Source organism: Colletes gigas, unplaced genomic scaffold (genome assembly GCF_013123115.1).
Source record: "Colletes gigas isolate AHSC1104 unplaced genomic scaffold, ASM1312311v1 Colletes_gigas_Sc00010, whole genome shotgun sequence".
NCBI classification, from domain to species: Eukaryota; Metazoa; Arthropoda; class Insecta; order Hymenoptera; family Colletidae; genus Colletes; species Colletes gigas.
In genome coordinates this window covers 8,637,597-8,922,870 of record NW_025106639.1, presented here as the reverse complement: position 1 = coordinate 8,922,870, position 285,274 = coordinate 8,637,597, and the positions used below count along the sequence as shown (strand labels likewise).

The 285,274-nt window shown below is 44.4% G+C and overlaps 19 protein-coding genes across 48 annotated transcripts in view; 5 read left to right on the top strand and 14 right to left on the bottom strand.

Annotated features, from left to right (window-relative positions):
* Positions 1-34,088, top strand: part of LOC122397694 (CREB-regulated transcription coactivator 1-like) — a 38,615-nt gene extending 4,527 nt beyond the window's left edge. Inside the window, exons 2-13 of one of the 5 annotated variants that reach the window (XM_043397033.1) lie at positions 1,754-2,002; positions 21,931-22,186; positions 23,700-23,805; positions 24,176-24,326; positions 26,768-26,815; positions 27,832-27,987; positions 28,443-28,559; positions 29,253-29,414; positions 30,619-30,681; positions 31,605-31,676; positions 31,846-32,008; positions 32,335-34,088. In XM_043397033.1, the coding sequence (XP_043252968.1) occupies positions 1,754-2,002; positions 21,931-22,186; positions 23,700-23,805; positions 24,176-24,326; positions 26,768-26,815; positions 27,832-27,987; positions 28,443-28,559; positions 29,253-29,414; positions 30,619-30,681; positions 31,605-31,676; positions 31,846-32,008; positions 32,335-32,552 (1,761 nt within the window). In that variant the 3' untranslated portion in view covers positions 32,553-34,088. Of the gene's footprint in view, positions 1-1,753; positions 2,003-21,930; positions 22,187-23,699; positions 23,806-24,175; positions 24,327-25,087; positions 25,187-26,767; positions 26,816-27,831; positions 27,988-28,442; positions 28,560-29,252; positions 29,442-30,618; positions 30,682-31,604; positions 31,677-31,845; positions 32,009-32,334 lie in introns of all 5 variants that reach the window. The other 4 variants (XM_043397032.1, XM_043397031.1, XM_043397035.1 and 1 more) reach the window with 4 other exon arrangements.
* Positions 3,553-6,422, bottom strand: LOC122397695 (general odorant-binding protein 69a-like). Its single transcript, XM_043397036.1, has 6 exons — positions 6,273-6,422; positions 5,170-5,251; positions 4,656-4,744; positions 4,475-4,577; positions 4,323-4,387; positions 3,553-3,933 (listed from the first exon to the last, which is right to left on the bottom strand). Exons 1-6 carry the CDS (start codon positions 6,339-6,341, stop codon positions 3,916-3,918), a joined length of 426 nt encoding a protein of 141 aa, XP_043252971.1. The 5' UTR covers positions 6,342-6,422; the 3' UTR covers positions 3,553-3,915.
* Positions 34,089-38,401: 4,313 nt separating the features above from the next.
* LOC122397929 (transcriptional regulator ATRX homolog) lies at positions 38,402-40,515 on the bottom strand. Its single transcript, XM_043397428.1, has 2 exons — positions 38,780-40,515; positions 38,402-38,629 (listed from the first exon to the last, which is right to left on the bottom strand). The coding sequence occupies exons 1-2, from the start codon at positions 40,193-40,195 to the stop codon at positions 38,402-38,404; spliced, it is 1,644 nt and encodes a 547-aa protein (XP_043253363.1). The 5' UTR covers positions 40,196-40,515.
* A 1,051-nt stretch (positions 40,516-41,566) lies between these two features.
* Positions 41,567-66,589, bottom strand: LOC122397928 (titin; the record flags this gene model as incomplete). The annotated part of the gene is made up of 8 exons (XM_043397427.1): positions 41,567-46,228; positions 46,294-47,733; positions 47,798-50,682; positions 50,785-50,987; positions 51,079-51,428; positions 55,141-55,530; positions 56,228-56,502; positions 63,080-66,589. Coding segments are annotated over 8 exons (12,660 nt in total), but the record flags the coding sequence as incomplete, so codon positions are not given.
* An 8,044-nt stretch (positions 66,590-74,633) lies between these two features.
* LOC122398013 (microsomal glutathione S-transferase 1-like) lies at positions 74,634-75,451 on the bottom strand. Its single transcript, XM_043397587.1, has 2 exons — positions 75,232-75,451; positions 74,634-75,150 (listed from the first exon to the last, which is right to left on the bottom strand). The coding sequence occupies exons 1-2, from the start codon at positions 75,343-75,345 to the stop codon at positions 74,827-74,829; spliced, it is 438 nt and encodes a 145-aa protein (XP_043253522.1). The 5' UTR covers positions 75,346-75,451; the 3' UTR covers positions 74,634-74,826.
* Positions 75,452-76,186: 735 nt separating this feature from the next.
* Positions 76,187-93,601, top strand: LOC122397645 (ubiquitin-conjugating enzyme E2 R2). Its single transcript, XM_043396929.1, has 5 exons — positions 76,187-76,706; positions 82,766-82,852; positions 90,969-91,066; positions 91,246-91,380; positions 91,915-93,601. The coding sequence occupies exons 1-5, from the start codon at positions 76,533-76,535 to the stop codon at positions 92,135-92,137; spliced, it is 717 nt and encodes a 238-aa protein (XP_043252864.1). The 5' UTR covers positions 76,187-76,532; the 3' UTR covers positions 92,138-93,601.
* A 136-nt stretch (positions 93,602-93,737) lies between these two features.
* On the bottom strand, positions 93,738-95,777 carry LOC122397644 (glutathione S-transferase C-terminal domain-containing protein homolog). Its single transcript, XM_043396928.1, has one exon. The coding sequence runs from the start codon at positions 95,775-95,777 to the stop codon at positions 94,083-94,085; it is 1,695 nt and encodes a 564-aa protein (XP_043252863.1). The 3' UTR covers positions 93,738-94,082.
* Positions 95,778-95,833: 56 nt separating this feature from the next.
* LOC122397646 lies at positions 95,834-97,294 on the bottom strand. Of its 2 annotated transcripts, none has more exons than XM_043396931.1 (4): positions 96,612-97,294; positions 96,420-96,510; positions 96,071-96,304; positions 95,834-95,996 (listed from the first exon to the last, which is right to left on the bottom strand). In XM_043396931.1, the coding sequence occupies exons 2-4, from the start codon at positions 96,473-96,475 to the stop codon at positions 95,834-95,836; spliced, it is 453 nt and encodes a 150-aa protein (XP_043252866.1). In that variant the 5' UTR covers positions 96,476-96,510; positions 96,612-97,294. The 2 variants fall into 2 exon arrangements, with proteins under 2 accessions (XP_043252866.1, XP_043252865.1); XM_043396930.1 differs by having other exon boundaries at positions 96,420-96,579; positions 96,750-97,293.
* A 2,861-nt stretch (positions 97,295-100,155) lies between these two features.
* LOC122397669 (OTU domain-containing protein 7B-like) lies at positions 100,156-103,620 on the bottom strand. 6 transcript variants are annotated; one of them, XM_043396972.1, is made up of 8 exons: positions 103,150-103,620; positions 102,441-102,681; positions 101,952-102,367; positions 101,511-101,882; positions 101,126-101,439; positions 100,887-101,045; positions 100,734-100,812; positions 100,156-100,671 (listed from the first exon to the last, which is right to left on the bottom strand). In XM_043396972.1, the coding sequence occupies exons 2-8, from the start codon at positions 102,661-102,663 to the stop codon at positions 100,570-100,572; spliced, it is 1,665 nt and encodes a 554-aa protein (XP_043252907.1). In that variant the 5' UTR covers positions 102,664-102,681; positions 103,150-103,620; the 3' UTR covers positions 100,156-100,569. The 6 variants fall into 6 exon arrangements, with proteins under 6 accessions (XP_043252907.1, XP_043252908.1, XP_043252910.1 ...); XM_043396973.1 differs by having other exon boundaries at positions 103,278-103,620; XM_043396975.1 differs by having other exon boundaries at positions 103,366-103,620.
* A 674-nt stretch (positions 103,621-104,294) lies between these two features.
* On the top strand, positions 104,295-107,168 carry LOC122397897 (glucosidase 2 subunit beta). Its single transcript, XM_043397369.1, has 2 exons — positions 104,295-105,371; positions 105,446-107,168. The coding sequence occupies exons 1-2, from the start codon at positions 104,471-104,473 to the stop codon at positions 106,102-106,104; spliced, it is 1,560 nt and encodes a 519-aa protein (XP_043253304.1). The 5' UTR covers positions 104,295-104,470; the 3' UTR covers positions 106,105-107,168.
* LOC122397894 lies at positions 106,365-165,119 on the bottom strand. Of its 2 annotated transcripts, XM_043397366.1 has the most exons (12): positions 164,822-165,119; positions 136,822-136,875; positions 132,210-132,432; positions 127,036-127,264; positions 125,857-126,007; positions 124,305-124,388; positions 123,881-123,964; positions 122,358-122,414; positions 111,793-111,939; positions 111,187-111,247; positions 109,525-110,852; positions 106,365-109,366 (listed from the first exon to the last, which is right to left on the bottom strand). In XM_043397366.1, the coding sequence occupies exons 3-12, from the start codon at positions 132,421-132,423 to the stop codon at positions 108,941-108,943; spliced, it is 2,781 nt and encodes a 926-aa protein (XP_043253301.1). In that variant the 5' UTR covers positions 132,424-132,432; positions 136,822-136,875; positions 164,822-165,119; the 3' UTR covers positions 106,365-108,940. The 2 variants fall into 2 exon arrangements, with proteins under 2 accessions (XP_043253301.1, XP_043253302.1); XM_043397367.1 differs by lacking the exons at positions 122,358-122,414; positions 123,881-123,964; positions 124,305-124,388; ... (3 more) ...; positions 136,822-136,875; positions 164,822-165,119 and adding exons at positions 112,079-112,195; positions 112,721-113,267.
* A 653-nt stretch (positions 165,120-165,772) lies between these two features.
* On the bottom strand, positions 165,773-170,883 carry LOC122397896 (GRB2-associated-binding protein 2-like). Its single transcript, XM_043397368.1, has 7 exons — positions 170,486-170,883; positions 170,138-170,266; positions 169,830-170,063; positions 169,521-169,794; positions 168,729-169,454; positions 168,513-168,652; positions 165,773-168,447 (listed from the first exon to the last, which is right to left on the bottom strand). Exons 1-7 carry the CDS (start codon positions 170,564-170,566, stop codon positions 168,202-168,204), a joined length of 1,830 nt encoding a protein of 609 aa, XP_043253303.1. The 5' UTR covers positions 170,567-170,883; the 3' UTR covers positions 165,773-168,201.
* Positions 170,884-174,990: 4,107 nt separating this feature from the next.
* LOC122397893 (CREB-binding protein) lies at positions 174,991-193,992 on the bottom strand. 7 transcript variants are annotated; one of them, XM_043397365.1, is made up of 21 exons: positions 192,999-193,992; positions 191,314-191,469; positions 189,346-189,557; positions 188,878-189,267; positions 188,522-188,807; positions 188,145-188,447; positions 185,153-188,067; positions 184,909-185,066; positions 183,635-183,745; positions 183,417-183,551; positions 182,864-183,340; positions 182,612-182,777; positions 182,221-182,391; positions 181,892-182,125; positions 181,499-181,729; positions 181,298-181,417; positions 180,881-181,182; positions 180,373-180,789; positions 179,971-180,286; positions 179,413-179,863; positions 174,991-179,319 (listed from the first exon to the last, which is right to left on the bottom strand). In XM_043397365.1, the coding sequence occupies exons 1-21, from the start codon at positions 193,078-193,080 to the stop codon at positions 178,844-178,846; spliced, it is 8,109 nt and encodes a 2,702-aa protein (XP_043253300.1). In that variant the 5' UTR covers positions 193,081-193,992; the 3' UTR covers positions 174,991-178,843. The 7 variants fall into 7 exon arrangements, with proteins under 7 accessions (XP_043253300.1, XP_043253294.1, XP_043253297.1 ...); XM_043397359.1 differs by having other exon boundaries at positions 174,991-179,863; XM_043397362.1 differs by having other exon boundaries at positions 174,991-179,848.
* Positions 193,993-199,886: 5,894 nt separating this feature from the next.
* LOC122397815 (membrane-associated progesterone receptor component 1-like) lies at positions 199,887-201,856 on the bottom strand. Its single transcript, XM_043397241.1, has 4 exons — positions 201,734-201,856; positions 201,219-201,653; positions 200,501-200,650; positions 199,887-200,331 (listed from the first exon to the last, which is right to left on the bottom strand). The coding sequence occupies exons 2-4, from the start codon at positions 201,550-201,552 to the stop codon at positions 200,162-200,164; spliced, it is 654 nt and encodes a 217-aa protein (XP_043253176.1). The 5' UTR covers positions 201,553-201,653; positions 201,734-201,856; the 3' UTR covers positions 199,887-200,161.
* Positions 201,857-203,798: 1,942 nt separating this feature from the next.
* Positions 203,799-209,797, bottom strand: LOC122397811 (WD repeat-containing protein 19). Of its 2 annotated transcripts, XM_043397237.1 has the most exons (19): positions 209,606-209,796; positions 209,102-209,481; positions 208,800-209,010; positions 208,603-208,715; positions 208,105-208,522; positions 207,744-207,977; positions 207,540-207,665; positions 207,170-207,467; positions 206,909-207,107; positions 206,750-206,847; positions 206,384-206,666; positions 206,082-206,310; positions 205,767-206,019; positions 205,219-205,679; positions 205,052-205,148; positions 204,770-204,976; positions 204,397-204,683; positions 204,245-204,321; positions 203,799-204,147 (listed from the first exon to the last, which is right to left on the bottom strand). In XM_043397237.1, the coding sequence occupies exons 1-19, from the start codon at positions 209,618-209,620 to the stop codon at positions 204,021-204,023; spliced, it is 4,113 nt and encodes a 1,370-aa protein (XP_043253172.1). In that variant the 5' UTR covers positions 209,621-209,796; the 3' UTR covers positions 203,799-204,020. The 2 variants fall into 2 exon arrangements, with proteins under 2 accessions (XP_043253172.1, XP_043253171.1); XM_043397236.1 differs by having other exon boundaries at positions 204,770-205,148; positions 209,606-209,797.
* A 258-nt stretch (positions 209,798-210,055) lies between these two features.
* On the bottom strand, positions 210,056-213,359 carry LOC122397812 (zinc transporter 9). Of its 2 annotated transcripts, XM_043397239.1 has the most exons (12): positions 213,218-213,359; positions 212,549-213,043; positions 212,262-212,451; positions 212,103-212,185; positions 211,816-211,945; positions 211,606-211,744; positions 211,437-211,521; positions 211,198-211,349; positions 210,755-210,967; positions 210,549-210,683; positions 210,370-210,483; positions 210,056-210,260 (listed from the first exon to the last, which is right to left on the bottom strand). In XM_043397239.1, exons 2-12 carry the CDS (start codon positions 212,985-212,987, stop codon positions 210,216-210,218), a joined length of 1,725 nt encoding a protein of 574 aa, XP_043253174.1. In that variant the 5' UTR covers positions 212,988-213,043; positions 213,218-213,359; the 3' UTR covers positions 210,056-210,215. The 2 variants fall into 2 exon arrangements, with proteins under 2 accessions (XP_043253174.1, XP_043253173.1); XM_043397238.1 differs by having other exon boundaries at positions 210,057-210,260; positions 211,198-211,521.
* Positions 213,360-213,581: 222 nt separating this feature from the next.
* LOC122397814 (protein YIPF1) lies at positions 213,582-215,266 on the top strand. Its single transcript, XM_043397240.1, has 4 exons — positions 213,582-214,098; positions 214,182-214,567; positions 214,638-214,818; positions 214,907-215,266. Exons 1-4 carry the CDS (start codon positions 213,897-213,899, stop codon positions 215,080-215,082), a joined length of 945 nt encoding a protein of 314 aa, XP_043253175.1. The 5' UTR covers positions 213,582-213,896; the 3' UTR covers positions 215,083-215,266.
* A 4,574-nt stretch (positions 215,267-219,840) lies between these two features.
* On the bottom strand, positions 219,841-249,262 carry LOC122397809 (homeodomain-interacting protein kinase 2). 11 transcript variants are annotated; one of them, XM_043397224.1, is made up of 19 exons: positions 249,159-249,262; positions 247,404-248,389; positions 238,729-239,082; positions 236,771-237,169; positions 236,598-236,690; positions 236,299-236,517; positions 235,840-236,212; positions 235,539-235,756; positions 235,112-235,435; positions 234,841-235,020; positions 234,619-234,765; positions 234,374-234,538; positions 233,873-234,297; positions 233,412-233,501; positions 232,799-233,071; positions 232,551-232,716; positions 232,102-232,325; positions 231,523-231,843; positions 219,841-231,105 (listed from the first exon to the last, which is right to left on the bottom strand). In XM_043397224.1, exons 3-19 carry the CDS (start codon positions 239,077-239,079, stop codon positions 230,907-230,909), a joined length of 4,167 nt encoding a protein of 1,388 aa, XP_043253159.1. In that variant the 5' UTR covers positions 239,080-239,082; positions 247,404-248,389; positions 249,159-249,262; the 3' UTR covers positions 219,841-230,906. The 11 variants fall into 11 exon arrangements, with proteins under 11 accessions (XP_043253159.1, XP_043253161.1, XP_043253167.1 ...); XM_043397226.1 differs by having other exon boundaries at positions 232,551-232,713; positions 247,404-249,230; XM_043397232.1 differs by having other exon boundaries at positions 238,783-239,082; positions 247,404-249,219.
* A 27,180-nt stretch (positions 249,263-276,442) lies between these two features.
* Positions 276,443-280,202, top strand: LOC122397853. Its single transcript, XM_043397303.1, has 2 exons — positions 276,443-276,887; positions 280,042-280,202. The coding sequence occupies exons 1-2, from the start codon at positions 276,602-276,604 to the stop codon at positions 280,197-280,199; spliced, it is 444 nt and encodes a 147-aa protein (XP_043253238.1). The 5' UTR covers positions 276,443-276,601; the 3' UTR covers positions 280,200-280,202.
* The last annotated feature ends 5,072 nt before the right edge of the window (positions 280,203-285,274 follow it).

Sequence of the window (285,274 nt, the reverse complement as noted above, 5' to 3'; positions counted from 1 at the left end):
AGGGAACTTAATATATTCGCTCGTTTTACTTTCGATCGAAATATCTCTGTTTTTACGATCGAAGGTTACTGGTATGTTTATTAATTCCGTTATCGATAGATGTAATGCTTGCCTCCAGTCGTTTCGAATTAAACGAAATAATGACATTCTTCTTCTGGTAATAAATCGAATATAACTTGGACCATGGGAACAGAGATATTTTTATGCGATTCGTTCCCAAGTCTTGTAACTTCGGAGGAATAATTTATTTCTTTTACGGTTCCACGCTCGTACCTCGAGTTTGGCAATTTAAATCTAAAACACCTTGTATAACGATCATTTTGATAGCATTCGACGGTTATCGAGATAAAAGCAATAAACCAAGTTTGTTTACGCTGTCGGCTCTACCGTAAAAAGATAGAATTCAGAACTTTTTATACGCTCGTAAGTCGAATATGTATATCGAGTTTCAAAACTGTGGGAACGAATATCGCTGAATTTTCGCTGGAAAATCTGTTCCGCCGTGGATCGCGTTTTCTATCGATCCCCATGGCCGATAGATCGGTCCCGTTATATTCTCCTAGATATTTCCCTGCGAGTTTTCGAAACTTTTACGGTCGATCGCTCTGAAATCAATCGGGAGAATAGAGTCCAAGCGTAGAACGAATTCGGTGATGAAACCACGTGACGAGGGAGAGAGAGAGAGAGAGAGAGAAAGAGAGATTGTGAGATAAGAACCTGTTTATCGAATCATGGTTGAACAGGAATGTCGACGTTGTAGCATAAAACTCGTGTGGGATTTTAACGATAAAGTTTTCAAAGTTACCAAAAAATAATACATCTCGACCCACCCTTAACCGATGTTTATATTCCAAGATTCACACGAAACGCGTTGTTCGTAAGCGTAACCCATTATTGGAGCTTCTGAATATTGATTTCCGACTCCGGGAACTTCGTCGAGCGTTCCCGGTAGGAATTGGAACGTTCATTCGAGGAGATAGAAACTTTCTTATAAATTATCTTCACCGATCGTGATTAACATATATGGATTTCTAAAATTGCACAGGGTGGTTGATCAGAAACGAGGTCGCTTAATTGTTCCCTGTACCGGCGAAGATACCGAAAACCGTTCAGACGATCGTTTCATCCGACGAATAAAACTGGCACGATTATCCTTTCTTTTTTCGAATATTTTTTCACATCTTCCACGGTAAAAAAAACTTGATAAATTTTCCGTTTCCCGTGGTCTATTCGTCACGTATCAAACCCGTTGGGCGATCTGTTTCGCTTCGAATAAAATGGCCGCGTGACCCGAAGTAGAAAGACGTCCCAAAAAATCCGTTCGTTTTCATTTCTCGATCCTATCGCGCTACCTTACGAGACGAGGCTTAGGGTCATTCCACGTTGAATCGATTTTTTTCTGTCTCAGGGATTTGGCTCGGAACGAAACGTCGTCGAACCGTCGTCGTTTTACTATTTTTTTCGCAAATCACGAGCGAAACGTACGCGTTTCATTTTGAATAAAATCCCTGACACGGCGGAAAAAATTGATCGATTTGGCCTGCGATGACCTTTCGCCAGTCTCGGCGCGACCGTCTTTGCCGAGTAGTTGTTCAGCCGTGCTGCAACGTTGCACGTCCAAGTTTCTACGTATTATACGAAACGAAAGAAGCGTGGTCGACGTGTAAATCGGGTGGTAAGGTTACGAGAGGTGGTGTAGATCGTCGGTGGATTGAGAAAGCTGGTCAGCGATATGAACGATGGACCTGCTTAGGTCGCCTCGGCGAGCAGCTCGGTGGGCGCTAGTCCCACGGGATCCGGGGTACTGGAAACCCCGCTGTCCGTCAAGAGTGCCGGCGCCAGTCCACCGCAGTCCAGCGGGAAACACCTGCACATTAACCTGGGCAATCAGTTCAGGGCGGGCGGTTCTCTGCCAAACGTAAACAACAACGCGAATTGCGGGAACGACGCGAAAGAGCACGCATCGCCGCACACCGCCGCTATCCACTCGATTGACCTGAAGGTACTGCCCATCTAATCGAGTCTAGTATTTGTATAGTTGTTCTACCTGGTCTTTTCTTGCACAATTTATCTCTTTTGTTTACCCCCTTTTCATCCACCCACCCGTCGCCGATGGAATCGAGCCTATCGCGTTTACGTCTACGTCTACGTTTCAAACGCAAGTGTTTCTATTTTACGATCACCAACCGGGCGATATATTGAATATCGAACTTGATTCCATCGTTAACCACGTGACGAGACCGGTTACGTTTCGGCACCCTTGGCCGACCGTGCTCACGCGTCGAAAAACTATCCGTGACCGGTATTATCCGTGCAGTCGATCGGTGTGCAACAGTTTCGCCCCGAAACACCTCTCTGCACGCGCGACTTTCGCTGCAACGATCTCCCACCGAGGCTCGACGCGCGCCGCAACTCGAACGGTATTGAAATTACGTCGGTGTTGGCTCTATCAATTACAGGGACATTATGGGGGATCTCTACTTGTTGCGAGTTCGCGTTCGAAACGTGACTCACCACGGCTGGAGCAACGTACGGGGCCTCCGATCGCGTGCTTCCTTTCATTAATACCGACTATTTCCAGTCGCCGCGTAAAAATAGATCTTTCAAGATTTTTCTCCATACCGTCGATCGACATCACGGTACAGTAACGATTCTTAAATCGAACATCTCCGTCCCTTCCAACCTGGAGATGGTGTTGAATTCCAAGAATCGTTACTATACCTGCGCAACGTGCCGATCTTTTCCATGGCATGATTAAAAATCAGAAAGCAGCGCGCCGTATCGTTTGAGATGAAAAGTCGCGTCGTGCCCGAGGGAATTCGTATCGACGCCACGCCGGTCAAACTCCAACGTCCCTTGTTCCGTTTTCTTTTTTTTTTTTCGATGTTTCTGCACGATCACGCATGACACGTTTGCGTAGGAGTAGTTTCTAGCGCGTTCCTCGCCGTTTTCGAGTGGGAACGTCCAAGCACGAGGACGGTGCAGCCTCCGAATCATCGAGAACCTCGTCGATAGTTCCAATTCGCGTTCTTTTTCTCCTTCTCGGTCTTCGTCGATTCCCAAAAAACGATCGAGTCATCGTTCTCGCGCGTAGTTGAATTCGGAAAGCAAAGTCGAGTCGCGCAACAGCTTCTGCACGGCGTTGCGTAACACGCGTAATTAGAAAATTATCTCGACCGCTAAAGGATAGCATTTAATGGCCGCGTGCAGGATTTTGCGTGTGTCATTTCGCGAGGTAAGAAATGGCCGTGTTCGGTGATTCTTGTAAACATGCAATCACGTCGCGCGCCCGGAACACTCGCGAATTAGATTGTCACGGAAATTACGATATCAATGTCCGCGTATCGTGCATCGTCGAACGAACGAATTACGTAACGCGTGCATGTACACGACGGTTTCACGGCGTTATTACCGTTTTTTTTTTCCCCCCGAAACGAATCGCTCTTGAATAATCTCGGGAAGATCGTTCGGGTGTGGATTCCTCCTCGATTACTCAACGTTTCCGGTCGCAACCCCGGCAATTTCATCCGTCGCGAAATAGACTCCGTCGAGTCAATAGTTTGTTTTTTTATTTTCATTTCCTCTCGCTCGTTGATACTATATTTTTCTCGGAGAAAAGATGTTTACATTTGTTTACATTCGGTAGTTGGTAGCTTCGATCGCCTGAACCGAACGAAGGAATAGTTTAGTCCTTATCCTAGGTTAACTATGTTCTGTATCTATACGCGTGATTGTATAATTTTGCGTTTAATTCGACGATGCGATTGCGAGCGCGTGTGTGTGTGTGGGTGTTGTTTTTTTTTTTCTTGCCATTACGAATCATCTTAGGAACCATTTTGAAATTCTCCCTCGTCGGTCGCCGAAAGTACATCGTCTCGTTGTTCCGTGAAAGAATTTTCGTCTTCTCTTCTCGGTCTAGACGATGAACCACAACTGTAAACAAAGATTACAGTTTAGACGTTTGCACGCTTCTATCTCGCACATTTTCCTTTGCGATCGCTGCTTTTCTGTGCAACAGTATTAGATGTTAGTTGTATTCGAGTGCATGTTAATTATTACGTATTGTTCCGATGGATCTTCGAAGGAAATTCAAGCGTCGCGTGTTTCGATTATCGAACCATTCTATGCTAGTTGTACGAACAACACGCGCATACGCTTTCGGTTTTAATTACAAATCCCCTATCGAGCACTACGACGCTTCTTAAAGGAACCGTTCTAGTCTATCACCTTTATAAGATCGATTTTTTATAGAGATAAGAATTAATTCTCAAAGTGAACACGTTCGATCGAGAGTCGGAGGAGAATAATTTCGATGTACTTACATCTGGTACAGCATCGTAGATGCATTTGCCGAGATTGTAGATCTTGTTGCAATTGTCAGTGCCGGCTGTAAGCATCGATACATATTAGAAACGAAAAGAATCGCGTACGAAACGTGATAGTTCCTCGTGTGGGAAAACTAATAACGGCGTACCTGTCGGTGTGCACTTGCCCAGAACTTCGGTCGCTTTATCCTGAAGATTATCAGGCAGCAGACCCATCAACATGTCCGTCTCCAAATTGGCCTCGTCGTCCACCTAAACCAAACGATTATACTTTGATTAAGTTTAGGCGTCGAACGGAATGACCGTTACTCGCGATCAAATAACGCTTACCAAACTAAATGCTTCGAGGAGACAGTACATGTAACATGTTATCGACGGATCGTTGGTCATGATCCCTTTATCCACTTCATCGATCTGCGCTGGATCCCGAATCGACAGATTGTTGGACAGAAAGAAATAAATATCTGATAAAATCTACCGAGCTTTCCCGCCAAAAACTAACGGCGAGGTTGACCAAACTTTTTGCAAATCAAATTCACATTCAAATAGGTGCAATTAACGACGTTTCTGCAACTGTTACCCCCCGCAAATTATCACAATTATTGTACGAAATTATCAGTTTTGCATCAGCTGTAATTATGAATTCCATATGAAACGAAGTGGTAATCGGTGTTAAATAAGCAATCGGTACGAATCCTTTGAAACTGTATTTGCCGAGTTATATAAATATTCTGGATAATTCGAGTTTAATTTTCGTATTGGATAAATAGAGAATTTTTAACGCGTACCCCAGGATTTAGTGAAAGCACCTGGTTCGATGGACGTAACTTCTCGCGATACTAACCTTGCGTTGTGCCGTGTTCGCCCATGCATCGTTGTTTGTCATCTTGGACCATTTCGAATACCTCGGGGGGTACCCAGTCCGGCTAAGAGAAAATCAAAACGATCGACAATGAGCCTAAATCCGGTACTTCTTTGCAGTTTTAGTGATCGCGTTTTACTGGATTATCGAGACTTTTTGAGACGCATGCAGCGGATCTCCTTATCTTATCCTCTGGCATCGACGATTAGAAAAATCGATTTCGCGATGTCCCTTACCCGCACCTAAACGTTATTCTATTCATCGTCGCGTTTGTTTGCAACGTTGTCCGAGAAATCGAAGTAGTTCTCATAACGCGATTTATAATTTACGATACGGTACGACGAAAATTGGATAATTTAATTAGAACTGTTACGATAACGGGTGACTGCTGAAACATCGACGCGCTGTATCGATTAGAAATTGAAATCGCCGGTAAATTGAGGTTCATTGAATGCAAATGTTCAAAAATAAATATAACCCGGCTCGAATAGGCTGTTGGCTGCATTTCCGCGTGCTGTTTATGTAACGATACGTTCCTCGAGTATCCGTTTGAATTTCGATCGATACACGTTGCCTCGCGTTCTATCACGCTTCGTAACGACTGAAAGCATTTGAGAAAAAAAAAAAGAAGAAAAGAAATTCAATAACGTTCACAGTGCAGCGGTGCAATTATGCCGCGAAACTTTGCACGCTCCAATTAGGACCTCCCTCTAATCTCGAAACCACTTGCAACGATATCGATTGCCCGATCGCACGAACACATTCGTATCGAATCGATACCGACGACCGTAAGGACCCCGGTAATCGATCGGTGCCCACTAGTTGATTCGGGTTTAAAAATAATATAATTCGTAGTGTTGACTACTCCCAGTCGTATAATAGTGATTCAGTCTTATTAAAAATTAATTTTTATATACAGGTTTTAAAGTCTTTTCTGATAAAGTTGAAAGATTCAACGTCTCTCACCAAAGGATCGACTACCTAATACGAGTGGATAAAGACAGGTGAACGTCCCGTTTCGTGTGATCGTGATTGGTCCGGTCTCGATCAATCGCGAGAAAAAGTAAGCCCTTTGTAAAGCTTACCGCAGCACGCACGAACATCGCCTGCAAGCACACGAGTGCTAGGAACAGCAGAGCGTTGGTATTATCCATTGTCGTCGATCTGCGTGCCTCTTCACCGGTTGTCTCACTTAGGCGAATACGGTATGCCGCGTTTGCTTGAGCCGCGTACTTTTTATAACGCTTCGGTTCACGAGGATGTGTTGGCGCACGGGATGTGGGCGTGAATAAGAGGGGGTTACCGGTGTTCCTTCGTTCGCTGATTGAAGTCCTCCGCCATTCAGACGTTGGATCAGTCGCGGCTAATTTTCAGCTGCATAACGGAAGTGCACTTTGGATTACGTGCATGATTACCGATCGGTCGCGACCTTGAGCGCGTCCTGTGCGTCCTATTTACTCTCCGAAATACAGACGAACCGGACATCCGACGTAAACAAGACGCTTTCCACCATTGTTTTTCTCAACCATCGATCCTCTCGATGTCGATACAAAATTACGATCTTTGGTAACAAAAATGCGTATACTTTTGAGAGCATAAAACTTTCAGTCGGAGAAGTATCCACCCAGTTTTCAATAAACGTTTCGTCGATCCCGCCAAAGTTTGTCGTCGCTTTAACGTCACCCTGAAGGACTGCAACGTATCCTCAAGGGGACGTTGCCATCCGCGTTGGGAAATGCCGCTCTAGAGTTTAAAGTTTCTTTTCGCGACGCTTTTCACCACTGACATTCCATTTTTCCAGGAACTTGCCGCTCCAGGCAACGATAGCTTCGCGATCGAACAGATTGTTCTAGAAAATTTCTTTGTAGGGGGATGCACGGTGAATTCATTCAAAGTGTCGTCATGTTGCGCTCTGAAAATGTCACAAACTAATCCCCACGTGGAGCTGCTGGCTCGGAGCCTCTACGTTCTCTGACACGCGACAGAACTTAGGCTACTAATAACTCACTACCAAGTAGAAAACTAATATATTTAGTCTATTTTATTGTATCAGAGAGTGTAGTGTATTTCGTTCGTGTTTCAAGAGGGATTAAGAACCAACCAATGCTGTTTTTGATCATATTTTATTAAAATCTCTGCATGTAGTTTGTCTTCGTTCCGTCCGCGGCCAGGTTGCCGAATTTGCATAAAACTCGCGACAAATTTCTTCTTGCATAACAGCGAGGTGTGCTAGTTTCTTCTTTCTTTTTTCGCGTTCCAAAGTCCGTCCCCGGCGTGCCCGCGAGAGAAATATTTCCCTGGAATTCTTCCACGTTTTCTTTCGTATTTACATCGGAAATTTGACTTCGAGACCGAGGAGATTTCTCCGCGAATAGCTAATATTCGCCGTCGTCACTCCGTTCCCTGCTTCGCTGATCGAGTCAATGCAGTCGTTAATGTCATTATCGTCGTAAAACTGCTGAACTTGTTGATCCTGTTGTAATATCCGACCAAGTAATTTATGCCTGAACAATTTCTTGCGTCCAGCAATCACTTACGTCCTGATCTATCGGTCGAATTGTCGTTCTGCGCAAAACTTTTCATCAAAAATCGAATTCAATACGGGCGGAAACCGTAGTCGTTTTATGTATCGTCTTAAAAATTACGATCCCGAGCTGCCAGCGTTGTTCTCGACAATAAACAACGAGGTATGGCGGATAAATGAGATGGCACATCTGTTGTTACTATCCAGATCGCGTTTTCTTTAATTAATCGTTGTCAGACGCGGGCCAATCTTTTCTGATTAAAATTTAAAACTGTTCATTAAATGTTAAGGATGCACGCGTCAAATTATGACAACGGATTATTGTCGGCAAACTCGATTAAGAGGGTATTTTACTGTAAACATTACAGAAAGGCAATTATTTTCTCGAAGAATTCGGTTTGAAAAATGTTGGTGGAAATTCTATGTTCTATATAAAAATATTAAATATTATTATTTTAACTGGTTAATATAATTCTCGGATGCCCTCTTCGCGATACTGTAAACAATTTGTGTGGTTCGTCGACGTTACCGAGCGAAATTTGTTATAAAATCACGATCGATCTCGGCTGTGTACCTTGCTAAGAAAGTTTACGATATATCACTTATTCAGTAAACTTGGAAAGTCCGTGGCGGCAAGAATGTGTAAGTTGTAAAGTTTTCGAACGTATCGATGCAGCCAGTCGCGGAAAATCAGGAAAAATGCATTCGATACAAATCCTTGTTTAATACGTCCTGCGTACAAAATATTTAAATTAAATTAAACGAACCCTCGGGAAACGAAGGCATTATATTATAAGGCTAGCTATATCTACGAAGAAATAATCGATTTTACAGCGTCGTTTATACTATTTTGTCGGCACTATGCATCGCACACAGTATTTCTTTTGATTTTCTGTCTTTACAACTGGCAGCGATTCGCGTCGAGCAAAGAAACGGAAACGATAGCGGATATGATATCATTTCAGTTATTTGGGGGGGTAGAATCATTACATTTGTCGTGGTAATGCTACATTCGACGACTCGATGAAATGAAAATGTAGTAAATTATCCAGACGATTAAATTACGTTTTGTTTTCGTTCTTCCATTTGAGAATGACAGTCCAGCGAGGCTATCTATTATGCACGGATGTAGGATGTTACAGCGTTGTTGCTCGTGCCGTGTTCCTTCGGTTACGAAAAGCCGGTTGCTTTCAACATTAACGAAATTAGACGTAACGAAGCCCGAGTACCCTCCGTCATATCCGTGTTGGTCTATTTAGTGGAAACTAGCAGGCGTGCGTGTTCCTCGCATCGATGGATCCTCCCCGCTGCACGATAATTGCATTTTTCATTTATCGTCGCAAATGGCACGACGAACCGGGGAACGAAAATCCGACAGAGCCACAGGGCCCCCGCGTGTTATCGAAAGCTGGAGATCAATTCGTTTGCCCGGAATGCACAAAAGGGTTGCCAGGGTATCCTCGTTTTTTATCGATGATACGCTGTCCAATTAAATTTCGAGCCCGTTCGGGCACGGAAATTTTCGGCCCCGACAGCCGGATAGAATTGACACGCGCGCCGCCGTGCAAAGAGTCCTGCCTCTTCGTCGTTAACGAAACGAACGGGAAAATTAAATAGGAGGACGGAGAAGGGCCTGGGGAATCATCGGTCATACGATTTCATTCAACGTAAATTTATCGATTCGACGAATTTGCGTGCATCTTCCTCAGGATCGAACTTGTTAAATATTCGAAAGACGGTTCCGAACTAGACACGTTCATCGTAGGACTATAGAGCACACCCCACCGAATCCTGGCCACTGTACCGCTTGAAAACCACTTAAATTTTAACGAAGGCAATCCAATTACTTTGAAAGTTTAACGTATAAAACCGTTTCCAATACAAACAGGCAGCTATTTGCGCCAAATATTTCAGGATTTGTTGGAACACAAAAATTCATTTTTGGTCCCATTGGTTGCAAACGAAAAACGTATAAAGCTCGGGAGAGCATAATAATAAGCATCGCGAAATGAGTGAGACGAGGTAGTGATATTGGAAGGAATCTGTTAATTTGTTTGAGGAGGAGAAATGAGGAACGAGGAGTTTGGTGGCGACTCGGGAGGATAGGAAGGAAACTGGCGAGCCCGGGCGCATCGGACTCGAGAAGCCAAGGTCGGGTTTCGATCGCGCAAAGAAACGCACCCCAGCGATATATCGGGGTCAAGAGACCACTTGGTTTCTTAGCATGCTGGTTCGATTCTAGGACGGTGCAAACGCCTGCACGGGGCAGGACGGGCGGGGTAGACGGACGGGCCGGCTCGATTACACCCGAATGTACGTCGAACCTTCCTCTTTTCGCCGGAATCGATCGAATTTCGCCGGATTTCTGCTGGCCGCGCACGTGCAGTGGCCCACCTGCCGCGCGCCCGAGTTTACGTTGCCGTGCAAACTCGGCTTAACCTCTTGGACCCGCACGAGTACTGCCGAGAACATTGATACCGTTGCTCCAGATACAACTCCTCTCTCTCTCTCTCTCTCTCACGGTCTACCCTTTTACCTCGTTTATCCCTGTCCCGGTGAAACAACTGTTCTATTTAGACCTGGACTAGTTTTTCGATCAATTTTACAAGACGACCACGTTCACTGCCGTATCAAAACCGTCTAATACTCAGTAAGACTAAAACTTTGGTACTCGCATCATCGTAAACTATGCTCTCGTTTAATTTTTCTAGTTATTCGCTGTCGATGACGGTAATTTCGTGAAATTAAAAGTATCGCGATCAGTCCCACGCGTCGTTGCACGTGCACGCTATTTCGGTTAGTTTGACCATAGTATATTATGATTAGGATAACGCGCGAACAATGCTTCGTGTCCATTAGCCGGTCGACTAACTGGACGGACAGTTTCATGTTAAACAGGTAATTTACCGCGTTAATTTATGCCCTCCGATTAAACGGTTCGAACACGTCGGTATTCGGGGCTCGTTTGCATCGCGGTGCATCTCGATGCAGTTTTATTTTCACCGCGTCGACTGGCATTGTTACGTTGATATTTTCTTTTCCAAGTTGTCGTATTTCTACCTTTTACTCGTAACGAACGGCTGAGTGAAATTTTGAGGCTGATGGGGTGGGGATAGCGAGGATTGTGGGGGTTACAGGGGATAGCGAGGATTGTGGCAGCTATCGCGGAACAGGTCTGAAAGGACGTGGCGGTCTCTGAACAACGTTGTCGGTCGAACGCAAGCTCGCGGTGCTAGCTGCAGGGGTAAAGAACAAAACAAACGGGAACACGTGTTCCGACCAGTGTGCACTCGGTGTACGGAGTATTGATCGCGTTCTGCAGGTACTCGTTTGCCTGTTTCGTTAGCGGTACGCTGATGGCTACTGCCCGGCGTGACTGCAGCTGCAGCTGCAACTGCGCCCATTTTCCCAAACTCTGGCAAACAAACCATCTCACCCAGCCTCCTCGCGTCTTTGCAATTCGATTCCAAGCGTGTCCTTATCACAATTTTGCTCGCTTCTCCATTACAACCTTAACGAACTCCGAACCGATTCCTCCCGTTCGATCGCCTGCCTGCAACTTTGCCAATTATTCGACGTATCCGAATCACTCGGCACACCTGACCTATCACGCATATCGCCAATTCGTACCACGTGATTCCGTGGATCCAAAATTCCATGTGCGTTCTAACGATACGATGCAACACCTGTTTTTTCGCTCGAAAATGTTCAGCGTTTGAAAGTTGTATCGGTTGCCCGTGTTTCTTTATATAATCCAGCCGATGATCCGGCACGTGTCGCGTTTCCGTCTCCCCGTGGACCATCGTGTGCCGGTTCCACGGACGAAATCGACTGCTCGTTATTAATTCTACAGGTGGCTGTCGACGAGGGTTTCGGCCGCGCCGTTACATAAGTGCGTGGAAATATTTGGGGACTGGAATTCGGCTGGTCGACGGCACGCGATTTATTATCGATTCTCGTCGACGGAAAGGGACGATTTCCCGGTCAGAATTTCGTTTCGCGGCGGCGCGGAATCGAACGAACCCCGACGTGTCGGTGAATCCCCTTCCGTTTCCGCCATGTTCGCATACCGTCGCGGTCGGAGATTGAACCGTGGTTTTCGTACGAAATCGAGATTCTCCCCATTTCACCGGCGCATAAATCGGGTTACAACGTCGAGACGCGAAAAAAATGTAAGGTCAGATTAAACAGCGTCGGTGCATCGAAAATATTTATTCTTCCAGCAATATATTTACCTTCGTCGACCCGATTTGATTCAATATGCGAAACACTGCGTAACCGTTCAAGAGTAGCGACGTCATAGAGCAATATAAATATTTATATTATGGGAGACTCGAACCTACCTCACTCGATATGGTCTACCGGACAGCGTCTTTGACTGTTACTCGACGATCTCCGCGAAACAGTTAAAATCGAACACGCTGCGCGATCGTTCGCTTAATTTATCCCGGGAAAAAATTTATGCATAATTCGCCTGGTAACGAGCCGAGTCTATTTTTCGACGAATGACGTTTCTGTGACTGCGCTTCTCATTATCGGTGCGTGTTACTTTGAATTACTTTTTCGCACAAAGCACGCGGCGGCATAAGTTTTTTTTTTCCAGGTCGCTGGATCATCGTGGAATAAACAACTGCTTAAACTCGATAGACCCGGGATACCGTCTGAGGGCTCTTGTCTGGAGAAATTGCCGCGGAACTCGTATATAAAAATACCTGGAGCTCGTAATCGAAAATTTTGCGACTAAAAATAGAACGTGTGTACGTTCTTATCTGAGACGGGCGTTGTTCGAATTAATAAGGACGTAATTCATACGGATCATCTAATTGTTCCAATTCTCTTTTCGACAAGAACTGGTTATACTTTGCGCGGTAACACATTTTATAATGGTGCTCGGCTCGGTAATCCATCAGATACCGCCGACTCCTTCGCAAAGTTACTTTAAATTTGTTTCCTCGGCGAGATACGGCTAAAAAGTGCCATTTTAATTAACCGACGGATATTAATATCTCCGCCTTATCAATCATAAACTTCCGATTAGAGAGTTAAATGCCTCGGGCTTTGGAAGTAACCTGGCTGTCCAGTTATCTTCGTAACAGTTCGTTATTCGTCGAGTATAGCAGCCGTTTGTCCAAACTAAATCGCGAATATTCGTTAGAAAAACAAACCGGCATTACCGGAATACGTACGATTGCAAATGACTCGGCTATAGCTACAAAGTTTTTTTTTCATAGTTCGACTTGCTCGTTCAAAGACTCCGTTGCAACAATTATGCAGGAGTGCACTTGAAACGAATTTGAATTGTAAAGGTATGCCCGCCTCTATTCGTATGCTTAATGTATTTCTTATCGAGAGTTTACGCCCGCGAATAAAGTTTTATGAAACTGTTCTTGTAATTTGTCGAGAAAGAAAAACACCTCGGTATTTTTTAATATTTTTGATGACACTCGTCGAAAGATAAACTTATCGTCGTTACCATTTGCATCGATGGCCAGGTATTGAGATATTATTTATCCCAGTGAATTATCGGTAGATTTACCTTGCGTTTGATTTATCCTCCGTTCCCAGAGACGGTGTTATTCCATATTCTGTGATCCCCACGGACGACACCCACTGATTCTATCGAAGATTGCAATATTCCAACGCGAATATTATTCTTCTCTGGATAAAAATTTGTCTTCCAGAGACGCGGATCCCGACTTCAGGGGTTAAGAAGTATCGTTCTGTTTAAACGTATCCGAGAGTTGGGCGCAGTTTCAAGCGCGAAATGCATCGTTGTAAAATACGAATATAACGCGTAGGTACTAATACTGTCGCAATCTCTCGTATCGTAAATTTCCTCGTAAGCTTTTATCCGTGTCTTCCGTGGGCATGTTTATGGCAAGAGGAGTCGCGTATAAAGCAGCTTCGCACAAAAATTCATGTCAATAGCGGCGTAAACGGTAATATCCGATAACGAAAGGAGAACAGGTCGGGTAGGCGTCGGTCAGCTAGTTCTTCCGTTTCCCAAGGAGGGGCCAATGGGGTTAAAGGTTACTTGGATCGACCAAGAAGTATTCGTTTTTCAATTAAATCCTATCTGGTCTTTGCTCTCGATGGTGTTTCTCGATAATGGTTCGTTAAATAGAAGGTTTAACGAAACGATGGACGCTCCAAGTTAATCCTTTGGCTCTCGGTTAGGATCTGTATGGATTTAAAGTCAGATATCGCGATATCGGTTCCACCGAACTAAATTGAAACAAATACCTTCTATCTTGGTACCGTAATTCCACTCTCCGCCCCCGTCCTAGTCTATTTCGGCTAACAGGATCAATGCTCGAATCGTCCTATCGGTTCTGGTTCCATCCGAATAAAACAGATTTCGTTCGCGAAATCGAGTTTGATCGGGAGGTGGTTGGAGCGAAATCGGACGACGCGTCCATGTTCTAGCGTCGTGCAACCATGAATGGCAAGGGATATCTTGTTGGAAGTAGGTCATCAACGTCTGGAGACGGTAGACGGCGGCGGGTGTCCCGACGCCGCTGCGTGGGTGAAGCAAAGTCGTTCTGAAAGGACTAGGAGACGCCAAAGGAGAAAGAACGAGAGAGCGAGAGAGAGAGATAAGGAGGGCAAAGCTGATCGGTTCCCGACCTCTCCAACGTTTTCCGCATTTCTCGCCATTCATACTCAGCGCCGCGTGTCTTCGTTTCACCTACGTTCCTCGACGATAGAATCGACGCTCTTTCTTTCGGACTTCGGGATAAATGTCGTTCGTTTAGGAGTGACTATTACTCGTTAATAGAAATTCCAACGGGAACAGTTTGTACTGTGCATTCGCAAGAAGTTGGCAACTGAAAGGAGTATGGTTCTGATCGGTGTTTAGGTGTAAGAACCGGAAATAGGGGGGTAGCTGAGACGATTCTGAACAATAGTTTCCTTTGTAAAAATGTCGGATGGGGCTTCGTTTTTGAATCATTAACGAAAAACACTGACCAATCGCGGCGCGTGCCAACTTCTCGTGGACGAACAGTACTTTGTTTAATTTTATCTAGAACGGAATGGTGATCGAATGGAGAATCGCAATAGGGTCTCGATAAAGCTCGTTGTTGGATTCAAGTTCACGATCGCCCGTTTCTCGACTCGTCGCGAGCAAGGACGTATTTCCATCCATCGAACGTTGGATGCAGGCTTTTTCTGTCGATGTTGAGTAACGCTCGGCCAATATAATGCCGAAGGTCGTTGTTTTTCCTAAGAGAAGGTTGCCCGGCGTTGGCCTACGCGCAAGGGCCTGTGCTTCATCCTATAATTTCTCATTCCACCGCACCGTTGCCGACTCATCGAGCGGTCGATGTGCATAAGGGGTCAGAAGAGGATAAAAATTACAAAGTGGAAAGTGTCATCGTCGTTCGATCGGTCTCGGTGTCCTTGAACATCATTTGTATAAAATCCGAAGGACACCCAGGCCTGCTGAATATCTAATATCATCCGAACGTCCGAAAAAGATGGCCGCGTTCGACCCTCCCGTGGATCAGGTCTCGGTAATTTATATATTCGTTTCAATAGTTTTACATCGAGAAAGTTTCTCGATATCATGTGCTCGTGGATGAGTAACCAGACAACTTGCCACCGATCGGCTCCCCGTTAATTAAGAACGCGTACGTTTTTGCAGGTTCGTTGCATTTGTCTTTACAAAACGGTTCGTTACGCCCGGCGGCGGATCGTAACCCTCAAATTACGACATCAAGACGATATTGCGATGTTTTTCTCGATTATCTACGCTTTAACGCTGCCCGACAAAACAAGGAATCGAAAAAAAATTGCACGTATCGAGTGAACGGATCGGTAGCTTGCAATTAACGTATCGCAGTCGGTGAGTAATTAAGAACAGGTGGCAGGGTTTGGTTCGGCAGGAAACGAGCGTTTTCAGAATCTTCACACGTAGCGGTAATTTGTGAGTCCGACTGGGTTTTTTCGTGCGACTATTTGCGCACGTGCGTACCGTTGCACGAGTCTACGCGTCTAGAATATTTCCCGTCGTCTCTTTTAACGAACCACAAGAGCATTTTGTTACCGAACAAGATACAGACGAGTGACAGAAAAATTGTTAACAAGTTACGAATCGTCGATCCAGCGGCGGGGTTTCCGGTCTACGTCCACGAAATCGTGGCGGATCGTCCGTCGAAACGGAAACGGAAAATCCTTTACCGATCGAAACGGAAGCTCCGCCTGCAGCGACGCGTCATTGTATTTAAATGTCGCCGAATGCCACGTGCTAATAATTCGAATAGAATTTTGTTTCTCGCGTTCATTTTTTTTCCGATTCGCGAAGCTTGTCCTTCGAGTCCAGCATTCGTCTCTAAGGATCGACCATACGAAACTGCGTAACCATTGCGAAAGAAACCTAATCGTTACCAATCGTCTAGGAAGCAACGTTGCAAACAGCGTTTAAAAGAATTTACACGCGTCTATAAAGATGCGTACAAACCCACAATTCGAGGTTGCATGTTTCAACGTTATTTATTCGTCGAATTTCAAGTCGTGGAAAGAATTTCGATGCTCCGAGCTATGTCTGCAGAACGAGACATCAGTCTTCCGCTTAATTCTCCAATTTTCGTCTACGCTGTTATGGTAATGCGCAGTCTGTGCTCATGATGGCAACGAGGCAGAACCTGTTTCCCATTCATGAAGCCTGATCGTTCTTTTATTAATTTTTTTTGTTAAATATCGTTGTTCGTGACAGGATCCGTACATTATTCTTTACTTATTCGTCCAGACGGTTTCTTAACGAAAGGTTCGAACATTGGTCCAATTATGCAATCTGGACATTTTCATCCATTTTTTGCCTGTGCTTCTTGTTAGGGGCACTTTTCCAATTCGATTTCAGTGGGCGCTACGCAGTTCAGTGATCCACGACATCGACCGTAGTTTACCAGTGATTCCCACGACGCGAAACAAATTGCGTAGTTTTCTCTACTGGACTCGACTGGATCTATTAATTGACCGACGAGTAAAAATTTTTCAGAATCGACCAATCTCTGCCATTGTCCTTTGCAATATTATCGCTTCGTTACGGAATTAGCGTCGCGTGTTTACTCTTTTGCTCGTCATCGGTAGGTGCTTCTTTAAATTTAGCAGCGTCTGCTGCACGTATATTTGTGTTTTCACCTATCCCTATTTACGTAACTTTAAAATGACCCTGCTCGACGCTGTTTCGCGTAGCGTTATGAGTCTTAAAACGTTAAGAGTACTCTTATCGTGCAATACTTGCAGGGATTGTCTCCTCCGCGTCTTGCACTTTGTTTCTCCGTCATTTTATTTATCCTCGAAACGGATTATTTTTGTATTGACCGCGATAGTTGTTTCCTCCGGATGGAAAATAATTCCCCATCCTTGGCGTCCCGAAATTTCCGTACGCCCATCGATATTTGAAAGCGGTGACGCGTTCGATGGTCGCCGAACGAATATATTATGCCGCTATACTCCGAAGGATGTCGGTCTCGAAATACGTGCGCATGTGTCGAGCACATTGAAGAGCGTGGCTTTGAAAAAGGCGCCAGAAAAGTTATTCTTGCATCGTCACCGCTCGACTGATACACACTTTGCATACTCCCATATGTAAATAGCAGTTATTGTACCGATCCAGGCGGCGTCGAACAGCCAAACAGTCTTCAAACTCATCGCGAGTAAGAGGAGAAACATTAAATTAAGAACAACCGGTCCAGAGTATTTATTTATACAAGGAATGGATACTGGGTATTTGGTGCACAAATGAAAAGAAACTTGTTCCTTATGAAATTCATCCATTTATTTTTACCGATATACATATTCCGGAAAGGGTGACCAAGACTTTCCATCCTGTTGGTAATTTACTCGGCAATCTTGTCTGCGGTCGTACATAGTGCGCGTGTCTAGTAACATAATAGGACGTAGGACTGCCGGCTCGTACGCAAACGCTTCGCCGCTCGTCTCTCTTTTCCTAATTGAAACCTAAATGCATCGCTGTATTATCGATAATTAACTTACGCCCGTAATTACGATGGAATTTGCACGTTCGACGGGAAGAGGCGACCCCGTCCGCCTACCTGTCGACGAATACATTAAGCGCGCCGTTGCGAGCTCCCCAAACAACCGATTTCCGAATCGTCTTCCATCCGCGGCGACGGAATTGTTTACCGATCTCCCCCGGAAGATTCACGCGACCGTTAAGACTTTTCTCGCGGCACTGCACGCCTCGTAAATAATCCCGTTGGACGTTGTCCAATGGGTCGGCGTTGAATAATTGGGCAAACTATCCGCGGGATAGCGTGGCGTTCCGGAGCCACGAGGAGACACGGGATCACCCAGTGGGAAAAGGCGATTTTCCTACGGCCAACGCGCAATAATCCGCGCCGAGGTGTTGGCCGTGAACCGAACCGTGGGAGAAACGCGGCCCGTGTTTACCGCATAATTCAACAGATATGTATTAGGTAATAGCCGTGCGAACCGCGCTCAAACGACACGCATCGAGGCGAGAACGGTCACGAATTTCTTTGGGCTGGTCCCGGCACAGGAAATCCCAGCGCTTTGGTACACGTAGAAAAAGATTCCTATCGACCCCGAAGAATTAGGGAGTAACATGTGTGCGCGTGTTATTCTTGCGCGGCTGGTATCCTCGTCGGCAGATTCGATTACCGTACCCGGCGTCGAGCGTGCGCGTTCTCGTTTATCGCGTAATTGCGTCCGGGCGAGTCCTCGATACACGAAATCACGGGGAACAATTAAAGGATCGGGGCAGAAAAACCGATCAATTTTGCTCGGCGAATCGCGTACCGACCCATCCGCAAAGTAAGACGAATTACCCTAACTCGAGCGTATCGATGAACCGGGCGAGCTCGACGAACGCTCCGGACCGGATTTCGCCAATTCCGAACGCGGAGTCGAGCGCGTAACAACCGGAGAATCCTACTAATTGCCGCGATCGAATGAGACGACTTAACCCGCGGTTCATACCGGTTCATACTGGTCGACAGCTTATTAATTTCCCTTCGCGAACGACCGCTAACTCGATTCTTTCATTACGATCGGCGTACACACAGCCTTCGCGCGAAAATCCCTGCGATCGTTTCAACGAAACCTTTTTTCCATTTATATGTATAATGCACGGGGTATCCAGTTCTGTTATCGAGATATTGCTCCAGGAATCGTCAGATTTCTCGAGCGGGGATAACGTAACGAATTCGCCGCGTATATTTCGCTCCTTCCGAGAAACTCTTGAAATTCCGTGGACCGAAGACAAAGCCGCGTGGGTGTAAAGCGCGTGACAACCTGCTCCGGAGCACGTGTCCCGAGGAATCGTTGTCTTCCCGTGGTCCAGTACGTGTCCGCACAGCCGCAGGAACGTGGAAGAGAAGACACTTAAAGAGCGCGTACGCACCACTGCCAATGCTCTGTGTACCGACTAAAAATATATCGTTATGCCATACAATTCTTGCGATGCTAAAATTGGAAAGGTACAGACAGCCGAGCCTCACCATCCAGACGTCGGCGGATCGAGCCACGTGAACGTTCGACAACGGTTTTCGAATTCCGTGATATATTCCTCTTCGCTGTGGACGGCTGGGAAAAAACGCGCGAATATTTTCACGCCGCCGCGTAAACGGCAACGCGCATTTTTACGATTTGTTTTCGCAACCAGCCGAGCCTAAACTCGACGCCGGTAACTATTGGCACGAGCCATCCTTTCGATGCAACGCCTCGCGTGTTCCACGATTATTTAAATATTCGCTCGCTTTTTCCTACGTTCACTCATCGCAAGAAGTTGTTTTGTAATTGCAATATTGGTATTGCGCAACGACGATAAATATTCGGACGCCGCAAAGTTGCGAAACAATTTGCTCTTGTCAAATATCGTTCCCGTTTCGCGAAGAACGAAACGTGTACGCGTCGCGCGGCGCAGCGATTGCGATCCAAGGCGACGCCGACCGACATAAAACCGATTGAAAAAAATATGTCGCATTTCGTAAGAGTCGGACGGTGTGCGTTGCAGTTTCCTGGAAAAATAATTTCGTGCTTGTTCGCGCGGGTCGTCGTTAGTAATCGCGATCAATGTCGCGCCTCGAGAGAGTAATCGTTCTCGTTATCGTATTGAATAATACTCGCGTGCTCGATAGTTTGGCGGAAACGTGAGACTCGCGTAAACAGACGGTGGTAAATTTTCGGTCGCGAAAAGTTCGAGGGTCGTCGCGTACCGTACGTTTCGAATGGCAGAATCGATGCGGACACTATAATTAAAGCATCCTTCGATGTTTCGCCCGGGAAACGCTAGGATGGCGCTTCGTCGTCGAGATTCGATCGTGGCGGTTCATAATGCAGCGAGATAAAAACGGAGCAACCGTTGGACGCGTACGTTACGTGCGATCGACGCGTGTTCCTTGGTCCGCGGATTCAACTTTGGCCCCGGACCGAGGGTTTCGCCTGACCTTAATTTAGAATTTAGATCGCGTCGCCGTGCAGGCATTCCGGAAACACGCTGTTACGTAGAAACATCGCGCCGTTAAATAACCGCGAGTCATCGGCCGCCGCCGTCGCCGTCGCGGACAGCTCGTTTTCGTGCCGAAAGATCCACCAACCGGATCGCGATCCATCATCAATGGAAACGCCGCGGGGCGATGCGACGGAAACGATCGAGACGTCGCGACGTCCGTGTTCTCGTTACGCTCGAACGTAACACGCGCGGCAACATTATTAATTATAACACGCCGAGTGGACGGGCAACCATCGCGGCGCAAGGTTCAAGGAAAACCGCATTCTCCGTACGACCGAGCGACGATTCTATTTGTAAACAGCACGCAGCGCCGCGTCGTTGGATGTCCCGTAAATCGCCTTTACGATATCAAACGCCTGAAATTCCGACGCGTTCTTTCAGCCCGCACCGCGGAAACGTTTATGAATCAATTCGCTGGGCCGAACCAGGTGTCAAGGCCGCGGAGGTTGCTCCGTTATTGCAAAATGGCCTCGTTTCTCCTCGCCACGTGGCGCTTCCTCGCTGCTTGCAAAGGCTACGATAATTTATCAACGACGGTCGTTCCAAGAATCTCTGAAAAATGGCGAGTTTCTTTAAAACACAGCGTGTCCTCGAAAATCTTGGTGCAACGTTTGATCCGTCTTGCGTTTCCTTATATCGCCGAGCCGTGTTGTTCTACTTTTTCTTGTTCGCGTCTTTTATATTCTCCTCGTCGTGTTTTATCAGCCCGCTCCAAACTCGTACTTTCTCGATCCTCGTAGCGTCCTCGTTTGATTATTGCGATCTAGTTTGTAGATCTCTGTCTTTCCTCCCGACCGTTCTCTCTTGCACGTCCAAAGTTCGTGGCTTCGTTATTCTTACCGTTCTCGTAAATTCGACCACGTTGCTCCTCCAACGTACTGGCTCCGCTGCCTTGTTTACAATGTCCTTGCCACGGAGTCTTCTATTTGCTCGTTCAATTCACTCCTCCCCAATCTGTTCTCGCATACTAATAACGCTCCTACAGTCAAGTTCCGTTTCGATCTTTCCTTTTCCCTCTACTTACCGTTTCAACTTACCCCCAATAATTAACGTTCTCAAAACCGTGTCCAGTTTGGTCCTTGGACTTTGATCCCGAAAACAAGATGCGCTCGTTTCTCGCGGGCCCGGTATACTCGTATAGTTTTATCCTTGGCACGGTTGAAGGATTCTCCTCGACGTCCTGGCTGACTCTTAACTTCCTTTATGTAGCTTTGGTTCGCAGCGGCGGCAGGTCGATGCCGGCCCGCTCGTAAAACGGATGATACGTTTTATGGGGCAAGATTTATGAAACGAGAAAACTCCGAGGCGATAGAATAAGCGGGGGAGGGCAGCGCGAAGATAGAAGTGTATTATTTCCATCGAACGCGGAGAAGATAGAATTTGCCTCGTCGAGGAATCTCTCGAGGGCGTTGCATCCGGAAGGGCTTGTAATCTGTTTCAATTTTATTTCCACGCCGCTGCATAAAAACCCTCGTTGTTTCGTACACCGATAAGTGTAACCGTTTCGCGACTCCTGCAACTGTAAATCATAGAAATATCGTCACTCTTCGTGAAAAAGGAGCGGGCAAATGTTAGAAACAGTTCGACCAGCAGATAGCCTTAGAAACTGTTGCTTTAACGAGTAGAAAGAAGTATGAGAAATGCACGGCATGAGGGTACTGCTAAAATCTGAGAGAAATGAGCGCCCGGAATTAATTGGTACCGCGGTTTGGAATTGCAGACGGCGCTTAATAACCTGGAGGAAATGCACAACAATTCCATGGTGTATCGCAACAACGACAGGAGCAGAAACATGGGGGTGGGACCGATGCGGATACGTCCGATGGACAAGAGGCACGACACCTCGCCGTACAGTGGCGTCCCGTATCTATCGCCACCCCCGCCCGACATCTGGAGGAGAACCAATTCGGATTCGGCTCTGCACCAAAGCGCCAACGAAGCCTGCCAGTCGACCAACGCCATCCCTCATCGACGAGGTAACGTCTCATTTTCGTCCTTTCTTCTCCCCTTTACATCCCCTATAATGTGTACTCAAATGGCTGTGTCCCGAATACTATACACAAATGAGCAAAACAGGAGAGGTTTAAAAATGTAAGGAAGCAAACACTGGAATGTTTAAACCTTCGAATTCGAGACTCAATTTTTCCCCGAGATTGCCTGCCCGTCTTTATACCCTTCGTCCGGAAATAATATTGGACGCGACGAGGCTAATCTAGGACATAATCTTACGACCATTAAGTCCATCCATCGTCGTTTCTGGTATCCGTTCAGTCGGCCGGGAAAAATCCATTCTGCTCGCGCGATGAACGTTCGCGGAAATTATTCGGCCGCCATCGCGAGGGGGGCGTGCATTATTTCGGTTAATTGGTCGGCTCTGCGTAGCTTGCTTTTGCACGGGCAACCAGGAATTCTCAGATCATCATGTTACCTCGTTACGCGATGTCGAGCCGGCTGTTCGTTGGATTTTGGCGAAGATCGTTGAAACTGTTTCGTTCGAAATAAAAATTACACGCTGTATCGAGTAGGTTTGACAGCTGGATGACGCTTCGCTATCGCGTGTGACTTAATGAGCTCGGTTAGCGCGCATTTCGTTTGGAAATATACGCAATTCTTGGGTCGAACCTCGTCTTAAAAAGGACGATATTTTAATTTCTCGAACGTTTCAATTTTCTATTTACCAGAACGTTGGTTGCAGTGAGATCTTCCGGTTCGAATGGAATAAAATAAATTGTGCCAGCGATGTAATAATGTCGCAGGGGGGAAATAGGAGAAAGTCGAGTGGGATTTCCGAAGCTGTCGAAAGTTTCCTGCGGAAGTGTCCTAATCGGGCGAATCGCGAGTTAGGTCAACGGCCGCGCGGCAGGTTTTCCGATTCCGGTCGGCCGGTTATACCCGCCTTCGATGATTCCCTCTTAATCTGGCACCGAGCGTCGACACGAGGGGATCAGAAATGAAACGTTATACCCGTAGTAACGTTAGCAAGTAGCATTACACGGTGTTGTGTTGCTCCCGTGAAATCGGACGCGTTGCCTTGGAAATATGTACGACGTCGTCGTAGCTATCGGGGGGGTAAATTGCGTTTCGTAGTGTGGGTGTCGTAGGAGAGGATGAAATTGAAACCCGTGAAATCGCGATTCCCTCGAATCGTCGCCTTCGAAGCGCGGTTCGACGCCGATACCGCGACGCTCGAGATTATCATTATGCAAAACCGGCTTGGCCGGCCGAAAACACATTTGGTCCGCACGTTTAGGCTCGTTTTCTCGAGCAACTTAGAACCACTAGGCTGCAGCCAGCGCTCGTATGTCTGTCGTTTCTTTTTCGCCCAGAGAAAAAGGACGTACGAACGTTTGTCGTTGTTTCGACGCTCCAACTTCACTCCAGAAGTTACAAGTATAAAGTTTTGCTCTTGAACCCTACAGCGAGACAGTATTTTATCAATATTAATATTTCCAAGGCGGTAATAGTTCTAACGGCGTATCGATTGCACAGATCAACACACGATGAGCGGATCCGGGAGCGACAACAGGGACCTGCATCACGGATTCATCGAACGGCCAAGATCGTCCTGCGAGGTGCCCAGAGTGCCCGGGATCAAGTAAGTTTCCTGAATTTTCCGCTCGATATCCTTCTCCCTCTCGCCAGAGAGAAAAATTGCCGAAAATTTCGCGAATTTCGTAGAGTGTTTCGTCTTAATAGTGCCGTGGTCCATTGTTACGCGTCGGTGCATGCGTTATTTATGCATTACGGCCATTGTGCCGGGCTTCATTGTATTCGCCCCGTATTATATCGTGCGTGTTAATGCGCTCGTGTGTATGGGAGTTTATAGAATTTTCAATGGGCTCTGTTCGAACCTGTTTTTCGGCCTTGCTGGCGTCTTCTTCCTGGAGTCAACGTTGTTTCAGGGGTCGATGACGATTTTTGCAATTATCAAACGACTGTAAAGCAAACGCCTGTTTATCTTGCAGCATATATCCGAGCTCGCAGCCCCCGGGACAGCAAATCCCAATAGGCAACAACACAGGATCGTTACCCGATCTGAGCAACGTCCATTTCCCGTCGCCTCTTCATACCCCGTTGGACCAGGAAGAGCATTCGAGCAGTACTCCGTTCAGCAACGTAAGTCTGGCCAATTACACCACACACTCGAGTTTCTCTCCTCTCTTCTTAACCTTCTATATGCATTCTTACAAGGCTGCACGTTTCCGAACGACATTCTTAGCCCTTTCTAACGGTCGCGTTTCTTTCCATTTCGTACCCGTCGCGTTGCCAGAGAAAATTCCTGTCCTTGGCACTCGTCGGATTATTCCTCCCGCGACTTTGCTCTTCTTAACGTGTCTGACCAGACGTTAATCCACCTGCAATCGCGACTTATCTCGCGAGCTTCTCCAAACCATTAAATTCGAAATAGAACGTCAACGTCACGCCACATTGTTCCTAACATTCTTTCCCCTCTAAATTAAAGATCATTCTTCTTCTTATCGACGAGTTATATCGCCCCGGAGGACAGGATTTTTCTCCCAGCAATAAAATACAGTTAAGAAAGAACAACGATAGAGATTAACTGTTAGTTTCGGTAGTATTTTTCTGAAGGGGATCGAGAAACGAGTGGATCGTTTAAATTCGAGACATCTTATGCAGGAGATCGGTCAACGATACTAAAAAGTGTCGATATCGAGAGTAATTGCAGCTCTCTTTTCGCGTTTCTGGTTGTCCATTTCTTTCTCGATCCCGCGGTCTCTTTCTCTCCCGCCGCTGTTCGTACGTACAGGTATCAGGTAGCGTTATGTTACGTATACGTAGTTGAAGAGCTTAGGTAGGTACTCTACTTCGAAAGCGGGAATCTCTTTTGAAATGGTCGTACTGCTGGTATATTCCAGAGCCCTCAAACGAGCAGTCCCACAAACCTGTCGCCGACCAGCTTGGCTCAAGCTGGTAGGCTATCCTTTTCACAGGATCACAATCCGACCAGCGCCCAAGTAAATATCCTTGCGATCCCGGTACTAGTATTTCGTTGAGCCGGGAGCGCGCTATCGATCTATCGATCGATCGACCGCCCGATCGGGGGTGCTCGACCGCTGGAGAAATTCTGGACTCGAATCGATCGGGGGCGGTTCAGTCGACCGAAAGTCGATAGTGTGCACCCAGCCTTAATGCATTGTTAGAGAATGTTGCTGCACCGCCGAAGTAGCCGATGCAACGTGTCTTCGCGTGGAATTACTGTCGCGAAACTAACGACCGAGTTCGTGGCGATGTCGAGAACTTTGCGCAGCGGATACGAAACCGAAGAAATACGGGCTCGGGCGAGATACGACGATAATCGTATAATTTTCAAACGCGTAAAGTTTATACGAAGTCGAAAATTCGTGGATCGAGTGTAGGAGGGGTTGAAGTTGTCTAATTTCGTTGGAAATTACTTTTGCAGCTCCGAATAAACGATGCGCGTTCGGCTACTTCGCGTTAAGTTAGAGACGTTTATTATGGAATCGAGGAATCTTTGGCTCTGGAGTAAAAGATGCCTGATTTCCATAAGACTAATTCGTTCGTAAGAAACGGAGAATAAAGGTTGTACGTTAGGGTGGACCTTGCTTATTGTTAGAATAATTTGATCGAACAAGGGATGTGTCTGGCGCAGAATTGAAAATGTACTGCTTGTTAGAATATAATTTAGAATAGTTTAGATAAGATCCACCCTACTGTACGTACGTAGCATTGCATGAGGAGAGATATTCTGTGCTTTTCTGTGCTTCGTAACAACTAGTATGTTCCGAGTACGTATAATTTCACAGCGCTTCCGATAGATAATGCGAGTCGCTGTTGAATTAATAACGGACGAGAAAAGTAAACTCGAGTCGTGGACTATTCGAAAGAAAAGGGAATCGGTTTATTCGTTCGCGGCTACCGATCTCAACGCCAAGAACGGTTACGAAAGACACTTTGATCGCCTATTAAAATGTTTCACTTTGAACGTAATTATCGCGGCACGCCCGTCTACTCGTAACAATTTCGATACAGCGGCATTATTATTCTTCGATGAAGCAATCTCGGGCATGGTTTGTTAATCGATATCTAGATTAGTGGTAGCGTAGCTAAACATCGATTTTATCCTACATCGTGACCGTAAAACGCGCCGCGGCAAAGAAGCATAATGTTGTAAATAAGTTTTTCTCTTTTTTTTTGCCTGGAAATTCCGCGAACTCAGTCGGCCTAAAAATATACACCTACCTTTCCCATTATGAAAAATGTTCGTCGTTTGTTTAATGACCACCGGTCGTTTATGCGCGTACTTGCACACGAGTATTACGCTAACGATTTCCATATACGTATCCTCGTTTCGTTCGGGAAAAATTAGCATCGGTTGAATGGAGATAAATTAATTCCGATTCGATGCCACGAAGGAAACGTCTCGATTGTTTCTTTATTTTTTTTATCGAAGTAAAGTTTGTATCGCCCCTTGAACATGTCACCCTTCGGTACGCTTTAGCGGTCACTCTTTTCATTTCGTCTTATTTTTATTTTGCCTTTGTTGTAGTGTTTGTTTTGTGTTTGTTATTTTGCAGAACCATTTATCAGTGCCTGTTACTTCTAGGTTTCTTCACACGTGTAAGGTTAGTAATACGAAATTTTTGTTTCTTTTCTCCCCCCCTACCGTTCCGATTGCGCGACCATCCCCCGAGACACGACTCTTTAATTACAATTTATCCCCCCCTCCCCCCCCCCCCTTCATATCGTTTCGCTTATTATATAGTATCGAGCTTGTCGAACTGATAGTTTAGTGTATACGTCGGTGAGGAAGGACACGGTTTATCACGTCTTGAATGCTGAAAATATCGAGTCTTGGAACGATCCGTTCGTACGTTCGAGATCGTCGGAGGAGGAGTAAATGGAAAATGTTTGTTGTCCGGTTTGGAACTTGTTTTCTTGGTCCGGCTGTTTCTCGGCTAACCGGTGGGAGCATGGCTATATCGCCGCCGGGTTCCAAGCGGGAGAACTTTGTCTGTTAAATGAATCCGATATCTTTGAATCTTGTTTGCGTTCGTGAGAGCTCCGAGAGAAAAGAAGTTTTATCCGCCGTGCCGCCCCCCCCTCGGTCGGAAGTTAATTTTTCGCTTAAGAAAAGAACTCTTAGACTTCGATCTGTGCTCGGCCATCCCGTACGCAATGCGACGTTTCCGAGGATTTTGCAATTAACAGGTCAGCCACCTTATAAAAATCAAACTTTCGTTCCTCCTCTTCTGGATCAAATAAAACCCACAAAGGGTTTGTCCCATAAATAAATAATATTCCTAGCGTCTGCCTCGCTTTGGCTACAGGTTAGGGAGCTTTTGTCGGATCGAAGGGTTAGTTTGTTTGGTAAAAAAGATAGAAGAACGGGATGGCCCTTGATCGCCAGCAAGAGCCAAGTTCGCCTCCGACGGTCTTGCTTCCGGTCTCCGTAGATCCAGCGTTGCGACGATCGAAACACGCATCGCGATCGTGGTAAACCGCTTCCGTGAGTTTGAATGTGCGGAATCGACGTAGAGATCGATTCGCGACCTCGCTGCGGCTAATAACCATTCGGGGCTGGCTACGCGAAGAAATAAAAGCCGCCGACCGATCGTTAATAGCGATGGCTGTGAAACAGGGTGTGGCGCTGGAAAACAGCACAAGTACTTCGCAACAGGATCTTCAGAGCTATTCGCAACAACCGGGGCCACCGCCACCGACGGCGACGTCCCACAGTCCAGTTGGCCACTACATATATCAGCAACCGCACAGTCCTGTGCCACCACAAAGTCCAGTTAGTATATATGTATCGCGATTCTTTCATTTATTTTCCGGTTTTAAAGCCTCTACGCCGGTGGCATCACACACACTAGTACCTAGACACCCTCGACCAGAAGCTCGAAAATGATTCTATTAATATATTTATGTTGAATGGTACGTATACTTTTCAATTACAACAGATTCCCCCAAAAAACGAGTTTGACGCCACTTGTCGAGAGGCGAGATCAGTTTTTTTCCGCGAAATTTCACGATCGTTGATGGCTGGTCGGATCCGTTGGTAGGAACCCGAGTTATCCGTGTCAGTATAAGTGATTTAGATCGTCGCAGAGGTTAATCGCTCGTCAGTCGCGTGCGCGGACGAAAGTAGCATCGCGTGATCGCGAAAGAATCGTTTTATCGGAGAGTTTACTCGCGTCTCGGAAGATTTTCGCCGTGCCTCGTTCAACCTGGTCTCGTGTTTTCTCGCAGAAATCGTCGCAGACGCATCAAACGCAGCAGCAGCAGCTCAACTCCTTAAGCTCGTACAGGTCCTCGCAGCAGGTGAACAGGCCGTCGCCGCAGTCGTCGCCCAGTCTAACGGTTCAAGTAAGTTCATCGTGCAAGGGTCATTTAAAATCAATTCGATCACTCTTGTATCTCGAGGCGAGGAATTTGAATTTGAGTTATCAGATATCGAGAAACGAGTAACTTTTATTAATATATATGGAATTCCGAAAGTAATACTTTTTTAGATATCGAAGTTTTTTTAATTTCCGCTTGGCAGTCGGAGTACACGGAACGTTGACTCTTTGTCCAAGTTGGTTCGGTGGCCGAGCGGGCAATGGCGCTTCTCTGTGCAATCTATACAGTCCCCAGAGGCGAAGAATCGACCTTAAAGTGCAATAATTAGAAGCAGAAATTTTATTGCACGAACGGGTGTATCCAAAGGGAAATATAAAAGACAAATTGAAGAAACAACGAATTCACATATCCCCTAATCTTAAAATACTACAACATCGTGAAAATTTCAAACCCCGAGGTAGAAAAGTGATCGATTTTTAGTGGATCGTACCTTAATAAATATATCTCGTGAGGAAAATTTATTTATCGCGTTAGAGTCTTGGCGACACGATCCCCGTCTCTTTCCTCAATTTTCTTGAGAACCAGTCGTTGTTCACTGTCCAGCAGACCTTTCCGTCGAAGGTTTTGTGCGCGCTAGTAGATGTAATCGCCCCGATAAGAAGAAAGTTGATTGTCCGGTTTGGAAAATGTTGAATGATGGGTTTTTCTCGGCTGCAGGGGAGTCCTTTGAGCTACAGCAACAACCCGTCGGCGCCTCCTAGTCCCACAGGACATCCGGGTCCGCCGAATCTGACGTCCGATGGCATCGATCAGAACAGTTACTTCCTGAGCCAGGCGCAGGCGGCGGCTCTTCAGCAGGATTTCGAGCAGTTCACGATGGTCAGTGAAACGTCCGTTTCCGGTGTCGTTAAACACGCTCGAGACGCGCTCGCGGCCGATACTTTTGGCGAAGATCCAACGATGCGTTCGATTTTCTCGGCTCGATCGACGCCGGCGCTCCGCTTCGCACTTCGAAACCAATCCACGAACACGACTGGGCAAAATCGTTCGTTTTCACTGTGTTACAAACTGTTGTACCTGATCTCGAGACGCAACGTTACGACAATGATATCAATCGTGGTATTAATGATAAAAGCACGAGGTTTGCCCGGCTGCGACGAACGATTTTCCCATAGCGTTTCATCACTTTCTTACACGCTGTTCGCGCTTCGTGTTTCATTTCTTTCTTTTCTGCTGCCGAACGACCACGATGCGATTTCCCCCGCGGCTCGTAGACTCCGTAAAATTTCTTTTTCACTTTCGTCCACCCGGTGACCGGGACTACGCAGCATGAATTATTCCGAGCGTGTGCGTGTTAGTATGAATTATTCTGTCTCAATCACCCGGTGTTGGCGCGCTTCTCCATTCGAACGGCGAGCATTCCGTCGTTCGAAAACGTCGAAAATTATGCGAGTCGACGGTCCCCGTGAGCCGTCGGTGTATCGTGGTCGCGTGCATCGTCGAGCATCGTTATAGTCATTGACGACGCCACGTTATCGACGGGCGATTGATACCGTGCGCTGCATAACTTTCAACCTCGTGGACCTTTGAGTAGGAACGCAAGAAAATACGAGCTTGAAGGATTTCTGTGCGTTCTTGCTCAAAGTTTAATAATCGAGGCGGTGCTGTGGCTATGCATCGTACCGTATAATCCCCGTTCGAAAATGGCGGACCGGCGGAGGGTTCTTCGGCGCTGCGAAGTCACGCGGAAGAACGTATTCGAGCCTGCGATAGACATTATTTCACCGCACATTGCATGCGTTCGCAAATTTCTTTTGTAGCGGATACCATCTTTTGTTACGCCCGTTGTTGTTGGAATATGATTTTCCATCGATCTATCGGAGCAGCAGCAGCAGTTTCGATGTATTTTTCGGTGCGTGCTTCTTTTAAAAACAGCCGGAGAAAAGAGAACAGCGCAAAGAACAGCGCTCGATTAGAACGTTCTCGTAAGTTTCCGCGCGGTCACTCGAGACCCCCGACGTCTCGTTCTGCGATACACTGAAATGTTAAGCCTTGATGTTTATCTGTTGCCCGCATCCGTCAGGATTGGCCGAAATTCGCGCAGCAGCTCATGGAACTTGGTTGCACCTGGACCACGCAGATAGAGGTGAAACAACGCCCTTAGCAAACTATATCAAACTCATTACTCTTTTTTCTTCGCCCCTCCCCCTCGACACTACGAGCTTCCGTCGCCTCTTAATCCGTTATATATTTTCTTCGACGGGACACCGAGATCGACCTTCCGATTTTACCGAGAAGCGTTCGTCGTTCTGCTGTTTGCGCTTCTTCGCGTCTGGGATCGATCCCTCGTTTCACGAAGGCCGGCTTAGAAGCAGTCATTTACCGAAAATGGCGTGCGTTACGCGCGTTTTATGTGTTTCGCCGTTGAATCGACGCGTTGCAGGAAAATCTCGCGATACATTGCGGAATTGATCGCGAAAACGGCTTGGGGGTAGCGCACCAAATTTCCATAAAGCCACCTTGAAACCTTACTCGAGGATTATCGGGCGAAAACGAAGCGCATTCGTTGCAACTGGCGAGTTGGCTTTATGGAATTTTTGAGCGACGAGTTCAAAGTTCTAAACAACTTGTCGCTCGCAAGGACAGCTAGTCCATTTCCTTCCACGATCCTTCGAATTCACGCCGATAGAGTCGTAGCGACAGAAGTGGCCCGAGGAAGAGGAAAACGCTAACACGCAATAAACAAGTTCCGAACGTATCCTCGAGGGGAAGCCGAATAAAAGCGCTCACGGTTCGATCAGATCCGCCCTTTGTTTCTCCGTCTTTACCGCCTTTCCACCCACCCCCCCGCGCGTTTCCTTGTCCGTCTGTACTGGCACCCTTCGTCTTCGATTACGAGGATTAATCGACGCGAGCCAATTAACGCGAGATCGAGAACCGGATCGCTGTGTTCCTGCTCTTCTTACGTTCCTTCCGACTCCTCTCGTTTACCAGAAGAGCGCATCGACGTCGCTCCTTGGACGGAAACAACCGCCGCTCATGTTTCTCTCCTTTCTGTTTTCGCTTCAGATGGACACGCCTGTGCAGACCAACACCATGGGATCGTACATCGGTGAGAACCACACCACGAATTACACGCAGGTGAGCAACGTAGCAAGAACATTTGGAGAGTTTGGAGCTTAGAATACCTCTGTGTAGAGTTCTCTTGGCGGATCTTGCGATTGAAAAAAATTCTTTTACTCGGTTTAGAGACACGTTGAGTAGAACGATCTACGAACGTCGCGGTTCATTTGCGCGAATTTCCTTGCAGAATGACGTGATAAATGTCGGAGGTGAATTAGGTGGCGGAGATGCAGGTTATTTCAGCACGAGCCCACAAATGGCGTACCAACCTACGACAACGTCCACCGCCACCACCACCACCCAACAACTCACGCCACAGACACCTAACACACCAACGATCATCCTCACTGGTGAGTTTTTTCAGATAGATTCGCTTGTTATTTCACGTAGAAGCAACGATAAATGCTGTCTGATGAGTCCGTAACACAGAAACCTTTGGAGCAAGGCGGTAGATTCTTAGCCACTTTGAAGAAATTCTAGCTAGTTTCATTTCTCAGATAGTTCGCTTTAACAAAGAAGAATGAGATATTGATTTAGGATCGAGGATGTCCCCGAGTCTTGAGCCGTGTTGTAAGGGGGATACCTGGATTAAGAAAGTCGCTGTAACTTTGAACGTTCGATAAAAGGGAAGGGATTTGGAAGGAGGTCAAAAGGTTTGAATGATATTCGTTCGCAGACTTTTCTGGGGCGGATGACCTGACGAACCCGGAGTTCGTGAAAGATCTCGGGACGGCGATGATGGGGGAGTTCGATCCAGATCTCTTTCCGTCGGACGACGCTCTCAGGCAGGGCCTCGACCCGATCGACGTGGACGGTCTACAAATGCTCACCGACCCGACGATGGTTATATCCGATCCCAGCGCCGAAGCCCATTTTAGGCTAGATCGACTTTAAGGCGAGACACTTTACTCATTTGCGATTATGCGCTGACTATATTACGTAGGAATAAAAATTCTTATCTGTCCGTGTGTCGCGATATGTTCTGTCGGGACACTTGGACAAATAGGACAGAATCTTGTTCGTTCGGTCGCCCGATGCACCTCCAACGAGTGGTCGTTTTCCGCGACGCGATACCATCGAGTACGTGTTTCGATCGTTCGCGATTACGACCAAACGGTTCGTTCGTCGACCCATCCACCTCCCCCACAACCCCCCCACATCATCCACGATAAATATCTCGAGGAATCGACTCGCCCAATCGGGGTCGAAACGAAAAAAGCATATTTTCGTTGGATATCCGTGGGGCGGCCGACGAAATCGATAAGTCCCGTTCGTGATAAACCCTTAATTGAGGATTAAGTAATACAAATCTTTATTAACCCTTTTTTTATTTTATACTACTTTGTACATTGTATCATGTATGATCTCTAAGAAGCACAAAACAAAATGTCTACTGATTTATACATGCTTTTGTCATATACGATCCTAGTAAGGTAAATCTACTGTTTAGGTGAAATTAACGTTAGATGAAAATTACCGTGGGTTGGTCGTTGTGCTCCTCGTCGAGCGTGTCGACAGGGTGTATACTTAATAGGGGAAGAAATAGGAGCACGGGAAACGCGTAAAGACGTAATACACGAGAGAGGAGGGAGACACCTTTCGATGGTACTCTGCCGAACATTAATCAACCATTCGAGCCACTCACTTTGCTCTTTTATTCGTCGCGCGCTTTCGCTCTACCCGCGGACGCGTTTCATCTTTCGAGGAGAGTTTTTCGATGCCGGGCGTAGAAACGTGTACAATACGAATCATTTGACGAGACACGCCATCTTGGATTAACCCTTTCGCTGCGACACGCGCGTCTCAACTTACGGAAGTTCTTTTGTTCAACAACGATCGTTAGAATTTGCCCGATTTATTTGTACGAACGAGCGTCGATCTATCGAGTAGTAAAAGGGTTAACATCAACCGTGTACGTATATTCAGATTCGTCGTCGAAGATCGCGAACAGCGCAGCAGAGTTCGATTTCATTACTTGTCGTGTGTGTGTTCGACGGAGGAAACGAAGAATTTCGAAATAGCGCGCAGACCAGCGTACCTTCGTGCGTGTACCCTCGGCGGTCGTCAATTGTTTTTTGAAAGTAATGCGCTGTACTTTGTATACACGTCGAATAAATAATCGCGTGCGCGCGCTTACGCGCCAAAATTAGATTAACTCGATTAAAGTATAATCTATAAGGGAGAAACAAGAAGAAAATGACGCTTATATCTGTAATACAGTGTACATAGGGTAGTGGTAATCGACCTTTTTCGAACGCCATTCTGCACTCGTAATTCGTAAACGTAGACGTGACAAAAAAAGAAAAAAAGAATTATACGTTTCTACGCGACAAAAGGACTCCGAGGTACGGCAAGGGAAAAAATCGACGATTTAATCAAAGCAGTTTTATTTTATTCGGTTTTAGAGTTACATTAGCTGTTTGGTTATTAGTAGACTGCGGATTTTTATTCAAATTCACATTTTTATTAATAAAATTAATGAAACGGAAGCTTCGCAGGGGGCTGTCTCAACCCCTAAATATAATAATTCGTATCTTACTTTAAGTATTTCTTATATTTTTGCATATTAAATGCATTCTGTAGTTTTTTGATAAACATCCGCAGTCTGGTTCTTAAAGACCAGACCATTTTACACTATTTTCGACAAAAGTTTTAACTTGACGGATTCGTTTTACAAATATCTGACGAATGTCTCGGTTTGGACGGCCATTGTCACGCGTGCACGACTTTGCCCAGTCGTAATCGATTGGTTTGCTTGCCGGACCCGCAGAAGCCACAATTCAGCGCATTTCGGAGGTGCTAACGAGTATATCGAAGTTATCCGATTTATCGTGAATCTTTTATACCGATAGAGTTTTATTCCGACCAGTTCCCGAACATTCGTTACATTGAACAAGGAAAAGAATAAGATTTTAACGCATAGTTTATCGTTGCTGTGATTACGAAAAGAGAAATATGCAGAATGTTTCACGACTATAGGTAGAGAAAGAAATTCAATGTCTCTAGAATTACTGCTCTTACGCCCATACCGGATTTGCTTCGACAAGAAGCAAAGCGTGCGTGCTTACAGTTGTATAGAAAGAATATAATAATATGAGATGCAAGTTTCTCGGTGGCCTTGAGAAGTTAATTTATTCTACTCCGCCTTCAATCGTTTAACCATTCGAAGCTGGTCGTAGGTTGGTCGAGTATAGAATTGGCAAATCGAGCGTACGCGTGTCTTCGTTAACGTGTTCGATCAGGGGACGTTTCCCCAATCGTTCCGACAAAATAAATGAAATGCCGACGGGTTAAGTTTGTACCTGTAGTCTTGAAACACCCCGTATACGATCGTGGAGGTCCCGTACATTGGTGCGTGTTAGATCGATTCTAGAATGTTTACCGGCTCCACGATTACGCGCGATCGCGGTTCTCGACCGTGCCTCGAGATATGATTGTCTAAAGTTTTAAATAGTTACGATGAATTGAATTTTATAGGGTTACATTTGGCGTTTGTTGTTGAAAGTTTCATAAAGTTTATGCCTTACCCTTGTTTCCGCGTAGCTCGCGCCGTGTCGTTGCCCCAAACGGTTCCCGCGAGTCTGGAATATCGAGCGTAACTGCCTATCGTGCCTCAGCGCAAGATTCGATTTTGGCCCTGCGATCTCAGCATCGATCGATCCTGTCACCGCTATTCTCTTAATCTCGTCGCCGATCGGAATGTCCGCTGTTCGTAGCTCGACACTTGCCCTTCGATCGAACACTTTTTAACACTAAACCTACTCGCTCCTCTTTAAAATGGTTTTTGGTTTTTGTAAAAGGTAATTTTTCTTGATCCGACTATCTCTGTCTTCGTCTTCGTACCCTACGAACGTGACAGTCGCGACCTAGTTTCGGCGTCAGAGATCAATGAACTCTCGCCGACGTCAACAAACTAACCAGCCACCGTATCGACTTGAAACTAAAATCTTCATATCTCCGGAACTAATCACTCTATCGACTCGTTCGAACGCTCGTTTTAAAGGGCATTCGATCCTCTATCCAACGAATGTGTAAAAATACACGAAGCGTCTGTAGGTTTAGTGTTAAAACGTATCGTTCGTAAGCATGATTCGCGTGTACGGGATTTTTTGAATCGCATCGTTGGCAGAGTTCTTTCCCCGTTTCTTTTCACCTTGAATCGGTGGGACGGGCTGACTCGGAGTATTCCAAAGTTTTTTTGAACAGTTTAGACTCGCGCAAGAGCTCGAAGAGTCACCGCGTCGGATCCGTTCGACGCGGACTCGGCGCAAAAGTCTGTGCCAAAGCGCGTGGACGTCGCTCTAGATTGTAAGACCGTTCTGTCGGGTTCGTATAAACGTGCAATATAAAACAATAGTGATCGTCTAACCGTGTAAGCTACTCTAGACCCGTGAGCCGGGGACGTCAATTTTTTCTCATAGAGGATCACCGTTCTCCCCATTCGCGACACTTCTCTCTTTTGTAAATCATTGTACTTAACGAGCGAACGTCGCGTTCTCGTACGACGATAAACAGCGAGCTAGCGAACAGAACCGATGGTCGGTGGAGCGAGAAAGGCGAGAAGGTATCGGGTGGAGCAAGATCTCCTCGAGGTCAGAAAATCGAGAACGATGTACCGATCATCCGGTTTCGATCACGGCATTGACGTTTAGAGTTAAGTGTACGGAATTTCCGGTTTCGAGGAGATGGATAAACGACCAAAAGCATCACCGACAAATTAACCGTTTCGAGCGTGTAAGCGTAAAGTAGCAATTAGCGATGTCGAGAATCATTTCCGTTCGCGTCCACGGCGTTGCGCAAGATTCGAGACATTCTCTCTCATCCACGTTTTTCTCTTATCTTATTAATATACGTGCACGAATACACATACATACCGTAAAAGTAAGGCATAAACGCACTCTTCCTTGCTCTCCCTCTCTCTCTCTCTCTCATACACGCACGTACACACGCTCTTTCTGCGCCGAGAGAAAGAGAGTGGCGTAAAGAGTCGACGCGTCAATTTATCATCGTGAGAAAGATGGCGGCCCGGTGTGCGTCGCGATCATTATACACGGCTATTCTCGCCGCGACGCGCACTAGGAAGGCTAAAGAAAGGTAAAGGAAAGGGCGAAGGTTTGCTCGCGATCGCTTGGATCGATTCTAGCATCGAGAGTTTAGGGAAGAACGAAGGAAAGAAGGAGCCATTGTAATATTTGTATATAGCCATGTTATTGTGGTAAAGAAATTACCTATATTATAATATTACCGTATATATACACACGCATATATACGTGTACGTGTATGCGTATGTATATACACAGATTCTAAATATTAAGTCTGTAATGCCGTTACGTTGTTGTACCATATTATTGTGAACACCATTTCTCAGACATCGATTTTTTTAAATAAAAAGAAAGTCTCTATCGACATAACGCTAAGTACGAAGCAGAGTATCCGTCGTAAATCCACCGCACCGTGAAACGATTCGATTTTTATCACTTTGTCGCGACTTTGCTCGTCCCGTCTCGTCTCGTCTCGTCTCGTCTCGTCTCGATTCGCGTCGTCGTCGCCCGTGCAAGCAAAACGGAAGCGCGAGGGTACGTTCGGCGATTTTCCCGTAACGATCGGTGCCTGAACGTTTTTACCGACGAGCCTTCTTGTCAGACCGATGTTCGTTCTAATCTACCCGATCAACGACCAATGAGGCGCGCGACGAGATCAGTCTGCCATCGGAGACGCGCAACGTAATCCGTTTCTCTTTGTTTGCAACGATTCCACGTCCACGTTGCGAGTATTAAGAACAGACGAATGGACGAGAAACGCTTGTATCCGTTTTGTAGATCGAACCGGGGATCGAGCAAACTGGGATCGAAATCTCGCTGTGTATCGTTTTATAGCGAGACTTTGATCTCTCGATCGGCTGTACGTCGGTAGCTGGAAACTCTGCGCATCCTAGACACATATACACACACCCACACACGTAAACGATACGCGCACATACACATACACACACACAGAGAGAGACACATATACAGCGGACGTCGACGCGACGAATGTACCAAATAAAAGTAAGAAAGGATAAAAACGTCACCTTCGGCATTTTTCGCACGACACCGTGGCCCTTCTGCCCGTCGATGTGTAAATAATTGTTTCATATTGTTGTAAAGTAGAACGGTGCATAAGAAGAAATGGATGGTATACAATAGGGGACGGCGGGGCTCGCCTGTGTCGAGGACAAAACGTCAAAGTCTCTTCCCCCCCACCCCCTCCCGATAATGTAAGCGCACAAAAAGAGGGTTAACGATCTATGTGTCTTCTTCGTGTTTAATCGTATCTTTGTTATTAAATCTTGAACGTCTACGAATGCGTATCTGTGTATTTGCCTGGGTACCCGTCTTTTCACTTTTCTTCCAGCGGCTATGAAGCGAAGAAGAACGATCGTCGCTCGACAGAGTCGGGCCAACTTTGTTCTCGAATAAATAATACAGACTTTAGAAGCCACGAGCAAATTTATTTTACTTAACGGGACTGAAATTGTTATTCGCGAATAAGGTCTGCCCGATTCTTCGAGCAACAGGAAGTGGAGGGTGAAGAAAATCGCAACGCATTGTGTGTACGGATCTTTATAGCTACCTATGTCTATCTCTTATTAATATCACGACGTTAAATAACTACCCCTTTCCGTATTTATCAAACACTGTTCACTTTATGTCCTCGAACGATGTCGTTTATAAATTGAAGCTATCGCTTGTTCTCTGTTCACGCTAGGTCTTCGAGGCTGGAAATGGGAGGACCCGTTTGATCCTCTTGAATCGGGCCAGTGCTACGCCAGATTCACCGTGCAAACTACCGAATGCATCCCCGTATTCGGTCGCCAGCGGGCCATTCTCCTCGCTGTTTAACGAAGCCACTGACCCGGACTTTCTATCCGACAAAGACTCTTGCTCCGCCATTGTCCTCTCGTCCTCGATCGCTTTCGACGCCAGCTCGGACTGCTAACGAACGAACGACGATATTTCCCTAGTCGTTTACAACATTAAATTGCCCCCTGAGTCCTTTTCGTTGGTTTCCACGCTCGGTTGTCTCCAATATTTACCGAAGAAGAGGACTCACGGGACAACCTGATTCTCTTACAGTTTTACCTTGGCGTCGCCGAGGTCTCCGCGAGCCTTCAAGTCCAAAGCTACATCGGCGGGTAGATTCAACTTGAAAGACCTCTGATCTTCTCGATTCGCCAGAGAGTTTCTCGATCTTCTTTCCCTGTTCCTCGCATCGCGATCGTTCCTCACCAGGAACACCTGACGCGCGAACTCGCGTTTGTTCGGAGACGTCGGCGAACCGATCGATCGCTTTCTCACCGTTCCACGGATCGATTTCTTATCGTTCGAGTTCGATTCCCCGGCGTTTCGAACCTTGCCGCGATTGCTGTTCTCGTTCTGCCTCTTCTTCCGTTTTATCGACCGCTTTTCGCCGCTGTTCCGTATCTCGGACTTGCTCGACTTCCTAAGAGACCTTTTGGACAAACTTTTCTCCGAGGGCTGCTCCTCGTCCTCCTCTCGATCGCGCATCTCGTCGAACTTGGCGTTGTTCTCCTCGATCGCTTTGATTCGCTCGTTCTCAGCGATCTCCCGTTTGATCTCCTCCTTGATCGAGTCGATCTTACGCTGGATCTGATCCTCCACGCGTTTCTCGTACTCCGCGTTCGCTTGCTCGTTGCTCGCCGGGTTCTCGGAAGCTTGGACTTCCGCTCTGTCAGGAGGAGCCTCGACTTTCGCCGCCTCCTGGCTCGAAACGTCAACGATCTTCGGCTCGTCGATCTTGGAGGCTCCTTCGAGACTCGATGACTCGCCACTCGAACTTCCTACCTCCTCTTGCATTTTCCTCCCCCCCGTCGCCTCTCCATTCAACAACTTCGCGTTCTCGTTACTCTCTACTACCGATTGATCGTTATTCACCGTCAGAGACTGCTTCTGATCTGTCTCTTGATCGTTCGCTTTGGACAGCTCGTTCTCCGGTTTCTCCACGTTCCTTTTCGACTGGTCAATTTGCTCGTTGGACTCCGTGTCCGTTTTACTCGGTTGCTCCTCTTTCAAAGACGTCTCAGCGTTCTCTGCTTTCTCAGCTTCCTTTAGTTTCTCGTGTTCCCTCTTGACTCGCACGTCGCCACGTGCTTTCCTCCTTTCAGCCTCCTCGTCCATGGACTCTCGTTCGTCGAGCGCCGCGACGTCCTCGTCATCTACCTCCTCCTCGTAGTCGTCCGCCCCCGAGATCCCTCTCTTCGCGATATCCTTCGCCTCGAAGTCGTCGTACAGGCTGGACCTCTCCTCCTGGTCGATGAACCTGTTCGAATCCTCGCCAACTCTGAACTCACTGCCTTTGTAAACTGCTCCTTTGTTCCCTGGACCAGCTCCCGACTCCTCCTCCGCCTCGTCCACGTATTCGGATTTCTCCCGATCGACAGCTGCCTCGTAATCCGCGGAATCCTTGTCGCTGAACCTGGGAAGCTCTCGAGAGGAACGACCGGTCCTCGACGAAACTTTATCAGCGTCCGTGGACATCGAACGCTTCAGCTCGTGTTTCGTAGCCTCGTTCGAGAGTTTAGGGTTGCTCCTTTTGGCGGCGTTCTCTCGTTTCGTTCTGACGCGGTTCTCCGGCTCGGATCGAACAGGGGTGCTCTTTTCGCTCGGACTGCGGAAGATTCGCTCGATCGCCGGGTCGAGATTGTTTCGTTGCGCCTCGAAGTCGTTGCTGGATCGGAAGAACGGTATAAATTCGCTAGTCTCGAGTTCGAAGGATGATACAGCCACGTGAAACGAACGATCGGTACCTGGAGGTATCCTTGACGAGTTCCGAACCGCAATGGTGAACGAACGAGTAAAGCAGCATCGACAGGACGATCGTGCACGCGCAGTTGAACCGAAATCGTTTGATCATGGCGTCACAGAAGTGGCATCGTAATGCAAACTGTGCTCCTATGGATGGTCGTGCAGAGTTACTTTCATATTTTGGTGTTTTTTTTCAGGGAAAATCGTGTCGAGCGACGTTGGTGCCGCGTGAATGAAGCAGCAACGGATCGAGTACGATCGAGATATTGCTTTTGTTCCGATCGACGATTATTTCTGTTCGAATCGTGAAATAGGAATCTCCATATTTGAAACGGTGATTGCGTGTCGAATGGAATGTCAGATTCGCTCGAAGAGTAAGTTAGGTTACACAAAATAATCTCTCCTTTATTATCGTATCTTGAGCTACAAACAATTGCACACCATATATACATTTCGATTATTCTAACCGGGCAATGTTTGACAATTTATCGATTTAGCGTTGTTCACGCGTAAAAATGTTTCGGTTACGCTATCGTTACAAAATACCGTGTTACAATGAGTGAACTTATGGCTACAAGTTCGAACAAATTTAGCAAAGTACACAGACGCTTTATAAAACGTTGTAGTAGTATGTTACATCGTTGTGTAGAAGTATTTTTCTCGCTACTCGTGTATGTATGTACAGTGTACGTGCAACGCGATAAAAAAGCGATGTTTATCCTTTCTCTGTATATCCTTCTAATTTTGTTACACTCGATGTATGTAACTGCAGCTTACATACGCGAGTTATCATCGACAACGAAACGGTAAATGGGTAAAATAGAAACCAACTGCAACTCAATCGGTTCGAAATTATATCAAAGATATGAATCTGTTTGGAAACAGCAACGAAAAATGAACGATAATTGACAGGAGACCCAAAGAGCTGCAATTATTCACATACTTTGCGAATAGCTTTTGGCCTCGAAAGAATTCCAGCGGAAAAGAGCTTCACTCGCAAACGTAATTCGCAATTGCTAGGTAACGATTAAACTAAGGCAGGTGAAACGTTGCTACGGTCAACCTACGGTCAACGGTAGGGGGGAAAATGCAAAACCAATAAAATTAATTGCAAAAACATCTTTATTCGATCGAGAACACATTGATAAATCTCGTAAATGAACAAACTCAAAATAAGGAGAGGGAAAAAACAAAATAATAATCCGTTCCACGGAGGAACTCGGTTTTTTCGACGCCGGACGAAATTAACGTCGAGACGAGTTACATGCGTGTTTATTAGAACGTGGGTTAATGTAAATCGCAGGGTGTTACGAGGGGAGAGGGAAGTAGTGACGTTATATAGTTACCAACAAGATAGAAGAACGGTAAATATGAAAGAAAGCGGATTAGAAATGCTACGCACGGCGTCTGGACGCCGCGCCTATTCTAAATATCGGACGGCGCCGATCGTCGAATCGGGACCGTCCGTATCACGGATTTAAGCTCTAGTTATTGCTTTGTAATACACGTGGCTTAATGTGACAAACAAAATATTTTAACGAGTTCGAATCGCGCGCTCTCGCGGTTCAAGAGTGTCTGATCGATATTCAACTATCGATGTCCGGCCTATAGTACCGAATCCTTCATCGAGGATAAAAATATATCGACGCACAGGGTATCGATTCAATCACGAATCAATGTCTCCGGAAGCCACGAACGCCGGATATGTCTAGAATTTTTCAAATATTTCTCAGCTTCCGGAGACATTAACAACGTTCTTGCCTCGAGCCCCACAAGTTGATTTGTATATATAGTTAACGTATATATGCGTATTTATTACATATCTAGTGCAGTTCCTCGTCGATCTAGCCGATGTAAGAAATAAATATCGTTCGAAGTATACGCGAATTCATCACAGCAATTTATACGAACCTTTACGCTTACGATTAGACCTAATTTCGTGGGAGGCGGACAAAGAGTCCGGGAACGAAACGAGATTGACAATTACAGCGTAATAAACTAACGAAACAAAAATATTAATTTAATCAAAAGAAAACCAGCATTTTGCTATGATCGTTCGAGTAAATCTAGCATTGAGAAACGAAAGAAAGCGTTCTTCTAGCTCCGGTTCTCCTCGTCCGCCCCCAGTATCCTCGTGGCAGAAATTTTCGAGAACGACTTTAATTGGAAACGACCGGCATGTAGAACTTATGCTTCTGGGTGTCCCTGGTGTGCTTGAAGGGAGCTTGTTTGGCCTCTATGAGAGCGGCTGGACAAGGTCCCTTGTGCCTGGGCGCGTATTCCCTTCTGTACATGCTCGAGGAGACGGTGGAGCCGTCGCCAAGGTTGATGTGTGACACGTTCGGTTGTCTGTGAACCCTCTCGACCTTCTGGGTGCTGAAATTTCCGTAATTTTTAGTCTCGCTGTGCGAGTAGAACTTCCCGCCCACCGTCAGGTTGTCCTGTCGGACGATTCTTTGGGGACGCTCGTAGGTGGAGGAGGCCCAAGGGTTCCCGTCCTTGGTGTTGCGGTGCAGGGATGTCAAGCTTCGTCGATCGCTGCTCTGGCTAGAGTTGCTGATGTACTGGCCGCTCTCCGCCAGATTCGAGATGCTCTTCTTCTGGTCGGCGGCCGTCGACGAGATCGTGTGAAGCGCCTCCGTGGAGCTGGCGACGCCCCCGCGTCTGTGGAGGACGGAGTTGGTCACGTCGGCAGACGAGGAGATCACGTTCTTTCTGTGATGACTGGTCTTCGCGATCGACGCGTCCATCTGCGATCTGTCCATCGATTGGCCGCTGATCGCCTGCCTGAACTCCGCGCTGCTCGACTGGTTCGAGTTGTAACGAGCTTGGCTGGAGACCGTGTGCTGTTCGTGGTGCTGTCTCTGTCTGCTGGAGGTTTGTCGCGACTCCATGTGCTGGGTGTTCACGTAATCCCGTTTGCTGGACTCTTGATGCTGTCGATCGAGCTGCTTCTGATGATCGATCGTTCGATCCCGATGATTCTGAACGTCCGTCTCATCTATCACGCGTCGGGATTGAGTGATATTTTGCGATCTCAGATGTTGCTCGCTCGAGTGCATCCTCTGATGGTGCTCGTTCGTGTATTGCTGATTGCTCGATATCAATTTTCTAGAGTCCGGATGAGGACACGGCTCGTCGTACGGTTGGGCAGAGGAGACTCTTTCCCCAGATTGCGCGGAGGTCGTCTTCTTGGTGGTCGTGATCACCGTGCCGTTCTCCATGGTCTTGGACTCCGTGGAGACGCTTCTCCTGGTGTCCGACTCCATGCTGCTCACCTTGGCCGCCACCTCCTTGGCGGTGCGTTTCGTGAAGGTATTGTAGTTCCTCTGAGTGGTGGTGGACATGGTCGTGTTGTCGTCGCCCAGATTGATCGAGGACTCCATGTGGTGTCTGCGGCTCACGGTCTTCCCTGTCGGCGAGTCCTCCTTCCTCGTGGGCGTGTACATGTCCCTGCTGGTGGTCTTCGTCTCCATCGCCCCGGTGCTCACCTTCAGGTTGTCCTCGTGGCGTTTGATCTCGGCGCGTTCCCCGCGCACCACCGTGTACGTGGACCTCTGCGACGTCGAGTCTTGGAAGTCCCCTGTCATCCTCAGATTGTCCTCTCTGCGCACCACCTCCACCCTCTCAGCCCTCTTCGGTGTGAAATCGTCCCGAGGCCTTCCCACAAAGTCACCCTCCGGTTTCAGGTTGTCCGTGTGACGAATGGGCGATCGACGCTCGATCGGACCCACCTTCTCCGGGGTTCTGCGCTCGAAATCGCCCTCCGGTTTCAGGTTATCAGGATGCTTGATGGGCGATCTTCTCTCCCCGGGTCCCAGGGGAGATTTCTGCGGTCGGTCGAACTCTCCCTCGGGACGCAGGTTGTCGGGATGCTTCTTGATCGTGGCCCGTTCGGCGACCACGCGCGTGTAATCGCTCTTGCGACGCACGTCCACGAACTCGCCCTCGATCTTCAGGTTGTCCTCGCGCCTCTTGGTGTCCACCCTCTCTACCTTGGTGACCCTCTTGTAGTCGTCCCTCCTGCGAACGTCCATCTCCCCTTCCATCCTCAGATTATCCTCGTGACGACGGACCTCCACTCGTTCCCCGTTCACGTATCTGTAATCGTCCCTGGACGTCGGGCTGACTTCCATCTCGCCTTCCGGGCGCAGATTGTCCTGAGGCTTCCTGACCGGCGCGCGATCACCTCTCTTAGGACCAAAGTCGTCCTTGGGGCTGGCGTAGAAATCTCCCTCAGGGTGGAGGTTGTCCTCGTGACGAATGGGAGTCCGTCTCTCGGCAGGTCCCACCTTCTGAGGGGTCCGTTTGGCGAACTCGCCCTCGGGATGCAAGTTGTCCTTGGGCTTCTTTACGTCCGCGCGTTCTCCCTTGGTCGGCGTCTCCTGTCGCGGTCTACCGACGAACTCTCCCTCGGGATGCAGATTGTCCGGATGTTTGATCGGCGAACGTCTCTCCGCCGGTCCGACCGGAGACTTCTCCGGCCTCTCGAACTCTCCCTCGGGTTTCAGGTTGTCCTTGGGCTTCTTCACCGGGACCCTGTCTCCTTTCGTGGGCGTCGGTGGCTTGGGACGCTGGGCAAACTGTCCCTCGGGCTTCAAGTTGTCCGGATGCTTGATGGGCGATCGTCGTTCCGCCGGACCAACCGGGGATTTCTCCGGCCTCTCGAATTCACCCTCCGTTCGAAGGTTGTCCTCGTGTCTGACGATCTCGCTGCGTTCGCCACGGGTCACCCTGTAATCGTCTCGCCTTCGAACATCCACGAACTCTCCCTCTATCTTCAAATTGTCCTCCCGACGAATCACGTCCACGCGCTCGATCTTCGACACGCTCTTGTAGTCGTCTCTAGATCGTCGAACGTCGATGTCACCCTCCATCCTCAGGTTGTCCCGGTGCACGACGATCTCCGTCCTCTCGCCCTTGGTCGGTTTATAGTCGTCTTTTGGCCTTCCAACGAACTCGCCCTCCGGCTTCAGGTTGTCCTTGGGCTTCTTCTGAACCGGTCTATCAACACGTTTGGGGGTGAAATCGTCCTTGGGCCTGCCCACGAATTCTCCCTCGGGGCGAAGATTATCCTCGTGACGAATCGGTGTCCTCTTCTCAGCCGGGCCTATCGGAGACTTCTGCGGTCTGTCGAACTCTCCCTCGGGTCGAAGGTTGTCCTTGGGTCGAGTAACATCCGCTCGTTCACCTCTGACGGGTGCCTCTTCCTTGGGACGACCGACGAAGTCTCCTTCCGGTCGTAGATGGTCCGGATGTTTGATGGGACTCCTTCTTTCCGCAGGACCCACCGGTTTCTTCTCCGGTCTCTCGAAACTACCCTCCGGACGCAGGTTGTCCCTCGGTTTCTTCACCTCCGCTCGCTCGCCCTTCTTCGGCGCCTGTTCCTTCGGTCGACCCATGAACTCTCCCTCGGGACGAAGATTATCGTCGTGTTTGATGGGCGATCTTCTCTCAGCAGGGCCGACAGGAGTCTTCTCAGGCCTCTCGAACTCCCCTTCCGGCTTCAGGTTGTCCTCAGGCTTCTTGATTTCCGGTCTCTCGGCCCTCTTGGGGCTGTAATCGTCCTTCGGACGACCCTCGAACGGTCCCTCGGGACGGAGGTTGTCAGGATGCTTGACAATGTCCACTCGTTCGCCTCTCACTACCTTGAAGTCATCCCTGGTTCGAGAGTCGGTGAATTCACCCTCCATGCGTAGATTGTCCTCGTACTTGGTCACCTCCGTTCGCTCGCGGACCAGGAAATCCGCGTACTCGTCCCTGGACCTGTAGATAAGATGCCAGAGTATTAAAATTCGATCAAACAACCGATCAACGTACGATATCCCTACCTGTAAGTCTCGATGTTGCCTTCCATACGAAGATTATCGGTCCGTTTAACAACGTCCACCCGTTCGCCACGTACAGGGACGAAGTCGTCCTTTGGCCTTCCCTCGAACGGTCCTTCCGGTTTCAGATTATCCTCAGGCCTCTTGACGTCCGCGCGTTCTCCTCTGGTCGGCACGTAATCGTCCTTTGGTCTCCCGACGAATTCTCCTTCCGGTTTCAGATTGTCGGGGTGCTTGATGGGCGTGCGTTTCTCCGCTGGCCTGACCGGGGTCTTTTCCGGTCGCTCGAACTCGCCTTCCGGCTTCAGATTGTCGCGAGGTCTCTTGATGTCCGCGCGTTCTCCACGTTTCGGCGCCTCCTCCTTCGTCTTCCCGACAAAATCACCCTCTGGCTTGAGATTGTCCGGATGTTTGATCGGCGTCCTCTTCTCCGCCGGACCGAAGGGTCTCTTCTCAGGCCTCTCGAACTCTCCTTCCGGCTTCAGGTTGTCCTTGGGCCGTTTAGCTTCCGGTCTCTCGGCGGGTCTGTACTGCTCGTGGTCGGGACGCTCGAATTCGCCCTCGGATTTCAGATTATCGGGATGCTTGATGGGGGATCGCCTTTCCGCAGGACCAAAAGGCTTCTTCTCCGGCCTCTCGAAGCTGCCCTCCGGCTTCAGGTTGTCCTCCGGTCTCTTGACATCAGCCCTGTCGACTCTTGTCGGCGCCTGTTCCTTCGGACGACCTATAAACTCGCCCTCCGGCTTCAGATTGTCCTGCGGTTTCTTCACAACCGGCCTCTCTGCCGGCTTGAACTCTTCCGGTTTGGGCCTCTCGAACTCGCCTTCCTGTCGCAGATTATCCGCGTGTCTGATGGGCGTCCTCCTCTCCGCGGGTCCCACGGGTTTCCTCTCTGGAACATCGATCTCGCCTTCCGGATAGAGATTGTCCTTTGGCCTCTTCACGTCCGCCCTCTCGCCCTTTCGAGGAGCCTCCTCCTTGGGACGCCCGACAAACTCTCCCTCCGGTTTCAAATTGTCGCGTGGTTTCTTGACCACCGGTCTCTCCGCCGGCCTGAACTCCTCGTGCTTGGGTCTCTCGAATTCTCCCTCCGGCTTCAAGTTGTCCTCGTGTTTGATCGGCGTCCTCTTCTCCGCTGGACCGTAGGGTCTCTTCTCAGGCCTCTCGAACTCTCCCTCCGGCCTCAGGTTGTCCTCAGGCTTCTTGATTTCCGGCCTCTCGGCCCTCTTGGGGCTGTAATCGTCCTTCGGGCGGCCCTCGAACGGTCCCTCGGGACGCAGGTTGTCGGGATGCTTGACGATGTCCACTCGTTCACCTCTCACTACCTTGAAGTCGTCCCTGGTTCGTGAGTCGGTGAATTCACCCTCCATGCGTAGATTGTCCTCGTACTTGGTCACCTCCGTACGCTCGCGGATCAGGAAATCCGTGTACTCGTCCCTGGACCTGTAAATAAGATGCAGAGTATTAAAATTTGATCGAACAATCGATCAACGTACGATATCCCTACCTGTAAGTCTCGATCTCTCCTTCCATTCGCAAATTGTCAGTGCGTTTCACGATGTCGACTCGTTCGCCACGAACGGGTTGATAGTCGTCTTTGGGTCTACCCTCGAACGGTCCTTCCGGTCTCAGATTATCTTCCGGTCTCTTCACCACTGCTCTGTCGCCTTTGGTGGGCGTGAATTCGTCTTTAGGCTTGCCCACGAATTCTCCCTCGGGCTTGAGATTGTCCGGGTGCTTGATGGGCGTTCGTCTCTCGGCTGGACCGAACTTCTCCTGACGGGGGCGCTCGAAATCACCCTCCGGTTTCAAATTGTCTTTGGGCTTCTTGACCTCCGGCCTCTCCGCCGGTCGAAACTCTTCGTGGCGCGGTCTCTCGAAGTCTCCCTCGGAACGAAGATTGTCCGGATGTTTGATCGGAGTACGTCTCTCAGCGGGACCGACCACAGGTTTTTCTGGCCTCTCGAACACACCCTCGGGGTGCAAATTGTCCTCTGGTCTCCTAGCCTCCGGACGTTCTGCCCTCTTCGGCGAGTAATCATCTTTCGGTTTGCCCTCGAACGGACCTTCAGGCTTTAGATTGTCCTCTGGACGCTTGACGTCCGCGCGTTCGCCTCTGGTCGGCTTGTAATCGTCCTTTGGACGACCCTCGAAGGGCCCTTCCGGTCTCAGATTGTCCTGAGGCTTCTTCGCCTCCGGACGCTCTGCTTTCTTCGGCGAATAATCGTCCTTGGGTCTTCCCTCGAACGGACCTTCCGGTTTCAAGTTGTCCTCAGGACGCTTCACATCCGCGCGTTCTCCCTTCGTCGGTTTGTAATCGTCCTTTGGACGACCCTCGAACGGCCCTTCCGGTCTTAGATTATCATCGTGCTTGATAGGAGTTCTACGCTCCGCGGGACTAAACGGTTTCCGTTCCCTGTCTGGGAAGTCTCCCTCGGGGAACAAGTTATCAGGATGTCGGACTATCGGTGCCCTTTCACCTGGACCGTAAGGTATCTGCCTCGGTTTCTCGAATTCACCCTCTGGATAGAGATTATCCGGATGTCTGATGGGCGTACGTCTCTCTCCCGGAGTATACGTGTCCCTAGGACGATCCTGAAATTCGCCTTCCGGTCGGAGATTGTCCTGAGGTCTCTTCACTTCCGGCCTCTCTGCGGTTTTCGGTGTATAATCGTCCTTTGGACGTCCCTCGAACGGCCCTTCCGGTCTTAGATTATCATCGTGCTTGATTGGAGTTCTACGTTCCGCGGGACTAAACGGTTTCCGTTCCCTGTCTGGGAAGTCTCCCTCGGGGAATAAGTTATCAGGATGTCGGACTATCGGTGCCCTTTCACCTGGACCGTAAGGTATCTGCCTCGGTTTCTCGAATTCGCCCTCTGGATACAAATTATCCGGATGTCTGATGGGCGTACGTCTCTCTCCGGGAGTATACGTGTCCCTAGGACGATCCTGGAATTCGCCTTCCGGTCGGAGATTGTCCTGAGGTCTCTTCACTTCCGGCCTCTCTGCGGTTTTCGGTGTATAATCGTCCTTTGGACGTCCTTCGAAGGGTCCTTCCGGTCTCAAATTATCTTCGGGTCGTTTGACTTCCGGACGTTCGCCACGCTTTGGGGAAAAGTCGTCCTTGGGGCGGCCCTCGAAGGGTCCTTCGGGTTTCAAATTATCCTTAGGCTTCTTCGCTTCCGGACGTTCTGCCCATTTTGGCGAGTAATCGTCCCTTGGCCTTCCCTCGAACGGACCTTCCGGTCTCAAGTTGTCCTCTGGACGCTTCACATCAGCACGTTCTCCCTTCGTTGGCATGTAATCGTCCTTTGGACGTCCTTCGAAGGGTCCTTCCGGTCTCAAATTGTCCTGTGGTCTCTTGACTTCAGGGCGTTCCGACCACTTGGGGGTGAAATCGTCTTTGGGTCTCCCTTCGAACGGTCCCTCGGGCCTCAAGTTGTCCTCGGGCTTCTTGACTTCCGGTCGTTCGGCTCGTTTCGGTGAAAAGTCATCCTTGGGTCGTCCTTCGAACGGTCCTTCCGGTTTCAAATTATCTTGAGGTCGTCTTACTTCTGGACGTTCGGCCCATTTCGGTGTGAAATCGTCCTTGGGTCTTCCCTCGAAAGGACCTTCCGGTCTCAAGTTATCCTCCGGCCTCTTAACATCCGCCCTCTCTCCTCTGGTTGGCATATAATCGTCCTTGGGTCGTCCCTCGAACGGTCCTTCCGGTTTCAAATTATCTTGAGGTCGTTTTACTTCTGGACGTTCGGCCCATTTCGGTGTGAAATCGTCCTTGGGTCTTCCCTCGAAAGGACCTTCCGGTCTCAAGTTATCCTCCGGCCTCTTAACATCCGCCCTCTCTCCTCTGGTTGGCATATAATCGTCCTTTGGACGTCCTTCGAAGGGTCCTTCCGGTCTCAGATTATCTACTGGCCTCTTCACTTCGGGACGCTCGGACCATTTCGGTGAATAATCGTCCCTTGGCCTTCCCTCGAACGGACCTTCCGGTCTCAAGTTATCCTCCGGCCTCTTAACATCCGCCCTCTCTCCTCTGGTCGGCATATAATCGTCCTTTGGACGTCCTTCGAAGGGTCCTTCTGGTCGTAAATTGTCCTTAGGCCTCTGGGGTTCCGGTCTCTTGGTTATCGCCGGCACGATGTAATCGTCCTTACTGCGCGGCGTACCTTCGAACGGCCCTTCCGGTTTCAAATTGTCGTCCCGTCTGATCACGGACGTGCTTCTGTAATCGGTCTGATCGAACGTTCGATGTTGTTCCTGCGTGGTCGTGGTGCTCTCCACGATATCGGTCTTGTAAAATCGATCGTCCTCCTCCGTGAACGCGAGACGTCTTCGTGGTTCACGTTCGATCGCGTCGTAACTGTGGAAATCCTCCTTGAGACGAGAGGTACCCTGCATCAGATTTTTTCGCACGATAAAGAGGTGTCGTCGATCCGCGATAAAGGGAATTGGAACATCTCGAGGACGCACGAAGGCGTTGAACATAGAGCTTACCGTGAATTCACCCTCTCCCACTGTCAGATTGTCCGTACGTTTGATGATGTCGGCACGCTGGATGGTTCGATGGTCGATGTACTCGGATCTCGAGGTGGTCGAGTCGATGAATTCACCCTCGACCTTCGTGTAGGTGTTCCGACGTACCGCGCTCGGTCGTTCGCCGGGCGTCCCGGTGAACACCAGCTCCGTCGTGGTCGTACCTTAACGTTATTTAAAGTTAGACCAAGCCTTTACACTTTACACTATCGATAGCCTTTTAAAACCCACTAATATTTAAAAAAAGAAACTCACTGTCGAATTCTCCCTCGGGTCTGAGATTGTCCTGGGGTCTCTTGACCAGCGCACGGTCGCCATATTTGGGAGCTTCCTCTCGCGGTCTCCCGACGAATTCCCCCTCCGGTTTCAAGTTATCCTGCGGCCTCCTCACCGGGGCTCTCTCGCCCTTCGTCGCCACATAGTCAGCCCGCCTCTCGCCGATGAAGTCGCCTTCCATACGCAGATGATCCTCATGGTGGTGGATCGTCTGCCTGTCCACGTGTTTCTCGTCGAACTCCTCGCGGTACGAGGTGATCACGTGGAGAGGTTCGTCCTGAGAAAGCTCCAAACGATCCTGGGGCACGCTGTGGTGACAACGATGTCGCCTAAAAAAAGCCAAACCCTTTGATTCGAGGATACTTTGCACTCGGCTATTGCAAGTCCAGGCAACTGATAGCTTAAATTATGAAATTGTACGACGAAAGAAAGGGTTGACTATCGTTCGCGAATATTCATGCGACTCTTTGACGGTGGAGAACCGCCGTCAGTCCATTGATAAACTGGCAAGAGCATTGCAGTCGCGGATGTCACTGCGGTCACGCACGTGACCATTGTCGTCCACAGCACGACGGTTGCATGTTCGTTAGATTTCGTGCACGATGCACGTTAGGCGAGCCTAATTGAAACACATTCGACGGCGGCGACTTCTGTATCGGCTTAACGGGTTTTCGAGTCGCGTCATTTTATTTATCCGCGCTGACAAATCTAGAATTGCTGAAATGCAACCTGGAACGTTTACGGCCGACGCGTTGACAAACGGTATCGCTATTTTAAGTCGTTAATTATCGCTGAACGCGTAATGAGGCTTGATTCCAACGAGAACGATTGAATCATTCGGTTCGATGCTCTTTTTTTAAGAAATTATTCTCGAAAAAAACTCTGCAATTGTTGTAGCGAGTATTCGTATTAATTCTCAAGGTTCCGATAAGCGGAGTCGACTTTAGTACGCAAAAATGAATCTATTTCAGCAAGGCTGCGATTGCACACGACCGAGTTTAACTCGATAACGACGTTTTTAGACAACTTTTGAACTTTATTGGCTTTATCGTGCACGTATTTCTGTACGCTGTGATTGGCAATTAACGAAGCGAAGAAACATCGTTACATCTCTGTGGTATGGCATTGTAATCTCCATATCAATTAGGGAGAGTGCGGGCTGCCAAAATTCCGACTCATTTTTCCCTCCGCGGTTCGCATTGACAAAAGACCGACCGTTTCCAATAACGATCGTGCATCGACAATTTGTAGCTTGAAAGAGGAATACGGAATATAATAATTTCAAGTACTACGAACCGGTGGCTTCGTGTAGCCAGACTGACAAGAAGCTACTTCGTTCGAAAGTAGAAATAGATCGCCATTCGCAGACACTTAGAACGCCACTTCCAATGAATGACGACAGGGAGTTTATTTCTTGATCAGCCTGAATACCTCGTACACTTAGCTTGCGGTAAAAGCGAATCGAGCACCGAGTGGACAAATTTTATGCTCTGTTTGCATCGTGTCCGTAAATTATTTGCAACCAAAAGCATTTTATCAGAGAAAATAATTATCCTACAATTCCCCTTTATTTTTCGTTACGACGATCGGGTTGCGTTCGAGCGAATAGTTTGAAAATAACTCGCGGTTAACGAGACTTAGGAGAGTCTACGGGTCGTTGAAAATCGGTAGAAGCTCGCTCGTTCCCCGGAGATCGCAACCAGTTCCATTCACATCGAAATCCGCGCAGACCATTTGGAAATTGGAAATCGGTCAGAGAGATTTTGCAACAGATGTCGTCGAAACTCGTTGCACGTACGCATCGATGCATTCGAATGCGTCGTCGGTGGTCGGCTATAAAAGGCAAAACAGAAAACTACGCGCGAGTCGCGCGCTCGCGCGCCAAATTTTAATGCAGAAACACGGTTTGTTTGCCGCGATCCGTTATCGTTGATCGCGTTCTGGTTAGAAACACCTTTCGTCGACGCATCGATTCTAATTAATTTTGCAAACAACGCTGTTTTCTATCCGGATCAGTTTAAACGCGCCCCGTTGATCGCTAATCGCGATGTGCTCGCACAGAGTTGAATAATGATCGACACGACTGTTTTCTAGCTTAAAAAGATTTATTCGTCGAGATGGTTCCATCGTCCAAGATCGATTATTTTATCCATAACGTTATAGCAATACGCGTCCAACGCTAAATACGGAGAAGTTGCGCGGAAACTCATTACGGGCTGCCGATCAGGGAGAAGCGAACGAACCAGGACAACCCTTGCAAACCACAAGCGTGCAACCAATTTCCAGCGATCTCTCGATCGCGTTCGTTCGGAAGACAGGGTTCGATTTGGGTCAAGCGTTTCAATCTATCAAGAACCGGGATTACATTTACTGGCGCGATTTTCCGCGAGGAATACGAATGTTAAAACACACCGCCTTTGAGAGAAGTTTATTAACGACGTGGTCTAAGCGAAATAGAACAAATTTAGTACCCCTGGAATCGTAAAATTTAGGAAAATACGGTCAAGATACGGTAAGATGATCCCTTTGCAGATCGGGAATTTTCGGTATTCTTCGCGAATTTTCGGCAAATCTCAATGCCCTCCCTTTCGAACAATCAGTGTCTACTTGGCCGTCTTACTGAACGCATCACCGTGACATCTTCCAGCAGAGCAGCTTGACTTTGCGTGAAACGTGTAAGAGTGCACATTTTAATGTATTTGTAATTAAGTGCTAAGGTGTGCAAGCAATTAACGTGTAACATTGTTGTTTCGTCAAAAGCTATTAATAAATAATCCTGCAACATTTTCGTCGATATCAAATGCTATCTATCTGTCTATCCGGATCCAGCGTCGAAACAATTTCGATGTAATCTTCCAAAAAGATTAGACACGCTCGCTAGTCATCGACGTTGCATAATACGGCTACAAAGTTTCCCAAAGCTAGGAAAAGGAAGCGAGCTGGCTCTCCCTGTCTCTGAAAATGGCAATTTCGTAATCGAGAAGCACTCGATCGCGCCAACGTCCTGACCTAAATTGCAAATCCTTGTCCTTGCGCCGATCGAGAGAGTTCTATTTCAAGAAATCGCTCGCGAATCACCTTCGACAAACTCCAAACAAGGAAACGCGATATTCGTTTCTCGGCGTCCTTCGTTTTAGGGCCGACACAATGGCGGCGTCTCGCGAGCTGATCACCTTAAATTTGAATCGCGATCACCTTGTCGACGGGAGGTCGCGACACGTCGTTCGAATAAGGAAGAAGCCCGTGAAGTCGATCGCGATTGGTTAGAAACGACTTCCCGTAAAAGGGTTCGGTCTCGTGTCCCACTTTTAAGCGCCGCGTCGCTCCCTTCGTAAGCGTGCAGTTTCATAACGCGATCCAAGAATGGACCTACTCGATACGTACGGTAAAACACGAGAATAATCTATCCCTCATCTGTCATGGCCGATCATGCCAAACAAAATCGAATCTCTTATAAGAGTTCTTCTTTTAGTCCCAAACACTGATTTCCTTTTAAGACTGCGTCTAGAGGCACGGTACTATTGTTGTGTTATCTATTCTAGATACCAACTATTTCATTATACTACTACATTACGCAACGAACGAGAGTTTTAATCGCCTCCAAACAATAGGTTTCGACACGAGCGCCCACACCAGTATTCCCTATAGGTCGATTACGATATCAAATCAGATCGTAACGTTCGGAGATTTTGATTTCAAGCTGATACACGCATGATCGGCCACGATGAGATCCCGTAACGCAATTTAATTGCAAAAAATAACGGACGATCCTCTCTTTTGCATCGTCGACTCACTTAATAATTAATAATAGTATCGCGAAACGAAGGTGTCTCGACGATAAGGTAAATTAACCAGCGCCTTCGAAGGCTCTTCGAAGTCTCGACGCGTAGCCTGTTGCGAGCTGCGCGAAGTTAAAAACGAACAACAGCCTCGCCCCCCCTCGCTAAGATAACGCGGACATTAGCATGAAAAAGGATTCGTTTGAATATCAAAGAGCCCGGCCCGAACTAGCTTAACGGGATAACGCAATTTGTTGCTTACCCGCAGGTGCAGAGTTCGCAGATGCACTGCTCCTTCAGAGGAATCTTGGACAGGATGACTGGTATCTTTCCAGGTTGAAGGTCGTCCCCGTCGAGGGAGTCCGGAGTCTGATCGCCTCTCTTGGGTGGTTCGTCCAGCTTTTTCGGCTTTTCCTCCGGTCGACTCGGTTTACCCGCTGCTGGACGGTGCTCGGGCTTCTCGGGAACCTTTGGCTTCTCGTCGAGACGGCTCGGTTTACCCGGGACCGACGTCGTTTCCTCGGGACGCGGTGCCCTTTCAGGAGGAATCTGCCTCTCATCGGGGCAGCTCGGTTTCCCCGCGGCGGGCATCGACTTCGTCGAAACATAATCGCGCGGCTTTTCCGGCTGCTGTGCCCTGACTCCGGTTGGTCTTCGAAAATTAATAGAATGATCAGAGTTAGATGGTGCGGGGCAACGCGTTTGTCAGCTATTAACTCGACGATATTTCGTTCTCGAACGATTTATGATAGGGACCCAAGAGGGATGGTTGCAAGGACACGATCCAGATGACTCGAAGTCACACAGCTATCGGGCGTCATAGGATTGCTTGTCGAAAGGAAACGTAGGCATGTTAGAAAAAGGCAAGCGACTCGACGTTGTCTTGCTTTAAAGAATAGGAACTCTGTTCCTTGAGGATCTGGCCACGGAGTGGGGAAGGCAAGGGTGCCTTCTGGTAAGAGGACTAAGCTTGACCTCTTGCCACTTACCCCAGAACCGTGACCGAGTAGAGTTGTTCTTGCAAAATATCTAACACGTTTAAAATCAAATCAACACGTTTCTTATCAAAGGATCATTACTCTTAAATAAATAAAAGCTCCGCGAGTACAGGGACCGCGAACTTAGAGAGCTTCCCGACTTCGTGGGCGCTCTTGTTTTAATTAAAAGCTTGAAATTTCAATATTTACGTAGCTCGGCATATCGCATTCTGCACTCGCCTCTCTATTCGTTAATTAATTGTACGTTGGAAGCGCGACGTAATTGTTAAGATGCATCCGTGAGCGTTTCTGTCTCGTGGACATGTTCCAACGATTACATTTCACAAGTTTAATAAAGATATTTATCGTTACCTTTTGGGTTCCTCTGGGCTGTGGTCGCGTCGAGGAGGTCGACTCGGTTTCCCAGCTGCCGGAATCGGTTTTGGCCGCTCGTCCTCTCTGAGTCCGGGTATTCCGCGCGGATAGCCCGGTCGTTCCGGTGAGCTTCTCCGCGGCGAATCCGCGGGTGATCGCGGAACCGAGCTGCTGTATTTGTCGAACCGAGTCTCGTCGACGACATCCCGCGCTACCATACTAGTCACCTGCTCTTTATCGATGAATTCCGTCGTTGATTCGGTGACATCTCTCTGCAAACACACAAGGAAACCTTTGATCAGATCGTATCGACCGGCAGACCCGTAGCTTTCGTAATCTGAATTGAAATTTTAGAGATAGAGGAATCGATGATCGAGAATATAAGAGCAATATCTTGTTGGCTGGTTGCTTTTAATCGTAACGCGCGATAAGTAAATATGCTCGTCGATGATATTGCGCTTTGTGAATGAACTCGGTCCTTCGTCGCGCGCCGCCGCCGCGAAGGCAATTACAGAGAATTCTGTTAATCGAACTGGTTATCACCTTGCTAATTACAAGTGCTTTCACGACAGGTTCAAAGCACTGCCGTTATTGGTCGGATGGATCGCAGCGGCTAAAAGCGACGCGCGTATCGCGTTCGATGCGAGCTCGCGTACGAATATCGGTGATTAATTACCGATTTACTGATCGATCGCATTTTGTCGGAGTTCAAAACTAGACCATCCACCGCAATCTCGCCTTAATACTATTTCTAATCTCGTTAAAGTTAAAATCCATCCAGTCGTTTAGACGATATTATCCGCCAAGAGGCTGACAATACTTTCCTTCCTTCCAGAGTAAAAATAGCAACTAATTAGTAGTTTCGTTGGGAAAAGAGAACAGTTCCGGATTAAGGGGTATATGGCACCGCGAATAAGTAGAATGTGAAGAGCGTCGAGCAATTTTGCCTTACGAAGGCTAACCATAACGTGTGACCCAATACGACACGCGCGCCAGATACTCTTCTCTGTTCACAATTTTCCATTCTAAAAAATCCGACTTTACAAGGCAAACGCACGAACGTTGAATTCTTCGGCGAACAAATGAATCGCGAACTCTGGAGGAAACTCTGCTATCGACACGCTCGAATCAGCATTCGAAACGCTATTACGTCGCGTTTGCATCACCGCCCCTTTTAGCGACGAAACGGAGAACTCGATGCGTCGTTCTCCGTAGAAGTCAATTAGTTCACGCGTGTCTAGAAAATGGCTACGTCGTTCGCGTTGATAACGGGCACCTTTATCGAACGATTCGACTCGTGGTTTAAACGCAGATACGATCGGTGCCCGTTTGAAAAGAGGCTCGCTTTTGTTCGATATCCGCTTCGACACTGACCAGTCTGAAATCAGCGTTGGCGGAACGGACTGCACGATTTCAGTCTTTATGGGGCTCGACGAAACAATTATTTCGCCTCGTGAACTTGGTAAAGCGTGTCCCGTCGAGTCACGAAGCGATCTATCCTAGAATTTATTCGTTCGTTTAGCGTTTTTTTTCGTATTTCGTTCCGCCAGTTTCTTGCTAGACGGACCATCGAAAAATTATTGATATTTAAAAAGCTATAAACGGCTTTTTGTTTGCTGAGAATGACTCGCGCGCTTCAGGAAATATTGCGTTGCATGTAAACAAGGGATTATCTGTGTAACGCAGGATTATCTTATTATGACACGTCGTCCCGGAAATAGTTACATACGCATCTTAACGATCAGTGGATAGTTACTAAGGTATTAAAAAATTTGTCATCGCGCGGTAACAATGACATCCGTGTTATTTCAAAAGTGAATATTAATTTCACGACTCGTGTTTATCCCTATTGTACACGATTGCAGGGAAAGGTGTTCCATTTATGCAAAGATTTAAGAAGGTTGCATTATCGTCGACTATTTTTAGATAGCACGTATACCGTTCTAGTCTCCTTTCCGATAAACATGTTTAATGCTATTCATGGATTCAGAAAGGCGCTTAAGCTGACGTGGTCGTCATATGTTATTAGCTAGGTGTGTACGAAACGTTGGATTTCGCGTATTTCCATACATCCGAAGATACTCGTAAAACCTTCGAAGAACCCGTGGACAGATCAAACGTTTACCATATTAGAGCATTGCAGAATCTCGCAGTTAACACGTCGACTGCCGCGCCTGTTTTTCATATTTAGAAATGTCCTCGACGCTGAGATTTTAGTACAGAGAAACGGAGAAATATTCCACAGTTTCATAGCGTGATCTTAAGATCAAGTAAAAAACTTTGATCCAATCATCATTAGAGGAAATTGAATCCAACGTGCAATCATAAGTGTAGAATAAACTCGTTAGCTTCGAGTTAAATGGGCTCGTGGTCACGGATCCAGAGAAAAATTTAAATGATCGACAATTAACCGATGACTCCTGGTTTTTGCAGCGCGTAAAACGATCGTCCCATTCGCTGTAGGATAAATTATCGGTTTGAAACGTGTTATAACGAATACCGTAACTATACCAGGTTAAAAACCGACGACGGTGCTTAGCTATACGGAATGCAGGTAACGCGAGATCATCGCAGTTGGCGTGTATGCACGCGTCTGCATCGTATCGCATAACACGAGTCACTTTTGCCCCTTTGTACACGCTCTCAACGAGGATTTTGTTTCGTCGAATATATCCTTGCGAGCTCGGACCGTCTGCTCCGTCCAATGTTCGGATTCCTTCGAGCATCACGACGTCTAAGATCGACTGATCGAGATCCACGTTCCCCCACACACACCCTGTATACGTATAATCGTGAATGCATTGTGGAAGTTTTAATTTTCGAATCGTATTTGAGACGAATTCTAAAACTCGAGCGTCCTTCGCTCGGTCAGCGGGGCGAAGATCGCTCGTCGCTTTGAAACAGTCGCGCGTATAGCTGTTTTCGGCTCGTTAGCATCGATCATTGTACTTTACGAGCACGTTCGTTCTCTGGCTAAACGCTGTAATTCGATAACGAGGCGAGTGACGTTTGCTAACGCTGTTAAAGCGGTCCTCCGGTGCTGTCTTTCAATAACGGAGCACCGTGTAAACGGAGGAACGTTCATCATTTGAAGGGAATTTCGCGTAGTTTCCGCTTTGACGCCCGGGAACTCTAAATAATGAACACGATACTCGCGCCAGAGAATAATTGCTATTCAACGCGTTCGACTAATTAATTAAAACGCAACTCCTGGAAGCATTTTTCGTATTGTTTCCATCTGGGGAATTAATTTTAAAGCGGTTATCGTTTCGTCTAGTTTTATTTAAAACGGTATAATTATTTAGGCCCTGCGTGAAACTGAAACGCCGTGCGATCATTATAGACGTCGTCGAGACCGTCGAACGGAAATTAAGGGAGTCGTTCTCGTTAAAAGCAATCGTGGAATCCAATTTCAGCCGTCTCCGTTTAACTGGATCGAAGAGAAAATAAAAGGCGTGACGAATCGTTGAATTTCGCCCCCCCTCCCCACCCCCTGAGTACCTGTTGAATTCACCCTCGTCAGCGGTGGATGGAATTGATACTTCGCCCGGTACTAACAAGTCGGAAGGAGAGAACACGCTTCGAAGTATTCCATCGACCACCGTGAGACCTCGAAACCGATGTCACGGCTACCAGAACAAACCGACATTAACGATGGAATATATTACATCGTAACAGGACACCTTGGTCGATCTGTCCGCGAACGATCGAGCAAATTATGATCTTAAAATTCGCTCGTAAATTAGAATCTAAAACACGCAAGATGCACGTATCGCGCGGAAGGCCAACGCTGACGTTTCGAAATAAAATTACAGATAGACAAAAGCATTTCGAACGATTAGGTTCCTTACGTAACTCTGACGTGCCTCGCGTGTACCGATTACGTTCGCTTCTAGAGACGAGAAAGAAGCTATAAACGGTTCGAAAAAAATGTTGTGTCCAACTTCTTCGAACGCTGATGGAAGATGCACACATGTACACACGATATAGACCGTGTTTACGCTCGACTATCATAAATTCCACAGCTGGTTTCGTCGGACGACAGCATTATCAACCTGGGCAAGGTTACGCGAATCAGCACTCTTGGAATTCCGTGCACTACGGTGACATTATTTGGGCATCGATCGAAGAGGAACGGATCGATCGACGCGCTCGAAATCGTAAACGACGATCGGACGTTCAGGGGTTAAGCAAAAGCAATCGGAGATCATGGCGTGAAATTGAATTGCTCGCGGATCGAGCGGCTGACTAACGACCGATGACATCACTTCCAAACTAGGCTACGATGCTAAACGGCAATTGTTCGCATTGTTCGATTCGAAGTCGGTTACAGGTGATTCGCGGCAAGGTGCACGCACCGCGCGGCCAAAGGAAAAGCGACGATCGATGACGAATTGGCACTCGTTCAAAAAACGGACACGCCTCGAAGCCACTCGTATTATTACTGTCTTTTTATTTACAAATAAATTACTCTTTGATACGAGTACTTGGAAGCGTAATTCGTACGACGTTTCGCAAAAAACGCAGCGTAACGCGTTGGTTCAAAGGTTGCCGGCGTGTTGAATTGCAATTCGCGGAGGATCGATCGCAGGACGAGAAAATCGCAAACCATTCGACGGAGTTGTAAACGAAGCAAGGCAAATCGAGATGAGATCACAGCCGAACTTGGCCACGATGGGCTCGAATTATTATCGCTTTAGGTACGAACAATTGAAGTCGATTGTAGGTGATTGCAGTTGCGTGCACACGACACGTGCCCGCAGGCGATTCCGGTAACTCTTATTAGCTGCCTGACAGAACAGAATTCTCTTATTATTCCCACGTATGGTTTAATAACTATTTGCGTCGAGCTCGAAATCGTCCGTGTCTCGATCGATCTTCGATCGGAACGTTAACGATCATCGTCGCGGTCGTAAACAGAAATATTTACAGCGACCTGTCGAATCGTCGTGTATTGGCCTTCGTTAACCGCGTTATCCTAAACGTTGCTCCGTTTCCGCGTCTGGAAGAAGCTGTGCTCCCGATTTCGTCCGCGCTGTCAATCTTGTCGATTGTACGACAGGTGAAATTATAACGTTGCGAGTCGCTCGAACCCGTTTCTCGCGACGATCGAAACGAGAACAGGATTTATCGATGCAATCGATGCGTTTTGCAATGGGAAGGGACAGCGATCGTTGCAACGTCGTAATTGGTTCAAATGGAACGCGAACGCGACAGTTTTTTGTGGTTTGTTTGAATAATTTCGATAGCCAGAGTAAAGCAGAGAGTAAATAAAAGAGAAAACGAAGGCCTTTTGTTCCGATAAACAACGTGATAAACACGCAACCAAGCTACTTCATTCGAATATGTTTATATATAACTTTGTGTCTATATACGAACAGATTATTGATCATCTTTTATGAATCATCGATTAGACTCACCACATTCGTTCGTTCGTATACGTGACCCGAATCGATCGGTGACGAGATGTTTTTAAATATATCACCAGTATCCGGATTATTTACCTCGTTTGCATCGTACACTTTGAACCACTTGATTTAAGAAAAAAGCTTGTAACACTTTATTCGGACTGCATAGTCTATTATCAAGTACATAATTATCTGATGATTACGAGGCAGTCTGATTGCGTGACGCTTGGAATTATTGAGATTAAGTCTAATATATACGTGACAAGATAGAAGCTCCAAACAAGCCTGTTAAGATTTAATGTTACTCGCAACGATAGAAAATACCGAATAAGTGGTTAACGAAGATAATAAATAACGACGAGGTGCTAATTTTGGCGAACGCCAGATGGTACCATGACCTTGCGATCTTTTGCTTTAAAAAGTTGACATCGATTTTCGAGCTGATCTCTAACCTCGCGAGGATTTATCTCCGCGAGCAGAATTACGTTCTGCGACAACATATTGCGATCAAGCTTATCGCAAAAGCTGTTGCAAAGCTTGTGTTGTTCGGATCGATGCGTCTGGTCGGAAAGAATAATTCTTAAAATCTTTGCGCTGCCCGTTGACCCAGCGTTCTCCATGTTTCTTTCCTTCGTCGTGACCGTAGTACGTCAGTTTTATTTTTAACCGAATAACGCGCGAGAACTTATGACCTTCGCCTGGTTTGGAAGTGAAAGTGCACACCGAGGCTCTTCCGCGAGGTGTACGGAGCCCGACTTCTTTACTTCATTTCCCCCGGTTCGCCGACACCATTCTCGTTCCATTGTACCATTCATCACGGTGCACATTTCATTCGAAAGAAACCGAGAACTTATCAGCAGACATTTATTAATAATTTATACCGTTCACGAATTTAAACGATACATCTTTTACCATTGTTGGTAATCTTCGCGTAGCTCATAAGTAGACTGCGGATGTTTATGCATTTATGGGAAATTTTAATTCTCAAAAAACTACGGGATGTACTTAATATGAAAAAATATAAGAATTACTTAAAGTAGGATGCGAATTATTATATTTAGGGGTTGAGACAACCCTCTACAAGGCTCCCATTTCATTAATTATATTAATAAAAATATGAATTTGCATAAAGATCCGCATTTTTTCCAAAAAGAACATCTGGCAAAATGTCTTCGATATTTTACAATATTTTCACGCACGTCGACCACTGCAATTTAAATCTATCCCATTGAAAAATTGCTCGCTCGCAAGATGGTCGTCGTTCCTGTCCCTCCGTCGTTGCGATTACAAGGACGACTCTTGAGCAGAATGTTTATTCAATAAGAGAACAGGGGGTCGGTTGTCGAGTCGGTGAGCGATAATCTTTCGAGGTACGAGGTCGACCACAGTGGTTCCTTTAACGCGCCGCGGTCAAGGGGATTAGGTAATGGCTGTTACTCACCGCGTCTTTCTTGAATTCGCTGACGACACGTTCCTCGACCACGTCGCGTACGTCCTGCACCAACGTGAAGCTGGACGATTGATCCACCGAGTAGGAAGATCGCTGGACTTCCGTGGTATCCTTGACGTCTCTCACATCCGCGATTTCGCGTTCGACGATCGAGATTTTGGTAGCGTCGTCTTTGGGGACCAGGGAGCCTGGTTTATCATCTTTCGGTGTCTCTTTAACCGGAGAATCTTTTGGTCCTCTTTCTCGATCTGTTGGTTTCTTCCTCTGATCTTGTGGTTTCTCGTAAACGAAGGATCCATCCCACGTGGAAGCGCCTGGCTTGGTCGGTCTCGCCGTCTTGTCCACGGGACTTTTGGGTCGTTTTTCCGGAGATTCAGGGCCTCTTCTGTCGTCGACTTCGTGAACGAGCGTCGTGGTAACGTTGGAGGAATCGAGAACCTCGGAGTCGCTGACAAACGTACGGTTCAGGAGGGTGGAGGTAACGAATTCGGACGACTGGACATCCTTCGAGGTGTCTGATAGTTTGAACGATTTCTCGGTGATGTAAGTAGGCTTCGTTCCCTCTGGAATTCTCGTAGCGTCCGTTGGCACGATCTGAGCCGGGACTTGCTTCTCCGTTGGTAGCTTTTTATCGTCCGATTTGTCCGTGGTTTTTTCGTAAACGAAAGATCCGTCCCACGTCGAGGCACCGGGCTTCGAAGGTCGAACGGTTCTGTCGGACTTTTCGGGACTCTTGGAACGTTTCTCTGGCGTTTGTTCTTTAGCGTGTGTTGTTTCTTTAGTCTTCGTGGAGCTCGTGGAATAATCCAGATTCGTGGCAGCGTGCTTTTCAGGACTCTTGGGTCGCTTCTCTGGCATTTTTTCAGGCTCTAAGGGTTTCTTTTTGGAATCGGGTCCTTCCTTGATCGTGACCTTCTTCGGCGTGGACGACGGTAGGGCGCCCTCGCGGAATATTACAGTCTCCATGGAGCTAGTGGAGTAATCCAGATTCAAGGAATCTGAGTAACTTTCGTGGGTGGTCGACTGCTCCATGACAACGGTGTTGCTGAAGATCTCCGAGCTGCTGGACACTCCTAGATCGGTGTCGCGGATATTCAACGTGGAGTCGCTCACGTGTTTCCTCGATTTCGCCGCGGTGCTCTCGGATTCGACTTTGTCCGTCGATTTCTCGTTGGTCCTCCTCCTGTCGGGCGGTTTTTCCGTGACGAACGTCCCGTCCCAGGTCGACGATCCGGGCTTCACGATCCTGATGTCTCCGCCTTTGGTCGTTTTCTCTGGACTTCCAGGTTTGCTCGAACCATCCTGACGCACAGGATGTATGTCGAACACGACCGTCTCGTGTATGGACGAGAGGCTAGAGTCCTTGACATCCGTGAAACTCTGCTGGCTGGACGAATGCTCGACAACGTAGGATGTGGTGGATATTTCCGTCTCGTTTATCGAGTTGTCCTCCGTGACGTCGCGTATGGTGACGGAGTCGGTGGTACCTCTAGCATCCGGCTTCCGGCGACGTTCTGGGACCTGCGGTTTCTCGTAAACAAAGCTCCCGTCCCAAGCAGATTGTCCCGGTCTGTAGCTTCGCGACGTCGTGTCCGGTTTGATCACCTTTTCCGGGCTCCCGGCTCGACGCTGAGGTCCGCCGCTTCCGGTCTCCTCCTCGAAGATCGTCTCGGAGACGGAAGTCACCTTCTCGACGTTCTTTATCTTCTCGTCGCTGGACGTAGCGTACTGCATGACGTACGAAGTCGACACGGACTCGGACACGTTCGTAGAATTTTGCTCTTCCGTGACGTCCTGGACGTCCACGGAGTCGTGTCGTTTCTCGTTCGTTTTTACCATCGACTTCTTAATATCCTGCGGCTTTTCGTACACGAACTGACCGTTCCACGCGGAATCCCCGGGTCTCGCGAGCCTTCGACTCGACGTGTCCCTCGGGACATCCGCTTTGCCAACCAATTTCCCATCGATGTAAACCTCTTCCGTGACGTCCTTGCGCTCCTCGGATAGAAATCTCGACGTGTCAGTCGCGCCCTGCACCACGTGCACGACGTTCGACGACTTCTTCTCGTACGATCCATCGGAACTCTTCTCGCGGAAGTCCGACCGCTGCGTCGACTCCACGACGTTGTCGTCGCCAAAATGCTGGAAGAGAGAGGCGTCCGATACGTTCCTTCGTCGAGGCTCCTGAGGCCTTTCCGTTACAAAGGTGCCGTCCCACGTGGAATCCCCGGGTTTCGTGTAACGCGGCGAGCCCTTCGAGTGCGCCTCCGTCGTAACCCGTTTCTGTCCGTCAGCGAAATCGATCGTGTCTACGTTTCGATCGAAGCCCTCCAGGCTGCTCGAGTACACCCTGCCGTCGTCTCTGACGATTTTGCTGTCGCGGATCACGGACGACGTGGACGACACCCGCTGATCGACGATCGAGCTGATCTCCTCGGAGACTTCAACGCGCGACTCGTTTTCGCGCTTCGAAACCAGCCGATCTACTTTCGCCTTGTCGCGACAGTCTCGATTTACTCGAGACGTCTCGAGGTTTCTCGCGGCGTTCCTGTCCTTAACCGACGTTGGACTTTCGCTAACAAAGGTGCCGTCCCACGCAGACTGGCCTGGCTTGACCGACCGGGTGACAATTTCACCAACGTTCCCAGTGCTCTCCGTGTCGAGTGAAATCTTTTTGCCGGCCCTCCTGACGTCATCCGTAAGTTCAACGCGATCTAGGTCCGCGGGCACGACCGTGGTCTCGTTGTCGACGCTACGACTCTGCGAGGACGACACGCGTCCATTGTCGTCGACCTTCTCGTCCGTTTCGCGGACCTTGCTCGTGCTCGAAACCGTCTGACCGTCCTTCGTGTTCTCCTCCCGCGTCTCCTTGCTCGCCATTTTGCTCTCGAACGACGTCGACGACGTCTGCACTCGCGGTTTGTGGTCCCCGTTCAATATCCTCTTCGTCGATAGATTGTCGCGATAATCCTCCGTGGAGGAGCACGTTTCCACGATGGTCGTCGAGGAGACGGTCTTCTGGCTGCTTTCGGCGCGAGATTCGCTGCGACTTTGCATCTCCGTCGATCTACTCTCCCCTAAAACGTCCCCTCGAAGCAAGTCCGATCGAATCTCGATTTCTTTCGCGTTTTTCGAGCCGTCCCGTACCGTTTTGGCCTGCTTGACCGATTCCATTTGTTCCCCCGCTATGAAGTCCTGGGAACTCTTTCCGGTTCTGTGAGCAGATACGATCTGCGGGGCTGTTTCGAGGACCTTGATGTTATCCTTGGAGTGCATAATAACCTCGACCACGCTGCTCGTGGACTCGCTCTCCACCACCTGCCTCGCCTCCTCGACGACGCTCGTCGACGACACCACCTCCATCGTCTCTACGGACGTCATGCCCGCGGAACTGAAACTCGTGGCTGGGTCGCGTTCACGTCGTTCATACGAATCCAACACACGCGACCGATACGACAACAACGATTTTACGACAAAATGGAAACTATCGAAACGTTCGCGCGTTCACGTCGAGGTTCCGGTCGAGGCTTCACACCGTAACCGATCGTTGTTTGCAAACTCGTTCCTCCTGGTCCCCGAATACCCGGCTGGCTGCTATTCCTGGCGCGGTGTTCGTCGCGTGCGACGCGTTAATGCGAGAAGCTTGGGTAAAACCGATGCTCTCGGTCCGGTACTGCAAGTCGATGTGGCATCGACGATCGCTCGCTGGCCCTAGTGACCACACGGTGCTGCGTTCCTCTCCGTCACTACCATTGCCACGACGTACGCGAGCCACGGCTCTTTTGCCTGGAGAACGCCGATCCGGTCTCCCTACTTTTCTCTCGCGTGTCGCACGGTGTGGGATGTTACCGCGTACACGCGTCCGTGTGCTCGCACACGATCCCCCTCGGCTCGTTTCTTATTGTGTACACCGCTTCGTGTGGGTTAGCCGCGCCACACGAGACACCACACTTCCACGCTTCCCTTTTCCCGCAAGAATCTCGCGTCGTCCTCGTTCACGATCCTCAACGATCGTTTCCATCCATTGATTCTTACTCGATTAATATAAGCTTCGCCTCGAAACTACGGCGAGATACGGCGATACGCTCGCGTCGAGACGCCGACACTTCCCGGGATCTAGCGTCGTTCGATACACGGGCGCCACGAACCAGGCCGATTTACAGGTCACGAGATTACTCGCTCGGTCGATAATGAGGCAGAGATGAATGAAACGAAGTCTTTTTATTCGGGCATATACAATTTACAGTTCCATACATTTGGCTTTAATATGCATAGATAGTTTTCTTTAAAGCGTTATTTAATGTAATGCAGCTGGTTAATCTTGAAGGCACCGTTCCGTCTCGACGAAAGTTGGCGCGCGGCTAAACTTTTGCTCTGTGCTGTATGCAATACGCGCAACGTCGAAACGGAAACCTTGCCTTTATTTTCCTTCTTCTCCGGCTCCGTAGTTCCCTTTGAGTCTCGATGCTTTCGTTCCTTTTGACGAACGACTTCAAGGGGAAGCTTTCGCCGAACGGGGGCGAGCAGCATCGAGATTTCAATTCCTCCTTCCATCCTCGTCCTTTTTCGTTGCCCGTTTAACCATGACACGATGTTTTTCGTCTTCTGTACGAGAAAGATCGGGTTGGCGAGGACGAACGCATCGTCGGGGGGGGAACATTGAAGGGGGACACCTTCGCGGAACCGGTCCCTGGTGATGTCTCGATGTAAACCGGGCGATGACGTAGACCGCGGAGGCTGCTACGACCGGCGCCGTCCCTCTCGGGGTGTCGGACCGAGCAGCGTGCACCAATGGTCATTATTTTCACGTGCACGGTTGTGGATATAGTGGCTGATTGCATCGCCAGCCAGTTGCCGCTAACGAGCCACCAAGACACGAACGAATTATCGTTGTGTTGTCTCGTGTCGTAATACTACTCAAACATTATACACACGGTTTTTCAATAACAACGATATATAATACGAGAAGGCTCGTCAATCTTTCCATATTCGTACCGAGAATCCTACGACTGTTTCGCTGAGATAAATTCTACACAATATTTGCATACGTCTTTGTCCTAGCGCCTAAACGAATTCCGGTTATTTCCTCTTGCGTATTTCTGCCCGTAAAACGATTCGACCGTGATTCAACGACCACGTCATCATAACAACCGGTGAATTTATCGAGTGGAGTCGTTCTCTCTGAACAAGCTTCCGGCAATCCCGAAATCTTGCAAATAGGATCTAGACGCAGCAGCCCACCCGTTAACTCCCCCACTAATTTCAATCCCGACCTCTGTAGAAACGATCTTGAACGTCGTTGCATAACGTCGTTGCGCAACAATGATTTCTGGTTGTCGCTATCATCGTCGACGAGCTTTCGCCCAGCGCGATATCATTCCCAGATTCGTTCGTTACTCGAAATCACGCGAGTAAGAATTCGCACGTCCCTGACGAGCGAGAAAAATGAGTCGATGATGCAACAGGAAATGCGACGTGTGACACGCGGAATGTTCGCGGAATCGGTACCCGTTCGAGCGTAATATCGCGTCGCTCGAAGACGCTGGATCTATCGATCTCGCAAGATCACTGAATTATCGACGCATGAATCGCCGCGTGGGCGGCGGCACGATACGTATAAACTACGTTCTTCCTTGAAGGCGATGCAAAATTTAAAAAAACAGTACATTTTGGCTTGTTCTCCAGAGAATCGATTTTGAGAAGTCGGTAGAATACAAGTCGGTCTTTAGCATAGGTAGAAACGGTGATTAATGGACAGAGAAAATCGTCGTTAATCGCACGCGTGACCGACAAATTTTCGAATCAAATTATCTTGAGAACCGAGTATGGAAGGATTGCTTCATCGTCGATTCTCGATCGACTGGGGGCAGCCAAAAAATCGGGGACACTTAAAGCGAGTACGATCGATCCCGATTGCCAGCGATCGATCGATTTCGGTTATGGAGCGAAAGTACCACGCCCGTCTACGCGCGTTTCCCGTAAAAAGTATCGCCGGGTCATGGCGTGGGCAGGAAGCCTGCAGGCGCTGGTACGCGAAACCGACTTCGATGCTCCGTATTTGGTGAATGCGTCGAAGTCTGTAGGCGAACCGGCAAACCGGTCGACCGCGTCATCCAGGGACCAACAGCCACTACAACCAGACAACCAGACACTATCCTCGTGCGGAAACTGACGAAATAAACGTATGTAATGCCTGATGCACGCTGAGAAATATCAGGTCTCGATCGTTCCGTGACGTTGATATTTACATTTAGTTCTAACTAAATGACAGGTGCGTAGTACAAGTTATCGCGATGAAATGGAACGTCTGGCAAGAACGAAAGGCCTCTCTTTCCGATTTCTCAGCGCACACGATCCGTTCGCGTTCGCGTTCCCGGCGAGGAAGGCCTCGATCGAATTCCAGCGCGCCGCGACGCCTTAATCAGGCTCGATCTCGGAACGCTGGTAACGTTACGTGCGACGGATCGAAATCGATCGTTTTCTCACGGGCGTCCGTTCGATCTTTATGGTTAACAGGGTTAAGTATATTTGAAGAAAAAGTTCTGCTCGCCTCGCGTAAATCAGGCTATCCTTTTCCGCGCTCCGCTCTCCCCCGAGGGAGAATCGAAAGCTTGGCCACTTGTAAGTCGGCCCCGACTCCCTTTATAATGGATCGAGCCATAATGAAGCACGGTACGGCGCGTTCTGTTATTAATTAACGTTAAAAGGGAAACTTTTGTAATTCCGCTTTAAAGACGAACCCCGGGTGTGCTCTGACCTCCGCGCAGACGCGACTTGTCTTTATCGGTGCTCGACAGTCTCGACGTATCAGGATTTCGAAAAATTGCATCCCTAATTTGATACTTTCGAACGAAGGATAGCTATTTATTAAAAATTCTTAACGTCGATGGAGATACATTTCACGTTTCTAACCCGAACTCGCGGAATAAATAACGCAAACGCCCGAACGTTCTGCTTCTAATGCGCTCGGAACGTTTCCTCATCAGCGTCGCACAAAGCGAGGCGAACGCAGGGCCACGCATGGCTGCCATCGAATAGCAGAGAATACGTCGTTCCCGTGGAATCGTCAAAGGCTAGATCCGCGTATTGTTAGTCGCGTGCAAACAGTAATCGCTCCACGTGTGTAGATGAACGATACATCCACCTTTTTGCGCTCGATTGCCCATAACAGGCACGTAATAATTTTTTCCACGCCGCATAGTTTTGCTGTTGATTAAATCGCGGCTCGTCGAAGATCAATTTTATGGAACGGTTTATCGGGGGACCGTATGAAAAGCCTGTTTGAGCGGTTTAAATGGCGTTTTCCATGGATATTGAAAGATTTGATGGCGGTCGGAAGCCTCGCGACGAAGATGGCGTCAAAACATTGACCGCGTTTAATGCACGCGGTTGTGAATAAGGATGCGCGAAACGGGGACGTCCGTGAGCCGCATTGATTTACGTTAAAGGAAGCCGATGGACCGACACCCGGCGTCCGCGACGCGAAAACGCGAAGAAAAAGCGTCGCGTCTCGTTCCGTTTCGAGGCAAACGGTCCATAAGCGGACATACGAATTTAACGCCGGTCCCAGCGGGACGGGAAGGGGTTGAATCGCGATTGCATTTGCAGTCTGTGATGTCATGGACCGTTTTGGAGACCGGGCAATCCTTAATACAGTGATAAATATTCGTGCGCGTTTTGCAAAGCCCATCGAGATACAAGACGCTGGGCAGGAGGAGGGGATCGCGTTTCTCCGTAACGGCCATGACACTAAATTACACACCGACTTGTACAGCGGTTGTCAATCCGCGTTTACGACACGGTCGCTCCATATACGCGCGTCGCGACGCGATTAATCATCTCTACCGTGGACCGTGCGTTTCAGAAACCGGAATACCCAGACCCCGATTCGACCCAATTCTGCTCGTACTCGTCAAACAAAATTAAAATTCTTTCAAATGCAAAATGGATTTGCAGCTCTGCTCCTCTTTTTCGATGCCTCGAGAATCGATCGAGAAAGGTTGGCGAAGTTTTCGCGGAAACGTCGACCATTCGACAACTAATGCGTTCCGTGACGAAAACAGTAGACACGACGAATAATTGATCGAACGTATGCACGATATCGATCAGTACGGTGCCTCGAGCATCGCTGAAACGCCCGATCGTCCTGTCACAAAAGGTGGCGGTCACCTGCGACGCCGCGGTATCAACGGAAATGTAATTACGATCTTGATATTAACTCCGACGTGAATTGAATCGCGGGGCCGTTGAAATCGCGGTGACAGCCGATACAGAGAAATGCGATTTCGGACGGTGACTCGCGCGTAAGGTGGAACAACGCGACAGGAGACGGGAAATTCTCACAACTTGTCAGAACGATTGATGACTATTGGAAAACGGAGATATCGGCGCGAATTATTATTATTATTTTTTTATTAACGGGGAGAGAACCCTTTGGGAGAAAGTAGGGTAAAATCGGAAAGCGGGTTAAAACCAGATACCATTGTTCTTCTAATTGCAAGACGAGAGCTGCAATTAGCGGCCCACGCGTCGTGTTCGACTTGGACCGATGACGCGACTGTACGAGCTTAGTCACGAAACGGATTTATTTATTATCGTGGTAGAATTCTTTAGAAATGATTTAAAAGACGCTAAAAATATATTCATATAATCTATGCATTTCGTTGACCAGTTACCATTATTTAAGATTCGATTAAGTCTTCTATCCATTACGTTTCGGTGCCAATAATCCGTCTATTAGGATATCGGACGTTTAGAGATAATTTTCGTCTGGTGACAGTTGGCCCAAGTGGCCATGTATTTCAGGTATCGATATCCCTAATCGAGAAGCGTGTGCGATAGATTGGAGCTGGCCGCAGCGGCACGCACGAAAGGATCCCTCACCTCAGAAACGCAAGCTATGAGGTCAATACGCCTGCCGCCTCTGTACGGCTACCTACCTCGGGCATACTGACGGATAATGATATTGACTGGTCGCTAATATTAGCATTTTTCGGAAAGACATTCCATCGGCCTGCTGGCCTACATATCGTCCGCGTGCCGACACACGCGAGGCCTATCTTGTTTGCGCTAAATTTCATCGGCGCCGGTGAAACAACTCGGGCATACCTATACATACCGATGCATGTCTTTGCCACTGCAGATGCGGTTACCACAGAGAGTATCGACGAAACAACGGGAGTTGCATCTACGTGTTGCTGGGAAAAAACGAGGCGATCCGCGATCTATTCAGGCTAGTACGTTTCCTTGCGCGATAACATAAGCAAAACCATATAAAAAGAGAATTCTCTGCGTCGCGTGTACGCTAGATTTCAAAGAAGATTCTTAGTCCTCTGTTCGATCTATTTTGTATAATGAATTGTAGATCTGGATCTTTTGACTTTCGTCAGGCTACAATAATGGGGAAAAATCTCTTGATTAAACGTAACAAGTTTTGGGAAAACTTGGCTTGGTTTTATATTTAAAGCCAAAGTGATGATAAGCAGGACTAAATACGATAAAAATCGATAAGGGGGTTATTATGTGAATGTACAACCCTCGACGTTCAAGGTATCGTGCGATTCGATTCGGCAGAGTACATACAGTCCGCTCGTTATTGTTCTATTGCGTGGAATTACGGACTCTGTGACGCGATGCTAGTATTCAGGCATCGACGGTTTCTTTTATCAGAATTATTAATTGCTGTAATTACGGGTGGATCGATTCATCGCTGAACGTCGGGGCATTCAAAAGGCGGTTACGCTTCTGAGAAAATTGCATCGCACGGATAGCCCCTGAAAGGCGGCAAACGTTATTGCATCCCTGTCAGGCACACTGCACTGTCAGCGGCGTTACGAAAATCGCGTTTCCTCCGGGGGAAATTTTTGATACAGTTTCTCGTTTAAAAATATAATTACCGTTAATAAGACGGTCAACCACAATTTTCTTTTACCGCTGTCAAAATTTTTTTTATTGTTATTCGACAGTCTCCGGTGTTTGAAGATCAAGTGTCGATCGCAATCTTGAAGCGAGATTAGTTTAAATCTAATAACGAAAGTAGGGAGGAGAGATCATTGATTCTTTATTACCGATTTAAATGGCCAAACTCGTGAACACGATTACGAACATTGAACAAATTTAAACGACACTTACCTCTACTTATGCCGTTCTACCGACGTTTGTACATAACATATCGATCACCGTCTTCGTTGAAGATGACAGCGGGTCTTCGATCATTGCCAGATTACGATATCGCAACACTGATCGTCGCGAATGACCCGGTGATACGATCTGTTTATTCGCGATTAAATTCGGTCTAATCGTTCGATGCATATTCGGTAACGGCGAGACGCCGTTGCACCGACGGCGGTTCGCACCTCACAGATACATCGCGACGTCTGACGTTCCCGCGCCCATTGGCGTCGAAACGGCGTCACCATGACGACCGCACACAACACTCAATGCGCATGCGCGGTCCGCTTGCATTGCACACCTTTTACGCGCCAATATATATAGCAGCCCACAAAAGTGATCGTACGCGAGAATAAAATTCGTTCAACTTAATTTTATCGGCTAAAGTTTTCTTCTTTTGGTAACTGAGACATATCTGGTAGATGATACAGCCACCGAGCCACAAGAGTCTTCGTGCAGTTAACGATAATACAAATTTCAGGTCTGTTAACATTTGGCGGGATAACCCTTTCCCTGAGTTACAGCTTCGTAATCGTCGCTGCATCGATTGCACCGAGTTTGAAATACTTTCGTTGCTCTCGCATTTAGATTTCAAACTAGCTTTTAATTATTCTCGGTTTGAAACCAGCTTTTTTCCAATTTTTTGGTTCGGGTTCGTCCCACGGATGCTCGATTGGATTTAGTTGCTATTGTATGGGGAATATTTTATTAGGTTGTGTAATAAGTTAGTTCGTGTAACAACAAAATTGTTGTAAAAATGTTATACAATACATTTTAGACACAAGATTTACCTATGCTCTTGGATCCTTCACACCAGAAAATAAATCACATTTACTCAAATTCATTCTGGGTCAAAAACTTTGAGATTTGGATAATATTGTTAAATTGTACATTGAAGAAGAAAGTAGACATTGGGGTTCTTAATTATTTTGGTTAACAGCAGAACATAATTGATAAAACATACTTCTTTTTATCTTGCTAGGCCTGTTTCATACACAGATTCATTCTTTGTACCTTAATATCTCCTAGCTTCCTTAAAAACATTGCAAGAGTAGCTCAAAAACCATACAGAATGTATGAAATCAAATCTAAGTTCTTCTCTGGCAAAAAGAGAAGTATTTTGAATTTCCAACTTTATACTATCAGTTGAAACAGTTTTGTCAAAGGTCAAAATTACTTTTATGATAAATTATCTTAGGAAGCATTAGTATTAGTTATCTGCAGCTTACAAGTGTATCTAAATCACAAAACAGGGTTAAGTAAGCATGTAACATGATTTAAATTGTATAAGAGGTTTGGGAACATAATTAATATTTAAATTGTTACAAATATATTCATTTATTCTTCTGTAGAAATACAAAATACAGAAATGTATAAAATTATTTCTCAAAATACATGATCTCTGGTATAAATAAAGGAATGGCTGTAGAATGATTTTGTGACATTAAGTTCTGACTGTTTTGTTCATACATGTTCTAAGATACAGATATTCAAATATACTCTGTGTTACATGATAACAGAAAACAAAATTACATATTAAAAAACAAATGTATCAAATAATATTCGAATCAAAAGTAATATGTTAAGGTACTGATTGCTTGATAAATTGTAATGCCAAGTCCTACAAAGAAGGCCAGTGCTCTGTAAGGTTGTTTCGGTACAACAGCATATACCAATGTGTGAACAAATCGAGCAATGACAAAAGTCTTGATCAAAATCCCAGCCAACCATGTAGAAGGTTGTGTAGTTAACCACAGAAGAGTAACTATGTACCAAATGGGAATGTTTTCTAAGTCATTTAGATGTGCTCTGCGTACACGTTCAACATCAGGATCACTGTAAGAAACCTTTGACCCTTTTAAATTTGCAGCATCTTCGGGATTTGAAAATATCTGTAACAATATAAGAATTATAATATTTTTTAATCGCACCTAAAACATAAATGAAAATTATTTCTTACAAGTAAAAAATACCTTTTTTGAAAATCTCTGACGTACAGTCAATGCTACTATTCCTACTAATTTTAGAGCAAGTATGCTGCCCCAAAAAGCAAAAACTTTAAACGATTCCGGATTTATGGTTACCATATTGAAATATTCGTCTCCTTAAGCAAATCGAATCTTACGCACTATGCGAACGTTCAAAGCGAGGTGGGATCATGCCACTCGTACTTTATATACGTGCGATAGTAGATAAGGGGGAAGAGGGGAAATAATTACAGAGACGTAAAAAAACTTGTGGAAACTGAATGTCATCCTACGTTGATACTTTTGATACCACGGATTCAAAAATCTTCTAGATTAATATCAACGTGAAATGTTTAAAGACAATTTTTTCGTATATTTCTTTTATTTTAATGTCTATAATTCATTTTATTGTACGATTTATACAATATATTTTGTATTTCTTGATTAAATTTGCTACATGGATACAACTCATGTTACGTGTATGTTTAAATGAAATATATATGTGTAGATTGTAAAGATTTTCGTACAAATTTATTAATTATTAACATTTAATAAGTCTATGTTTACATATTTTTGTCCAATAAGATCCAATAAGATCGTGTTACGCCACGGCTTATGCTGATAGGCTGTTGCCGTTGGAACGGATGCAACGATCAACCAATCAACGAAAAGCATAAACGTCGCTGCGTTGTGTATCACGTGATTGGGAGCCTTATTTTCCAATCAGGAAACAGGAAGTCTAGAAATGTGTCGGGCTAAATAGCGAATCGCCCCAATTTTTAACCGTTATTCTGGATGGTTGAAAGGAAATCCACCGTAACGATTGGAGGACGGCGATTGGTCTGTTCTGGGCTTATTTTCGCTCGAAAATTGTCAGCGTTGTGGAGAAAATAGGGGAAAGTCGTGTTGCGCATGCGTCGAGGGTAACGCTGACGCAGCAGGTACGTCAGCTGTTTTGTTAGAGTTGCGTGCATCGGGAATGGTGTATTGTTGACTGCAGAGGCACTTCGCGGTTCGCAGGTCCGATCGAATTTCTTTGTTTATTTGGTGTAGAGAATCGTACTATATAATCATAGATAACTTCCTGTCGCGTGTGAAAGATCACGACACGTAGAGACACGGCCAAGGAAATCGCGGTGGAGGCCTCGAATTACCTGGTGGAAAGCCGTTGGAAATTGATTCTCTCAGGAAGGAGCAGTGTTCGCAAAGGCGTCCGTCCGACTGTGGTGCTCTGTGCTACCACTTCAGGAGGTTTAGGACGTTCTGCTTTCTGGAACGGGCTGCGATACTAATTCCAGAAGGGAAATATGGCACAACCGACAAGCAGCGCTCTCAGGGCACTTGCCCTCGAATATAAAAGTCTTCAAGAGGAACCCGTCGAAGGATTCCGCGTGAAACTCGTTAACGAGGACAACATGTTTGAGTGGGAAGTTGCTATCTTTGGGCCTCCAGATACGCTTTACCAAGGAGGATACTTCAAGGTAAGTTAATACAATTGAACGTAATTTTTGTTCGTTCCGGCTAGCCTGACGTATAAAGAATTCATACATAACGAGTATTTATTATTTTTTTCGTCGCGTGCGGGCATTGCGATAGAATGTGCTTTTCATTTTGTTGGTTATGTTTCCGATTTCTCTTTCGACGGTGTTAATTTTAACGCTCACGCGTTTGTTTGTTGTATAAACAACGGTCGTTGCTTCTATCGACAGAATATCGTAAAATATAATTGTAACAAGTTCAATTAAATTCGATAAAACAATTATTTTACGTGCATATATTTGAAATACACAAATCACTATAGTATTTGTTTTTCGTTGCCATCGAGTTGAAATTTTTCTTAATTTTTTCTTTTGCTCACGATAATTCAGATTTCTAAAAACTCAATGGGTTAAATGTCCCACACCTTCGCGTTCTCGTACTTAAAAGCAATATGTTCGCGATTTTGTGTGTTTTTCCTAACCGTGGCGAAAGTACACTTTTCAGAAAAGTTGAGCGTTTAACGTTTCCGCATAAAGGTCGCGCGATACGCGAAGCATTTACGTTCACCTTGACCAGAAAAATAGCAGCTCTCAAATTGGCTTTTCCTTTTTTCGTTGTCAACAATAATAGATAATACACCGTTTATTGCCGTCAATTTGCTCGTCGCTCAATTGCGTTCCAACGAACTTTTAGACGATACTAACCAACCGACTTCTAAGCAGCATTGAGCAATCCTGGAAACTAAAGATTACACAATGCAGGCGGATCGGTTGACCTGCATTCTACGGTGATTTTAAACCTTCGATGCAATACTGAATTTCCTTTCGATTCGTTTCGTGCCGTTTACCAACGAAAATGTTTCAAGAACGAATTCGTCCACGTTGATTCGTATAATCGGTAATTGTCACGAAAGGAAACTCTTATTCGCGATGGTATATTTTCTGTCTTTCGCGTTATTTGTTCGTTGGAACGGATATTTGCGACATCGTTATGTGTTCGGCCTAGTCCGCGAGTAGAAAATGAATTCTGCCGTTGCTGCGTGGTAATACGCTTTTTGTGCACCTCGGTCCGCTTTCTAAACCACTCTCCGCTTCGTTATGAATTTACGAACGCTTATTCACGTAACGCGACGTACCCTGTCTTCCCACGGTGAACCTCCATGCAACGAACACGACCGACAACACCGTTATTTGCGAATCGTATCGTTATCGTTCCCCTTGTACGTGATCCACGTCTACGTGGGTGTTTCGAATCCTGCTCGACCGGACTCTGAATCGCCTCGTAATCCCGACTATAAACTGATCGTGAACAGTATCGTCGCGGTAACTTGCAATGTTATTTGTTACCAAGACTTACCACGATTACGCGGTGCAAGTCAATCAGCATCGTTTGTCACGCGGTTGAAGATCTTTTTCTTAAGAATTCTTGTTAGGCCATTATTCAGCCTACGCAATTCTTTAGATATTTGCAGTTCTATCCGGATATAAGTTCACAAATCTTTTTATAATTAACACAATAAAATGCAATACAATTCCGTACATTTATAGATCGAATCGGGCAAACTGCACGAGATTAATTTGTCGGCCATATTGGTTTACACATAACTCCAGTATACATCCTCTTCCTAATAAAAATACTATATCCTTCCTTGAATAAATTCTTGAGAAAGTCTTTTCTAATCCCGATGAATCGTATTTAATTAACGTGCTTCCTCGCCGACGATAGGTTTAAATACCGAGCTGAATTTTAATTCCTGCCGTTTCTAATTACGCTCGTACGCCAATTATCAATGGTCTCGATCGTAAAGGATACCGCGGGCCCGCCATGACGGAAACGATAACTCACTTTGTCGCGGTAAAGAAACTCCGGTCTTATCATCGTCCCGTTGCTTCGCGTTTCGTGGCCAAGTTATCATAAACAGTCGTTACTTTCTCAGGATTTACGAGTGACCCGGCATAGGCGAAGCGTAATACGTCGGTCTTGTTACATAAAACGCCATCGAGTATTGTCTCGGGATCTATCTTTGGCCGGCATCCCTCGAATCACCCGAACGACTTTCACCCAATCCCGTTGCACTTCGGGATAACCGACAAGGATTTCTTTCCACGGGGGGGGGGGGTTCTCGTTGCTGGTAAAGGGATCGCCGACAAACAGGTCTTCGCCGCGGCGCTGGTCGCGTAATTCTCTGCATCTACATCGAGACACGACCGCCCCCTCCCCCCCTCCTCGGGATTTTGGCCCATTTAATCCTTTCACCTCGCGGCGAGATGGGCATCGTCGCGAGAGCAACTCGATCGTGCGCCTTTTCCACGAAACTGTTGCTGCTCGAATCGATACGCCATAGATCGCAGAGAAATCTCGCGGATCAGGTAAGAAACCACGTTGCAGAAGTTTCGTTGGCTAGGACCGCGGAATTCGGTGCCGGTTCCGAGAAACGTGCACCGCTCTCGCGAAAAAGAATTAAGTTATTTCGAGCGCCACGGAGTACGGACAGATACGGACCTACTTCCCTTTTGCGCAACCTTTGCATGATTCACGGATGAATAATGCAGAATTTTCTTACGAAACTGTAGTCTGGTGGCCCTCGGGATGTCGCGAGGATTGGTTTCGTTTCGCGGTCCTTATTGTTATCGCGTGTTTTCCTCTTTTCATTTCGGACGAATCTTCCCACGCCTTCGATCTCTGTTTCTTTTTCTCACGAAACGAGGTCCCCGACCATCCAGGGATTTTGATACGCGAGACTCGATGTTTCCATTTCTCTTCGTCCGTTGTGACCGTGGCATGAAACGTAATGGTTGGTTAGCATAGTCGATTCGCGCCGTATCATTATCGCGTCGTAACGCGTTCGTAGAATGTGTCTTGGCCGCACCGAAAGGAAAGCACGAGCCTCGTAATCGAAGAAATTAATGGGCTGCTAGAAGTTGATGAATTCTGAATGCGGAAGCTACGTTAAATGTTCCTGTCTTTACGTAGCGTACGCTGTTTCGCGTAGGTACCAAATTATAAGTATAGATAAGTGTTTTGAACCCTGCTATGCCCAGTTGAATTATTAAAACACGTGGTCTTTACACGCTTTTACCGCTGGTTTTGTCAATACGAAATTTTGGAATGTGTCGTAATATCTGGATCACGACCTTTGTTTGAAATATTGTAACATCGAAACGTAATTGACAATCCGGGGGGTATATCTGTTCGCGAACATTTACGTAAACGAATTGGCACTTATAGCTGGAAATATCGAAGCGCGGTTCTTCCTGATCCCCGAACGCGTCCGTGAACTAACAAAAATCATATTTTTTTTACCTGCCGTTACGGTATTGTCAAGGTAACAGTTCCCTATCGCGCGTCGAGAACGTTGCATTATTGAACAGAATCGAATGCACGCGGTCGTTCGTTCAGCCTTACGTGTCAGAGATACGTTGCGATATTATTTTTAACGTCGACGACGAGTACATTCTCCAATATTCATCGTTTACTCGAATTCGTGCGAATCCTGACCGTCTCGTTCCGATCGGGATCGGTTTCCCGGGCATTTCCACGACGGAACGTACAGTTTATTTGCATATTGTCTGTGTCGTTACGAGAAACGTAGAAAATTCCTGGCAACTGCATAAATGATCGATCTTGCTAGCTGTTCCGAGAATACCTGTCGCCGATGTCATGCGAGATTACTGACTGATAAAGTCTGATCGATTTCGCCGTGTCATATTAAAAAGCTCGGCAATACTGTTCTTCGAAACGATGAAACACGAACGGTGGGTTAAGTTGCAAGGCACCTGACATTTTCTAGCGCAATTTTTGTCCGTGAAGGTATTACCCGCGTAACTGAAACGAAGCCGAGGCGGATCGTTTCAGTTATCCGGGTTTATTTGCACCGCACCTGGTTCGCGTATCTAGCCACTTATTTGGTCTAAGCACTCGTTTCCTTCTGACAAATCGACTCTCGCGCGGAGCGATAAAGTTTCGCCAAGAAATGCAAACGAGCTGCCAAGGCTCTCCGTACAGGACGATTCTCGAAACTAGGCCAAGCTACAGCTCTTTTTTTAGCGAAGATACAAAAAGTGCAACGGTGCAAGTGCTGTACGCAAGGAGCAACCCCCCCACGTGACCTTTCACGCTCTTTTATATCAGTCTGATTAAAATAGGGACGCTAGATAAATGCGAACATTAGAAAAATATTTCCTGCACGCCAACCAGTATCTTATATTTTGAGGTTGACGACTGAATTGTCGTTTGAACATAAACATACGATTCGTTTCGGAAGAATGTCGCGTCAAAGGGAAATCTAACGTCCCTGTAATTAATTGCAAACGCGACTAACCGAGAATAATTTCCACGTGGAAACGTAAACATAATCTCGATGGAAAGTAAGTTAATTTCTGGGACGCATTATCCCAGAGGACGTGGCGGATATTTGGGCCATGACCAGGTCGCGATCAATATAGCGTCCCGTCGGCGGAGCATCGACGAAAGTCTGCCAGCAACGTCGGGACGACCCTTACGTACACCCCGTGGAATGAATTCATTCCGTACCAACACAAACGCGCCAGATGAGGAGGAGGCTTCCCTTTCTGAGCACACTCCAACGCTCAGGCAGCCTGATGCGCCGATGCATTCGTTATACCGGTGCATGCTTTAATTTAACAAACTTCCAAATCCGACGGTTAAATTATCGCGTGCTGGACAGCGTTTTTCTTTCCATGGTTCACCCCAATACAACCTAACAAATCGAGGGAACGGATATAACGATAGAAAACGACGCAGACTACGTCGAATAGCAATGATCGCGTACACAGATTCGTACAGTGGGATTTACGTCGTGTTTGGACTCGTTTCAATCGGAACAATCTCAACAATCCACTGGTACTATTTTCATAAATGTAAGATCAAAATTACGGAAGATATTTTCATTGTCGCGTGAGATTTCTTCGTCTCGCAGCATCCCTCTCAAGTACCAGAGTCGAGATCAGGTTTTTAAATTTAACCGTATAAAATTTGTTAATTTGTATTCCGTCGATCATCGATATTAAACGCCAATTCCCTTCCCTTTACGGGATGTAATTAAAAAGTCTATTGATTCATTGTCCCGAATTACTAGATGTGTTATTTACCCGTCCTACCAAATATTAAAAGGCCCCCCCTCAGTGAATGTGTTAATACCCCTAGGTACGAATGGTCAAATGAGTTTTTCGATACAGAGGGTTGCAACATCCCCTTCGCGAGGCCTCCACGTACTACGTAGTGCTCAAAGAGTATAAAATCGCGTAGATAACGGGTCAAAATGTGAGCAGGTTTACGCGAAAAACACAACGAACGGTTGTACGAAGCTATTTTTTATAAATACTATGCAACGTGTCTAGTACACGTGAAGTTGATCCTATCGACTCATAGTTCCACAACGCAATATCATAATTTCTGGTCTTGTTTATTCGAGATAAAGAATTTTAAACAGGTCACCCGTATAGCTCGTTTATTTTTAAATATCGAAAAGACTGTTTAAGGCGACAGCTGTTGTTTTTTTAGTTCTGGTTGGAAGCACCAGGGTTATTGGAACGCTATTATCGTAAAACGAATATTATATACTTCGACTCATTTCCTCTATTCGTTTAATTGTACCGAAACAAGCTAAACAACATAACAGACTCTCTCATCAGATCTTTCAATCCAGTGTCAAATTATCTACTCTTCCTACATGTGTACTTCCAATATATGAAATCGATGTTTCGATGTCCAAAGAAATTTACATCCTCGCTATAGCACGAAGGCTACTATACTGCTATTAGCGGTCCACTCTGTACGCAATGCAGGATTGTGTAGACCACTCGTTCGGGTTGTTCGCCGCGTTTTCCAGGTAAATTCGCCCTTCGACCGCGTTTCCTGATATCCGTCAATTTTTCTGGACACGGGCGGCTAGTAATAGGCAAACGACTTGCAAATAATTTCCCGGTACGAGCGTTATCGTCTGCCTTCGATAATTCGCAACAAACCGGCGCTCGATTATCGATCCCATCCGTCGAGCAGCGTCGTTTTTTTTTCTAACGCAGCGATGTTTCTTTTCCAGGCACACATGAAGTTCCCGCCCGATTATCCGTACAGTCCACCGAGCATTCGGTTTAAGACGAAAGTTTGGCATCCGAACGTGTACGAGGTGAGTAAACGCGGGAATTATCGATTCTCCCCTTCATCCCCTTTTTACGCGTCTGTGTTTCGCGTACTCTTTCCCCGCCCCCCTTCGTCCCTTTTCAATCTCTCTCCTGGAACTCTCATCGCATCCCCTCCGCCCTCTTCACTCTCTCTTTCCTTCGTATCCTCCCTTTCGCTTTCTCCGATTCTCCGCGATTTGTCCCTCGCCCTTCGCTCGTAGCATTTCGTCTCGTCGCTCTTTGGGACTCGCGAAACCCGCAGCCTTGCAGTCGTTGTTTCGAGTACACGTGAATCGGGGAACATTCAGCAAATCGTAATTTTGATAATTGACGGTTTCAACGCTGCGGAGAACTCTACTCGGGACGCGATATTAACGTTCGCTTTCCACGATCCTTTAATCGCGTGTTCAAACGATTCTTATTTATTTCGATGCTTACGACGTGACTAAAGTTCTCGCCACTCGACAAAGTCTCCCGTTGCAATTTTCTGAGTTTTATTGGAATAAAGTAACTGGTTTCCGAAGCTTATCGACCATCGACGAGCGCATCTCTCGCGCGCGCTCTTCGTGTGACCCTTCAGCGGCTACCAAAGAGTCAATGACCGTCCAAAGCTCGTCGGACATCCGTGTCCAGTCACTTGTTGTTGGAAGGGATGAGACTAGACGAACGCGGTACGGTTAACGGTAATAACGCGCGTAAATTTTATGCGTCGAGCAGCGTCGCATTAATTACACGCGCCCAACCAGACCATCGAACAGGATCATTGAAAAGAATCGTCGCGTTATCGGATATCTGGACATGTAAATATTTAGTTATTTATTTGGTAAATAAACGGGTTGCCCCTTCTCCAAACATCGTACACTATAGCGAGTATAGTGGACACGGTTTCGCGATATCGAGTTTAATTTCAATTCGATCAATATCGAAACCAAGACGCTCTTTGCCGTCGTGCCAATTTTTTCCCCATCGATGAAAGTTCTGCCCCGTTATATCGTGCAAATATGATAGGCTGTTGTACGCGTGTATGATATTTACCGTGGCGATACATACTTTTCACGCGTCGCGTCTTCTCGCGTTTGCACAGAGACCAATGTGTGTACTCGTTGGAAGTAATATAACGAGGTCGTAAAAAACGCCAAGGAGTCAAGACGGTAATGCCCTTTACCGTGGAATGTCGACGATTCAGGGACGAGGTAGAATCGACGCTCGATTTTCGCCATACTTTTTCTATCAATTCGTGAGTGTTAACTTTCGCGCAGAAACTTGCAGCGGTGGTCGATTTTTGAGCGAGGCAAGGTGGTAGTTGACATAAATTATTAGTAGACTTCGTAAATAGAGTCGTGCCTGTGTAATTGTACCGGAACAGCTGCAACTGTGTCAAGACAAACAAATTGTTATATCTATAGCGTATACGCGGCGAACCAAGGATACTGTATCATTAAAAATACATAATAAGACTATCACTTTATTAACGAATTAGCATTTGAGTTATGGTAACTGGGTTTTCCCTTGGTCGTACCTGCCTCGTTCGCTACCTGACCGCCCGTTATGGCTACAAAGAGTTTGTCGAGGGTCCAGGTTTCCCCGTCCATGGTTGATAATTATACCTGGCTTAAATTACTTTCCTACGACGATGCTCTACGCTTCATTCTTTTCTTATTCGGTCCCATAGAATACACGGAGAAAGTTTGACCATTGAAACCTAGGTCACGATACTTTACAGTATGCAACGTGGTCCTAAACTAGTTTCTAAGAACGCGTTTCAAACACCTCGCTAGATTCGTTCGAGCAAGTATACCTTCGCGCCTCCTCTCTTTTTTCCTTTTCTCGGTAAGATTAATGCACCACGAGCGCATGGCATTGAACAAGAATACATGTAATTCGTTTAACGAGTATGTACCGGGGCAGTTCGCTGAACACGCAGAGTTCCCTGTCGCCCGGATGAACCCTGGATAAACCTGCGCCGCGTACAATTATCGGTCAATCGAGGCGTCCATCTCGTTGAGCGATTCCTTTTTCAGTCGCGTTCGTCTGGGTCAGCTGGCGATTTATTTTCCCCAAAGGTTGTATCTCGTCCGCAGAAATTCGCTGGGAAGAATTACGTGCCCGTCGCCGCACGTAGGATGCGTCACGTAATTTGAGCGTAAACCGCTGGAATCCGTGTAACGTGGCCACGTTCAATGACGACCGAACGACTTTCCAACGAGGTCCCTTTGTCCGCGATCGTCTCGCCACGTGAGTCACGTGCACCAGAGATTTCTTGCTCCACGGGGGATCTTACCGACTCGCTATAAACACGAGACACTGCCAGACAATAATAATTCTACGCTGAAAATTTTCTCTCTTCGGTACGCGGTGGTATTGTTCCCTCGGAACTGTTTGCCCAACAAGTTACAGGTACCCGTCGTTAGAATCTAGATAACCCCTTCGCTACGGGATCCATACGTCGCATAGATTTTGCCCATCGGCTAGAGACAGACATGGAAACGTGGTTCTGTTCAATTCATTCCTATATTACGAATAAAACACGACCTTCTGATATTTCTAAATGTTCACTGTTTTTAAAGCCTTTTACATTTTGTTGGAAAATCGTAGGACGTGCGGTGAAGAGGAAGAGGTCGTCGCCTCAAGATGCGACGAACCGTGAAACGTTTGTGACCGAGAGTACCTACACGCGCGTACACTCGGTTCAAAAATATCGTCCCGTGGTCGGTTTCGACGCACGAAACGCGTTCCGTGAGAAAGGGCGATCCTCCTGGTGGCCTGGCGACCCGCACACATTATCCCACGGACACGTTTCGTAATGGCGGAGCGATATTTTTTAGCCCGACGATCTGAGAGAAGAGATCAATCCCCCACGTGTGTCACAGGTCCGCGCTTCCACGTCGACGGCACGAACCACTGGTGTGAGGTGTTTTCAGCGTCGTTTACGAACGCCTAGGCCGTAAGGTGGAAAACACTCGTTGAGGTCGCGCTCAGGATCTTCGTGGCACGATCTTCGTGCCGTTAACCCTTTCGAGCCGAGCTTTGACTTCACACGACTACCAAGTACCGTCTTCAAACGCCAGCGAACGATCGCCGATCCTTATCGTTTGGATATCTCGTAAATTGCGAAGCGTCGAACAGCTACCAAGTTTCAATTCCGTACTTTTTACACGAGTAGATTATATCCTTTTAATATGATTTCGGAAACACCCTGTATAACGAAACGCAACTCTAGATCCGTTATGCTCGCGGCCACAGAGTAGCGCTTCGTGTCGAATCTCCCCTCTCTTTGCCCTGAAAGGGTTAACGGGATACAGGACCCTGCGAACTCCATGAGAACCGAACAAGACTAGAGAGCCAACGCGCAGGACTCGCGTTTCCGATTCGAAAAATAGTCACGTCCACCGACGAATTCGTGGAAGTTTAATCCGGGACGTACGATTCTTCTTTTCGAAGTTTAATTAGAATACTCGGAACCAGCGACGTAGCGACTTTGAATCGAACTCGAACTAATTCGATCTTTCCGCCATTTTACAAATTCGTTGGAACTTCTCCCTTTTTACTAGGAAGCCAGCAACGAAAGTGTTTGTAGATTGCAGGAGGCGCCACGAGGTTTCGAAATGGTTGCCAAGAAAGCTATGGATTTTCGTAAATGTTCACTGTCGAAAGAACTTCTCGTCGATTGTCGGGGATATATCGCGAACGTCAGGCAGTAGGGAAAATGGCACGAACGCCCACACCTTCTGCAGAAGATATTTAGAAACGTTGATCGTCCACGAGGCTTCCTGTTCGTAGCTGCGAGGAAAGTTTCACCGCGGAACCATACTCGTATGATTCATCGTCGATGAAAGCGTGAAAATGGCCCGATCGCCCCGTCAGGCATTATTCGACGGCCGGAGCTCATCGCTCAGAACGATCGATTCGATAATGATCTTTTTAATTGTCTCGATCCGCTTGGAAAATCTTGGATCGTTCATCGAGCTTCGAGAATCTTAGAAAACCGTTCTCGTTTTATAGTTCTCGCGATACCGTGACTCTCGATCGAGCGACGCTCTATTTTCGAGGCTGACCAGCGCCTCGGCAAGTCTCTCGCCTCTCTTCTCTCTCCGCGTATCCCAGATTTAATACAGGTGTCGCTAATTTTAAAAATCTGCTCTTTGGGACCAGTTCGTTAAAACTGACTTATGAAAAGTGTTATTACTGATATCTGTAATCGCCTTACCTAATATCCTCAGCCAATTAACAGCGGATATAACCGTCGATCGGTTGATTATTATCGAATCAGCTTTAGCATCGATTGCTCTATTTGCTAAACCTTGATTACGTATAGGGGTTGATCGTAAATATCCGTGTCTTTTTATATTTATATTCGAAGCATATAATTAAAATGGGTATTTTAGTGCGTCGCGGCTTCAAAGGCGAAATTTATTTCTGCCAGCTTCGTGGCCGGAGCGTTCGCGCGACACGGCGCACAAAAGATTCAACTTTTTTTTCATCGCGCTTTTACGCGATAAGAAACCGCTCAACCTGTTGCACATCACTGAAAATGAGACGCGTTCGATCCGATCTATCGAGACTTATTTTCATTCTCGCTGTCGTCGCATACTTCTTACGTTATTGGCGCGTTGTCGATGAAACGTTGCACCAAGGCTACCTAACGGTTGCGTCCATCGTGAAATTTCTTTCCCTAGAAAAATACCGATTTCTACTTCTATTCTCGACCAGCTCCGTGTTCCTACGTGGAAATTTCCATAATAATTATCCTCGTCGGAGATGTACTTTCTTGCCTTGGTAGTCATGGCCGCGAATTTTCGGGAATCACAGCAGAGGCTGAGAACCAGAGAAACGCCCCCTCTCTCTCTCTCTGTATGCTGGCCACTCGCCAACGGCACTGCGGTATGCCGTGCTTTTGTCCACAAAGAGCATGCTTACCACACGTATACAGGGTGATTCTAGAAACTGTTCCGCCGTAGCTCCTTTCTAGGCAAACATACCAGCACACATCGGTAAACGTATCCATATTTTCCTAGGACCGGTAGCTTCTCAACGGAATACGTCTATGCGGACAGACACGACTGCACGTTTAAATAGAACTTATTCCTTTGCATTAATCTATTCGTATCGTTATGCCACGCGTGATGGTATTAAGGTATACTTAGCGAAACAGTTTCGCAACAGTGGCACACCCACGCGGGGTTCAAAGAAGCAATCGTGGTACCGTGTTAACACAGCCACACGATCCGGCCTCGTGTGCATTCGAAAACGTGTAAATTTCCCGGCACGTTTGTTTCTATTTTACCGTGGATGTTTGCGCGCAAAAAATTCTATTGATCGCAAAGTCAACCCTCTCCCCAGGGGTGCGCTTCGACGATGGAAACAATGCCGGTGCGTCCCGGAAAACAAGCAACGATAAAAATATATCCGAATACACGCGTTTCTTTGTCGAACCGACCACTCGATTGCTCGATACAATTTTTCTGAATACTTTACCACGGAATACTTTATTTCGACGGATACTTTGTACAATATGGGATAAACTGAAACTGCTACGAAGAATGGTCTTCGAAATCGTTCCGGAAGTCGGTCCTCAACGAGTAGGGATCCAAGTTCCTTGGGTCGACCCAGGCAAACGTGATGCGCAGCTGTTCCATAAGCCTCGGTTTACGATGTTGTGTCGCATAGCGAAGAAATTTTTTTTTAAACCCGGCATGGCGACAAACGCGTTTCTCTAATGGAATCATGGTCGTTGTGCAACTGCAGCGTCTTTACAAGAGGCTCGTGGCTGTAATTTGATACGGAAGAACCGCGGACGTTACTGAAATCGAATGAATCGGACGACAAATTTGAACGTGCTCTGAGGAGCTCGATAACGAAACGAGAGGAAGCGTGTAGGACGCTATTGGGTTTTATGCAGTCGTTTCTTATGCCGATCGATCGGTCCCGGGGTTTAAACGCTTCGGTGAACCGGTACGAACGTTCCACGAAGACGCACGGTGCTAGAAGTCGTCCGTGTAAATGTTAATCGCAATTACGGAGCAGATTAGTAGATGTTTCGAGCGTGTGGACGCGGAAGCGACCGCTGGTTACGGTTCACGATAGAGAAACTGCACGGCTCCTAGCAATGGCCTACGTATCGCGGCGCTGATTGGCGTATTGTTGTCGTACCTGTCGATTAAATCTAATTGCTCGTCGTGCGCCAGCATCCATCGCCCTTTTCAATTAGCGGATAAACCTACGCGCACGGTCGGACGAACCAGAATTTCTTTATTCTCTGTTTAAAATTTTTCAAATCGTTCTAATAAAATTATTTTCGGTTGCGGGGGTCAGTTACAATCATTTTTGGTGAATAAACATACCCCCGAATTCCTACGCACTTTCGAGAAAAAAATTCGATTAGGTGCTGACATTTTTGGGTAAAATTAAATAATTTCAAATCGTTTTAAAAAAATTATTTTCAGTCGCAGGGATCAATTGTAATCATTTTTGGTGAATACACTTACCCCCGAATTCCTACGCACTTTCGAGAAAAAAATTCGATTAGGTGCTACATTTTTTGGCAAAAATTAAATAATTTCAAATTGTTCTAAAAAAATTATTTTCGGTCGCAGGAGTCGATTACAGTCACTTTTGGTGAATAGACATATCCTCAAATTCCTACGCACATTCGAGAAAAAAATTCGAATAGGTATGACATTTTTGGGCGAAATTGAAAAGTTTAAAATTGTTCTAAAAAAATTATTTTCGGTTTCTGGGGTAATTTACAATCATTTTTGGTGAATAGACATACCCCCGAAATCCTACGCATTTTCGAGAAAAAAATTCCTAATCGAAAATGTAATTTATGTTGCCCGAAAATATCACGCGAATCTTCAAAATGTCATAACTTCTGAACGGATTGGAGGATTTTAATGTTCAAAACGGCAAACAACGGGTATTTTAGCGTAGAATATGTAGACATTCTAAAAATAATCAAAAAGTTATTCCTTAACCCCGTAAAATGACAGAAACCCCATAAAAGTGGTCCAATTTTCAAACAGCCATAACTCCTGCAATACTGAATATATTTCAATGAAACTTTTTTCTGAAGTAGAGCTCAGGGATACCTATAAAAAAGTATTAGACAAAATTTCCATAGGACGTCAAACAAATTTATTAAAAATCACAAACGAATTTTGAAGAAAAATCGCAGGGGGTAGATGCCTAAATTTCTTGACGAAAAAAAAATCTTTCAAATCGTTCTAAAAAAATTATTTTCATTTACGGGGGTCAATTGCAATCATTTTTGGTGAATACACATACCCCCGAATTCCTACGCACTTTCGAGATAAAAATTCGATTAGGTGCTGACATTTTTGGGCAAAATTAAATAATTTCAAATCGCTCTACAAAAATTATTTTCGTTTGTGGGGGTCAATTGCAATCATTTTTGGTGAATGGACATACCCCCGAAATCCTACGCACTTTCGAGAAAAAAAATCCTTTATCATTGGATGTAAAGTCTGCACGTATACCTCGTCTGTTTTTTGGACCTTCGACCAAACGTTTGTTTTCCCAGTGGCTAATCTGTTCTCAGGGTCGATTGACGCGGAATCGAATGCTCCTCTGACTGTCAAAGCCTATCTTTGTCATCGAAGCTTCGCCCTTGAGAGTTAGTTTCGTTGTAAAAAGCACGTTTCTTAGTGTGTCCGAGTAAAAGTACGTCTAAACATTGTTCAGCATCTGTCTCTTATTACTCAGAACAAAGTCGAGTGGTCATTACTTGGCAAAGTATTAGTTAGGTTGATACGCATTAAACGTCGTTTCCCCTGTTTTGCCAAACTTTTAAAACATAACCTGTTCGACGCTAGAAACAGAATACAGTGCAATCAGATCAAGACCATCATATTTCACGCGGAAGGGTTCGAGCAAGATTTTGTTCTCGAAATTGGTCCAAGTTAAACGGGTTGGTCAAATGGGCTTTTAATTACACGGCTGCCGGTTGCTCGAGCCAAAGAAACGTAAACAGCGCTGCAGGTACCTTTAACACAGTTCGATGCGTGAAACGAGGGATCTTTTGTTGTCCGGATTATTGCAGCGACTCGATTCGTCTAGCGATTATTAATGATTTTTAATCTGTTGTCATTGTGTGTCGCGTAGAACGGAGATCTCTGCATATCGATCCTTCATCCACCCGTAGACGATCCACAGAGCGGCGAACTACCGTGCGAGAGGTGGAATCCAACACAGAACGTCAGGTGAGTATCCCATCTTGGTACCTATAAGAAATCTCGACCTGCAAAATACACGGGACGTCGAGTATAACGCGGTGCGTGTATATTAAAATATACTTCGAGGCTTGACGTGCGTATTATCAGGTATCCACGAACCGAACCCGCGACGCAAAAACGCTAAACGAGTTCTGGTTTTCGAATAGGACGATCCTCCTGTCGGTGATCTCGCTCCTGAACGAGCCCAATACGTACAGCCCTGCCAACGTGGATGCTTCGGTGATGTATAGGCGTTGGCGTGACTCCAAGGGTCGGGACAAAGAGTATGAAAATATCATAAGGTACGGTAATATCGATCTATCCTGTATCTCGCCTTCCTGTTTTTTTTTCTTTTCTTTAATTATCGTTCGCCTGCGAGTTTTTTTCCATCGTGTGAAATACGACGGATAACGGAACTAAGTAGATTACCATGATGCGTAACAGTAACAGTCTGTGCATTTATTGATTCGATCGACTAATTGATAATATGATAGCATTTGTTCTCATGAAACATAGTCGGTTCCATAGCCAAGTGTAAATTATTTTAAACGAAACTCTCGCTTCGTAAACACCGTGGTCGACGCATAGCGCACTAATTCGTGAGGACGCAAGTTTTAGGTTAGGGTCACGCGGCGTCGAAACGACGTGGTTCGTTTCCATGTTGTTTCGTGTCTTGCAATCGAGAAGAACGAAGGTTGTTTTCAATCGTTAGACAAGGAAAAACATAAAGGCTCGTGCGACCCTAACTTGGAGGAAAGACAATGGGGGATTCGATAGGGTGGAGGTGTAAGTAACGCGTAGTGGTGCGTCCAAGGAACCGTTTTGCTCGTTCGCAGAAAACAGGCACACGCAGCAAAGATAGAGGCCGAGAAGGAAGGAATCGTCGTCCCGGTGACACTAGAGGATTACTGCATAAAGACGAACGCGAGGCCAGCCGAACAGCAACTGGACATGACGGATTTTTACGACGACGAGTACGAATTAGATGACGACGAGGACGATCAATTGAGCGCCAGTGAATACGAGGACGGCGACGACAGTGGCAACGGGGAGTCGTGATCCATTTCCTAAGACGACGGGATAATAAACTCGAATAAAACAAAAAAAAAAAAAAGAAACGCTAATTATTATCAGTTCTGTATAGATTAATAAATTAACGGGCTTCTAAACCGGACGCTCTCTCTGTCTCTCTTCAGACGTGCCACCTATAAATTCAAGTAAGCGCGATTAAATTTACGAGGACGGTCGTCGCGAGTACGTTGTAATTCAGAATCGTATTATTGCGCCATCTATCGTCCGCCGGTCTTGGGGCGAAACGAATTCGTCGAATTATATTTGTTGCCATTGTTCCGCGTTTGGTTAATTTTACGGTAGAATTGGCACGGTCAGATCGCGAATGTCCGAAGAGAATTGTTTTGCGAACTTCTTGTCGGTATTCACGTACGAGGAATATCGAAATTCTAGAGTAAATTGTCGAGAATGCCGAGTTTACAAGCTCTTTAACTTAAGCAATATACGGTATATACATAAGTACTTTGTTAAGAGCACTGTGCTTGTTGTGTTGTGGTTGGCACGTCAATCTTTTTAACTAGGCAAAGGGATGGAAACGAAGGATCAATTGATTCCGGCTCGCTTGGGCGATCAGCGTTCGATAAAAAAATTTAATCGCGATAAAGTACAATGATTGGGCTGGCTCAAGTTATCCATGTATCATATTAACAGTGTTATCGGTGAGCGCATCGATTGATCCTGCGGTTCCAGAACTTCGATAAGGTTTACATTCGAACGAAGTAAAATTTCTCTGTTTCCTGCGAAATTGTTTGTCTTACGGAGCCATAAGTTTGGAAAGAAATTCGATGTATAAGCGAGAGCAAAGAATATATAACAAATCCGCCGAGGATGACCCGTCGGACACACTTCGTAGACACTTTCTTTTTGTATTTAAAACGTGCATACACTATACGCTTAATTTTTTAATATTCTTTTTGCCAACGAAACATGAACCGATTTTTATTGTTGTTTGCGTACGTTTCTGATGATACGATGGGTCGTTCCGATCGCGGCTCTTCAGCAGCTTGTTCAGGCGTAGAACATAATTTTTGCTATTAACGGTACACCTTAAGTTTCGATCATTTGTCATTGACATTGCTAAATCTTTTGAGAAGAGTACCGAGGTACGTTTACGGGACTTGTGCGTGCATCGTGCTACATCCACAAAGTCAGTTTAGCTTGCGACGTTTCTTAAGATCTCTTGATGTTTTAAGTATTATCTTTCACAACGGGGACAAAAGCTTTTGTAGGCGAGGTTCATTAAACGTAAGCTTATTACTTAAGTGAAAGTAATACCAGATGCGGCTAACCTACTCTGTGGTAGTGTATCCGTGCTCGTACGACTGAAATTGTAAATAGTACACAAAACTCGATCTTAAAGACATTAAAACGTGTAAATGGATACGTCTCTGATCTTCGTTCTTCGTTAGCCTGTTTTAATCGAGAGACCAAAATTAAGTATGTTGAAAGGTATAAAATCGGAAGGATATTTAAATTTAAATATTGCCCGAAGGAAGTATATATACTCAGTGCTTGTAGTGGTATAGCAAAAAAGTAAATATCCCCTAGTTCCTTGATATATTAAAGAACCTTTTTCATTTCGTGTCGTCCCTTAGCTACTTAATAATAGACGAGAACTGTGTAAGACACCGACGTAACACTAATAATTTGTATACTTGGTAATTCTTTTCTCCTTTTTTTGTACATACGAATAAAATCTCTTCGTACAAATTATTAATAAAACTAGCGCAATGATATAACACGCTTTTGTCAATAGTTTAAGGTAACAAAAATGGCTGCTTCGTAACCAACAAAATTTACAAGAATGCCTCCTCTCTCTAGGTAAGTAAACGACACTTTCTTTATTCGCAAATCCGTTTATTCGTTAACAAGAATAGCTTCCACTCTCTCCGTATACAAAAATCAATATAAATTAAAAATAAACGCAACGCAATTAACTCTCACGTTCTGTACTCGTAATTTCTTTTCTAGGAATTCCTACTAGTATGTGATGTTTAGGCGTGCACGTGTTCGGTATAAACTTCGAAATGTACACTTTGTAGCCGAATTGTTCGGCCTGTAGCTTTCTGTCGGTATCGATGATCGCCATGCATTTGTACCCCTGCTTCGTTTTAACATTTCGATCGTCGTGCGTTTGATCGGCAGCGTGACTCAGAACCATATATTTCTCCTGATCCATTTGTCCCTTCAAAACGTTGCTCCTCGGGTACGTCAAGTGATGGCAATCGTGCAACGATCCGTAACAGCACGGGCAACAGATGAAAATTGCTCTTCTTTTCACGCATTGTTGCAGAACCAAATCTGTTGCAACGCCACACGCGTGCAGTGACATACCAATGTCAAAATCTCCTTTGAAATAGTCCAAATTGCACTGATAAAATTTTACATTCGTCAGTTTCAACTTTCTCACCCTTTCCTTGGCCCTGTTCAACGACTCCTCTTTGTTCTCCAATAACACGACGGTACAGGATGGCAAAAGATGAGCGACCAAGATACCCAAGTGACCGCTACCGGAACAGAAATCGACTATCACGTCTCCCGCTTTCGCCAATTTCATAACGGGTTTGCACATGTTTTGTATTTGCTCCTGTTTCTTCTTTAAACGCGCTTCTGGCAATGCACCACCTTCCGGGGTGGCGTCGTACGGTACCATGGACCAGTCTAGATTCAATTCCGCAGCGAATGGTTCTAAATCGAGCGTCGTTTTCACGTTCAATGTTTTGAACAACTCCAACGATTGCTCCACGTCGTCCTGTTTCGTAAACACGCGGCTTTTCGGTCTATATCTGTTCGGGTCACTTTTGTACAAGCTTTGATTCACTACGTGAGGAAGAGTATAAACGAAATCGTTCGAGTCCTGGTTCTTTAACAATGGTAAACATTCGAGACAGTCGACTATGATCTGATCCTGGATCATTTTCTTGTACCATTTAGCGGTCAATGGAAGTAACTGCAACGTTTTCTCGCTTGAAAATACAGTCAACAAAATATGTATACACACAAATATAATAATGTCCGCAAGCGTCACGTGCGAGCCCTCCGTGTACGTATGCTCCGGCAAACGGTTTTCGTTGGAAAACTTCTTCGACATCGTGTATTTGTACAGATTGTGCAATCTGACCGGTTGCGACATGTGACGCTCCAGTCTCGCCATGCTGGAAGGCAGTTCGTTTTCTATCGTGTCGTCCGCGTGTAAAAATTTCACGGCCAGAATCAAATCCACCTCGCAGAATTTCGTCCATACGCTTGCCTCGGAGCACGCCGTCAGACACGAGTCTTTGAATCCTAACAATTTCCGACAATAATGGTCCGGATGTTTCGCCACTACCTCCTTAATTATTTGACGCAGAGTCGCGCAAAGTCCCGCGATACAACTAGTCTTATGTATGATAATAATTGGCAACTCGCATGATCTCACGAAAACGGAGACTTTATTCGCATCCATAACTTCGTACACAAAGGTGGAAATGTCTATCGTGTACGCTCGTTCCAGAGACTTTCGTTTGCTTCTCACCAGTTTAATATTAATGTCGGAGTTGCAATATTTCACAGTAAACAGCGTTACTATCGTTTCGATCGGCGCAAAACACAATTCGGCTAACGAATATATTTCCAAGTAAACTTCCATTATTTTTTGAAGCAGAGTACAAATAAAGGAAATAAAAAATAATTGCTTAATATCGGTTATACGCTGGCTCTTAGTTGTCTGGCTACTTTTCTGATTATCCTTTGCCTCAGGACATTTTCTCTACAATAAACACTGATACAAGAACATACGGCTAAAACAAACATGAATGCCTCAAACTTAAAAAATGTTCTTTCTTCTAGCCAAGCTACCCTGTCGCAACTGAAATATATGTATTATTAATAAATATTTATTTGTATGCATACAATAATTGTAAATTAAAGAGAGTCGCTTACCTTCTTGTTATAACTTCTCCACTTTTACATTTTAATGCTTCCTTGTATCGTGCATGAACGCATACATCTATGCTCTTGCTTGCAATTTCAAAAGCAGAACAAGGATGACATTCTGAAATTATTTCATACTCCTCCCCGGACAAGCATGTCGTATTATTCTCATAATTTTCCAAATACAGTTTGCTCGAGCTGTCTGTCCAGTGACTTTCAACAATAAGTACTAACACAGTTAACCTGCAATAGAGAAAAAATGTAATCACAATCAATTACGATATTAATTTGATTCACCAATGTTTATTGACGTTGGCTAATAAACAATGGTTATAAGATAGCATAAAACAAAGCTAACCCTCCCAATAATGTAATGCCAATTAACATTCGTTTCTTTGTACAAAACTCGATCATTTCGATGTGCACTGTTTCATAAAATTCCACGTTTCCTGCCAAGTTACGCGATCCATGTGAGAAATTAGTAAAACCGTTTCGAGCAGGTTAATCATAAGTAAAATCTAAAACACATTCCAAGTGAAAATAATTCTACCTAAATCAGATCTATACTACGTTCAAATAACACGTGTTTGATAGACTAATGACGTTTGCGAGTAAGTGCGCTACACATTCGTGTTCGATCATGGCACACGTGTCTATCAGTTCGTTCCAATCGAAATAAATACGACACCGATGTAGTGTTACCAGACCGAGCACTGGACAGAGATACCAGATGGACCATCGGGGACACCACCCTCCACTTTCTCACACTATGCCAGATCACGCGTACGTGACCTCCTACGTGTTTCGGACAGTCGACAAAGATAAAATGACACATGCCCTCCTTCTCGATTCTCCGAAGTTGCCCGAAGTAATTTCAGACCGTCTCGTGGGAGTCGAGAGAGGAAGGCTCACATCTGGCAACGTATAACCCATTACTGTTGACTACTGCCAGCCTCTCACAGCCTCTGCTGGACTCTGCTGACCATCGCTTATATTTCTGACAACGTATGACGATTACTGCTGACTTCTGCCTGCCTTCGCTGGCCTCTGCTGACCGCTGCTGACCATTCCTCATACTTCTGACAACGTATGACGATTGCAACTTGCTATTAGTTGCCCCTGCTGGTCTCTGCTTGCCACTGCTTGCTACTGCTGGCCTCCGCTGACTTCCGCTGACCACTGCTGACCACCCCTGATGCTTCCGACAACGTATAACGATTACAACTTGCTATTGCTTGCCCCTGCTGGTCTCTGCTTGCCACTGCTGTCCCCTGCTGGCCTCTGCTGACCACTGCTGACCACCCCCGATGCTTCCAACAACGTATAACGATTACTACTTGCTACTGCTTGCCCCTGCTGGTCTCTGCTGGTCTCTGCTTGCCACTGCTGCCCTCTGCATTCCTCCACTGACCTCCGCTGACCACTGCTGACCACCCCTGATGCTTCCGACAACGTACAACGATTGCTACTTGTTACTGCTTGCCCCTGAAGACCTCTACTGTCCCCTGCTGTCCCCTGCTGACCCCTGCTTGCCCCTGCTGTCCCCTGCTGACCCCTGCTTGCCCCTGCAGGCCTCTGCTGTCCCCTGCTTGCCCCTGCAGGCCTCTGCTGTCCCCTACTGACCCCTGCTGACCACCCCTGATACTTCTGACATGATGTATAAGTGTTCAAGCTTTGTATAATGTAAATCTATGGCAATAAATGATATAATTTAACAGAATTCTATGTCTTATCATCATTTTTACCTTTCTTTTCCTCTGCAAATCATTGCCTTAGTTTTAAGAGACCGTTTTCCCGGTTAAAATTGGATTCCCAAAGTGTCCAGCTCTCGTACTTGCTGCCAAAATCAAAAATTAACTTTTAAACTGTTTCGTCAAAAAGTCCTGAAACAATTGGAAAGTCCTGAAACAACGAAAAAGCCCTGAAACTTTGAAATTTTTGAAAAATTGGAATGTCCTGAAACAGCTAGAAAGTCCTGAAACAACGAAAAAGCCCTGAAACTTTGAAATTTTTGAAAAATTGGAAAGTCCTGAAACAGCTAGAAAGCCCTGAAACAGTAGGAAAGTCCTGAAACAACGAAAAAGCCCTGAAACTTTGAAATTTTTGAAAAATTGGAATGTCCTGAAACAGCTAGAAAGTCCTGAAACAACGAAAAAGCCCTGAAACTTTGAAATTTTTGAAAAATTGGAAAGTCCTGAAACAGCTAGAAAGCCCTGAAACAGTAGGAAAGTCCTGAAACAACGAAAAAGCCCTGAAACTTTGAAATTTTTGAAAAATTGGAATGTCCTGAAACAGCTAGAAAGCCCTGAAACAGTAGGAAAGTCCTGAAACAACGAAAAAGCCCTGAAACTTTGAAATTTTTGGAAAATTGGAAAGTCCTGAAACAGTTGGAAAGCCCTGAAACAGCTGGGAAGTCCTGGAATTTCTTGGAAACGCCGAAAATTCTTGGAAACTTTGAATTTTTAGCAAAGTTTTGAGTTTCAGGACTTCCTAGTGGGTTCTGGGAAACCAAGGAGTTCCAGGGAGTCTTATAACTAAGGTAAATGACTTGGAGAGGTAAGGAAAGGTAAAAAATGATGAGAACACATAGAATTCTTTGTAATTATATCATTTATTGTCAAAGATTTACATTATACAATGTTTTAATACATATATCATGGCAGAAGTTGTTAACAAGGGTCAGCAGTGGTCAGCAGGGGTCAGCAGGGGACAGTAGGGGAGAGCAGGGGACAGCAGAGGCAAGCAGAGACCAGCAGGGGCAGGCAGTAACAAGTAGTAATCGTTATACGTTGTTGGAAGCATCGGTGGTGGTCAGCAGTGGTCAGCAGGGGTCAGGAGGGGTCAGCAGGGGACAGCAGGGGACAGCAGAGGCTTGCAGAGGCAAGTAGAGACCAGTAGGGGCAGGCAGTAGCAAGTAGTAATCGTTATACGTTGTTGGAAGCATCGGTGGTGGTCAGCAGTGGTCAGCAGGGGACAGCAGGGGACAGCAGAGGCTTGCAGAGGCAAGCAGAGACCAGTAGGGGCAGGCAGTAGCAAGTAGTAATCGTTATACGTTGTTGGAAGCATCGGGGGTGGTCAGCAGTGGTCAGCAGAGGTCAGTGGAGGCCAGCAGAGGGCAGCAGTGGCAAGCAGAGACCAGCAGAGACCAGAAGGGGCAAGGAGTAGCAAGTAGTAATCGTTATACGTTGTTGGAAGCATCGAGGGTGGTCAGCAGTGGTCAGCAGTGGCAAGCAGAGACCAGCAGGGGCAAGCAATAGCAAGTTGTAATCGTTATACGTTGTCAGAAGCATCAGGGGTGGTCAGCAGTGGCCAGCAGAGGTCAGTGGAGGCCAGCAGAGACCAGCAGGGGCAAGCAGTAGCAAGTTGTAATCGTTATACGTTGCCAGAAGTATGAAAAGTGGTCAGCAGCGGTCCTCAGAGTCCAGCGAAGGCAGGCAGAAGTCAGTAGTAATCGTCATACGTTGTCAGAAATATAAGCGATGGTCAGCAGAAGCCAGCAGAGGGTGAGAGAAGCTGGCAGTAGCCAGCAGTAATGGGTATACGTTACCAGATGTATCAGAAGTGATATCTGAAATGATATACATATGTCCGCTGATACATAGGAATAATAAAATTCCTTTTGTTTCAATAATTAAATTAGAAGGTAGAGGAGAATGTAAATGGGAAGCATGGAAAATATATATTTTGATTTTAATTGTTTATTAATATAAATATAAGGTACAGTTTAGAGATTACATAATTCTGATTTGTACAATAGCATGGAACGAAATATATTTCGTCAACGATGGGAAGTGATCGGGAGGTACACAGAATATAAAAATATGTTTTATTTTTCACACAGCTTTACACGAGTAGTAATTGCCAACAGGCAACGAGATTAAATATAATGAACGATTTAGATATCACTTTAACATCTTGGGGACCGCGGTTTTCTAAATAATCTCGCTCGACGAGCCAATGCACGAGAGAGACGCGATCAGTTCATAAGTACAAAGCGTTATATTAAAAGCGATAGCGATTATTGCGGGGGGAAAACGAATTTCCCGGTCGCAGCATTTGTGAATCGAGTATTATCGTTGTGTTTGCTTTTCATCTGTCATTTAGATAATATACGCGACAGAAGGCACGTGCAAAGAAGTCATGAATTATTTTTTATTCGTCCGTCCTGAAAATACTGATTTACTGCTGTTTGAAAATATATAACTTCTTCTTTGGAACGGCTGGCTCGTAAGCTACACACGAAAGGCATATAGTGTATGTATATCGAAGAAAGTCGAACCCTGTACATATATCTGATATGCTTTTGAAATAGATGAATGCCATTAAATAGAAAAATAATGTTACAAGGTTACTCGATATTGCAGGAAGAAGAAAATCTGGCGGGTCGATTATTTTGCTTAAGCTTTCACGGTAAAATGGCTAGTGTTACGTCTGAATCTGATTATACATAATTTAATACGAACAATAGTAAAGTATCATTATTGTCATGCCCCGCTGTGACTAATTCTTCAGCGGTAACGTCGACTCGCCCAACACTGAGAACAATAGTAATCATTTTCCGCCGAACCATAGAACCGACATTGCTCGTTACGACATTCTTTAACAATAGCCTGAAAAATATTTCAAATAATTACCTCCCTTAACTCGTAATGAACGATGTATCAACACGTACCCCGAGACTACCGCTGCTATCATTCCATCGTTCTGGCCCCAATTTTTCGGACGATGCTTGGTCATTGTAGAAGGTAGATCTGTAAGGAACAATCGCTTGAAACCACTCATTAGCAATAATGAGTAAAACTACGCTGTGCTGTAAAAGAAATACCTCGAAAGATAAAGAGTACGATCTTTATTTGGATTAATAGGTAACAATTTGCTAACGCTTGCGTGACTTCCGCCGTCGCTAGCGGCATAAAATTTGGATTTACCAGCACCATAATTCATTTCACTACCAGTCTCGTCGACCTTATGATCCTGCAGGTACCTATACAATATTACATAATCAATAAAATATTATTTTCAAAAGCTGAAACGGGAACAAATGTATTTAAAATGCCGTGAAACCTTGCGTGAGCACATTGAAGATAATTTTGAAGCATCTGATCCACGTACTGATGACGTCTACTTCTGATTCTTACACATAATAAACCTTCCGTGGAAAGTCCGCCCGCCGTGGGTGGCGGGCTTTTTGGTCTCTTCGCCATCGACCACAGTCTTTTACTAACGGACCTGCCGATCGATCCAAATTGTTTTGCAACGCCTAACAATTGCTTCGCCGTTTTGGACAGCGAGCCGTCAGTATCGGATAGCCTCTCCATTTCCTCCGACGTAAAATTTTGGTATTCACAGTCCAAATACTCTCGTAATAAAATTTCCATCTAAACACGAACACACGTGATTATATTTGAACAGATGGTAGAATTGTGTTCCAAATTGCTGAGCTAGGTACCGTGTCTTGCTGACAGGGCAACAAGTCTCGAGATCCTTCTTGCCAGTCCCAGTCTGGACCGGGATCTACCGCGAATAAAACTGGTAATAATTGACCTGTGTCTGGGTCTACCAGAGGTATGCTAACACCTTCGCTGGAACCATCTCCAAAATCGCTTGCTCCGTCGACAATGACGAGAGGCGAAAAGTGTGCCGAATGATATGCCAGAATCAATGGTGTTCTATGACAATAAGATGGAAGTACTTCTTGCGGCAAATATACTCCACCGAACGGAATCGGAGCTAAAGCTACACCCTCCGCATCCTTTAACATAGTTTCAGCTATAACTAATATAGGCCTTTTTAAAGCATGGGCTAAAGCTAATACGTGTACCTGTAAAAATGTAGTCGTTATTAATATTTCGAAGAATCTTCTAAAACAAAGTATCGAAATTTTACGAACTTCTTCGAGACTTTGATAGGACGTAGCAGTTTGATTTCTAAAGATAGGAGAGGCCATATCTACAATGGTTTGCCATTCCGTCAACCATTCCGCGTCCGTATAGGATAATCCTGCCGCTGCGTTTAAACCCATTTGTCGCCATTTCCAACGTCTAAACAATGCGTGTCTGTACTCCCCTTTGGCTAAAGTATTATGCAATGCTTCTCTTAATGTAAGAAGCCTGTCGTGAAAGCCCCACATGCCCAGGGAAGCTGCATGTAAAAGGCAGTTCCCATCCCCTGATGTTGCCAAAGGCCATAGAACTCTGTTGCTTCCATGTTTACCTCCACACCACCAATTCAAACGACCAGCAGCTTCCAGAGAGGTCAAACACCCACCCTCTATCAGATCTTTCTCCAAAAATTGGCGAAATGAATCTGAATATAATTTTTGAATAAATCATTAGAATGAAACAGAGTAAATGCTTTCACGGTCGGTGTAGCGAATTACCTGGATATACAGTTAGGTCAGGAAGAGAAAATGTGAACTCTGGAGTATCTAATGACCCTATAGTAGCTAACTGAGAACGGGCATAAGAGACAATAGCTGCATTTTCTGTTGCTCTAGATATACCTCTGGCCAATTTTTTTGTAGCCCCACCTCCATTTTCCAATGCATTACTAGAAGTTGACTCTTTCTCCAAACCATCGTACGGCGATAGTCCTAGGTTCATTACCTTGCCTTATGGTACCTGTAATACAACAGCTTTGCTCAAATTTACTGTTCTGTAATTAGCAAATGATCGGCAAGATGTTAAAATGATTGTACAAGAGTTGGACAAAATGTAATCTGATTTTGTGCTACACAACATATTACTAAAAGCAACAGGAATGCAGGGCTTTGGTGGTTGCAATACAGAAATATACAACAGTTAACAAAAATAGGACAAGGTTTAGTAACACGGGTGCTTTAATTAAAAGAACGAGTATTAATTGATTATATATCGTCTAACGTATTCAGTCGCTAATATAAATTCAATGATATAATCAATTCGAAAACGGCGATGCGTTTCGATTCGCGGAATTACGAAATATCGAAAGTGAATAAATCTAGGCAATATGCGATATTGCATGTACGCAGCGTATCTACATATGCATATGCACCGTATATGTTGACTGTACGTGCATAAAATTACTTAAAAAAAAAAAAAAATGCAAACCTTGGCCCGTGTATCGAATTAGCGCAACGGAACGTAACGACAGAGTATCATCAAATGGTATTCTAATCGGTCTACGACGCACGAACTGTTTGTACGCTTTCTCATATTTCGTAGCACGGCGCCCTTACCGAACCTCTCCTCAGAGAGATGCCCGCGACGTAATAAAAATTACCGAGAAACTGTTTACACGGGCTACGGACATAAACACAACATAACCTAAGGCACAGCAGCCTCGAAACTGCAACTGGTAGGCGGTAGAGGCGAGGGAGCGAATTATTATTGTTACGTGTGAAACTTTAAACCGGTCACATGTCAAACCGCGGGGACGTAAGTAGGTACACTGCTGTTTTTTTTACGCAGTAGCGTGCCTGCCCACTAACGGACAGGTTGACGCGACCACAGTAACACGATCAATTTTCAAATTCAACAGAATCATTCGAGTTATCGTCTCTCTCATAATATCGCGCCGCGACGTTCGCTAGAAACGCGTTTAACCTTGAAAGCACGCGTCGCTTGTGCATACCTATCTACCCACGCGAAATATATCGCATTTATACATGATGTTCCAAACTATAGGTAGAGAAACCGATGCATACAAGACCTGGGATCTCTGAACAAAATGTGCTCGCCTTGTTTGTAAGCCACACCACGAGTAGCGCCAAGTTTGGCTTATTACGTCTAAGCAAACACTCTGTGTTATTTAATATAGTCTATGACTTGAGAACAATACAAATTTGAAATGCCTCGGTTTTATCGAGCTTTCCTAACATGATTAGCACATACGGATTGCACTAATGATATGACCAATTATGGCCCTGTACCTTGTAGAATGTACACCCCCTGTTAGCAAGCTCTGCTGCTGCTACTGCTGTTTCTGACTGTAACGATTATCGTTCATCTTTTAATAATTATACATTACTTGATTACTTGATACGCATGGCACAGTTGTCTGTATTGTAACACAAAGCTGTGTATCATATATAGACCGTAGAGCAAGGTATACGAATAGCTATGCATCGATCGTTTTTTGTTGAAAGAATGCGATGACTCTGCAACCGAAAGAACCGCCTTGTGTGCAAATGTAGCGCCACAGGTTGTACGGTTTTGTTGGCGCAGTGAGGTACATCTACCTCGTACGCAAGACGCATATCGTGCCTATGGAATAGGTGTAGGCGTGCACGAGTGTGCGTGCGTGTTCTGGCTCGTGTCCTACCGTTTCGAACCTCAAAAATTGCTGGTTCTCGCCGGAAGAGTTATTGGAGAGTTTTTCGCGGGTGAAAAGATTCTGCCAACAGTAGCGGTAACATTATCGAGGAGAACGATGATGAACGATCACGGTGTATGCCTGGTACTTATTCTGTCGGTCAATCTGTTGATTCTATTGGGCCACGTAGCCGGTACTAAAGTGCTGCAAATTCGTGGCATACCTAACACGGAAAGTTCGTTGTACTCGCCGGACCGCGACTTCCAGTGCCTCGACGGGAGCCTGTTGATACCGTTTACGCGCGTAAACGATAATTATTGCGATTGTGCCGACGGCAGCGACGAGCCCGGTACGCCCGCTTGCAGCAATGGCTCATTTTACTGCGAAAACACCGGTCACAAGTCCCATTATATACCCACCACCTGGATAAACGATGGCGTATGCGACTGTTGCGACGGCAGCGACGAGTATCGTTCGAACAAGGAGTGTCCAAATAATTGCAACGAGCTCGGCAGAGAAGCCAGAATAAAACAGCAGAAAGCGGATGATCTGGTCAGAGAAGGTAACAAAATAAAGGCAGAGTTGATCGCCAAGGGCAAACAACTGAAGAACGACTATCAGAGTCGCCTGGTGGCGCTCAGAGCCGATTACGAAGAAGCAGAGCTCGTGAAGAAGGAGAAGGAACTGTTAAAGACTCAAGCGGAGGAACGAGAAACAGCTGCTCTGGAGAAGTACAAACCAGCCGAACCAGAGCAACCTGCTGTGGAAGAAGGAGAGGAGGAGGAAGAATTGCAAGAATCGGAAGCAGAAGACTATTTTAAACTTTTGGATTCTGATAATAGCAATACCGTAACGATCATGGAACTCAGAACCAGGGTAACGTTCGACAAAGACAAGGATGGAGTTGTGACAGAGGAAGAGGCACTGTATTTCTTGAACAACCAGAAGGAAGTTAATCTCAGAGAGTTTATCGACACTGTCTGGGCAAACATCAAACCTTTCTTAATGTTGGAGCAAGGTAAAGCTTAGCAGAAACAAGTAGATCACTGTTTTTATTCCAGATTGTTTATTTCGATTAACACGTTGTTTTAGGTATGTTCAAACGGGGTGAATCTAACGAGGACTTAGAAGAGGCACACGAACCCGCGGAAGAGCTAGCGGAGCACGATAAAGAGGAAGACGAGGGTGGCGAGCGAGAGGAGGCAACGGGCGAGGAGGAGGGAAAAGTCGAGGAACCTGTCGTTCAGTACGACGAAGAGACCCAAGCCCTGGTCGACGAAGCCACGAGCGCTCGAGAGAATTTCCAGGCGGCGGAGAGATCCGTGAACGATTTGCTATTAGAGATTAGGAAGCTCGAAGAGAAATTGGATCGCGACTACGGCCCCGATCAGGAATTCGCGCTTCTGGACGGGGAATGCTTCGATTACACGGACTTGGAGTACGTCTACACGCTGTGCATGTTCGATAAAACGACGCAGAGATCCAAGTCCGGTGGCAACGACATCACCTTGGGCCATTGGTACGACTGGGCCGGTCCTAAGGACCAAAAGTACTCCAAGATGAAGTACCAAAGGGGGCTCACCTGTTGGAACGGCCCGGCGCGTTCCACGGTCATTGATCTAAGTTGTGGCAAAGAAAACAAACTGATCTCGGTGACCGAGCCCAGCCGATGCGAGTACAGCATGGAATTCTCTACACCAGCTCTGTGCAATCTTAGCACGGAGTCCGTTGATGCACACGACGAATTGTAAATCTCGTCACGCGAGACACACGAGACAGTGTATGATATCAAAAGATAAACCGTAAATGTTGCAAGGATCAATAACGGCAGCCGTACATTCATCCAACGTCAGGGCTTGTTTCCACTTATTCGTTTGTAATGAACAAGATACTTAAGAGAAGTCGAAGATTCCAGTTCGTTTCACGTTGCCAGAGTTTCGTCAAATTTGTTCAATATAATCCCGGTGATCGCATTATATTTGCAGACTATCGGTGTAATTTCTATATCTTGTTCATTTCAAGCTTTCTAATACTTTCCGCGTGCCACTGCTGCACCTCGTTCGATCGTAACGCAATGCACGACAAAGAAATTTCACACGGTAGACATTTAATTCTTAAGATAAAATTGTAAGATTTCGCGAGCGCTTAACACACGTTACGGTTAATTTAAGGAGTTGTATGGTCGAGATTAACGTCATGTTTGTTTTACCGTCGACGATAAGCACAACCGATAAAGCCTCGGCGAGAGCCTGGCCCATACCTTGCGCGTTACATAAAGACAGAGTTTCCATCGGACGACGTACTGCGATCGGTTATTCGTCCTTGGAGTAAACAAGCAAATGGAATTCGCCGCTGATAACACGTTGGCAACAGTTAGCGACGAACTCGTCGTTTGCTTCGAAACAGTAGGGAAGATCGTTGAAAGACAATTTAATATCCGTGATACGTGCATTAAAAATCGTTGTTACGCCGTCATTGCCGATATTGGTGTCACCGTTATATACATTCCTGATCTTTTTGTACCAAGCAAATTTTTATGAAGCAATCTCGAACGACACGATCGATCTACGTGATCCTACGCGTGTTGATAGAAATCCTGTTGAAGGAAGCATTTCTTTTTTTCGAATATTTAAATACCGTCTGCGTGCGCGCACATATGTGTATGTGTGTGTAACGTAGAAGACGTTTGTATTAATACTGTCGATCATCAATCAGCGAAGGTTATTTTGTAACTGTTTAAAGATGCGCCGGGTGTACTGGTGTGTTGGTATGCGGGTTCAATAAAGAGAAAGAAAAATCTGTTGTCGAACTGTAATTCACGATGGCAGCTTTATTTACATTAATAACGGGCGATTTGCTCTTCCTGTATTACGTGTGATACAGGACATACATACATATGTATATATATATATATATATATATTTGTATATATATATATATCTTCTCAATTATGCGAGTTCTTACAACGTTATAGCGACGGTTAACTCGGTTCTCTATTTATCTCTTTTAATCTAACGATCTACACGGTATCTTTTGGAGTTCTGAGACGTTTACAATCAACTAGAGAACTAAAAAAAAAAGTAAAGGTGGGGGAGGGATAGAGGTGATATTACGTTTCTGAGCTGCTTATTCAGCATTACATCCAGTCGATTACATTCTCATTACTTCGTTAAGGCACTTAAAAGACTGAAAAGAAGTATCTCGTCTGCCACGAGGTTAACGCGTGACAGAGACGACACGCTCTATAGTCTTTTTCCACCCTATGATGATCCTGCTTTCTCCCTTCAACTAACAACAACGAAGAGCTCCACAATTCGTTCGATCTCAACATGGAATGTATCGCCTCGAACATTCGTGTTGAAAAATCAAAAGAGCTCGGCTTTTTCGTGGTTGAAAATGTCGGATGCTTCACGGACGTAAGCGAGTATCCCTTTGTGTTCGTTATTTACGCGTTCGCTTTGTATCAAAGGTTCGATGATAATGTTACAAAAGGGCACCCGGCTTAGATTAGGCTGCCTCCGACGTTTTCGAGCGTAACCGACTCGTACGTATCGTGTATATTCGTGAAAATAAACAAGAAACGTTTTACGTAGTTTTCGAACAATGGATAGTGGAGTTTCTCTGTCGATTTCGCGTGTCGCGAACGTCGATGAACAGGAAGTAGCGAATCGGCAACGGAAAGTCGACGCTTTCCAAAGATAACCTCAAAGGTCTCTAGATATGATCGATTTCGAACAACGTTTTTTTTAATTTGTAACGTACCCTGTGTTCGTTTCATGGACATCGAACGATATAATTCGTGCCTCTTTCTTTGATAATTTCTCTCGTCCACGGTCGTGTTTAACTCTGCAAACGGGGGTCCACTTTGTATATTTACACAATGGAATGAAACACATTTACACGCGCCCCTAAACTACTGTACAACAAGTTTCACGAAACGCCTACGCTCCTACGCTAGAAGAATTCATGTAAGCGCGACGACAACGCTCGCAAACTGTTTTTATCTAATACTGGATCCGGATAAGATCCGGTGATCTCTCGTTCTACGCGACTTTTGTTACAAACAAAAAGAAACAAATACGGCAATGGAAGAAATTAAATAAAATTACGATTCTCGATAACTAATTACAACGTAACGGTTTATAACCGGTTACGAACTCAAAAACCTTCTCGCAATATCGATATCCTTCTCACGCTTTTTATCTTACGACGATGAAACGAACAAATTTCGCGTGAAAAAAATATTATAAAAAAGTTTCAGAAAATTACGTTATTGTCTCCTCTTGACCAGACGAACAGTTTCGATCTTTGTGTCTTCATCACCCCCAGCTTGTTCTCATCTATAAATAAAATGTATATAAAATAGTTCGCTGAATAAAGGCGTTGTGTCGTTTCGGTGTTTAAACAGAAGATCGATATTTTCGTACAATTTCGTCCCGTTTTCTTTCGGTTTCTTCCTCTCAAATTCGATCGTTCATAAGCGTGTCTCGATAACCGAAAGGATCGGTTAAAACGAGCGTGTGTGGCGGTTTGTTTTGCGTATAATTGACGCGCATGCGCGAGCGCGTACCTCGCTCAACGTACAGCTCACTTCCCAAGTTTCTCGAACATGATCAGCTTCTCCTTGAAGCTCTTAGTGTCGGTGGACACCTCCGATATATTCCCGTTAAGCATATTCTGCAGGTCTTCGTCGTTTTTGCTGACGAGGAGATTGTCGAAGATCATCTTGTTATCTTCCTGCTTGGCGACCGGCGAAGTGGGCTGCGAGCCGGTCATCTGCTGCTTCTTTTTCGGATAAATCACAGAGCTTCGTTGGTTGTTCCCATTGTCGGTCATTCTGGTAACTATCGTGATGGCTAGAAGCTGGTGGATGTCGATGTTCTCCTTCGACTCGGACGACTGTCGCCAATAGAACTTGTCCGGCGAGATCAGCGACTTCGAGTCCTCGGATCCGTCGGCAACAGAGATTTCTTCCGAGTCGGTCGACAGTATATTCTTGTTGGTCCAAGAGTCCTGCGAAAAGAAAAATGCACCTTTATTTCTCGCGTGTCTTGGAATAACTCTTTCTAATTTTAATACATTATAATCTAATTAAATGATTTTATTCAACATATTTAATAAATTTTTTTTTTTTAATTTAATTAATTGTATAACACTCTAAAGGAACTCACGTTCTTTTCGCGTTTGTCCATAACACCGTCCGCGAGTTCCTCTTGCTTCCTGTCCTGGTCCAAGTCTCTCTCCAAACTGTCAAGGGTCTCCGTACTCTCGGAGGATTTGTTCCTTCTCTCAGAGTCCAGGGTGTCCGTGCTGCCAAGTTCCGAGCTCTCGGAGGATTTTTGCAGCCTGGACGACTTCCTGACCGGCATCGGTCTCTTCTCCTCCTCTTGATCGTCCGCGGGCACGATGTCCACGAAACTGGTGCTCGGTATTCTCTTGGGTGTCCTCCTGATCCTTCTGTTCTCCAATCGGTCGTCCAGCTCCAAATTGTCCGAGCTCTCGAAGGACATCCTCTTGGACGATCTCCTGCAGCATTTACCCAAGCTGTCTCTGTCCTCCTCCGTGTCCTTCGTTTCGCCGATCTCGATCCTCTCGAAGCTCTCCGACGATTTCGAGATGCTCTTCGACAATCGCCTCCCCCTGGACAGGTTGATGTCCGAGATGCTGCTACGTTTCTGCAGCTCTTGCACGATGGTGTCCGTGTTGGCCTGAGCTTGCTCCAGGGCCTCGAAGTTCTCCGAGGACTTGGAGATATTTTTGGACGTTCTGCGCCCGCGGAACTCGAAGCTGCTTCTTCTACGCTCGATGGACTCGTCGCTGGTCAACGCCTCGATGGCCTCCAGGCTGTCGGAGGATTTCGATACGCGATCCGACGACTTCGAGATCGGGTTGAGCAACCTTCGTACGACTGGCTTCGATTCCTCGTACTCCATCAGCTTGTCGAAGCCCTCGGTGGACTTGGAGAACCAGCAGGACGTCACCTCGAGGCTGTCCGGAGATTTCGACAATCGGTTGGAGGATCTCCTGCGAGGTAACTTCGACTCCAGCTCCTCGAACATTTCCGAACTCTTGGTCGTCCGATTCGAGGATTTCCTGACGATTGGCCTAGCCTCCTGATCCTCGTTCGTCTCCACGCTCGTCCTCGACGCGTTCATGGCGTCCAGGCTGTCCGGAGATAAGGAGGCCACGCTGCTCGACGGTTTCCTCGGCAGTTTCGACTCCAGCTCCTCGAAGATGTCCGACGTGCGCGATAACCGACTCGACGATTTCCTCGCGACTGTTATATTCTTAGGCTCTGTAGGCGACGACGCGGCGCTGCTCACGGTGACCGGATGTGGTTCCAAACTATCCAACGAGTCCTCCGCGATGGTCGTAATCGTCGACACGGACGTGTTCGCCGTCTGCGAAGTTGTGCGTCTCGGTGGCCTCCGGTTCTTTGGCCTCACCGAGATTCGGTGATGGGCCGCTGTATGGTTCAAGCTAGCGCTCTCTAATTCCGCTGTTTGGCAAACGAAAACTACCTTCAATCAGTCTATTAGTTGTTCTTGCCTTTTAAAACAAAATGGACTCGGTGACGACACACTTTAAAATTAGTCCTCTTATTCTTACTAGAGATATCGATCTTTATGAACGTGCCATTTTCTTATTATATGTAGACTAATGACTAGACCGCGGATCTTTATGCAAATTCACATTTTTATTAATTGAATTAATGAAACGGAAGCTTTGTAGATGATTGTCTCAAACCCCTAAATATGCTAATGACATTTGTCTTGTTGCAAGTTCGTTCGATCGACGAACATCGCGTTAAAAGATGTCGACGCGGTACTCACGTAAGTCTTCTTTGGCCACAGGTATAACTCGATCGATCGCGTCCTTCGACGACGTTGAGTTCTGGCAAAAGAAACAAGGCACAATTAACGTTGACCCAGTTTATTAAAAATCCAGTCTTTTTTCACCGGATCGAACCGGTTCGAACTATTTTAGATCGGTGTTACGTTGCCAACGAGCCCTATTCGATTCACGGGGGGGGACATCGAAACGAATTATTTCGCGACATTGTTTCTGGTCTTTCGGGCCGCGCGTCCAAAGCGCCGACCATAACGGTATTAACCGCTATCGGGGCGAGCGAGTGCAGCCAGTTAACCGCGGCCGTTCGGAACCGGTTGCAGGTGCCGTCTCGAAAGACACTTCTTCACCGAGAAAAGGTTTCGTTTGTGCTACCGGTGCTCATTATCGTTCAAAACGTAACCAGGCAACAAACAGCCCCAGTTACACCGTTGCAATGCTCCGTCAAACAAATACGATCAATCTTGCACAATGATTAACATCGATGATCGCTCGAATGTAGGAAAGGGGACGGATTTAACGGTCTTACGACTATTTTTATACAATTGAAATACTGTATACTGTGTCTCGTTCGGTGGTCGATCGATTACCTCGATCTTCTCGGTCTCCTCGATCCGTGGAGCAGCCTCTTTGATGACCGGCGGGATCCTCTGTCTCGCTTCCGGCTTGAAGCGTGGTCGATCCTCGATCCTGCACGGAGGCCTAACGGACCCCATCGACCGATCCACCGCCTTATCCTATCATTTGACGGACACATCGAATCGAACAGTGGTCGTGAACAACCGATAGCGGGTCGCGGGTCGATTAAAAGCGAACGATTCTATCTCGTATCTATTAGCGTCAAAGTTGCGGGATCTGATCGATTACGGTACGTACGGGTTGCTCTTTCTCAGCCTGAAGGATCATCCGTCTGTTCTCTGGCTTCGGCCTCGACCGATCCTCCATTTTACGCGACGATCTTATCGATCCGATCTTGTCCACGCTGGCCTTGCCCTTTCGTCCAGATTCACGTAATAATTCACTTTATTACAGCATTGGGGGGATGGTTCGCGAGTCCGTGAGCATTCTCTCCCATTATCGCAAGGTGAGTACGCGTTTCGGTCGTAAAGGTAACTTTTTTTAACCCTTTGCACACCGAATTATACTTGAATTTTGTTTCCAGCAGCTTCCAAACGCTTTTAAGTGTTTTATTTGAAATTTACGTTAGCTAAAAAGTAGGGCAAATTTAAACAAATTCAATTAAATATCTGTTTTATTTACATTATTGTTCAAGTGTATATCTCCTTGGTTTGGACTTGAAAAAATGTCGACAAAGGAGCTCCTGAGATAAAAATTGTGTGCAAAGGGTTAAACGTGGCTTAACCAGTATTTCAGTATTAAATCCCAACGCGGATAATCCCACAAGACCAAAGCGACAAATTGCACGCGTGAAAATGCTCACGAACTCGCGAACAGAACGATAAATCGAGCGTGATTACGCGACGATCGAGGATTGTCGAATCCCTGGTGATCGATTACCTCGATCGCGTCGTCCTTCGCCTCTCTTCTGATCGCGATCTTCTGCCCGGTTTCCGGCTTGGGTTTCGAGCGATCCTCGAGCTTGTACATCCGCCTGATCGGCGCCGGGATCTTGTACTCGACCTGCTCCTTGCAACCGTAGACGCCGATGCTGATCTTCGCCGCGGTCTGAACGCTCGGGAAGCTCTTGCATCGCGTCGTGTCCTGCTTGGTCCGGTCGATCAATCGTCTCCTCTCCACCGGGTTCAGGTTCAGCTGCTCGATTATCGCGCGTATGTTCGACGAGATGCTGCTCTCGCGGTGAGACACCACCATGATTCTCGTATCCTCTTCCCCTCGATCTCGAAACACACGCTACACCGACGATCGATCCGCTCTCCCTTCGATGCAGGGATTTTCCAACGGTCGCGAGATCAACGTCATAGGGCACCGGGAACTCGAATTACCGGTCGCGAACCTCCTGCAAGCGTTTCACAGAGAATTCAACCAACGAATCCCACGGTCTGGGACTTTAAGAAGTCTGGAAATTATTCTGCCGGACACCGATTCGTCAAAGAAACAGCCAATAGCTCGTAACGAGATTAAAACCAGCTTTCGTGGCTTCGAATCTCGTAACTCCTCTTACCACGGTATTCTATTACGATTTATTAAAAACCAGGAGCCCATGACTGCGAAAGAAATGGTTTGCACGGGTCAGAGGCTATCTCAAAGGTTCGATCGACGAACAATCGCGCTCGCTCCCTAATTGCTGATCTCGCTTGCTCGGTTTTCGCGGTTAACGCGTGTCGTTTTTCTCAGGATTTCACGGCAGTGGCAGATCTTCGAGATCCCGAGCGCTTCTCACGCGACCTTCCATCCTTTCGACGAAATCGCGGCCTCGAGCAACTGTCACGGGCACAATGCTGCGGAATCTGTATCGCTTTGGCAAGGAAACCACGTTCTTTCGCGTCGTTTCGTCGAAACGATTGATAAGATGCACTTTCCCTCCGCGAATCGACAACAAACTGGAGGACCGTTCGTTTGATGTTAACGCTGGAGCCAGCGATCGTTTCTCAAGCAACAACCAGGCCAAAGACGTGCCCACGTCGATCGCCCACGATGTTTACTCAATACCTCTCCGCAAATCCTTCGCGATCAAGAGATGCGAGTGTGCCCCTTAGGAGCAAACTCGGTCGCGAACCGTGCGTGGACGTTCAACCAGCTACGAGGAGGGATCCTCGAGACCAAAGAATGATCAGGCTTCGCCGAACGGTAGCCTATTAATCGGTTTTTTACCGACTAAAAGTTACAGGAATATTCCGACGCTCGGCTCCGAGTGCGCGCGCAACACCTTCGATCATTGCAAAATCCCTGGGCGCTGTTTCTGCAGTCGGTCACACCTATGCTACCACCTGTACGCGATCTGTCCGCTTGCATTCCAACCGGATACGTACGTAGGATACCCGGCGGAAATTGCGGAACATAATAATTTTCCACGAGAGAAGAGAAAGTGACGTCGACGCGCCGCGGAGGAGAAGAAAACTCGAACGGGATTGCGCAACCGGCGACGTCTCGACCAGCCGAACGGGATCAGGCTCGATCGGAAAATTATTCACCGGATACCGAATATGAATACCCGTTCGTTTATTCATTTATTTACCGGTAATCGACCCATGATAAGAAACTGCGTGCAACGTCGGTTGCACCGAATAAAGAGATTAAGCAGGTCCGTGGCGTTCGTGAATCAGTCGACGGAACGAATCGACAAAGCATGTTGCCTTTTTCGCAAATCGGATGAATCAGCCTCGTTTTCGTGGCCACGTTTACCTTGCTACCCACACACACACGTATCGAAGCCAAACATTCGTCATTACGGCTTTATCGATCAAACTTACAGTTTACACGTATCCTAGACACGAATACCCGTGCCACGTGTACCGGAAACGTTATACGCTGAAACCCATTTCTACGCCAAACGATCTCATTAAGAGATAAACGAATACAGAATCAATACGCAAATGGAAAAGAACAGGCAAAGTTTGCAGATTTTATGAACCTTACAGCGTGTACAGTATAACGTCGATTAAAAATCGATTTACACATCCGTGGTAAGTAAAGATGGCCGAGGAGGGCAGAAGATCACAGAGCAGGGAACAGTTTGCGATCGAAGATCACGCACAGAGTTGGAATCAACGATACGTCGCGACGTTTAACGCGAAGCGGCTAAAAAACAGTTAACAGGCTGTGGTCGCGATTAGATCTCGGTCCCTGGACGTATCGGTGGCCCACATCTCCTCGCGAAGATCCGATCAAGATCGATTTCCACGTTGGCCACGATCTACGGGGGCAAAGTCCGCCTGTCGTCCGTTTCCCTGGCAGCTGGCCAGTCGATTCGTTGTATCTTATTGTGCCATCATACTCAATTTGCTTTATTGCTCGGTGTTTCTCGCGTTCACCGTTAGTTTTGTTCACGCGACACGAATCCCCCGCAGGTTCAACGTTTCCCTTATTCCACGCTTCTGTACCAGGGATTATTAGTTCGATACCGTTTTACTTTGTACGCTGGATATCGATTTTCACGCGCACCGATCCGAACGAGTTAATTCGCGCCGTCCGGTTTACGATCGCGCCGGATCGGGCACTTTCACGGGCATGGAAAGCAAAGCAAATTGTGCAAATTACAAGACAGAAACCGAAACCGTGATCGTTACGACGATCCTGTTGTTACGATCTCGTTGGCGATGAATTCCCTTTTGCGCGTGTTACGAATGTCTTCGAGTTCTGTTTCGTTTTCAGTTACACGGCCCTGGGTAAACGACGCCGATCGAACTATGGTTCCGTCGGCGACGAGGCACGAGCGGAGTTGCGTGTCAGCAGGATGTTGGAAATCTGGCACGCCATACCGACCGGCGTGCTCGCGTTTCCGTGGCATTGTCGTAAAACACGGACAGAGGAAGAAAAAAATACGCGGAAAGAGAGAGGCGGGGAGGACGAAAATGATCCACGGGTCGCGTGAAAATGCATCCACCGCGACGGATCGGGAACGATGTTTTCACCGAGATTGCTTCGTCGCTGTTCCCCTTCGAAACTGTTACCCGATTTGAAAATGGAACCGAGATCTCAACTCTCAGAAAACGCGGACAGCACAAACAGAAATTATATAATTCAATGATAGTTGATACAAATAAGAAATTGTATAATTCAACTTTGCAATCTGATATTGCGCAACCGTACTCGCCGTATTTGCTAAATGCGTTCTCTTTTTTATTTATATACTTTCGCTTACGCGATCGCAATAAGAGGGCTAACTCGTTTACCAATGAAGAAAAAAATAAATCTCGAAAGCCGCTCGGGCAGAATATTTGTAAGTTTAGTTGTTTAGTAAGTTTAGTTTACACGACCAGTTTTCACTGAGAACTGAAACTGGAAGCGTGGTGTAGGAACCAATTAAACAACCGACACTGGCTTTTAATACCTTGTACGAACCGATCGAAGCTAATTGCAGACCCATCGCTGTCGTTTCGTGCACGAGGAATTGCACGTAAATCTTTTAACGCAAAGATACTCGTGGCGGAGTTATTGGACCACAACGCAGGAATGAAACGGAAGTGCGCAACGTCGCGAGAACGGTACGAAAGAAATGGGTTAAATTCACGGGCGTCGGTGCATATATCGCGAGAACACCGCGATTACGTTTTCTTCTCTTTCATCTGCAACCTCGGTCACGCCGCTAACGCGTCCTCAAGAACTCGTTTCGAGCGAAAGAGAACTCGTTTCGCGAAGCGACACACAACGCCGTACGATTTGAGGTTCGCCTAGTTCTCACGGTGAACGTTTCGTCAGATCGCAGCGGCTAATTGCGCGGCCCAAGACCGGATTTTATCGGCGCGATAAACATCGCCGAATCTCGTTCTCGTTATCCTCTTTTTACGCGAGACTTTGTCGAATCTCGTGGAAGAAACGGGAAATCGACTTCGTTTTCGAGCTGTTCTCTTTCGATCGATTTCGATCGCGCGGAGCACAAAGAAAGCGAATCGAAAGGAAAAGCCGGACGATGGATTTCTTTCGCAGGACGATCGATCGCGACGATGTAACGCGAGACACGTTGTTGTTCCGCCGGATGAAAAATCCAATCTGATCGGTATTGGGTTTCAACCTCGAGCCGAGGCAACGATCGTCTCGTTTTTCCGAGTCGCATCGATGACTTTTCAACGATTCCTTGCCTTTGTTTCAGAGGCGATATTTCACCGTACGCCGCTTGAGATTCTGAAAACTCCGATCGCGGACGTAGAACGAATTCGTATGATCCGGCCTTATAAATATTTAAATGGCCGCTGAACGGAGCACGTAGATTCGATGAAACGCGGTAACGCACCGCGGGAGTCAACGACACCGGGGCAAAAGAGATCGGGAACACGGTCGTTTCGTCGATTCGAACAACGCAACGAACGAACAACAATCGCCGACGCGAAGATCTGCTCGATTTCGCGGTTTCCACGACCCGGAAGAAGAAAATTTCGCGGCCCGTCGAGCAAGAAACCGCGAAAGAGCGACGAAACGTTGATAAAAGAGCGAAACGTCGATCGATTAAACGTGGAAAAAGTTTGTTGTAAAAGGAGCAAGAGCCGTTACGTCGAATGCGTGCGTGTACTGAAGCGAGGGAAGAGGAAGTACAACGAATGGAGGAAGCATGCTAATTTCCAACGTCAGCTCGATACCGACATCGAGAGTCGTTTATCCGTCTCGGAATTGACCGATCGACTCGGTCTGATTGCCGAACGCGGTGAATCCTTCGCTCTCGATTTAACGATCTTGGAACCCGATCGTTGTATTTCCATCTCGAGCTAACCGCAGCCGTTTGATTCCGTAAACGATACCGGAGACCAACGACAACCAATTGCAAACCATTTCTTACGGAGATAATTAACAGATAATTTCCTATTCTTATCGTCCTTCGAGTGTGCTATCGATCGCGTATCGAAGATTCAGTTATCTGCACGAAAACTTTCTTCCAGCGAGCGTTCGTAACGGAAAAGTACTTATTCCTCGAGGAGACCAAACTTTCGTTTGATAACGCTATCCATCGCGAACTTTCCGATCAATCACGAGTAAAATTCACTGGACTCGTAAATATGCACCGGTGGCCCGACGAGGAACGAATACTTTTCGCGATCACTGCTACGATGAACTTGCCACGATCGTAACACCCTGGGGGGACTTCGATTTCCGGTAGAACGATGCAACGGATCCCCGCGCAGAGCACACGATGTTCACTGTTCGCGCGAAGAATCGGCTCGCACGACTGTCGGGGGAAGAAGCTTAGGATCCGCTGGAAACCGCTAGCTTCGTGTGCTAGCCGCCTCCTCGACCTTCGCTGGCCGGTGATCGATCGAAAAAGTACGCGAGGGAAGCCCTTTCGCGCGAACCGGTGTACAAACGAGGACGGAGGCGCGCGCGTACGCGTGTCGCGTGCGGAAAACGCGTCGTGGTACTGGCTGCTCGCAACGGGCGATATTCTTTCTCCTCGGCTGGTTGACTTTCGGCGGGTAGAAGTGGCAATGGCAGGCGCGCAGGTGACAGGGACGTAATCGCGGGATCGGGAGCCACACGAAACGACCCGATAACGCGGCTCCACCAATCCGGGATATGGTCGACTCGCGGGCTTCCGGTAACTTCGTTAAAACGAAACTCTCGCGTGACGACTTCTGCGACTCCGATCTGTGCCAATCTGGAAACCCGACGCTCGAACATCACCGTTTTATCCGTATTTTTCGGTTCCAGGAATTGGCGGGGATGAAACGGTAGCGAATATCAACGAGGAACTACCGTGCTATCCGAGTTGTCGAGTAACCAAGATTTCAAACTCCTCTGGCGTCTCGCGGTCGTTTCGAGCGAGCTGGTAACCGCAAGGAGTCGAAGGATCAGGCTCCCAAGTACGCAGGAACGCGAGGCAAATCCTGTCCTGATACGCCACTGAAGACTAATGACCCCTGACAAGAGAAAGACAGGGACGACGTACGATCGAGGAGACTGATCTACGAGGAATCGGACAAGCAGCGGTAACGGTGCTACCAATCTTGTTGGCTGCCAGCTGTTCGTTCGAAGCACCACCGCGGATACTCCCCCGTTCCCCTCCACCGTGGGCCTGTTACCTAGACATTCGCTACGTTCTGACAAAACGTTTCGACACCGCGAAAACGTAGCAGAACCGGCGTGAACGCGTTGCTTTCTAAAAACCGGGTCTTTCTCGCCGGCGATCGACGCTTCTCGAGTCCGTTCACGCTCGATCGGGATACCTTGGTCCGCTCTATATTCCTCCGACCTATCCGTAACCATCCCCACCGCCATTTCAGTCGTCCTCTTTTCCTTTCGTAATCCGCGGAGTGTCGTCGAGGCAACGGAAAACCGCTCGCGCGTGCACGCGACCATGGATCTTCTCCGCTTTTTCGACATCCGGTAAACGGGGCAGACCTTCGCGGTCGATCGTTCCGAGTTTCGGGCAGTTCACTCGCCAGAGATTGCAAAAGTGCAAAAGGCCTTGGAAACTACGTCTCCGCACGATTCCAAAAATCGACGTCTCTCCGGACGGCGTTTCTTCGGTTTCAAAACTCTCCTCGGATTATTCTTTTTACTCGTCGAAACGAGGCCTTCGTCGGTTAGGCCTGGGGTTGCACATTGTCGGTGAAACCGCGGCGAATTTCGGAATATCCTGTCGCAACGGCGGTTCGTGACGAGCCTACGTGAAATTTCGACGTCGAGGAACATCGAACGAGAAGGAAACGTTTGAATTTCGAGGGGGAACCGCGCGTATTCGTTGACCTTTCGCCGTTGGAGCACGCGACGCGCGGCCAGGCGTACCAATTTATTGGATAAACAGAGGAGAGAAGGTTTTATTCGACGCCGGTAACGGTACAGTCCTCCGGGCAAGGATCTGCAAGGATTCCGCTGGCCTTGCTGGCATTCCGCGACGAAAGCAACGCGGTGCAATAAATGCCACGCAAATACCAAACTGGCTTACCGGACCCTCCGCCTGGGACATGCTCGCGCGCAAATGTCAAAAGCTATACACGCAGACAGATGCAACAGCATCTTGTAAATCTTCCGGCGATTATCTCGTCGACCGATACGCGAACGATCCAACCGGGAAATTAATAATCGAGATCCCCGCGAATTTCAAGCCACCGTTCGATTCTTTTCTGTCAAACAAAATGACCTATGCCTCTTTTCTTATCGTACGTTCGAGTATTATGGCTGGTTCTACTGCATTGTGCATTATTATGTAATATTTGTAATATTTCGTCACTCATAGGCGATAGCAATGGTTTTTTCTCCGAATTTAATTGCTGTAGGTTAATTATTGTTTGAATAAAATCTTGCCTCTTATTGAGAAAGTGCAATTCCTGCGTCTTTATTACCTTCCGTAAGAGTCGATCGATTTTATTGTAACAATAATCATGAATTCGTCTGATCACGATTACATTTAACGATCGAAGAAATGGAAAGCGATGCTCGATATCTCGTTCGTAGACGCGGTGTTGTGCAATATACAAACCCGGATGTTTTTCAATTATTTGAATTTTATGATCCTGTTAGAAATCCAATAATAGAGTTAATTGGAACATAATTAACTTCCGAAAAGGATTTTCTATCAGTGCGATAGTTTTGCATTTAAAAATGGTTCAAAGGTTTGTGAAGAAATTTCGAAACGTTCGAGATTATATTCGAGCGTGCAACCTCATCGATCGGGGTAAAAAAATTCATCATAAAACCGTGCCGCGAGCGTCGTGCTCTTGTAAGCATTTTTACGTAATGGCGAAAGAAAGTCTCGCGGCAGTTTCCAACGTTTGATGTTCCAATTCGTCTTTGCCCGCTCGAGCGAATACTAATTTCTGTTCGTTAAAGTCTATTTATGGCACGGTGATCTCGTCGGTAAGTTGAAAGTTTAATAAGGAATTTGTAGGCATTGATAAAAGCAAGGAATTCCGACTTTCGTGCCGCGCTGAATGCGAATGGTTGGACGCTGGCGTCACCGATACTGTTTCGTTAATGAGTATTATTAATCACTCGGGCGTCGTGTTACAGGTGCCTGCAAACTGTTTTTTAATAAGCTCTACACCACAGACTGTTCTGTTTTATCGACACGCTCGGAGGCAGAGATCTCTACCGGCAGTAGTCTCGTTACCCTTGTCTGTGCATTACCGACCGTATCTACTTGAGCGCCACCACTGAAAACGCTTTTACCGATAAACAAACTCTTTCGATAATATGAAAACAATGAATTAAATAAATTAACTGGACGTTCACACAGATGTAAAAACTTGGGGTCTAGATTCTCCAAATTTGGAATTTTATAACATATTTTTAAAAATAAGAAAATCCTAGAAACATTTCTGGTCTTGCATCATATTTTCGGTAATGAATTTTTTTCTCGAAAATGGTTGGGATTTCGGGGGCATGTCTGGTGACCAAAAATGATTGTAATTGACTCTCCCAATTAAAAATAATTTTGAGTAAGGTCTACTCGTATATCTCGTCTGTGATACATCTGATTGATGAACTGACCGACCGAAAACAACTTTACCAGCAGCGACGTAGCGTCCCTGATATATATCCTTTCCCGATGAACCGAAAGCAAGCCGCCTCGAAAGTCTGCTCGAAGCATTCGACGGCTTGATCCCCGCTGTAACGAGTCTTCAGGCCAAGTAACGGTAAACTCCATATCGCGTCGTTCTTACAGTGTCCTATTCACTGTGCGCTCACTCTCGAACGTTTTTTTCCCCCGTCTATTTCGAACAGTTGTTTATCGTGTCCTACAACACCTCCACTCCGTACGCTCCGACGATATTAAATCCCCCCGCGACTTTCAATATCATCAAATCCAACAATTCTCCTTCCCGTTCGATGAGATCAACTTTCGATAATGCCACGTCCACGCACTTTTAAACGCGGGTGAGTTAAACGCGGGTGAGTTTCACGCGCGCAGAAAGCAAACGTCCGAATCGGACAAAGCGTAACCCAGTTTTTCAGCGGCCGCAAGTTCGTGGAAGCGTTTTCCTCGCGACATTGTTTTAACGGTTGTCGCGTGTCACAATAAAAGCAGCGAGAGCGGAGATTCGCGATGGCTGGAAATAATAGCGACGGGTGCCGCGGTGCAGAAGCGAGGCGCGAGTCCATCGCGAGAGAAGCAGAACAACGAGAACGCCGTAAAAGGGACGTAAAACATTCTGTCGGCGCTGAAACCACTGTCTCGAGAACGATTTTATTTCGTCTCGGGGGGGCAAAACGCGCCGGAGACTTCGTATAAATTGCGTATTCCGCTATTTCTCGATTTTCTTCTCATTTTTCTTTCTTTCGTTATAAAATCTCGAGACGACCAGCTGCTTTCGACGTTTTCATTCGATCGTACGCGGTTCCCTGGCGATCGACGATACCGTTTTTCCGACTGGTTGGCAACGCAAACGAAACACCGCGCGTGGAAAATTAACGAGTCTCTGTCGGGTCCGCCATTCGCCACCTGTTGCACGCAGAAATTCGCCCGGCTGATACTGATTTACGAGACGCCTATTAGCGAAACGTCCGCGGCTCGTTTTTCTTCTCGTTACCGCGTTCAGACGAATGGCGGGACCGAGATCCTCAGGATTAAGGATTAAGGACTCACCTTCGCTTGGTTCTCCTCCCCGCCCCTCTCCTGCTTCTCAAAGCCGAAGAAACGGTTCTGAAAATCGAAGGAAGTCCGGATTAAACTTCGGGGTTCGGATGCAGGACAAATAATCCAGTTACTGTCACCCTAAACTGTTATATTTATGATTTAACATTTGGACGACAGTGTCTGGTACAAGTGCTCGAAGAATTTTGGAATTATTTTCCACTGCCCACGCGTTGACGCGTCTCGAAACGATAAAGTCGTACGTTTTAAACTACAAATTGATTTTCCTTCGCTGTCGATCTAAATATACCAGCTTGTAAATGCAGGTGACGCAACGAATGAAAGTAATTAATAAACGAGTCGCCGGACCCGCGAATGTATCGAACTGTCAAACGAGAGAGAAAGTTACACGAACAAGAGACGCTTCCCCCTTACCCTTAATCTGTTTCTCCGTAAATTCGAGACGATCGAGGCCAGAAATAGAACCTTGTTCAACATTATTCCGAACGGTCTGCGATTCGCGGCTCCTTCGTCGGCCATTGTTGTTTCGTTTTCTTTTTAACAGACTTCACCGTGGAACTCGTTCATGATTGTCTCCGTTCGATTCCGTCGACTGAATTTAAAACGTTTTCTCGATGCATTTAGACGATCTGTCCGTGAACTATACGCGATTCGCGAGGATCAGAGACTGGACAGCGTGAAACGACTGGACAAGTGCGCGTCGCGAGCGCGACTATTCGCCCGAATCGCAGAGCGCAGCGCAAACCCGCCATCGACACTCGGAATGAAAACTCGTCGTGCTATCTTACCTCGGCGGTTTCCTGCTGATAACGTTCACCGACAGCCTGAAACGCAAAAACGAACAGTGACATCAGACATAATTAAATAGTTATGGAAGGTGAGGCGTGAAATCTATTCATTTGCCGTGTCATCGACTTTTTTCCTCGTCCATCCCCTCTTCTGACGCTTTAAGACATTTAAACGATCGTTCGTCGCGTATATCTTTGTTTATAATTATGTAAATGGAGTCGTGAATATTGGAACAGTGGAATGTCAGATAGTACCGAAATCACTCCACGGGCACGTAAACGGTTGCTATCGCGTTGCTAATGTTCCAACCGTTAACAGTCATCGTCGATAGGCAACGTTACGAAAGCTGCCAAAGAATGAGGAAGAACGTCAAAAGTGTGTTTGAAGCATAAAAAAATCTCCCAAGGATGAACGTCTTAATAAATTTTTTTCGTTCGTCTCGTTCTCGTCTTTTACCGCGACTTTTCTTCACTTTCGTATCGAGATAAAAGCCGGGGAAAATATTGGACCGGTGTCTCGCCGGGAAGAGGTCGATGGACGAGTAAAAGTCCCCGCCGCGATTCTTTTTTTCTCTAAAGAATTTAGAAACTCGGATTAATTAAAAAATGGCCCCCGGAGTTAAGACGATCCGTTTGAAATCTGTTGGATCGTATTCCCAAGGATTGCGTAACGAGGAGGTGAAATAAAAAAAAAGGAAAAACGGTCCGATTCGTCTCGACACTTACGTGCACGGTGTTCGTGGTATCCGACGAGGTCGCAGCGGCCAGTTGGTTCCGGTTCTCTATGACCGTCTTTATTTGCTCGAGCACCTGCAAACGAACGTACGCTCGACAATTATTCCACAATGCTACACGTAATTATAGTTTCCGTAAAACCACGTGGCCTAGATTTCAGCTTCGTCGGCACTATTAAAACGGTAGTTCGAAAAAATTCGTTTCCAACCGGACGATTTCCGTTTCGAGGAACTCTTACGGAATGCTCCCTCCTCTTTCTTCTTTTTCGGTCTCGTTGCTATAAATGCGAACGAATTTCGCGCGCTCGTCGACTGTCGCGCGTGCATCGTTAAGCGTCGTTTTATAAAAACATATTGTTAAAAAAAAATAGCTTTTTCAAAGAAGGTGTGGCTTTTAAGATGCTCTGAAAGGTTACCCGAAGCGATATCCTGCGCCTCTGAACAACGTGTTGATTGTACTCCTTGTACTCGATCTCGTTGCTTTTTCTCGTCTGTCTCCGCTGGAAAAACGAAGGAAGAAATGGAACGGTCACGACCGCCTACTGTCACGTCATTTTCCACGAACGTGAAAACAATTCCTGACTTTCCTCGCGTATCAGAACGGAACGCGTGTCGGTTCTTTTTTATTCCCGCTCGGACCGCGAATAGAAAGGACCCGGTGCTCGGCCGTTTCTTCGTTTGTTCGCGAGATTCGAACGCGAACCACGGGTCTTGAGGCAAAACAACGACTACTTCGCTTTCGAACGAGATACAAATCCGCTCGCGATACGGTAATTCCCAGCGAAACCTAGCTTTCGTTTGTTCCGAACGAGAGACTCTGCTTGACCGAATCGTCGAATCTCTTTTCGATCTCGCCGGTGCAACATTCATTTATCAAAAGTTTTGGGGCTTTCAAACAAATAATTATGCTCGAACGCTGGTAAGGCGAAGGTTTCGCATACGCCTGATAGAAAGGAAGTTTGTTCCGTGCGCGGAGGGCGGTCGATTCGTTCGAAAAACGGGTCTGCAAAAAGCTGCCTCGGCGGGAGAGCGAGTCTCGTGATTTGCATAACATCGAGCACGCGACGACAATTAGCGAACAAAGCGGACAGTCGACGCGTTGTAAATCGTCCCGCGGAATCTTGGTCGATCGACGGAGCGCCGCGGCGCCGTGACAATAGATCATTTGTTTGCAAATTCGCGCGCCTCGGTTCGCTGGCCTGCGCGCCCCCCCAAGAAAAAGAAGAGAGGGATCGAACCGTCGCTATACTTGACCGGGTCCCGCAAACTTCTTCTCTTTTTCCGGCCATAAATAATTCAACGACCGTTTTTGCCCGATCGTGGCTCGATTTCGGCGACGAAGTTCACGGGTTGATATTATCTCGTATCTTGGGCAAATTAGTCGCGTATTGTTCGTAGAAAAATCGAAATTCTTCCACGTTCACGAATCAAATTTGACGATAGTCTCTGTTTGCAGCGTCGAGCCTCGTTGCATCGCTCGAGAATTGAAAGTTGCGTCGTACCTGAGGGGTTAATTGGATTACAGGGAACTCTGACGCTTGATCGGCGCGGATGCGAGCGAGGAAATTGGAAGACGAGTCACGAGCCGATCCTGGACACGTGTAACCGCCTTAACTCGATTCACGCGTGCTTAGAATGCCTCGGCGGGCATTACGCTCATTGGATAATGAGAATAATCGTCTTCGTCGCGCCTCTGTTTATCATTCCTCGCCGTGGTCGTGCGAAATCGCATCGATCGCGTCGGGCAGATCTACGAGGCGTTTTCGTTCCACGTTTTGTCAGTTTTAGTTCGATGTAATCCGAGACAGGCTACGTCTCGGTAGAACTTGAAACGAACGTGATCGAAATTTCGAGCTAGCGAGACCTGGCACGAAATTCGTGGCTCGTTTGAAAAATTCGAACGTCCACGAGGTCCCGGAGGAATCTCGACGGTCCGTGGATTCGCTGGTAAATAAAGGAGATACTGACCTCGAGGGTTGCCAGGCTTGCCAACGACGAGAGAGGCCGAGTGTGAGGAACCTCCCCGGGGAAAACGCTGTCGTGCGACACGGACAATTTCCCGGCTCCTCCTCGCAGCTTCACGAACGACTCTTCCATGCCAGTCCTCCTAAGGAACACGCTGAGACGATAAACAAAAAGGAAACGTTACATACTCGATGCGTTCGGTCAATTAACACTAGAAAGACTGAAACTCTGTATATACCTATATTACCCAAAAGCAGTCAAAATGACTGCATTGTGAAAGAATAAATTAATTTTTAATATTATGAATTTAGGGCGCAAAAGAAATAAAATAAACAACTTGTTGGAACAAGTATCACCGTATAAAGATTCGAACAACAAGTACTGCTTTAGCTTATTGAAAAACTGCAACTTATTAAGTATACGCCCCAAATCGACAATTTATCATATACTTGTATGTTATCATGTGTCGGTAATTGAAAAAAAAATGAAAAGTGTTATTTCAATACACAGCCGAACTGGTCATATAAGAAATTTACTGAATTCAATAATAAGAGTCAAAATGACTGCTTTTGGGCAATATAGGTATAACACATATATACCAGAAATGAAGGAGGGGGGAGGTAACTACAATTATTAATAAACGCATTTATATGTTGTACAAAAAGTCTCAAAATTCTAAGAATTTAAAAAGCAGTCAAAATGACTTCCTTGGGCAATCTAGTGTTAAACTCATAGTCTTAAAGTCTAGTAGAATGTCTTTAGGTAACAACTACCTGCTTTTCAAAACACAAATTTCTAGAAATCGATCGCGATGATCGTTCGACCAGGGTCGTATTACGACCGTATTGTTCCGCGGGTCGAAAGGTACAATGGCGCATCGAAAATGGCGTCCGCACTTGCACCCTCCCGCTGCTTTTTCGTACTTATTTGGCCGCTCTATCACCGGGTTGTGAAACAGAAAATCGACAGGTCTATCGAGTGACTCGATCTGGTGGGGAAACGGCTGGCCGACTTATCGGCGAATGCTCGCAATCGAATTACGAAAATAAAGGACAGTAGGTCACAGCCGCACATGTATATCGTACGTGCGTGCTTTACGCAAGCTTCCCGCCACGTTGTACGGGATTTGTTTATTGCAGACACCTACTCTTGTTATAAGATAGATCTTTTTTTAGCGTGTACCTTTCCCGATCGCAGGAGTCGGTGAGGAGCTCGCTGGCGCTTCGACTGCGAGCTTCCTCGGGACGTCCTGCGGGATGTCGATCGGTGATGTCCTCCCGCGGCAATCGTACGATGTCTGCATCCTTGTCCACGTGGCTGGAGACCTGTCTGACATCCGCAGCGCCTCGACTCTTTCGTCGAAAGATCTTCCGTAGGCCGCGAAGTGGATGAAAGCGCCGCTTCTTCGGCTCTGTGAAGGCGCGAAAATTCAAAACCGGTTATTTGGGGATGCTAGAAAACTTCGAGCGCGATCTGCTCGAATGTTACGAGTAGTTTGTATACGAAGGAACAAGACAATTAAACGAACGTATCTCGTCGTGACTTTCTCCTCGGATTGCGTAACGCGGTTGCTCGCGCGACGTTTCTACCCTACCCGAGCGGATTCGACGCCGACGGCGAAGTCCTCGGGAACTCGATATCGGTAGGAAATGAAAACTCGATTTCATCGGGAGAAACCTGCTTCGAAACGAATCCCCGCAGGACGGAATTTTCTCTCGCGGCTGAAAATCACGAGTGAAATTGGACAGAGAAACGTGTCGATCGTTTGATCTCTCGGCGACGGATTACGGGGCTTTGATCTCCGCGTCTTCGTTTGCGTTTTAACCCTAATCCTACCAGGTTGCGATTTTCAACATTCAATAACTGGCAGAGTCTGACGTTTCAGATATTATAAACGTCGTAATATAGATTATTAGTTATTGGAAATTTAATGGGAAAACGATAGAAATAATGAAAGCATAATCCTCGTGGATAACTGTGTTCTTAAGAACAACGAGCAACAAACGAGTTTCTGAGCAGGCGAGGCTAGATAAACAGAACCATAAAAGGCTTTCGAAACGATTAGTGGAACAGGCTGATCGCGGCCAAATAGATAATACCTGAGCATACTCCTGGTTTGATCGTCAAACGCGCGTCTATCGATCGCAGGATTGGTATCTGTCCAGCGGATAATCTCGACTAGAAAGGTCGAACAACTGTTCGTAAACCGTTACGAAAAACCGAAATTTCGGACTACGTTATGCAACTGGTACTCGCATTGTTTTCTGGGAACGCTCCCCCAATTATTTTCAACACCTTTCCAAGCGATGCTGATAGGAAACTTGTTTCCCCGAGTGTCCCAGTTCGCGACGGCCTCGGAAAATCGAATTTCCACGCGGGAGAATGATTTCGAGTTCCCCCCCCCCGACCGACCCACTTTCCCGTCGAGGCAATTTCATCCTCCAGGACCAACGGATAAAGGTTATCTGTTCGCGCGATGAGAGGAGCGGGAAAAGAGCATCGTCTGGCCGGGCGAAACGCGTGCAACAGCAATTTTTCCCCGGGTTCCAGGCGACGGGGGTGAACAACAATGCCGCGTTATCGGAAGGCGGGAGACACCGGGAGGGTGCGGGATAAGCAAATAACACGAGCCCTCGAGACCGACGTAGCACTCGTTAACGCACGGATGCCTTTTAATTGCGGCGTATCGAAAGAAAGGGTTCCAACAAAGCGGTCCAAGGTGAAAGGAAAATCCCGAGGAACGAGGGTCGCGACGGCGCAAAGCGCCTCGACGCTTTCAATCGTCGAAAAGGTACGGAGAGAGCGAAGGGAACGATTCAGGGGGGTAGGAAACGACACCCTCCTCGCTCGTCCTTAGGCACGATTGAAGCTGCGAAACTCGCGAGAAAAAAAGCCTCGATGGGTCTCTGTTCTTCGGGGCTATAGTCTCCGAAAGGGTTACTTTTCCTTTTCGCTTCGAGACCGATTCACTCGACGTTCCCCGCGGTATCGAGTCACGTACCTTCCTTTGAACTGTAATCATTCTAGCGTGGAAGATAACACCTTTGAAACCAGATCCTCTATGCACTTCGGTACCAACTTATTCGAAGACATTTTTATTTGCACCGAGAGTCCCGTTATTCGTACGCAAATAACAGGGTGACGTTCCCTAAATCGAACTACTTATTTCGACGTTTTTAACGACACGCAACTGATGTAACACAAAGCGATTAAGCGAACTGGACGACACATGAAAACGATAGCCGCACACGTTACCGAAAAAGTCCTGGTATTCAGGCAGAGAGTATTTCGCTGAACTTTCCGCAAACATTTGCGAATGCACACATTACTTGCAAGTGACAGACTTTGCGGTATGATAACGCAGAAAACGATCCCGATAAGATTACGCAGCGGAGACGTGATAACCCTATTATCGGTACGGTATGCCTTATATGGTAAAAAATGTACAAAGGCTGATAATCGTTTCGTCCAATCTCGCGAGCGATACTAAACACAGGATTGTCCCTTTAGAAAGAGGTTGCATCGATATCTTCGCTACTTTAAATAATAGGAATAATTATAAAAATTCTTTTTTTTTTTTATTTATTTATTTGTTTAAAGTCGCATCAACCGCTAAGGGTTATTAGCGACTCACATAAAAATTCTATTCGTAATGTAAAGTAAATTATTTATATCAGTAGCTTATAGTATATAGAGGCTATTTTGTTTTTGAAAAAATGAGTATCTAAAAATAAAATAAATAAACGTGGTGGGAAAAATCACCTTTCGAGTAAAGGTCACTTCGACATCATGATTTATATATAATATTCGACAACAACAAAGAATCTTATGCTTATGAATAACAATAAACCTATCTTTCGAGGAAGAGTTCTCGACGATTGAAACTTTCCACTCGCCAGAATTTCCTGCGAAATGTTACTATCTTGAAAATCGTAATTGTATTTACCCACGTTTAAAATGCGATTGCATTATCGCTCCAACCGATATCTAATTAGTTAATAAGTTCAATTCGAAAGTTGGAAAATATGATCTTGTTCAACGGTATTCGAAGAAAACGGTGTTTTCCATTTAACACTTAAGCTACTTTCCACGAGGATTCTTCAATTATGAAACAAACCGCTTTCTTTGCTGTACATTTTCAATTAATTCGAGAACTAACAAAATTCCGTTACGCGTTTCAGTTATTCCGTCCTCGGTATTTGAGTGAAAATGAATAAAAAAATCCCTGTTTCTCCTCGTCCTGATTTTCCACGGGCACTTAACGCGTTCAGAATTTTCGTTTCCTGACTTGTCGATGCAACGGACGGGTAAACGTTTCTCTTTGATCATAGAAAACTTCCGGACTCAAATATCAGCTAGTTTCTCTCCCGTCACACGCGACATTTCGATTCGAGCTGTACTCTTTTTAACGCTTTCACGGTGCGTTTTCGTTTGTTTCGCGATTGGGAGGGGGAAACGTACGGTATATCCCCGGCGATGGCTGAAAATCTTGCAATTCCACGTAAGTTTCAAAGCCAGTGGTAACTGAATACGCGCATTCGAGTGGCCATTCATTCCACGATTGGCCATGGCCTGGTTTCGCCGTTTCTGTTAATAGCCGTGTGTTCTTGCTCAATAACGCGTGGGCTCCACCTTTCCTTACCAAAATTCCATTCGATTCACCTTAAATCGAAGACAATCGCGACTACCTCCACCAAAAAAGGGCCCCTCGAGGATCCTATTCTCAGAGACTTTTGTCACGAATTTTCCGTCAACATTTTCACGAGGAAACTCGTTAAAAAAGAAAAAAAAACGATTGTTTCGCGTGTGCTTTTCACGCATCAGCAACCTGGGGCATTGCTCGAACGTACAAAATAACGTTACGCGTGAATCGTTCTGGTCTGCCTGTCCGAAAGCAACAAAAACATCTGTTACCACGTCCTCGAAAAAAACCGGAGCCTCGCGGTGTCGTTAACATTATGCAATCGCGAGTATGCCAACTCCCATTTGGTATGCACGACTCTACGACTCGTGTCGCGAGGATGTGATCGCTTCGCCGATTATCAGCCGATACCGAACGTTAAAATCTGGTTCCAGACGTTCTCGAGTTAAATGCCAAGAGCAAAGAAGCTCGAGGTTACGGTGAAGCGGAGCGATTTCCATCGCGAAGCCCGCAGCGTCTCGAAAGCGCCCGGCACGAGTTAATTGCTAATCATCCGTCCGATTCAGATATTAACTTACGAGAGCTAATCCGGCCCGGAGTCTCGTAATCTACCGGAGGCTAATGAAAATAAAGAGGTCGTTGTACCCTCTCGGAAACGCAACGTCCCGCGAGTAACGGCAACGAAGTCACGTTCCTGCGACGACAATGAATAAAGGGCACTCCGCCGGATTACCCTTTAATAACTCGCTGCGGCGACGTCCATTATTCCCGTTCTCGTCGCGCGGCAGAACGGTAGAATTCGCGCCGGGGAAAAACTTTCACCTTAATTCCCGGGGCAAAAAAACCGTTTCAACGCGTTTTCTAAACAGCCGTGCACGCGATCGGTAATTATATAATTACCGTTACCATTTTTCCGCGATGGAACACGCTGGACGATCCGTCCAAGACACAGCGTAGCGTGGATTCCATCGCTGAAACGGCTCGAAAATTGCGGAATCGATAGTGTACGCGCCCGTTTACGTAAATCCGTCTTTCATAGCACGGCTCGTTTACCCGCGACGCTGTAATCTACGGCTGAGACCTTGAAAATGCGATCCTCGAGCGAGACGTCGCTCCTCGACGGTGCACGGTCTAGACCGTCGCCGTGGGCACGCGATACCACTCGATATTTTTAACGCGCACCGCCGAAGACCTTCGTGATCGGCACACATCGAACCTCGTGCACAATGCCCCATTATTTCCTCGCATCGAATACCTTTCAGTTACACGGCCCACGCGTACGACTAACAAGGGACGATCCCCGACCCGGAAATTCAAAACGGTCCGACATTTTAAGCATTTCTATCGAGCAATGTTTGCTTAAGGGCTGGACATTCACCCTCGAACATTCATGTTGGACTTCCTAACCGTCAACAAAAATCATCTCCAGTGACGATTGTATATGTCTGGAGTTTTGGTGTTTATTATAGAAAGATAAGAGTTCGTCACAGAACAGAACTGAACTCATATACCTTTAACGTATCATTTAATAAAAAGTACATTCTACCAGTGATTATCGTCGTTTCATTCATAGCCCTATCTTTTCCAATGATCCACAAGGTAGAAATAAAATTTTCAAAAAATCATACTTTGTACTTTGCAACGTGAGTTCACCGAGTCTTATGTGATACGTTCATTGCACGACTTGTAGGGTAAAAATAAGGTAAATACGAACCTTTTGGAAGCGGATCGACGCTGTTCTGCGCGGAGAACTCTCCGAGGCCGAGGCTTCGATGGAGCTGGTGGTGCTGTTGGTGCTGATGATGATAATGGATCTGTGGAGGAGGCGATGCCTCTCTGACGCAGCTCATCAGTGTCAAGGCACCTCCGACTCCCCCTCCACCTCCCCCGCCGCCGCCCCCGCCGCTGGTGGCGGTGCTCGTCGACATCCTGCTGGTCTGAAACACCCCGAAGAACCAGGCCGCGACGTAAGACTCTCTGACGCGTTGGTACCATGCCGCGAGAAACGAATTCTCGGCCCTTTTCCAGCTCTTCCAGCCCTCCATCCTCCCCGCTACGATTCACGTTCCTGTCTCGACCTACGCGGATCACGGGCGAAACATACGAGCGGCGACTACGTCGGGAGAATTCGGCGGATATCGATCCCGCACCAGCTGACCTTAGTTCTCCGTTCGTACCGACCTTGCACAATGCCTCCGGTTTGTTCCTGTCCGCGCGACCGGTTCTCCGACAACCACCACGACCGAATTCGTCGACAATTTACGGCCACTAAATTCGAGTAAATTCGTTGTTGCTTCGTACACACTACGTCGTTGTACCACTTGTGCTCGATCGACGATTACACGGCTACCCTCGTGTCCCGAATTCTCTCGTCGAAGGGCAAGGTCACTCGTACCATCTCCACCGATGGTTAACAAAAAGAAGGAAGAACATTGGAACGAACGAAACGCGTGGAATTCGCCCGGGTGCGCGATAGGCGGAAGCGGCGTTGGTCGTCCGTCTCTTCCGCGTGTTCCTGTTCCTTGTCTGCGGCACGCTCGCGCCGGGAGACGGTCACCCGATGCAGCCAGCCTCCTCTCTCCGTGTCGACGGGCTACGGCTCTGTAGCAATGGGTCAGGAGATGGTCTCCATGGTAACTGCACCGAACGAGGGGTGCAAGAGAGAGGCGGTATCGCGCATCGATTGCACCCCTCGGCTGCCGGACGACCCTGACCTTCGCACAGCTGACGACCACGTCGACTCCGCGTGCAGCGCAGCGGGACAAGCAAGGTTGCCGGGATGGCGAAATTAACGCTGCCGGTTCTCGTTAAGGTATCGTCACCGGCTCGCGTTACACCTTTTAAATCCCCCCTGTTTTTTAACCGCTTCGCGTATCCGCGTCTCTCTCCCCCTATCCGTACTGGCAACGAACTGTTCGCAGAGAAGACGTCAAGAGCCCTTTTTCACACTCTGGGGTAGTAGAGAACGACGATGACCTCAAGGGGATAACGGGTAATGCAGCGCCCTGTATACCGACAAAATTTGCCCCGAAATAGGGGTTTACGAAATAAGAGATTTTGCCCTTATATGAGCACCTTTTGGGTCGGATGAGGTCTCGTTCGAAAGAGGAAGAAAATTGACAAAATACAGCCATAGAATCGAGATCTTTTTAGGTTACTAAAAGAGTTGTGGGATTCCAATACTGACGAGACTCTCTGACTCTGATTTTAAAGAAATTCGACAGGGTGATGGATTGACTGTGGATGTTTATGCATTTGTGGGGAATTTTAATTCTCAAGAAACTACAGAATGCACTTAATGTGCAAAAATATAAGAAATACTTAAATTAAGATACGAATTTAAGTTTTGAGACAATCATCTACAAAGCTCCCATAAAATATGAATTCGAATAAAGATCCACAGTCTAGCGATGGATCTATATTTAGAACAGGTGTAACTAAAATTATATAGTATAGATTCCCAAAAGTTAAACAATTTCTGATGCAACATAGTCCAGACTCCCTGCTGTTAGATCATATGTAGTTGCATGCGACTCTCAGGGTCGAACGTTCGGCTAAAACAAGCTGGCGTTAAAGCATACACCTGTTATCCATAAAAGACGGCTCAACACGTAATTTGTTCTTGTCACGTACCATAATATTTACATTGGTATAACTTATGTTGCATCGCCGTTTTCTCAAGCGGCAAGTGGCGTTAAATCATCTTTCTACATTTTTAACCGCGCGTGTACAGGTATTTACGATATCTCTCGGTATAATATTCGATTCTCCTTGCTGTGGCACTGTGATTTTTCACGCTTACGTCCCTCCGTATGTACTCTTCGCGTCATGTTTTTGATTACCGCGGCACGGTTTATAATCCTCGCGTCTTTGGCGTATTCGCAACTTGTGATTTCGTTCTTCCTACCATGCTCGTGACTTTGATCATGTAACCGCTGTTCCGATGTTCCGGCTGGTTGACTCCGCGACAGAGATGGATCATGCATCTCCGATGCCTTCGTTCCGAGACTCCTACACGTTTGTTTCGAACGCTGCAAGACGTTGAACGAATAAAAGTAATATTCCACGACACTTCGATATCGAAACCGCCTTTCCAATCGTAATCGCTGAAATGCTCTCGAGCGAACGTCGTTGTCTCTTTTTCGGAGGAAACGGTCGCCTTCGTTGCAACGCGATGAAAGTGCCGGCGGCAATTTTATGCAAGCATTCCCGACGTATGAGCAGTAAATGCGTGCGAGCACTAATCGAGCTAAGTTCGTTAGATAAAGTCGAGAGATTGCCGCGGCCTTGACATAGCTGCCATAAGCTATCCTGCTGATGGGATGACGTTGCCCCACACGGTACACACGCATTAGCGTCTCCCACTCTCGTTCCAACGCAACCCACACCGGAATTCGGTTCTCTGACGCTTTTCCCTTCCAAGCCGTTCTCGGTAAAAATATCCTCCATTTTACGAGACAAAATACCGAACGTTCCAGGTGCGTTACATCTTCGAAAAGAAGCCGGTAAGTCGACCAAAAAGTTCCTACGATTTTTAAAATGCAAGCAGCTGCGAGGAATCGATGTTTCTCTTAAGACCGTTCGACCAAGGATGAGCTTCGAGTTCTCTCGAATTTCTCGATCGACCGCTGGCTCATCTGGAAGTTATGTCGATGATATTTCTCGGTAATTCGTCTGTAGAGGCCTTAAGTACCAGATGATCCTTCTCCAAGCTCCTTGTCGTCGTCGGTCGCTTTTTTCCCCAGAGCACCTTTGTTCTTGCCTTCATCGATCGTGAAAGCGTTTCATTATGAAGCTTGTGTGTACGAAACATTCCTACGCTGTTCAATAATACGTAGCATTCCGCTTTAATCTCTCGGACCAAGGAGTTTTCTGTTATTAATTCTTTTTTCATTTACCCTAACACGCAACTTTCACGACGCGTCGTACCGTCCATTAAAACGTCGCGCATAACATCGTTTCCCGGTCGTATTCTTCGTCGCGTGTACGCGGAGCGGATGATGGGGCACACGAGTAGCGCAATTAACGCCGCTTAAAAGAACTTCTCCCCGCGTTCGAGGAGAAAGCAGGCTTATATACACCACGTGTCCAAGTTTCATTGTCCCGGAGGCTTAATCGTCAAACTCGAAAAGTGAAATGCAGGCTCGCGATCCTCGAATTTACTTACACTTTTACGAGACGATGTACAAAGTTGTTGCATACATCGAAGAAAAAAGATTTAACGTCGATCGTTACGCGATTTACGGAGTATATCTGTGTCTACCGACTCGGGAAGCTGTTTCTACGATCGATGGATGGAGTTCGGAAGAGCTGAAAAATTGACGAGTCGATCTCGAATTGCGCACTTCCGGTTCTGCAGAATAATTACGATCTCGCAGCCGTTTCTAACGAGGCATCGATTCTCTCGTTGCTCGAGTATCCAGGATCCTTCCCCGATACCTTTTATCGCCCACCGAGGACACAATGTACCCGTGATATTACGTTTTTCCCTTCCGCCACCTTCTTTTGTCTCTTTTGGTACCCGACGAACGAACAATTACGAGAGACGTTGCGTCGAGCCTTCGGATAAAAGCGAATCGATAAGCCTTGGTCGGTCAAATTTTATTCTCGAGCGACGACTACAACGTTTAGGATAAATTAAATTAAGATTAAATCGTTAGACACCCGTAACAGGCTCGTTTGTAAGAGAATATGGAATTTCTATTCGTTATTTACCGAATGAAATTTACTCGACTCTGATCGTGACCGATATTCTCGATTATGCAACGCACGGTTACGACCGATCGATTCTCGCTTCGAGGAGGATCGTGTTGCGTAAATTCTATTGTCAAACGGCTGGCAACGCGCGCGATTACATCGAATTACGGATGCATTCGAGGAAACTCTGCCTTGTATAGCAATGGTGGCCAAATTGCTACTCCTCTAGACACCTACCACTTTGAATAAAACATGATATTTGTTGATAGATTTACAGTAACCATTTCTAGAAAGTACTCTTTTAGATAGCCATACAATAATTGTACAGAATAAGAAGATACGACCACCATTGGTATATGATTTCAATCGTGATACGGTTACGGATCGACGTCGAACAATTTTTAACTTGGAAGTGTACCTACGAACGACTCGAAGGGCCTTGAACCCAATGTTGAAACATCGAAACGCTATAAATACGAGCATCGAATCCGTTTCAAGAGCACCGGGTATAATTCAATCGAACCGTGACTGTACCACGATCGAGCAAACGCCGGCACAAACAAGGTTTCGTTGTTCGTGGAAGCGAGATAATATCGTAGAAACATCGTTATTGAATACGCGATGCTCACCTTAAATAGGAACCGACATGATAGATGTGGTTCGTGTTGCCGTGCCCCGAATATCTGCAAACAAAACGGGAAGCTGATTAGCGAACCTAGATACGCCCGATAAAGCCTATAATCGGAGCAAGGTACATTCTTTTTTAATGAATGAAACAGTAATACACGAGCCTTCTTTGATCAATTATTCCATAGCGTATCGCAACTATTATCGAAACTATTAACGATTCGAATCTTCACGGTTTTAAAAACTATTCCAAGGCTGGTATTCGAGAATTTACGGCTCAATTTCCTCCGAAAACGTCCGTTTACTTCGGTCTTTCGAGCTCGCGGTTTTGTAAAACCATCTTTACGGGGTAAGATCGTGCTTCAAACGCGGTCCCGTTTCACGAAGTGTCAACAAGCTTCGTGGAAATCGCTTTTAAAAAGAAGGCAGAGAAGGCCGCCGTGGAGCACCAAGGAAAACATCGTGCAGACGCTCTCGCCGTCTAATGAATGGCGGTCGACGAGCGATCTATTCCGCGTCCTAGGATCCCCGTGGATCTTCGGAGCCGGCGCGCCCGGACGCGACAGAATTTCAAGCGTCTATTTATAAGGAGTGGAACGAACGGCGTGGAAGCAGCGGGTCAGAAACGCCGCGATATGCACGCGCGTACACGCCCGTTGATCCGGTTAATTCTGGGGTGGCAGAAAAACAAAACAAAAAGGGGGGAATAAACAGGGAACCGCGCGACGTAATTCGCGTCCCGTGGCTCTCGTATTCGCCGACTATAAATATCCGTGCGCGCGTCGCTTCTCGCACGGAAAACAGAAAAACCGGACGCGATATTTTAGCGCGGACGGTTCCAAAGGGTCGAGAGAACAGCTTTGTTTTTTGGGGACGCCGAGCACTCGTCGGCTACGCGAAAATTTCTCCCCGGCCTCGAGGAAGTGGTGCTCGAAAAAAAGAAAAAACCAGGCGCAAACAGTTTTCGAGCTTGGGCTCGTTTCGTAAAACTGCGCAAGGTTCGCTTGTTCCAGCAGTTTCTAAAACAGGAGCTAGGAGAAACACGACGATGCACACGCGTCGGGGGTTGTCCCGGAAGTAGCGGAGGAGAGAAACGCGCCTCGTTCCGTGCGCTCCTCTTTTTCGAAGGGACCGCTGCTTATTTAAGAAACGTCTGCTCCGAAACGAGTACCATCGCGTGTATTTTCGTCCCATGGTAAGAAACAGAGGTAGAAAATAGTAACGGTGGCTCTTCCACGCTCGAAGGGCTCTTCGATCCAACCCTCCCGCACCCCTTTTTCTCTTCCGGTTCTCCTCTTTGCTTTGTTAACGGAGAATCGATCGATTCTTTTCACAGGAAATTATCGAATGCCCAATTATATAATTAACTGGTACTTCCGACATTGACTATATATTTTAACAACGGTACCAATCGTAAGTCAGGATAAATTGGAGGAGAAATTGCTCGACGATCGTCCCGTCACGAATTGGGTTAATTCGTAGTCGCTTTAGAAAACGATAGATGCGATTAAGCGGCGTTTCAGCGAGCGCTGTCGCGTGCATCGTGAAAATGCATCGGGACAATGGCGGCATCGGTAACGACCCGAGCTAGAAAACTAGAGAAAGAACGGGACACAGACTCCCGTCCAGACTTCTCGTTTTCCCTGGCCTCTGTACCCGGTGAAAGAAATATGTCAGCCGTTGTAGCGAAACAAGAGGAGGATTCACGCTGGAGGAACACGGAGGCCCCCCCCCCGGAGGAACATCGTCGTATTGCCTCCCCTTTTGTTCCCGTCCCGGCGAATAATCACGAATACCGTGAAAAACCAGGAAGCAATTGCTTCTGCCCCCCCTACCCCCTACCTGACTTTTCTCATTTCCCGATGCGTTCTTTTCCCGCTGGAACGGGATTAACGCCGGCCTCCGGTTTAACATTTTTCTCTCTTTCGGTAATTACTGGCGTATTGTTCCTCTGTTCCCACCACCCTCTTGGGACAATTCGATACGTTGACTTTGTTGGATAATCTATGGAGATTATTGGCTAACTCTACCAAAGAAAATCACCCAACCATTTTGTCAGGTTGCGTTATTTTAAACGAACGTGTCAATACTTCCGTCTAGCATTGTATGCACACGCGAGAACCGTAATGGAGGGTTTCCGTACAATCTATGGTACACAGATGTGGCAATCGCGATATGTTTACGTCGAAGAAAGACACCATATTTCTTCGAGCATGCAAGTACTCGAACGAATTCTGAGTCACCGTAGAAAGACCTTTTTCCCTGTTCTTTTTAAGTCCCCCGTCCCTCCTTTCTTCCAGTCAATTTCCCCCTGCGTTTTCAGAGATTACAGAAACGCGTATGGAGACAAATGACTCACCGGCGTGCACACGCGTACTGAAAAAAGGAGTCATTTTGGAAATCGACCCGCCCCGCGGTCTGGCGGGCAATTCGATCCCCCCTGAGATCGACGATAAGAGCAAATTAAATTAGAGCCGCTATCGTCTTCGAGCGGGAAGTACATATTCGGTGCGCTTTTACTTCGACCGATGCGCGGAGCGTTGACCCCCGATCGAACGGAGTCCACGTGGCGAAGAATTATTTCCAGATTATACGCGTATCGTCGACAGACGGCACGATATGGAGACCGTAGGCCACCGATCGAAAGTAAATCGACGACGACTCTCTGACCGCTCGGGAAATTTATCGACCAATTGTTCCAGAAACTGACTCGTACCGAGACGCACGCTTCTATTTAACATCATTGGCCGATCGTGCAATCGCGACACGGCTCGCAGGCATTCTCTTTCGATCAAATTCGAGCGTTCCAGAGACCGCCCACGCGCCATACGCGTCTCGAAGATTTTATGCAAATCGTCCAGCCACCCACGATCCAGCAAATTTGTCTAGCTCGCGGGATTCCATCGGTTTCAAACCGTCTGACCAGTGTCTCATCTCCAGTAAACGTTGCAATTATTTAAAGACGCGACACGGCTGTTCAAATATCGGATTTCACAAAGAACTAACCGATCGGAGTGATCTTTGCATCCACGACGACGCGTATGCGACGCGCTCGTTGTCTTTCGCGACGACAAAAAGCCGGGGAGCCGTTAATTCAGACGGAGAAAGGCGTCGTGGGTTGCTAAACGATGAACAATATACGTGACTCACTGGCCGACCAGCCGTTTCCTTTATACGCGAGCGAATCGTTCCAGAAACGATCCGTCGAGTGTTCGGCAGACCTGGACAGGCCGCTGTTAATTGCTTTGACCTCCGGTTCAACGCGTTTCGAGCGGAATTTTCCGTCGTTCTGCTAGTCGAGACGTAGAGATACGCTGTTACTTCGCAGTAGAACAGAGTCTGGATTAACATTCTCGAGAATTCTCAATCAGACAGTCTTTAACACAAATAAAAAAAAAAGCCCAGTTATTAGAGTACATAGTTCACGAACCATTCAAAGCCATGGAACTATCCAGGATGACTCGATAGAGAGATCGAAAGATATAATGATTTAACCCTTTTAATTTGACGAGCTTGTTATGGTTAGAAAAAAGCTCATAAAAAACAAACTAAGAATGATATTTAATTGAATTAGATTTTCGGTAAGGAATTTTTTTCTCGAAAATGCGTAGGAATTCGGGGATATGTGTAATGATAAAAAATGATTGCAATTGACCCCTGTAACTAAATATAATTTTTTTAGAACGATTTGAAATTGTTTAATTTTGCCCAAAAATTTCAGCACCTTCTCGAATTTTTTACTTGAAAATGCGTAGGAATTCGGGGATATGTGTAATGATAAAAAATGATTGCAATTGACCCCTGTAACTAAATATAATTTTTTTAGTGTGATTTTAAATATTTTAATTTCATCTAAAAAGTTCAGTACCTACACGAATTTTTTTCTCGAAAGTGCATAGGAATTCGGGGGTATGTCTATTCACCAAAAATGATTATAATTGAACCCTGCAACTGAAAATAATTTTTTTAGAACGATTTGAAATTATTTAATTTCGCCAAAAAATTTCGGCAACTATACGAATTTTTATCTCGAAAGTGAGTAGGATTTCGGTGGTATGTCTATTCACCAAAAATTATTATAATTGACCCCCGCAAATGAAAATTAGTTTGACGTCCTATGGAAATTTTGTCTAATACTTTTTTATAGGTATCCATGAGCTCTACTTCAGAAAAAAGTTTTATTGAAATATATTCACTATTATAGGAGTTATGGCTGTTTGAAAATTGGACCACTTTTATGGGGTTTTTGTCATTTTACGGGGTTAAGGAATAACTTTTCGATTATTTTCAGAGTGTCTACATATTCTACGCTAAAATACGCGTTGTTTGCCGTTTGAAACATTAAAATCCTCCAATCCGTTCAGAAGTTATGACATTTTGATGATTCGCGTGACATTTTCGGGCAACATAAATTACATTTTCGATTAGGAATTTATTTCTCGAAAATGCGTAGGATTTCGGGTATATGTCTATTCACCAAAAATGATTGTAAATGACCCCAGAAACCGAAAATAATTTTTTTAGAACAATTTTAAACTTTTCAATTTCCCCCAAAAATGTCATACCTATTCGAATTTTTTTCTCGAAAGTGCGTAGGAATTCGAGGATATGTCTATTCACCAAAAATGACTGTAATCGACCCCTGCGACTGAAAATAATTTTTCTAGAGCGATTTGAAATTGTTTAGTTTTGCCCAAAAATGTCAGCACCTACTCGAATTTTTTTCTCCAAAATACGTAGGATTTCGGGGGTATGTGTATTCACCAAAAATGACTGTAATCGACCCCTGCAACTGAAAATAATTTTTTTAGAACGATTTGAAACTTTTCAATTTCGCCCAAAAATGTCATACCTATTCGAATTTTTTTCTCGAAAGTGCGTAGGATTACGGGTATATATCTATTCACCAAAAATGATTGTAAACGACCACAGAAACCGAAAATAATTTTTCCAGAAAGATTTGAAATTTTTTAATAACTTTTTAACGAGGCCTCAGTCAAGAAACCGATATTCTTCATTTTCGTCTTATTTTGGCCTCTAGAATCTCCCATTAAAATTTTTCCCATGGTTGGCCGAACACCCTGTATAATATGACGACTCCAGAATATCCATGCTGCTCATCGATGATTTTCTAATTGCTTTTCGTCGCGTTGGGTTTCTTGGCAACGCGGAAAATTCCGCGCGAGTTCGAAGGGAAGCACGTACATAGACGGAAGCTGAAAAACGCGGGAAATTGTCAAACTGGCCGGTCGGAAGGAGGGTTTTTGCCGTCACGATTCCTCGTTAAAGACGGCGGGGACGGTCGGATCCGTCTGCCTTAAACGAGAGAATCGTTCGCGAGGCACGTCTTGCGGACGAACCGACGACAGAATAATTTCATGTATTATTTATCGCACATTCCGCGCGACCGGGCCCCGTAGTGCTCCGCAATTTACGTCCGGCAGCCCGAAGGTGCTTCTTACGAGGAACACGTACACGCCGTAGCCTCGCGGTTTCCGCGGAGCCGCAAAGCGACCGGGATATAAATTCAGGAAAGCGACCGTTTAATCGCGACGCTCTCCCCTGTACAGCAGGAAACACGCTCCGCGAATTTTCCCGTACACCTCCGGCGCGATATTTCCATCGTAATATCGACTGGTATGCGAACGATCGACGCCGTTCTAATCGAATAACACGATCTCTTCGGTCAGTATTCGTACGCCGGGGATAAGAATCGTGTCGAACAAGAATTTTAACTCGTACCGCGCGAATAATATCGAAGCAACGTGCTCGGAATGATTTACCCTCGCGCTAAGAAAGCCCGCATCTATCGATTCGAAGAAAAGTTCTGAAACACGGCGAACAAGGTTTCTTCTCTCGTGTATAAAGAGACGTGCACGGTTAAAAACTAATTATTTTTAGCAGCGACGACGTAATTACTCGACGTCGGGAACGTAACTCGAACCGCGACCTCGCAATAGTAATTCGCGGTTGCTCGCGGTTCGCTCGAGAGCACCGTAAACGATCGTTACGGTTCGAATTGTCGTTCGCGGTGGACGTACAACCAGGGGTGATCGATCGATCGAAGCAGCCGCGGTTTTCGTCGTTGTTCGATCCAGGATCGGGGAATATCCGGGTCACCCGGTAGAGACACGGTATGCAACCGACATGCAACACGGCTTCATCGCGTGGGAATACGAACTTGCCGGTAGCCGTCCGCTACTCCGTTTCGATGTACTTTGACGGCTGGCTGAGAGAGCCGAGAGACAGAAAAATCTGCCGACAGGCGAGATCCCCGGCAATAAAATCTTTTAACGGTACTTTTCTGGGGCACCGACGGCTTCGAGAGTCCGTCTCTCGCCCGCGATCGATCACGCCCACCGTGGAAACACTTTTCACAGCCATTTTTCTCTGTCGATGAACGTTCCCTGTCGAATCGCGCTTTATTCCCGCCGCGATGAACACCGTATGCAGCGAATTACTTTGAAAGCGAATCTTCGTAGGAGAGAACGTCGCTCTAGGTCTTGGAGTTATTTTTTCGCGTGCATTCAACCCATTTCGGAGACGGGTCTGTGCAACGTGGTCTAGTAAAAAGGTCGTCGTTGAAAAACAACTGGACGTTTGAATGGCTCCGTCGCGGTTAATAGCCAGGTTTTAGCCGCGCTTCTCATCCGCGTGGGTCGCCGGCGAAGTAAAGAAAACGTAACGTGCGCCCGGTGTCCCTTTAACGCGTGTCATCGACCCGGTGGAAAGGTCAGGAACCAACGGAGGAGCCGGCTTTTTCGCACAGCGCGTCTCAGCGCGCTTCGTCGATCCAGAAAAACGTGCGACCGCCAGCAGTCGTGCACGCGATACCGGTTGTTTTTCCGGGTTACACGTGACTTATCGTTCCCTGGATCCCCCGACTCTGTGTTTCGATGATTCTCGAGACACCCGAGCCTTAAAATCGGCCCACTTTCGGAAGGTCGATCGGTGGACGCCCCCAACCTCGTCGATCGATCGGTGATTCCAGAGCATTTAAATACCGTTAGTCTCGAGGCTAATGGCGGCGCGGTTCTTTCGCCTCGTTTCGAGCCCAGAACCGTTACAACACTTTCGCTGAACGTCCCCGCGCGGTTTTTGCCAGCGTCGATGATCGACGATGATTCGCGAGGCTTCCCAGCGCGCACTTTCCTCGCTCGTTTTCCATTTTCATCTCGGTCCCAGCGGCGATTCGCGATTCGTCGCGCGTCTTTTCCATCCCGGAAACAAGTTCCAAAGGAAAACCTGGCGAGCTTTTAGTTCGTTACGGATCGTTCGAGTGTAAAGGGTAATTAACGCGCGTATGCATTCCTTTTAACAGCCTTCGACGGTAGAACCAGATCGTTCCATTCTCGCTTCTCATTATCGAGGCGTGTACCCTATCGATCGTCGAAAGCAAAAATCGATACCGTTGGTAAAGTTTCGAATTGTCTCGCGCGAAAGCAAAACAACTTTACGACGGACGAGTGACGCGAAATGACAAACGAGAAGAAAGCGGTCGAAAGAACCCCTCGTTCGCGCGTGGAATTTTTCCTTTGGAAAACGTGTACGCGATTCGTTTTTCCTTGATAAAACTCGTAACGTCGTAGCGGTCGGAGGGGTCGGGTTCCCGATGCAGATCTCCCCCGGTTACGAGTTGCGTCATGAATTCATTGCTCGAGGACTCGTCTACGAGGAAACAATTTCGCGTCAGGCTGCTCCCCGGGACGTTGATCTAATTTCCGCGGCCATTTTCTCATTAACTCGAGAAAGAGCTGCGCGGCTCTTTTATATCGGTGACTTCGAGCGGGACGGAGAATCTAATTTTCGTTGATTGATACAAAAGGACGGTTACGAGACGCGATAACTTGAGACACTCCCGATACGTCGTCGTCGCTTAGGCGCGCGCTGGAACCAGGCGACACGACGCTCGGGTGAGTCATCCGACGATGATCCCGAGTCAACGAAAATTGACCAGTGCCTAGTATTAACTAACTGTATGGATAAAAGCCTTCAGATTGATACTGTTTATACCGATCTTTCTAAAGCTTTCGATTCTATAAATCACTCTTAATGTTCGAATTAAAAGCATTGGGAATAAACAGCTGTATGCTTTCTTGGGTTTCCAGTTCTTTATCAGAGTTCAAATAGTTAAATTTGATAATAACTACTCAAGAGAAATCAATGTTACATCTGGTTCACATTTGGAGGCCTCTTCTGTTTCTAATATATATCAATGATATCTCTAAGGAATTCCATCGCTCTAAATTTTTATTATATGCCGACGATGCATTTATAATCAGCAGAGTGCTCGATCAATTCAAGATGACCTTCTCGGGCTTCAGAATTGGTGCTCGTTAAGTAAATTGTCCCTCGATTTAGATAAGTTTAGTAATAAGAAAAATAATATCGTTTATAATTATACTTTAAATGGAACTGTGCTTGCCTCTTTTGATTATGTTAAAGATTCGGTGGAAGTTCGATCGAGTACGCCGTTAAGCGTTCGCCAAGATTGCTTCGGTGGCAACGTCTCTTGGAAAGCCTGCGTAATAACTCGCGACTGACCTAATAGAACGTCGACACAGATCCTTGTTACGCAAATACGCGGCACCTATCTTGTCTCGTTTCGCTCTGGCTCGACGAAAACTACTCGAGCAACCGGCATTTTCGTCGATGAAGCATTACTACCGCGTGTGTTCTTTGGAAAAATGTTCCCCGCGTCTCTAAACTGCTCCAACGGACGGAAATTAAAGAACGCGAGACGAGAGACGAGAGGCGAGCACTCGTTTCCCTGCGCCTAAATTGCAGAATGCTAGGCGGACGTTTTCAACGAAGAACGACTAAAATTAATCCTTTGAGACTTAAAGCTGATCCGAGCGTCGAAGAACGGAAGAATTTGCGTACAGTAGTTCTCCGTGGAAACTTGCAAGTCCACGACGAACGATATGTTGAACTTGGAAGCGGCTACGGGAACGCGAAGCGAGCAGAAAACGCACCGGCCCGTGGAAAAAAGTTTCGAGGTCGGCGAGCATTTCGTTCGGAAGATATTGCTCGCTCAACCCACATTTTATGCGCTTAACTTTGCTCCTTAAGCATTCCATCGTTCCTACCTTCTTTCCCCCGGCTGGGAAAACTTCGCTGGAAATTTACTTCGCGATGGACGCCGGCGTCGCGGGTCGAACTTTCCTTTCAAAGCGAATTCGAAAATATTGAAAATATAGATGGACCCTGTCTGTGGAAAACCTGCTTCGTAGCATAATTCTTTATTGTATTACACTCATTAATGTACGATATCAAGCAAAGTTCGATTGCCCGGGTTAGAAGAAAACTCGTCTTTTAATTAAACGGTCAGCACGGACGTCCATAAATCTAACGTTAAGGGGCCTTTCTACTTTGTGGGATTAAAAAACTCGATTTTTTTTTTGCATTATCTTTTAGTATGCAGTCTCGAGAATATATCTACCAAATATTAAATTGAAATTCGGAAAACTAACGAAGTTATAGCCTGCTGAAATGTACCATGCGCAGAGATCTATGTATAACTGGACGTGAAACTTCAAGTTGTCTTTCTACTTTGTGGGACTAAAAAACTCGAATTTCTTTTTGCATTGTCTTTTAGTATGCAGTCTCGAGAATATATCTACCAAATATTAAATTGAAATTCGGAAAACTAACATAGTTATAGCCTGCTGAAATGTACCATGCGCAGAGATCTATGTATAACTGGACGTGAAACTTCAAGTTGCCTTTCTACTTTGTGGGACTAAAAAACTCGAATTTTTTTTTGCATTGTCATTTAGTATGTAGTCTCGAAAATGTATCTACCAAATATTAAATTGAAATTCGGAAAACTGACGAAGTTATAGGTATAACAACTGGACGTGAAGCTGTTTCTCTCGAAACTACATTTTTCGGCACTGCGTATGCGATAACAGAAAAACTATTCGAGATATCAACAGGAAATTTATACAGTATCTTTAGAACTAGTCTCCCTGTAGCATGAACTAGAATAATTACAATATCTGCAATACTTTTTCTTTTATTAACAAAAAGGCAGCCGAATATATGAAAATATTCAGTATTTTTTCGTAAAATAGCTGCCATTTTGCCATTTTTTGTTCTTTTGAAAAGATCCTAGTGTCATGCTATAACCACACTCGTCTACAGTAAGAATATCGTTGGTTTATTGGATTTCGGATAACTTGTTCGCAAGATTTCACATACGCAGTCGTTCCTAAAAACTGTTGTTCATTGATCAACAAAAACAGCGTAATCGATAGATATTACGCGTTGCAAAAATTCATAAATACAGCTAAATATACAATAAATGTATCTACGAAACACGGAATTAATCGCTCTTTGATAGCCCGCAAAAAAAAATCACAAAGAAACAAGGTAGAATGGCCCCTTAAACCTTAAGATAACGCTGATATCTCCATCATAACGAACGCAGCATCTTCCGCCAGTTTCCTCGCTGCTGTTCGAAATCTGTCCCTCTCGACGAACGTGAGGCAGTAAATAATCAAGAGGGTGGGTGGGGATAAATTTGGTGCGAAAATCGTCGGGCGCACCTGCTCTTTGTTCCATAAAGGTACGAGGAACGGGTTACCGAGAAACGGCGAACCGGTCCAGCTGACCGAACCTTGCGAGGCTTCCCCGCCCGCTTGAACCGTTACGTAGCTATGGCCATCCAGAAAACCGGTAGGAGGGTAATTGACTACCGGTATATCGACTGTATGCTTTCCACACCGATACAATCGAACCGTCTACACCCACGAGTCGAACAAATCCCCAGAACCAAGCGTGTCGAGCACGCGACCGCCTGACCCTTTTATCATTTTTCCTTATTTCTATTACGCAAAGTTTCGATCTGCACCTCTCTCGCAAGCACTCGACCGGAGGACGAAAAAAACGGTTTATTAATTCTGGAAAGTGAATTTTTCGCGCGATACATTTGAGAAGGGTAGGGGGTTGCAGACAGGAGGAGGCGAGCGCGCGACTAAACGGCCATCGACGTGACTTCCGGTGCTGTCGACGCGTTCAATTTCGAATTAATTGCCGCGAACGCCTCGGTCTCTCGCTCGGCTAATTGGCACGTTAATTGCTCTCGTCGATGTATGGGGCCCCCGTTTCCCCCCGCAGACCGCTAATACTGCAGGTAACACGATCGGGATTACCAGGACGAAAGCCCTTTGCTATTTAGGACGTGGAAACAGCTGCGAGGTGGCGACGACTCGCTTCATAATTTCGAAACGCGCCCGTCATTATGCGGCCTCCGCGTCGAGCAGAAATTCCGCGCGTCGCTCGGAAGCTCCCCGACGCGAATTCTTGCGGCTCGTTTCACGCTGGACGGGAACTGTATCTCGCGTGCTCGCGATGCTATTCCGGGAGCACGCGTAATTTGTTCGTTTTGAGAAATCGCGGACAAATTGCCGATGTCGTGCGTCTAAGAGGAACTGTATCGGTAGCGTTCAGAGCGGTTTTCCCGTTATGAGATTTGCTGAACCGTGCCGGGAATGTTTTCAAAAGTATCTAGCTCCTCTTTGGCGATGGAAGATTTCAGAAATTTGACGCGTCGAAACGGACAAAGGTTTAGAGAAACGCGATTGCGAAAGAGATGCTCCGGCGCGTTAAAAAGCGGTCTCTAATAGTCTGACAGGAAGTGACACCCGCAGAGAACATGAAAGAAGTTATCAGCAGTCGCTGCCTTCAGCGATAAACGCCTCGCGGTGGCTCGACGCGAAATCTCGCCTCTTTTCCAGCGATGCAGCGGACGAAAGAGAGCTTTTAACCCTTTCCTTGTCTCGTGCGTCAAAACCGACGCTGGTCCTTTTTTCCAGCGCGTCTGTCTCAACCGGATGGACGCTAACAACCACGGTACGATATCTGAAACGATAACGATTCTTTCCACTGCGACATGCACGATACGCGCCACGATTCTGTTCAAGTTTCATTTACGATAACGCAAATTAATAAATTATTAGGCAAACGATTCGAAAGCAAGTTGTAATGGGAGAGAGAAAGGGTTCGAGGCAAATATTTCGGTCGAGCCGTTGGCGCCGCGAGATGATCCGAAAACAAGGATACCGACGACTCACGATTTCCACCTCCTTTTTCCCGGCTGTGACCCAGGGCTATTTTAAGAAGTTGTACGGTCGAAAGGGCGACCAGGCCCCCGTACGAATCCGTCTGGACTTCGAGGAAGCCGGGAGAGACGGGCGAATGGAACGTTCTGCTACTCGGTTTCGAAATTCCGCGGGGAATTGGCGCAACGTGCCCGGCGTCTCGTCGCGAAAACGTGCCATTAGGGCCAGCGGACGCGAATAGAAAATTCTTCTCCCGTGCAGCGGGCTAATCGCGCGCGAGATTCCTGCCGACTCGAGCCTTTTCATCCCGCGATCGAGCGCGTTTCTATTCAAAATCGCAAGATATTTTGATTCGAACAGTCTGGTAAGACTTATCGACGCGGCGTAGAACGATTCCGAGGCGAAGCTTTTGGAAACTAGGGTTTCTGTGGGGCAAGAGGAACCGCTGATCGCGAGGAACAGCTCTGCCAGCCGAACAACGCGTTAGCAAACCGATCGAACGCGTTTCTATTTAAAATCGCAAGATATTTCGATTCGAACAGAGTCTGGTAAACCGATCGATTCCGAGACGAAGCTTTTGGAAACTAGGGATTCCGTGCAGCACGCGAGGAACGTCTGTTGTTGAGCCATTAGCAGACGGCAAAGATTACGGGAAACGGAGACAACGGGGGCGAGGCGAGCGAGCCCACCGAGAGAATATCGAGTCGAGAGAAAGGGAGAGGAACGCGGAGGCGATGGATCGACGCGAGAAAGCCCGCGAGAGGAAGATCGACGAGGAGAAAGGACGGGGCACCGAGAGAGAAAGACGTGGAAACTCCTTCTCGAGGCGTATGAGAGTCGATCTCGGGGCGGATTCCCACCAAAGGATCGGTCACGACTTAGGGTCGCCGTAAACGCCATCCGCGAGCACTCCCGACGATTGGATAATACAAGTTTCGCTATCGTCCTCTCGACGTATCCACCCTGCACAGGCCGCGATCATTACGGTTCTCCGTGTAAAACGGCAACCTCCGCTCCGACGCGGTCTCTCGGGCTCCTCTCTCTATCTTCCGTAACCCGAGCGCAAATCCGCGTTTACGTGGCCCCTTTATCTTGCCCGTGGACATGGCCGATATAGCCCCGGCTGGGAACGATAACGATTGCCTCGACACGAATAGCCGTTCGTCTTGTTCCTCCTCGTTCCGACGCGGCACTAACCCGACAACGATTTAGAACGTTACACGCGCGTTCGGAACTTCGGATCTCCGGGCATTTCAGGCCAACGAAGGAGCGGAAAGTTTGCCTCTCAGGAAAGTATATCCTGTTACGTTCTTTCTGTACGCGACATTATCGGTCTACCGTTTCCTATCGACTGAAATATGCATTTCGAGCTGCATCTACGGAGATTGCGCATGATTCGCGTCGTAAGTTCACCGAGTGGAAACGTTCCGTCGCTCCCCAAAGGGTGAAAGTAATCTGCCTCGAGAACCAATCAACGGAGATCGAGCAAGTTGGTATCCCTTTACAACGACTCCTCGTCATTGTTTCGAACGTCTATCAGGCTTCGTAGCCTGGTACTGCAGTTTCAACAAGCAACGGCGCGTATATTGTCCAACATTCGTGTCGGGCAGATATCGGAAGGCTGACGTGCCGCGAGCAGACACGTAATGCGAATCGAGCCCGATGCAACAATGAGTCGACGACAATAAGCGTTCGTATCGTGGATCGCTCGCGTTCGATAGCAAGTTCCACCGGACTCGACAACCATATTATACGTATCTCTGGCGAATCGTGGAACCGGACGTCAACGTCCAAGCCCTCGAGTAGGCATTTTTCGGTGGCGCGATGCACTCTCGCTCGAAATTCCTATCGTTCCTGATCCTGTCCGACCGCACGTGCGCGCCAAAGCACACACGGGGGGAACGTAAATGCCATAAGGAAGTCATTAATCTACCGTGACTCCCGGCAGCTATCTTCGGCCCTTGCAAAAGGATGTTACCGTGGCTGCAACCGCGACACGGCTGCGAGCCAACGACACCTTCCCGACTATCTTGAAGGACGACATTCCACAGCCGGCTCCGAGAGTCTACGATGTCCTTGCCGCGTTTCACGCGATACCGCCCCGGACCCTTCTAGGCGCGCCATTTTTCCCTACCGCGGGCTTACTTTACAGCCTCGACGTTTTCTTTTTCCCGCGGGACATCCTATACAGCCCGACACCCGATTTTCCAATCGCCCAAGATCGAATATCTTCTCGACGTCGTTCGACTTTCGATTCGTTCTTTCCTTTTTAAAAAAACGATGTCACGAACGTGGAAGCAACCTTTAGGTTTGTAAGGAACGAGTGCAGTTACATTATGCGAGAGTTTCGATTAAAGGCATTGCCGACCATGTGTGTGTGTGTTTCCGTACAAACCATTGTATCAAGATATTAAACTAAAATATCTTACAAACGATACAAGTGTGCTGAAACAACAGAGTACAGTTGCGACCACAGAAGCAGACTGATAATAGCGTGGAAAGAATGTCTTCAAACCGGAAATATGTAAACACAGGTGCTCGAAAAGCAGCATAGACGTACACACCCGGGTAACTATCGATCGTTTCTGAACTCCCAAGGTGCTGTCGGTGTTTTGAGGTCGTCGTCCTTTCCAGTTACACGCGAGTTGTCGATAACGCGAACTCTTCCACCATCGCGCGCGTTCTGCCCAATTATTCAACGCGGCTCATCTATTAAACAGCCGAGGGCCTTTGCGACTCGAAGATGAAAACATTTACGAGTCTCTCTGGTACCGGTTTCCTTCTGATCTATTCGACGTCCAAAGATTCCATTTAGCTTCCTCGTTCTTTGCTCTTCGGGGCGAGTTTTTAGCGGGCCGTGGCCACGAAAAAGCACGTGTCGAGTACTCGGTAAACATGAACGCGGTAGGATCCGCAGGCAGGATGGAATGTGGGCGTGCAGGCGTCTGTCCGGGAAACGGAGTCGACCGAATTGCTGATACACGCCGCTCCTCGTTTTTTTCTTTCCGTCGCTTTCGCTCGCTCTTTTCGCCGGGGCTATCGCGGTTTTTCCTTAACGCGATTGTTCGCTCCGTCGCGCGTCTTCCGCTCTTTGTTCCGACGACGAATAGGATCATTAATTGCGGCACCGGTTGCGTCACCGCGCCTGGCATCTTTACGCGATTAATACCACCGGATGGAATATACGATTACCATACCATCGACGCAACATTACGAAGCATGCGTGCACTTTCACCCGGGCGAAAGTGCACGACTATTCGGGATCGAGGAATCTTTCGTCAGCCATCTTGGAGTTTTGGCAAGCAAGGCTCGAAAATGACTTTTTCAAGCACGATCCTTTCATCCCACGGTACAAGTGTTTCGTATGGAATTAAAATTGAGATTGCTCGTGGTGTAACCGGTGATAAATCGGCACGGTGGCGCGCATAGTGCTCGCTAGTTCCGAGGAACGCGTTCAACCGAAGAGAAAGGGTCGTCCGGTGCCAAACGGGGGGAACACACGGTTTTGGTCGAGTTCGTCGGACCGCCTCTTGCGTAACACGGCCCTGAGCCGTAGTCTTACAACGGTAATGGAAGCCTCTAGCAGGCTTCCTCCTACGGACCAACAAAACCCGTTTCTTCTTACAGCTTAACGATCGTGCACGCGTCAGAATTTATAAGGGACAGGGAGGAGCAGAGAGGGCAAAAAGGGAAACGAGGCGTTCCTACCCGAGCGACGGAAAAAAAAAATTGTATCGTTTGACTGTATCGGGGAACTGGTGCCTCCTGGAAAAGTCCCCGGTTTCGAACGATCGGTTCTCCGGGGAAATTCGACCGAGTTTAACCACTTCCGAGAAGAATTCGATCATTATAGCCTTAACCCTTTGCACTCGACATTTTTTCAAATTCAAAGCAACAGAATTCAATTTCATTTTCGTATATTCCGAAAGAAAGCATAAGGAAGAAGGGAAATCAATCTTTGTTTTTGGAAAACAAATTTCAAGAGATATCACACACTTGAAAATTACAAAATACAACATCAGTAAATTAAGCAGATATTAAATTGAATTTGTTTGTTCCTCTATTCGTTTAAATTGCTTTAGTTTTTAGTCAACGTAAATTTCAAATAAAACACTTGAAAGCGTTAGGAGTTGCTGGTAACAAAATTGAAATATAATTTGGAGTGCAAAGGGTTGATGCGCCCCTATTTCGTGTAGGAATTATCAGTGACACTAATCATATCGTTTGGCAGTGTAACCTCTTCGATTTACAGCGATCTCGACTAATTCAACACAGTTGCGTGAGATTAAGCTTCAGTTGCCCTTAAGGGCTTGTCTCCTTATTTTTAAGTTTTTGAAACAATGTAACCTGCGAATTCGATTTAATTCAGTGTGGACTGTGTATTTATGAATGTGGATATGTATGTATACCGTAATTTGTCTCAGTGCAGCAGAAATAGATCTCGACCGAGATCTCAAATGCTTAAATATAAAAAAAAAAACTTCCGAGAAGGGAAAGAGACAAAGTTTCCTCTCAACGGTTGACCGTGGGACCAAAACTTTGTCTTCGTACAATTGGAAACTGCATATCGATGCTACTTGTTTTTGATGCTATCAGGATGGGTCTGAACGAACCGATTCGATGCTCGGTAAACAGCTCTTTTCGCCCCCGGGCGAACCAACAGCTTTTTCTCGAGTGTCTTTCGCCAGGATGTATCGACTCGCCTGGTCGAATTCATCGACGCCTCTTTCACAACAGCCTGTCCTCCCTTTCGCGTTATGGCGATGAAAAACGATACCAGGCCCGAGATCGAATTTGCGGTGAACCTCGAAACCGCGAGTCGTGATCGACGAAGCCGGGTGTTCCAGTTCACGGATGCCGCGATCGCGGCCAAACTAGACCTCGATACCGACGCGATCCAAAAATCACACGGCGAACGGATCGATCGATCGCGTTTCGTCCCGTTACGCGTAGCGCGCGAAAAACCTTCGACCGTGATACCAGGCCACGGGATAACCCTTTCGAGCCTTTTCTACCCGGCGCACGTGAGAACCGGTAGTACGCCGTCGAAAGGATGTGGGCGGTCTCGGATTACGAGAATCCTCGGCACCGCTTGGATATTTCTATTCGTGCTAGATTCAAGCCGGTGTTCACGATCCTGTTCAAGGACTTCCGCCGCGAAATGGCGAGAAATCACGTGGAGACAACAAGGACGAGTCTTCGAGATCGGTGACCCGTGAACTTTAACCCTTTCCACTCCGAATTATATTTAAATCTTGTTACCAGCTGCTCCCAATGCTTTTAATAATGTTTTATTTGAAATTTACGTTGATTAAAAAATATTGTATTTTGTAATTTTAAATATCTCTTTGGTTTGGACTTGAAAAAGTGTCGAGTGGGAGTGCAAAGGTAAATCGGTTAATCGTTGACGCTCCACCGTGTATTTTTACGTTTAACCCTCTCAAACTCTCGACACTTGGCGCAAGGAGCTAACGAGTCGGATTCGTCCAGGCCCAGGGGGTTAATAAAGTCCTAATGGCGCGCACACCTTTCGCCCAAGGGGGAGGGAAACACGTTTGCACAAACGTACTCGTCATTGGAGTGGAAGGAACGGTCGAACGAAAGAAAAACCGGTGGAATGAGATTACCAGCCGGCGACACGAGCGATTATAATCGTGCTCGCGATCTGGAGGAGGACGAGCCGCTGGATGAGAACGAAAAGAATGAAACGATGCGGGCAAAGATAGGTGTAGAATGGAACGAGTAATAGAGGATGCCAGGGGGAGGCAAAGAGAGAGAAAGAGAGGGGGGGGGAAAGATGCATCGTAATGAGTCGCGTTCGCAAGGACAAGCAGAGCGTGGCCGAGCGGGCCAGTGCACATTGCATTCATGGCCGCGATCTCGTCGATGCGTCTTACACGCGGTGTGTATGTGTGTGCGAGAGAGCGAACCGACCAGCGACAGAACAAATGCAACAAAAACGCGGTCGCGTTTATCGGACAAAGACGCATAAACGCACACGCGACGTGGGTATCTGTGCGCTGTGGTAATCTCGACACTCGATGCACACTCGAAACCATTTCGAATGCGACTAATTGCGGGGTAATTCGCGAATTTATCGAGACTCGAAACGCTTTGCTAAGAAAAAATGGATTCTGATGAAGGACCCTCGGAATTCGGCGGCGCGGTTCGTTTGCACGGATTTCATACTCGAGCAGCAAAGAGTTCCCGTTAATGGAGGTGGTCGATGGACGGAATTCACGGGGTTCGAGTGATATTTAAATAGAAACTGCGTTGCAGGGTTTTCGCGGGCCCCGAGAAACGCGTTCGGATGAGCCGCCACTCCGGGAGCAATTTACAATCGCGGAGAAACTGAAGGGGAATACGCGAATCGCTTTCTAAACATCGCCGGACACGAGATCTCATCGTCGTTCGCGCCGAAATCACACTGGCCCCGGTCTCGATGCACCAACGAATGAGTTAATATTAAAAAAGAGTGCAAAGAGTGCTATGATTCGAGCGAGCATCGAATACAATGGAAAGTCGTAACGTTGTTTTCCAGCAACGCCCAAAAAGGACGAGTTTCACGCTAGAATATCCTCTTTGCAGTAATTACGAACGAGGAAGATCGAGGTTTCTCTCACCATAGATCTTTTCAACATATTTACGGACGAGAGGGAAATCTCGAGTCACGGTGGAAACGCCATAGCCAGGCGAACAGGAAATCGACGTTATACCACTTTTCCCGCAGCTGTCCGCTGTTTACACCTGTCCGCGTCACCTGGACACACATCCGCGAGCAAAAAGCCAAGGCTGCGTCCCGATAATCGGCACCGCGGTTAATTTAACCCTTTGACGAGTATGTTTTCTTGGAAAATGCACACGGACGAAGAGCAACCTTCGTTTTACAGCGTTCTCAAGTTGTTATTACATATTTGTGTTTGATTGCATGCTTTGATAGTTATATCGGTGAATGACGCCATGTGTATGAAAATATATACTTGTATATTCGAAATAAAGCAAGATCCACGTCTGCAACAACTTAACTTGAACCGTATAGTTACGACGTTCGAGGCGTCGCGTCCTCGACGTAATAAAAATCCAGCCTGAAAATGTCCCTTGTCGTTTTGTTCTCGTTTTCTTGCTAACGAGGGATCGAGTTCCGTCGCGGGAATCCAAAGCTCGCGAAAGAAACGCGTCGAATAAAAAAAAGAAGAAAAAGAAGAAAAAAAAATTGGAACGTCGAGATCAGAATGTGTACATAGATTTTCTGGCTCGCACGGATTCCGCGAAGCGTTTCCGCGACTGTAATTACGGAACGAGTCGGTAACGAGAGGCCCTAATTAGCTTAATGAAATCCGCTAATGAAATACACTCGGGTTTCGCGATGGGACTCGTACGATCGAACTCGCGGAACCGATCGCGACGCGACGAACATCTGCGGAATTATCCTCGATGTTCCACATTATGTCGAAGATCCAGCTATTTTGTCTAGATCCCTTTTGTACGGTTCGATAATCATTCCCTAGGAAATTTGCAAAAGACTGGTAGCATAAGTGATCTTAAATATGAATTGTCAATCGATTCTGTGTGGAGCATCGTGAGAAATCTCCCCAATTGGTGTCTAATGCGTCAAATTTTTAACAATTATTCCGCCCATCTAGCGTAATTATTCGTACGTATCGGAACTACCTCTAGAATTTGGACGATAGCGATGCTCTCGTTAGGTTCTGCTCCATTTTGGTGGCACGACGGATAAATTGGAACAAACGTACGATAATAAATCACGTTGGACGCGTATCAGCGATCTTATCGCGCATTTGTCCGCTTCCCTCTTGCGTTACAATGATAGATCGTCGGACCGTGAGCGGCTGGAGAGGAAAAAAAGAAACGAACACCCGGTGTATTATCATTTAGGCCGATCGACGGGCTCGTCACGGAACCATGGTCACTCGCAAGTGCACCGAGTTATTCTCGTTAAACGTAACGATTTCGAGCAACGTCGAACTCGATACTCTCGGGACGCTACTGGCGCCGGAAAAAATGTCCAACCAGTAGAATTCAACCCTTTGGGATCCCATAGTCCAGTAGCGACCGGAATTAATTTGTTCAAGCTCTATTTCCAACGTCGTACCGCGTTCAAGGTAAGTGTTTTATACGAGACGGTTCAGGGAACAGGGCGATGCGTTTCTTTTTGTTCGACGTTGATCGATACGATGCGCGTTACTCCCTCGGACCGTTTCGTACCGTCTGCCTTTGTCGCTGGAGTATTCGCGTTCGTTGTTAACGCGAGAATGAATGGAAGACGCCATGAAAATAACCCAGCTCTCGGTTCGTGCAAGCCCCATTCATCGGGATGTCCAATTCTAGAAACGCGCGGCGCTCGACAATGGGAAGGAAACTAGCTAAACTGGGCCAAACGTTACCGCCGTAACGCCATTTTTACCAGCTACCTGTCGATACCGCGGAAGTAACTTCGAGTTGCTCTCTAATAGGATTTCGAACGCCTCGAATTCAAAGCTTGGATCTCTTGAAATTCTCCAAGATCTTCGTAGATTTTGGAGTATCAAGAACTACGGATCTTCGTACAGTGAAAAACTTACCGAGGCGTCGACGGGCGGATCTACCGCGCACGAGGAAGCGTCGTGAATCACGTGTGCTCGATTCGAAAGGAGCCAAGCCTCTCTAGCGGCGAAACGTGTCGTAATATTTACTAAACGGGCGCGATTTCACCGAGAACGCGACCAACAATGCTTCGAGCATCGATGGGACCAGCGACACGTACCGTATTCCGTCAGTGAAAACTGACGCTGATCTCTGAAAACTCGGCAACGACTACCGTTTCCGGCGTAGCTGACTTATCGCTCGAGACTTTCTCCCGATTGCGACAACGAACGGTTCTGCTCGTCGGGCTGCGGAACTTCAGGAAATCGTTCTAGACTAGCGGACTCGTTCTCGAACGATTCTCGTTATTTAGTCTCATTCCGAGCAGTTTAACCGCGGAGCTGGACAATCTTGCTGGACGTTTTTAGATCTATAGACGTGTTACGAAACGAGTGTTAGTTAAAGGAAACTAAATCGATGCTCCAAGAGACGAGTAAACTGAACAATCGTAGCGCGAAACGAAGATTCGACTGTCGATTATGGTCTCGGTACGTCCACGCTCGGTAACGGTACAAACGCGAATGGCACGCGCCTCTTACGCCGGAAGAAGGAATCCTCTCGTGACGACGCGAAAGCACGCACCGGAATCAAAACAAATTTCACACGCTTACGCTTGTTACGATCTACGTGGACTGCGAATACAAGTTAATCGCAGTCATTCTTCGTTGCAGAACACACGCACGCATACGAATCACGTTCGTTGCGTTTATGGGGACCGAAAATGTACGCGATTCTAGGAAATTACGCGGATAACTTCCCAGTATCGGAGAACACTCTTGTACTTCGTTAATAAGTAAACGCAAGAAGTTGCCTCGAGAGCTGACAGGACGACGACAGGGAAGACAGTCGAGGCACAAGTTTCAAGACTCGTCTGCGGGTGGAGAAAGACTCCTTTGTCTCGATCGAGGGGGGAACTTTGCATCGGGAGGTCTAAGTACGCGAGAAAAGTTTCAACGGGGTCGCGATCAAATAGGATTCGTCGCGTACAAAGGTGTCTGCGTGTCTCCACGTGTTAGAAGCGTCGAATTGCAAGGTAACTGGTAGCAGAAAAGCTCCATCGTGGTGAAAATGGTGTTACAAGGATCGACGATGGAAGAGTGCACCGGCTGGGGCTTGCCTCCCGGTGCAATTCCCGGAGCCCTAGGCGAAGGGGGAGGATGGCCCCGTTTCACCTGCGCTGACCGGTGGGTTCGAGGATCGCAGTGGCAACGGTAACCTCGTAAGCCTGCCGTGGGAGTTGCGGTTTCGATATGTCAACTCGCGGACTGTTGCAACCAGAAACGAGTAGAGATTTAGAAAGGCCTCGTGGACGCCTGGAGACCTGCGATCAGGGCAATGAGAACCTTGTCCACGCGACACGTATGGTCAAAGATCCTAAAACGAACTTCCCCACAACTATATTAGGAGAACGCGATGAAATTCTATTTAGGATTCTAGGGTATGACTCTCGTCGATGTTTGGTCCTTGGTCCGCGAGTGTGCCGAGCACACGGTGTTCGAGGAACGTGGCAGAAGCACGTGCGCGGCTTTTCTCCAGGAACAGCTTCGTTACCAGCGCTTCTTTTTGCGGCGTCGTTCCTAGACCGATCCGACTGCGAGCGACGAAGACCGGGAAGGTTAAAGACCTTATCCGCGAACCAGTTTCGATCGGAGAAAACCCGCCGCGGAGACGAACGTCGACCGTGCACCGGTTATGCACGTGTGGATACGTCGCTCTGGCTCTCGCGGATCGTCGAATCCGCTCGGATAAACTCCTTCGAGCGTGCCACGCTCTATTTTGCTCGCAGCCACGGCGACCGGTTGAGGTGCATCTCGCGTCCTCTTTGATGCACTCGCGATCCTCGGATAACTGATCAGTTTTCACCTCGGATAAATGGCTACGAAGTCGATCGCGTTAAATTGCGAATTATCCACTGCTCGAGACAGAAGCCCTAGGTTCCGAAAAAGTGTCTAACTCTAGGACAAAACACTGTGTATGCGTAGGAGCTAGGTGAACAGATTTCTATGGGGAGCAGAATGGTGGTTAAGAACAGAGTCGGGAACAGGTTTATCGCGCTCGTCGCGCAAATATTTGTGTACACGTGTGCGCGGAGGGGGGAATGTCGAGAGGCGCCGATCGAAAAACGAAACGAGGATTAAGGGCGGTCGCGTGCTGAACGGTTTGAGAAATTTATCACGGGCCGACCCACGGACAGGTAGGCAGGCCTAGGCGACCGACACTCCGGAATGTCGCTAATGATCGTCGCTCACGGGCGTAGGTGTTGCACGGGGTTTCGGTTCGTTTTGTACCGGATCAGAAAGGAAACGTCTGTTGCCGGGCGAAATTTCTGTTGGAAAAATCGCCCGCCGTCGCGATGATTCGTCGACCGAGGTCGCTGAACTTTCCAGCCCGCAGCGAATTAGTTTTCGAAGGCAACTTTCAGAAACGAGCGAACGTACTAATCGCGTGAGAGCGAATCCGCCGAGTTATGCTCGCCATGAATACGCGACGAACTCGTATTTTAGTAAAAACTGCTTCGAGACCTTTGCACCATAGTAAATTGACGGAGTTGACGGTATTTTTGAAATCTTTAGATCTTGGATCTAAAAGAAATGTTTTCCAACTCGATTAAACCTTTGCACTCCGAATTATATTTCAATTTTGTTACCAGCAGCTCCCAACGCCTTTAAGGGTTTTATTTGAAATTTACTTGGTAAAATATCTGTTTTATTTACACTGTTGTTACATTTTGTAACTTTCAAGTTTACGGATATTTCTTTGGTTTGGACTTGACGAGGGAGCTCCTGAGATAAAAATTGATAATCACACTCGACATAGGAGTGCAAAGGGTTAGAACGATGTTTCTATCGAATCTATAGAGACCTCTAAGAATTCTAGGCTTCGAATCGTTACTGTAAGCTAATTACGGTGGAACAGCTAGGCGAGAGCGTCTTTTCCGCGTCTGTTCGCTCGATTTCGTAACGATCGTCGGGACGTCTATCGGCCGTTGCACGCTCTCTCGGTACTTTCGTGCCGAGCAGCCGTGTCCATGGATCGCGTGGGTGGTCAGTAAACGATGTCTAGCGGGATCGAATTATCCGAGCTTTTACGAAATTTTACGACCGGCGACTTTCGATCGAATGATAGAGATAGGACACACCGCTCGTGACCGCTACCACGCACGCGACTGATGCCCGTTTCGCTTCGGGATAATAGCCTCGCGACCGGGAAACGTCGTTGCTAGAAAATATAAAACATTGACCCCTTGGAATAGACGAACACCGCGGGGAAACGAAACTAAATCGACGGTTTTATCGAACAGATATGAAATATCCCGCCCTCTACTAGCATGGCAGATTACACAGGATGTGTCAGGCCATTCCCGTGAAAAATTTTAATGGGAGATTCTAGAGGACTAAATAAGACGAAAATCAAGAATACTAATTTGTTGATTGAGGCTTCGTTAAAAAGCTGTAAAAACATTTTCGGCAAAGAATTTTTTTCTCGAAAGCGCGTAGAAATTCGGGGATATGTCTATTCACCAAAAGTGATTGTAATTGACCCCCGCAAACGAAAATAATTTTTTTAGAACGATTTGAAATTTTTTTTTCGTCAAGAAATTTAGACAACTACTCGAATTTTTTTTCTCGAAAGTGCGTAGGATTTCGGGGGTATGTGTATTCACCAAAAGTGATTGTAATTGACCCCTACAACTGATAATAATTTTTTTAGAACGATTTGAAATTGTTTAATTTTGCCCAAAAATGTCAACACCTACTGGAATTTTTTTCTCGAAAATGCGTAGGATTTCGGGGATATGTCTATTCACCAAAAGTAATTGTAATTGACCCCCGCAAACGAAAATAATTTTTTTAGAACGATTTCAAACTTATCAATTTCGCCGGAAAAGGGCACCTACTCGAATTTTTTTCTCGAAAGTGCGTAGGATTTCGGGGGTATGTCTATTCACCAAAAGTGATTGTAGTCGACCCCTGAGACTGAAAATAATTTTTTTAGAACGATTTGAAATTGTTTAATTTTGCCCAAATTATCAGCACCTTCTCGAATTTTTTTCTCGAAAATGCGTAGGAATTCAGGGGTATGTCTATTCACCAAAAGTGATTATAAATGACCCCAGAAAGCGAAAATAATTTTTCCAGAATGATTAGAAATTTTTTAATAACTTTCTAACGAAGCCTCGATCAAGAAGTTGATATTCTTGATTTTCGTCTTATTTTGGCCACTAGAATCTTCGAAAGAGAACCAACGCGCATTGTGACCTGCTATTCTACCCTGGCGTCGTCGAAAAATCGTTAAAAACGAAGGGCCAAGTTCTCTCCCTCGAGCAACAATTACCATCCTTCCGCGTGATTTTGTTCCCGAATAATTACGTCGCACGGGCAGGAATCACGCGCAGATTCCCCGTGCTCGGTGAAACGAAAGCGGTGTTTTCGTTCGTTTCTCCCTCTTTCCGGCATACGTGTCCCGTGCCCTGACACTATTCCATACGCGAACACACACAACACGCGTGCGGTTTATTGCGTTAGACAGGAAACCGAGAGAAGAGTTATATCGCGGGTCGACCTGGTTTAGGCGCGCCCTACAGGCGCCTCGGATCTACAAAGAGAGTGAAAGAGACTTTAAAATGTCAGGAACCAAAGCCCAGATACCACATCGACGCCCTCGTGAAATCCTGCTCGTTTCGAGTAAACCGTACATTCAAAATCATCGAACAACTTAATCGAAACAGTTTGCAAAGAAGGTTCCTAAAGTCTAAGAAACGTACAAAGATCTACTCTCTCTATCTATACGAAAATCATTAAAGATACTTGTGAATTGGGGATCCCTGGTTATTTCCCTTGCATTCGTGCTTCTAAAGTCCGCAGAGGGTTCGTGTTCGTGTTCGTGTTCGTGTTCGAGTTCGCTTAGGCGTGAATGGAAATTAAGAAATCCCTCTTTCGAGAACGTTACGAGGGAGAATGCCGGAGATAAATCCCGCTCGTAGCGTGGGTGGTGGTTTTTACGGGTCGATGTACCTGCAGCTCCGTAAGACGCGCGTAAACCGGTCCTAAGAAAACGCGGCACAAAGGCTGGAATGCGCCGGAAAAGCAAAGAAAAGCTCCGCACCGATTCCAGGGGGGGGGTCTCGTACGGAACTGCGCGTCAGGTGGTCTTCCCGTGTCTCTCTCTTTCGAGCAGTGACCAGGAAAAAGAAAATCTCGTAAAGAAGTTCGAGTCTAGTGTTTATGACCGTTTTGGATACTCTTACGCCCGCGTGGTCGTGTCAGGACTGTCCCGCCTAGATTTTAATGACAATCAAGATCTATACGTACGGAAACTCGAGCCATTATATTAGTTAGCCATACATATTAGGAAAATAATATAGAAAATTCCTACTATGTTCACAACGTAGTATGGATGAATCAATTAAGTTTGATTTTACGTTTATACTAAAACGATTTATAAAAAAGTAAGAATATGTATATCAAAACAAAGTTGCAAGTTGTTATGTTTAGCATCGAATACAGTTGCTGAGTATTCGAGGGATTTGTAGATTTTTAATTAAATTCCAAAAGGATTGGGAATAATAGCTCACAGGAAATTCGGGACAGTTCTTTGTGGCAAAGTCCAAATGAACTCGGCTTCCATACTGAATAGAACGCGGAATAATGTGTCGACGGTATATTCTATAGTAGAATAAAGAAAATGCTGAACCTTGTATTTCTCGGACAAAAAGATCCTCCGATATTGTGTACCGAGAAACCAATATCGAATAAAGTCGCTTTTTCGTTCGAACTGCTAATGTGGAATTCAAAGGAGCGGCTATCTATTTTCAGAGATTTCTTCACCGTGGCGTCCAAATTCGTTCTCTCGTTTCACTCGATCGAGATCAAAGAGCGCCCCGGGTGCCTGCATCGATAACTAAAAACGAATCTTTGATCTGGTTCTCGAAATGTTTGCTTTCGAAACAAAGCTCGATCGATTTTTGCGAACATCAAAGAATAAAATCTGATTCTACGGGAGGCTTTCGTCTAAATTCTGCTGGTTTTATATCTGTAGACATAAAATTACAAATTAAATACATATCTCATGGTCCATTATCTAATTATTTGCAAAAATTCGACTTTATCCACCGTAAATAGCAATTGTTGTAAATCGTGTACGTTTCCAATTCAGTATCGATAATGTTGAATCGTAAATAGCAACAGTTGTAAACAAAATGGACGTTTCGCTGATCCAAGTTGGTACGTTCAGAAGGAAGGAAAGTAAATACGAGAGTCGATTGGAAACTAAGATATTCAACAACTTGATTACGCGGGTAATAAGGATGTAAACAAGTTTTAACCTGCATTTGGTTCTGTTTCCGCGGCGATCGAAGTTCAATTTTTCCATCATGGCGGTATTACGAAAGCTCGCGAAAGAATGCACGGCGTCGTATATATTACGCTTGCCCGAAGAACGTTACCGATAATGATCGTTATTGTGCATGAGAATTTCTCACTTGCCACGGCGCGCTTCGCAATAACCGCCAATAACGCAACAACAATGTGGATGCATAACGAGCTGGCGTTGCATGTACAAGGGAAACCATAAACATTGTTTGACTGACGAAACCCGCTGGAACTATCTTGAGAAAGAAGCCGACTCGGGTGAAAATAGTTGGTTGACAGTTCGCGACAGAGAAAGAAACGATACTCCCGCTGCCCCCATAAAATGGCAACGAACCGTCACACGAACGGACGTGACGCTAGAAACACGTTCGAAGTGTTCGAGGAATATCGAGCGCGAAACACGGAATCGACTGACATTAATTCGGATATTTGTAACGAATGTCACGCTGCAACGCCGAGAGGGGTCAGGAACGGTAACGCGAATAACCATTTACGTACGTTGATTCAGTTGGCTAAATAGTTGGAAAATCCACAAGTGGCTACGGCGACGTTCCCATGCACACGACTATCGGATAAATTTCGTTTCTCGACGAAACGAGGAAACCTAGCTTTACGTAAGCAACGTAAACGAGAAAACTGTACGGATATATTAAATTCGTACGGGAGTAGTGCGTAACAGGTACGCTACACATGTCGCGAGCCAACGTTTCGAAAGATCGTTTCTTATGTAAACGGACTTGCGAGCTAACGGAACCAAACGTCGAGTCACATTATTCGAGTATAGAAAATGCTCGTAAAATTACGTCAACGTTCGAATCTAGTCATCGTCGTTTCATGTGTATCTCATCGGCTAACAAGTGGCTGCGGATCGATCATCACGTGTAACTCGAATTTTCGACATACGTTTCGTGTAACGTGCTTACCTTGAAAGCGAGACTGGAAATGCCGCTGCAATTGTTTTCGACGTTGTCCAGTTCGTCCGTTCGAATTCCTGTCCCTTAACGAAACAGGATAACTGCACAAAGACGAGCACACTTTTTTCAGTTAAACAGTCGACAGAGTAAAACACAAAGATACAAATGGTTCACAGGTTCAACACATAATATAGAAGAAGGAAGCACCTCGTGTATTCTTTAACGCGACGCGGGATGGCTCTTTACGCGATGCAATTCAGTTTCACGACGAAAGAAAACAATGTAAATCGACGAACACGAACAAAAATAACTAACGCCCGCTCGACGGTTAGCGAGCGAATGAGGCTCTGTTTTCCGTCGATCCCACCACCAACCGTCACGCAGGCCAATAACCTGGCAGCATTTGCATGAACGTTCTAACAACCTTGTCGGTAAAACAGCACGCTATATCGACCAAAGATAATCACGCTCAAAACTTGTAAATGCTTTTCGACGCCGTGTGTCGCATCGTTCGACATTCTTATTTATTTTATTCGATTAATAGATAACCAATAAGACCAACACAAATATAACTATTTATTCGTAACATTTATTCGATCGAACAATTAAATTTTTCTTCGTTCGTTCCAAGACATTTTTATTTCTATGCAACGAGTAACGAATAAACAGTTATTTATTTTTTATCTCTATGGTAATGGTGAATAAAGACAGGTGCTTCTTTCTTACTTTCGAAAACTCTTATTTCACATTTCTCGATCAAATATTTGCAGATCTTTGTGATCTGCCGTTTAGAAAACACGAATTTGCACGATGTTTATTCGAACGTAACATCAATGTATCGTGAAAGATCAAGCAAAAGCAGATGTAATTTCGTTAATCGTTAACGATCAAAAAAATTATTCAAACTTATTCCGAATAATATACAAATCTTTGCAGAAATATAAATATGTTGATGCCGTGTTTGTACGTTGCTTTCTTTATACGAGTCATGCATATCGTACCATGCATCACTACGAATAAAATACATTAACGCATAAATATAATTTGGAAAACCAAATGTCTCACGTTGCACAGTGGAACAGAGTCCCTGATTAAAGAGTTACTACCGCTAGTACTTTGGTCTCAATTTAAAGCGTAGATGATACGGAATCGGGGCAAACAAAATTAGCTGTGAATCTAATCGGTACACCAAACATCCTTTCCGCGCGAACAGAAACGCATACACGAAGGACAGAGTGGAAATGCGCGTGAAGAAATCGACCAAACAGCGATGTTGCATAAAAATTTGAAAACACATTTTATTTCGGACTAGCTTCTCGAGATTCCGTACCAGTGTGCATTATTGAGTTACGATTTCTTCTACGATCACACAGTACTTATAAGAGACTAAAATTACGTTTAATAAAGGCTACCTTGAAACCCCGGCAATTAAAAATATTATCGATCAAGTAATTATTTTATCTCGCGCAGATAATAAGGCAAATAATTTTCCAACAATGTACAAATTTCCTTTATGGAGAGGAAATTACAATACAGCCATTATAAAAATAAAACTGTATACATATATGTATTGTTGTATATGTATACATTTTTTTTATACCTAAAATATATTTTCATGTACTTTCTAGTGCGTATTTATGTATACACATCTAGCTATGGCATGTGATTCTGTATTGTAATGGTTATTAAAAAAATCCTTATACCTAGTAGACATAAAACTTACAAAGGGAACGAACCATTAATGGAACACCTGTAATGAGACAGGGAAGTGTAATAGAAGCACTCTGGGATAGACTAAACCATAACAACAGTAGAGTTACAGATGCTAATAATAGATCCTGAACTAACTAACATAGATAGTGATATTGTAGTAGTGAAGAATTTTATGTATTAGCGAGGTTATAGACCAGGTCTGTTGTCCCATCCTACAGAACACAACATATGAGATTGATTCATTAAAAGGGGACAATATACAGACTCATGAGGAGGATAGATTAGAAAACAATTGAGCTAAAGATGAAATGTCATTCGAGGAATTAGTCACATCTAAGGGTTTTTAGGTGGATTGTAGCAAGTTGGATTTCAAGAGACTAGATGTAGATCCTGGATCTTTAGTAAAATTAGGTTGCAACACAAGAAATTCATGCAGGAAATAGTGAAAATGGTGAAACGTATTTTACGTGCGGGCCAAGAAATGAGCCAAAGAGGGTAGGCGAAGATGAAAAGCTGACATTTGATAAAGGAGCGATCGGGGAAGAGCTCGTGGAACATAACGAACAGAGCCATCGATTTATTAAATTTGCTGATGCGAAAAGCAGACTGTCTCACTACATATTGCTCGACGACCTTATATCTAAGGCCAACAGACGTAAATGGTTATTAAAAAATATGCGTATGTCTTTCGTTTATTGTGATTTTATGGCCATGATCTCTGATTACCATACGTTGTCAACTCGTGTCGGCAGGTACAGTGAACACACTGTCAATAGTTAAATATAAATTATACATTTTAAAAGCCTGTCCTATAACGTCACGAGAGAAAAGAGAATATAGATAACAACAAAATTAAATAGCGTAAGATATAAATAATTATATCGACGGTTTTCGTTTAAAACTATTAAAACCAATGTAGACGGAAATTTGCGCGACGTTATTTTTGCGAAGAATTAGTTGCGAAATAATTGTACATCTACCGTATCTACATCCATAAATATGATACTCCATTGTCCGTCCATGATACACACTAACAAACAACTCATCACCTCAGCAAATAAAAAAAAAAGAAAATAAACATTAAATTCAGGCACATCGAAAATATATTACATGTTATTTGTTTAATAGTTAAAATTAGGATATCTAAAAAATTTCAGCAATACCATACACGTTTAATTCGTTGCATGGTCGATAATAAAAATGCCTCTTTCTTGTATTAAATGTATGTAAAACCTATATAAAAACAGTGACCGTACCTAAGTGTAATAATACTTACTCTTCTAATTAAAAATTCTTTAACAAATTGTGATACATCAAGTCCCGCAAAATCGCGTTCTTTTTATCGCCTCTTAATCGTTTTCCCTTAACTTTAACATTACATTTTTGGTCCATTGAATATTGCTATCTCTTCGGTTTCCAACTAGTCGTATATCATTGATAACGAAGATTCGAAATCATCTTCGACTTAATAACAAACATAACGATTTAAAAAAAAAGCATCGGAAGAGTCGCCAAGTGCTGCGTAAGTATCGCAGTTTCGTAATGTCATAGAGTGCTAGTAAAATAGTAACAATACTATACACAGCTTAAAAATGTTCGCGAATCTCCCGCCCTTTTCTCTTTGATGCATTCAAGAATTTCGTCAACAAAATTTAAAAGAAAAACAAAAGCTCACGCTAAGCAAGTTCGTCCGTGCATTGTTTCCTCTCCTCCTCGACTCGTTGCCGTGTACGATTAAATGCTTCGGTTTTTAAGAAATCCACTGTTTTGTATACCGTCGTGTTTGGTGGAGACTGAGTTGGAGGCAAGCTTGAAGAGGTAAAACTTTCTGTCGCCTCTAAATCAAGATCTAAATATTGCAAAACAACGAGACGCCGATTCGAAGCGGGAATGAACGTATTTTGATCCTGGTAGTAGTATATCTGGAAAAAAATTGTAAGAAAATAAAATAATATCGTCGTTATAAAATTCATATATTCTTACGAACCTCTTCTTTGTCATCGAAAGCATTGTTATCTTCGTCCGATGTTGACTGGTTCCGATTTGAGTGTACATGTGACGGGGGCGTTGGACTAGGGGCTGCTCTGATTCTTCCTCTTCCAGGCGGAGAAGCTAGTTGTAGAGGTCCTGGAACATTATCGAATTCTTCTTTAAACTATCCCGTTCAAATTTGGATTTAACGCAGAAACGATGATGTGAATACCTGTGCCTTCCACCGGTGATTTATTTAATGGTGGTTTGAGCTTTCTATTAATACTCGGCGGTTCGGCAGGCGAATGTTCCGCAGAACTCATTTCTACGACTGGTGCTATTGGTCCGGGCGAAGGTTCGTTACTAATAATTGACGTAGAGTCGCTAGTTTTTCTCCCCGGTTTTAATTCTCGGTAAACAACTGGTGGTGGAGGTGCCATTGTCGTTGGTACAGAAGTCGAGTTATCCCGAACAAGCGGACTGGGTAAATTCGAATACGTAGCAGTTGTTGAACTTTCGGAACGTGGACTCGACGGTTCGTCTTCTTGAAAATCGTATCGAAACACACGCGTTTCTTCGACGGTACTAGGGGCGGCGTTTGAGTAAAAATGTTTAGACGATTGATCGATCGGAGTTGTATCGAGTGCTTGTCCCGGTTGGTGAGATCTCGGAAAATCATAGGATTCATCCGTCACGGTTACAGTAGCAGGTGTCGATGGTGCGGGGGTGGCTGGAGTGGTAGGTTTTGAGCTTTCGGTAGCACCGTCTAAATTTAAATAATTATGACCAGGATTTTCAGGTAACATGTGCGGAGGTTTTGGTGGCCTAGGAGGTGCTGGTAACTTCTCTACGGAAGGCGGTACAGCGGAATCAACGATCCTCAACTTTCCAAATCGTTTTCTCACGCTCCAGGAACCAATTTCGGCGTCGTTCGAGCCTTGCGGCTGTTTGGTTTCACCTACCGTGAACGATTCAAGTTACGTATTTGCATGAAACAGAACAAACATTAGTAATAAATAATTACCCGAGGAAGGAAACGTTTCCCAGTTAACGCTAGGCACAGGAGCTGTCCACTCGTCGTCGGTGAAGACACTTTCCGCGTCAGTGGTCGTCGGGGATCTTGGAGGAGAAGGAGCCAATCGTCTGGGGGCATCGTAATGTTCAGGTCCTTGACCAAGAGCCGAATTAAGAGAACTGGTGTCGTTTAAGCGACGTCCAGAAATGCATTCGCTAATAGGAATATAAGGACCAGAAATAGTGCTAATAGGCGAAACTGGTGGGGATTCTTGTGTTTCAAACTGGAACACTGTAAGAGAGTAATTTCAGATGAAACTGAAAATGTATTAGATCTTAAATAAATTAAATAACAACGGTATATACTTTGACACTGCTGCTCTTCGTCTTGCGTGTATGCTTTCAAACCGCACACTTGACAAACCGCATCCACCCATTTGTTCATATCTGCTTCACTTTCTGCTACTAAATAATATGTCCTTTTGGGTGTTTTAACATTGAACATGTACTGATACTTCTGCTTTCGATTCTCAAATCTTAGTCCTGCATCTACCTGCGAACAGACATAGATAGATTTTAGATTACGAATCATCGAGACCCAATGAATTTTACAAATTAGAAACCTACCTGTTCGCATTGATCAAGATCGATACGACCTTTCAATTTTCTACAAGGTCTGTCCGTATAATACTCTAAAAAGTATTGTCCAGGTAACTCTCCACTATGTCGAAGAGCAAACCACCTTTTCCTCCATCGCTGTAATTAAACAAACGTAGCGAACGAATTAAGAGTCGTACGATTTACTCGCTAGAGAACAAGTCAATAGAAGCATTCCGATAGTTTGAGGTTAGAATACGTAGTTGATCGAAAGGGATCTGGCCACGGTGGTTTTGACAAGCGTTCAAGAACGTAAACAATGAAAAGTTCACGAGAGAAAAGAATTCCGTGTTTGTCATGATTCTGCAAAATACTAACCGCTCGCCAACGTTTCGTGGGTGGTGATTTAATGAGCCACCCTTCGTGCACTATCTCCTGGCTGGTTTTTAGTACCTCCATTTCCTATCTGGTTTTGATCACGAACCTTTTAATAATCGTGCATTGTTACGAAGTGCGTGGAACCACCGACAAGGATGGCACGCTCGTCGTTCATTTGTCTATTTTTGGACGGCGCACCAGCAATCTCACAGATATACCGACCGTCTAGTAATCTCTTCACGATGATGCACACAACTAACACATCGCCAACGGCATCCTACCATTAACGTGCATGATCAAAGCCAAACACTCTCTGAAGAGCTAGGGAAGAATTAAAGAGGAACACCGATGCGAGACGATGATACGTAAAGGTCCGATTATCGTCGTCGTGCCTCCATTACCACCACCATCTTGACAACGCGTGCCAAGCCATGTCAAACATCACGGATGACACACGATTCTCTCGATCTGTGTCCACCGATAATCGCCTAATGACGCACCACTGTCCCTATCAAAACCTAAATCATTGCTCATAATTAAACTTGTCGCTTTTATTAGAATATTCTGTCTGAATTCTTTCGATCAAAAGCGAACTCAATGACGCATCCGTTCTCTCGCGATCTGAGCGAACGGAGAGCAACGGCGTGTACGAATCGAAAGTATTCCAGTTTAACGCGAACAAAGAAATTCCTGAGCGAGTATCGAGACCGATGTTAAGTGTAGTTTTTGTACAAAAAATAATGTCAACGAATATAACATAACACGGCTTTGGAGATTATCGAGCGATTCGTGTGATCGTAACTGTTTCAAGGCAAATCATGAGCTATTGTTTTTTCGCAAATTACTACTGATAGTGTCCAGATTACGCAGTCTTCGATATTCGAGACATTGCATTTCGAACAGCAATCGCATACCGAATCTTGAAAGAACAACCTGAACGTTGAGTTGACCGCGTAACGTTTACTTTTCTCTTTTATAGGGTTATACTTTCAAACGCCTGATTAAACCAGAATTAACCGAATAATTAGAGAGCGTTAAGAGGTTGAAAAGTATGGGCAAGCAAGACAAAGCGTGCATGTTTCCGTATTGATCAAACATATTCGCGTCGACGGTTACGGGCACGCAGTACATTCTCGTTTTATCAATTTCAATTGCAATCTTGGCGAGACGACAAAAAATACGCGTGTCGAGACGTACGGCGGTTAATTTGCAATTCCAATGCTTAACGCGGTAGACGCCAATCGATATTTAAACCTAGCCTCCCGTTCACGATAAGCGACGCGATTTTTTACGATGCGAGTTTGTACCAGTGATTTCGCAGACACACGAAAACTTGAATGACCAATAAATCGTTTATTAAATATTTTTGTTTGTATATGTTTTCTATACAATTCCGTTACGGGGGTAATATCGGTGTCGCAAACCAATCGCTGAAATGAAACGCGTAATAGGGGTCGGTACAAAGATGAAAACGAATCTTGCGGGTCACGGGGCGGACACGATCCCGTGGAAATCAAGGTCCATTTTACGTAAACAATGCGAAGGCGTTCAAAATGGAATGTATCACTATCGATGTCGCATCGACACAGTACAAAAGGAGCCGCGATATATGTACTTTACAGGACGATTACAATTCTTACTAGAGCGCGCGTATAAAATGAAAAGGTTCGCGTGAACGCGTGGGATCTTATAATCGTTAGTTACAATTTTGCATCGATATACAACAGGGAGTCCCGTAATTTTTTGGTACAGTCGAAGAATAGATGACTCGCAATCGAAAGTAAGTCGAAAATGTAAATGGTCGGTGTGGCACGCGTGTAATCAACGGAATCAATTTCTTTTTGCTATACATTTTCGACTTATTTTCGCATTAGAAAACCACCAAGCCTTCTTTCATCGGGAACCCGTTATTTACTCCATTGGACGAATATTGTTCTGCTTAACGTACTTGAAACATTCCTCGTCGCGCTTGATCGGTGCAAGCGCAGTTTCCCAAGTAACAAGCGCGCCTTTCTCACCACTTGGAAAATTTCCCTCTTTTCACAGCTCGGCGTTTACTACAATAATCTATACATTATCTATACATTGAGCTTTAATTCACCGTGGTCCTGGCGTCACGATAATAATAGTGTTGGTACATTGTCTGGTACACGCGTGTACAATATGTATATATAGAATATACGTATGCATGTATAAATGTTTCATATAAACGTGCGTGTAAGTGAGACGGGGGGACTCTGAACTTCCTCCTTGTCATCCCGTCCGATATATCTCGTCCGTGCGAGGATTCGTCGCTACGAAAAATAAAGATAAAACGTGTCAGTCTCTTTCGGACATTTCCACGGGGGAAAAGAAACGGGAATCCAGCAGGAAAATTCACGGAGATCTCACGGTAATAAATTTTAGCGATCACGCGATTTTTTTTTTTAAACTGACGAATCCTCGCTAGCGTTTGTTTCCAGCACACGACGACGGGGGACCATTAAATAAATAAAATGCTTTACAAGAGGATGGTTGATCGAGGGAACGACATTTTTAGTTTTGGGAATAGTTTCTGAGCGCGAAACATCGGCTACAGTTTTGTAAACGAGGTTGTCCAAGATCGTACAAGGTAACAACGTCCAGATAATTCAAATGTTCATACGTAAACTTTATTTCGTTAGATTTCTCGTGTTGCGTTAATGGTACGGTATGTATAAATATATACACATATATGTATAACTCTTACGTGTCGGTTATTCGTTTACGTTGTTACATTACAAGCTGCAATCGGATAAGGGATTAGTTTTCTTACGCCTAAGGAAAGGGGGGCACGGTGACACAACCGGAATAAATAGAGGGACGAAAACGGAAACGAGACGCGGCTACGTTCGTTGCATATTTTAGTCCCGACTCGTTTTTTTTGTTTTTTTTTTGGGTCACTGTTTCGACGAGGATGGCGTATCGAGGCAACAAGCACCTGGAAAGTACTTGAACCAAGATTTTTTGACCATCGCGTAACGCAAAGAGTTTCTTTTTTCTTTTTGTCGTCGGGGGGGTAGGTTGAACAAGCTCGTATAAGAGTGAACGAGAACAGGTACTAAAATATGAACGAAGATCATTGAAACAGATCGACTGTCTCGCATTCGGACACCAAGTCCTCGTTAATCGTGAATTTATACATTTTGTCGACGGTCCGAGACAATGGTACATACACGCTCGCGTTCAAATGCTGGATCTTACTGATAAATCGGTTCGATTCCAATGCTCTTCTCGTCCGGATAAGAAAAAAAAAAAGGAAAATGATCGTCGACGTTCATATACAAATATTCGTGTAAAATATGCGTAAAACAGGGGAAAGAGACCATTTTCTACGGCAAGAAACTAAAACGTTAGAAATAAAATTACAAAAAGTGGAAACGATCTTCGAATCGGAAATTCACGGGTGCATGAGTAAGCAAGCGAGGCGCCACTGTATACAACAGAGTTAACAGAAAAACTTTAGTTTTTCACACGCTATAAATTTGAATCGTTTATTATAGAGTACACGCGCGATGACAAAAAAAAAAAAAAAAATGAGAAAGTGTGCTGTCGATGTACACGGATAACAAGAGATCGCTCTGCTATGTCCCCGGAAGATAAGATAAAAATAATTCGTTCTTTCGCTTCTCAATACTCTCGTCTTCGTGATTATATAAATATTATCGATAAGAGATACATCTTTCTTTGAGGATTTTGGTATTTCGATACACGTATGTACACAACATGTAGAGAATATCAGAACTGAGAAAAAAAATAAAAATTGGAATGTATTTTTAAAACTTCTTTTTTAATAATAATGTAACAATAGTCGGGTTAAATATTCATTGAACATCAACATACAGGTGTCCTTATCTACGTTTACAAATCGTCAAAGAGGAAAAACGAAGTCTTTTTTTTTTTCTTTTTTCTTTTCTTTTGTTCACGTCCAAGAGTATAAAACTGTAGCAAAAAACCTAAATTCACTTTTCCCTCTCCGAGCGGGCCGCGAGGCTAACTTTCGCGCTTTTACAAACCGAACTTATGTTACAAAAAAACGCCGTTTTATAAAAGAAATAGAGGAAAAACAACGAGGCGAAAGAAAAGAAATAGCAACTAAAGTTTTTCCTAAGTCACTCTGCGAGCGGTCTTTACAGCAGGACATATTACAAAAAGGTATATAATCTGAATGGCGAGTGACTGATAATGTGTCCTTTTCTCCATTCGCGCGCGCGCGCGTGTTTGTATGTGTGTGTGTGTGTGTGTGTGTGTGTGTATACATGCGTATGTGTGTATAATACGTCTCGTTTAGCGAGAACGATGAGAATCCCACCGGTAGAAAATAAATAAAGGAACGCGCGTCGTCGAAGTATTGTACAATATTTATCGTGACCGATGCAGTGTTGGATCAGGAATTTCAGACTGGATCGAGAGAAAATGGGAAAAAACTTTGAACGTTTCCATCCATCACTATTCGATTCTTTCCCGGGAGAAGAAAAACAGGGGACTGGTATCGAAAATGGTGTGTTTTTCATTTCTATCTTTTTTCCACCTGGGGGGGAGGGGGGGATAAATGTTACATTTGCGTCTCGTTAGTCGTTTAATTAGACAATCATCATCATCATCATCATCATCATCATCATCATCATCATCGTCGTCAATTTACTATTTACGAAATGTCATAAGAAAAAGTAGTACTCTATAGTTGGTATTTCAATAATAATAATAGCGTAATAATAATAATCGTTATTATTATGTTTCATAATTTTGCCTGTGATTATCGTCTATTGGATAATTAATTAATTATTGTTTATCTTCATCTCATGATATAACCGCGACCTATATTGTGTTCCGTTAATATAAAAAAGAAAACAAAATCGTATAATATATATTTATATATAGCGTTGTATCATTCGCTTCTCGTTACAATAAATTGCTTCCGCTTCGCCGTTGCCTTTCTTTTTGTATTTATTCGGAAACAATCCGCGAACTTCCGAACGCTGCAAGATCTTTCCCTTCTCTCTCTCTCTCTCTCTCTCTCTCTCTCACACACACACACACACACACACACATTCACTCAGTCACTCTCTCTCTCTCTCTCCCTATGTTCAAATGCGTTTAAGAACCATTTTTACACTCGCAATTTGTTCCACGAACACGTTCAAGATAGAGAAATCCTTTTTCACTTAGCGAAGCATCCGCGATCCGTTCGTTCGCGAACGAACTTTCATCGCGATCATTCCTCTTTTTAATAATATTAATTAATTTAATAGAATCAATGGATAAAATAGATGATAGATCGCGATCGTCGGGAGTGGCACCGCCGACAGCGTTCGAACGTCCGCGCTTAAAGAGTTTACTACCACAAAAAAAAGGTATACCACTTTCAGATTTACAACACTGCCCTAAACACAGCCATACTAAGCCAAATACTTTTGGGTTTTTGTCGTTTACGATTAACTCTCCTTCCGTTAGGTAAAATCGTTTATTTAAATCTATAGTCTCAATTACCGTCCGTGCTTCGTCGTTTGTGACACTTTAAAGAGTTTCCCGGTCGATCCTCGCTTTTCTTTTTGTTCTAACGCTGTTAAAAAATTGCGCGTGTACACGAGATGCACCTACGACTCCATTCCATTCGTTTAGATCTATAGATCGATCAGATTAAACCGTTCGATTCTTAAATTCTCCTTTTTCCATCTTTGGAAACTCGAATCTACGCGAACCGGGGAAGAAAATGAAGATGCAAAGACCGGGGAGCGGAGAAGAATGAATGTACAAAAAAAGGAATGTTTTGATGTCGATGATTTTCGATAGATGGTCCATGCCGCAAATACGATTAAAAAACAAACTTAGAAAAACGCAATTACTGACTTTGATATTAATAATACTTGACGTAAAGTTACGTATTTCCGTGGGGGGGGGGAACTATACTGAGAATCGATTCTACGTAACACATCGGCGATCGTATATGTTCATCTTTACGTTAAAATTTCCCTTCCCTGCGTGAATAAAGTTTACTTTTGTTCTTTGAACGAATTCGAAGGGCATCGATGTACCAACGTATAACAACAATAATGATGATAATAATAATAACAGTTAAGCACACGTGTAGCACGTGTTACGGTGTACGATGTCGCGTGTATATGTTGTATATCCAGTCATAAGTGTGTTCAACGTACTAAATACATCACGGTAAAGTTTTCTTTTCCTTCCGAGCGGATAATTTCTTTCGGTTCGTTTTTTCATGTTCTCTTACAGAGTTCTCTCTCGTCGACGGGTAAACGTCGAATTGTTTTTACGCGCGAGGACTATTTTACACCGATATATTCGCATCTCGAGTGTAAAAATTCATCTTCGTTACGACTAAATCGGCTACGGTATTAATTACATAATGGGCTACATTGTACACCGTGTATATTTCAAAGAAAATTCACGACGATACGGACTCACGAACCATACCTTGCACACATCGTCATCATCATCCGTTTTTTTTATCAACTAATCATTTAAATAGGTATCGAAGAGAACAGTGGGATGAAAAATGACACTTACAATTTACTATGATACAGCACTGGCATAGTCACGTAGTGTCGGTAATTTACGTGTTACGTGTATCTGTTTTTGTTTGTTTGTTTGTTGTTGTTGTTATCTCTCTTTCTCTCTCTCTCTTTCGTGCACGACGGGTGTAGCCCATTCATAACGCGCGCGCGTATACGTGTGTGCGTGTGGAACTCTTTTTCGCTTTTTGTTTTCCCGAACATTACACTATACCTCTATACGTTTTCGATCTCTTGCAATAATAATAATAATAGTAATAATGATAATAATAATGATAATTAATAATAATCAGTAGTAATAATAATAATAATAATAATAATAATAATAATAAATTCATAAGAGACAGGGAAATTAATAATAATCGTTATTATTATCGTAATAATAGTATAGTATGTACAGAACGCTTTTCATACGGAGGTCCAGTTTCGGTTACGCTTCGTAGCTACATTTTGATTGAACTGTACATATCGGACCCCCGTGAATGAAAAGCTACTTTTTGCCTTTCAAAAAATTAACACGATTCATATAAATCCTCCCGTACTAGCAAATAGCAGCTTGTCGTGAATTTCTACTTTTTGGTTGCGACACCGTTAATCCGCGTTGTCTCGCCTGTCCTATCAAGAGAAGAGAATCGTCCTCATATGTGTTTTTTTTCTCTCTCTCTCTCTCTCGCTCTCTCGCTCTTTCTCTCTCTCCCTCTCATGAGGACGACTCGTATCCAGCATATTATCCGAGGATTAATTTCAGAATGATCCATAAAATTTAATGCTGCTAAGGTACAACCTTCGGGCAGCCATAGCGATTTCTTAATAACAAATTATCCTAAGTTAACATTACTTAACTTTTCCACTAAATTTTCTGTTCTCCCTTCCTTACATACAATGTCGTCGGTACTCTTTCGTTCTTTTATATCTTCCCATTTCATACACAGTCCTTATTTTTTTCATTTTGTTATATACTTTGCATCTCGTCACGATAATAATAATAGTGGTATATAATAACTGCATATAATCGCTACGCTAATAGTATTTGAACTATTAATTATTAATTAACGTTAAGTATACACAACACATTTGTACGATTTCACTCAGCCTGCACGAGCAGCAGCGGAGGGAAGGTGGTAAAGATGAAAAAGATCGTGTGTGTGAAAGGAGGGGAGGGTAGGGGGGCGAATGGTAAAGGGTTAGGGGTCATGATGTGTGTGTTTGTCTGTCTGTCATGCGTATGCGCGTGTTTTTATTATTTTTTTTTTCTTTCTTTAGGGTCGGGGGCGTATTAATAGTCTCTCTCTTGATTTACTGTGTAGTTTCGAATAATTTTCTCGCGTCGTTCCGCCGATCCTCGATCGGAAAAGGAGCCGAGGTTGAGGTAACGACTGTACAGAGTTAACGTAAGAAGTTCAAAGTGTCCATTGAGCCAGCTGTAGTTATCTTTTTTTTCGCGGAGCATTTCTAAAACAGCACCACATCACGCTGTATCGCTCCTGCACCTTAACTCGGAGATAGAAATATGGAACACGCGTCGTCCGGATTAATTTGATCGCACCATCGTCGGGTACATCTTAACTCATCGTCGTGGTTCGACATCAGCGGCACCTCCACGTGCCGGTGTACCGGACGTAAGTAGTTGTACCTGATCTCCACGAAGCTAGGAACGCAGAACGGATGGAGGTTACGCTCTCTGCCTCATGACAGAGAGCTGGAACAGCGGACCGTCCTTTTAAACGGTTGACGCACGATGCGAGACCATCGTCGCCCGTCCATTAACGTAGTCACTCGTATCGACCGACTTCACTAACAGTCACTACAATCCTTCGACAAATTTCGAGAGTTGGTCTTGTGGCGTCATAGGCGTCACTTCACTGGAGTCTGTGCCACTAGTAGGCGGCGGAGCCGGGGATGGGTGATGAGGCATGGTCCCCGGATGACCTGTCGGCGTGCCCGTGCCGCCGTTCAACTGTGAGAGCATCATTTCGCTTGGACCGCCGAGTTCGTGAGCCGGCGAATGCGTCGGCGTACCGTGAGGTGGATGATGATGAGGTGATGGTACCGGCCCTGATCTAGGCGAAGGAACTGGTTGATTACGCGGGGATGGAACCGGTCGCGGAGAAGGATTTGGTTGAGGAGATCGAATAGGTGGCGGAGATCGAACGGACTGCATGAGCTGTTGCTGTACAGAGATCCCTGGAGGTCCCATCACACCTTGCGGAGAAGGTATCGGAGGTGGAGTTGGTTTTAAACCGGGTTGACCGTAGCCTTGTTCACTAAAGCCACTGTAACCTGAGGAAGAATACGCGGAATCGTGGCAAACGTTAGACCACGAACCAAGCGGCTCGACGAATCTCATTTTGTCGGGAATCAAATGACTCTTACCGAGAAGGGACGGCCTTATTGGTCGCTGTTGACCGTAAGGAGGCGCCGGTGGTTGTGTGAACGGTTGCTGCTGTTGTTGTTGTTGCTGCTGCTGTTGTTGTTGAGCCTGCTGCTGCTGTCTCTGCTGCATCACCAGCATTTGCTGTTTGTACCACTGCGGTTGCTGCTGAACAGGCTGCTGCTGCTGCTGCTGCTGTTGTTGCTGCTGCTGCTGCTGCTGCTGTTGATTCAGCATCGCTTGTATCTGCATTCTACCTTGCTGCTGCTGCTGCTGCTGCTGGTGTTGTTGCTGCTGTTGCTGCTGCTGCTGCTGGTGTTGTTGTTGCTGCTGCTGCTGCTGCTGTTGAGACATCATATGCTGCAAACCAGGTTGTTGTTGCGGCTGATTAGGACCCAAAGGTCCCCCAACTCCACCGCCGTACTGACCACTTTGTTGCTGAAGGGCAAGCGCCTTTTTATTTAAAAAATCATATGATAATAGAAATCGTCAAAACCGAGAGTGAGAACAGTAAATAACAGTACAATAAAATGTACATGTGATAATCGTCATCATCATACCCGTTGCTTGATGAAAGCGGCCATTATCGGTGGATTACTTTTGAGTATTTGAAGTATTTGGTTTTGTTGCTCGGGAGTATGGGGATTCTTAAGAGTCTGCATAAGTTGCTGCAGTACATGCTTGTGCATGTTATTTTGAGCCTGCGGCCCAACCTGACTAACCGGACCACCGATAACGCCTGGTTGTCTCGGCATTTGTCCTCCCATTCCCATTCCCGGTTGTCCCTGGTGTTGCTGTTGCTGCTGCATTAATTGCTGCGGAGTCTGTTGCCTTAAACCAGGATTCTGTTGCATCACCGCGCTCGTTTGATACCTGCTACACATGAAAACATTGGTTCTAACACGTATGCACATTCGTCAAACTCTTTCGACGTATTTTCATTTTTCCAAACGAAATAATACCTTGGCGTCCACTGGTCCATTGGAATGAGATGAGTACCACTGGGATTCGCCATTTGGACGGGCATCGGCCGTTGCATTTGCGGTGGAGGCATCACTCCACCTGTTTGTCCTCCCACGCCAACTCCAACACCGACACCACCCCCTGGCGTTACTTTGCCATAACCTACGTGCGGCGCCTGTTGTCTTGCAGCTTCTTCCTGTACCTGTTTAACAACCTGGAGAACATGCGCAGGTGGTGTTTGCGTGCCAGGTTTCAGCCCTATTCCAGGTTGATGCGGCGAAGGTAAATTAGTGGGGCTAACTCCTGGTTTCATAGCAACACCAGTTGGCATAGTAACATTCGAGGTTTGCTGTCCAGTTTGCATTGCTCCTACAGGACCCGTTGTTGGTCGGGTATTCATCACAGCCATTCTTCTTCTGCAATGAAAAAATAACACATCGGTTGAAAATCTTATCTTAGATATTTCATCCGGTTTAATTTTCCTAGCGTTATTATCCATCTTCTTACCTCAACAATTGCGCTTGCTGTAACCGTTGTTGAAGCTGTTGTTGCTTCAACTTGTGTTTGATGTTCGAGCAGAACGGGACTAGACATTTAGTCTCCTGGCAGTGTTTAGCGTGGTAACAGCATAGCGCTATCAATTGTTTACATATTGGACAGCCACCATTCGTCTTTCGTTTGCAAACCTTAGTATGCGTCACTACTCTCTTCATCTTCTGACAACTGGGTAGGCGACAGTTAGCATCTCTGCACTGGCACGCGTGTACCAACGATTGAATACATCTTTGTATCGACAGTTTACGAGCCTCCTATTGAAAAATACAGAAAAAAACACTCATTGCATACGTTCGATAAGATGCTGCTAATGGAACACTTGTTGTGGAACCTAACCCAAACCTAATCTAATAATTAAAAATATTTTACCTGTGGATTTGCTTGCTTTGCATCGGCCGGCGATGAACCATCATCTAAATCTAAACCAAGTTTCTCCATATGATGAGGATGACCATCTTTCTCTTTACAACTTATACACAGGTCAAAGTCCTGTTCGGATAAACGACACCATTAAATCCATTGATAGAAGAAACGAAATATATTCATAAAAATAGTTACTTTGATACTCACATCACAAACCGTACAGTGATATCTTGTTTCTACATGACTCTTACAGTTATTACAAGTATAGACAAATTTATCTTGGCCTTGGTTGTGCAACTCGTACAACATGGACATAGAACTAAATTTCGCACGTCTTAAAGAAGAGAATTCGTAATGTCTTTCTCTAGCCATTGTAAGGAAAGCATCACGACCATCCATAAGGTCACAATTGATAACTGGATCAGGATCCTGAATGGGCTGAAATAACATTGTCGTTGAATGCAAGTATTCGACGATATTATTTCGTGCATAAAATACAGTAGTGCCCACGTAAGTGTCCGCGCTCGAGACTGGCCATGGTCACTTAAATGGGCACTGCTGTAAATAGTAAATAAAAAAAAGAAAGTTCTGTACACTTACTGCTAAACTGGCTGCACTTTGAGCACTATGCAACCTGATAACGAAAAACACTTCCTTATGTTTCTCCATGGTCGCAAAAATTTTCGCCGAGAGGTCATTTCCTGTTTGAGGAGTATTAGATTTTTTACTGTTTTTTCTTTGATTCGCTTTGGATTTGTTAGACTTTTTAGCCTTCTTCTGTCCCTTCTTTTTTCCATCCGGACCAGTTTCGGAATCTTCCGACAACGAGAAAATCTGAAACGTAATATAATATATGCTATGATCAGTATCTTCACGACATTGGAAATTGTATTTTTCATCTTAAATAATTTATTAATAAATCTACATACCGCATTGGCGGCGGCGGCTTCGGCAGCTTCAGCTTGTTTACGTTTCTCTTCCTCCTCTTGATCTAATTCCTTGATACTTTCTTCTAAAACATTCGGCCAAAAATCACCTTCAAAATACGGTAAATCGGCAGCTGACGACAATTTGTCTTCCATTGCTTGTTTCAAAATATCCTAGAATTAATAAACAATACACATTTACTTTACTATTCGATAAATTTTCTTCTCAATTGTTGTCTACCGATCCTATGTTCAAATTTACAAATTCAATAAGAACATTAGCTTTCTGAGACATTACTTTTAGTCTTCTCTGACACCCGAGATTAACAGTCAAATCTTAGGTAACACTTGAGACTGTATTTATTATATTAAATTAATATTTTATGATACTAACTTTGTAATCAAGTACGATCCTCTCGACCATGCCTTTATCTAACATTTTCTTGTACCATTCCTGTAATCTCTTAGGCTTTGGAATCTTTTGTTCTTGGGGGTGGCAGTGAAAAATATAATCATCTCCTTCAGAAGGTGGACAAGCCCAGATATGAGCCATGGTGTAACTATAAAACCAAATGTTCCAGATAAATGTTTTTCAACATCGATAATTACCTCGTGAAACATACATGGTGGATCACTTCGAGCTTACCCGAGTTGCTTCGCGTAATCCAAGTATCCAAGAAGTATTTCATGATAGACTGCTGTTCGGAACTGTCTAGGCCGGAAAAAGTGTACGGAATCCAAGTACGCGATATAGACTCTTCTGGTGTTAGGTGGTGTACATTCACTGCCATACTCTTGCACATGCATGCCGAAAAAACACACATCGGTGCCGTCAACCTCTTCAAATGCAAACAGTGCTTTCGCTCTGTACGGAAATTCCCCAGGCATATCACCGTTTTCTACAAATCTACTTCTCATTCCAGGCTTCACCTCGACCACTTTATCGCTCGACGCCACGACTCTAATCGCCACTTCACCAGCACCAGCTTCCTTCTTCTTCAAGAAGTTGTTTACTCTCGTTTCGATATAGGTGCCCAATTTTGTAACTGGTAAACGTTTAGCATTAAATTTATTCTCCTTGCGTTTCTGTCCTTTCTTTTTTAAACAATTATCACAAGTAAACCTGGAGAAACAATAACAAATCAGTATTTAATGTGATATTTTTACTTCCCCTAGCGGTGAGAAATATTATTACTTACCCTAGCGGCCAGATTGATTCCATGTGAAGCACGCAGATTTGATGCACTTTCCTACCGCAATCTGTACACACAACAAAAGGCTCCAATTCCAAATGATCGTTCTTCATTTCCTGGAACTGTTCCTTTTTAATGGCACTGCAATAAAAAAGGATATTTCGTATTCGATGTAGTCGATGGAGGATAGTTTAATGAGAGATTTCTATCGTTTCGAAACTTACGTCTGAGGTTGCGTTGGATCGTCTCCTAACGTCACAGTGTCACCAGGAATGTCGTTGAAACATTTCTGACAGAAGGTGTATCTGTCGGAAACAAGACCATATGCCTTTAGACTATTCGTTCCAATAGTATTTAGATCCAAATTTCAATTGGTCAATGTCATGCGTGCATCATACGGAGATCAATATTTTATTTCCACGCCCCAACAGATGTTTCCAAATGTCGAATATCCAATTTTATATATATACATACATATATATGTACATGTATGTATGTATATATATATACACATATTTATTTATTTATTTATTTATTTATATATATGTTTGGATCCGTTTCATTTTGTATTCCAAAAATTGTAGAGAGTCGTCATATTTTTTGTCATTTATTGTAGATACAATTTGTTTTAGGTTTATTATTACGCCAGGTATCCAATTTCGATCGTCCAATTTCCAAGTATCAATTTTCGTGGCATGAAGTAGTAGAGTCGGAAAGAAGCAAGGGGCGCGGGCAACACAAGAAGCAAGCAGCAAACAAGGATTTTGTGTGTGCGTGCGCAACCCATGGGTAGAGCGAAGGTAACATACAAAGAAGAGAAGAGTGCCATTGTTAGACACAATATATTATATACATAAATTACTTAATTACATATACCCAAGGGTTACAACCGTATCTCTTCTAAACTATCCACAGTAGAAAATATATTTGGTAAAAACATTTGGCTCCTAAACATTACTATGCACGAAACTATATATCCCTTAAGTATATGCGTAATAAAATTTTAATTTCATGTGTGCGATCTTCACATCGGTAAACATACTGTAATTACAAAATATATATATATATATATATATATATATATATACGTAATAAAGAAAGAAACGTGTAGGTCAGGGGACTGGCCTGTAACGACTGATATCACCGAAACAGGTTAATTAGCCTGCCAATTTAATTTAGCGTACTCGGTCGTAGAACATTTCCCTTTCACAAAAATGCACTATAGTATAGTCGAATACGCCGCCTATTGGACAATTTGACTTTCTCAAATTGAATGGAATATATCTAACGTCGATATTCTTTGCGGAGAACCGGGGGCAAGAGAAATCATTAACGGAGATATCTAATTGTCTAGATAGAGAAGTTGCTAAAGGACAAAATGAAGATAAAATAAAACCTTCTAATGTGTTCCCATCATGCAGACTATTTCTTTGTCGGTTAATGAGTAAATCCTCTCGTTACACATAATTATTCGTCTAAGATTCGTTAATATACTGACCTATTCTGATAGGAGTAGTACTTCGCGTCTCTCGGTATCGTACAGAGCTGTTTCCCGTAACAGCACAAAACTTGCGGATTGAACGTGTATTTCCTTCCGCAACAATATCCTAGAGCCTGCATTACAGGATCTATCTCTTGTTCGAAAACTTCCGAAAGCTAAAACCAAGAGAAATATTCGTGACTTCGTTGCACAAGACATTAAAACTGCACAGTAAATTGGAAACTCCAAAGATCAACGTTACCTTTGTGCAGTATCTGTAAACACGCGAGGTTTTACGGTTGTAAAGCCACGCGTTGTCAAACATCATCCACACATCGTCGACATATTCCCATGGATCACTGTACTGTCCCGTATCCAATTTTCTTTTGATCGTCGAAAGATCCATCGGTTTTTTAACAATGTCAAAGTAGTCTGGGATCCCTAATGCTTGGGGATCGACCGGTTGTCTAAACGGTATAGAATCCGGATCCTGACGGTACAGTTTTTCCAACGTTGGCATCAGTGCTTGACGCAACTCGTCGGGTTTAAACAGACACAACCGTTTCTTGTCCGTCGATGTTCCGCTCGACTGTATCGGCTCAGGAACTAATGGTTTGATGTCCGGCGTCGTGTCCTGACTGGACATCGGCGTCACTGGCTCCTCCTTGATACCGGAAGATTCTTCCTTCGCGATACCCTCCCCAGATCCTTCTTCCATTGCTTCCGTTTTGATTTCAGTTTTAATAGACATGTCGTTGTTCACACTTTTACCACCATCCATTCTATGATTCTCGGAACCATCCTCTTGTTTGATTTCCATTTTCATACTCTCCTCTTTGATAGAATCCAGTTTCCCTTTATTGTTATTCATCGGTGGACTAGGAGAATTATCACGATCCAGAGCAGCCGTAATGGCGGCCATTTGCGAAGACATAGACGAAGCTCTCGGCGCATTTAATGCAGCCCTCTCCTGAGACGTCATCCCTTTTCCAAGGCTTGCGAGACCGGCGGGGGATGGTGTGGTGCCAGGATGAGGTGGTGTTTGGTTGGCGGAAGAAACTGTTTGATTTGGAGTCATCAACGAAGGAACTAGCGGTGTATTAGGTGTGGAAGTTGTAGATTGAGGTCCGTTTGTTGTCACCGGACCGGGACTAGGCCCGCTAGACGCAGGAGGTGGTATAGTTTGAGGCGTTGACGTGCTGATACCGCTATCATTGGACGTTGAAACGGATGGTAGAGGCCGATTGTTGTTGAATTGCTGATTTTGTTGTTGATTACTTTGTTGCTGCATATTGTTGAACGGTGATGGTGCTTGAGGCATTGATGTTGCCGTGGAGCTTTGATTAGAAGTGCTTGTCGGTTGTTGTGGCTGTGACTGATTTTGCTGTTGCTGTGGTTGTGGTGGCTGCTGCTGCTGCTGCTGTTGCTGTTGCTGCTGCTGCTGCTGCTGCTGTTGTTGTTGATGTTTATGCGCGATTGCTGCTTGAGCTTGTGCCATTCTAACTTTCATTAGGTCGGGAAATTGATGTTGACTTTGTACAGGAGAACTGTTAGGTAAACCGGAAGTGCCATTCGAGGTTGGAAATTGACTAGTTGTTGCGGATGTGGTAGTAGTTGTTAAATTTGCTTGTGACATTTGTGGCTGTCCGAAAGGGCTGAGACCAGGATTTGGAACGACGTTAGGGTTAGAAGATGTTTGTCCGTTTGGACTAGGACCCGGTGGACCAACTAAAATTCCTTGTTGCTGCTGCTGCTGCTGCTGTTGTTGTTGCTGCTGCTGCTGCTGTTGCATTTGTTGCTGAACCTGGACTTTGGTTTGGGCCTGACCCTGCACCTGTTGTTGCTGTTGTTGGGCTTGTTGTTGAGAAAATTGCATTCTATTGTGCGGAATGCCCATCGTAGGTAAAGTTCCAAGTTGAGCCATGCCCGGTGAATGGCTACGCAAACTAGGAGTAACCGTTCCAACTGGTCGCGATGGCGGAACAGTCCCGACACCAGGTGGAGCACACGGCCTCAAACCCGGACCAGCTGTTCCGGACGAACCAGGTTGAGGTTGTTGCTGTTGCTGTTGCGCCTGTAACTGTTGCTGTTCTTTCCGCTTCTGACGCTTTTCCTCCAATTCTTTTTGAATCTTATATATCTTTTCAGCAAGTAAGTGGTAATACTCTGATCTGGAATTAGCCATCTCGTACATATCACCCTCGACTTTTCTCGCGTACGCAACCAAATTATGCATCCTTTTATCAAGCATGGCATTTGGATCGGGAGTTGGAAATATTGCTTGAACCAATTTATGAACAAGATGATTTCTAAGATCTGGAGTTACGGATTGATGCCACTCCTTCGTTCCTGGCATCGGCGTTGCTGTTACTTGACTTTGCTGAGCCCCAACCGGAAGTTGAGGGCTAGCTAGCCTATTTTCAGCCGCAACGTTCAGCTGCCCTGAATCGTTTAAACCAAACAATTGATGCACGTTAACCGATTGCTGTATATTTACAGCAGCCGCTGCCGCAGCGGGCGTAACTCCGCTAGTGGACGCGGCCTGATTACCAGCTACACCGACAGTATTAGAATCAGAACTTAAAGGAAGAGATACATTTGGTGCAACTACTTGCTGCCCGGCACCAACCACAGATTGACCCGAAGCAGCTTGAGTTTGAGGTTGAGCTAGCCTGACGTTTCCCATTGTCCCGGTTGCTCCTTGCATACCTGGTGCTGGTATTCTTCTAGTAACACACTGACCAGGCCCTAAACCAGGCGTTGTCGTAGGGCATTGAATACCCAAAGCATCATATGCTCTTCTCATCTCTGTTGCACTCGGATTTGGTTGACTATTTGGTTGCGACGTAGATGCCGCAGCAGCGTTTGTAGTTTTATTCTTATTAGCTTGTTTCAAGGGTAAGCACACAGGACAGTCGTTGCGGTTACAATGTTTCCAATGACTAATAATTTGTCTCGATGAACTACAGTGTGGCACTGTACAATTTTTCCCTGCTTGACAAGCAGTCATATGATTCAACACGTTCTTCATTGTTTTACAATCTGGCAATGTACATTGCCAAACGTCGCCGTTAGCTTGGCTTTCCCGACGTTGACACTTATGCGCATGAAGCAAAAGAACTAATTGTTGTTGAATAAGTTTACGTTTTTCCGGATCGGCGGTGGATTTTGTAGCACCTGGCAATACAAAAATCTTATACAACCGAATTCATTTTTCATAGCGGTTTTATCAAAACATAAAAATTAATATTTACCAGCTGGAGCACCGGTACCAGATATTTGGCCCTGAGTAGCTTGTTGTGGACCAGATTGCCCTCCTGTTGGTGCACCGGATTGAGATTGAGCTGGACTTGGAGCAGGAGGTTGAGCTTGTTGCGCCATACCACCTTCCGGACCACCCACGACAGTAGCAGAACCGATGGGTCCTGTAGTTCCAAATCTACCAGCTTGCATGGCAGTCATGTTTGTCCCTACTCCTTTTTGTTGCGGCGCGACAACTCCAACAGGACTATTAGTACACACGGTAACACCAGGTCCTGGTCCACTACCTGGAGATGCTGTCCGAGAATTAGATATTTTTTTTAACGTGGTTTTAAAATGAGTTAGTAGCATGTACAGTTAATATTATTACCGTAACTATAGGGACTGGATGCACCGATTTGTCCCATATTTGGCATATTTGCCATGTTCGGAGGAGCCTGCATTCGCGGCCCTCCTTGCCCAGGACCGATACCAACTTGATGTACTTGTTGATGCGGACTTTGACCTCTTGCTGCGGCACTAACCATATGTGCTTGTTGTTGTTGCATTGCTACAGCTCTGGTGTTCATTATTCCAGGCCCGTTCTGCATTTGAGCAACGCTATGCGGGCCGCTAGGATGATGAATTCCTTGAGTATTAGAGCTCATCATGGTTACCTGGAATACCAAAATCCCAGATTGAATATTTCATATTTTTATACAGGACACACGTATGAATAAAACTTACAGTATTTAAAGACTGTTTATTTAAACTGTTGGTCACAATTAAACTTCCACCTGCCATTCCACCCATATTATTATTTCCACTAGCTGTGCTGGTCATAACTAGGCCAGAATTCATTCCACCTGACATTGACATGGTAGGATTACTTCCTGCCATGCTCATCGACGATTGAAGGCCTCCCATAGAATTTGCAATAGACATTTGATTGTTTGCCAAAGAGCTGGCTATGCTACTTGGTAAATTTCCCAGACTCACAACCATTTGTGGATCAACTACTTTAGAGACAGAAACATTCGGCGGAGATTGCATGTTTGGACTTTTGTTCCCCAAGGTTCCGGCAGCCATTACCAAAGAGTTAGCAACCAAATTCTTGTTACCCTGTTTCAAAAGACACTAAGGTCAAATGACACGAAATATGATTGTCTCCATAAAATATATATACATATACATATAACATTTTTTACTACGAACTTGTTGTTGTATTAGATGATGCGAAAGTTGTTGTTGTTGTTGCTGTACATGCTGTCGAAGTTCCGAGTCAAGGGCACCATTTTGCTGCCCTGGACCTGGGCCTGTTGCTGGCGGTTTAGCACTCTCGGTTGCGGAACCCCAAGACCCCGATGATAATAGATCGTCGGGTAGATCATTTTCAAGATCAAACATATCTGTGTTTGTTATGTAATCTGAGAATAGACATTTACATTAGTAATAGCTTGCTAATATCCGCAGTGCTGTAAAAAAAATACTGGTTACTACAAAAGTAAAATTTTGAAATGTATAATAATCATAGGAATACTTTGATAGTAAGCATGTTACAATGTTAAATTAAACTCTTGTCAAATTATGGAACTTATAAGCAGGTTTGATATTACAAAGAAAGAAAAATTACTTTTCTAGATAACCAGTTTGAAAAATTGAGATCAGATTATGATATTAGATGTAACATGTACCATAGAAACCAAAAAACCATTAGTAACATTATAAAGATAAGATTCAGCACCGTCACCATAGCTTTTATCCAATGTTTCAATAGTAGGATCTTCGTACTACCGTGTAACATTTGATGTGTGTTGTATAATATACCTGCATGTAAGTATACATGCACGTATATGCACACATGCACACACTTTGTAACACTTATATACATATCATGTTTTAAATTACAGATAACTTGTATTTATTCAAATTAGATTAACCTAGAGTATTGAAATATATATTTGTTGCGCGAATGTATCTTTTAACTTACTTGATTATCCGTGATTGACCATACATCAACGGAGAAAAAACGGGTCAAATGCAAATATACAAAAAAAAAAAAAAAAATAAATAAAAAAATAAATAAAAAAATAAAAAAGAAAGAAATTAAAATAATGAAAAGATACTACAACAAACTACATGTAAATATAAACAAACAAATACATATATAAATAAGACATGAGACATACACTGCATGAGCATAACTTAAAGGAGATCATACTACAGTGGAGTAAAAATTTATTCGCAATAACGCCGTGCTGAACTACAAAAGCAGCAAAGCTACTGATGGCAAACTTTAGAGTAGACAGTCATGCGAAGAAATCATAGTCACTCTAAAGAGTATTTACAATTGTTTGCAAATGGAATAATCTTTAATGCTGTAACATTGAAAAAAAAAAAGCAAAATAAAGTTTCTGAAACTCGTACAAAGTAATGTAAGTCATTTTATTGTTTTATTTAAATTTTGGTACCAATTACCTGTATAGTGTAAAAATGTATCAATATAAAAGACCACATTTACCCACCTAGGAACCTAGTATAACTTTAGCTCAATAAATATGAATGCTTTTTATTTTATTCTTGGTAATATATATCATATATATATATATTATTCGACATATTTCCCTCCTAGTGTAAAAATTTAGAGCTCTGTGCATGTGTGTCGCATGTCCATATTACATTCATTATCTCTAAATGCATTTAAAACTGACAGCATATGTATTTAAATTTCTATATCGTGTGTCAAACCAAAATATCCCTTTATACATGTAACTTCTCCTATATTATAAAGAGTGATCCAATTTTTCTCCAGTATCTTATAAAAGAAATCAATCTGACTGTAGTATTAAGCATATCTGCTATATAAATTCGTAATTATGCTCTATTACACAGGTAATCAATCAATGTAATCCTCTCTTTTATTTAAACTTTTTTAAATAATAATAATAAACTAACTTTATCGAACCATAGTGACAATATGCTAAAACTATACACACTTTTTTTTTTTGAATACAAAAATTTATGAAATTTCTAACTGGTAAATCATGACATAAACTGGAAGTAATCGAATGAGTTTATAATTTTATGGTATTAATAAATGAGATGAATGGACAGACAAACAAATTCTGTAGTGCTGGACTTAATATTTTTGAACTTTTTGCTGGGTTTTGTAATAATATTTACTTCTTTTCTGGACGGTATGGTTGTTCCAATGTGGCTGCAGCTGATGCTGTGGCAGATGTAGCTGTTGTGGCGGGCCCTGCATTTGTTGCATGTTACCACTGCCACCTCCCCCATAGGTTGTATAAGTATGGTGCATCATTAGAGGCGCCATACCCACTACATATATCACAGTTTATATTTCAGACTGTGGAAAATTGCCTATGCTCTGGATTGCAGCTTTTAAGCAGCAGAAACAGCCTAAATTTTTGTTGAAAATAATTCCAATACTTATAACTGAACTAATAGCAATAGAATCGCAAGTAACAAAGACTATGTCTGCTACTTACTTCGCGTAAACCTGACTAAATTTTGCAATTTATACATCAAATATTTAAGTGACACGGCCGTTCTTAATTCAATACGGGATTATATGAAATATTATTGAGTTCAGAAACTGTTAAGGTGATAAGATAGCATTTAAAGAAAATAAGAATAAGGAGATGGTTAAGGTATTTAATTATGCCAGCAAATTATCTTTTTAATCATTATTTAAATTTACATGCATCTGCCATGCACTACAAAAGTAAAATAAGAACTAAGTCTAAAAGACAACTAAAAAAAAAAAAACTTACAACATACTATTATTTCTTAGCATTAAACTGAAACGAGAGAAAGAATGTGCAACAAGACAGAAGTTGTAGATTGTTTAGATACAAATAATTATGTTCGAAACATGGAGTATTCCTGTAACCTCTGAGCAAAATTTATACACAATATGCAAATGTACTTGTCATTGAACATAAAACAACTTCGATGTGTGCATTCCTTCAGAATTATAGAGCAAGAAAATATAATTAATATTCAAACTGTAATTGATTAACACTAAATCTGTAATTAACTATGTCCATAAATTTCTATCATTCACTTACATCAATGATAACACTGTCATAACGCGGTACCAATGATTCTCACACGTAATTTTTTGTTTTTGTAAAATAAACTTTACTACAGATTTGATAAATGTAAAAAAATATTAAAAAACGACTTCGGACGAATTATTGTACCGGTAGAAACACGATGCACAATTCGTAATATGTATAGTGTACTTTTCACGACGGCATTTCTTGAACAGTTTAGGTTAGTTTACAAACAGTTAACTAACAACCATGAATGATTTCGATCGTTACAAACATCAATAAAGTAAGAAAAGCTAACTTTTGACGGTCTCGAAATAGTCCGAGTACAGGAGCCTGTCAAAGAGTGACACTCGTAACATAAAATTAAACAATCATCTACAACCACAACGCTTTCTTGCGAGATATCAAGTAATACAAAGTAACTGTGGAAAAGAGAATAGAATCTGAAAATATCATCGTTCGCACGAAGGACAATCATCACATCTATAGAAACAAAATACAATGACGAGTTTAAAAGTAAAAACTCGAAGCATCGACGAGAATTAGGTAGGTAATTTTGCTCAAAGGTTGAATCCATCAACAGACTGACAGTATACCTTCGAAATCTAATCGACGGACATATATTTCTCAATGAAACGAGAAAGATGCGTGCAGCAACATCGCATATAACCAGAAGAACGCTTATGTGTCACTTCGTGCGACTAATTTATCCCTGAAAGGTTAGTCGCGCGATGCGACTTGGACTAATTCACCAGTTTCTTAACAGAAGAATTAAACGTGAAAACTTACCCGCGGAGTCCGAAGTCCCTTGAAAAGGATCTCCAAGCTTCGGCCGCTTGTTCGGCGGGCCGTCCACCAGGTGGTCGGCCATGGTTTCTTTTCAGGGTTAATTATTTCTTCTTTCAGGCTGTTTACTCTCGGTAGGAAGTAAGCAGCGGCAGCGGCGGCGGCGGCGGCAGCGAGTCGTCGAGTCGACCGCACGCACGCACGCACGCAGGCAGGCAGGCAGGCAGCAGGCAGACAGGCAGCACGCACGTATACACGGGTAACACACACTGGCGAGCGAAACGCTGCACTACGCCAATAGAAGACCGCTGTTGCTGATGCTGGTCACTGTTGCTACTTCTTCCTCCTCGTCGTTGAAGCCGTGAAAATTCACCAAGCTTTTAGCGTATTCGCAGGCATGACAATAACAATGAGAACCGCGGCGCATAGAGCGTCCCCGAGCACGCTTCGTTACACGATCAACCATTGGGCATCGTCGGGGGGTACGTCGAACCCCGCGCTAAAGCCCACACACGCACACACAGTAAATTTTGTCGACAGGCGCACGGACCACTCGCGCGAGGCACGGGACAGACCGAGAAGTTACCAGGACTATCGAGTATTACTAATCGCGAGGATCACTACGGTGATATTAAATGCACACACTACTGAACAAGGTGGTCCTCGCGTTTAATTCGTTTAGTAGTCGGTCGCACACGACTCTCGTCAAACACTCGAGTGTGGCGGACTGGCTGCGCGCACGGCGCTATCTCGCAGCAACGATATCGCTCTCAAGGCCCGCTGGCACCATCTTCCTCTCCTCTTCTCTCGCCTTGGCACACTGCGACACGGGGCGCGCGAACGATCACTGCGGACGCGGCTCGCTTTCCCCGCACATTCGAGGCAATCACAGACGCCAGGAGGCGAGGACGATGAAATGAATCGGCTCCGGGGCGGCCACCGCGCGCCACAGAAATTCGCTCGAGAAAAGCGATCGCGAGAGTTCCGCACTGCACGAGTATCGGCTAACGTAAAATGGCGGCTGCTGTTGACGAGAAGTTTTTCTACGCTTGTCAGAAAATGTCCGACTGGCTCCGTATGGTTACCGTGACGTTAGACCGGCCGCCTGATTGGTTCGACCGTTCACGTGACCTACCGTTTAACCGTGATTGGTCGAATTGCTGCGAGGCCACGAACGCCGTGATTACGTTCACGCCGCCGGTCCAACAGCTACGAGAATTTCGTTTATTCCTCTGCCGCCATTTGATGATGCCCGGTCTCGCACGGTGGTTGTATGACGCTTTTTAAATCGGACTCGTTATTATTAGTTTCACAACACTTTTACATCAAAGTTTAACGACTTGAATTATCTACGAGATATTTTTATAATAACCAGTCACGATACTGTCTACAATGGTGATTTTCATAACCTGCGAAATACGCTAAATATCCTAGTTTTATTTGTTTCTTATAACGTAAAATACTGGAATAGTGATTCACGCGATCTATCTCTTTCCATTTCAAAAATGGATTTTTATATAACATCTTATTCTATACACATCTTATAAATCTTTACTTTACGTTTATGTATTATACTTATAGAGCTCTTAATAGTTTTTACAGAAGCATTAGAAGTCGTTTGACAAAAGGAAAAGCAAATTATGGTAACATTATTATAAAAGTCAAATTTTTTATAATTTATTTACATTGTATTATAAAATTATATATATCAAATATGATCGTTAAGATGTCCGCCATTATTATGTAATCCTATTGAAATAGTATAAAAATTATAAAAATTATATAAAGTATTTTTGACAGTTTTATTATTATTATTAATATTAATTACATTTAAGGAATTTTATATACAAAATCACGTTTGATAAATAAATTCGTGGTAAATTAAAAATTAGTACTTTTGCTTAAATTTAATGCCCCTTAGAATTAATCCATTAGTCCATTACACTATGTTACCGTATAGTAATAAAAATTTATTAAAGATGTTAATGATCGCAGGTAAACGAAATAATGTTACCAAAATGGCTTACGTTTGATATTATTTAAGGCAGACTGTAATCACTTTACTCTCTTGGTATGCTTCCGTACTATTTCGCTAACTAAAGTTTATAAATTGCGGACGTCTATTCGTCACACGAATGAGCACTTTCTCTTTTTAATCGCGATGAAAGATTTATTACATTACTCGGTTAGATTTATAATTAACTTGTTGAGTTCGTACATAATGTATCTCTCTTTTTTAACAAAGATCTGTATTCACCGTTTCGCGTGCAACAACAAACATCAAGGGTATTGTTCGACGATGTATTTACAAATTTAAGAGTGTCAAAAGGGGATGTTGTTACAAGATGGCCAGGGATTTCTCGATCGACAGGTTAAAAGGAAGAATGCACGCAAGGTGGGGAGAATGCGTTGCGCAGAACGTCCTCTCCTCGAGAAAGAGAATCTGACTCGTGTGGATAGGTGCGAACGGCACGCGACCCGTCACACGCATATATTGTGCGTGAACTTGCTTCCATCTCCCTTTTCCTACTCCTTTCTTTCTCGCTCTTTGCTACACTTATTCTTTCTCTCGGTCATGCGTTTATGCGTGCGCGCGCGCGCGCGCACGATAGTGTCAGATACAGAGAATTGTGTAAAGAAAGAGGTGAACGTGAACGTGAGAGAAGAGGGAGTATTGGAAATGGGACGGGAACTGGATAACGGCGTGACAGCAGCCACCTAGCCATCTCAGTGACAGCGGCTCTTTGTAGATTGTTGCTAGTCTCTTGTCTCGCGTTGTTTTCTTCAACAATGTGATCTCGATTCATTCGAGGAGCTGTTAACAAAACGTACACGTATTATGAATGAGTCTTTATAGGAATTATCACGATACCTTGATATTTACATTCTCGAATCTTTCGATCAAGATCTTTTGTTTCGATGCTAACAAGATACATCTTTGATCTTACGGTTATCCAAATATTTTCTCGATTTGTCAACATCCTTTCAGGGGTATTATTTGTTTTCAAATTGAGCACGGTTATTAAAGGATTCGTCGTGCAAGTGATATAAACTCGTAGAGAAAAAACTAAATTACAATAGGGGGAAAGAAATCACGAAAATCTGTTGATAATCTCTAACCAAGTGTTACGTAACTACTGATTAACCAAAACGTTTCAAAGTGTTACAACGACACAGTAGTAATAAAGTTTGTTCACTTATGATTCATTTGGTTCGATTTTTGTTCGATTGACAGCTGACTCGTAATATCTTTTTCTTATTATTTCATATCGCGTGAAAATAGTCGTTGACTACAAGATTGCGGTATCTAACGAAACTGCGCACCGATCGTGTATATTTCTATGACCGAGTGGAAATAAAAATATCCACGAAGGGTGCATTGACCGATCTCTAACACAGGCCAATACATTAATCTGCTTAAAAACTTGTACGAAGTTTGAAACACGAATTACCGCATATTCGTTTTGCATTTCGATTATTATAAAACCGAACAAGCTATTTTCACGCAGCCTTTGAGTCATTGTTATCACCGTTGGTGTCTGCCATGATAACGAACGCAGTTTTCGTAATCTCGCCTGTCGATACGATATGATTCCATTCTATATTATTTGTTATAATTATTAGTTTTGATTCATTATTCATTTTATTACAAATCGTAATAAAAAATCAAAGATATAAGACAAATATTGAATTTCAATTGGTCATTAAAGAAAACTCAAGTATATATTGTTTCATATAAATCAATGAAAAATGTCTTGGTTATTTAATGCCAATTTATCGAGTACTTACGTACTCATGTAACAAAATAATTATAATGGGTTAAAGAAGCAAGGTCATGCCTTAAATTACGATAACTGCTATTGTTCATAATTCATGTCTCCCTTAATGTACGAAGACCATTTATCTCGCCGGTTACAATATTAACTAATTCATAATAGTAACAATAATTCTTAATAACATAATAATGGCAATGAACCGAAAGTATAAATCGTAAATGATTTTAATTTTAAATTGTAATCACTTCAAAACACTACGATATTATTGTAGTATCACGAAAATTACAGGAAAAGATAGAAATCGTAAGACTCTTTAACTCGACAATTACCACGAGTTAGAGTGGTTGGGTGATTATGATCAAACTGTTTTCAGCATCGTTCATTCCAAAAAGATAACTATACAACGGAGATAAACGTTTTAGCGATTTACAATTATACATATATCAACGACTCTAGTTCTGTTCCAATATCCGTCTTAACATGTTTCGAAAGTACATAGGTTCACATTCGTAACTTCGATATAATCGTACTTATCGAAACCAATATGATACAATTGTCTATAAAAAGCATGCGAACTTAAAATGATTATCTTATCCAAGTTAATTTTAACTAATGGTTTTTATAAATGGCAAACATACATGCACCTTATTTTGAAGGTAATAGAAGAATATGCCTCATTATATATATTTCGTTAGAATTCAATAGTTGCAATAATTATAAATCTTTTATTTTGTTCAAGCATGTATAAATGACATTTGGAAGGAAATTTCGTTTCTTATACTGTAAACGTTCTGCGCGAAGGACCTTAATTTCGAAGGGACACAAATTCACATTGTTTCGATTTATGAACTTTTGTATCATTTCATGATAATCTCTCATAGTAATGTTGTTATAAAACAGAAATTAATGTAAATAAATTTTTATCCCTTTAAAAAGTTTTGTTCCGGATTTTTGTATAAATTTCAATTGGTTTTCTTTTCCAATGTATAATTTGTAACAACATATTTACGATTTATTATACTTACAAAGAGGATGGGACAAATCAAGTACAAATGAGTGAAAGGACTTGTTTGAAAGGAACATTTTAATATGAACAAAAATTATTATTATCTTTTGGTATCATGATATCTAATAACAGAGTACCCAAAACCTTCACCTTACAAACTGTCCACTCGCTCTTCTGTAATAACAAAAAGTACAATTGAAGTAACAATACATAACACTTTTTACAAAATAATCTTATAACCAATATATGTAATAATTAACACAGAATGATGTAAAATTTGAATCATTTCGTTTAACAAAGGAAATGCAACAATATGCTTTGACATAAAGTAATATTTTCCATATAATATAAATGTTAAATATCTTGAAATTATACGATGTAAAATTTGTTATGTTTGATCAACTATTTGATCTTAACTTTAATCTGAGCAGTTTTTTTTTTTTTATATAATTCAGTGTAATAAATATATAAAAAATATTTGTTAATTTTATTATTCAAGATTAGAAAATGAATAGAATTGACAATGCAAATGCTTGCAAAGAACTCAGTCTCTTGTTATATGTTGATTGTATCAATGAACGAGATTCAGTGAATGATAGATATTGTAAAAAAGAAATGCATATTTCTCTTCGACGATATCGCTTGTTGAAATTTTAAAATTCATCAAAGTATCATTATAGATAAATAGGACATATTAATTACTTGAAATAATCATAAAATAGATTATAAATATTTCAGTTTAACAGGAATGATACAGAATCAATTTGACTTATCTAAACTGAAAATATTTCCATGTAGTTAAAATCATACGCGTATTAAAATTTGACAAACTACATGCAAATTTTCATATAAATTACAATAAAATGGTTCTTATTTTTTATAGTAACTCACAGATCGATGAAAACAGTTTTTTAACAATTAATAAATGTTAATAAATGTTACTCTCTTCAACACAGTTTAAAAATACGCATTTTGGAAGAAATCGAATCAATAACTTAGTTCAAATTGAAACGAACTATAAATATCAATTTATCACAAAAATCGTATGTAATTAAATTATTATTAAAATAGAAATAATTGCACAAAATAATTAAAACGCTTAAAGAATGATGGCATATTAAAGTTATGTAACGCATGTTTACAAGTAACCAAATAAATGCAAGCTCCGTTACCTTCTACAATTTTAAAAAAAATTTCGATAAATAACCACATAGTAATAAATGGAATTTAATCTTACTAACATTACAAATGTTAGCAATTATCAAGAAATCCCCATTTTTAAATAATAACAATTAACACGAGCATGTTAAAATTTTCAATAAGATCACAAAATATACCACCATTTTTAATCATGTAAACGAGACTAGTGTAAACGTTTATCTCTATAAACTTTCAAATTGAATTTCAATGTAACTTTGTATTAAAGAAGCATTTTCAGAATTAGTACTTTCATACTTTCATCCATATATTTATATAATGATTTCGGTAAGTATGATTTTTTGATGAAATTGCCCAAGGTATAAAACATAAGTATGAATTAGAGTTTTTATTTGTTTAATAGATTGTATTATTTGTTCTTTTCAAAAAGTATTTTTATGCCAAGAATTATTGTATGCTTTTATCACATACAGTAGTGCCCACTTAAGCGTCCGCGGTAATCCCCACCAATTTTTGGAAGCCAAGGCGCTTCGAACATCAAGCGTGTCAAGCGTAACTTGACGCCGGTCGTTATCGATACATTGTATACATATATGGTTTCGGGTGCCAGCTATTGTATCTCACTCGCACTTATCCTCTTTCCTTATCTCCGTTGAACTCTGAGAAGTAACCATGTCCACATAAATGATTGTAGCCGGTCCCGAGCGTGGTCACTGAAATGGACACTACCGTAAGTGTGCAGAGTGTCCTGCATTAATTTTAAATATAACACCATTCTATTAAAATTTATAGATATCGATACATATATTGTATGTATCCAACGTTATGTGGCAAAACTATGAATGACATTATAAACAAAGATCTTTAATAATGGAATATAGTTCAGAAGTTATGTCTTAAGCCTAGTGCCAGTTTTAAGGATCATTAAGAAATCTTTTGTACACATATAAAAACATTTTTACCATACAAATGCTCTTATTGTTTGGAAAATTACATATTTAAAAAAAGGCTTCGCATTTAATACCAGTTTTGAACATTTACATACTTCTAACTTGATCGAAAGATACCACTTTACTTTTTATTTTAATATCATTATTACGTAGCAAAATATCTAGTTGAATATCCAGAAATATTTCCATGAGCCATGATTTTAAAAGTTTCTTTAATAATGGTATGTGCGCAATATTCTTTTGAAATTGTTTGGCATTTGATATACAATCAAGTGGTCAATCATCCTTGGTTTTTGCATTAGCCGCTTGATGATCAGACTTTGTTTCACTTTCTGGTTGTTCAGATTTTGATTCAGTCTCTTGCTGACTACCTTCATCTTCTTCATCTGAATAACTGGTAGGTGCTTCACCAGGTTTCAGCAATTTTCCAACATAATCATACTTCTCTGGAATGAAAAATAATTTGTTTAATAATTTAGTAATTATTCTATGCTTTAGTGTCGATTACATTCAAAACTTATAACTGTAACTTTAAATCATGTAGATTACAATTCAATATGCATAGATCTATTTATTATATGTATAGAATAATGTTTATTGTAATATTTTATTTACCTTTAAATTGCTCCTCCCATTCTATCACAGAATTCATTTCTGTAGTGTTCAAGTCACTTAGGTCATCATACTCATCTTTTGGTACATCTATTGAAAATGTTGCTAAGCATCTACTAGCATCACGTCCACCAAATGCTGCGTATGGACCACCTGCAACAAAATTAATTAAAATTAATTTAAAATCCATAATAATGTAATAGTAAGCGCTAAAAGAACATGTAGTGACAAAACTGTAAGATTAAATTTGTAGCACGTAATAAGCGATAAATATAATCATAATTGACTAATTTATTTAAACACATTATCCACTTTGAAGCAGTTACACAGCATTTCTCACGATTATGTATTGCATACACGCGCAATAAACTGAACTTACACATTTACTAAATTAATTCTGACACGTAGAAACACAGCGGAAATATAGTTGAAATTCGGTAATTAAAATGTCAAATTTATCGACCTGCTGTTATATCACAACTTTTAAGAATTCATTATCACGATCTCGTGATTGCGAGTTTATTTTTGCATAATTGCCGGGTTTCAGATATGCGACGTTCGATGGAAGGCAGCGCGAAATAATTAAGAATGATATCGAATAGACCGAGGCAAGGAGAATGTAAGTAGTGGTAATTATGAAATAATCGTGCGTGCAATGAAGAAAATACGTCCGACGGTCGCGTAAAAAAAAAACGTCATAGGAAAAAGGTTGAAACCTTACCGGGTCCATAAAATCTGGCACCACGGGTACAATCGTAAACGCTACCATTGACAGCAATCAATATTCGTCCGTCTGGTTCTGTGCCGTTGTATTTTGTCAATTCTTGCACTGTAAAGTCACGTCGTAGTTTCGGCAATATCTTTATTTCTTCCATAGGTTTCTCCGCCCTTGTCTTACTTTTAACAATTTTGTAAACCAACAAGGCGATCACGGCTACTAGAATTAGATTTATCGGGCTCTTCACGATTTCCCCGACGAAACTTAAAATCAGTTGTTGGCTTTCTTGTCCGGTAGTAGTCGAGGTTGAACCCGGCAAGTCATTCTTTTCCGCCATTTTGACCAGCAGTTTTGCGAGCGTGTCAAGGGAATAAAATGTTTTCTGTTTACCGACGATCAGATCCGTTTGACGCGCGTTACCAAACGTTTAAAAAGAACCTCGAAACAATTTTTCAAAAGAATAAATTAAATTATTGAATTAACTTGTGTAAAACTTAAAACGCGTGCTACTGACTTACCGGCACTGATCGCACTACTCGCACTACTCGCATCGTACTGGCATCAGTGGCATCTGTATTGTAGATTTTATAACGATGGGATTATATAGGGTGCCTCAAAATCGGTGATAAAATCGAAAAGAGGTGATACTTATAAAAATAATTACTCAAAAACATAGATTAAAACTGTTCATTATATAATGCTTTGCCTTGACAACAGAAACAGTATTCGTAAACTCGACGTTTCGGTTCAATGAATTATGTTTGAAACGCATATATTTACAATACGTAGAGATAGTAATATTTTAACTAAATGCCAAATTATTTTCTTGTCAAAACTACTAAATATTTAGAACATTTAAATCTTTTCGCATTGTAGTTCTTATTTCTTATACATACAGTACATATCCTACCACTAACAAGAGAACTTCGACAATTCGAAAATTCCAAATTTTTTTAAACTGTGTAGGTTTGTTGAGAACCTTATGATTTTATTATCGGTCATAACTACACCTCCACGCGTAGATAGGTGTTTCTTTTTTTATCTGTATACTTTTAAAACTGTAGTAACGATAAACAAAAGGTTCAAATAAAAGCTCAATACTTTTTTATGCTCTCTAAGAAGATACTATTCACACAATATGAATTTTTGATTGAATTAAAAAGATTCCCTCTTGAGAACAATTATATCTACATGATATAATTGATAATGCATAAAATAACAGATGACGCATCGTTCGAAGTGCAATAGGGATGTGCAAGATGCACATACCGGTTAAAGTTATTTACAAACCATGTGGTTTGATAAGGTTAACACACCATCTTCGTTTATAATGAGGTTCCAACGAGATGAAATATTCTAATTAGTTTACGCGTCAAAATCGTCTCCTTTTAATATGTAGTATCTCTTTAGAAAGCAAAAAATCTATTAAATTTGTCTTCCAACCATTTTTGTGTATCTACTCTAGATCTAAAGATATGTATAGATAAATGAGGTATTATTTATCTCCGCATAAAGGGTGTTTTCACCCTGCAGGGACGATCTGTATGACCGACAATAAAAATAACTCAAAATTTCACTTTTGGAATTACGGGGTTGCTGATCTCTGTCCTTATAAGTTACCTACACTGGAGTGTGTTGTTTTGTATGTTTGATGCAATACTTTTCAAGTAAAAAATGTAATCTATAAACATTGATAACTCTGACATTCTTCGGTTACATCGTACGTGGAAGAAACGATAGTCGTATATATCTACGTATTAAACAAACTTTAATATTATTGTTGCTATTAAAATAAAATCTACAGTTACGTCATAAATACTCCTCAACGTTGATAATAGTGACGTATTTGATAATGAAAGATTGGTATGAATACAAATGATATGAAAATTGTTTGACACACGTTGTTAATTGTTTATCAATTAATTCAGTTTATTTTTTCGAACGAATGGTTCTCGATGGCTATAAACGTGAAACTATTACAGATTCCAATCTCGTACTAGCACGGATTGAATTTATTTTAACGAAATCAATATATTCGAATTAATGCGAATTAAACGATCACGAAAGAGTTTTGTTAATAAGTTACATTTTCAAAGAAATCTAGATGATTTGGTTAAATATCAAGTCGTAAAATTCAATGTGTCATTATATTGTTTCAATTTTTCAAAGTCATGCCGTGTTGTCATTCTTCCTGTACGTGTTGCGATCAGTTATGATGTGTATGTGCAAGAATTGATATGCGAGTTTTAAGTGAAGCGTACTACGTTAGGTGTCGCTTTTACTTCGCACTACATTTTCACGATATTTATGATTCGATTACCTTTCCGAAATTGTACGCATAAGAATTTTTACAAGTTATATAACGTGCAAATGTTCATATCTAGTAGACAAACGATTGCAATATAAAAAGAATGATAATAAAATATGTAAACCGTAAACTAATAACACGTTTCACGATACCAAGTTCAATGCAGATGCGACAGCGATGATAGAATTGAGCGAATCAATAATTACTTGAGACTAGTTTATTTAAGACAATACTACATATTATATTTCTATACGTGAGCATTGTCTGACTCGTGCACAGGTTTTCTCAGACACTCTATGACACTATATAATAAACTACTTGTACTTAATTGCATTGTACTCATATTGGACGGCACCGTTTCATAAGAATAATTCGATAATTATACCTTGCATTTGTAACGAAGTATGGTTATCCATATCATATAGAATATGTATAATACATTCTCGTAATTAAATGAAAATATCGGTTCAAATTTAAAATCGTATAAATAAAAATGATTAAGCTTTCCCTGATACTTTTTCATCTTGAAAATCAAGATAAGGATGAATGTTAAGAGTAGACGAAATTGTGTTCACGTCTACTTTTTCCGAACACATTGGACATGTTCCTTCGTACTCGACGATCCTGATATAATGAAGTATGATAAAAATTATATATTATTTAATAGCCTTATATTTAATATAAAATGACACACATATATTATATATATATATGTATATACCGTATAAATTCACTTCTTATGGCAGGAAAATCACATTGGGGACATGTTGTGAAATCATCTTCAACAATATGTCGTCCCTAAAAGTTATCCCATATTTAAAAATGAATACATTACATTTGATAATAAATATAGAAGTATTGATGAGAACTAACTGTAGCTATACAAAAAGGTATCGCATTTTTGCACTTATCGCAAGTGATCTCTGTTTCAAGCAGTTTACTTTTGCAATAAGGACACGGAGTTAAAGGTTCATCTTCAATTTCGTTATCTTTCGATTTCGGTGGTTTCCTCACAATTGCCTCGATCTTTTTACTGTACTTAGCATCAATTTGATTTCTGTATTCTGGACGCATTAACATAGCAGCAAAATTAAACGCTGCATTTTTTAATCCAGCTCTTTGACATTCTATTACAGTAGAAGTCAAAATTGGAACAATATCTAAAATAATATTTTTATTGCAATAAGTCCATACTACTTTTTCACGTTGTTGCAAACTACTTCATTTTTTTTTTTGGTTTACTAACGTGATGGAAATTTCGAAATATTGTTGGCTACTCTAATTAACATGCGAGCACCACGCAAATGATCATTTTTCTTTACATGAAGTCGTACAAGGATATACGAATGCAAAAGTCTTAAGTTATTTTGCATCTCTAATGGTATATTGATCTTATTTCTCTTTAATTCTTGATACATACTGAACAGAACATCGTGAGCATTTCTGTAATTCCCTGAAAATAATTTATTACACGATACACGCTGCTCTTGAAAACGATATGACAAATAAATACACCATAAAAACAAACCATTCGTTTGTTCCTCGTTTGCAATTATGATTGCTGTCTTTGCAGCTTCTCTATATTGTTTTCTGGCCATATAGAGTCGAAATAGATATTTTGGATCCTGTGAAAGTATAAATATGCAATAAAAAATTATTACCTCGTTATATATTGTTACAAGGTCGTAATGCTACCTTTGGTAATCCGTCTCCATCCAATAGGAAATCTATTAGTTGATTAGCTAGTTTGTCGTCTTTTGAGGAAGCGACTGTATCAATAGCTAATGTAAAAACCTCATTTTCGTCCGCCATTAATTGAGCAGCTTTCAATAAATGTCGTAATGCCTTTTGATATTCTTTAGCGTGAAAATAATATTTTCCCGCCAAAAGATTATTTTTTTGAGACTCAAAATGCATTGCGAGGCTTCTAAAGTCTTCCTTCCGTGCGTTGCTATCGTCAACTGTATTTATCAAAATTTCTCCATACAATTCCATTTTTCCGTGTTGATTGGCCAACTGAAAAGCTTCGTCGTGACACGTTGATAAGATTAAAAACTTGATCGCTGAATTATAATCGTTCATTTTTTGAAAATATTTTGCAACCATTTTGGCTCCTTCTATGCTTTTAGTTTGCTGTACCACTTCCACACTTCGCGCTATAAATATACAATTATATAGTACATACTCGAAACGTGATTGAACTAAATGTACTATATAAAATATTTTAACAATAATTAGATTACCAGGATTGTTCAAATACTCCAGATTAATTCTTATTATATTTTCATAATCTTTAGCCGTCTCGTATGCTTTAGCTGCCTCTTCGTATCTGCCTTCAGCTTCTTTGGCTTTTGCATATTGTATACTAATTTTGGAAGATGATACTTGTGGCAAAAGTTGCCCAACTTTCTGCCAATTCTTTAATTTAATGTACGCAGATGCTGCTTTGTCAAAGTATTCAGTTTTTTCATATAATAATGCAGCTTCGTTAAATTGCTGTAAAAGTATGTAAATCGTAAAATCATATGTGTAGATTGTGTATGTATGATTATACATACCTTCATTGATTCTAATATTTCTGCACATTCTTTTCGCAGCTGCCTCGAACTTTCGTTGTCCATTGCTAAGCTCACTCCTCTTCTACTATCACCGCATCTTATAGACATTCTTGCAATTCCGGCAATACACAGATTACGATGGTGTGGATTATGTACGGAGTTGTTAGACGAAGTATTATGATCTACCAATCCACGTTCATAGTTTGTTAAAGCTTTTGGATAATTACCCCTGAAGAAACAAAATCGAATCTTTCATATTTTTCAAACATACGCAATTTATACATTGTGCATAAAACTTTTACATAAATTCCAACTGCTGAGCATATTCTCTGGCGATGTAAGGAATTTCGTCGGCTTTCAGTTTCTGCGCTAAGTTCAGCGCTTGTTCCCATTGCATCAAGTCTCTTCTTAAGTACAGTGCTTGTACCGGTTCTGAAGATTGCAAAAAAAATTGTTCTGCTTGATTATAGTCGCCAAGTAAGATACATGCATGACCACACAATAGTGGTAGCTCATCTATATTTTCCATGTTTTTTAATGCCCAAACCATCGAGGCATCTTCTATATAACGATAGACGCGAATGGCTATAATAAAAAATAATTACTTGGGAATAAAATATTTATACAGTCTATACATTTTTTATAGCGTATAATAATAATCAATTCACCGAAATCAATGTTTAAGTTTACAATGGCACTTTCCCCTAACTTTAACCACGATTCTTTTTCATTAATTTTCTCACAAGTGTTCCATGCTTGTTGAAATCTGAAATACAATAAATATGCGTTTTATTTTCATCAAATTAATAGAAGACTCAAGTATTTACCTTCTACACAAAATCTGATTCTCCAAAACTTCTTTCTTTTTTGCAGATTCCACAATATTTCCAATATCTTCGTGCGACGATAATGTAATTTGAATAAATTTATTATTTATTGAGCTTAATGTTAATTCTCCGGAATACATTAATAACGGTAGTGTTTCGGACGGTAGTTTTGTTGTGTTTATCCTAACGACTTTTGTACCTGTTTGCAAACCATTTTTAACATATTTACCGTAATTATTTTATCTTCCATTTTTGACTCACCTTCGATAAAATATTTTACAAATATGTACGTAACAATAACATTTTTATTGTATACAGCAAATATATTACGTTCCAAAATATTCTGATCCCAGATTATACCCTGTATGCAATCCGGGCAATCGGGTATTTGTAACACAATTTCTTGCATAGGATTATATACATAAGCATCAGATTTATTATCTATAAAACATAATTGTGTCCCATTTGCATCTAAATAGATTTCGTTTATACCCGTATTGTGTATATGTTCTATAGACTGGTTGAAAACTTCGAGGCAAAAGTAGATTATGTGACCCATCTAAACATACCATAAATGTAGATTAGTCTGTTCACTATATGTTCAGACTTGTATACATTTTAAATAACTTACATCGCTGGCAAAGATAAGAAAATCTGTACTAAGGGCATGGCACGTTATTCTAAAATCCGAAGCATTTAAGTCTGGAAACATTTTTGTGTCTTTTCCATCTTTTGTTAAAGATTGATCGACTTTAATCTATAATAATAAACACGTAATAAAATTATTAATATATTTTGACATAAACTTCCGATTGTTTTTAATTTAATTTGCTACCATATGCAACTGCAATTTTCCATCAAATAAAACCGAGACATAGGTTTCATTCAATCGTATACTATCTATTGTTGCTAAATAATCTCGTTCGAAGTGTACAGTAGTATTATAAGGATTCTCAGATAAGTCCCAAAACAGTGCTCTATTATTTAAACCCACTGCCACATGCATAGGTCCCACTGCTAGTACAGATGGTTCTATTATAGTATTAATCATTACTGGTTCTGGTTTCACCTGGGAAGTAGTTTTAAATTTGTGTACACAGTTTCATGTAGTCTGTCTTTAATAGTAGTGCCCACTTAAGTGTCCGCGCTCGTTTAAGTGGGCAAAAGTACGGTCATTTAAGTGTACACTACTGTACCTTGTCTAACATATAAAGATGTACTGCAACTTCTGTTAAACTAGTAAGTAAAGCTATTTTATTTCCACAAACGCTAAATAATTTCGGAATTTGTATTAAATAGACAAAAACATTGCCACTATAAGTCACGGCTGCTATCATCGATCCATCCATCGACCATTCTATTTTACTAATTCCAGTTTCGCCGCTTATTGTAATTAATTGTTCAGTTTCTTCTAAATTTTGCAGACTATGTATCTTTATAGCAGTATCTCCGCACGTGGCAATTTTTCCTATGACCTGACTTATTGCTAAGTCAGTTAAAGAATCTTTATGATTCTTAACTTGAAATAGTTCTTGTCCAACTTCTTTAATATGTGTAGATATTGCAGTGAAATGTCCAGTTTCAAAACCAACTAATATATAACCGTCGCCGTACCTAAATTTCCGTAGAAATTTTAATTATTGATAAATACAATAATTATTTTACTTTAAATTCATTTGTATAATATACCTTACCATTTGTAAGCTATAATGGGACCATAACGTTTTTGAAAAGCTAGTTCAATAGGATTCTCTGGATCCAAAATATTATACAGGAACAATGTGGTTTTACTAATAATTAGAGATACCTATTAGGTAGCATAAAATTAATATTTTAAATACATAAGCGCGATAACAGTATGTTTGATAATAGTTAAAAAAACGAGTCATACTGTATTTTCACCCCCGATCCTGTGATCCATCTTCATTTCATTAAACTGAATTTCAGATGGATCACCTTGTAGCGATATTTCGCGTCGAGTATCGCCGTCGCTAGTACTAATAGTTAAAACCTTGTCTTCGCTTGCCAAAGCAAGAAGACCCTCGTAAGACCAAGCACCGCAAGTTATACGTTTTTTATGCTTTCCCAAAATTGGTATTCTTCTGTTTATTAATAAAAAAATCAATATATTCTCGTGCATCATAATATGTAAAGATATCCTATGCTAATTACTAAAGAAGTACAATATCATACTTAGCATTTATATGATCGTAAAGTACCAAATTTCCTTTCTGTGTTCCAACAGCTAACAAGCAATTTCTCTTTGCCCACATGATACATGTCAAGCCATCTCTTACACCAGCATCTATTTGTGATTTTTTTCCGGTTGTTGCATCCCATAACGTGATGGTAAAGGAATTTTGTGATATGATAGCCAATAAATCGCCGTCGGAATCCCATCCAAAACCGGTACACAAACCAGAAATCTGAATGCGTTCTTGTAAATCTCCTTGTCTATCAAAAATAGCGACTGAAGAATCATAACCGGTTGTTGCTAAATGAGTACTATTGCCAGGACGCCAAGTAATAAACACAGTACCAGTACCATGAGGTTGATATAACTGATAAAGAACCTACATTAAAAAATTTGACAGTTTAGTACATATTTCAAACATGAAAATTCCTCTGTTATACATTTTATAAAAACGTAAATACGTAAAGTATTTCCAATAAGAAGTATGTCAACGCATAACCTACCTTTTCAGTTGACATCTTTTAAAATAATGGTATTTTAAGAGTAATAGAAAAGGCTAATCGCCTAACTTGATCTACAAATGTTGCAATGACGCATCGTCAAAGTATCGATTCATAAGGCGGTATTTTTTACGTACAATATTATATTCATCTAATCTGCCATGTTGTTTACATTTAGGTAGCCTATCCGATCAATTTCAAATTGTTTGATGCTTTGTTGTCATGGGTTAGGGTCTGGATTCGTGATAGATCGCGCCACATGTTGATATTCTTTTATTTATTAAGGTATATTAAGGTACTTAATAAATAATAATCTGTTTATTGGATAGGTAAATCATTATAAAGTATTGTAAAGGAGAAGGGTAGACGGACTTTGTAACTGTTCCCTCATGCGATACGAATGAGTTTCACCAACTGTACAATTATGAAACATGAGATTCGAGCTTATTCGCTTTATTTTTTTTTTTTTTCCGTTCATCAACGTAGACCCCTGTACTATCTCTATATAAATAACGCTGTTAATGCAACGCAAAATTGCGTCATGATTATTAATACACATTATTTACATTAAAATTTGTTCCACGTATGCTTTTGTGTTCCAGTACAAAAGCGTTTACAAGATCTCCAGGTCGCAATGTCGGATCTCTGGATGTTTCTTCTATAAATACCATTAAAATACAAGAAACGTTACAAATTACCACTAGGCGATAAGCGATTATACATATAACCTCATGGCAAAGAATAGCGATTGGATCTTTACAAAATACCTTTAATTTTAGTTCCATTCTGTCTATCTCCCCACCGACCATATCCACGATACCTTCACCATGTTTCAGAAAAAATGTCTCCAACTCGTCGATATTTTTCATAGTTCGTACTTCCTGGAAGTGCAACAATTTTCAGAATAACGTGCCGATTCATAAAGGTTTCACAAAAGCTTCTGTACCTCCAACATTGCAACAATATCGTTTTTATCAAGGTAACACCTCGTTAATTCTTTTCCATCGAAATCTATCTCGGCCTTGTATCGAACTAAATTATTGCCCATATCGATACCTTTAACATCGTAAATAGCTCGGACCTGACAGACAGTTAATTAATAGAAAACTTTTTGTTTCTATATTCATAGTAATACAAATAAGGGAATATTACCATTATGTCAGATTCTAATTCCGTGTTCATCTTATCAAGATCATCTTGAGATATACTTCTTCCGATTAAAGCAGCAGTATTTGTCTTAATTATAAACGCTGCTACTGCAGCAAGAAGAAAACCACCAAATATGGACCCGACAGCATCATACATTGAACTTCCCGTGTAAGAAGTTAAACCCATGAATGCTGTTGCGATAGCAATACCGACCACCTATTATTTTTAAAATAACATTTATAACGAAATACAGTAGTACCCACTTAAGTGTCCGCGCTCGGGGCCGGCTTCTCAGAATTCAACGGAGATAAGGTGTTCTCGATGTTCGAAGCCGCTTGGCTTCCAAGAATTGCTGGGGGATCACCGCGGACACTTAAGTGGGGAAAAAGTGCGGGCACTTAAGTGGGCTCTACTGTATTTGTTCGCGTTAGTTACTGAATATTTACAGATGCTAAATCTTCCAGCAGCACGACAGTTACTGAAGGATCTTGTCCTCCTAATACGTATTCTTTAAATGTTCGCTGCTTTTCTCCTGCTCCTTTTTTTATCGATTGAATTGCCATTAATAACGTCGCTCCCTCGGATACTAAAGAACCACCTAGGACACAATACGCCCAGTAGAATGGTTCTACCGATGACGGATTTATTAGGCCATGAATTCCGTGATAAATTGATAAACCAGCACCGACACAGAAAATACCAACGCCGGATATTAAAGACGAAACGTATTTCATGTTTGTGTATCCATATGGATGATCTGGATTAGGATTCTGAAATATTTTACATAAATTAAATATTCAGGCATTTTTTATCTTGACCGCGTGTATGTAGTACAAATTCATGCATACACTTACTTGTACTGATTTATAAATTCCATATGCCAATATTAATTGATTACAAGTATCCGCAGCCGAATGCACGCATTCCGCGAACATACTATGAGAACCAGTAAAGACACATGCGCATAGTTTGCACAAGAAATTACAAGCATTGCTGGATAATGAAATAATTTATTATTTAAACGACGAAATCTCATTAAACGTAGGTGAGACGAGAAAACTTACATTGCGATTGCAGTTAAAACCACTTTACCAGACCTCCCAAAAAGACCTTCTTTTTCTTGAATGAATTCGGTTGTTTTGCTGCCCATTTCTCGTCTATAATCTCGCAGTCTTCGTTTGACGGTAAATATATCTAGGATGAAAAGCAGGTTGCAATGTTTATACCAGTTCGTTTACGAAGACATTTATGATAATAAAATATGCAACAATTATTCCTGTAAAATTTATTTTCCATCTCAATTTAAAGTATCTCGAAGATTATGTAGTACAAACAAATACATTATCCTTACTTTGCTGATACGTTTTTTCTTCAAGTTCCTTTTTTAGTAGCTTCTTTGTTAAGGCTTCACGCGATCCCCAAACTTCCAATGCTCTAAAAATGAACCAAGTTTACCGAATATTAATACAAAATTTGTATAATCTTAAAATTAGTATTAACATAATTTTACTTGGCTTCGACATCTTTTCTCCAATAAACAGTTATCGGTGGTTCAAATTCATACGGCGATCTTCGTTTTGTCTTTGGTAAGTTTTCAAGATCTGAAGGCTTCAATAAAAAATCAGACATAGCTCTAACCGGTGTAATAAAATTACGCTCTAAGGATGATGTACTTCTGTCAACTTTTGTTTTCTTTTTTACTAAAAAAAAATGATTTAATACAAAAGACAATTTGAACAATAGTATTAATAAAAATCAAAGAAACAAAAGACTTAATAAAAAAAACATTTGTTATACCTTCCACTGTATGATCTTGCTGTTTCTGTTTATTGCTTTGATTATCAACAGTAGGAACAGGTTTGACATCCAATTTTCTTTCTTTCAATTGACCTAAATTCTCTTCTTTGAATTCTATTATTGTATGTTGCGATTGATCCTCTGGCTTTTTAACCAGGTTCCCAGATTTGTCTTTCTGCATCTTTGCAACAACAGAAATTGACCTTGTCATTGTAATTAGTATCCATTTCCATTCTTCCGAATGCCCCATTATTTTGGTACCAAAAGCCTCCTGACCGTACGTAATAACGTTTAACTTGCATTTTGTATTATGATTGTGTGTTAACAAAGTACTGGCACACCTCTTAGCATATCCTACTTGAAATATGTACAAACAATCGTTATTATAGCGGCTAGTATTATAAAGGAGTCTCAGTAGTTTGGTAGATCGTTGTATCATTGTTCCAATACGTGGTCGCCGCCAACACAATTTCGCGAGACCAGTATCACCCTAACCTGTTCAAAAATAAATAATACTCGGTTACCTTTACAAATAACAATCATTCTCATATGTAACACCGCGATTAATAATTTTATTCTCAATATACAAAAACGAAGCAACGAAAGTTTGTATACTTCCAGGAAAAGTATACGCGCCTAAAAGCAAACAATTTCAAATATACACTTTACCTTTTTTTATCAATCTAATGATCTTACAAAATGGAATACATTGTTAATAAACGTTATAATGAAAGACTGGCTCGGTATTAGACTGTGTTTTAAATAATTCTTGCGTTTGTGTTGCTCGAACTGTCAATCCGAGTCAATCAACTGCTACTACACAACTACATACGAAGGGTACAGGACAGTGAGTACGGATGCATTTCGGACAGCTTCGGAGAATCGAGGAAGAGGACGAGTGTCAGTTTGTCTTTGTCGACTCTCCGAAACTCTACAAGTTCACGTATACGTGATCTGATATAGGATATCATCCAATGCATTTTCGTGTCGCAGTCGACGTTACCAATCCAGAAAAGAAAACGATCACAGTGCAAAGAGAATGGCGGCAATTATAATTGAGTTTGGCTATCATTAATTATTTTAAACATAGTTACAATCGCACTTTTGCATTCATAAAGAGTACAAAATATGCAAGCTGGACATTGAATGCATTTTTCTGTTCTTAGTTCGCGTGAACCAAGACGGTTCGATTTATTCTATGGCTCGTCCGCGATACTAGCGATGATTGCTAGATGGTGCTGTTAATGACTGGATGATTATCAACCGAGTGTGATAACACGTAGTTGTTATGTGTTATGTGTGTCTGCCAGTTGTCAAATCGACGTGAAAAGGTGTAAAATAGTCAGCTATGGATGGAAGTCAATCGCAAGCTAACGAGCAACAGTTCATTTCCTTCCAAGATTTCCCTTCGATACATCACGAAGGGAACATTGGCCAGGCACAATTAAATGTCCATGCATCCAGTCATCAAACATTTAATAACCTATCCAATGACGCGACGGGTATCGGCATTATCGAGGATCTGCAAGGGATGCCCGATAAAAGCGAAGGTTTAACAATTTGACAATGTTATTTTTAAGATATAAGTTTAAGACAGATAGTTTAGATAGTAGTAATGTTTTTCCTTCCTCAGATGCATTGCAACGTAGCTTTTGGACGATAGAGTATTATCAGAAATTCTTTAACGTGAACACAAACGACGTTGTAGAAAGAATCAAACGATCTATGATTCCACATGGCAGTGAAAACTATTTAATTTCTCACATAAGACCTAATCCGGATCTTTATGGTCCATTCTGGATTTGCGTCACATTGGTATTTTCTATAGCAGTTAGTGGAAATTTGGCTGATTACTTGCAAACTGCCAATTCAGGGAAATATCACTGGAGGTATGAATTTCACATTGTATCATACGCTGCTACATGTATATTTTTATATGCTTGGCTGTTACCAATGACATTGTGGGGTGCCTTGAAATGGACCGCTAGCACAAGAGACACAGAAGAAGAATTAATCGAGGTTCTATATTATTCTTTTGTATTTACAGACAATGCTTGTAATAATCTACAAAAAGATACTTTTATTTCAGTCTTACACGACACCAGGCCTCTTAGAACTCCTGTGCCTTTATGGTTACTCTCTAGCCATCTATGTCCCTGTAGCCTTCCTCTGGACAATACAAATCGGATGGTTACAATGGAGTTTGGTGGTAATAGCAACTGCTTTGTCCGGTGGAGTTTTATTAAGATCTTTGATGCCTGTAATAGAAGGTAAAAAGCCGCAGTAGTCGTGTAAGAAACTATTAATGAAATGGCTATGATGATGAAATTACCTGATGTTGAACTGGTCAATTTTTAGGGAAATATAGAATGATATATATAGCGGTAATTCTTGGGATGCATCTTCTGCTAGCAGCCGGATTTAGGATGTACTTCTTTCACGGGCCGTCAAACACCATTGTTACTTCCGCGATAAAAATCGTGCCGACCATTGCACACGCGGAAGAAATTCATCCTATCAGCTCTACGGAGTAACGATATCTCGAACCGTTCGCTGTTCGCTTGAAAACCGTCGAAAGAAGTTTGTCTCGTCGGCTAATGTATCCGGCCGATGGAATCGAATCATACATGCTCGCTGACCACTAATTCCGTCTTCGTGAAAATAGAATTAGTATTTATACCATATCTGTGAATGAAAAATAAATGAAGATAACTGAAATTTGTGAAACATCAGGCACTAGTGTTTATTAAAAAGACATCACTCGGTCGACCCATATATTAATATTCCTGTGTGTCAGGGCAATATAGAAGGCCAACAAAGTGTCTGGTTGATTTATTTTCACAGCCCCCAATTCAATCCAGGGACGCGATACATATCAACGCAACACATATCATTTACAATCATACGAATCTCCATATTGTACGCAGTAATTGTTAATTAGTACTCGTAATACAATAGATAGTAATTGTTATTAGTTGTCGTTAATACAATCGTACATAGTTTCATCAATATTTGTTCTTTTTTTTTTTTGTTTTGTTTTTGTCTCTTCGTTACAATTAACCAATGTGACAAAAGGCAACATTCACTTTGTAGTAGTATCGTAACGTTATTATCGTCGATCTATCAGTATATATGAATATGTACATGTACCATATGACAATAGTAACTTGCTCGCCGTTCAACGTTATTATATGTACAAAGAGTGCAACCATCGGCGTGTTCGCGAATATACGTATTCCAATTGATTCGAGGTTTCCGTAGGCGCTTATGTTATAGAAATTAAACGGGTGCATTGAAAAATACTACGTTCGTTAAGAAAATTCATCGTGTCACGGTCTCGTGTTCGAAACTGATTGCAATTTACATTCACGATCTTATCGGGGCGATTCGCGAGACGCAACGACAGTCAAATTTAAGAAACATTTCGACGTCTACGAAATAGCCTTCCGTTTTACAAGCCTTGTCGATGTGAGCGTCGCGTCTCTAGTAGCCTGCGTTCCGTCGTTATTTACAAATCATGAGAAATGAGATCGGTTATCGTAAATAATCAGAGTACTAATCGATTTTTCTTATAAATTAGAATAAATAACTCGAAACGATATAAAAAGAATCGATCTAACGCTTTAATAATATTTAATAAAACAAATATAGCAGTATGCTATCCAAGTATTAGGCAACTATAACGTATTTCAAAGAATGTTTGACCGATACACAATTTTGGTAATCGGATTGCCGTGAAACAAACACAGAAATTCTTCGTGCAGCGTAATTTCAGTCGTTAGAAGAATCGGTATTCGCGGGGCACAAGCTACCAGAAAATTTCGATCGGAAACCATCTGGGAACCGTTTCTAAATTCATGGACTAGTGCTCACAACGACTTGGTCCAACGTGTTTATAAGATATTACAGTTTAAAAATTGCGAATAGGCAGGAGCGATAACGAGTAATATAAATCTATGACAGTTTACGGAGTTTACATGCTTTACAATTTTTCTTCTTCTTTTAGTCTTGATCCTCTCAACGCGTTTTGCATAAATGTGTTCGAGCCTGCTAAACGAATCGAGGGGTTTTGTTTAAATATAATAGTTTTTATTACCGTTATTTACAATAAATGCGTCGCCGGGCGTGTCTGTCGTTATTGTTATTATTATTATTATTATCGTTATCATTTAATACACATTTTCCTCTTCTATCTCGTTGGTGCAAACACGCAATTGCTATTACAGAGACGCGCGAATGGAAAATACGTACGTGGTATTTAAATATTACACACAGATAACAGTAATATTTACCCTGGTTTTTATCAATTATTACAAGTATACATATATATATATACACATATACATATACATATACATATACATACATACGTATATATACATACATAGTGTTTATAAATGATAGGACAAGCCGAAACATACGAATTCCTTCTGCGAAAAATCTTTTACCATTTTAAGATTAATGTTTACTAACGTGATTCTCGACAGGCGTTATCTATATCCCGATCAGACTGTCGCCACTCGCATGACATTTTAAATGTTGTTAATATCTCGAAAACAAAGTCTCAGCTTGCTAAATGGTAAATGATTTTTCGATTTTTTTTTTGGAAGAAGAATTCGCACGATCTGGTTTGTGCAATCGTTTTTATATACCCTGGTTTGTGGTGTGCGTGTACAGGTATATATTATATGTATATATGCATGTATGTATATATGTATATAACAAATGCTCGAAAATGTCGTACACTTTATACAATCGTTGACTATCGTCTTCTACCGTATTACGCGATATACAATAATTTCAGGTGATTATTCAGTCGCATGCTTAGACAGTACATGATCCGTTTTCTATTTCGAACTCGTTAGCTTCAACGTTACGGTATCGCGAATATTAATAAAGGTTGACGAGACTTGCTGTTCGCCGTACGAATTTAATTGATATATCTCGACGATAACGCCGGCCGGTGAAAAACGAAACAATTTAAACGACAGACACGGAAACACAAGCGTTACTTTTTCCTTTCTATCAGCTTTACCAAGACTGCTGCAACCGTATTTATTGTATCTCGCAGTTACCTACGTTCGCTTCACGCTTCTCTGTTTACGATTCCCCTCGGTTTATCGAAGGGGGCATCATGAAAAAATCGCCGCACGTCGCAAGCTACGGGAAGCGTGAATTTTGAAAAACCTTCTAAAATCGTTTTGCAACTGCTCCGGTCGCGCTACATCTAAACCGTTTAAATTCCCTAATCGGTTGAATCGGATGTCTTTTTGCAATCGAAAGAACAGTCTCGCTTCTTAATAACGTTTGCGAGGAACTTCTACTCTTGTTGTACTATCTAGGTGAACGGTACGTTTCACGAGAAATCGAGAACAAGTATGAATAGAAAGTCAAGTATCGTTCGATCCGGAAATCGCGGCTCTTGATGTTTCCCGCGCCCATTCCTTTGGAAATTTGGCCTGAGAAGGATATTATAGCCATCGAGAATTTCGCGTAACCACACCGATATGTGTTTTCTTTTTCCCCATAGGAGAGCTTTGCAATTTTCATTTTCGAATGAACCGTTGCTTTCCGAATTACGTTTATTTTTAATCAGTGGCGTAAAATTGAACTCAACGTGCCGAAACCGAAGGTGCGTGCAGGATCCCGGAGAATTTTTGGAATTCCAGTTTGCAAAGTGTTACGTCCACTGTTAGTTGATCGAATCGTGTTATACGAAATAAGCATGTGATTCGTCGCGTTTCCGGTATTCGATATAATCTTAAGATGCTCTCTGCACGGTGAGACTTGCCTCGATGTGTTTTGCGATAAGCGATGGGTTTTCGACTATTTGGAGAATCGCTTGTCGCGAGACATGCCTGGAGGCAAGCCTCGTCGTGTCGAGGCCTCTTTGTTGAAAATTGCCGGTCGTCTTACCATAAGCTTTCTGGAAGATAACGTTAGTCCGTTTGGTCGATTACTTAAAACAGGAGAATTGTCCTTAGCGTCTAACGATGAAAAACTACAGAGAATACACGATTATGGTACAAGTGTTCGGCGTTTACGCGCTACGAATCCGTCGCTCTAATTACAATACAGTTACAACAACTCTCTAAACGTGTCCTACGAGCATCGTAAAAATCTACGCTTTTTATTCTGTCCCCCATCGCGACGGGTCGACCGTGAAATATCTGTACCTAGAACGTGTCGCGCTAAAAGCATGTTCAGATCGGAGAAGAAACAGACACGAACGAGACGCGTCGAAGGTATTCTTTGCTCGCTCGAGAGAAGAATCGGTATGCACAGCGTGCATCGCTAAAAATCTGTACTCGCGTAGTTATAAAAAGGGACGTGTTTCGTTTGAGCCTCCGCTTCGAATCGCGTCTGGATCTGTCGGTTCGCAAAAACGTCGAGGCTCTTTTTGATCAATGTCTCGCGACGATCACGTTTCGTCGCTGCGATCAAACTTCGGTTCCTTTAATTGCGGGCTTAAGTAGTAAATATAACAGGTACAGTGATTAATTAGTTAACTCTTTCGGAAGCTTCTCTTCGGACCTGCGTGTTTGGAACGGTTCGGTCTGCGTATTGTCGAAAGGATCCATCGTCGATCGAACGAGATACAGTAGAAGTTTGATGATCGCTTAGGAACGATCGAAGTTGCAAGTGGAAGGAATCGACTCGTTAATTGCACACGAGACCCGATACTTGCAGGGATCTTCAGCCGTTTCTCGCGCGATTATCGAGATTCTACTGTATCGTAGCGATCATCGACGGGGAAATTCCTCGATCTCTCTAAACGATACGACGGATCGCAATCTTTCTCTGCCGTGATGCCAGGTATTGTTATCGACGACGCATCGTGAAAGTGTTCCGACAGCAGAAAGCACAGAATACAGGAAGTAATTTTGTACGTTACAATCTCTTTTCCCTTCGAATTGTTACCGGCGATGGAATTGTTGCTACAAAGTAGCAATACAACACACTTTTCGTGCTCCTCGAAACTGACAGAATGTTCCTTCGGGAACGAAACACGTTACAGGCTGTCCGCAAAGAACGTTTTCCAACGAAGTTACGCGTCGCACGATTGAAACGGATCGTACATCCCGGCGTTTCGTCGAAGACAAAAGTAACAGAGGAAAGCTTCGATCTTTCTACGACCTCCGCTTTTCCCATTAATGCAACGATGCACTTGTGGAAAAAGCGACGTCGCGTTCGTCTGTCTTCGACGAAACGGAAAATACGACTCTTCTCGAGCTTCGTGGAATAAAAAGCGAACGATAAATCGAATTAAAACGGACGAAACGACGGTAGCATCGAAACAGGACGCGAAACGGTGCGTAAAAGCGAGAAAAAAAAGGACAACGTTTGATAAAGAATACAGTCGTGACACAGCGAACTCAGTTCATGAAGTGTCCGAGCGAGTACACGGACATTTGCATTTATTAACCATTTAAAACATAGTGAGACGCCTGTACCGCTGCGTGTACCTATTTCTCTCTCTCTCTCTCTCTCTCTTTCTCTCGCGCGCTCGCTCACTTTCTCTCTCTCTCTCTCTCTCTCTTTCGTTTCGTACCAAATTTTTTATTTCTCATTCGCACTTTTGTCTCGTATTCGATCTTTCAGGTTGCATATAGTAATATCTCGAATACACTTACGCGGTTTCGAAGAGCGTCGAAGCTCTCGTCGATCACCTTAAGCATTAGTCTTTAGTGTTTGATTATTATACTACAGTAATATACAGAAAATCGTGGTTCTTCACACCGGCGGGCTGCTCGTCCATCGATGCAATTGTTCCATCCGCGTGCAATCCTGATTCCCCGCGCACAGTCGCGAGCAAATGTTCGTTTCCGTGTCGCTGGACGAGCAGACCCCGGGGCTATTCAGTTAATATATTCAATAATTACAATACACTAAATATAATCGGCCCGTGTATATTAAAATATAAATATCAAATAGACTTCTTGCCCCCAAGGATATATGCACCACCTAAATGCCGGTGCGCGACTTAAAAATTGAGAGACGTTTCGTTAAGTAAGTCGTCACCGATTAGTTTTGTAAGACCCCTGTTGTCGGAAGAATTGCGGAGCTTGCCACTACCAAACCCGACCGGGAATCGGTTTTGCAGTAGTTGCAAGCTGCGCCGCGATGAGATTAGAATTTTTTGGTTGCCTAGACGTGAACGTGTTCTGCGCGTTGTCTGTTAGGCGAGGATCGTTTCGGACGAGACACCGATTCGACGCTTTGCTACAGTCGGGCTAATTTTGCTAATTTGCAACTGGTCCGACCATAGTCGTCGAGACACTGATTCTTGACCCTTTGACTACGACACACTATATTTCAGAACCATTACTTTTATGCTTTCAACAACTAAATTCAGACTAAAGTACATTTTAATATCCAACTATTCCATCGAACGCTATGCAACATGTAATAACAATCCTAATGCTATATTATAGTTTAATAAAACAGAAAATGTAGTGAAAGATATTTATCAAAGGGTTCAAGTTCAAAGTGTACGAACACAATTGTAAAGCATAAAGGTCGATACGTGTTACTCGTTCGGACACGAACCGGTTCGAATATTCTTACAGACAATAAGATACGAATGTTTCTACACTACAGCGTTGCGATTCAGTTCAAACATACCGATGGCTGATCGATGATCGATGGTACAAACACGAGATACTTTTGTTCGAACCGGATCGTGTCCGATAATATCAATCGCGACCTTTATGGTCAAATTTACAAAATTTTTATTCAAATTGTATATATTTTAACACTGTACACCAGTGATGTCAGCTTGAAATCGATGTTATTAAAACAATTATTTCCTCTTTCGAAGATTAACAAGACCACGCACGGGGCGCGGGTAACGAGCAAGCATTTGATAATATTAATCGGTAAAATGACGGGTGTCTCGTCCGCAAATGCCCTGAGAAACGTTGCGTCGACCGAGCGACGAGCCTTGGTAGATCGATTGTATTTCGCGATATTCAGCGGTTGACACGACAGCGTTGGAGCGATTCGGGTCACACGCTCGGTCGCGAAGCGATTTAAGCCTAAGTACTTTTGATTTGTCTCTGGTAATTGATTCGCGGTGGGCGTCGAAGAGCGCCAAGCGCTTCGCTCTCTCTTGTCCCTTGGTTCGCGCGTTTCTTTCGTTTCTTTTTTTTATTGTCGGATACAAAAGAGCCCAAACAACGGGAGTCGGATACACTCGGTCGACGCAACGCCGTGAAACGGTAACAGCGTTCTCCGCTACGTATCTTCGAAGCTACTTGTTATTTTTTTTTTTTTATCTTTTTTCATTTTACCCTATCCTTATTGGTTTTTTTTTCTCTCTCTCTGTCTCTCTCTCTCTATCTTTGTCTCGTTAACGCGTTGCTTCAAATCGGTTTTCGAACGTTCGACGACGACATCGATTCCGGGGTCGCGTGCGCAAACTATTTCCAAAGACCAAACTAAATCTACGCTTTGTACTCTGGTCGACCTCTGAAATAATTCGTCGCACGCGCAAGCAATGGATATTTCATTGTTTTTTTTAATCCTATTACATAATATTTGTATATGCATATATTAGAAGCGGTGTTCAAAGGGACAGCCGGGCACGAACGCGAGACGATCAGTGCTTTGGGGGGAAAACGATTAGTCCGGTCGAACGAAATTCTAAAGAGGATTCTGGTCGGATCGTCGATTATAAGGCACGCTCTACTGTTAAACAAATTGATCGTCGGGCCGGGTAGTTCCGTTGCGACAGCAATTATTATCGTTACGGACTCGCGTGAGCCACTGTCGTTAAATAATTCTAACAAGCAAACCGTTTCTCGACGAGAATCAAACGGAAAGTTAGGTACGTAATTGCGCTTCGGCGATTCGATACCCGGATGTGTCGTTGAACACCGTCGTTCTTTCATTCGACGACCTCGCGACGGTGCGCCAACGCGCACGTCGTGCGACGCGGGCAAAGACAATCGGCGCAGCCTGAGAGTTTTAATAATACTTTGAGACAGACTTCCTGCGAAAGCTTAAAAAACAGTTTTTCATTTCATTTCTCTCGTTTTGTGTATCTTCTCTTACGCTAAATACCGCCTTTTAGAAACTTTGCGTTATTCTCGCATCGCCTCGACCGGCGATCAATCGGGGTTACTATGTTGCTAGATGCATGGTCGTACGAAGGGTCCGCTTACGCTCGAATTTACGCTACCGAAACGCGTCCAACGATCGATGCCCTAACGGTAATAAGAAATCTATAAAATATTGTCGAACCTCGCGGGAAACTATACATCGACGTGTCCTTCAACTATGGATCGACTACGGTTCCTGGCCAATGCTGTTTAAGAAATTGTTTACGTATAAAATATATACATTAGTGTTCGTCGATCGATAGTGGCGAGACCGGTATTCTTACAATTTTTAAACGTATTGAACATCAACGTTATTTCCAGCTATAAACGGATTAAAGTTCAAACGAATTAGCAATTGTTATCGGTATCGTTTGTGGTACGTCTTTCATTAATTCATTGCGATCGAACGTAATATGTCTCGGATTAAAATAGAATCGTCTTTACGTTAGAAATTATTCCTTACCGAGTACCGATTCAACGAGAACTTCCAAGCTCGAAAGACGCGGTTAAATGCCGCTAAATTCGAGCGCACGCGGCGATTACAATTTATACATTTACACAACTGGGTCCGTACGTCGTATAATGGGATAAAGAAGTTTGGCAAACAGTATATTAATCGACGGCACGAATGACTTATCCGCTCGAAGGGTGTCACGTGTGCTATGTGTATAGGTGTGTAATTATCGTACATGTCTATAATAATATACCAGTAAGGCAATGCTACGAAAATATTTCGCAGAAAGACGTTTTGAAAATTCAGTAGAAGGAAAACTAAGTTGGCCGAAATCGCCAATACGAACCGTTTCTAAATTTTCAATCGAAGAACGAAACAGAGGCGGAGTGCCTTCGAAGTACAACAGATTAAATCATTGTCGTCGTGGAAGATGAAAAGATCGAGGTGCTTCATAGATTTGATCGATGGGATTTTGTCGAGGTGTTCAAGTTCAAACTCTACGATGTATAAAAATTTCCAACGACCGATATCGGACTAAGAGATCGCAATAAAAATCGAACGTGTTAACAAAGCCGCGTATTTAGAATCGATTGTAATATCCCGCGCGGCATCGATGAAAAATAATACAATAGTATTCGTAATCACAACGACGTTAGAATGATTATTAATAATAATAGTATAAATGGCGCTACTCCTCTATCATAGTATAATCAAAATACACAAAAGACGAACATTCATACATGGTACAAATATATAGTATAGCCATATAACGATAGGTTGTAATCAGTAATAGCAAGTTCGGCTTATTCGTACGATCGCATAAACTTCTAAATTACACGGAGTTGTTAATATAGACCTGTGTTAACTTCGTTACGATTTTTCTTTCTCTAGTTTTCCTTAACCATCAAGCATCTATTTCCCTTTTCTCGGCTACATCGAACGACCGTCGCGAAAACTAGTATCGACGACGGCGTACGCAAAGAAAATATACAGAGCACAGTGAAATGAAACTTGTACCGAAACAATTCCGTAATCTTCGAAACTAAAAACACCTCGAAGAGACCAAGCGAACAAATAACCAATGTTCTTGGAACGACGCGTAGAAAAGATTCCTTTCCTACCCGAGCCATTTTTCTAAAAATCGAACAACCCTATATCTCGTAGCAGGTAATATATGTATAGGTATTTACGTGGCACGAACGAAACGCTCGAAATGTTTGCGTGTATCGTCAAGAACAAGACGAAAAAAATGAAGAAGAATACTAATCGTAAACCGTACGAACGTCGAAACATCGAATTTTTTTTTTCTACTTTCTTCTACATCGAAGAGACTGTTTCTAACTATATGCCAAGGCGTGTCTAATTATATCGATCTAAAAAATCCGTCACCCATAAAGATGAAAAACTGTTAACGATTAACAACGTCTAAGCGGTGATGTTGTGTATGTGTTATTTTTTTTTTTGTACACGAATGTCCACCTCCATGTTTAATTTATCGTTTAATCACTTACTTGTATAGCATTATGCGTAAAGTCGACGAACGTATATAATAATGCAAGTAATACCGTTAATATTAATTTGCGACATTACCATAGTGTAATAGTGAACATTAAGAACATCGAAGAACAGTCAAATAGGTTGAACTCGTCGATTCTATCCTAATTTACTCGCGCGATTTATCATTTACGATCTTGCTTCCCCTAATCGGACATCATTTACTCTTTTCGTTTATGTACAGCGAGAAAACTATCGAGCCGTTGTACGGAGAACGAGCAGACAGGTTCGTCGTATCGTCTTAAAATTTCGAAAATGTTGCGTTACGTTCTCTCTTTTTTTTTCTCCCTTTTTTTTGTTAAAAAACAACTATGGACTATTGTAATTTGTCTCGCGCTGGCGCAATTGTCAGTTAAAGTCTACGAGATCGTGAGCAAAGTTCTACCGAAAAGTTTCAGGACAATCGGGTGTTGCACGGCCGCTTAATTTTCTTTTTTTTATTGTAGTGTAAATGTGGTCCGATCGTGATGAGCAATTACCGACGATTAAAGTCCAAAGAACGCAAGAAGACAGACGCTTAAAAGACCTCACAGAGCACAATACGATATCAATTCTCTAGTAGTAACTCCAAAAATATGTTATTCTCTTCCTATATTTATAACTACTTAAATTATCTATTCCTCGCAAAAAGTCAGTTACTTTGTTTACAGTGACAATATATAATAATTTCATACAAACTTTCCCATACAACGCGATCGAACGTTAAATCCCAAGTCCCACCAAGAAACGATCTCTTTCTCGTGGATCCGTCCCTTTGATTCCTGTGTACGTGTATGTGTTCTTTATCTTCGTTTCTGGCCATTTCAACGCGAGTATCTGACGTTTCCAACAGTACTAAACTCGTTCGTCGAACGTCTATTCGTTATGCGATTCGGGGCGTACGTACAACATCTTTCAACGTTTTCTTTTTCTTTTTTTTCTTTATATGCCCTTTCGTATCTCGTTCGTTCGCGAATCGAGGAAACTTTGCGTATCCCTTTGTACGAACGCCCCGACCGATCGTTAGAGATTCAACGCTAAATAAACTCACTATTGGACACAATCTCATTACAACATTTTAGGCACTACACCTAGACTAATAAATCACTTTGCTCCTCCCCTTGCCCTGATGCGATAAGAAACGTATGTACAAATTTAAAAACGATTAAAATAATCCTATCTCTATAATAGCTTTTAGTATGGGTATGCGTGTATGTGTATGTCTCGTGTATCGTCTCGCGTCACCCGAAAGGATGAAAAGACCGTTACACTGGCGCTCAACGACGCGTACGATCAATGGTACCGGATGGAAATGTCTGTTTGCTCTAGCAGGCTTTAGAGTGGCACATGGAAGCGAGAACCTATCGCAAACAGTCTCTAAAAATGTCGTGTTATTACGGTTCGCGAAAAACCGCGAACGAATGGAAAATTCGACGGCAGAACGATCAACGCCACGTTAACGAGAACATTCCGATACGCAAGATCGATCGCGCGGATGTTGGCGAGCAGCCAATGTAACGCGTCCCATCGTCCGATCGGAAGTGACGAGAGTTGACGATAACGCGTAACCTTATGGGATCCCGTTAACTTAAAGATTACACGGTTCCATACGTGGTCACATCTCACCGCGTGTACACGCTTGGCCATTCAAAAAAGCCTGACCAAAATAATATTCGCCACGCGAATATTTACGATGTATAATAATTAATAAAATATCACAACTAGAACCATCGATACAGTTTATGGTATACCTTTATCTTTTTTACTCAATTTCTTTTCCCGAGTATAGTATATATGTATATATATAAGTGTGTGTGTGTGTGTGTGTGTGTGTGTATGTGTGTGTACAGTAATAGCTTCTATTTTTTTGTTAATTAGATACTCTCCGTTGCAGCGACGCGCTTACTTCTAAACTATACGGTGAGAAATGTGTGTTAAAAGTAATGATGACTGAACATATGACTCTTGAGCTTGTACTGACTGACGATCTACATCTAAGAGAGAAGCTACTATTATTATAACATAGGATCATGCGCGAATAGCGTATACACCACGTTTTTTAAACCCAAAAGCTGTTATTAGTAACACATCGACCACAATATTTTCTATGTGTTAGAGAATAATCGATATCTGGCTCCAAAATATCCTACCACTTAGAATAAAACTCTACATCCACGCGAATACTTTGTATGCCCACAGCACGCCATCAACAACGACGAATGTAATAATAAAAATAATCTAATCGACGGTTAATCCGAATCCACGGTGCGATAATTACGATCTTAACACTAAACGATTTACAGAATCATCGCATCGTCAGTCAAAACTTGCTCTTTCGGTGAAAGAAACGAGAAACCTGACTGAAAAAAAAAATGTTCCACCTACGATCTAGTGACACGTATATATCTACATATACGTCCAAACACGTATACAGAGGCGAAAATGAAGCATGTGAAAATGACTATATGCGTACGACTGTCGCGTGTACACCGTATAATGTGTATTTGTGCATATACCGATTCGCGAAGGAATAAACAAACAAAAAAATGTTTCTATAGATACACCCGCGCGTATATATATATATACACATATATATTATTATTATTATTATTATTATTATTAACAACGGTTTCCTTTACGGTAGTAGAATGTGTGAAATCTAAGGATATGACTTTATCTCGCGAATTGCGAGAAGAGAAGGTAGGTTTTCTTCTATGCTATACAACCCTCTAAGTTCTACATGGAAGCATACATACATATATATACACATGTATGCGCGCGAACGTGCTTGTATGTTAATTAATCGTACGTTCGTATCGTGTGATAGAACGTACAGCACTCATGCTGATTCTAACTAATTTTTTTCTCTTTCTATACTGCAACCCCTTCGTGACGCAACCCCGCAACCCCTCCTTCTATCGTCACCATTTTTTCCCCCTTGTTTCCAGTAAATATACAAACGTTAAGTATGATTAATCGTAAGTATGATTAAACAGGCACATCGACTTGGTTATATGTAATCTTTTTCTCGTTTCGTATTGATAGACGCGTCGCAATAAATTGAAAAAGAAACAACTATTGTTAGACACTTTTTAAACGAAACCGTGGTCTCTGTATAACCGATATCAATATCTACGATTCTATCGACTGAAAGTAGCGAATCAGCAGCGTCCTCGTGTCGTATTTATTAAAACTTTGAAAATTTTCTTTTAGTTTCGCGGAATCGTGATAATGTTATCTAAAAATCTTACTTCGTCATTCTCCCTACTGTAGCATCCTTTTGTTTTTATGTCTGCCTCTATGTATCACCCTATCATTCACTCACACTCTCGCTCTACGTGTAAAATACTCCTAATTAAACTCTGGACATGGATCACTCTAATCAACGTACCACAGCTAATATTCCCGTACACGTTTATCATACAGCTATGTATATAAAATAATTAGCAAAACAATGCCTAAGCGTCATTCCATTAAAAACCACGAAATATACGTCCGCACGCGGAAAAAACCTCTATCCTCCTTTCCTTTTTCTTTTTATCCTTAAAAGTGTCGCGAGTAGAAGAACGATGTGCGCGCGATCTACCACTTTTACAGCTGCTGAACATCGAAATGTAGGAAGAGAGCTACTCGTAATAATTATGTACAATTCCACATTTTGGACACTCACGTGTGTATACCGGATGCAGTTTGTTCGCCGTTACGAATACACGTTACAAAGAGACATTAGAAACATCGCCTTTCTTCGTACTGTCGTGGAAAAGTGCGAGAAGGAAGAACATGATTCAACGAGGGGAACTGAAAGAAATAGCTAAAAACTTGCGTCGACTTGAATCTACGCCGAAGAAAGTTTCTTTACTCGTGTGTGTATGTATGTGTACGCGTGTGCAATCCGACATAATAACATCTGCAACGAAGGTTTCTTTCCGATAGAAATCGTATTCGAAAACGTGTCCCGTGGATCGATTCTCGTCTCTCCCGAAACGCTAATTCATCGTGTTGGATCGTACTAATTAATTGTGTACCGCTGATTTGTGCAATGTACTCGACGCGTACATTCTTAAACTACAACCCTCGGTGAAATGCAAAACGTTGAAACGCGATATAGAAAAGAGAAGGATGCGTATGATCATTGATGAAGAAGCATGTCGAACGTTAATTGTGAATCTGCATAACGCTAAACGTGAATCTCATTATCGAACAATCCTAACGCGTAAATCTATTTAAAACGCGGTATCTAAAAGAAAAAGAAGAGGCAAAACTTCGAACTCCTGGTAATTACCTTAAATACGATGATGCCTAATTGCAATAATAGTAATAATAATAGTAGTAGTAACGATAGTAATAGTAACCAGTAATAGTTACGACGAGGGGACAATAAGATTAATTACGCGAAACAAATAAATAGTGAGGCTGCTGCGAGGAGGTACAGCTTTTGTCAAATACAAGTTACCGTGCGCGATTCCACCTGTTCGCCATTCGAATCGAAACACGAGAAGTATTCGATTTCAAACTCAACCACGCGCGTTGCTTCCATATCGTAATAACCACATCCTCTAAAGGACACCGAATTACTAGGATGTATAAGCATACTTGAGACAGCTTGAAATAAATCTAGGACGATAAAACTCAAAACACATTTTTACAATTAATCAATATGTCGCGTATAGTAGCGTTGTGTATAATATGTTCTTGTGAACGCGTGCAATAGATCGGCTCCCTATTTACCCCTAGAAGAAACAGGAAGGGAGCCTACGTTTTGAAAAGGGAACGTTTCAAACGTTCAAGCGTGTCGCTGCACTCGACGATAAAAATCTTTTGGCTGGGTTGAAATTCAACCGGGCGAAAACAATGCGATGTATCGTCGTCGCCAAACGATCGGGAATTCTCCCGTACCAAAGATAACTTTTGTCACCGAGTATTAAAAACAATTATGCATGATACGGATCTGAAGTATCATCGTAAAAGAAATGCAAACTTATATCCCCGCTGTAACGCCGTGGTTCGATAAAAATACGCTTGCTGTTTCGCGGCGAAGCGACACAACTTCACCGGAAACCACCCAAACGTCTCTGGTTTTATCTGCTTAAACTGCGCATAAATTTCTCTCGTCTCTGCGAGTTACAATCTTTTCACAACGTCCCCGTAAAATTTTCTTTGGCGCGACAACAACATTCACTCTCCCAAAAGTCACGAAACGTTTGGTATACATATAATACATGCGTACAGTATTTTCTGAAAAGTTGTACGAGCTACGACAACATCTCAGAGAGGCTAGTGACATTTGATTGCTGTTATCTTTCTGGTTTGCTCAGCCTTTTGTATGCATCGGGGAACGAGAACGAGCGGGAAATACAGTTAACACGGTGTGGGCAATTTCAGGAAGCGTTGGGAACAACTTTACGACAACCGTCTTAGGTAAAAATCGTGACAACTCGTCAGAAAATACTGTAACTGTATATGTACCGTGTCACGTGTATAACATATGCGCCGCCTAAGTCGGACAAAATTGTACGTCGACCAGTGTATTACCAAAGTAACAGCTCGAACAAATAATACAAATAATACAAATCACCGTAGCAAATGGTTCACTGAGGAAACAGTGTTGCGCGACGGGAAGCGTAAAAAAGCCTCCTCTCTTTGTGTCGTTTCTCTTATTTTGTACATTTCATCGACACGCAACCTCGTCTCATCGAACGAAATGAAAAAGACAACTCGCCTACTATCGATGGGCAGGATGAAACATTAAGGGAAGCGTTTACGTTAACCGTGCACGACGCATGCCGATCGATAGTTAATCCAACATTCGGATCATGTTCGTTAATCTGCCTTTGCTACGATTCGAATCGTAGATAATCTCCATTCGTTAACAGACGGGCAGTTTTGAAAGGAGCAATCAATCGCTGCTTAGGACGGATTGTCAGAAACTGAAATGTTGTAGAGCGACTTCTGTGTTGCTTCGGGACTCGGTAGAGTCTCCTTCAGTCATGAATTTTCTCGTTAAGCCTTAGTGTATGTGTGTGTGTGTGTGTGTGTGTGTGTGTGTGTTTTCATTGCGTTTTCATAATCAATAGCAGCAGCAGCAGCATCGCGAAGAGCTCCCTTCGTTCGCTAGTAGAAAGTTTACAAAGAATGAATGCATAGGATGTTGTAATACCTGGTTGGTTCTCTTTTTCTTTTCGTTCGATAGTTATCTTGTAATCTGGTATCGCGTTAATTTTCGCACGCCATACGGTATCTCTTATCTTGAGCTAGACAGAGGTACAATTTACTCGGTGAACCACAAACCAGAAGGCTGATATTGATGTTTGGCCGGCGAAAGCGGAGCCAATCCGTATACGGCCGTTGGCTGCATGTGTGCAGGCAGTGGGTGTGCTGCATGACTCGCGAGCAACGGCCTGGCCGAGCTGTGATGAGCTGGTGGTGGCAACGCTCGACTAGAATCATACAACGTTAATGGAGACGAGCTGTAAAAAACGGGATAATCAATGTTAGAAACTCTCCATAAAGCTCTAAAAAAAGGGTAAATGAAATATTTTGTTTTCTTATATGATAATTTTTTCGTCCTACACGCACTCATGGTTTTATCAAAAATAAATATCAACAGCGATATCGTTTACTCGCGGGAGAATCAGCCTGTACATAAGCAGGCAATCGACGTGTCCATCTTGTACGAACTAAGCAATTTAAAGGCGCAACACCGTACGTGTACCTCGAAAAAACAGAACTGTATCGAATCTCGTAGCATGCCATAGAGAGAAATTAGTAAAACTGGCACGGGAACATGTTGCTCTAATAATTGCAACGACTACGTACGATTACAGGATTATAACGTACTGAACTGATACTATTACTAGAACGAAAATATAATAAATGGTACACACATGCATGCATCAACTAGGTGTCTAGGTACCCACCCGGGTGTGAATCCCTGATAGGTGGGCACTTGTTGCTGCTGGATAGCAGTGGGAGCCTGAGAAGGCGCGGCGGTAACGTACACCGGGGGTGGCACGGCATGGGCCCTTGAACGCACATGGGCGTACTCCTGGTACAGGGGTTGTCCCAGATGTTGGGTACTTCCTATTACAGGCCCCCCTGCAGGACTTCTGCCACCACCACCGCCCCCAGGACTGAGGTGGGCCGGATGCCCATGATGACTGTGGGTATGACCCGGATGGGCTGCCGAACCCACCACCTGGCTCTGCCTACAAAACCCAAAACAAAATCCAACCCTTTGTTATGCAATTCCCATGCGTCTTTTTACTTACTGTAAGACACATCTGTATTCCAAACGGACGACCAGAGACCAAACCGAACGAATCAACGAACTTTTGATTCCGTCAAACTACGTGCACACGAATTCTTACTCGTATCTAGGGGTCTGTTCTTTATTCCTAGATTCTTCTTTACATCTATGTGTCGTATCGCATGCTTCGAGTGTAAAATGTGATGGAACCGCTCACCTATACTGATGCACAGTGTTGGCGACCGCCCACTTTTGGTGGTCTCTCGAATGAGCAGCCGGCGGTTGAACGTACTCGTGCTTGTACTCGGTTCTCTTTCCAGGCCATGATACCCGCTTGTCCGTGCCGGTCGTATACACGATGTGCTGCTCTTGAAGATGCGGATGCGCGCTACTCGTGGTCACATACTGCAAGAAGTAGTCATGCATGTCATAGGCATCATCCTAGAAAAACATTTTCAAACGAAAGATTACTAAAAAACGGGAAGGGGATATGAACCAATAAGTGTAGAGCAGGATCGTTGTCGTTCTCTTCGATACGCTCGCAAACGGAGCAGTTGATTATCAATAATAATGAACAAACTAGGATCATATGGAAACAATTGCGTAACAAAAAGAATGCAGTTGAAAATAAAATCATGTGAATGAAAATTTAAGTTGTAAATTAACCTGGTAGGTCGGTGGCTCTTTGCAGGCTGGCGCGTGACACGGATGTGGAGCGAGGTACTCGACACCGGGTTCCGGCTTGGTCGCAACATTTACCATATTGCATTCGGACTGTACTTTTGCCAGTAATCGTTTCTTTTGCGATTGAGAAGAATATCCGGAGCTGCTGCTGCAACGAACAATAGATTTACGTCACGTATCGAGCACGTATTCGGTTGGGTATTACGACTTTGATCGGACAAGCTGATTACCTGCTAACGTGATGCTGTTGCTGGGGTTCGTGTTTGATTAACTGTGTGGTCTGCTGATGCTGAGGATGCTGCGGTAAATGTTGGTACAGGTGAGTGTGTGCTCGGCCTGGACTAGCTTCACCGTCGCTGTCACCGACTGTCACGCAACTAATAATATTTTTCCGCTGAGCTCTCTGAGAAGTACTGTGCGCTACAACATGCCCGTTGGTATGGGACTGACTACTCGAATGAGTCTGTTGCATTGGTTGGACTACGCGCGGCGTCGACTGCGTACTGAAATTAAAAACGAATACGTTCAATTGCGCGTAAAATAGATCGAACGTTCAATAACTCCACCAGAATTTAGAGATTAGAAATTGCATCGAACGCGACAAAATTCTATCAAACGCCAGAGCTGTAAGTCATGGGATTGTTAGGGTCGTGCACGCGTTCCTGAAAATGTTTTCATCGTAACTACCAAACAAACCCAAACGTGTTAATGCTTAAAATGTAAACTGCGAAATGTGTGCACCGTCATGTGTGTTACGTCGTAATCTTAGAGATTGTTAACCGATCGATCGATATGTACTATACCTATTGTGTGTGTTGCAATTATTACATTACGGTAATGTACCTTCGTATGACATCCTCGCGGATTGGACGCCCATCGCCAGACAGGCGAGTCGCCAAATTTTGACAGGTTCCACATTGGCGATCTCCACAGCTGTCAATGACATTCATGCATGATTCCACTACTTTCTATTCTACTGATAAAATTCTAGTAAATATACATATGCTACGGTTACGTTTATAAACGAGAACTCCTGTTTACGCAACTCGATATATACAGGATAATTACAATTCGTAGATGATACATCGAGATGATCATACTTCTATATCAACAAAGCCGTACAAAACTTTCAACAAAGCAAAAAATAACAGCGTTCTATGATTCTTGGCTAATTGTAACGATCCCGTTACGTTCATAACAATTACGAAGTCGTCCTCCGGTCAATTTTATGACTACAGATTATACTTTCTTCTAACTACGTTCGAATATTCTACTGTAAATGCGAGCAATGTATGGTAGCTTACCATTTGCCAGGTGTTTCGTCCTCGCTATCGCTAATCGTGATAACGGAGACTGCCGGAGATGGTGTATCGTGGATCGTGATGGTTTGCTGCCGACCGGATGTAACCTGATGATGCTCTACATTGTGGCTGCTGTTGTGTTTGCTGCTGTGATGATGCTGTTGCATCGTTTGTTGTTGCCAATGACCACCGGTAGGCGAATGCCTCCTCATATTGCTGGGTGGTGTGCTCTCTTTTACCCTCTTTTTTACCGGACTCAGCTGTTGCGTCTCTTTCTTGTGCTCGTGCCTGTGTTGGGACTGCTGCGGTACCGTCACGTGATGCTGATGATGTTTCGTTCCGCCACGTTTACCCCAACTCTGAGACGGATGTTCGACAAGAGCACTGGTGTTGTAAACTTCCGTGACAGGAAATACTGGCCGCTGATCCTTCCCCAAAACAAGGGAGATTAGTTGAAAAACTGTTCGGTCTCTGTACCAAAACGATCATTTCTACCGGACCTACCTGCAAGATGGCAGAACTGTCCACGATAAGAGGTCTTCCCCAATCTCCAGCGTCGCTCAGCAACGGCTGTTGTATGGCTGCGTGTTGCGGCGGCAATTGCTGCCACGACGGCACGATGGCGGCCATTTGACGACTTCCACCGGGCCACGATGTTTGTACAGCGTTCTGTAACAAGACAAACGAACGTACTATCGTCCGATCGCTCGCGAACGATTCGAAACTTGTTCAGGGCGAACCATGCGTACCGTTAGCAACATTTGACGTCCAGTTTCCACCATAGACACGGGTACTGCTGCGTACTGTTGCTGAGCAGCCGCAGCTGCCGCAGCAACAGCCTGCTGCGATATGATAGATGGTTGAATCTGCAGCGGTCCCTGTTGTGCCTGCGGAGGCTGCAGAGAACGCGAAGCATGATTAAACGATCGCTGATAAACTCACGAGAACGAGAAAAACGGTATTGCATTTACTTGGGCAACGACTACGTGTTTCGCAGGACTTGGCATCGTTTGATAACTGGGTGGATGACAAAGTAGACCAGGCACCAATTGATGTGGAAAATCGTGCACTCCGCTCCGGCCACTATTCGATCCGCTGGATGAGCTACTGTATTGAGTCGCACGACGGCTACTGTTACTGTATATTTGATACTGAAAAGAGAGAATACAACGCGATAAAGAGAAGCCATCGTGTAACAAATGGAAAGGACAGAGGAGAAAAGAAGTGAATTTGTTTACGAACCAGATTGTCGTATCCTGTTTGCGCCGTGCGATGCTCTCGAACCAATCGCTGTACTTGATTGGTCAATTGATTGTTAAAGGTGAAAGTAACAGCACTGCCGTTCGTCGTCGGCACAAAGTTTGCCACCAACGACGTTGGCGGAGGTGGTTGAGGTGCTGGAGGAGCTTGATGATGCGCCGGGCTTGCTGTGAAATCACCAGCTCGTCGGCAAACCTCCATCATTTGGACGGAAGCTTTTACGTTGTTGCAATGTGCATAATCGACTAAATGGGCCAGAGTGACAAAAGCGTGGTTCAGAGCCTCTCCGGGTGTTATTCGGCGCTCCTGCGAAACCAACAATACACTCTCCATAAAGGATACCTTCTCTACATAAAACGAATCGCTATAATTGTCTCTTGGCGCAATCGAAACATGAATTAGATATTACTACCTGGTCCATCGTGAGCATCCTCTTCAAGAGGTCAATGAACTCCCTCCTATCTGCTTTCTCAGCCAAAAGTTGACCACCCTCCAAATCGGTCGGAACATTTACTTGACCAATATCATCGAGACAGTTAAAAATATACTTTCTTGCCTCCTTGGATTTGATACCCGTCTCGGCCTCGTGCTCCTCCGGTGTCTTTAATCGCCAAAATGGATACGTGCCTACAAACGATTCGACTTTAAGTAATATCCTATCGACGCAACACGGTATCAATCAATTGTGGATCAAAGTTGCCTGAACTTACTGTCCATGTCTCTATAAAAAAATTTAGTTGTTTTGCTAGCGTTGTTTAACATGTGCTCTGTCGGTAGGCCTTGTGTTTGACTTATGTATCGAATCTGATCGTATTCCGAACTACCAGGGTACAGGGGCCATCCTAGAAACAATTCTGCAACCACACAGCCGAGTGACCACATATCTATCGCTTCACAATACGGAAGTCCAAGAATAATTTCAGGCGCACGATAGTATCGCGATTGCAAATACGTGTTGCAGACAGCTTTTGACACATGAGAGGCTGAACCAAAATCAATAACTTTCACACGGTAAGGCTGACGTACTGGATCCACCAACATGATGTTCTCTGGCTTAAGATCCGCGTGAATCAACCCCAATTGCTACAAACGTACATTCTTGTGATAATCTCCGGTCGATAGTCGCGAGCGCGACAACACGCCATTGTTACAACGAAAACGTGACTCACCTTTAGTTTCAAAAGAGCAGTGAGCACTTGCTGGAGAATCGGTCTGATGTATTTGAGCGGTAATGGTGAAAATTTATTCTGTTTCAGAAAATCATACAGATTCTGCTCTAGCATCTCAAAGACCAAGCAGGTGTGGGATTTGTGCTGGAAACACTCATAAGCACGCACAAAATTGAACTCATCCGCGTTTTCCTGACTAAGTCGAGACAGGATGGAGACCTGCGTGAAATCGAAATCGTATTTAAACCTCGTTCGACTTTTCCATTCAAAGACTCTAACTAAAGATCCTGTTGACTCACCTCAATCTGACCTTGGCGCGCATACGATGGATGGTTCTTCAAAATTTTGATGGCCACTATTTCATTGGTTCCTTTTTTCCAGCATTTCACAACCTGCCGAGGAGCAAACGATGCGTGTTTGATCTTCGAGGAACAATGTCCCATCTCCGGGCAAGCGGAAGAGGAAAACGTACCTGTCCAAAAGTACCTCTGCCCAGAAACTCGAGGACCTCGTACTGATTGGTCATCGAGTACAGGACTTCGTGCTGAACCAACTGGTAATCCCCATCGCCCTGGGGATTGCTGCCACCGCCTCCATTGGCAGCGTTGGTCACTTGTTTGCTGTGCGCCGTCATGCCTGTTTGCTTGTGTTGTTGTTGCTGCTGCTGTTGTTGTTGCTGCTGCTGCTGTTGTTGTTGTTGTTGTTGTTGTTGCTGCTGCTGCTGCTGCTGCTGCTGCTGCTGTTGTTGTTGCAGCTGCTGTTGCTGTTGAGTATGGTGTTGCGACACTACAGTACTACCCACTGCGTTCGTCGCGTTGGCGGAATGGACTGCCAGACCGTCACCATTACCCTCCCTCGACCAAGTTTTTCTCTGTAGGAGGAATATACCTTATACAAAAATTTTTGTACGTTAAGAAATCGTAGACAGTAGCTTCGGTAGCTTTGGTTGGAAGGGGGACGAATAAGCGACAAACGTACGAAGGAGCACACAAGGGTTTCGAGCCCAATGTTCGGGAAAGACGGCCACAAGACGCATACATGTACACGAGCTCGAGCATTATAAGTCCTGGAGGTTCCGGAACACGTGTCTATCCAGTCGATGCTATGTCTCATCGGTCACGTGTGCGCGCGGTTATTGAAATTTAATCAAAACTAACTCGTATACGCGGACAGACACCGCTAGAAACCGAAAAAGATCACGGAGGCAACGGTGGTGTCTTCCATAATCGTACGATAAACGCTCTTTCCGCGATACATCGATCGATATAGAATCCACGTACCGGGCGTTCCGAAACGCTCGCCCGGCGGAAGTACATACGTCCCGATGACCGGTATGAAATATGAAATGGAAGCCTTGAAGTTCAATCGATACGCAACTACGCCACACGGAGAAATTACCTGGCAAACGACCGTTCAATCCGTGCCCGCGATACATCTCTCTTTTGATCGACGAGCAACGCGAAAACCTCCTCCACGGTCCGTAATTACTCGCCAGAATTAGCGAACGTGGACACACACGAGGTCGTTAAGCAATGCAGGCGAGCATGGATGGTTTACGACTTTGCAAAACACAAGGCTACCTTTGTGAAAGTTTCTCCATCAACGATGGCAATCCCTAGCTGTCGGACGTCAATGACTATCATCCTGTAGATACAATGCATTCATGGTATCTGGTTTGGAAAATCCAATTTAGAAAACATCGATACGCGGGGAAAGCGTGACCGAAACGGAAATTCTGTCACGTACCACCTGGGGTACTTCGGAGTACGCGTGAAATACAGTCGAAATCCGAATTAAATGTCGCGTTCGGTAGGATTTCTGTTGAAATTATCAAAATGGGAACAAGGAGAAGAAACGACGGACAATGGAACGACCGTATCCGCTCGCGGAAGTAAAAAGCACGCACTATTTTTAGTAACCAGAACGTGGTGTTGCGACGAGCCGCGGAAACGAGCGACAGCAACGGAAAGAAACAAGCGGAGACAAACGCAGCCGAGGACGACGAGGTTCGTTATCGCGTTGAACGCCAAATGAATTTCAAAATGCGCAGTAGGGAATCGAACGCGTCCGGTGCAATTGCGAAGAAACATCGATGGACGAATGACACAAGAGGCCTGAAGAGGCCTCTAGGATTTCTAATAACGCTGGTACGGTTTGTTGGAGGAACAAATGGCAAAGTTTCCGCGAGAAAAGTCACAGAACGAAGTTCTGGAGTTGATAGATCGCGATTAGGAAATTTTAATCGCAGGCGAGGCGTATCTCGAGCATCTATCTCGATTGTACGAGCAAGCAGAGCGTTAACGTCGTTGGATCCCTGGACGGGGAAAGAGACACGGCGCGGCGGTCCGAGCGATCGGGATCGGCGCCGTGGGTCGGGAATAGAAAAATGAGCTTTATCGGCGCGATGTGATCGCGGGAAGCGGCACCAACCTTCTGGCTACAGCGTTGGTACGTGTCTACGAGCTTGATCGTCGAGGCTCGTACCAGAGTCTGTTGGTTCGGGCTACTCTTCTGCAGCGCATTATTGTTGTGCAGCGAGCTAAACGCGGTATTAGCACCGTTCACGGAGTACCGTTGTTGCAGCCCGGTATTGTCTAATTGGTAGTCGCCGGTCGATTGAACCAAAGCGTGCTGGATCACCGGCTGGCTCACGTTGTACTCCAACTTGCGTTTTTTGCTATGGTGGTGAACGGTGTTGTTACTGCTGCTGCCGCTGCTGCTGCTGCTGCTGCTGCCGTTGACGCTACTCGTCTGCTGTGTTTGGATGAACATGTCACACATTCCCTGCAATTAGAAACGGACACAACGCTTATTACTGGATCCCTCCGTTCGTCGCCACCACGAACGAAATTTCTTACAGAAGACAACAGTATACAGAACGTTAAAGAAATCGAGCATCTGTAGTTTCTCTCAAGCCCTTTGTGGCCCTAGACGTTTTTTAACTTGGAAAAATATGTTTTACTTATGATTTGAAAGATCGATGTCGAGTTCGGCTCGGTCAATAATAAACAAGAAATTTGGTAAAGAGTAGTGGTTTCGTGCGTCTAATACCATCCTATCGTTTACGAATATCGACTAATATTCGATAGCTAGGTATCTTTTCGTAGATCTAGTTTCTATAGGAACAAAGATACGCGCGATATTCTCGATCCTATCGCCGCTTTCATAGAATACTACCGAACAGGGAGTATCCGAGCCACCGGGCTAAGGCAGTAAGAAGAAGAGTTCCCCTCGAAGAATAACTGGTGGGAGGTCTCCCAAGTCGATTCTATCGCAGACTTCACCCATAGCTTGATCGTCGAACGAATATTCCAACTTGGATCCAGAGAGGTTCGAACGCTTGCTTATCGGTTTAAAAAATGACAAAAGAAGGTCTAAAAATTGCTTTCAACGTCCTACGGACTTTCTCCCCGTGAGACTACCATCTGGGTGGTGTTTGTTCGTTTTGTTTCCACGAGAGCCAAAAAACTGCCAGTGGGCGTTGTACTAGGCGGTAAACAAGAAAAGAAGAAAAAAATAGAAGGGAGAAAGCACGCGTGAATCAGCTGCTATTCCATAGATGAGAAATACTTTTTATCGCGAGCAAAAGGAGCGTTATCGGTGGAGCAAGAGGGGGACACGCAGGGACCACCGTCGTGTTATTCTGATTTAGGCGAACGGAGAACCCACGGCCAGCTATCGTCGCGCGATATATAAAAAGTACACGCGAAGAGCGACGACGACTATGAATATTTTAGAGTCTCGTTCGCGTACGCGTGTGTGCCTTTGTATGGTACCACGGTAATTCGGGGCAGTGGCTCTCAAAAAACAGAACTCCGCTCGAGCGCTCGAGAAACTCGTTTTCGTCCCGGCTCGCGACGAAGCACACTCGATCCTATCGAGCGATACATACATTTTGCCCTCCGCTCGCAGTTTTCCGAGCCACTTGAAATATTTCGGTACACTCGGTTCGGAATATTCGAGCTCCGCACTCGAAAGGGAACCGCCGGAATATCGGGTTTCCGCACGTTCACGATCGAAATAGCTCCCGCGACAGATTTTCGGCGATTTCCGTCCGACGCTGGACAAACGACCGGATACTGGACACGCGCAAAGTGTCCTGTTGGTTTCGAAAGTCGACGGTACATACCTAATCTACGAGAGGTTCGGCGAGCCAACGCAACGCCGGTTTTACGAAATTAAGCTACCGATAAGATAGCAGCGGTCGTGTCTTCGTTCTTATCGATCGCAAAAAAACACGGAATTCGCGTACTCGCGGGCACCGAAATCTGCGAGAAAACGTCGTCGGGGGACCAATCGTGCGTGCGATGATCGATCCCGCGCGACCAGGCGTTTTGGAAACTTTCGATAGCTCGGAATCGGTTCCGCCCCCGCGCATCGCTCGTCATCCGTGTATCTCCTTCTCCCTTCGTTCCAACTTCGTATAACCGCGTGCACGACGTGCTCTAATTATAGTGCTGCTTGTTAGAAATAGTGTTGCTCGGTATTATGAACGATCTACGGTACCACGAAGTACAGTTACGTTTATGCTAACCGTCCCGACGCTCAGCAGAACAGAGACAGAGAGACAGAGAGAAGGAGAGAGAGTTCTGCTAAACTGGTACGCGCGGATAACCCGATATCGTTCTAATGGATTCGAAATTGCTCCGCGGAGGATCGAAGGGGCCCATCGAAACGCTGATCGAGACGACCGGCTACGGAATTCGCGATCGAATCCACGAATTTGCGTTTCGTTTAAGGTGGAACTGAAGCTAAGCTCCGACCAAATTCGTCACTGTCGCGTCGCTCGGTGTGCCAAAGTGTTTCTCGTTCGCTTTCGACGATAGAGATCTTTTCTAGATCGGAGGCGTCTAGCTAGCTTCGTTACGATACACAATTTCAGTTGTCGTAGTCATCGAAGTGCAAAGGGTTAATATGGTATTTATAGTAAACAACGTTACACGTAATTCTGGGGAATTTTTAAGCCGCGTCGTGCCGAATGACGGAGGAGCGGAATAATGCGTGTCGTTATCGAGGTGTCTTTTGAACGCGGAGCTATCCACGAGACGTAACGTCGTAATAAAAGGAGCAACTTTTACGTAACAGTGTCTTACGCCTGAGATGGCAGATCGAAGAGTTTCAGTTTACTCGCAACCAGTCGACCTTTATCATCGCGTCTCGACTCCGTCCGTATCGAACGAAAAAAACACCGTGCGACGTTGGCTGAGCGTGTCAGTCGCGGGATCGGCGATCGGTCGTGCACGCTCGACGATAAGCTCGAGGGAGCCAACGGGCAGAACTTTGCAATGCAAAGTCGCGTCGATTGCTGACGCGCGACAGCTCGATCTCGAGTTATCTCCGCGACTCGTATGATCGCTTCAAAGTCACGAGTAACGACGGAGCCGGCAGTCGAGTGGCAAACGACGCGTCCCAGCTTCTTCTGCGCGTCGGTCAGAGTTCGCGAGGATGCTCAAAAATGCCCCAAAGACCAACAGATGGCCTTGTCATCTACCCGAAAACTAATAGGTTCGTTAGAAAATGATCCTTCGTCTAGTAAGAGATCTCGTGTCGACTGCGTTGTTGTCTTCTCTGTTCATTATCCGCGAGTGACTCTTTACGGCGAGCTTTGCGAACGATTCGCCACCATGACTTTCTAAACACGAACACAGCAATTGTTTCCATTGCAATGGGAGAGCCTCGTTGCTCGGTACTGTTCGATGACTCATTCAACGTAGTTGCACGAAGGCAGCAACGAAAGTTGTAGCAAGGCACATAGAATTCCCACAAAGTTGCACCGTGGGCCAGAATTTAATATCGATGATACAGTTTCGATCGGTATATATGAGTGAAACGGAAAAGCCCGGAAGTGACCGCGGTCGTCACGACGAGAACAATGAGCCAACGATAACAAACGGAGAATTTTTCACGGCCTCTTTCGAACTCGAACGAATTGAAACGCTGGACCGCGTTCGAATCTTTCCGAATCTGGTCGCATTCTAACAACGGATGAGACCACGAGACATCATAGAGATGTGCACCAACATCGTACCAGTTCTCCAGTCCGAGCAGCCTATAAAGGGTTTCGAACGCGTCTGTTGTCGTAAATTAACCGTCTAGTATCGCGATCATAAACGTCTGCTGTTACGTCCTGTATTTATAACCCGCAATCGCGCGCACAAAAGTTCGCCGACAAATTGGATGATCACGCGTTAGGCTTCATTTGTAACGTGCCGCGTGGAACGGCAATGCTAACAATCCAAGGAGCAGGATAATCGTAAGGCCGAGTAATAACTAATCTCTGTACCCCGTATATCGAACAAACGCGTCTATTTGTTCTCGGTCAAGTCGCGCCAGGCGCCGAGAAACCGATAATCCAAGACTAGAATTTGGTCTATGGACCTTCGTTCACCATAGAATCGAGCTATCTTTCGATTTTCCACGACTCTCCCCGCGTCCATGCTCGTTTCGAGAACGGATTTTCGCTATCTTGGATGCGAGCCGCGTGAATTTTCCGCGCGACGTTCGAGTTTACCCGCTGCACGCGCGTGTTTCAATCGGTTACCTCTGACCGGCGATACGGGACCATCATCGCGTCCGTCGAGATCTAATTATAATTTTTACGTAAATCCGGAGTCGTGCAAATAAGCGACAGACCGCGGTAGCAATACGTTGTTGCTCAACATTATGTAAGAGGTGTTTTCGAGCAACGCGTACGGGGCTTTTCACGGAATCGTAGAAACCCGCGATCGATCGTCGAGATTATACCACGCAATAAATACATTATACGTTTCCTCGGCTCGTTCTCAGTAAAATTCCGTGCTTTTCCCGGTAACGTGATAATAAAGGCCACGGAATTTTCCAATTAACACGCTTTGCGTTTTCGTTCTGCTAAAATATGCCCGTACACGGTTCGATTTTTTGTTCGAGGAATCGCAACGACGAGTTTTCCGTACCGTCGTTTTCACGAGGCAATCATTTGATAAGGCAAATATGGATCTTAATCATTTTATTACCCTTAAAGTGTATTTTCCATGTATAATATGCACACAATATGGTGTACGAGTCTTTTAGTTTTAGAATAGCGAATTTTCAATGAATCGAGCTTCGATCAGGTGTACCTTTGTTGCAACAACTTGCGTCAATGCCGGATTTAATTCTAGTTATTCGTTAGACCTTAAAATATATAACTAAACGGGTTTCAGCTGCGTAAACTTGCGGCTTCGGTGATTACGCCAATTTAAAACTACTGTGCGACGTTTACGCGTGCGAATAAAGGTATCCTATTGGCCAAGAATCGAGGATTACTGTAATCATAGCAAAACGAAAAGAAAAAAACCACGATATTATGGATGTAACGTCGATTTGCTTCCAATTATGGCAATCTCGGCGCAACAAGGACTACTTTCTGCCTATCTAAAAGAAAAACTATTCGGGTCATTTTGCCTATAATTTTTTCAAACAATCGCTCCATTCGTTATGTTAATGGTTTTCAATCTATGTAGAGTCGAAATTTGCAAAAGGTCGCACCCTTCTATAATGTTGCAAACGTGTAATTTGAAACCGTTCGAGCCTTCTGGCGGTTAAAGCGAAAAAAGATCAAGATCCGGGAGAAACGCGAACACGGATTTGATTATCGTAATCGTAGATCCTCGTCGGATCACCAAACTACTTATGGGACTTCGTACGAAAGCTGATACGTGCAGAGTTTCGTACGAAATTGGTCGAAGAAATCGAAAGGCGAATTCCTGCGTGTACGCAAAGCGTTCGATAAAGCATAAAATATCTGGTACAAAGTGGCATAACAAAAAATTTCGATTTTCATTTAATATTACATCGTCTATGTTCCATTATTATCGAAGAATGTTTGCCAAGTTGTCACGAAGCATGCAATAAAATGAAGTTGTCATTTCCATTGTTATCTGCTGTATGCTGTGTTTACTTTGACAGTGGCGTAAGTCATTTTTCCCAATGCGTGGTGACAGAATAACTGTCATACTTTCAATACATTTTTCTGTTAGACAGCTGTTCAGGTACCATATTGGTAAAATTTAACGATTCTAGACAAATATTTATTAAATTTGGACCACTTTCATAACGACTGTTATTTAATACGTTCGAAGAAACACCGTAACGAGATGCAACGATGTTTCTATCGATCAAACAACGTTACGCGTGTCGTGTTCCCGCGCGTGCATTCGTAAAAACAAACACATTCGTCAATTGAAATTGCAAAGTCGGTTCGAAAACATCGGCAAAGTGGTCTGGCAATAACAACAAACTCCTGCGGCGAACGATGGATGGACCAGTAATTGGATAGCGCAAGGAGAACCATGGCGAAGCTTTCACCGGAAGCGAAACTATTTTCCAGCGGAGGTAGAGGTCCGACGAGTCGAGCTTATATTCCTTAAATAGAACGCTACGAACCGTGCAAAGTTTCCAACGGACGAAAAATTTTTGTGGACGCGACGCGGATCTCCTGCCGAAAGGGGGGAGGGGGAGGGGGGGGGGCCGTTTTGTTCGTGGACCGCGTGCAATACGAAGCAGAACGCGGACAAAAAATTCCTTTCTCTCCTCTCCGACCTCAGATAGAAACGTATCCTAGACGACAGTGGCCATTTTTCGAATACCCGGCTCGAAGAAAAGAGATCTTTGGGTTTCGACAACTCAATTGATGAGAATCTACGGTACAGTACGGGTTCGAATATTGACCCAGCGATCGGGATTCGACCTTCTTTCATAATAGAACGCACCACGGATTCTATGGATATTCCTGAATAATCGCGTTTCCTTTATGCGACGTCGTTCGAAGGTCAATGCATCGCACGCGAATGATTTTACGTTTTTTATTAACATCGACGCCGGTAGTGACGAATACACCCTGATCACAATTACTATCTTGGTTATCAAACGGGAGAAATCCATGCTTCGTATCTATGTACTAGTTAAATCGGACCATCGAATGATTTTTCTTCATTTTAGACACCTAGAAAGAAAACGGAGTACATGTAGAATATACGCATAACTGATTCTGTTGGAAAGGGCGGTCGAAAGGTCAAGCGTTCGAGAAACTCCAAAATCGAGCAGGAACTCCACCCCCTCGAGTCGCGTTAGCTTTCCAGATTATACATTCCGCACTTAACGCGGACTCCCAGACGTTGAGCAATAATTAGAAAACGATAATCAGACGCGAAAATATAGAGCATCGATCGATCGGGCTTCGAGGGAGGAAGGGGGGAAACGGATGAAACTAATTGGATTTTGAGTCGTAGTTCCGCAGGAAAACGATTCGACTCGTGGATTAGTTTTTTTTCTTTCTCGAAATTGCTTTTCCTCGTTCCGCCCGTGCAAAAGGAAATGACTTCGCAAGTCGCTCTTGCATCAGGGTAATTTATACGAAATATGTTTTTCTTTGGTTTAACACTTTAAACACGGTACATCGAAACATTATAAAATAACAATCGACTACTGTTTTACATGGTATTAAAGAAAGTATTCTTGAGTTTCAATTTTACTTCGATAGGTTGCTCCAAAACGAATACGTAATATGGAGTACGAGCACTAGTATATTCCCTTCGATTTCGTAGTGTCCCGGGGTCTGCGACGATCGAATTATGTTCCGTTGCCCCCTGGCAGCCGGTGAAGTACAAACACGAGTTTAAGCACAATCGAGTTCGAGACAAGGCTTTTCTGTTTTTCGTGGAACTCTTTTATAACGTTCGATCCGGTGACGTACGCACACTTGTATCGAGACGGTAATGAAATGTCGTTCGTAACCGTGACAACACTTTTTAGCGACTGTGGAGTACGCAGTGGCTATATCGGTATGCGATAATGCGACCAGGCTTACGAAATTTTATAACGAATCGAGTCGTATCGTCTCCGTCCAATAAAAGTACCGTAACCACCCATTGGACGGAACGTTGGACAAAATGCTGAATGCGTAAAATACAGAACGAGTTTGGCTGTATTGGTGAATGGTCAGGTACGTCGGGACGTGGTCTGAAACGAACACGTCGACGCGCTGGATGGAAAGTTTCCACGCTAACTTATGCGAATCAAGCGTCGACGAAGCCAACGAAACCAACAATACTCGCGTCGGTAGCGAGCACTGTATATACGTACTATAACAGACGATTGCAGTAGTGCAATATCGTCTGACAGTCCGAAATCGCAATCGAGAGAAGTTTCAGCTCGGTGAGTTCCAGCAGCTGGCGTAGACGTAGTCGGTCGCTCCTCGACCGACAGATGTTTCTTGTCCGACGGTTGCGCGTCTTCGGACGCAGAAACTTTTCCACTCCGTCGGCGGATCTTGCTCGTCGGTAGCGGAATTTTCGTGGCGCAACATGTTTTCTTCAAGTTCTTCGTCGCTCCGGTGCAAAGTATCTTCGAGAACTCACACACGATCGGAAAAGTTTATGCAAAATTAATGATGAAAGTTGTTTATTAGGTTCGAGCGCGCACGCACGTACTCATCCACGGTTGTATCCCGTCGATGAAAGCACAGATCGACGAGAGACGCAACTTGGCACGTACTACCTTGTACTTACGCGCGACGGTACAAGAAACCGACCCATTTTGAGGTTATGTTCGTAGTTCGCAGCCTTTCGGCAACAGATGTTTTCGTTTCGGTTTTTCGGCTCGCATTATCGTACAGTCGTCGTCTAGTCGTGAATCGGAGCAAAGACGTAAACTGACAAGCTATCGTTGCGAACAAATTACAAGATCGAGCCACGTCCGATCGAGCGTCTCGCTCCGACGACAAGTTCTCGATGGACGAGCACGCCAGGGATCGGTTGTCGACATCCAGGAAACTGTTCGTCGGGGCAGAGCTTTAACTTGTTTACGTTTTCGTGTACGGAACATGCGTATATCGATGTACGCGTACATACGCGAGATGGTAGAGTCCACGTACACTCGGAGGATTCGGGAATGCAAAAAACACGCGAGTCGCGTTACGTTCGGCGACCTGTCAACCTCGAGAAAAGATTCCAGAAGGCGTCGTCACTGGGACACAAGCGAGGGGGATGGAAAGACGATCGGTGTCGCGGATAAAGAGCGAAAAACGGAAAGAAAGCGAAACGGAGCGACGGAGAAAAATGAAAAATTCTGTAATAGAGAAAACGTACCTCTCGCTTCTTGGCCAGTGTCTCTCTCTTCAGGGACGGGCCCGACGTTCACGTAGCAGCATGTTCCGTTTATCCCCGGGTTGCCTTTTCCCCGTCTGGTTTGTCGGCCTCTCGTTAGCGACACACAGCCATCTTGCGTAGTGGCTGGCCTGGCTCGGTCGCTTTCGGTACGATGGCCTCCGTACGAGCGACAAAGAGGTGGATAGTCGGCGGTGAATAGAGGGGTACGAGCGAGAGAAAGAGGGAACGGACGACGGAACAGGAGCGAAAGAGAGAGCGTAAAACCACGGCCCCGGCGAAGTGCGTGTCCCACCAATACACGCGCGCATACACACCGAAGTAGCACCAGCAACGCCACACCGCCGCCACCGCCACCACCACCACCGCCACGACCACCACTGCACCTCTCTCACAGTTTTCGCCACTTTTTCGCACGGCCCGCGCCCACCTCCGCCACGTACATATTCCGTGGAGCAGCCAGCGTTTGCATCCAGGACACCTTCGTTTCACGACGGTTTCTCTCGCAGCATTGGGTAAATACGACGATCCGTTATTTACCCGTTCGACGATGTCTCCTCCCGTCGTCGATCATTCGCGCGATCATACCTCCTCCTCCTTCCCTTGCTCGTTTCGTGTTAGCGCTACGCCACCGTCGTCCCTGCTGCTGCTCCCGTTGCTGCTAATCCACTACTGACTGCCGTACCTGCCGCACCACCACGCACGACCGCGATCGGGGGATCGCTCGGGCTCGACTGCCGCACGACGGCCTCGCTTCGGCCATCTTCGGAACGCCTCGGCGGTTTACGCTCACTTTCCGCGCAGGGACGACCATATCGTGGGCGCATCAAGCGCCCCGTCACCGTTTCCTCCCAGAATGACTCATGTGTGCCAGACACTGACGTATATACACTGCTCGCCACGACGTCCCCCGCATCACCGCAACCCGTTTATCGCACAAATCTCCGGCCCATACGGCGCACGATACTCTGCAAACCGGGATTTTACAACCAAAATTTCAAACATCTTTGTATCGATCTTTTTTTTCACCGACATATGTTTTCTCTGATCCAACGTGTCTATTTACGAGCTTTGATTTTAAATTTGGACGCGTGCTTTATATTTTGACGCTCCGATATATTTTTCGTGCTGACGTTGACGAATGACGCGACCGTTAATACTTTTTCGATGCTGAGCGAGCGATCCAAAAGAGAATTTTGTTCGTCATTTAGAGAGATCTAGGCCGCAAATCATGCGTACGCGAAACGCGTTTGGACGCGGGTTGTTCGTTAATTTTCTAAACGTAAACGGTTGCACGGTTCGAAATAAACGTTTCGCGCAATCGTTTTCACCATCGATTTCTCGTTGTACCGCTTTACAACGATACGCCGGTTTCCGGCGTGGAAAAAAAAAAAGAAAAGAGACAAGGCAATGGTATACGGGTGGTCGAACTAGCGATTTGTAACCATCGCGGTGAGACCACGGAAACGCAGTAAAACTTGAAACGATCTAAGCACTTTCACGGCCGTGCCGCGTTCGACATCGATGAAAACGAACACGCGTTACGTTTAATCGTTAAATTTAATCGGTCAGCAAAGCGTTCGAAAGTCCCCCTTTTCGCGCAAAGTGTCGATCGTTGTCCGTGACGGTGTCCAATAAAAAGAAAGAAAAGAATCCAACGAGAATAACTCGTCGTCGTAAGGACGACGAAAACGTTTCGACGAACTTGAACATTGAAACGTTCGAAGGCAATTTCACCTTTTTACGCAACCCTGCGACGATTTAGCGCGCATCCGAACGAGGGACGCGTCTCGAAGATCCCCGAGGATCGTGCGTCGAAGAGGGCGATATCTTTACGACTACTTCGTTGGAGTGATGGAGTATTAATAACAGTGGCGGGCAGTCTTTTTGTAAATACATAAAAATAGCCCGGTGCCTCGCGTATTGCCGATCCGCCCGTATCCGGGAGCTGCGCCCATTCGCTAGAATACACGTGATCTTAAGGAGGGATCGCGGGATCGTTTTGGTCGATCGATCGACAGCTTGCCCGGTCTTGTTTTAGAGCGGTCTTTGCGAAAGTAGGCGATAACGTGGCGAGAAATTTCGGCCTCTAGATTAGAAGATAGTCTGGTTGCGTTCGAGCCAAGTGAAACCGGATCTTTCTGCGTCAGTCACCGTCTAAAGATACAGCCGTGCTTTTTCTCGCATTAACGCGAAATGCCGTCCGATCGCCTCGATGCGCGTCGCGAAGGATAATTATTAATATCGGTGAAAAGCTTCCATCGGCATGGAAAAAAACGCCCAAGGAAACCGAGCATCGTCTCCAAAGAAGAATCGAAAACTTTCTCCCCCTGAAAATGACGGAAACTGGCCTCAACGTTTTCAATTTTACGCGCTATTCTTTTTCTTTCATTATTCATAGCGTAAACGAAACATCTAATTTTAATTATGTGTTAACGTCTAGTATTTGCCAGACAAATACAGATTTCGAAGTATAAATAGCGATAGCCGGTGGTGCTGTACTTATGTATGTATATGTTCCACATGTATTCCGATAAATAATCGAACATTGGGTAATCGGGGCCTCGATAATCGACGTTCTACCGTACAAAAGTTTGCTCTTCCCGATACACGAGTGATATGTAGGGCAATCCGAGACTAATAATTCGTTGGAAAAAGAAAATAAGAACGACTCTGTTCGTATTTAGCACTTTCCATTCGAGGAGTGGACGTTCGTTTCGGTCCGTGGTCTTGTGGGATCGGGCTTTCGTAGATTTGTTCGCATTGTGTATCGTCAATGTACCGAAGAGCGACCGCGTCCGTTAATAACAATAAAAATAACGAACCCGGTGTAACGCGAAACGTCACGAAACCATTAGAGACCCAGCCCGTTCTAATCGCGTCTCCGGGCGTGACGTCAGCGATCATTAAATGACGAGCAGTTGTCGGCCATCGGATTTTATAATTCAAATCGGAGAATCCCCGAGCGAAGACGCGTTACGGTACACGCAATAACGACGTCGAGGTCTTGGAGCGAATTGGGTCCACGGCACCGACCCAGAGGAGGGTGCAATAAAGAGAGCCAGAACCGTCGGTACGCCCCGCCCGACCCCACCCAAGCCCTCGTTTTGCACCCTACTTAAAATCCCTCAACGGTTTCATGGGAAGAGCCTTTCGAAAATGGACAAAAAGAGGGAGAGAGAGAGAGAGAGGCGAGGAGACGGGTCCAAAGGCCTGCGGGCAGCCGTTTTTCGTACGAAAATTCACGCGTTCCTTCCTCCCGGGGGCCTGGAAACGCAATAAATACAATCCCGTCCGTTATTTCAGTATTGTTATTTATACTTTTAACAGCGTCGGGATGCCTCGTTTATTAACACTTCGTAAGCGTTTCGAACAAAAATATTTCTTTTAACGTTCAACGTTACGCGTTAATTTCGTACCCGTTTTCGTAATACATACGCGTTTTCGACTCCGGTTTGTTGACTTTCGCGACGGAGAGGAGTAATTCGACCGGGGGGAAGCTCCCCGGCATCGAAGGTGGAGTGTCGCGGATTGGAAAGTCGAGCAAACGAATCCGTAGACGAGCACGCGAGTTGTCGCGCGCGGCTGGCAGGTGGGATGTAAATTAAAATGGTCCCTGGTTATGCCCCGTTCGTGGCGCCTAGCGGCTGACGACCACGGCCAGGCGGTTTTTTTCCTTGCCAAAAGCAAAGCCGCGTGCCTCCGCTACGGCCGTCATCGTCGATATTAGACCGCTCGATCCGGCGAATTCGAATCTTCTCGGCGCGCGCCGCGCTGCGGACCAGATTTTCCACGTGTCACTGGGTCACTGCACTTGCCGTTCTGCCCGAGAACGTGAATACAGATCGCTCTCTAAATATCAGAGTACCGTGGACTCCGTACACACCGGCCGGCCACCTTCTAAAGCACGGCCCAGGAACGTCGTGTTTCCAACAATTTGTTTTCAACGAATCCCCTGGACTCGTGCACGATACCGAGCATCGTGGCGTTCGGCTCTCGAAACGAGCCTCGAAGCCGAGCCGGCTATCATTTTCGCGAGAAGCCACGCGCGGCGGTGCTTCGGTGCATCGTTGCGAAAAATCATTCGCCGCTGAAGGCGGTTCTCCGTCCGCCCCGTCTCTCCCGCTTCTTTTCCTCCTCGCAATAAGAAACGAGTTTCCAGCGATTCAATGCCTCGGTCTTGCAAATGTGAAAGTACATTACTGCGGGCTCTGAAAGTCGTTTTGCTCGAAGGTTCGCCTCGCGAGCGGCGGCCCTGGACCGCTCGTCGAGGAAAGAATCTCGAGTGAGGACGAGGCGGGAGCACCGATGAAAAATCAAAGGGGAATACCGAGAGACTCGTCGAACTTTCGGTTAACCGTTAACGACGCTCGTGGAAATCGTGACCGGGGCCCCGAATAAAACCGCGGTCCGAGCCGTGCGCCGTTCGCCAGCCCGAATAGGGCCCCGCGCTTTCTACGCTCCTCTTACAACGGGTTAATCCCTTCGCCACCGTTACACTCGATTCGCTCTTGGCTCTCAGGTATAACCCTTTTTTTCGCTACTCGATACTGAATTCATCGGGACTAAACGTCCACGAGCGTATCGGATACCCGCTGACTTACCGATACCTTAATTGCACCAGGTTTCGCTGGAACAGGCCACGGTAATATCTTTGTTATTTGGCATAATATCGGCGATCGTAAAAGTTCTATGACTTCGAAGCGAGCACAATACGCCGACAATAGTTTCTTTCCGAACGCGAACGCGAAAGAAGTTCCAAGGTTTCCATCGCTTCATTAAATGGACTCTGTCCGGGGGGTTTTATGGCCGAATTTTGAAAATTAAAGTATCGGTACCATCCATCCTCGTTTCAATGTTTTCAATTATGTATAGAGCCACTGTACGAAACCTTTGTTACCCGAATGTTCAACCATCCGATCGTTCTACTATTTCACCGCTGTATTATCCGAACGGAATATGTTTTTACGCGAGGTAATAATTTTCGAATTCCCTAATGTTCGTCGCGAGACGCTTTTTCCATCGTCCGTGTCCTTTCTAATCGAATCACCCACGATCGACGAGGAAACGTTTCGAGACGTCGCGTGGTCGGGCTCAAATCGAATTTCGTGTCTCGCCTCGTTCTCCGATGGGAACGACGTTAATCTCGATACGAACGAAACTTCTATTTAGGTAGCGGGATCGTAGCTTTTTTCGCTTTGCCGCGCGACTTTAAGGGTAGCTTTCCACCCCGATGGCCGACGAAATAGGTCATACCTGGTAGCCTTTTTTTCTTCGACTGTTCAAGAGATCATACTTTACGGATACGTTCGTTCGCTCTTTCTCCTATCGCGACAAGCATAATCTTTCGTCCATCGTTCGATTTATGATTAGTGTCTAGCAATGGTCATATCGTATAATCGTTTTCAGAAGCCAAACATAATTAGGACTAGGGGGGATTAAGAAAGATTCGAACGTCCATCGCAGACGCACGACGCGTATCGTCGATCGATAGGAAGTTAATCGCGTTATCGTACCAGCATATAATTTTATTACGGATAACACCGGCGCAAATTCGCCCGGGTCAGATTCTTCCGGATTTGCAACGACCGCCAATCTTTATCAATTTCCTCGAGACGATGATACATACCCGGAATCGAACATAACTGTATTAACATTTCTCGTTTTTATTACGCGTAGCTCTGAACGAAGATCGATACGAGATACCAGAAAGGAAAACTTCGGACTCCCGAATCCCGGTGGAACGGACAGTACGGATCACGGTTACGCTTCCATTTTGAATCGTTTAACCTACTAACTATTCACGATCGTTCGGTTCTCGCCGATAAAATTTTTCTATTCAAGGTTAATAGTGGTCTGTATCATTGGCATATCGTCAAGCACGGAATCAAGAATTCAGGCATGATTTAATCAACGGCGCTCGTATCTCGAGTTTAATCGGCTTTAATTATTGTCCGAGGCCTTCGCTGAGCACACCGCTTTTTCGCTACAGATCGCATAGAACTGATCTAATCGGCTCATTACCGTACGGGGCAGTTTGATCGCCTAGCGAAACCATCGATCGCGCGAAAGTAAGGGAAACATGTCCCTGAGGGCCTGGGTAACCTATGCAGAGCTAAAGTACCATAAAGCAACGAAATAACGATAATAATTTCGGCCAAATACCCTACTGTGCGAATGAAATTCCTAGTCGAGGAACGGGGTGGTGGCGAATAGCAAACGCCCCGTGCGTGCGCGCACCTATTATTCCACGTTTGCTCGTGTGTGGACGCGTACGTGTGCACGGTCACGCGGCGTTCATGGACGGCGACGAACACGTTCGCAGATAGGACAGTCACGGAAGCGGTGACCCTGCTTGACCGAGTCGACCGCGATCTCAAAGTCGGCCGCGTGCGCTCCACGTACCATTTATCTGTTGTTTTACAACCAGCGACGATAAGCTACCTCCGAACGTGCGGCGATACCGAGGCACCTCGTAGACTGCTGGCTTCCAGGACCTGGAATACCTAGTCGTTTCGGGGTTGCGACACTACTCGCGCTTCAGGTTTATGAACTCGCCTCGGTCACCGTACGACTCGACCCGAAACGCCACGAGACTCGGGATTTCGGTGCAATATTGCGTCACCTATCGCCTCTCTGTTGCAATTTCGCCTTAGAATCCGGGAAACGTTGCTACCGCGCGAAAACACGATCGTTGAACCGTCTAAACGTCATAGCATTTCAACCCACATTTTTCTCTTTGGATTTTAATATCGATTATAGATTTATTATCGATTGTAAAAACTGGGACACGTATGTATACGAATCTTGAAATATCTATATTTGAAAAATAAAACTCTCCCGGTAGCTACGCTCCTGCGTGCTACTTTTCGTAACGTACGCCGGTGTAGTCAGCGCGTGAAAAAGTACTTCCGCAGGCGGCATGCGTTTCGTGTTATAGTCTCCAGCGATCGAACGACTACGGCTAACCTTCTGCCAAAAAATCCTTCGACCACGAGCAACCGATTCTTTGCAATTCCGAGCAGACATCGCGCGACATTGAAAAACGAACGTAGAAAATACGGAGGCTTCGATCGTGGTTATTCGCGTTGGAAAATAAAACGTTCCGAGCTATAAATTTTTGAATTAGGTTCCCGAAGGTTGCGGTTACAGCGGCCCCGCATGGATTATTTCGGATTCAATTTCGAGCCGCTGCAAAGAAGGTTGCCCGACGGTGCTTCAAAGGGATCGCCAGGCGGCGTGCTAACTCACGGCTGTGAACACCTTCGTAGGTAAAGCTATAGAAGGTTCTATGGACGGTCGTCCGGCGGAATCAATTGTAACGTACCAACTCCTGTAGTTAAATATCTTTACTGCCTGCGCCATCCAAAAGTTTACGCCCGCCATTTTCGTTCCCGCTTTACAGTATCATGATTTATGCTCTGTTCTATTATCCTCGCTTCTACTCCAAAGCCCCTAGAAACCCCATCTACTATTCCAAAGAGACACTCGAACCCTACGTCTGTTATCAGTTCATTTTTCTATCGCTATTGTATCGAACGTTGAGAAATTTCGAACCGTCACCAACCAGCTCTGTATTATTTAGTTAGCTAAAAAGGTCACAAGTAGACTGCGGATTTTGATGCAAATTCATATATTTATTAATAAAATTAATAAAATAAGAGCTTCGTAGAGGGTTCTTTCAACCCCTAAATACAATAATTCTTATCTTACTTGAGTTTTTGTTATATTTTTGACAATCTAAATTTCCCATAAATGCATAAATATCCGCAGTCTAGTCACAAGAATAGTTTTGTAAACCATTCGATTCGATGGACGATAATTGCCCGGCGATAACGATTCGCCGGGTGTTTACAGTCGACAAAGAACCTTCGGACGTGGGTGGGGCGAGGAGGGGGCCTAAAGAGGGTATTAGCGGGTTTGGGGAATCCCGGAGACCGTTTTCCTTCTCGTCGCGTCGATTCAGCCTCGGTAATCTCCGTCGTGGGGAAATTCTCTTCGGTTTCGTCGAACGGCCCGAGAAGAAAGCAGGCCGTACGGACGGCGTTTGTTGGCTGTCCGGAGAAGAGAAGACGGAAAAAGCTTGGAAACCGTACGGGTCGCGGAGGTCGAAGGGCAAGGGGATGTTTCGTGAGGTCGTGGAACGAGCGCGAGTGGAATGATAACTCTCCGGATGACGGCACCAGGCGGCCCCGCGACAACAACCGGTGTGTCCTCGGAACGAACTAACTTCTTCTTTTTCTACAAAACTGTTTCCCGCTAGCAATAAATTATCTCACTCGACCAGAATTTTTTTACAATTTATCGAACCTTTCTCCTTCTAGACTGTCGGGTCGTATAACGGCCATTTTCTCTCAACTTCACCCTTTCACCCTTTTCCTCGACATACATCGTTTTTAGAAACAGCACGTATGTACTTCGTTTTGTACGCGAATTTAAAAGATAATTTAAAGTTAACGTTTTAAAATGCTTTGACCCTTCCTTGCAGTATGTTTCGAGAGATTTTACATGAAAATCGAGATCGATTCTTAGCTTCGAATCGCCGAACGGGCCCAATCTCGATCGTGCTAACGCGATGGCCAGCGAATGTGTGCGTGCGTGGATGTACGCTAGGTGCGAGGTGCGCTCAAGGTATCGATTATCGATTCGGATGTAAATAGACACGAATGATAAATTTATCGGCGGTAGAGCCGACGAGCGCGCTGCCTTGCCGCCCATAGGCTTTCTGCTTCTTCGTTTTCGCGAGTAGCCTAACAATTTCGTAGAAGAAATCGCTTATAATAAGCGCATTTCGGCGATAAGGGATCAACCATGTTCGCGCATTCGTCGCTCGGATTTACGACTCGACTCGGACGACTATCGATCAAACGCGACCGATATATTCGTTGGTATTTTTCCTGATGCAACGCGAACGAGCGTTATTGCCTGTTTCGTGCGATTGTTTCTTCGACGGCGCTCCTTGAATCTTTTTATAAAGTAATCGATATGGCCAACCGTATCACTAACCAAACCGAGGTCCTTGAAAGGAACTACAGCACGATTCGTACGTTTCCCAGAAAACAGTATAGTTCCAACGCATCGAATTTATTTTTAACGAAACGTATCGCATTCGATATTTTGTAGAAACTAGGGGGGTTGCTCGTTGAGCATAGCTTCACGATAATATCGTTTTCGTGCAATATCGCTACTCTGCGGTTAAAATTGATAATTATAGGATTTTACAAGCTACGATCGATCGTGGTTTCGTCCGTACCAGAAACTTGAACATTGGCGCCATCTATCTAGCGCCACCTTTACGAATACGAGGATAACATATCGACGATTGGGCTCTGGACATGACTGAATTTAAAATAGTTTCTATAAATATCGAATGAAAGTGTTAATAATAGCAACCCTGTAAACTATATAAGATATAATACGAGTAGACCTTTCACCTAATGTATTTTTTCGGCCCGTTTCTCTGGGGTCCCGGGACCCCATTACCATTTTCGTGTCACTCGCAACGTTATCAACAGATTTAGAAATTAACACAAGAGGAAGCGAGACGGAAAATAAAATTACATAAATTTTATTATTTTTTAACGGAATGAAAGCTGTATGGTCCAGAATTGAGCATCGATCGATTAATTTCATTGGAGTAAACAATCGATCGAGATTATTTAAAGATTTCAAAATTATTAAAATACGTAAAGATCTCATTGATAAATACACCGCAAATCCTCTATTTTTTATTTTAAATTGGAATATATTATTTATTTAAAAACTAACTCGGCAAAAACCTATTTGCGACTCGAAATCAGTGTTATCAGACCGCACACCGGGGCGAGTAACATATGTGAAACTACGAGAAAAACGCAGCCATTAGCTCATATTATTTGCTATGTAATTAATAATTATATTAATTACATAGTAAATAATATGACCCGGGTCTCACCGCGAGGAGGTTGCTGCGTATGGAGACCCACCCTAGCCTCGCCCCAACCACCCTTCCTTTGGCGAGGAATTCGAATACCTATCTAAGCGAGAAGCTATCGAAAAGTTAGAAACGAGCTAGAAAAGGAGAGTTCTTAAAAGAACTGCCCAATCAAGAGACGAAGAACCTAACAAAATGTCAATACACGTGAGATGATACACATGTTTTCTAAAAACGAAATTGAAATGTGCAACTGCACGCACGAACTCTGACCGATGAAGAGATCAAAAACCTAACAAAATGTTGATACGTGTGAAATAATCCATCACATGTTTTCTAGAAACGAAATTGGAATGTGCAACTGCACGTACGAATCCTGATTACTAAAGTATCAATATGTATTTTATTATCAATTGTTCCTTCTTAAATAAATACTTGCATTATGACAATGCCTAACAAGACACTCGTACAAAACGAAGAAAGGATCCTGAAGATCCAACCAGAAATGTGCAACTGCACGTATGGACCTTGCATATTAGAATACTAATATGTATCTTAATATTAATCATTCCAACTTAAATTTACGCACGCGTTTCGGCAATACTTAATAAACGGCAGGAGAACGCTTTTTTATCTTATAATCTATATACATTTGTACTTATATTCTAACGCAATCTGTAGAAACATGAAGAAATACGAGGAAATATTTTCTTCGTGGTGTCTTCGTCGATCCCACGATGTTTTTCTAAAACATACACTCATATACAATAAATATAACCGACATGAAACAAAGAAATATGACAAGATCTTTTCTTCTTGGTGTCTTCGTCACTCCCACGATGTTTTCCTGAAACAAAAACTCATATCCAATAAAATATGTAACTCGTATAAAACAAATAAATCTGAAAAAATATTTCTTCTTGGCGTCTTGATTAATCCCACGATGTTTCCCTGAAACATAAATCAGACAATAAATAAAATTGTATGAAATATATTTCTACGAACGATAAAGATGGAATCCGTGTACCATTTCCAATTCCATTCTTCGATGATTTTATATCCTGTAACAAGAACTTGTTCAAAGGATTAATAGCTGAAACGAAAGTGTATTAATGAACACAGAAAAAAATAATTATAAAAGTGATATTATGCAATTAATATTCGAACTAAAGCTTCCGCGAGTAAAAATTGAAATTAAAACGTTCAAAAACATAAATACTACGTGAAATTGAATGAAAATTCGACTCAGTGTTAAGATAAATACGAAATAGATTGAAAATTTTATTCATTCGTTACCGTAGATTTTATTTTTCGTTTCCTTTATGAAATAAACAATTTTTCAAGATGTATACATTGCAATAATTATATTACACTGTATTCGAAACTAAATTAGGTTCATAGAGAAAACGCAATAGCAAACGAAAATGTCGATTATACGCGGCAATTAACTCTCGATATGAAACATCGAATTGCAATTTGCATACCCTTTTGATGCAAGCATTCTATTTTCCATCGATTAAAACAATGATCGCGAATAAACTTTGATTTATGCAAAGAGTACAGAATATTTATAAAAAATTCACTATTTATAAATAATAATTGGGTTGCAACGGTTATTATATCCCGTAAAAATAACTCTAATAATGAATACTTAGTGATATAAAATTAATCATAATATAGAATTTTTAAATGTATCACAAATCTGTGATGAAAATACATTCCCACATATTACAGATTTTAACACGTTATGAAGCATAAAATAATTGGTCTATTCACAGCAGTGCTTTCAAGCAGTATTTCTATTGAGAATAAACTCATAAACGTCCACTCGTGTTAAATTCAAACAACCCGTGAGTGGACCATTCTTTCTTTCGCAACGCTAATTTATAAAATAAAAAACTATACGCGAATGGTGCTTGTTATTCGTAAAATGAACCACGCAGGGTTCCTTTATTAATAAAATCGCGTGCACCCATATTCAATCATGCGCAACACTAATTTTAATAATAACGTTGAGCCTTCTGAGGCTTTGTAGAACAGCAGATTCTTCGTGATGATCTTGAGGCAGTGGCCAGCGTAAAATTTTGGGCATTGAATCGCAACTCTACTTAATAAAATCGCGATAAATCAAGATCGCAACGCTAATTTATAATACAAAAATTCCAAACGCGATTTATAACAATAAAAGCAACCGCGAATGGTGATTATTCGCAACGCTACCCTGAAAAGTAAACGCGAAAAATCGTAATTCGCAACGCTAAGAACAAACCGATCGGTACGTTCGCAACGCTATTCTTAAATAACGATAAAAGCAATCGCGTATGGAATTCGCAACGCTACCCTGAAAAAGGAACGCGAAAAATAGGAATTCGCAACTCTACGAGCAAACGCGATTATTGTATATACGCGACTCTATCTTTAATGGAAATACATTTATGTTTCGCAACGCTAATGCAAATCGCGTTGCCCAAAAACGCTGGATCAGGTGCTGGCGTCTTCGGTTGTAGCTATGAACATACATGCACAAAATAAACTAACTACATCAAGCTACTTCAAACTACGATAGAGTGGCACATATGGGGATGAAGTTAGACGTTTTAAATATCGCAACACTACGGGCCAACAACGCGATAAATCAACAATCGCAACGCTAATTTATAATAGTAAAAATTCCAAACGCGACTTGTAAGAATAAAAGCAACCCGCGAATGGTAATTATTCGCAACGCTACCCTGAAAAGCAAACGCGAAAAATAGTAATTCGCAACTCTACGAGCAATCGCGTTTACTAAAAATTCGCAACGCTATTTTTAAAGCAAACGCCCGGTTCCTAGGTTTGCATAAAGACAATCGCGAATCGTATTTATTCGCAGCACTGATATATCAACGCGATAAATATTTGTTCGCAACTCTACGAGCAAACGCGAACATTGTATATTATTCGCAACTCTAACTTTAATAAGGGGCTATTGGTACATGTACATAGACATGTACTGGCCACAAAATAAACTAACTACTACTAGTACTACAATTGGGGTAGAATTTGGGCATTGAAAATATCGCAACGCTAAATAAAAAATCGCACGATTGATCAAGATCGCAACGCTAATTTATAACATGAAAATTACAAACGCGGTTGACATCCATTATATATATAAAAGAGTAAAAAAGCAACGCGAATCGTGACTGTTCGCAACACTACTCTGAAAAGCAAACGCGAAAAATAGTATTTCGCAACTCTACGAGCAATCGCGTTTATTACTGATTCGCAACGCTACTTTTAAAGCAAACGTTTAGTGCCTATGTTTGCATAAAAACAATCGCGAATGGTAATTATTCGCAACACTACCCTGAAAAGGAAACGCGAAAAATAAGAATTCGCAACTCTACAAGCAAACGCGATTATTGGATATTCGCAACTCTAAGTATATCATAACCGCGAGTTATGGGGAAGGATGGCTGGCATGTATGGTGCAATCATGTACCAACAGGTACATGCATACGTGAGCCAGTCAGAAAAATAAACTAACTACAACTACGGACGAGTTAAGTGACAAAGTAGTAAGAGGAATGACTTTCCATTTTCATCCGAGGATGAAGATGAAAAGCCATTTGTTGTAGCCCACTCTTGAAACAGTTTGTCAGGGCCTCTTCAGCTCATATAGAGCCTTTTCTTTCTTCGGCGGTCCTGCCGATGCCTGAAACTTACTTAAGACCGGGCTCGAGATTTCGTGCAATACGTAGTCTTCCAACAATATACGAATTGTTGAAAGAGCATACGTGGTCATCTCGAGCGGGACGAACGTTTCGAAAGGGACCTGATCACGACCGCGAGCGCGAGAGAGCGACTTTAAGAGCCGCGCGATTCGAGGAGTCGAAAATAAAGCCGAAACAAACAGCACAAGTGCACCGTTTGAATCAGCAAGATTTCTACTCTCGAAATCGTAACTACAGGAACAGAACTGCCACGCGAAAACGCGCCTACCCGAATTACTAATGTGGACAGTCCTGCCCTGACCCTACCTACTTAGATTAAGCACACACACACCAGAGAAAGTTACCTACCTACCTAACCCTATATTTAAAAAAATGCAAAACTCAGTCTCTCAAACAAACACTCCACGGTTCTCATTCTGTATGTCCGGGCGCGACCTAAACTAGAGAGGACTCCCCGGGGTTCCTCCGACACCCGGACACAACCTCATTCATACTCTAATTGTGTACGTACCAGTTTTTGCAGTGGACTGACAAAGCTAGTGTCCATTGCGTACTTTTATTATTTATGTAAAACATTTTAATATATCTGATATAGTCTTTAATAAAATATACTCTATATATGATCATATAAGATTGAAAAGCTAATTCATTATGCATTTTACAATATCATTGACGTGTATGCAATACGAACAATTGCCAAGTAAATAATAACTATAAGTTTAATATTATTATTACGATTGTTATGAATCTAATGTCAAAAAATTCTGTATCTGAATCGTAATAAACTTTTGAAACGATGCACTTCCACATCCTAACCACAAACACACATATGTGGACAGTACATCGTGCACGATACACTAGCATTGTCAGTCGCACGGATAAATTATTATTATAAATGTTACAAACTAAGTCATCGTGCCCCGTTGCCTTCGCTCGTGCAAATAACACTTGGGCATGTGCACGAACTTAGGCAACGAACACGGAAAAGTATCCTGAAAATCCTGACTAGAAAAATTGGTTATTAATAATTAACTAAACGGTATCTATTCTCAATTAAAATGACTCGACTCGTTACATGTAATATATCAACAACAGACTACGTTAATATTGAAAGATATTACTATTCAAGAAGTGACTGAAATTTAATTGTTCAAAATGTAAGACTCTAATAAAAATGTCATGATAAAATAATTGACTTTGCAAATTGAAATAAATTTGTTAAATTATTATTAAAAATATTCAATTAACCTTGGTCGATTCTGTCGTCAAAGTAAATTTTTAAAAAAATAAAATTAACATGCATGTTCCTTTGAGTTCAAAATCGACCAGTCGCGAAATGCCTTCTTGCACGTAAAATACATCATATGATGTATTAATCGATAAAACGAATATTTAATAATTATATCAATGATGTAAGATATTTTACTCAATCGTACGATTAATATAATGTTTTCACATTATATTAATTCATATTCTACTCAATTATTTAATTCATATAAAGATAATAAACATATTTTTTATTTAAAAAACGCGAGTGCAAGAAGACCCTAGCCTACACTAAAAAAATATAACTCATGGGTCACTTAACTCGTCAAAAATACTAAGTATACAACTGGTCACCCGTGTTGATTCGGATCTTTCATCCTACAACATGGTTGGGGACCAGAGGAACACAAATAGCATGCAACTCACTCATGATGAACTTGTACCTCTGGGATGACTGCATAATGATGCTGCTGCTGCCCGGTGGAAGTCATCAAAGCCCCCTGCATGCTCCTGCTATAAAGAATAAGAAAGCAATTATAATTTATTGTTAAAAGTATAGAGATTTTTAATTAACAAATTTCAAAGTATAAATTTATACTTACGTTGTTTGCTCGTGGTCCACCGCCCGATACCCCCCGGGTACTGCTGCTGGATACCAAGATCAGGTTCAGAAACTGTAAGAAAACTGTAAGAAAACAATTAGAATCTATTGTCAAAACTGTAGAGATTTTTAATTAAAAATTTGAAAGTATAAATTTATACATACATTGTTTGCTCGTGGAGCATCGCCAAATAGTCCTCTTCGGTGATGCACCGACTCTAATTCCGGTAACGAGGAGTTTAAATTTCAATTTGGAAAAATAATTAATTTAATTCGAAAGTAATAAATTAGATTACCGCGACCGAAGATTGAAATCGGCGAACAAATGATTCTATTATCGCGATTCAGAAAACAGAAAGAGCCACGATGCTCTGGAAATAATTTAATACTACGTAAGAAACACTGCTTCTATTCTCGCGTTTCTCTAACACCGTGAACGATAACGAGCTTGGGGTCACTTTGCCCCGAAAAACAAACTTGTTGCTACGTACGATCACTGAATCTACCGGCCGCATTGCACGCGGCCAACAAATTTCCTGGAAAGAAAAGACCTGAAAAGAAAGGGACAGGAGACAAGAAACACAACAAGCACATCTGTGCTTTGCCTATCGATTTTCTTTCTTCTTCTTACAAGAGTTCGTCAACAGAAATACTGCTTTACTTAGCACTAGTGTATACATAGTTTGTCCCGTACAAGATCAATGCCACGAAGGCGAAATATTCTCAATCAATGAGAATTTCAACGATAAAATATTATCTACGAAAATAATTACGTACAAGTAATTATTCAATTTATAAATATTATATCACTAAGTTTCATCGTTAGAGTTGTAAGCATGATCACGTTTACTTTCTCGAACGTTAGAATATCCCGTAATTTTTATAAATATTTCGAAATTTGCAAGAATTAAAGTTCGTTGGTTATTTGTGCTCGAATAGCATATTTCAACGACGCGGTTACTACATTTTCTTAAACTTGCATCGAAATATGTATGCAAATTGCAATTACAACAATTCATAAAGAGATATGAACGATCAATTGAATAAATAATAGTCGGAAATATTTAATCGCGATCAGAATACAGTCTAATATAAACTATTGCAATTTATCGTTGATATCTACCCACGCCATTTTTGTGTACTTCGATATGTATCGAAGTAGATAGAAAGTTTGTTAACTATTTTAATATTTGATCTTAACAATGACCGATTACGAAATTAAAATCATGCTTGCAACGGATAACTTAATAAAGCGATAAATATTGATATGGATGTAAATTTTTATTATAATTATTTAAACGTTACCAAGATACCCTTCAAAATTTGTCGACTCGCCTGCCATCTGTTATGGTGTTACGCGCCAATGAAATTTTCCATGGCGTCAAATTTCAATCAGAGACTGCAACAGAGATAAAATACAAATTAAATCATAATTAAACAATGATTGATTATGAGAAAATAGCAAAGGGTTAGAAATGCATACTTCGTTGGTCGTGAAACGCCGACATGTCTCGACAGGTTTCAACAAGTCTTATTATTCGTTGATTTCGACTTCCAATAAGAGACTGTAACAGAAACGAAATAACGATGCATTAAAGTACACGAACCATTATTATAATTAGGTAATGAGTGAATCGAAACCGTATTGCAAGAGATCGTAATTAAAACGCGAGTAGAAATACAAGTGGAAAGATCAACAGGTTGGAAATACGTAGTACCTCGGTCGCGGAGCACCGCTACGTCTTGACGTCAAAGGAGGAATGATGGCCGCCGGCCGTGCTCGGCAACGCTCGGGAATTAGGCGGCGGGATGGGGGAAGCTCCGATGTCGCACGAAGCTTGTTTACGAACCCGAGGGATACCTCGGATAGAAACCGCGGATAGACTGATTTTTAGTAAATTATTTACGACTTTAACTACTCAAGGAAACACGAATAATTCGTATTTTTTAACTCGTATGCATTTACACGCAACTAGCTGCTGCCTATCACACTAATTCAATGAGTTTCTCAACTGACCACCATCCATGAGAAGAGGTCGCTAAAATCACCTCCGAATTTTCAGGTCGGTATGGCAGTCAGATTCGGTAATGGTAATGGGGTTTCTAGATCCTATAAAAATGGGCCGAAAAAATACATTTGATGTAAGATCTACTCGTGTACCTCGTCTGTAGTAGGAATTTCCTATGTACAACATGTTTTCTATCAAGAAATCTAGTATAACAGCTATCGATTGCAACGATACGTTTGCCTCGTTATACTCGGTATACCTCGTATTAAAGCGCCACAGGGTAGTACCAACCGTCGATAAAATATTTTCAACTAACAAGGTTGTTCTCTGATGACGAATATTTTGTTAACATAGCAAATACATTGTATTTTTCCCTATACGAATTGGAGTCTAGCTTCTAGGCGAAAGAAGGTTTTAAGTACTACTAAAAGCAAGAAGCTATCATAGATTTACGTGCATTATACCGCATGGAAGGATAGGTGGGCTTTAGATCGAAGATACATGCATTTTTTCGTTTGAAAATTTCGAGAGAAACTGTCCGGAGACCTGTTCCTTAACACATGTTACTCATAGTGCGCGTTAACAGGTTTTATTAGACACGGTGCATGCGTGAGAGTACAGGAAAGCACAGGTGAAGCATGTACACGGGGGAGTTCTTCCGCTTTCAGCAATCGTAAAGCGCAGGTGCACGTCGTTGCACAATGAACAATGCGCGGAACGCCTCGCACGATTGCCGTTCCTGTAACGGTCGAACTCGACAAATTCAACGACAAACAAAAACAACAGGAAGAAAATGCAATCCTCGAGAAACGCTACGAAACGCGCCAGATCAAATTCATGATCGGATGTTGATCGATCGAAAATTTGTCGCAGCATTTACTGTTCCAACTCCATCGAAATTCGTAGGTCCTATCCGGATGAATTTTTCTTAACGCGAATCTCGCGTTTCAAGTTTTCTCGGGCCGCGAAACGGCAAAAAGAAACACCGAGTTCAAGTTCTCGGATCAGCGAAGTCCGTCGCGTATTAATATTCAACGCCACGGGTCGGTGAACCCCCGGCTAATTGCAACGCGTTGACGACCACAACACGGTATACATTAAATTGCGCGAAACAATCGCGGGTGATTTGAATGTCAATCGCGCGTTCGATCACGGGGCGGGGATTCGACGTTGCTGGGACCAGAATTCCGCGAGTCTGAAACCCGAATATAATTTGGGGAAGGGTTGCGGGTTTGCAGGAAAGAGGGAAAGAATAAAAAAGAAAAAACGAGGAGGCAGGAACACGACACGACGAACGCTGTTTCCCATGAAGCCGGCGAAGCGCGTACGGGGAACCGATCGCGCGTGCAAAGTTTAAATTTCGTGAATTCGATAGCTCGATCGGGCATCGAGAACGCGTGCATCGCCGGCCACGTGGACCATATGGTTCACGTGCCCCCAGCATGGAAGTAATGGGTCACGGTTACACAAAGAAGACCCTGTCGACGCGTTCCTCCTCCTCCACTTTGTCCTCTCTTTTCGTGACAATAACGATAGTCGAGGAAGTGCAGCATATTTCGAACGACGTTGGTAATTTGGGATATCGAACTAGTCCATAAATCAGGGGATACTTAAGGAATTGACGAGAAACGAATGTATCGAACGATCAGAACTTGGTTCATGTTGCGTGTAAATAACTAGAAAATTATATATCCGGTGTTATCGAGTGTGTCTCGATCGTAAAAACCCGAGCATCCGAAACCCTTTTGCAGACGGAGAAGACGCTTAATCCGGAAGCGAATGCCGGAGGAAATCGCGTTCAAAGGATTCTCTGGATAGTTTCCTGGCGGATGGCCGAATATCTTCGAACGTACGCGCGAAAAACAACCGCGTACCGTGTCTTTGCGCGATAGTCGTAGGCCGTTTGTACACGTCCATCAATGGGAGGAGTTCTGCAAGGGTGATTCTCGTTCACGGAACATAAAGTTCGCGCGTGAAACTGGCGACGACGTCGTTCGTCTCGCGTAATTTGCTCGTTTTGTGGTCGGCCACGTGGTGTCTCGGGCTAACGTGCGACGTTCACCCTTTCGTCATTGTCGAAGCGCAAGATTATGGAAGGTGATCCTTTAATCGCGACGATTCGATGCTCGCCGTCATACGTTTGCCTTTGGCTCTAACGCGTGGACACACGTACGCGAGAGGACGCGAGAGGAAGTTAAATTAACGAGCGTAAGCACAAAGCGGAATTTGTTGCAGGAGGGAAGCAGACCGCGCGTATCTGGAATATGTAAATTCATAATGACGTTTTAATGCCGCGTATTACCGTGCATGGATCCCCGGCGAAATTTACCGGAACAAAAGCCGCATGAAACAATGCTATTACATTACGTCCATCATTTTTCTGACCAATTCAAAACTTGGTCCAAGCATGAAAAATATGTCTCCTCCCAGAGTCGATAGAGGGAATTCGTGTCACGCGTTGAACAATCGGCGTATCCGTTCATCCCCTTTTGTTCGTGCACCTTTCGCGTCTATTGTGGCCAACCGCTCGCCCGTAAAAGTCCACCAGCGGTCCAGGAAGGGTTTGCTAACCCTTGAAACGCGTCTTTGGCAGATGGTCGATCGAGCAATATCGATCGAGACCGATCGATCCGTCGAGATGGCTGTGTCTCCGCGGGAGGAGACGATTGCTATCGTTGCTATCGAACAGATGTATCGATATCGTCCAACGTACCCCACGTGTCACGTTCGATATTCGATAGATGGACGCGTCTGGCTCTCCCCGCATACAATCCAAAGTAATTTCGTTTTTATTCGTCGGCGCAAACAAGTCGTGAGTCCCTTCGACGACAGTGTTTGTCCGTCAATAAACGACGCGTACCTTGCCGTTTCGGAAATAATAGCAGAGGAGGTCGGCAAACAGAACGATCTCATTGTCGAGCCGCAGCGCGACCCTCGCCATTGTATCGCGGCCGTAATTCTCGTTTCAGCGATTTGCCAAATTCGCCGAGAAACCGCCGCTTTGCGGGGGTGCTCGTTACGCAGCCGACCAGTTACAGTCGGCGTGTTGTTCGTTGCAAAAGCTGCAACGAAACGTCTCTAAATAAGGCAACAATTCGACCGTTTATTCTATTTTATTCTATTCAGCGACTATTGGTCGATCGATTGGTCGACTGATTTGTCGGTATCGGAACTTGTTACGAAGCTTCGAGGAAGCACGGGTTTGCAGAAACCAGTAGTCGAGAGAGACGGTAGAAAATCGGGCGAAACCGTGAATTATGCAGCTGCCCGGAACAATGGCGAACGAAAAGAGAGCGAAGGGTTGCGTTCGTTTAATGCACGGTTAATGTCGATTTTCGTGGGCGCGTGCAACCACATCCTGTGCAATTTTTGTCACGCTCGTCACGGTTTTCTCCTCTCCCCCTCGGTTCTTACGCCCACGTTCAGCGGGAGTATTAATCGAAAATCGCAACCACCCACGAGCAACGAAAATCAAAGGGAACCAGGCCCGACTCATTATGCGTTGACCGGTAGTCGAGGCAGAATCGTTGACAAAAGAGCGAGCAGAAACGAGAAATTGCGCCGGTGGACCGGTAATTGCGATCGATAGACCGGAAACGATGCGTTCCAAAGCGAAACGATCGTCAACGTGAGTTTCAACGTTGATATTTTTAAGCTCGTACCTTCAGATTGTAATATTTTCTCGAGTAATGTATCTGTACGCTCGCATATGGCACTGGGAAAGTAAATTCGTTAATTATCTCGCTTTAGGAAACAATTCGACGATCCCCGTTAACTACCCTTCGTGTTTCGTCACGGTACCGCCCACCCCAATTATCTTGTTACTTGCCAAACTACGATACGCGTTACATCATGAGCGTGGCCGTGTGAACCGGAAATCGATTTGAATGGAAAATCGTAAAATTCGATGGGAAACGCGCGTACTCGAAATCAGGGAACAACCGAATTGTATATTATATATTTATTCGTTCGTTGTTTTAATTTGAAAGAAACTACTTTGATCAAGAGTAGATGATGGAAAGCGTAACCGGAAAAATATCGTATTTCATAGAGTTTCCGGTTGAAGTAATATCAAACGCTAGACACACCCCCCATTTAGCACCTGGATATCGTATCATGGACAGCAGATGCCGCAATAGATTATCAGTGTTAATTGTTGCGCTAGAATGTTCACGATCGTCCAGTGAAACTATGGATAGAACATAATTTCTGGTTCCCGTGGGAACTAGGCTACGATTAGAACAAATCTCTTACGCTGTTCGAATTATGCACCCCAGTTTGTTTCTCGTATGTACCCTCGCAAATATATCGACGCTAATTTCCGCTTTCCCACGTCCAGCAATTAGTCGTGAATCATCGAGTTTTAGCAAACACCGAAACGTTACTTCAATAAAATTTAAATGTCCAACGTTTCCGATTACCTGAGGCAAAGCTACGAGGTTCTCCGATCCTCCCAAACCAAGGGAAACCTAACCATTCCAACAATAACGAGATTTACGAACTCTAAGAACTCCGAAGGAACACTCGCACCTGGTAATTTGAAAATTTAAAGGGAAACCTACGACACAATTCGCATTTTCGCGATCAAATAATTATTCTATTATTATCGCGTTGCTTTTAAACTTGACTCGAATTAAATGCAACATAAAACGTGGAAGCGTTTTACCGGAAATGCGGATTTCCCGCCAATTTGCCGCGCGTTTCCCGCGGAGCGTCTTCGTCCTTGTCGTCTAAAACCTATTGAAGATGTTCAGAATTTATCAGACGGAATACCTGAACACCTTAGAACGCGTCAGCTGTTCAAGGGTCGTCCCTTTAAAAGTTTAAAGGTCCTGGAAGCCCTATTATACACCTCGTTCTTCCCTCGCTGGGCTCCCTTTTACGATGTCCTGCGGATCGTAAGCTACGGAAAATACCTAAGCAGCACCTTTTCCTAAGACGGCAAGTTCATGGGAAAATAGGGGAGGATTTTTCCAAGGTCCTTTGCAGCCCAGCAAGTGTTCCTTTCATTGCATTCTAAGGCAGCTTGGTGCACGAGGTGCATACACGAGAGCTACGGTGCACGCTTCAATTATTATTGCCCGCTCTACCCGGACTTTGTATAAATATTCCACTCCCTCTATCGTGAGAAGAACCAATAACCGTACGTTGAGCTTCTAATTATTTAACCGTTCGAGCGTCAGGAGCAATTTCGAAAACCGTGTCGAATGGTGCAGAGTTACGCGGTACGTCGAACGGTTAAATTAATTATACACAGGTTCGGGTCCAACGATCAAGTGCCAGATACGTTTACAAACTTTCTAGCGACCGGGTCGAATAATTACTAAAAACTCGTCGACTGGCATCGATAATGGTTCAATTTGGATTCCTGTTCCATTCTTGGTCGTCGGACAGCATCCGAATATCAATAAATTTTCGAGGCCCGAAGGACCAGGCACGCGTGCCAGAAGGATCGGCCACGTGGCCACATCCTCCTTCCAGGAAACGATTTGTGTTTTAACCGAAACAGATCTTCGGTTGGAGTTTCTCTCGGCGCCGAAAGTATTCGGGGCTGGGCGTTTGATGTTTCCGTATCGTCAGAAATTCTACTCCAACGGTTAAAAAATTGTGTTCTTCCTCAGGGGTGGTCCACCCGATCGTTTTTCAATACTTTGCAATGTTGAGTCGATGGATCGTTATCGGTTGTATTGTTTGAATGCGAAGCGTTTTTTCTTTCGATCCATCTTGCGTGGAAAAGAAACAGAAGGCAGTTTGAAACGCGTTTGTCGACGGTTTTGGAGCTTCCAGGCTTTCCGTCCTTCTTCCTTTTTCCTCGTCTCGGGCAGCAACGTTGGCCGCAAGACGTTTTGGAAGTATGAGGGCGCAGATGGGATTGTGTTTAATGAAGTTTGGCCCGAGTTGCACCTGCCACTTTCGAGGCATCTCGGACGAACGGCCGTTACACTGCCTCGAGCGGACTTTAAGATATTGGCGGGAACCTTGTTCCCAAGCAGTCTCGATATTTGCAACACTGTCCTTGAAATACTGCCAGCGAATTATCCGATCGAGAAAATAATCGTTTCGTTCGGAAGGGGAGCGAATGGACCGGTCGAACGTTCGCAGATCGAATTTCTTTGTATCGGGCCAGAGTGCTCTCCGACGCATCGGTTTTTTTTGTTCTCGAACGGATGTCCTCCTTCCTGCTTTTCGTCCAAAGAAACACGAGAGCCCACCTAATGACGGATCGAACGGAAGTTCAGTCAGCGATTTAATTGACATCGACATCTGTTTACGATGTAACGTTTTAACGATCGTCGCGCGAAATAAAAAGACGAAGCCGTACGCTTGAATACCGGGCGTGTAACTGGCGACCAGTTCCATGGAAGTCGAGTACAAATAATCACGGTGAAAAATAGCGAGCAACGGATCGCAGGTGCGCATCGAGAGAGTCGGGGCATATTCAATTTATAGCCAACGGATTCGAGTTTCCGTTCATCTTTCGCTCGCGTACCGCACGACGAGCGCTGAATCTGGTTCTCGAAGATGGTAGCAGCCTCGAGGGCTGCCATCCGTCAAACAACGTGAAAGGTCCTGCTCCTGTTTGCGGCGATTTAATTACCCTTCGCATCTGGCGATCCATGCGTTTCCTGAACTTCTTTTTCTCCCCTTGTCCACCCACGAGCTTCGACCGCGCGCTCCAAGCTAGACTTCGATTACCACCGTATCTCGATAAATCATTTACTCCCACATATTGGGTTCTTGTCCATGAAACGCCCGTACCCCCAAACTGATACGCTTCGAAAACAATTCACGTTTCGTTTTAACGCGCAACAGTCTAATAATTCCACGCGAGTGAACAGCTGCCGATATCCGCATTATTATTTCGCGAAATCTATAAGATCAAGAGGGTAAGAGAAAGGATTGGACGGCCTCGAGAGATTCACGATGCCAAATTCGAGGCCATTAGGAGATCGCAAAGCGTGGTAAAAGCTATCTGGAAGCGCTCGGACACGAAGGTTCTGTTTCTATGCGGAGAACAGCTGTTCCACCCCCTCCGGGGCGTCTCTTCGGGAGATCTGCTGGTATTCAGTCTATCTGAAGGAACTATCGTGCGGAGGAGGTTTCGAGAGGGCAACGGCGAAGGTAGGTACGAGCAGCTGGATCGCCCAAGACTCGAAAAACTCTGTCACGCCTTACTCCTGCATTGTTCGTATCTAATGCAGCTCCCTTTTGCCCCCAAAATCACTTCTCTCTCTCACTCTGTCATTTTGGCCGATCGAACGTTTACATCGTTAAAGAAATTAATCGAGAACGCGTAAATTGTCAAAGGATCTTCGCGCGAGACAAAGAGGAGACCGTTCGCCGGAGAGGCGATCTTCTCTCTATCGTTTCAGTTTATTGTACGGATGGTTAAAGCCGGGAAACGAACGAAACCCAACGTTGCACGCACGGCTACAGAGTGGAGAGAAACACATCCTGTGTTAAACGCTTCCTCCTCTCCCTCCCGCTCAGGTTCGCTCGCACGCACGATTTTCTGCCACGAATAAACTAGCTCGATTGCTCGCAACAGTTCCCATACACTCTGCCCAACGTGTACGTGTAACTGCTCGCATTAAATGCGTTTATTTGCACGTATATTAAACGTTACCTTGTCGACAAATAATTTCTGCCGTTAAAAGACACCATCCGGAGAGAGCGCACTCCGTTTCATTCGCGTGGTATCCAACGACTGGACCGAACACACAAGTTCTGCACCGCCAATTAAACTTCTCGTAAATCAAATTGAAAGTAACGATAATTTTGTAGATTATATTTTACCGAAATGCTCAACGCGTTGAACAATGTTATCGGAGAGCTGTCGCAATTTTTGGGGTAGTGTTTTCAGAATGCCGTGTTACAAGAGGGTCTCTGTAAGTGGATTCCGGCTTCGAGTATTTTCTTTCTCGGTCACCACGTCGAGATACATTCCCCGGTTCCAAACAGCATTCCCGGTCGAAAAGTTTGTTTAATACGTTTGTTTTTTTCCCTCGGCGTGTGCCGTCGAAATTCCAGAATTTCTCGAGCATCTGCATCGGGGCAGCTGGCCACCCCCGCCGACACTTATCCTCCGGGTCCATGACACGCGCGATGCATAAACGAGAAATTTCCATCTGGCGAGGGAAAATAGACATCCGCTTAACGGAACCGTGAGTAGGAATACGGGGGGAGACGAGCGTTTCATCGAAAAGCATTTTCCGGGGGGCCAGGTAGCCCAACGAGAAAGGATTGCGGTCGACGAGCGTCGGGGAAAATTGAGAAAAATTCGAGAGGAGGATCGCGGCGACTCGTGGCCTGCGACCGGATGACAAAACACCACGGAAAGGATCGAATTCCCTTGGACGCCCGCGCCTACGTGGATTCTGTTTGTTTGTCGGCTTCCTCGTGATAAACGTGCACGTGGAAAGCCAGCTTTGTTTTCTTACGCTCCGGGATACCTGAGCGTACAGGTGATTGCGAACACGTCCCCTTTTGTTTCATCCTCTCTTTTTCTCTGCTCGTCCCTTCCATTCCTTTGTCCCTGAATCATCGTACTTTGATAACGCTATCAACAGCTACCGGAAATACGTAAGGTAAATATCCCCCGATCGATGAACTTGCTTCCAAACAGTCTCCAATCCAAATGGTTTAAAAATCTAAATGCAACCACGTTTTGTTCGAAACGTGTTTCGGAGTTTTCAGAAAAGAGAAGCACGTGCTTCGGTAATAATACCGACACGCTCGGTCAGCAATAATCGGATTCTTATCGTTGGCTGCACACTAGGATATCGCTTTGAAGTTTCAAACATGCCGATCGGTGTACGTTACGCCGATGACGTTAAACAGCTTCCCTTGACCCAGGGAGAATTTGCAAGGAAAAAGAAAAAGAACAACGCCGGACAAGGGTATTCTCAGCGGCAAAAAGACGTTTCGTTTCTTTCATTCGCACGGAACATATGCTGCCAGCTGTTCGGACCGCTGGCTAAAGGGTTCAGTTTCGAATTTTCAAATTCCATTCTACGCGATTTCCTTCTCTACTCCTATTCTATCTTCCTGACAAGTTTTCTGTGGCGATCGGTATCGTTTCCCCTCCAAAAATATTCACTTTTAACAATTACTTTCACGGTTGTTCGCTTCGAAATGCAAAGGTGAACCGAGACTGGCACGGAGACGAAAAGTTCGTTGAAAATCGAACGCTCGAAGAACCGTTTTGTCCATTACAGTGTTCAGAAGCGTGGAAAGTGATCGGATACCGGTAATCGTCTTCGGTTCGAGTTAAAGTCGCGGGTATTAACTACATCCTGACACAGAACCCCTGCGGATCGGTTTCTCTCTAATTTTCGACGATGCACTGACGTCATCGTGTTCCCCGAGTGTATTCCGGTCTGGGTGCTCGGGACCGGAAACAACGAACTCGTTGGGGAGCTCCCGAGCCTTCAAACTGAAAATCCCCCACGGATATCGATGTTCCCGCGTTTAAACGACGAACGAGGAGGAAGTCGATATTCCCTCGAGGATCCAACGGTTGCTCTTAGAAACGATTCTGAATTAAAATTCGGAAAGCGCTCTTTTACGACGCCCGATGGAGAAATATAAAAAAAAAAACAATGGTTTTTTTAACGAGAGATATAAATTAAGTAGCATACGTCCGACAAATTAAGTCGTACGACGAGGGGTTGGGAGAAATGGTTGGAGAAAAATCTCTTAAAACAATCACAAACCTCGGTAATAATCGTTACGGCGGCTGACCATCGTGGTCACGATGTTCACCTGCCCGTGCTTTGATCACACTCGAGGCCGCCTTGCACATATACGGAACGCATATGCTCGCGTGCCCGCATGATCTACAGTGTATGGTGTTTTTCAGCTCGCTTTCTGTAACGGTCGAATTTACCCCCATCGCTCTAGAACGAACCTCGTCCGAGTCCTTGGGCCGCGATTCATCAAGTTGTTTCGATTTGCATTTTAGTTGCACACACGCATACGTGAGCAAGTATCTCGCTCGAAAAAGTAATGAGTTTTATCCGAAACGTTGACAGCGATTAGTCGTACGCGCCTCCCGAAGTGTTAATAGAAAGAACGATTTGCAACCGTCCGGTTTGGAGTATCAAGCGCAAGGCCTTGTACTAAAATTAAACCCTGACCTTGGATGATTTCGCTCGCTGACATTCACAATGCGCCATAGAAAACACGAACCCCTATCGTGTTGCGTATCGCGACGCAACACTACCACCAAAGTCGTTCGATTACAATTGATCGTGTACAAAAACAAGACGCGACGAGAAAACGAAAATTGGTATCCCCTTGTTCGAAAACCGAACGACGATCGAGTCGTATCGCGTTTCTGATTTGTTGCAAAAATACTTGCGACACCGGTAAATTTTCGGCGCGAAACTTGTTCTTACGCCGTCTCTCCCTCTTTCCCGGTCTGGTCCACCTGCTCTCGGCCGATCGTTCTTTTTTATTCTTCGTCGTAAAACGCTGCCCTTCCCGCAAAAATACGTACGTGGCACTTATTCACGACAATCGGTCTGACCACCCCTCGGTCACGATGTATCGGTAATTCCGAACGATTCCGGACGTTCGAGGATCCGTCACCTGACACGACCTCTTTTAAAATTCGTTTCCCCGAATCCTTTCCCTTAAACCATCTTAAGCCCCGTGCTCTGTTCTAGCCCTAGAATCAATATGGACGCACGGCATATTATGGGGATGCACGAGGAAATCAAACATAAAAATATCAGCGTTTAGAATTTTTCTTTTACATTACGATTTTGAGAAATAAATTGTCTTGTCTGCTCTAATATATTTTTTCTATGAGAACGAGCGCGCATTCTGCGACACCCTCTATAAACAAAGCTGACCGAGTGACGTTGTTTCCTAGTCTGCGAACCGCGAAAAATGACGACGATAAAGGAAGGGAAGAAGAGGCGATTTCGAGGAGAGGAACCACTGTGCACGTTCTCGAATAGGAGAACGTTCGCGCGATCGTGATCGCTCTATACGTGGTGCTACTTAGAAAAAAATAAAAGGTAGGCTTTATGGCGCGAGCCTCTTCTTCCCTTCTCTGACCAAAATCGCTTAGCATAATCCGTTGGACGGTTCGTGGCGCGAAAGAGAGAAAAGGACGATAAAACGAGGAGAGAAGCGTGCTCGATAAGTTGGAAAAGGAAAAGACCCTAACGTTGGAGGGAAACGGAACGACTGTACGTGCGCGCCATTTTTACTGCGCAACCATGGCGGCGCACCAATCAGATTTGAATTGGTGAGGCCGGTGGAAGGGTCACATCGGACCTCGTGGCTCGACGAAACGGTGGACTCGAAACCAAGCTTCGCTGCCTTGAAGATTCAACCAGAAGGAGTCTGGCCGTCGAGCGGTGAAGACCAGAGACTTGAATCCAGTTATCTAGTTCGGTTCATTGTGGCTCGGTGAGGAATTCTCGAGGAAACTTGACAGAAAAGTCGAGGGAAATCGATCGAAATACCTGCAGGACGACTCTTGAGGGGGCACAGAACGCGCCAACAGGAAGAAATCAGAACCTCGCACCTTTCGTTTTCGACGCAGCGTGATCGGAAGAATCGTTCGGAGGAGACCCGTCGCACGAAGAACAAATTTCGGAATTTGTTTCTTTCCCGCCACGTTGCTCGCTCGATTTGCCGAAACAGAAGAAGTTTTCGAGATGCTGGCAGCTTCGATCTGTCGCGAGGTTCACTTCACGGTGTTGTCCAGCACGACCATGGCCTCGCGCGTACCACGTTGTCTGTTCGGCAAGCCAAACTCCAGGGAGACGGTGGAAATGCTCCAAGAGGCGCTGGACATGGAAAGAAGCAAGTTCGCGAAACGATGGGGCGTCGATCCGCGTTCGGAGGATAAGGAGAACAATTATCAGAGAAAACACCATGACAAGTACGAACCGTCGCCGAAGAAACGATGCAACCCGTACTCGAGGCAGACCAGTATTCACGGTGAGTACACAATTTTATCCTATCTTTCCCTTCGCTTACCCTCGCGAGTGAAGTTACGGATTTCTACGCGAAGCCTTAAAAGATAATGGAGCGTACGGTTTCCTGGGTGTACAAGTATCCGCGATACGTCGCATGTGACTCAGCACTACTCGGAAAGCTCTTACCATGGAACTTTAGAAGCTTCCTGCCCATGGTGGCAGGTTCCAAGAATGGTTGTTACGACTATCCTCCATTTTTTTTTATCGTATATTTTCGACAAGAATTTCGTTTTGAGGTTATAGCGTGGTACGAAATCTTACGAAGAAATACGTCCGTCGAGAAAGAGATCGCGAGGTTTGGAGCGAACGCGGTTTTGAGTAACAACGAGCCAAATCGTGCCTCTGTATCGGAAATATGGACGGAGAAACGGAACGGGGCGAGTGCACGAAGTATAAATAAATTTGATAAGCGTAGCATCGTGGTAAAGAGCATCGTAGCTTTTTGGCGGGAAAGCGATGGCGTTCGGCGTGGAAAGGGAAGGCACCGGAGGCGCAGGCGCAGCGTAGGCCGGTCGCGTGGCTCCGACCTGTTTTCTTAGTCTAGCCTCGCTCCTCCGCGCCTCTTCCGCCTCGTTTCTTTCTCCCTCTTTCGCTGCCCGTTCCCAGCTTCTGGTTTTACGCGACTATCCAGAAACTTTCTGACGGGCCCTCTCCGCTCCGGCCACTATCGCTTTCCAAAATTACAAACCCGTTGTAGGCCATCCCGCTTCCTTCCTCTACGCGCGGCCTCCACCCAGCGAACCACCTAACCACGAGTTACGACTTTCTTGTCGATTTTTCTTACGATCGAATGGTATTTTCCAATCGCATAGCTGAGAATTGACGTAGAAGTTCGGACGACGGGGACCGGGAAGGTATAGAAAGTGTACCCATGGGCCGTCGCATGAATCACGCCGATGAGTCATGCATGTTTCAAGACGGACGAAATACCTGAAGGGTCCTGTGACTCATCGAAGGGCCCCAGTTTTCATGGAATAAGACGGTCTTACGATCGCATTCTTTGCATTCCTCGGGCCTAACTCCTTTGCACGCTCGCGCACCGGAGCCAATGCACCCCAACGGTCACAAATTGCACAATGGATATCACATTATGTCGACCAAGTGCACACTTCGCATGCGACCGTTCGCGAATAATATTCCAATTACCATTAGCGTCTTCGTTAGCTTGCCACTGACAATACAAGGCGTCTCTCCGACTGGTCATTGTTTCGTTCAGTCCACGTGCATGGAACCTAACTCACGATCAGACTTTGTCCATTCTCTAAGCTTTTATATCTTTATCCTTGATGCATGACGACGATTATCGACGATGCACGTTTAAATTTGTTGATCTTTGAATCGTTGTACTTTAAAACACATAAATTTATCCTTTATCCGCCACTCTCGAAGAATTTCCGGGAGTTGTATCGCATGCACCGGTGCAATGCAAGTTGCATTGTTCCGTCGAGGCGCGTATGAGCAGTATTTACGCCCGACCGGCGCAAAAACGGATCGTTTAGTCGGATATTTCATAAGAGCGAGGCGATACGCCTTGATAATACGCAGCTGTGTTGGTTCTTCGGGCAAGAAGCGTACGGAGATCCGTGGAAAGTCAACGGAGCGAGGCATCGCAACCAGCCATTTTCCACCGACACCTGTCGCCCCCGCTGCGGAACTGTAAGAACTACAGAGTCTTTTTCCCACGATTAAATCAGGTTCGCGAGCACGCGATACCGTCAACGGGACCTTCGGAAGGTCGTGCACCACCTGTCGCAATAGGTGCTTTCTTATAACCGCATTTGCATTTACATTTAGCCGGCGGCAGTTACCTTCAGCCCCCTCGTACCTGCCCGCGTTTCGCCACACCACCGACCCGCATACGACTAGACAAACACAGATTCCTATAATTGCATTCCAATCGATCGGTAATGAAGCTGGAAACGTGTATTCGATCTTTCGCCCTGAAATACCGAAACGGAAAACTATGGATCCTCGAAAATGAAAATTTCTGTCGAGTCTTGGAAACGTCTAATTCGTCGGGGATGGAACGAAGAGGAGATTCGGGTTCTTTAAAGAAACGAAAAGAAACTGACCTCCTTTCAGGCTCCTTGGGTGGAAATCCTTCGTTTGATTGAAAAACGCTTGAGAACGAGGGGCCTCCGCGATGCTCTATGGACAAAGGTAATCTCGATCTTTGTGCCCGAATCTCGCTCGAAGCATATGGACAGGTAGACGTCGGACCCCTCGAGAACCGTCGTGCTTCGAGATATTTTGTGGCGCGACTAGGCGAGGAAACAGATGTTGACAGACGAAATCCTCGACGGAATTCAAGCCAGCGGGGGAAACCAGAGGACGTTAGTTAAGAAAGCTCGGTTTCGCGCGCCATATGGCAAACCAGTGCGAAAAGGGAGAACGGGAGATAGGAAGAAAGGATCAACGCGTCCTCGACATATGGCCGTTGCTTGACCGCTTCTGTTTCTCCTCTGATTTGTTTAAGCCTCTGCACTTGTCAATATCGGGGAACTGCTCTAGAAAAATGGTACTCGATACCGCGATCCCTGTTTCTTTAATTTCGCTATGTGCCTGTTCGTTGCGTGGATCTCGAACAATGTAAACAAGAAGTTGCTAACGCGAAATCGCACCTGCCGGCCAGGGAAAGGACAAGAAATCGAGAGAAAAAAAAGAAAAAGGAAAGCAGCGAGGGCGCTCAGGTGACTACCTGATCGAAAATAGGGTGTCCGCAAGACGTTTTGTCCGTCCGTGGCTTTTGTTGTGGAAATTTCGTGTTTCTCGCGTGGTGTGGTTCCCCATACAGGTTAAACTGCGTCGCAATAAGTCGACCCCTCCGACTTTTGCAAGTGTCGTCCTACCTCTTGCCCAATGAAACCGTACAACATGCTTCTGCGAACAAACATTTCGCAACGGTTTTCCTTGAAATTTCTTCTGCTTTCCTTTTCCAACCAACGCCTAGCTACGACCAATTCGAAGGGGTATTCTACGGTACACTCGCGACTAAAGCCCATACCATCGATTTCATATCCTTTCTAAAAAAATTAAACTTCGAGCTTGTTAATTACCGACTTTCACTTGAAATGTGCATACTAATCTGAAACCTGGTTTATTTTTCGCTTGTGCAGATTACTGGCGGGCCCGAAAGGTGTGCGAGGTGAATAAGAAGCCCCTTACATCATCGTTGGATGCCTCGAAGCAGCAGATCGAAGTGTCGAAAACAACGAAGGCAGCGACGACGACGACGACGACGATGAAGTCATCGAAAAAAGCGTCGCAAAACTGAGAAAAGAACCAATCGCATATGTTTACGAGCGCTGCATCGCGTCATAGAACTCTGTATATTTATTCGTCGCCGTTCTTTCGTGATATCCATCGTCGTTCCGAGCTAGACAATCGTTGAGGACGTCCTCGTTAGCGTTAATTGCGAACTGTTAATTGTAATGTTCCTGTAAATACCGCACTGAGTGATTTATGGAGGTTTGGGACGAGCTCACTGTCACGAGTAGCACAATTAGCGTCGCCTAGTTTCCACAATCGGCGAAGTAGATAAAAGGGGAAAACGTTTTGACCTCGACGAGAAGAGAAAAAATCCTCTCGACGTGGTCAAAACACAAGGTTACCGCTTGACGAGTTTCAATGGGGGTTTGCGGTGGACAAAGGTCTTGTAAAATGCCAGTGAGCCGTCGAAAGCCTGAATCGGTTGGTTCTTCGATGAACCAACAACGTATGCAGCGCCTCCAAAGAATAATCGAATACGAAAATGAAACGTCCTCTCTCCTTGGTCTCGTCTTTGGAGATGTTGGAAAATGTCCTATGTATATCCGAAAACTTAGGATTATTGAAAACTCTAGTCAACTAGTAATTTAAGGGAAATCGAATAATAAACGATCGTGCTTTCATACGCATCCGCGTGCTGTCTACAAATTCCTTCATCCCTCGACCTGTATAGCAAAGATAGTTAACGTTAGAAAAATACATTGTTAGGCATCAGACACGAGCATACGATGATAGAGTATACACATGTAGATGTTTGTAACGCGATAAAGATTGGACGAATTGTCCAGCTGACTCGAGAACAAATTGAAAGTTTGTTAGACACGCGACACGAGGGTCTCGGCTGGGATAGTCGAAAATTAGGCAGCTGAAGAATACGGCTACTATTTGTAACGAACATTTTGTAATATCCACCTGGACTGGAGCCATGGAGGTCCGTGGTATACGCGTGGGGTACACTATAGGGTGGATCAAGAGAATTAACTCCTACATCTGTTAGTTCCCTATTTTATTATTCTGCCTATTAGGCAGCTAGAACAAGCAAGCTTTAAATTACATTATGTATTCGTATAGGATTTCTTAATACGTTTGTAACGTGAGCCACAAGTTGTTAAACTGCATAACCATAGGGTATCTGAAGAAGATGATGTATTTCAGAAAGGTAGTTCGAGCAGTAAACTGAAGCAAGTACTATCAAAAAGGTATAAAAATGTTGTTGTCCTGAAACTTTTCCCAAGGATTACGTCTTGTATTGAGTATTATGAATATGAAAGTTACAGCTACAGCAACGTTGTTTGGTAGATTTTTATTAGTACACCCTGTGTAGACGCGTGTCTGAGCATTTACTTATCTTCGGCGAGGTACGAGTATGGGGGTGGCCGAATATGGTATATAGACGGTTAATTATAATGCGTGATGCACCGCAGGGTTTTCTACCATGGGGGAGCCCAACGAAGGGAAGCAGCTGGTTCATGGTTTTAATGGCTGTCATCCTAGCTGGTCATTTCGATAATGGTAACTAATACGGCTGGTTTTCGTGGCCTGTACGATCGTGTTAAATCGAATATCGACTAAACACCCTACTCATTGTAATGATTTTCAAACCGTTACGACCAAACGTTTAAGCAAGGAACCGTTAACCGACTAAAGTTTCTTTCATATTTCATTTAAACAAATCGATTCTTATCGAAACCATATTGCTGCCTGTACCGGCGAATATCGAAGGAGAAGTTGCGTTCGAATCTTACGTTTTAGCTTCGGAGTATAATTGGAAACCTAAAACAGGATGTGACCTCATCGGCGTTATTGTATCCAAGATCGTTAAGGACCTCGTCGTTGCGATATCCAATTACTCGAGAAAAGAGAGACAGTTCGGAGTACGAAAGAAAAAGAACGCCAACGCGTTATGGCAGATACGAAGCAGACGCCCTTCCGTAGATCAAATTTTCTCTTTTCGGAATTGGTCGTCGAGGAACGTGAAATCCAGGTGCGTCGCCAAACGCGCGCTTATGGACTGTTTATCGTCGGAACACGTGTAGAGCAAGCCCCACCGCAGACTTAATTGATTGAATTAGCCATGAAAGCAGCCTACATTGAAATTCCACCTGACCCGGGCGAACTTCCATCGGGACGATTTTGATGGATCGCCGATCCGCGCGCGATCGATCAAACTTCTTTTCTTCCGACGGAACCGAAGTTAATCGATCACTTTTTATACGCCAACGGTTTCATTAGCCATCGTTTGATGCAGGATCATTCTGCTTTTTTTGTTCGTCTTGTAGTATTTTTACGTACCACCCGATCGGACGGTTCTGCAATTGGCAGAAAGGTGTTCCCTTTGTTGGCGGTTCTTTATCTTTTTTTTACACGTTTCGGTTTGCGCCGGTAAAATACAGGTTAAGCGATCAAATGCCTAATGACCACCGTTTCAAAGTCAACATAACACGCGGCCGTTATTTCTGAAAAGATGATTATCTTTCAGAGACACTCTATGCAACGTACGCGACAGAAAAATCCTGTTTAGCGTCCAAAATGAACGAGTTGCCGGGTATTTAAAAAATTCCGTCCAACCGACGAACGCGTCCCTAACCGTGGGTCAGAAGAAGCAACGTAACCGGCGATAAATTACGATCTTTTCACCGGATCGAAGAATGGTAAATGAGGGGGGTAATGTCCGATCGAGAGCCACCAAATGATGTCCACAATGGACTAACGAACTCACCGAGTGGCATTTTATTTTCCAACGGTAGCACGCGCCCGTTCGTTTTCCTCGCTTCACGGGCCCCGTTGGTCCCCATATTATCTAATACCCTGTAAACACGAGCTCCGAAAGGGGACTAACCGCCCGTCGTAATTAAAGGATATTCATATCGAGTGGCCGGTCCTTTCGACCCCTTTGCCACGAGTTCGCGAAAACTGGTCCCGATGACCGTTTCTATGCCACATGGACCATTTGACATTTTTTTCGTGCCCCTTTGACCTGCACGATTCTGCAGAGTCACTAAAAACCATCGTGGTTCAGGATCGTAGCGTCCTAGGACAGTGGTTCTTCGTTGTTTGAATTATTTTGGTGGCTACAGGGCGAATTATCAAGTTGAAAGAAGTAAACGTAAAATGTGAAGTCGGTTGAGACGCTAGACCCTGCCTTGAGGCGTAAAAATATATAATTTAGTCGCCGAAAATAAATCGTAAATGCGAGGAGAAAAATAAAAACTCGATCCGAACTGTGTTCGCGATGTTTACACGCGAGGAGAATATTTTGTCGTTCCACGATGCCGTGCAACCCTCGTCAAAGGCGGGCCTAAAATTAGCTCTTTTTAAGGGACGCGAACGAAAGACTGGGCCGGATACGCGTGGAAGAAAGTACACGTGTCGATGGTCGAAGGGAAGTCGAAATTGCACGGGGGAAAAAGAAGAAGAAGAACGTGCCAGAAAGATGTTCGAACCGAACCGTGTATCTTCTGGCCGTCGATACCGGGAGTGTGTGCCCTAACGGGGCAGATGCTGCATCGAAGAAACTGCATTCGAAACGATGGACAGTAATTCCGTCTGATTCGAGCAACGAGACCGTCGTGAGATACATAAATCCGTCGGTTGGTCAAGGGTCCGAACCGAGCTCGAGAGTTAAACAAGTACACACGTCGTGAGAGACAGAGGAATCATTGAATCGGTGGAAAAAGGCCCAGCACTGTCCTCGACCGAGTCAAACCGTTATCGATGGGCACGTCGAATGTTAGAAATACAGCGCTTATGTCAAAACATATTTAATCGCAATTATTAATAGAATGGTGACTTACTCGATGATGCTTTCAACGTAGAAATCCGTGGCGCAGGAGCCGGCGTTGGTCCCGATGAAATTTCAACCGGGCCAGTTTTCTCCCACCCGTGAAGTTTCGACGGATCGTCCGATCAGGTAAGTTCTAGTTACCAGGATGCAAGTACGTTTGCAGAGAGTGCGGTTCGTCGAGCAGATGTCCCACGGGCCACTCTCCTCTGATTCCTTTGCTCGCTGGACCAAGACTCACCGCAAAAACTGACCGACCGTATTGAACCACGCGGGGTTATGTCCATCGACGAACCATCGACCATGGTCCTCCGTCTTGTCTCTCACGGACAGAGCCTTCCTGTGAGAATCGGTGTCGCTTGAAATCTGTTCGTTCTCATGGTTTGCGAGATCTTGCTTACGAGATTGCCTTATTCCGGGATCGTCCGTTAGATGAAGAACAGTAAAATCTGGAAAACATGGAAAGAGCTGTTACTCGATGCACGGTACGTGTAAATAGCGGTGGGAAAGGGGGAGAAAGAAAAGGAGAAAGAAATAGAAACATTATCGCGGTTGACGCCTGGCCAGGAGGTGAGGCCTACGCGGAGGGAGGTTCGCTGGCAGGATGCCTCGCCTAGATCCTGTCTGGAGGCCGAAGAGAGGTCCTTCGAACCGTGAAATCACTTCCAGTCTGAATATAAAGAGCGAAAAAGCGAGTGTCCGTTTGTGTTTCGGTCGTTCCGTACCACCGCCTTCGGAACTGCCTTGGAAATCGTTAAGCGCCTGCTGGCCTTCTTCCCTTTGCGCGCGGAGGTCTTCGGTCGTGCATCGTGCTCGGCTTTCCGCGAAAACGATTCGTGTAATCGGGTACAAGTCGGAGTTTCGCTCGTGAGAACGGTCTTCGGGGGGGGGGATAGCGGATATTGTTCCCGATGGAATTTTACGGCGCGCCTTTTATTGCCAATGTCTAGAAAGCGGCGCGAGCTTGCGACACGCGGCGACATCTAAGCACTTAAAATTCCGAGTCTACTCACGGCCTACGCCGTCCATTATCCGCGCGAAAGCGACCAGCCTCGGGACAGTTTTCGATCGCTCGTCCGTGAGTGCATCCACTTTCGGATAAGTGCCGCGCGGAGACGACCACCGCAGATTCGACCGTTTTAAATTTATCGCGAAACGACCAGCCGTTCCCCCCATCCAGTCCGCTAATGCAGCCCGCGATACCCGTTATGCGTCCCAAGTGGCAAACGGTTCAGGGTGCGCTTCGAAACGTTCAATTAACCCTCGGACACCGGATGCTCGAGATTTGAAAAAACCAGCAT

Excerpts from the sequence above, each read along its gene's own strand:
- LOC122397897 (XM_043397369.1), top strand. The coding sequence starts at position 104,471 with ATGATGAACGATCACGGTGTATGCCTGGTACTTATTCTGTCGGTCAAT. Across the intron at positions 105,372-105,445 it reads TTTCTTAATGTTGGAGCAAG|GTATGTTCAAACGGGGTGAA; the intron begins GTAAAGCTTAGC and ends ACGTTGTTTTAG.
- LOC122397646 (XM_043396931.1), bottom strand. The coding sequence starts at position 96,475 with ATGATCGAGTTTTGTACAAAGAAACGAATGTTAATTGGCATTACATTA. Across the intron at positions 96,305-96,419 it reads GGCATTACATTATTGGGAGG|GTTAACTGTGTTAGTACTTA; the intron begins GTTAGCTTTGTT and ends TCTCTATTGCAG. Across the intron at positions 95,997-96,070 it reads GGAGAAGTTATAACAAGAAG|TTGCGACAGGGTAGCTTGGC; the intron begins GTAAGCGACTCT and ends CATATATTTCAG.
- LOC122397669 (XM_043396972.1), bottom strand. The coding sequence starts at position 102,663 with ATGAACCTAGGACTATCGCCGTACGATGGTTTGGAGAAAGAGTCAACT. Across the intron at positions 101,883-101,951 it reads CCTATCAAAGTCTCGAAGAA|GTACACGTATTAGCTTTAGC; the intron begins GTTCGTAAAATT and ends ACATTTTTACAG. Across the intron at positions 100,672-100,733 it reads ATAGCAGCGGTAGTCTCGGG|GCTATTGTTAAAGAATGTCG; the intron begins GTACGTGTTGAT and ends AATATTTTTCAG.
- LOC122397811 (XM_043397236.1), bottom strand. Across the intron at positions 207,978-208,104 it reads ATCTTTATATGTTAGACAAG|GTGAAACCAGAACCAGTAAT; the intron begins GTACAGTAGTGT and ends ACTACTTCCCAG. Across the intron at positions 207,666-207,743 it reads GAAAATTGCAGTTGCATATG|ATTAAAGTCGATCAATCTTT; the intron begins GTAGCAAATTAA and ends TTATTATTATAG.
- LOC122397645 (XM_043396929.1), top strand. The coding sequence starts at position 76,533 with ATGGCACAACCGACAAGCAGCGCTCTCAGGGCACTTGCCCTCGAATAT. Across the intron at positions 76,707-82,765 it reads ACCAAGGAGGATACTTCAAG|GCACACATGAAGTTCCCGCC; the intron begins GTAAGTTAATAC and ends TTTCTTTTCCAG. Across the intron at positions 82,853-90,968 it reads GGCATCCGAACGTGTACGAG|AACGGAGATCTCTGCATATC; the intron begins GTGAGTAAACGC and ends TGTGTCGCGTAG.
- LOC122398013 (XM_043397587.1), bottom strand. The coding sequence starts at position 75,345 with ATGGTAACCATAAATCCGGAATCGTTTAAAGTTTTTGCTTTTTGGGGC. Across the intron at positions 75,151-75,231 it reads GTCAGAGATTTTCAAAAAAG|ATATTTTCAAATCCCGAAGA; the intron begins GTATTTTTTACT and ends ATATTGTTACAG.
- LOC122397809 (XM_043397224.1), bottom strand. The coding sequence starts at position 239,079 with ATGTGTGACATGTTCATCCAAACACAGCAGACGAGTAGCGTCAACGGC. Across the intron at positions 236,213-236,298 it reads CTGCTCTTTTGAAACTAAAG|CAATTGGGGTTGATTCACGC; the intron begins GTGAGTCACGTT and ends GTACGTTTGTAG. Across the intron at positions 234,539-234,618 it reads GACGTCAAATGTTGCTAACG|AACGCTGTACAAACATCGTG; the intron begins GTACGCATGGTT and ends GTCTTGTTACAG.
- LOC122397695 (XM_043397036.1), bottom strand. The coding sequence starts at position 6,341 with ATGGATAATACCAACGCTCTGCTGTTCCTAGCACTCGTGTGCTTGCAG. Across the intron at positions 4,745-5,169 it reads CGAACACGGCACAACGCAAG|CGCAGATCGATGAAGTGGAT; the intron begins GTTAGTATCGCG and ends TTCGGGATCCAG. Across the intron at positions 4,388-4,474 it reads GGGCAAGTGCACACCGACAG|CCGGCACTGACAATTGCAAC; the intron begins GTACGCCGTTAT and ends CGATGCTTACAG.
- LOC122397644 (XM_043396928.1), bottom strand. The coding sequence starts at position 95,777 with ATGGAAGTTTACTTGGAAATATATTCGTTAGCCGAATTGTGTTTTGCG.
- LOC122397853 (XM_043397303.1), top strand. The coding sequence starts at position 276,602 with ATGCTGGCAGCTTCGATCTGTCGCGAGGTTCACTTCACGGTGTTGTCC. Across the intron at positions 276,888-280,041 it reads GAGGCAGACCAGTATTCACG|ATTACTGGCGGGCCCGAAAG; the intron begins GTGAGTACACAA and ends TCGCTTGTGCAG.
- LOC122397893 (XM_043397359.1), bottom strand. The coding sequence starts at position 193,080 with ATGGCCGACCACCTGGTGGACGGCCCGCCGAACAAGCGGCCGAAGCTT. Across the intron at positions 180,790-180,880 it reads CAGCAAGCGCAATTGTTGAG|AAGAAGAATGGCTGTGATGA; the intron begins GTAAGAAGATGG and ends TTTTCATTGCAG. Across the intron at positions 180,287-180,372 it reads ATGGACCAGTGGACGCCAAG|CAGGTATCAAACGAGCGCGG; the intron begins GTATTATTTCGT and ends TTTCATGTGTAG.
- LOC122397815 (XM_043397241.1), bottom strand. The coding sequence starts at position 201,552 with ATGGCGGAAAAGAATGACTTGCCGGGTTCAACCTCGACTACTACCGGA. Across the intron at positions 200,651-201,218 it reads TGCCAGATTTTATGGACCCG|GTGGTCCATACGCAGCATTT; the intron begins GTAAGGTTTCAA and ends ATTTTGTTGCAG. Across the intron at positions 200,332-200,500 it reads ATGGGAGGAGCAATTTAAAG|AGAAGTATGATTATGTTGGA; the intron begins GTAAATAAAATA and ends TTTTCATTCCAG.
- LOC122397929 (XM_043397428.1), bottom strand. The coding sequence starts at position 40,195 with ATGTCCACGGACGCTGATAAAGTTTCGTCGAGGACCGGTCGTTCCTCT. Across the intron at positions 38,630-38,779 it reads GAGACCTCGGCGACGCCAAG|TCCGAGCTGGCGTCGAAAGC; the intron begins GTAAAACTGTAA and ends GTTCGTTAGCAG.
- LOC122397896 (XM_043397368.1), bottom strand. The coding sequence starts at position 170,566 with ATGGAGGTACTAAAAACCAGCCAGGAGATAGTGCACGAAGGGTGGCTC. Across the intron at positions 170,064-170,137 it reads ATCTTGATCAATGCGAACAG|GTAGATGCAGGACTAAGATT; the intron begins GTAGGTTTCTAA and ends GTCTGTTCGCAG. Across the intron at positions 169,455-169,520 it reads GGAAACGTTTCCTTCCTCGG|GTGAAACCAAACAGCCGCAA; the intron begins GTAATTATTTAT and ends CGTTCACGGTAG.
- LOC122397814 (XM_043397240.1), top strand. The coding sequence starts at position 213,897 with ATGGATGGAAGTCAATCGCAAGCTAACGAGCAACAGTTCATTTCCTTC. Across the intron at positions 214,568-214,637 it reads CAGAAGAAGAATTAATCGAG|TCTTACACGACACCAGGCCT; the intron begins GTTCTATATTAT and ends CTTTTATTTCAG. Across the intron at positions 214,819-214,906 it reads TTTGATGCCTGTAATAGAAG|GGAAATATAGAATGATATAT; the intron begins GTAAAAAGCCGC and ends GTCAATTTTTAG.
- LOC122397894 (XM_043397366.1), bottom strand. The coding sequence starts at position 132,423 with ATGTCGACGAGCACCGCCACCAGCGGCGGGGGCGGCGGCGGGGGAGGT. Across the intron at positions 124,389-125,856 it reads CAAGCCTGGCAACCCTCGAG|CGGAGACAGACGAGAAAAAG; the intron begins GTCAGTATCTCC and ends TCGTTTTTCCAG. Across the intron at positions 123,965-124,304 it reads GGCGCAGGATATCGCTTCGG|GTGCTCGAGCAAATAAAGAC; the intron begins GTAACCTTTCAG and ends GTTCGTTTGCAG.
- LOC122397812 (XM_043397238.1), bottom strand. The coding sequence starts at position 212,987 with ATGATACAACGATCTACCAAACTACTGAGACTCCTTTATAATACTAGC. Across the intron at positions 212,452-212,548 it reads GCAAGATCATACAGTGGAAG|TAAAAAAGAAAACAAAAGTT; the intron begins GTATAACAAATG and ends ATTTTTTTTTAG. Across the intron at positions 210,484-210,548 it reads ATATTGTTGCAATGTTGGAG|GAAGTACGAACTATGAAAAA; the intron begins GTACAGAAGCTT and ends TTGCACTTCCAG.